General features: G+C 40.7%; 1 protein-coding gene, 2 long non-coding RNA genes and 2 pseudogenes across 10 annotated transcripts; 3 read left to right on the top strand and 2 right to left on the bottom strand.

The window, feature by feature from the left end:
- Positions 1 to 229: 229 nt before the first annotated feature.
- On the bottom strand, positions 230 to 173156 carry LYST (lysosomal trafficking regulator). Of its 5 annotated transcripts, none has more exons than XM_019746974.3 (54): positions 172584 to 173156; positions 138332 to 138421; positions 134585 to 134783; positions 122849 to 122939; positions 119028 to 121104; positions 116569 to 117598; positions 114732 to 114893; positions 113045 to 113201; positions 111739 to 111968; positions 110858 to 110924; positions 107929 to 108038; positions 105939 to 106365; positions 102963 to 103107; positions 101436 to 101609; positions 97870 to 98030; positions 96851 to 97041; positions 93593 to 93838; positions 91131 to 91304; positions 90046 to 90195; positions 86645 to 86782; positions 80956 to 81154; positions 78468 to 78599; positions 74543 to 75131; positions 73453 to 73630; positions 71278 to 71447; positions 69784 to 70014; positions 68013 to 68179; positions 67186 to 67338; positions 62486 to 62647; positions 61703 to 61891; positions 58748 to 58926; positions 55160 to 55366; positions 48925 to 49101; positions 48314 to 48390; positions 47986 to 48174; positions 45103 to 45248; positions 44919 to 45015; positions 43970 to 44031; positions 42534 to 42589; positions 40332 to 40484; positions 37230 to 37474; positions 32698 to 32764; positions 31224 to 31380; positions 28260 to 28400; positions 25556 to 25773; positions 22001 to 22231; positions 19880 to 20069; positions 16639 to 16775; positions 13751 to 13849; positions 8556 to 8695; positions 8187 to 8284; positions 3639 to 3795; positions 3154 to 3225; positions 230 to 2271 (listed from the first exon to the last, which is right to left on the bottom strand). In XM_019746974.3, the coding sequence occupies exons 3-54, from the start codon at positions 134774 to 134776 to the stop codon at positions 2133 to 2135; spliced, it is 11526 nt and encodes a 3841-aa protein (XP_019602533.3). In that variant the 5' UTR covers positions 134777 to 134783; positions 138332 to 138421; positions 172584 to 173156; the 3' UTR covers positions 230 to 2132. The 5 variants fall into 5 exon arrangements, with proteins under 5 accessions (XP_019602533.3, XP_074172826.2, XP_019602532.3 ...); XM_074316725.2 differs by having other exon boundaries at positions 172569 to 173156; XM_019746973.3 differs by lacking the exon at positions 172584 to 173156 and adding an exon at positions 159677 to 159814.
- Positions 57353 to 57907, top strand: LOC148758175 (small ribosomal subunit protein uS8 pseudogene; annotated as a pseudogene).
- Positions 138436 to 138751, top strand: LOC148758176 (translation machinery-associated protein 7 pseudogene; annotated as a pseudogene).
- Positions 173157 to 178963: 5807 nt separating the features above from the next.
- LOC141567868 (uncharacterized) lies at positions 178964 to 183919 on the top strand. The gene is made up of 3 exons (XR_012490804.2): positions 178964 to 179280; positions 179950 to 180062; positions 183812 to 183919. It is a non-coding gene; the product is annotated as an uncharacterized LOC141567868 (long non-coding RNA).
- On the bottom strand, positions 183213 to 219832 carry LOC109455420 (uncharacterized). 4 transcript variants are annotated; one of them, XR_012490800.2, is made up of 8 exons: positions 219490 to 219831; positions 213375 to 213868; positions 201250 to 201417; positions 198546 to 199887; positions 196198 to 196265; positions 195829 to 195951; positions 193903 to 194149; positions 183213 to 184750 (listed from the first exon to the last, which is right to left on the bottom strand). It is a non-coding gene; the product is annotated as an uncharacterized LOC109455420 (long non-coding RNA). The 4 variants fall into 4 exon arrangements; XR_012490799.2 differs by having other exon boundaries at positions 198546 to 198686; positions 199125 to 201417; XR_012490798.2 differs by having other exon boundaries at positions 198546 to 201417; positions 219490 to 219832.
- Between the last annotated feature and the right edge of the window lie 9219 nt (positions 219833 to 229051).

Raw genomic sequence — 229051 nt, forward strand, 5'->3', positions numbered from 1 at the left:
AGTGGTTTGACCTGGGGGGCGCTGACTAAACTCTATTTAAGGGTAGGAAAGTTGGAAATATAAAATTTCTCATAAAGACCACAATTAAGAAATGAAACTTATCCTTTTCTAGTGACGTAAATTTATAGGGGAGCTAAAGAGAGAACCTATGTGGGTTACAAAAAAAAAAAAGCCACCAATTTGCGATCTAGTCACAATATTTAAATGGCACAAAGAACAGGCCTTTAACTCTGTTTTTATGAAATTTATTCCCCATTTGAAGTGGCAGTGTTTACAACGAAAAACAGAGCGAGTGGTAATTTACAGAAATGTTTGCCTGAACATGCACATCATGGAGTGTTTCGAATATACACATTAAGTGTCATGCTGAATAAATAATCCCCCCCAAATTAATTTTTATTTTTACATAAAAATATAATATTGCACTCTTAACAAGACCAGTCATTTTGCATATTTCCTTGTTAGGTAAATGATGCAATTCAGCCTTAAAAAACAAGACTGAGTAGCAGCCCTATTCTAATAGGGGACAAATTTAAAGTTCTCAGTAGAAAAATGAAAGCTAGACCAAAGCTGCAATTTTTTTTTTTTTTAAACAAAGCACATCACTTCAACGTGAATAGGAATACTCTCCTCTCTGCACCTATCTGGACCTCGGAGCTGACGCCTGGTCCGTGCGAACATGACCTGAATGCAGCCTCTGCCGCATTCTGACGCGGGAAGTGGTTTCAGGTCACAAGCGCACGCAGCCACGCGCTGCCTCTTGTATTGATCTCGATGGCAGAGACTTGGGAACTGTATTTCACACAGTTTTTAAGCAGAATGTTTTAGAAAGTCTGGAAGTTACAAAAGGAGTTCTGTAAACACCATATGAGTCAAATTTCTGTAACAAACTCGCAAGTTATTCTCAGGCAGGAATACATATTTTTATCCCATGGTAACATATTACTGAGCTTATTTTACAGTGTTTTCAAAGCCAATAAAGCAGCACCCCAAGTGAAAATATATTAATAGCTGTAATACCATGGTAGAGATAGACTGTCCCAAGAGTTTTAGGAATTCTGTTTTCACGTGGGTAAGTCTGCTATGGTGTACACTTAGATTTTTCTATTGTTCCTCGAATTCTCAGGTTAGTAGAAATACAGTGGTAACTGTTTCCTAAAGGAATTATTCCACCTAGTCACCTAGTGTTTAAAACAAAGTAAGCTGTCATCTCTTCTTTTGTCATTCTGTATTGGGGAAGAAAACTTCCTGCACAGTAGATTAAATGACTTGCCTGGACTGGATTATTAATATCTGTGCAAACTCTTTGCATAGTGGAGGTTTTCTACTGGAAACTGTTAACTTTTCAATGCTCTGTGAATGGCAGATGTTAAAAGAATTATCATTGTGTTTAAATCTTAGTGACTCAACTAAGGATAGTCAATATCTAGTGTTATGGATTTTAAGTGGGATTTTTATGAAGGAATTGAATGTGTCTGAAATCAAAGATACTGTGTTCTTGTTGGTGGCTGTCAAACTCTGCTTCTACTTTGCGCTAAGAAGGCAACTGGCAGAAAGTGCCTTTCATCATTGAGACTCAGCAGTAGTTTGTGTTTAGTATTCAGATATCCCATAAAATGCTTGCTGCAGATGCACTGACTGAACAATTTACTTCTCAAAGAAAGCAATTACTAAGTCCAGAATTCTTTATCCTTTTCTTTCCTTTTTTTGTGTGTGTTATCTCAGTATAAAACTTTTTAAATATAATTTTTTTAGAGTATTTTATATAAACAATTATCTAACCAATTTAAATTCGACTGGCCCTTTTGGAATAATAGAAAAAGGAGAGACCCTAACTTTTACTTTAGAATGCCCTTGTAGAAAGGAAAACTTTAAGAATATGATCGGAACTTCCTGTGTAAGACTTCAGTCTTGTTGGCTAGTGCATGCAGACACAAACCTCACTCACTTAGAACAAAACCTTCCTCGTAGGGCTTGTGAGGCTGCAGAGTTTTGTGAAGATGAACAGATTTTATAATTATTTGGATGGTTTGTTTGGTCACCTATTTCTTCATGTTCAACCTCCTAAAACTGGTGAACTCAACAAGTCTAGTTTGGAGTTAAAGTGCTTGGAGAACGCACAGTTCTCGCCTTCATCCGGCCGCATAGCTGCTCAGGAAGGAGTAGAACATGGGCTGTTTCAAGCGCTGTTGGTCCTTCCGGCACCATGCAATCACAGTCCCTTCGCTGTTTGCTGTGTACAGATGGTGGCCATCAGAGGAAAACGTAAGGCTGTAAAAAAAAAAAAAAGTCCATTTGTTCATTATCTCTCTTAAAACTGCATTACCATATTGCTGGTCATATAGAAATTAAAGAAGTTACAATATTTTTACTGGAGCAGAGAGACAAACAAAATGACTGCCTATCTACAGCTCATTGGTTTTGACTGTAAATCTCACATAGTTTGGTGAAGCTCATGATACAGAATAAAATCAGGATCCTAGAGGTCAGTGCATGCCGTTCCTTCTTTGCATATTTTCTTGTTCCTTCTTGTTTATGCTTTATCACTTAAACGACAAATACTTGGGTACAGGAAACTTAAAAATGTAACAGTACTACATTTTCTCTTTATAGAAATAAATGTTGATGATTTATGGAGATATTTTATTTCCCTGAAAGATGAAGGGGTAAAAATGGAGCAATACACTATTAATTTAGGTTCATTGAACTTTAAATCTCATACACTGAAAATAAATTTATTTTGACAGAGTAGAATTTGAATCACTTACGTCCAATTGAGTTTTGAAAGTCAAACTTGTTAATGGAGCGGAAGGTAACTGGTTGTTTATCAGTCTTGCAAGCACATTCCTGCAGCTATCAATCAATGGTATTTTCAATAAGGAATGGAAAAAGCATCCCTTCTCTCATTCAAGAGGCCCTCTCTGGGGACTTTCCCAGTATGCCCCTCTGTTAGACTCAGCTCCTGACTCTGATTTTAAGCTCCAGAGAGACCAGGACTGTGCCTCCTTTTGCCACTGAGTCCTGCACAGCCTGGCGTTGGATAAGTGTCAGCTGCCGATAATTACTCATCACATATTTCTTTAGGTCTGCTTTCAGATCTCTAACAAAAATGCAGTCACCAAGTATATTACGAAGAATGGGAGAGCAGCTTACCTGACAATAGGCTTATCTGATTTAGGAAATGTGATTTCTCGCACTGGCTTTAGGTCCCATGTACTCCATAACCTAAAGGGAAATAAGTCATCTAATTATGCAAACTAAAACTTCCTTCATGAAGAAAACCTACGTATTTGTTTATTTGTTAAAATCATCTGGAAGGAAACACAATAAATGATTCACAGTAGTTATTTAGGGGAAGTTTACAGGGGGCTGGGTGTGAGAGTAAGAAAACCTAACTTTGTATATTTTCATATTGTTAAACTTTTATAGTTAACAAACAATATAAAATTGCAAAACTGCACTAAAGCTGTCTTTATTATTTAGAAATAAAACAAGAATAACTGAAGAACCTACATCTGAAGGTGATTTTAAATCTCTAAATATTAAATATCGACATACCTAGATAGTGAAAACTTAGTTTTGAAATTGCCGTGTCCGTATGAACAAACGCAATCCAAGAGAATCTGAACTCGTCTCACCTCACAATTCCATTTTCTAGTCCCCCAGCAATCACGTTGATGGACACTCCCTCTGGCTGGTTAGAGAAAGCAACAGAACAGATGATCTCTCTGCAGTGGACATGTCCCACGAGGTCTCCGTTCACTGTCCAGAGTCTGAGGTCACTGCCTCCGCCAGCTGAAATGCCAAAACCACTCGCAGGTCACAGACTGTGGGCATCTCAGAGCCCTGCACCCTGGGTCCCAGAGGGCATCACTGGGGCCAAGCTCATTTCAGTGGTGAAGTGTGTAGGCAACTCCTGACTGAAGACTGTACAAAGGAAATTACTACACTGTAAGTCACACGGAACTTTGAATATTATTCTAGAGACAATGACCAGTGAAGAAAATAAAAAATTAATCTGCAACAGAGAGCAACAAGGTAAATTAATCATGAATCTTAGTATTTCAGCATATGAACTACCAAATCTGAAAGTACCTAGAACGCTAAACAATCTCCAAAAAGAGAAGAAAATAGTCTCTGAAATCATCTACAAGTGACTCATGTGACTTCTGAAGAAAAAAAAAATTACCATAAAAGTTAGCTGAGTTAAAAATGAATTCTTTAAAAAAAAAAAAGGAAATCTGATTCTTCAGAATGGGATTGAATCTACAAATCAATGTTTTACGGAACTAATTATTTTCTTTTCAAAGACTCTAAGTAACCAAACATTTTGTGGTTTTCCAGGGGGTAGAGGAGGGAATCATTGCTTATCATCCTCTGGAAACGGGCTGGTGGATTGGGGGCACCTGATGCTGTGTCCTTCTTTGCAGAAATATTCTCATGCTGATAACGTTTGGGTGACATAGTGTTTCTACACTTTTTAAATTTTATTTCTCCATTAGCACTAATATAAAAGTGGAGAATGTATGTCTCTCCTTTATTAAGGCAATGAAAAGATTTCAGATTTTATAGCAAAGAAACAAATATTGGAAATACTCCTTTATTTAAAGATATGCTAAAGACCTTCAAGTATCACAAACCAAAATGCCTAGCGTGTTGCAGCATTATTCTCAACAACCAAAAGGTGGAAACAACCCAAATGTCCATCAACAGATAAATGGATAAACACATGTGGTCTATCTACACAATGGAATATTATTCAGCCATAAAAAGTAAGGAAGTTCTGACACAGGCGACAACTTGGATGACACTTGGGAACGTGATGCTGAGTGAAATAAGCGCCAGTCACACAAGGACGAACGCTGTGTGGCTCCACTTCTATAAACTATCTCGAACAGGCAAATTCATAGAGACAGAAAGTAGAACAGAGGTTATCAGAAGCTGTGGGGAGGTGGATGGGGGTACAGGGTTTCTGTTCCGGGTAAGGAAAAAGTTTTCAAAATAGATAGTGGTTGATTACACAACATTGTGAATGTAATAATGCCACTGAATTGTATACTTTAAACTGATTTAATGGCAACGTTTATGTTAACTATATTTTAACACACACACACACACACACACACACACTCACACACGAAGATTTAAAAATGCCCAGTGTTCTCCTCAGACTTCCCATTGTAGAATACTGATTAGGAGAGATTATCTAAATAAAGCATCAAGAGGTAGGGGATTCTATTCTAGGAGACAATTAAACTCATCTTTTCCATGAGTAGCCTACATTTCACTCTTTCTTTTGAATTTAATATCTGACAAAAGACTTAAAAAAATACAAAAGGTAACCAGATGTGTACTAGTAAGGTTAGAAGGTTTATTAAAGTCGTTGGATACATGTCCATAAAAGTTACTGACGTAGGGTTGGTCACATGATACATAGCTGCTGCATGGCTTAGTTCTTCAAAATAAAAAATCTAAACGTGGCCCTGGACTCACTGAGGTATAGTATGGAACTTAATAGGCAAAGAATTACCCTAGCAGATCACCCAGCAACTCTGGCCACACAACCAAGAAACCACACACCTCCCTAAGATTGTAAATATCAAATACACAATACCAGATAGCACATCAACTAAAAGTCAGAAGGCTGGGCTTTCCTGAAAAAACAAACAAACAAACAAAAAACGTCTATTCTTCCTATACATCTTCATTGAAATGGAAATAAATGGGAGAACCATCACCTACCCTGAATCTTAGAATATTAACTGTATAATGCCACTGGCAACACATGACCAGGCTATGAACCCCAGTTAGAAGGCATATATGTTAATCCAGTGACAGAATGATTTAAAAACTATCTAGTATAGTATTTACCTAGTTTAATAAGTTTCACATCTTATCATTATAAAAACCACATCCTATAATAACCACTGGGGAATTATCAGGAATGAGCTTGCCACTATAACTTCAGCCGCAATACAGAAATTTTTGAGACTGTGTGTACATATGTATAGGTACATGTATGTATACACATACACACACAATATACACTAACAATGTAATATTTTAAATTTTGATTTTAAAGTTATTTGGATGGTCCTCAACAAAGGGTCAAGATTTTTGATAGACTAAATCTGGTAACTTTCTTTCCTTTCCAGACTGTAAGAACAGGAGCATGAATTCTAGTCTTGGTCACTAAACATAAATTTGGCCTCCTTAAAAAATCATTATTTTTATTATGTTCTCTCTGTACCCAATGTTCTTCATGACTCCGAGCCATTATTATGTGGCACTGCCGGGGGACACCTGCATACCTACTGGTGAGCTGGTAATTGCAGCAAAAGTCATTTTGCTTCTTGCTCCCGTATGACTAGCTGATGTAACAGCCACAGATATAAATCACTACTGGAAGCAGGAAAGTAATTAACTTTATAAAATTCAGCTCCCTCAGGATAGTCCTAACTTCCAAACACATTGCCAGAACAAGAAAGAGAACTCTGTATAAATAATCATTATATTAGTCCCCCAGATTCCCTCTTGATGCTAAAAGCTGCTAGTGCACAAATCAAGGAAGAACACTGAGCAAAGTCATCAATCATCTGCCCACACTTGTATTACCAAAGTCAAGTGTTTAAGACCTTTCCCCTTAGCGATGCTGATGAGGAAATACAAATGTGTTCATGACATTTTATGATGGAGGCCGAGACTGGGAAATACTTCACACCTGAAATTTTCAAGCACGAGTAAAGACACTATTCTTGAAAACCAGAATGAATGAACATTTTGTAAAAACAACAATAAAACTCCAAGAAATGTCTGTGGTATAATAAAAAACTAAATATGGATCTTTGTCCCAGGTCTCAGAGCTCCTAAAACCCTTGTAATTTACCATCTTTTGTATGCAACTGAGATGACCCCTACAGGGAGCGGCCCTAGAAGCTTCAGGATGGGGGCTGGTCCCCAGAAAACCAACCACCTTGTTAGACATACAGCACGTCCCACCTCTCAGGAGGGCAGAGGGGCTGAGATTGAGCTCCATCACCAATGGCCAGTGATTTAATCAACCACGTCTATCCAATGAAACCTCAGAAACCCCACACACAACAGGGTTAGGGGTTTCTGACTTGGCAAACACAGGTGCAGGAGGGTGGCGCCCTCTGACTCATGGACAAACCGTCTGGATCTCCCTCTATGTGCCTCTTCATCTGGCTGTTCATTTCTATCCTTTACAATAAACTATAGTAGTAAGAAGAGTGTTCTACTGAGTGCTGTGAGTCCTTCTAGAGAATTACTGAACCTGGTCGGAGGGTCTTGTGAACTCCCAAATTTGCTAACTTCAAGTAGTTGGTCTCAGAACTGAATTGCATTGTTGGACACCCACTTGGTGTCTCAGAACTAAAGAACTGGTTGGCGTCTGCAAAGACACCACCAATTTGGTGTCAGAAAAAAAACGTTAAACAATATAAAAAATGCAAACAAAGGATAGAGGACCACCCACTACAGATGTGTCAAAGACAGTCTGTACTGAGCACACACAAGCAGCGTTTCAAAGGATCCCTTCAATTTTAAGATTCTGAAGAATAGAAATGCAAACAGAAAATTCATGAATTTTCCAACTGTTCTTTCCTGGTGAATGCATTAAGTTTTTTAATATGTATACACGAAAAAACAAAAACCAAAAACAAGACCTCTGATGAGGAGATACATCTTTGTCATGTAAGTTTTAAGGAAAATTATACCTCCATTTGTTATTCTATAGTACGTTCTCTCTCAGGAACTGGAAGACATATATATATTTTCAAAGTTGATCACCTGCTGCTGCTTTTCATTTCAGGAAGAAGGTAGAAAGTTAAAAAGCAAAAGAAAAAAGGATAGAAAAACAAAAACCAAGAAAATTCAGATAATTATATAACAATAATTTGCTTAACTTACATGTGCTCAAATGCAATTGTACATATATCAGAAAGAGTTAAATTATGACAACACTAACTTTTACATAAACTGATGCCTAAATCGACCAACCTTGGACCTTATTGTATTTTAACACGTACCATACATGCTAGTAACAAAGTATTACGATCTGGAAGGGAGCTGAGAGGTGGAACCAACAGTTTCACGATGATGTAACCAGCTGGCTAAAGACACTGTTAGCGCAATGGCCCTGTGCTTTAGTTCCGGGGCTAGCTCACCTGAGTCGCACACAGTGGCGATGTCACCTGTTGTCTCACTGGCAGAGACGGCCGTGACAGGGCTTTTGTGTCCTGCCAGACTTTGTACGTAGCACAGCCTAAAAGACCAAAGACATGAATTTGTGTATGATCATTAAATATAGTTATATTCTCTTATTTGTGTAATTCTTTTCCTCAGTATGTGTGCCTATTATTCATAAGGTATTCCTACGGGGTCTTTTGATTCCAATCAGATTACAAAGGTAAAGTTTGTATTTCATGCTTAAAATGATTGTAATGTAAATATATTATTTTAGTGTAGCTGTTTCATACAGTAAAAACTGAAACATTAAAAATAGCTGTGTTGGAGTTGGCGATCTTTCTCGGTACCTGTTTAAGTCCCATATGATGCAGGTTCCATCTCTGCTCACACTTATCATTATACTGTACGGTTTGCAGACAAACAAGCTGGTGATCTCCTCCGTGTGCCCATAGAGATGTAGCTGAGACTCCATTTCTATCTCTGAAGACTGAAATTAAACATTTCAGTAAAGTATAAGATAAAAACAATGACAAAAGGTAGGCTAGTATTTATCTCCAAAATAAAAACAACTGAAGTGACTCAAACATTTCATTTTTCAATCTAATGCAGTGCAACCTTTTCTAAAGAGTAAAACTAAACATTAAAAAAATTTTTAGTTGCCCATAATTTCATCAACTAATGTGCTTTTCATTTTTGTCTGTTCTTGTCCAGTCTTTGTTTAAATACACATGTATTTTTATAGTTGTAACGACTGCCATACAGATAATTTTCTGTTTTCTATATTCTCCCATAAGCATTTTCTATTTTTGACATTGTCTTCAAAATTTTTAATAGTTATAATATTCTATACAGTTAGTATACCATAGTTTACTTGAGCATCCTTTATTGCTAGACATTTAAAGTTGTTTCAAATTTTAAAAAAATTATAAATGCCATAATTAAATCCTTCATGTATAAATTTTTTATTTCTCCATTGATTTTTTTCTTTTAGAATACATTTCCAGAAATCTACTAGTGGATCAGTGAATATTGATAATTTTCTAGTTCTTGACGGTGTCGCACCAATTCATGATGTCACCAATGGTGACGCATACTGATACCACCATGACTGGTCCATAGTTACAGATTGGTTTTCTAAATCAAAGTTTGCAAACTCATGTTCCAAGGTCCACACTGGCTCACAGATGCCAGATGTCCACACAAGGTTTCACTCCTCTTTTCATTACGCTTGCTGTTTATTAACTATTTCAGTACTTCTACTTCGAAGAATATAGAAAAGTAGAAATAATAAGAATAATAAAAAAGCTATATACTCAGTTAAACTAACCTAACATTTTATATGATCAGTCTACTTTTAAAATAAAGAAAACATTAAACATTACATTAAACATTACACTGTTCTATTTCCACTCCCTTATCAGAAGTTACTACTATCTTGTATTTTGTATTTTTGTTTCCCATGTATGTAGAACATACGTTCTCCTACGTTACTATAACTATAAACGACCTACGTATTGTTTTCCATGTTGATAAACTTTATTTATGTGGTATTATTTTTAGGACCTTCTGCATTTTGCCTTTTTGTTCACCATTGTTTTTGAAACATATCTGTGTTGATACATTAGTTGCAGCTCATCTATTTTAAGCGCTATGTAGTCCCGTGCTTTATTCACATAAACATACACATTTTACACTTAAAGAATCAAATGAGGAGACAATAGCAGCTCCTGTTCTTCCTCAGAACAACTGCATGAGTGAGCGGTGGAGCAGCTGCTGTGCTTATCTAGGGCACGTGACCCCTGACTGAACACAAGCACAGCCTCCAGATGGGCTTTTACAGGGGTGAGAGTCCTGGGTCTGGGCCCCGGTTGGCTCTCCTCTGACTGCGACCCCCCCACAGGGCCGGGAGCCACAGGGCCACAGCGACGTGCTCAGAACCCTTTCCGACCAGGCGTCAGGGTACCTGGGACCCAGGAATTCCTGCTCCAGAGGCCTGAGCCCCTTCCTTCTCTGCTTGAGCTCTGCAGCATTTGAGTTTGTGACTCACCTCTCATTCTAAATCTTTGAAAATCTCCCAAGTTTTAAATGGTAATCAAGGTTGTTTTAATTTGTATTTTTCTTGCTATAACCAACTTTTTCACATGTTCATTTTATCTGTAAATGTGTATGCCTTGTTTTGTGTATTTGTTACTACATTTAAAAAATCACTTGAACGTAGTGCCCTACTTGGGGAATAGAATTCGAGTGTCTTCCTTGTTTCTCCGGGATGACCCAAACCACCCCCATCTGAGGACACCTTACCCAGAGTCCAGTTTCCAGGATCCTGGACCACCCAGGGAATTCCAGCCCAGGGCATTCCATCAGGAGCTGGCCCCCGCTGACTGAGACTCATCCTCGCTGTCTGGGTGTCGCCCTTCAGGGACCAGTTCTTGGAGAAGGGCCTCCTGGGGACGCCCCAGCACGCTTGGCCCCTGGGGTTGTTTCTAGTCCTCTCTCAGGAGCTTCCAAGGACAGTGTCATATTTCAGGACTGACAAATGCCCTCAAGGTGAAACCTCCTGCCCTGCTTATTTACCCCTCTCGCTTCAGAGTTCTTCACTAGCCCGTCAGCTCTTTAAGACTTAAAACATTACACATTTTTTTGTATTGATTTATATATATGTATAGAGACACACATATATGTGTGTGTATTTTTTTTAAATTATTCTCTGACCATGAATAATATTTATGGGGTAAACACCACTTAGGGCCCCTATAGTGGTTGCCGATATTTCACGGAGTTTGTACTTTAAAATGATGGCGAGAGTTGGGTGTTACTAGATGATTCCCTGGTGGATCAGAAAATAATTTCCATGCATAGAACAGGAATCTGGTGCTGGCTGCTTCTTTGTAAAATTGTTCCCGAATGACACGATACTACCTCAGATAAACTGTACCTACAGTCTCCTACCATCACGGGTTTAGAGATCAGAAAACACACGTGATGTGGCCACACTATTTAATTAGTGAAAAAGTGCCTCAAGAGCAACTGTTTTAAAATCAGTTATCACTTTCAGAAGACATTCTTCTCCAATATATAAATGGCTTATAGATAACAACTCCTAACAGGTCAACCTACTCATAATTATTAGAATGCATTTTAGAAGGCTGTCTTGGGAGATTCAACGGAAACTTATAATGCTCAAAGTTAGATATGCTTTATGAGCTAAGGAAAGTATTTAATAAGATCCCCTTGAAAATGTTTTCAAACGACAATTATTTTGGCCAAATCCCTTATGGGACCTCGGGGCCTGTTTTTGGTCTGTGTCAAAGCCAACACAAATGAAAACAAACCTTTGAGCGCCATGGCATTCAGTGCGTTGGGAGAGTAGGAATAGGGAAGAGTAGGAACACAGGGTCCCAGCTGCAGCGTTAGGGACGATAAAATGGTGAGATGGTCCCTGAGAAAAAGCGGCCTCTACCAAAACTCAAGTGAGGTCCCGTCAACTCCAATAATAAACCACACAGCTAAGATGCATTTTGGACATGGTTTAAATAGTAATTGTTAATCTCATAACTTGATTAGCTAATACTATTAATACTTAGGAACAAAAGAAAACCCTTACAGATAAGCTGAAAAAATATACCTTAAGGCAAATACGTAACTGAGGGGAAATAAGCAACTTAAGACTTCACAAGTCTACAATAACTTCAAAACTAAAGTATATGTTTTGCTGTATTCAAATTATAATAGTGACACCTTTGATCTGCTATCCTCAAAGCTACGCTGTGCCTAACTCCCCTACACTGACAATCTTTTTGAAAACCTATACTATGTACTGGTTAGTGTACAATTAAAATTTTACATTATAGGGATAATAGAAGTAAGAAAAACTAAGAACTAAGAACCGTTCTAAATGGAACAGTCTTGCAAAAAGCAAGAGGAAACGAAACACAAAAGAAGGAGCTAGTTTTTAACTCAGTGTCTGTGGCATGGTGCAAAATTATCTGAGGCACAAGCAGACAACTGCTCCAGCAGCGGGGTTTAGAATATATTTGAGGAAAAAGGAAACAGGAGGGTGAGCTCCGAAGATGAAAGATGATGGCAGCCATAAATATCACAGATGTTATAAAATTAACATCCATTTTAGGTCTTTGGGAGAAAAAAAACATTCCAACAGTAAGATAGCTCTCTACTCAGATCGCTCCACATGTTTTTATGGCATAAAGACCTTACTTCAACCTACTTTTCCTGCCCTGTCTTTCCCATTTCTCCCAGCATGTTATATCTAAACTGCACATAAAAGTGTTTGTCACCCCCAAATCACCAGGCCTTTGGTTCCATGTTGTTGGTTTCCTTTGCCTCGCCTCTTTTTTCCACTTAGTGAAACGACCCTTCCCGCTCCAGTCAGATGTAACTCCTCAGGCGCCCTGACACCTGGCTGGTCCCTCTTCTGTGCTTCAGACCTGTGAGTGAATGTTTCTTGGAGCACACCCTTCTCCTTCCTGCAATCACCGGTCCATGCCTGTCTCCTGCCGAGGGCTGCAGTGGCCTCTAACTGGTATCCTTGCCTCTAGTCTCAGACTCCTTCTAAGCATCTCTCCATGCAGGCTATTCCGTGGTCTTCCTAAAATGCTGATTGGAGCATAGTACTCCCACTTAGAAGATTTTAATGGCTCCTTATGCTACGAGACAGAAACAATATTATGGTCACATTTATACCCCAAGGATTGAGGCAAAGAACCTTAACAAGAGTTTAAAAGGGAATAAACTTGGACAGAAAAGTAAGAGGAACCTAGCGTCACCCTATGCTAGGAATACAGGTTTCACTCTGTAAAACATACTCAATAATATAATGGAGAAAATTGTAATGGAAAAAAGAGTACAGAGAAAGTTCTAAATTAGAATGAAAACTACTGAGTTAGCACCCTAACTTGCCACGTATCCTCAACAGCACCACAGATAGTTGACTCAAGAAAGAAATGACAGTAAGTTAAAAGTAGTATAAACGTGTCTTCTTCACTAGCCTGTTTTAGAATTTAACTCTTAAATCTTAGAGATTCAGTGAATGTCTAAAATAGTTTCTTCCAGTAAATGGTAGAAATTAAGATGGGCTACATGGGTGTTGCTGTCATTTAATTTACCCAGAGAATATAGTGATGCTGACCATTAGGGGGTCTAAGCTCCAAATGTGACAGAATCTTGGGGTACACTCCTGAGCACTCAGGTCGACATGGAGAATACAGGCAAGCAAGCAGCAGAATGTCACGAAAAAGCCTAAGCACAAAACAGATTATAACTCAAAATTCTGTCTGTGATACCCAAAAATAAGATCTTCAAAATTATTTTCAAAATTTTTCGTGATCCTAACAAGCCTAAAATAAGTTAGATATGTGACCTTTTACATTTTAAGAGTGTATGTGAAGAAAAGATTAAAGTATAAAAGATAAAGTACAAAATTTTAAGTTACCCTTATATAAAATGAATCATACTTCATAAAGGTTTTCTTCCCTTCACTGACATGAAAATCCCAAGCTACCCACAGAACGAGCCCGGGACCTACCGTGCTGCTTGTAAATCGGTTTGTGTAGGCTGTGATGACACCACATTTGCTCCCAGTAAACAGCTGGCAACTGTCAGGTACCCAAGCACAACTAGTCACCTTTGGAAAAGGAGAAATCAAAGATTATCATGGTTAAAAAGGATCACAAATGCTTCTACTTGTCTGACAACTATTTTAAAAATACATGGTCACAAAATTTAAGGTAAATAGTTTACTAGAAAGGATTGCAATGGTGCAAAGATATAATCATATCCTGAAACTTTAAGCCAGATGCCTAAAAGCTGTTTCTAAATTAAAATGTATCACAATGCATTGTCTATGGTTTTAGATTGTTCCGTACACACAGCATGCACATACACACACACACACACACACACACACACACACACACACGGCCATTTGCTCCTCAGAAATTTAAACAAAATGATCCAGGATGGACCAGATCCAAGGTTGAGTGTGTGTGTGATGTGTGCATGTGTTTCAAACGTTTACTTGATTTTTACTTTTATGTCTTTTTTTCTGTTTTTGGTGGGGAAACAGGGTACATATAAATAGAGGTATTACTTCTAACAGTCCTGAAGACTGCTACACAGGAGGCGGGGGAAAGGTAAACATGGAGACAAAAATCTGGGATTGTAAATCCTAACCATGAGGCACTGTTCAAGGTCACCAGTCCACCTGTGGGCACTAGCTGACCCCCAGGGCCACGTCCACAGCAGCTGTGTCCAGCTGCTCTGCCCCCCGCCCCCGCACCCCTCCTCCAGCAATACCCTCACACTTCACTAAGACGACAGAGGTCTGCATCCTCCTCCTTCCTTTGTGCCTCAAAATGTCGCCATGTCTCCTGATTTAGTGGAGGAAGCCCTGCCCCACCTCAAGGTTCCTCAGAATGCTCGTCGCCTCAGAGTTTCAAACTGTCCTTTGCTGGCTTCTTCCCCTGGGCCTACAAATGTATTCAGGTGTCAGCTACCTTAAACGATGACTGTTTTTGATCCTGGCTCTTAATTTCTGTATATGATCAGAGTCCACTCAATCCAATTTTATTTTTTGAGTTTCTTGAATAGTTCTAACTATTTGTAAGGACATTTCATAACTTTTTTTTCCTAGATGTCTTCTGGAGAACAAGGAGACATATATTTATTTTTATAGAGAATAAAATTCATTCTGTCTTGTAATTACCATGTAGGTCTACCGAAGCCTTTTATAAACCTAAGTTACATTACAGGATTTTAATAATCTTATTTTTCCTTTATCTTGAAATATTCTGCTATTTCATCATTCTAGGAATTATTTTATCACCACTCATCAATTATTCCCAACTCTGCTAAAACAAAACAAAACAAACAAAATAAGAAAATGAAAGAATGAAGGGTTTCCCAGAAGGATAATGTAATATGTGAAATAAATTGTCATCTTCTGGTTTTCTTATTGTATTGTCCAAAGAATGCTGTCATCTTTCAAAAAATTACAAAAGAAGTCACCATTTCTGAAGTCTGCTTTCAGCTTTCACTGAACACAGTTGGAACTTTTTCATTTTCTACCAATAATAGAAAAGAGAAGAAAACTGACAGAGGAATATGTTTCACAATTATGTAATCAAGCAGAAGACGAAGACAAAGAGACGGCAGGACTCTAATCTCTACTGATGAGGATGAAGTTGGTCAGAGTGAGTCTTCATATGCTAGTGTCCTAGACGAATTTTCTCAAACTGAAGAACTAATGCATGAACAATGTATTTCTAAGGATGAAAATGAAATACGGCTTTCTCATCCAGTTAGTCATTTGATGGGAAGCACTTTATCACACAGTACATTTTGCTAAAATAATCTGGATCATCCCATTTTGCTACAAGGACTTATGAGGGATTCTTCCATCTTTAATGATGGTTGTATGCCAGACTTTACATGACAGCCATCATTTTGCAATATTTAAATTCTTATTTAAATTTTCTAATAATGTTGCTTTTCACTGTCCTTTCTTCTTACTCTTGTTAATTTACTGGTATGCCAGATAACAAAATGTGATGACCTTTTTTTCAGGTATGTTGGGGGTTAAGCATAAGTCATTGCTTTCTTTCACTGTCAAAAATTCTCCCAAAAGTACCCTACTCCATTTCTAAAGTGCTCAGAGAATGGGGATAATTGTTGGGGCACACGAGTAGGCAGCAGGTGTTATGTAGGTACTGGAAGTCTGAAAATGGTAAGAGAACTTCTCATGGAGAGACAGTCAAAGAGAGAAGGTTCTATACAACTTAGTAAGTTCTGGCAGTGTATATATATAGTGTTTTTGTAGTCTACAAAGTAACTTTCACAAACATTGGAAACACTTTTACAACAGCTTTATCAGAGAGTAGTTAGAGTGCCATTATTATCCCAGCTTCACGGAGGAGGAAAGAAACTCAGGTTTGGGAAGGTGAAGTTACTTGGCAAAGGTGACACAGTAAATAACAAAGCGGGGACACCACCACAAATCACTGGGTTCAGTGAGGCCCACTGCTCTTTCTACCACACTGTGACGCCTAAATACCCGGTCCATTTTGGAAAACCCAGGTACAGAAGATAACACTCTGGTTACAGGAAATGACATGGTGACAAGGCAGGTGAACACTGAGAAGAAAGCAGTCAATGCTGATTTTGTTCAAACACTCTGCCATTAGCTGATGCCGTGTAGGAGGTTATTATACTGTCTCAATGAGACACAGGGTGGGAGACACGTCTGGGGACTCAGGCAGCACAGTGGTAGTCAGGACGTCTGTAAACACGTAAATAAGACACACGTCCACCACCTGCTTCTCGACGGGACTCACTGCTGGGTCTCAAAGACTGGCTACCATCAGTGTGACTCCTATTTAAAGCCTTACATTTCATTACTATGATGAAAACACTTACCTGATACTGTTGTGAACTCTGTATAAAGTTGACTGGAGGCTCGCTCTGTTTACTCTTCAAGCGTAGAATGTTATCGGCATATCCCCAGCTCAGGATGGCCGACCACTGGATGTCAGTGCTGTTCATGCTTCGCACACCTCAAGAGGAGAAATGAGAGGGTCAGAGCGCCACTGCTGCAGGGACCCGGCTGTCCCCAACCACGGCAGGTTAAAGGCCGAAGTTCACATGGCAGAGCACAGTGTCATTCCAGGGCAACACCGTGTGAGTGTGTATCCGCAACATGGACCGATTTACGGTCCTTTCATTCCTTTAAAGCTAATGAGATCCTAAGGGGGGAACTGTATTCATCCTCACTGTGTTAAGAAATTTTTATAAAAGGCATGAAGAACAGTCAAGCCTACTTTGTTCATGTTCTGGGACACCTTTACTTTAAAAAATAAATATGAACTGGATGCTGTTTAAATAACTTCCCTAGGTCATCCCTGCTGAACAATCCTATGGACAACTATTAATACCATAAAGGGAGCTCTGCTGGAACAGAAGCAACCCGGCCCTGAGAAGGGACAACAATCCTGTCAGCTGCCACGACTCTGCATGGAAGACCTTCATTCAGCGAGGTTCTGCTCTTTCTCTCTCTCTCTCTCTCTCTCTCTCTCTCTCTCGCTCACACACACACACACACACACACACACACACTCTCACACACACACGACTGAGGGTGATGTCCTCTCGGGGTACGCATGGGACACCCTGACACCCCTTGTCAGTACCAGTCATAAGCTACGCCGTGTCAGGGTGATGGCCGCAGCTACACAGCACAGGTGCTGTGACTGGCGCTGCCCTGCAACCTGGAACGCTTTCGTCCCTTAAGGAGAGAACATGTGCTTCATTTATTCCAGTACCTACCTAGGATAATGCCCAGCATATGGACAGATAAAACAAATAAATATTTGTTAAATGAATGAACAGCACACTAAAAATGTAATTCACAGATTTTGTTTTTGTTGAGTGTTAATACCAAATGTTGATATCAGTTTTGCAGTAAAGGAACTGGGAAACACTCATTAAATATAAGTTCTTCTAAACATAAGCTGCACAGAAAGAACCATATTTCATGAGTCTCAGGACCTCTCAAATCTACTAGAATGCCCACCATGTGGTAAGTGATTGATGAACGAAGTATATTTAATAATTGTTCCCAGTTTCTCATTCCAGTAATACAAGATGCAGTATCTTTTTAAAAAGAAAAAGAAAAAGAAAAAGAAACTTCTCCTTTACTTATTAGAACAGTGGATTTCACACCACAGCCCCAGAGATTGTGATGCAGTGTGTCTCAACTCACATGGAACCCAAACGAGCATATTTTGAAAAAAAGCACCACAGGCAATTCTGAGGCACAGTCAATCCAAGCAACGGGCCTATCATGAAAACCACCCAGTCTCTCGCTACATTGTACTATGCATGAGAACTAAGCAAAACGGTACAGTTACTTGAGATATAACAAGTGCTCAACACTTTGCAGCTGTTAACACAAGACCTGACGTCCATGTGCTTCGTCCAAGGCCTCTGTGGAACAAGCACGGGGACCCTTATGGGCTACGGGTGACAGTGAAGGCTCAGAGACCCAGGCCCAGGGCGTTTGCTGTCCCGCGGACATGAAGCACTTAGAAGGAGTTAGGCACTGTGCTAACAGTTCCCTATATTGTTCCACTTAATATTCATAACGAATTTCCCTGTGAGGTAAACCCTTTTGCTATTCCCATTTTGTAGATCAAAAGCCAGGCTTCGGGAGGCTTTGGGAGGCGTGAGTGATTGTCTCAAGGCCACGCAGCTCTGAACAGCACATTCAGGCACTGCACCTCCCAGGGCCACAGCCAAAAAGGTCGCACTATAGCACTCCCCTGGACACACCTGGATTCTGGCAAACCCCAGAAGTATTCTGCAAGGACATGAAGTGTGATTTGAATGAACAAATCTACTAAGGACTTGTGAGTAGTGGCACAAACAAGATAGGTTGACAATTATACGAGTATGTGACATATCTAAGTCCCATCTTGCTAAGTGGTAATACCCAGCCCTTTCTCTCCTGCTCAACAGATAAACTTCGATCCACTCTAATACTTTAAAATTTAAATTCACACATTTTGGTACTTTAAATATTATTAACAGTTAATTACTTGTGACAGTTCACAGCTAGTTGCAACATACTAGTGAGAATAAAGCACTGATATCACAATAATTACAATTAAACAGATTTACCTTATCCTATTAACTGATAGAACTTAGATGGCACACAGCCTCGCTTACTTCTAACAACTATAAAGGCAAGCATTCGTTTTGTGATAGAATTCAGAGTGAGCCTGAAAGAATGGCAGCCCAGCCGGCACACTTCCATTGAAGGGACCTACGTCTGGCATCCTCGTGTTACAGTCTGTCTGCGGTTGGGAGGTTATGTGGACGCCGAGGAGCACCGTGCATGGAAAGACAGCAACGGAAAACGCTCGTGTGTGACTGCTAAGCGGCATCTAATCTGGTCCAAACGCCGGCTTTCAGGCAAATCCACGCTCACCTGCTACGAACGGAGCAGGGCTCCCGTCACTCGTGTTACTGCCCAAAGCCCACAGCCAGTGAGTAGAGAGAGTTCTCTTGCATTTAGTGAAATGGCTAGTTTGGAAGGGCTGAGGGATGACTTCAGTGGAAAGTGTTCCTAGTTTTCCATTGTCCAGGTGACATTTGGAAATAGGAAGAGGTCCTTTATTGTACAGCACTTTACACGTGCTGCTTTTAGTGAGTCAGATTGCTTTCCAGGCATACGTGTTTTTAAAACCTATTTTCAAGGCTATCATGACTTCCTTGTCTTGTTTTGTTTGTTTGAATCTCTTGACTGTATCTTCTGAGGTACTAGATTTGCTGGTCAAATACATCTGTCTATTCTGAGATTCAAGAGCCCCAAACTATACATCTCTATAAAAGTGATAGTTTTCGTCTTGTGAGCTGAACCATTTATTCTTGTCTCCTTCAAACTCCTCCTCTCATTTCCAATGGTACTGCATTTAATTCCATCTTTCTTATGCAGTATGTTTTAATTCCTACTTTGCACTAAATAACCACAGATTTGAGCAGAGTTTTCACCAAGGACTCAGAAACCTTAGAGGTAAAACAAAAGAGCAGCACAGACGACTTAGAAACATTCAAATCTCATGAAAGATACCGGAATGATTTTCATTATATTTTATTTTACCTTGTTCTTTGCTGTACGTCATCAGAAGACAGAAATTTCGGGACAAACCACAGATGGCTCTGGTGGGCAGAGCCTGGAGGGAACCAAATCTTTCTCCGTGGGGCTGGCTGAAGCAGAGCACAGGCACTGGAGCACTTGGGGAACCTACGTACTCCCCCCACTTCAAGCCTTTTATCCATGACAAAGGACTCTAAAACCAAGAAAAGTAAAAAGTATCATGTTTTAAAAGGTAGTAAATATAGAATTACTTATAATGAAAATTCTAAACAAATTAAGAGAAAGCAACTTGATTATAAACCCATAATTATTTTATACTTTTTTACTTGCCCCATGCTTAGCATATAGAAATATGTGTTCGTTGTTGCCAGACATGAACAAAATAGATAAAGTCCTAGTCCCGTAGGGTTGCATTCTAATTGGGATGGGGGGGGTCAGACAAATAAATGAACAAATACACATATGTGAGGTGGTGAAAGTGCTATGAAGAAAAACCCAGAAGGGGGAGAGGACTGAGCATAATGGAGCTACTATTTTACACGTGGGGGTCAGGACAGACTCTCTGCAGAGATGGCCTCTGAGCAGAGACCCGAATGAAATGAGGGAACGAACTGGGGCTACATCTGGGGACAGGTCATTCCGGGCGGAGGGAGGAGTCAGTGTGAAGGTCCCGCGGTGGTAGTGAGGCAGGTCGTGCACCAACTTAGAAGAGTTAATCAGCAATGAGTATACCAGTCAATTAAGTGGCATTTGTTACTTTTCAGGGATGTACTATTAGATTATTTTGACAAGTTAAAATAATAGATTCTAGTTAAAAAGAATGACGTTGGTAATGACAAAGACTGAAACGATTTGTGAGGCTTCAAAACCTTCTGAGTTAAAACGATAAGTAAACACAAAGCGTGAAATACAGTTTTCAATTATGAAACACAACATTGGTGATCTGGTTTCACCGAAACACCATTGTCTATCATATAGGTATTTTAAATTTGTGTTTTTAAATTGGTGTTTTCAATTTGTGTTTTTGTTTGCATTTAACATACAAATTTGATATTTGTGAGCTATGAGCACAAAGCATTTACATTCAGTATTCTATTTGTGTTCTGCATTTAGTGTATTTAAGTAACATTAAGAAACAATTATTAATACAAGGTCTGTGAAAACCGTTTTCTCTTAAAACAAATCACAGATCTCAGTATGAGATACACTGCCTTGTTTCATCCTAAGGCCCTTCACAACCTCTTTTCTTGCCTTCCTGTCTTCTGCGATTCCCTCCGGCAAACCTTTAGAATACTTTACAATTCATGGTCTCCCATCTTATTATGCTGCTTTTATAAAGAAGAATTTAGTTGACAATTAGAATCCAACTTACTGTTAAGGTTTTCTTGCTTTGTTTTTCTATTTCAAAGTAAAAATTATACCTACTTCTATTTTAAGAGTCAATATTTTTTATCATTACAATCTGGGGAAGCCAAAGAATATGTAAGGTCCCCGTTCATGGTAACCGTCACACCTCTGGTCAGGCCTTTTGGTGGGAGGTGATCACCGGGATGCACGCATGTGTGCACCGGCATGCGTGCACCGGCATGAGTGCACCGGCATGCGTGCACCGGCATGCGTGCAGTGGCGTGTGTGCAGTGGCATGTGTGCACTGGCATGTGTGCAGTGACAAGCATGCAGTGGCATGCGTGCACTGACGTATGTGCAATGACATGTGTGCACTGCATGTGTGCAGTGGCATGCGTGCACTGACGTGTGCAGTGGCATGCGTGCACTGGCATACCCACGCTCCAACTGTCCTCTAGTCCTGGGCGGTGCCTCTCCTTTCGCCTGCCAATTACTGTTGTCTCTGCCTGGTAAGGCTTCCCCTGGTAATAACCCAGGGGTTACTATCTGACCTGCGCTCCCAGAGCACTCTTCACACTACTAATCCAGCATCACTAACACAGACATTGCTGGAAGCTGCAGGCATCTGTGTTCACTGGCTGGTACATGTCTTCATGCTGGGACTGTGCCTTTTATTTGGGGCCCTTAAGCGCCTGTGAGAGGGCCCGGCATCTCAGGAGGTGAACCTGACATCTCAGGAGGCTTCTGCTGAATTCTATTGAAATCCCAAGGACATACCGGATAGGCGACTTCTTTGGCCTGCTCTCGGGTTTCCCGGAAAGCAAACTGCACTAACAACCCCACGGCAGCAGGAAGCTCTCCTTCGATGTTGAGCTTGGAGCCAGGTCTGCTCACGTGGGCTGACTGGAACAGCTGACGGGGGGTCTGGCCGTAGGTTTTAATCATGGTTTCTAGAGCTCGTCTCTGAACAGGATCTTCAACTGCAGAGACATCCATTCCAAAATACGTCTGAAAGGTGAAAGAGTGAGAGAGAGCCAGAGGTTTGTATAAAGTGTAATGGGCAGTCACACCAAAGGGGAAACACCGTGCTCTGTTCTCAAGGTCATGGTCCACACTTCTCGGTTTGAAATGGACATGGTTTTGCAATGTCCATAACCATCAATGGTCTCACTGAGATTAGAATAGGAATGATCAATGTTTCTGGAGGGCTGACTGAAAATAATGCATCTTGACTGGTGCTGATTAGCTATGTTTATAAAATTGATTTTTAGCTTAGGACCAGAGAATATCATATACGACTTCATGTATGACACGAAATTACTGAAAAAGTCAGTCATTTGCCCAAGTAATATACAGGAAAAGGCAAAAATGAAGTTAAGATAACAAAGTCAGTAGGTAGTTCAAGAGTTATGAAGGTTCTAACGAAAATTGTATAAGTGAATCCAAAAGAGCAGCAGTGACAATTCCAAGCTCTTTAGGGTAAAGGGTGTCATCACACTTCCTTCTCAGTGCCAGCATCCCTGAGAGGCAGAGGGAGAGTGTCACGTGTGTACTTCTTTATTCCCAAGGCTGGCAGTCAGCAGCGGGGTACAGATCTGTCTTGTTTGTGTGAACCCACCATACAATTTACCTTTTAGCATTTAATCAGTCATAGCAAATTCATTTACAAATCTAGATATGACATTTCTGTAAGTGCTGAGATAACATTTCAAAGACTCTTCAGAAATTAAATAACCTTCAGCACCACTCCCTCCCAGTCTGTATCTTACACATTTTTCTAACAAGGCACTGCTAATCAAATACTTATAGAAATGCTTGTCTGAGCAGGGTCAGCCTCATGGCTGCATGACTTAACATATTTAAAAACTCAAATGAAGATTGGAATAATCTTCTATCCAGGACTCTTTTTTCTTTATTTTAAAATAGTGCTTCCTTATATTCTCTGGTATCACTTTCTAAGTGAACGCCATATATTAGTGAATGATGAATTAATGTTAAAAGACATTTCTACACTCCCTTCAAAAGCTAACCTTTATTTGTACTTGTGTATGTCAGACACTATTCTATATGAATGTCCTTCTGTATTTATGAGGTTGGTATTATTGTTCACATTTTAAATATTTGTACATTTAGGTACAGAAAGGTTGAACTATTTGCCCAAGGTCACATGGCAAGTGGCAGCGTTACAAACTGAGAATATGAAGTCAATTCTGAATTTAGAGACTGTGCACTTAATTACTATACTTCATTCCGTCCCACGAATTGAATTTTATAAAATTCCTAGAACAATGGCATAAACTCTAGCCTTTTTAAAGTTCTAAAGTTCCAAAGAATCAGTGAAAAAAATTCCAGTAAGATGAGAATTACATGGTATATTGCAGCATGCATATACTTTTAATGTGAAGTTTATATTAGACTAATTGAAAAGATGGGGCAGGATTGTAGGCACAGAGTATACTAAAGTCAATGTCAAAATTCCTAATTGCTTTTAAAGTTACATTTTAGATCAAATATGAATGAAATTCAAAAATTATACCTGAAGCCTTGTCTTTATTTTATACCACTCTTATGTATAAAATTATTATTCACCAAACTGTATTTCTTATTCCCCCTTTTCAGAACACTTTGCCATAGCATTTATCTTCTATTAGAATCATCAGGAAACCTGTCTTATTCTCTCTTCCAGACATTAAGTATCTTAAGGACTTTAATTTTCTATTCCCTTAGAGGTACTCAAAATAACTACTGAGCAAAATGAACTAACGAGATTTTTATTTTAAAACTACTATTCAGGAATGGATTTCTTGCATAAATAAGCCCAAACATAGAGTGTGTTACTGTAGGTTCTACGTGTGCATTTTAGCTGTATCTGTATAAACACGGATGAATCTACACAGAAAAAACACATTGGAGGGGAAGTCTGAGATCAATCTAATACACCACCTAATTTTAAAGTTAGGAAACCTACGAGGCTAACTGTCCATGCAGTGGCTTAACGATTCATCTGTTGTACTTGCTGCCTTTAGGCAGCCAGTAGGCAACACCAGGAAAGAGCTTTCTCCCCATAATTCTCCCTTTGACTTTTCACTCCTTGAAGAATTTGAGACGCCTCATTTGGACCCCACTCCCACTCCTAGGCCCCAGCTTTTCTTCTAGCCCTACTCTCCCCGCTTGAGTATTACTCATCTTTGCAACTCCGGAGCCAAGCAAAAGAAATGTTTCCTGAATAAATAAATTTTTGGTAGCCTATCTAATAACATCAAAAACTGTATGTGAAAGTGTAACAATTCTACTTCTATGAAGTTAGCTTAAGGAAATAAAGATGTACAGAAAGAAATAACCTCAGGAATCTTATTAATTTTAATAGCAAACAAATACTAACTAAATAGCCAACAATAGAAGACTGGTTAAATAAATGATCTTTTAGCCATACTTGGGAACAGTAAGTAATATTAATTTTATTGTATAAATTGAATGATAGAAAAAGGTCTAGAAGGTGGTTTTGATATTTATCTCTGTATGGAGACATCAAAGTTGATTTTTGAATTCCTGCCTTTTGCAGTCTGTATCTTACACATTTTTCTAACAAGGCACAAATACTGTTTCTGCAGCAAGAAAGAATGATGCCATGTAAAAATAGATTATGTATACAGGATAGTGTGTAGAAAGAAGTTTACATGGCAGGCCTGTACTGCTCGCCTTGGAAAGTCCTGCTTGCAAGGTTGGCCCTTGGCTGGCACCTGGGAACATGGATTTCAGGAGAGTTCCCACCATTCCCTAACTGGTAAGAGTGTCTCACTGTGTGGAAACTGTCTGCACAAACACTGTAGTTTATATTGAACACCTGCTTCCCTTCCGGGAGTCTGAAATCTCAGTATATGTGTGAGAGAGGGTACCTACTGTCAAAACCCTGGCCTTTGAGTCACTAATGAGTCTCCCTGGTAGACGACATCACACATGGTGTCACAATTTGTGCTGGAGGAAGAAGTGTGTTCTTTGATTCCTGGGAGAAGACTTTTGGAAGCTTGCCGCAGGCATCTCTTCCTTTTGCCAATCTTGCTTTGCTTCCATCACTATAATGACCTTAGCTGTAAGTCTGACTCTATGCTGAGTCCCTACGTCCTCATCCAACCTGGGCATGGTCTTGGGAAACCCCGACAGATAGTACCTCAGTTATTTTTAAAGACGTGAAATATAAAACCTGAAAAATCTTGGGCAACAGTTTAGTGTCATTGCCAATTCTCTCTGATAACTTACATATTTTAAAGAAACAGCCTACCAGCTAACCTTTAAATATTCAGAAATGCAGAGTATTTTAAAAGAGTCACTTACAGCGGGATGAAAAACATTGATGGCTTGAACGGACGCCTTCCCTTTTTGCTTATATCCGAACACCAAGTCAATCCACTGACAGATGTTCTGGGACACGTGCTCAGACTCTAGAGCCTGTCGATGGATGAGGATAAAAAGACGAGGGTCGTTCCGGGCCCAAGGCGGGAGGTTGACGTGATTAACCCGTTCACCGTTCTGCCGCACACCGAAATCAAAGCCTGGGAAAGAAGACTCATGTTAATGCATATCCCCCCTAAAGCATGCTTCATCTGGCCCACTGAGCAGGTCTTCAGAGGTCACAGAAATAGCGACTGTATGCTATGACCAGGAAAAGGGGCAGCAAAGAAGACAGCGACACCATTGCTCATCCACTTATTTAGCCAGTCACAGAGCCGCATGGATCAATGCTATTGCAAGTAACTTTGAGATCTTCCAACTTTATCCTGTTACCGCTTTATAACATACTGAAGAAAAAGCAGAAAATCATTGTCTGCTGATTCTAATATTCCATTAATCAAATCTTCAAATGCAGTAAGTGCTTAAATATCTATCTATTCAACTGCCAACTTGGTTAAAATCAAACTAAGTCTTTGTATAAGCATTTCTGAATTAGTGGTGTCAACACAATAAATTCAGGATTATTTCTACTTAGTAAATATCAGCATTTTGGGGTTAAAAAACTCAACTCATACAAAACATCCACATGCATAGAATGAATGTCTTAGTCTGTGAACTTTATGGAAAGTCTACAGGTCTGCTCTGATGTAATTCCTTCTAAGCATCCTGCGAATAACAAAATTACCTCAGCACACTGAGTAAGGGGGTTCTTCTGTGACATAACAGAGCTGTTACCTAATTGTCTCATCAGTCTGCTGGTGTAAACAAAAACCTCAGAAGTCATCATTTAAAAAAATTGTCCTAAAAGAAATGTTACCTTTGAATAGAAACAGTTTTTTGTGCTATTTTTTATGGGCTGAAAATCTGAATGCCACAACAGAATACAAATGAAAAGGGACCTCTTAAAAGCTGATTAAGTTCCTGTAAAATTAAGTTGCTGTCTGCCTACTTCTTGATCTTGTGAGAACAGGTAGAAGGATTGTCACTAATTTTGGAAGCATTCTGAAATAATGTAGGGGAGGGGCTGTTTGCCCCACAGTCATCTTGCAGTCAGAGCCGGGGTGATTTAGGATGCACTGGTTGAGCTAGACACTCTTCACCCGGAGCAGATGAGTGGACGCACAATGAGAGGCCTATAGGAATGCAGGTAGGAGTGATACGATGCACATTAGAGCAGATGATATTTTCCAAAAATGGCTGTAACAACACTTGCTGTCTTGCATGCTTCTCCAGCATCTTGCTACTTTCCCATCAAGCGGAAAATTCTATGATCCTTCCTTCTGACCATGGGCAGGCACTGTCACTGCCTCCTAAACAGAATGCAGTGGAAGTGACACAGTGTGGGCTCCAGGGCGAGGATGGACAAGGTAACGCAGCTTCTGCTCATCTCTCTTGGGACACTAGCCTTTGGGACCTGAGCTGCCAAGTAGGACATCCGAGGCCACCATGCTGGGGAAGCCTACACTATTCCTTGTGGAGAGACCACTGGAAAAGCACTGACACTAAGAGAAGAGAGATGCCCGCCAGCTGCTGTTTCCCAGGCTAGTCCAGCTCTAGCCAATCTCTCACTGCGTGAGAGAGCCTGGGCCAAACCAGAAAACCCACCTGCCGGAGCTTTCCCGAGTTTCTGAGCTGCAAAGACTGTGACAGATAACAAATGTAGTATTGTTGTTCTGAGCCAATAAGTGTTGGGGCTATTTGTTATACAGCCATAGAAACTGGAACTTACATATCAGAAAAGATGGGCAGAGAAAACAAGCAGTACATTTAAGTAGAAGCCCTAATCTGAAAGCCACTCAGGATCCCAAAATGCAGGTGCTGCTTTTACCGAGGCATTTCTCACGTGGGCAACACCAGGGAACACGCCCCAGGGAATCAGAGGTTGGATTTATTATATTAACCATTCTTCAAACAACTCCAGACAGGCCAGTTGGTACAGAATGAAATTCTACAGTAATTTCCCCAATATTAACTTCTCTGAAGATATAATTCTCAATTTCATATATTCCTAGAGGTCAAAGAAAAATATGAAATTGAGTAACGTAGGAAAACAACCCAACAATACCACTTAAAGGGTTAACTGATCACTAGGGTGGACCATGACTCTTGGTCACCGCAACACGGAAAATTTGATTTTATTGTCTAGTATCCCTTTTCGTTATTAGATATTTCTGGTTAGAGTATTTTATTTCTAACTCGGGTATTCTTCATTAAATCATTGGGATTTTAGTGAATTTACATTGTGCTTTCAATAAATTCATGACTCTCACTTTTTAAAAAAAGTGAGCATATTTATAACCTTGTAATCAGGAAAAAAATAAAGCAACTTCTGTAACAAAATAAAAATGCAGGTTTATAAATACTTTTAATAGTTAAAGTTATAGTTTTCCAAATTATTTGGTCCTATAAAATACTTAAAATCCTCAAGCTCACTTGGAAATAAAATTATATACTTAATAAATCAAGGTATTTCTCTTCCTTACAGACTCAAATTTTAGGACTTACAAAAGCTATTTTTATTTTTGAAAAATTAAAAAATAAGTACAAATCCTCAGAAATATAAATTAGAAATGATTTACTATTATACCTTCTCGATTAACTAAGAACTCTGGGAGATAGAAAAACTCCGGGATAAGTTCTTTCACGTCAGTCATGGATTCAAAAGATGAGAGACGCCAAGTTGTATTTGTAGAATGAAAAGTTCTGTCTGGAATGTCAAAACTTTGATCTGTAAAGAAATACAAATAATGCAATTAACACACCAAGACCTGATTCCATTTGAAGGCTGTCATAATTTATTTTTACTACTTCAAAGATTAAAATGATGTTCATTTTGTTTGTCCATAGTTTAAAAGAGGTTATTCATTTCTTCTTGGAAATAAATATTTCTGTACATAATTTAAGACCACATTATATTATTTTAAATCTGCACTGTTTTCATAATACATATAACTAGATGAATTTATATCATTTGTTTAATTTGATGATTGTCTACCCAAGTAGAATGAAAGTTCCATGAAAGCAGGGACCTGGGGTAGTACCTACACAGCTTAGGTACTCAATGATGGTTTATTTATTGAATAAATGAGTAAAAAGGAAGTCAAATTAGAATTCAAGTTGGTATAACAGTTTTTTCCCTATCAGGAAGCAAAATTATTCCTTCACCTCTCATTGTTAAGGTGACTTTTTTCTTCTTTCTTTTTCTTTGGAGGGGGGCATTGATTTTAGATGTTCTAACTCTAAGCGAAAGAATTAAATATAATTTCCTATGAATGAAAATGAAACTAAGCATAATCACTCCTTTGCTAGGTTTTTCTGGTGTAGACTATTAATAATCAAGAATTGAGTTTTGACCTGTCTCTTTTCTGTCAACAGCTATCAGAGTTTCTAGCCATGTGGGGGGCCTAGAACATGAAACGCGACCTGAAAGCCAGCCCTGGAAATGCCTCTGAACTTGCTGAAATTTGAACATGTCTTTTCATTTGGGAACTGTCACAGACTTAATCTCAGCATCAAGTAAGGCACAATTTTTAAAAGATGTGCTATTTTTTTCCCCCAAGCTTGAGCTGCTAGCTGCTCTACTGAGCAACATTTTCTATTACTTCTATAACTTTCTCATCTAGTCTGTCGAGTCAGTTAGCACTGGCTGGCCACAGAATAAAATCTGGGAAGAAATGAGGTTTATAAATATTTCCTTTTGCTCAGAAAGTAGGGACGGTCACTTAAATAATATTTACTAACTCACTCAGGAACAAGAGTTATCAACCTACGTGGATTCCAGAATAACTAAAGGCAAGTGTGTAAGGCTATGATGGAGTCACAGGATCTGGCCTGGAGCCTGCAGAGCTGTGGGACAAGACAGGCACACTGAGGGCTCTGTTCAGATCTTCAAACTCTCTATAGTTTCTTAATTAAAAAAAAAGAAAACCACAGATCCCTATAATCTAGAACATGCATGTACTAAACTACTGGCTCATAACCAGTGGCAATTTGGTCCCCCAGGGGACATTTGGCAATGTCTGGAGACATTTTTGGTTGTTAAAACTTGGGGGGTGGCATCTTGGGTGGGGGCCAGGGAGGCTGCTAAACTTCCTACAGTGCACAGGACAGCCCCACAACAAAGAATTATGTCGATCAAATGCCTACAGTGCCAAGGGAGAAACTTCTGGGCTAAACCAGAAGTCTAGAAATAAAATCAAAACCCAACATAAATCATTTTAAACCAATCAAATGAAACTGTATAGGGATTAAGGTACTCCCTGTTCTTTAAAAAAATCATTCCTAAATACACAATGAAGAAAACTTAGCATAATATCAACATGTACAAAAATAATTCAGAAAGATTTGTTGATTGGGGGTTTCATATTACATTAAAAGAAATGGAGGGCAGTAACCGTTCTGTTATACATCGCAGTGGTCCCAGACCACATCTGAAACATTCTTTCACTCTGACTGACACTTTTTCATAAGGACATTCATAAATCAGAACATGTCCAAAAAGATGATCAGAATGACAGGTTTGGAAAGCAGAGCCAACAAGGTGGCTTAGACAATGGTTTTGAAGATCCCTTCCTAAGTATAGAACTGTCCAGTTTCTTTTTGGCAGCCCTGGCAGCAGCTGTGGTAAGACCTTGCATTCAGGAGGCTCTCAACCTAATGTCAGATTAACTAAGGATAATTAGTCTGGGGACAAACAACATTGAGAGGGAGGAAGGGGTGAGGGTAATAATCTTCAAATATTTGAACAGCTGTCATTTGCTTTGGAACATTTGCTTTGTGTACTTATAGAGGAACAAATATAAGAAAGCCCCTTTCATAGACTTCAGAGAGCGAGGACAAAATTCATTCCTCCAAGAGGGTACATGTGAGTAAAATGTCTAAAGAAGTTCAAGGGCTGAGGAAATGAACGGACAATGATTCCACAAAGGACTGTGGGTGCCACAAGGAACAACTACAGAGCTAGGACCACACTTCTTATTAGAAACCAGTAGGTGAGTGTGTCCCTGATTGCACACAGATCGGTAAATTCACCTTTACCAAATCAATTTCAGGCCTGAAGGCTGCCGCTTAAAACACCGAGGTCGAGGATTATTAACTAGAAAGTTACTATGGTGAGGGTGGCAGTGCAATGCTCCTCGTGTTTATTTAGGAGGCATTTATAATAAATTACAAGAACATATTCCCCTGTAGGGTCCAAAGGTAACACATGTGACTGGAATAATTACAAGGTTGAACATCTTTAAAAGTGAATTGCATACACGCTTAAAGGGTAAAAAAAGTAAATTTTATGGTATGTGAATTACATCTTAATTTCCATAAAACAAATTGCATTTTTATAAACTTAGACCTGTTTAATTTAAAGCTAAAATTTGAGACATTAGCACGATGATTTGGCTTACTGCAGGGTTTTTGAAGAGAATACGGTCGAAGGAATAAACAGAATTCTTTTTCTTGTGGTTTGATTAGTGTCAAGACGTTCCCAGGAAGTCAGCCAGGTTTTCTTTTCTGAGGACCAATATGGCTTCTCAGGGAGTTATAAAACAACCCTTACCTTGATAGGCTAAAAACATCTTCGTGAAGGGTGGCATCCTGACCAGGAAGTGGAGCACGGTGCCGCTGTTGGAGTAGTGGGAGCCGTAGTGGTAGGGCTGCACGGGGGGCAAGGGGTCGTCCTCCCTCGCTCCCTTGCGGTACTCCTCCTCCAGGTACTGAAGGAAACGGGATGACAGAATGCATGATGGCGAGCTCCAAGCAAAGGGAAGCTGGAAACGCCACCCTCGTCTTCTTTTCCATCCTCGCTACCACCTGTGACACCATTCGCCATGGCTGCCCTCCCCTCGTGTTCGGACCTCAGCCACCTTGAGTATCCAGGGAGGGGTCTCCTCCTTGGTGCCCTGCTGAGGCCATCGCCCAGCCTGCACCTCTACCTGCTCTGCACCCTCCTCCCAGCTCCGCCCCGGCAAAGGGTTCCTCATGTCTGAGCTGATCAAGCACCCAGTAAAGGAGAGCTGCTCCCATCAGTAGTCTGTGTCATAATGGATGGGTTCAGGATGTAATGCTGTGTTCTTTACAGCAGTGCTGCTCTAACAGGGGAAACGCAACACAAGTGTAATAGCTGTATGAACTTATTGGAATTCTAGGTACAACATTTTATAGCTGTTTTGCAGGGTAGTTACACAGAGATGACAAAAAACAAAAAAAGAAAGGTGATTTTTCACTACTCCTATCTTCCCGTCATAAGTAGGAGGCCCAACCACATATTTATCTGTCACTATTTTCGTCTCCCGCTTCTGCCTGGCTCTGAAAACAAGATCAGGTGACAGTGCATTTCTGGAGTCACTTCTTGATCTCCACAGCACTGCCCCATTTTCAACTATGGAGAATCAAGCAGTGACAGTATAATATGCTTGGAGGGAACTTCCTGGACTCGGCCATGAAATGATGTGCTGAATGTGAGAAAACTGCTCCAGCTGCTCCTATCTTGATACTGTTGTGAAGAATGCAACATGTGACTAATGAATTTACTTGCATTTCAAACAGAATTTTATTAATTTCACAGATAGGTAATTCATTTCTATTTTTAAACTTTAAAATCTGGTAAATTTCTGTTAATAAAGCAATGCATAATTAGCTGACTATGAATAATAAGGGGTTACAGTGTATTATAAATATAGTGTTATCGTTACAGAAATAACACTAGGGGATACGAATAGCATGTCCCTGAAAATCTTTGTGATTTTATAAGGAATATAGTTATTTATATATTTCAATATGACAATGGATATTAACTTCCAATTTATGCCCCAAGAAGTGTACTTCTTTTCTGGGAAAAGTGTTTCCAGAGAATTGAGACAAAGAATAATATCCAAAATCATATGATTTCTAGTTATTTGTCAAAGTACAAGGAAGTGAAAAATATAAATCAAAGCTATAAATTTAAAATTTATAAACATAAGTAAAACACAAGTCTATAAAACAAAACTCCAGTTTTCATTTACCAAAATATAAGGAAAAATTAAACCTACCTTGTATGTATCTACATAACGGTCTTCTTTTTCTTTATACTGCACAGCTATAGGCTTGGAGAGATTTCTACAAAGGAAGAAATAATGGAGAAAATAGAAGTATTTTGATGCTGTCAGGGTTAAGCTGCCTAGAGGTTTGCATCCTGTAAAACAAGTGATCAACCAAACACTCGGCCCTTAGATTAGTGCTTACACGTGTTGCTTCTCAACTCACAGGCACCATTCAAAATTATGGTTTCATAAACTATTAGGGTAGAATTTTCTGAATAGATCCACACTGCTATTAGGAATTCCTGACTTATGAGTAACTTCTACAAGAAGAGCTGCTATCCCTCCTCTTCCTGCTTCGCCTACTTCCTCCAGAATCGTGACTGGTGTTGCCCATGGCATCTGAGTCTGACCAAGCCCTGGGAGCTCCTGTGCCCGTTTCCCAGTCAGGCAGTGAAGAGTGATGGGCAGTTTGGATAGGAAATATGATCGCGAGGAGATGTTATGCAATTATTAGGTTAGTTAGTGAAAACTGAAGAAACTATACAGGCTTAAAACGACCAAGCTGAGATCTGGAGCGGGAGCACTGAAATTAATACTTTGCGCAGACTGTGCGTGACACCCCGTGTACAGCATGGAGAACGTGAGCACGCACATGGATGTGTCTGTGCTGGGTTCTCACTGCGTCAGGGCGGCCACAGAACGGAATCAGGAGCCCTCACTTGCACAAGCTGCGGAAGAGCAAGAGAAGAACAGCCCTGAGGAGCAGGATGGGGCCACCTGTAGTTTCAACATCTGGCGAAACTAGATCAGCATCAAGATTTGCCCAAGTTTCAGTAAGTCAAACCAGGTCTGTTAGCCAGATGTTGATATATTTATATTTTTGGATAATTATTTCCTAGGGATATTGAAATTACTGATAGTAAACACACTAATTTTGTTTCTGAGACTTTTCTAATCCTAAAAACTTTGCTAAGAAGTAAAAACAGTTGTATAGAATAGCTATGAACTCACATCTCAAAAAAAGAGAAATCCTGTTTAAGATCCTGGCATGCAATTTTTTCTAAATAGCGAAAATAGGTGTGTTTTTTTTAATACAAGTAGTACTTGTTGTGGCTGAAAAATCAGAAATGACTGATGAGCAAATAGAATAAGCCAAAACTCAGCCACAGTACAACACTGCGTACTGTGGTATTATTACCCACAGGTACAACATTTTGGTATACACCTTCCCAGATGTTTTCCTGCTTATCTTTGTATATATATTCACTTTTTAAATAAAAAAAACGTCTTTGCCTGCCTATAGTGTACATTTCTACAATATAATTTTTAAAGGCTGCAACATATAACAATCTACTCAGACCTCGTGTTGGACATGTAGGTTGTTTCTAAATGTAGGTACTTTAGAAAAGGACATGAGGACTTTCCTTATGCCTAAGTCTCTGCTTGCAGTGCCAGCACCGTTATTGGCAATGAACCAGACAAACCAATTTCCTGCCTCATGAAACTTACTTCCAGTGGGAACCTTTCTGGTAGAGCACACATCCTTCACTGTAAGTATTTCCTAAGAAAAAGTCCTAGAAGTTAAGTTGCTAAAACAGAGCATGCACATTGAAGAGTTCTTTGGCTATGTATGAGCGTGTTATGAAATCGCCTTCCAGAAAGATTGCATCTATTTTTTATCAGTGGTGTATAAATTCAAATGTCCATCAGCAGTGTATAAATAATGTGCATTTGCTACTTTTTAATTGACCAATACATTAAACTGAATCTGATTCTTTGAAAACTGTCTGAATGAGGCCTACTTTTCAGCAATGATAATTAAAATACCCAAAAATATACCAAGTAGTAAATTTGCACTTATTTTTTTTTTAAATAAGAGAATATTTTTTAAAAATTGAGGTATAATTGACATACAACATTGTATTAGTTTTAGGTGTAAAACATAATAATCTGATATTTATATATATATTGTGAAATGATCACCACAATTTGTACAGTTAACATACATCACTATACATACTTACAGGATTTTTTTTTTTAATGATGAGAACTTTTTAAGATTTACTCTTTTAGCAACTTTCAAACATGCATTTCAATATTATTAACTATAGTTCCATGCTGTACATTACATTCCAGGACTTATTTATCTTATAACTGGAAGTTTGTACCTTTTGACCCCTTCACTCATTTCACCCACCCCACCCCCCATTCCCCACCTCTGGCAACCACCAATCCATTCTCTGTATCTATGAGCTAAGGTTTTTTTTTTAGATTCCACATGTAAGTGAGATCATATGATATTTGTCTTTGTCTGATTTATTTCACTTAGCATAATGCCTTCAAGGTCCATCCATGTTGTCGTAAATGGCAAGATTTCATTCTTTTCTATGGCTGAGTAATATTCCGTCACATATATGTATCACATGTTCTTTACCCATTTATCTCTCAATGGACACTTAGGTTGTTTCCATGTCTTGAAAACTGTCTGAACTAGGTCTAGATCATTATTGTAAATAATGCTGCAATGACCATAGGGGTGCATATATCTTTTCGAGTTAGTGTTTCCATTTTCTTTGGATAAACATGCAGAAGTGGAATTGGTAGATTATGTGGTAGTTCTATTTTTAATTTTTTGAGGAACCTCCATACTATTTTCCATACTGACTGCACCAATTTACATTTGCACCAATGGTTCCCTTTCCTCCACTTCCTCGCCAACATTTGTTATTTCTTGTGTCTTTTTGCTAACAGCCAGAAGATTTTTTTTTTTGCTAAGTAAACAGAATATTCCCTCATCAACTAGGGCTATTTGGTTACTCTAAAATGAAATTCATTCAGGAAAGGAAGGATAAAAGCTTGATTCTTTTCCTTTAATTGACAAATTTCAAAAGTAACGAATTGGTGCCCATTTACATCCAATGATGACCAGTATGTTTAGTTTTGCTTTGATTTTTGGGACCTTTAAAAAAAGTACTATGATTAACTTAAGTTTTTTTTTTTAATTTAAATGTGTTTCAGTCAGTTGTAGTCATTATTCTTTTTGATGCTCAGATTGTCCTATCTTTGGCAGTGAGAGCCACTTTAAGCTGGTTCCTGAATCCTTTTTTTTTTTTTTAATCATGGTAAAAAACACACAACACAAAATTCACCATCATAACCAACCTCAAGTATACAGTTGAGTTGTGGTTAACTATATTCATTGTTGTACAGCAGATCTCTAGAACTTTTTCATCTTGCAAAACTAAAACTCTACACCTACTGAACTACAACTTCCTACCTCCCTTTTCCCCTCCCTCCCCATCTCCCAGCATCCACCACTCCACTCTCTGCCTCTAATAGTTTGACTACCCTGGACAACTCATGTAAGTGAATCACACAGTATTTGTCTCTTTGTGGCTGGCTTATTCCACTTAGCACAATGTCCCCAAGGTTCATCCATGTTGTAGCATGTGACAGGACTTCCCTCCTTTTTAAGGCGAATAATATTCCACTGTATGTATGTACCACATTTCCCCCATCCATTCACCTGTAGAGAGACACCTAGGGTACCTCCACCTCTTGGCTACTGTGAATAATGCTGCAATGAACATGGGTGTGCCAAGTATGGCTTTTTGATAAGGCTATATTAGTTTCCTTGCTCTCTGACACAACAAAATATCCCACCCAGGCTTATCCTGTATGTTTTCCTCTAGTAAATGTAGAAGAAATGAGAGAATAGGAAATCATCATGTTATAACCCCTAGTGAAATAATTGACTCAAGCAATAATCATCCACGAAAGAAACAAGTTCAATGGGAGCCCGAACCCACACATCAAACTGAGCATCACCAGCATGGGATGTCCTGTGCCTTCTGACATGGGCCATACGAAGTTCACACCATCACCTACACTAAAGAGTAGCTGCACATGAACCTAAGCAAGTATTTATTAATAGAACTAATTTCCAATCTCTAGGAAATACAGAGGCTAGAAGAAAAAGCTAAATACTAACACGGAATGAGGGACATCCTATCAGATAAACGTCCTATTTTTTTCAACAACTCAAGGTTAGGAAGAAAGAGGAAACTATAATCACAAAGATGAAGGCTGTTCCAGATATATGTTTTTAGAGAGAAGTGACCAAAGGTGACAATGGGCCTGATTCAAGCATACAACCATAAAAAACACCTTTGCTATCATCAGGGCACGTTTCAAAATGTCCTGGGTATTGGATTATACCATGACATTATTGTTAATTTTCTTAGATATGATAATGGCACTATGGTCATGTAAGAAACTATCCTATTTTTTCCTGAGAGATGTGTATTGAAGACCATAGTAGTAACATAACAAGATGCCTGTCATTCATCTTAAATAACAAGGAAAAAAGACAATGCAAGTTTGGCAAACATCTTCATCATTGTTGGGTTGGGGTCATGGACATATGGGGGTTCATCATATATTCATTCTATTTTGTGCATGTTTGAAAATTCTCACGGTAAAAACTTTAATGAAATAAACAGCATATCGTCGAAGCTGAAAGGTGATGATGTTTTTGTTACCTGTAGACGGACGGATCGCCGAGGTCGAGGGTTTCACTGACATAGTCAGACAGGACGAACGGGAACACGGGGTACTGCATGAGGTCATTGAAGGATCGGCCGGCATGTTTGTTTAAGTGAGTCAAATATTCAAAGTTAGTAATTTGCCCAGTATACCATAAATTTGTCAGAGCAGTGATGTTGCCATATTCCAGAAGGTTGGGGAGGTTATTTGTTAGTATACTGTGGTACACATCATCACGAACCTACAAGGGCGGGAGAAAGGAAACAATCAGGTTTCATTTTTAGGCGGACGTCACTTCCTTCCAAAGAACCCATGATAGTACAGGCATGTTACTAATCTCAAGTCCTCCAAGAAAATACTTTCTGCCCAATGACATGGCCAGGCAGAGAACTGAGACTCAAATGCGGGTCTTGCTCCAAAGATTGGCCTCTTAGCCACTGTCTTGTGCTGCTGGAGAATCTGTTAATAAGAAACTGAAAAAAGTTTGTATAGAAAAGTCATGTATAAACAGATCCTAAAAAAAAATTGTTTTTGACAAAGGAAAAAGAAGAATCTTCATCTAAATAAATGCAACATGATGTAGAAAAAAAGCACATGGTGTTCTGAATTAGATAGACCTGGTCTGTTTTCCTGCTTAAACCCTTTGTGCTGCAGTTACAACATCTGTAATATGGGGGTAATAATATTTATTTCATGAGGATGAAATAAAATATCCTGAATGTAAAAGAAGGTATTTGATTTTCACTACTGATTGAAAACTAATACATAAACTCTTTTTTAGAGATTCACAAATGTACTGTCACAGAAAAAGGGTATTCTGACTTCTTCTAAAGCAATTCAATGATGATTGGTAATAAATGGAAAACTTAACACTAAGCTGTATGCTTAAAAAATGGTTACTACTGTAAAGCTTAGGTTCGGTATTTTTTACCCCAATAAAAAAAGAATAGGTTCAAAGCAACACCCCCCCCAACCCCACCCCAAACAAAAACAAAACTGAAACCTAAACCTATAGTCTAAATCTGCAGGTTGCCAATGGCTGAAGCTAAGGGAATTTATGATGGTCTGCATACCAAACCCTGCAAGAAAAAGGAAGCAATCATTTGTTCAACAAATATTTACTGAGCACCTACATGCCGGTGTGTTCACGGTGCTGAAGCTTCAGCACTAAACAAAAGAAAGTCCTTATTTCTAGTGGCGAGACCACGTTGGACCTATTAAGTCCTATAGAGAGAAACAGAGCCAAGTAAAGGAGCTAAGGGAGGCTTGCGGCAGGAGTGAGAGAGGGGTTCCTATTTTATTTAGAGTAGTCAGGGAAGGTCTCTCTGAGAAGACGGCATTTGATCAGGGAATGTGAAAGAAGTAAGGGAACGAGTCCTGTGGATTTCTAAGAGGAGAAGCAGTCCAGGCAGCACCCGGGGGAGCAGTAAGTGCAAAGGCCCCGAGGTGTCACTGTGCCTGCTGTGCTCAAGGAAAAGAAGTCCCCATGGATGGAGCAGAGAGAGAGAGGGACAGAATGGCAGAAGGAAGAGCAGAGATGTAACGAGGTGCCAGATCCTTCAACACTTTGTTAGGCTATAAAAGGTCTCTGGCTTTCACCAAGTGACCCGGGAAGTGACGGGCAGGCTTTGAGTAGAGGAATGGCATGATCCGACCAACAGCAGCTGCTGTGTTGAGAACTGTCTGAAGAAGAGGGAGTGTGGAAACACGGAGACCAGTCAGGTAGTGTAAAGGTTTAGGCAAGAGATGACGGGTGGCCAGATGGCTCAGCTGGTTAGAGCGTGAGTTCTTAACAACAAGGTGGCCGGTTCAATTCCCGCATGGGATGGGTGGCTGTGCCCCCTGCAACTAAAGATTGAAAACGGCGACTGGATTGGAGCTGAGCTGTGCCCTCCACAGCTAGGTGGAAGGACAACGACTTGACTTGGAGCTGATGGGCCCTAGAGAAACACACTGTTCCCCAACATTCCCCAATAAAAAAAAGAGATGATGGGGGCTCAGACCAGGGTGGTTCAGCGGAAGCGGTTGGATTCTGGACGTATTTTGATGGGAGAGCCAGCGGGACTTACTGATAGAGTAGGTGTGTAGGGGATGAGGACCAGGAAGAATCTGGAATATTCCCAAGGTATTTGGCAATCAGAAAGATTGGAGTTGCCATTTACTGAGATGAAGAACACTGCAAAGAGGTTTGGGGGAAGATTAGAAGTTCAGTTTTGTACATGTTACACCTGAGACGCCAATTAGACTTCCAAGTGGAGATGCCAGCTAAGCAGGGAGTTAACTGAGTGTTCAGGGCAGAGGTTTGGGTACAGGTATAAAGCTGTAAGTTGTTAGAATACAGCTAGTGTTCAAAGGCAAAAGACTGGATGAGAAGAGAAGAGGTCTGAAGAATGACCTGAGACACCGGAAGGAAGCATCTGCCAGCAAGACTGGGATGGAGTGGCTAGTGAGGTACAAGGAGAAATCGGAGAGTAATAACCCAGAAGCCACTGAGGAAGGTTTCTTTATTTTCTTTAAGAAAGAGAACTGTGCCAAATGCTGCTGAGAGGTCCAGTAAGAGGACTAGGAAATGGGACCATAGGGTTCAGCAACACGGACGTCACTGGTGACCCTGACCAGAGAAGTTCTAGGTGGAGTAGTGAGAAGATCTGCCTGAGCGTTTCCATAGAGAACCGCAGGAGGAACTGGAGACAGCAGGCGTACACAGCTTTTCTCAAGAGGTTTTCTATAAAGGAAGGAGACAAATAGGAGCTGAAGGAATTGGGCGTGGGGCGGTCAAGAGAGGATATGTCAAAAGTGGAATCTACGAAAAGTTTAAACTACTCCTTTCAGGTAGGTTCTGCATTCATTCATTTACTTTTCACAGATACAGTCACTTTGGGGAATCATAATTTAATGCAGTTTTGGAGGACAGAAATAATCTAATATAACCCAGGGTTTTCTTTAATTAGGACTTAGAAATAAGACAATTTTTGATTTCAGAACCTTTCAGTGAATGAGTTTAAATAAGTTAAACCTTCATTTAAGTAGTATGACTAGAGTTACACTGGTGCCATGATGACTTCAAGAAATGTATCTATTAATAAAGCCAAATTTACCTTGGTGTTATCAAATGCTAAGAGGAGTGTTCTGCCATTTGTTAAAAAGATTTCCACGGCGTTATCTCTCAACTGCCACCAGCGCTTGTGAACTTCTTTGATTTCTTCATATGTCCAGGAAAAGGATGCTGGTTCCAACTCTCCCTGAAGGCTCTAGCACAAAGGAAACGGCTGAAAGCATTTGCCTTACATGAAGTATAAATAATCGTTGTCGTTTTAAGATTTAAAAAAAAATATCAAATGCTATAGAAAGTCTACCTTTTGTTCCAAAATGGCAGGTCAAATTCCTCCAAAATCCTCCTTGTACTAAACACTTCAAAATGCTGAATAATACTTAAGGAATTTTTTAAAATAAATACTTTATTTTTATTTTTTAATGGACTTTACTTTTCAGATCTGTTTTAGGTTTAAGAAAATTAAGCAGATAGCACAGAGTTCCCATTTTTCCCCCTTTGCCCTCAGTTTCCCTGTTGTTAGCATTTTGCATTAGTGTTGTGCATTTGTTATAATTGATGAGCCAATATTGATACATTGCTGCTAACTAAAGTCCATAGTCTACATTAGGGTTCAGTCTTGGTGTTGTATAGTTCTACGGGGTTTTGACAAATGTTTAATGAAATCTACCATTACAGTTCACACACAATACTTCCACCGCCCTAAAATTCCCGTGCTCCCCCTATTCTCCCTCCACCCCCCTTAACCCCTGGCAACCTCATCTTTTTACTGTCTCCATAGGTTTCCCTTTTCCAGAACGCTATATAATTGGAATCATACAGTATGCAGCTTCTTCAGACTGATTTCTTCTACTAGGCAAATATTCTTATAAATGTATAGCTGACCTTACAAGAAAGCTAGGGAAATTAAATATCCAGGAGTCAAAAGAGAAAAGAGAAATTTGAAGACCAGCAGCGAGGAGGCAGTGACACTCTGGCCTGCTCTATGTATGTTTGACGATTGTTGTGGGTCCTGGTTACTAATTTTTAAAAGTAGCGCCAGGAAATACATTACAAATAAAATAACATGTTTTAATGAAAATGTCATACTCGTATTCTCATCCTTAAAACCAAATCCTTCTTGTTTAAGCTTCAAGATTCAACATACATTCAAGTTCACAGACATTCATTTAGCACCTACAGGCAAGGTGCTCTGCCTGAAAGAAATCAGATAAAAAGAGGGCGCAGATATTTGTACACACATCTAAAACGCAAGACAGCAAATGTCACATAAGAAGAACAAGTGCTACTAAAGTACAGAGGAAGGAAGGATCCTTTAATCTATTAAAAAGCAAGGGTATTTTTAGGAGAGTTTTAAAGGAGGAAAATGTCATCTTTGGACCCAGAAAAATGTTGGCTCATATATCAACTATTAAATTCCCTGACTACTAAAAAGATACATCTTGAAAAAATAACATAACTGTACTTTTACTGACTGCTATAAATGCTGATGTAATTGGTATTAAATCATGAAAGAGTGCCAACTTAATTTTGGAAGCTATATTATTTTTATGAATTTTTTACATTATTTGTTTTACAACTAAATTTTATATTTTCATTCAGTCTCTTTGAATCAAATATGTATTCACCATTAAACCATACCTGATCTTATTAAGTATAACCTTAGGAATTTCTGGCTTTAGAACTTTTCAGAAACAAAAAGCTTTATTTCTCCTATTACAAGGATTTTAATACAATATTTTAATAGCATACAGATGAATCCAAATGGATAAAAAGCTTTACTACACACACACAAAAATGTGACATAAGAGACTTTTTGTTATTTCCTGATTAATATCAGTATTTCCAGAAAAATAAAAATGATGATTACTAAGCTATGTGAGTATCAGGATAACTTAAGTTATTCAATTATGTAATATTTTCCTTTCTTTTTGAAGGCTTGATAGTAAACTGGGAGTGGCATGGAGCAATTACTGGTTGCTACTTGCTACAGAGGACAGTGATGAGAAAGAAAGGCCAAAATTGAAATAACAGGAGCACCTGAGAATTTGACTCATGGGCTGACTGCCGTGAGCCAGCAGAGGGTCTTCTTTTCAAAACTGTATTTCAAAAAACGTTCAGACAAAGCTACACAAAAAGACAATAAATGAGCTCTAATAGTTCTACCTGCTCTGTGGTGAGATACCAAATTTATACATTTGAGGAATCTGTGTGGATTTAATTAGTGCAAACTTAAGCTTCTACTTACCGAACTTTCAACTGCATCAGAAGCATTATCTTCCACAAAATACATTCCACATTTACCTGCAGAATATAACCATAAATGAGTTTAAAATGTATGGACACTATTACCTTACACAGTTAAAAGCATGCCCTTTGGAGCCAGTGGCCTGCCTTGAATCCCAGCACCGGAAACAGTTCTGACAGTACCTACTTTTGAACAGCATCCATGAGGTCTCAGGCAAGGTGCTCAAGCTCTTTGTGTCTTAGCTTCCTCATAAAAAGAAGGGGGTAGGGAGAAGACTCTATTTCACAAGGTTACTGTGGGAATTAATTTAGAATATATGTAAAATGCTCATTAATAGTGCCTGGCACTCAGTGCAAACAAATATTGGCTATTTATTATTACTAGTATATTCTTATATTATCTTCTTATACACTAGTATAGTACCTCACTTGATTTTGTCACATATTAACTGAAGTCAAGCTGTAAACCAAATTTTCTAGCAATAGAAGAATCTTTAATGATTTCGCTAACTTAAACACTCAACAGGGCGGAAAGTCTTTAAAAAATCGTCCCCCAGTTTTTCCTGCTTCACAAACTGTCATTAACACATGTTGTGATGTCATCGTCATGTATCCAGATGCTAAGAACTGCCCGGGGCTCTGTACCGCGTGCTGGTCACCCCTGAGCTCTGGCATAGCAGCTCAGAGATGGGTGCTGTCTCCAACCTGTGGTCATGGGGCTCAGTCCTGGCAGGCTCGGAGATCAGCACGTCGGCCCTGTTAGCCTACAGCGGTGACGCTCAAATCTGAAGGCTCGCCAAAATGCAGATTGCTGGGCCCCACCCCAGAGGTTCAGATTCATTTCCTCTGGACTGGGGCCGAGAATGTGCATTTCTCAGAAATCCCATATGAAAACAATTCTCACCAAATGTAGCTATACAGGTATCCAGAGATCGACAATTTTGCCTTTCTCTGAGAAGTACAACAGGAATATAAATTATGAATCTCAAGGTGGAGATATTTCTTATGCATAGGTGTATCTGTTAAAATAGTAGGCATATAAATATACAGTAATTCTTCACTTTAAAAATCAAAACTGCTGCATAATAAAAGGAATGATTAAATATAAAAATGCACACTCATGAAGAAAGTCAACTTTATAAAAATAAAAAGGCAATTCATGTGCTTTTCAGAAAATAAAACTGTCATTTCTTCACATGAGTCATATGCATTATATATAATGTTAAGGCAAAACAACCTATTTTAGGGAAAGTTTATTTCTCTAAAATAAACTTTATTAAGTTTATTAACTAAAGTTTATTTCTCAACTTATTTTAGAGAAAGTGATTTTAGAGAAAGTTTATCTCATTTAATGGCAATGCGTCAAAACAGTGCTTCAAACTAAGAATAAAATAAGGCATGGTGGATATGTGTAAAACTCTTCCAAATGTGACTTACCTAATAACAATTCACCAGCTGTCTCTCTAGATGGTGCAACACTGATACATCTTCGATTCACTCTGTCAAAACATATTTAAAATTACTATGGTTAAATGTTTTGACCAATTTTAGAAAGTATAAGCTTTATCTTATCTAGTAAAAGATTTCAGCAAAGCAGACTGGAGTTTCAAGCACAAGATGTCAAAACCCACATGAAAATATGATCTCATTTTTTAACATTCTAGAAAAGGAGAAAAATGACTGAAACTTTTAGAAAAGGCTAATAATACCTATGCCCCAAATACAGAATACAGAGATTCAGTTGTTTAAAAGGGACTTCAATATTTTATATTTTCCAATAAATAAGCAAACCTTGGTTCAAACACATAAAAGAAACCTAGTATTCTAGGAAAAACAGGAGATTTAGTCAGAAATGTGCCTCTATTCTTTAGTCAAATCACTTACATTCTGTGAGTCTCAGTTTTTCATGTGTAAAATGAGCATGGTAATAAGTGACCCATTTGCTACGCGACAATGTTATGTGATACCTTGGGTGTTACTGTAGTTTTCGTGTAACAGATAAGGAAGCTGACAGGAAGGGTAAGTAACTTGCCCAAGAACAGACAGCTTAGTACTAGGAGGCCCAGAATCTGACCCTTTCATCACTACACTGGACTGCATCTTGACGCCACCAGAGCGCTATCTACTTCAGAGCTGTTAGAACGTCAACTACGGAAACATGGATGCCAGCGAGGTCCAGAGCATGGTGCCTGAGGTCCAGTGAATTCTTCCTGTCAGAAATGCCTTTTCCTTTTGGATTTTGGCCATTTAACCTGTCCTCTCTGAACCATGTTTAGGACTTCTGCTAAAACCACAGCATTGTCTAAAATAACTACTACAAAAGCACTACAACAGACTACGAAAATCTGCTTCAACAGAAGAGAAAACGTCTTATGGATTCAGTTACCTTATAGACTCACTTGCAGCTTTGTCTTTTACAGTAGAAGAGAAAGAAGAATGAGTTTTGTCTTCAAAGAGATAAGAGAGTGGTGGTTTGACCAAGTCTGTTGAGGAAAAGAATACGTATTATCTTATCCAATGACCACAGTTGTCTGATCTATTTATATGTCGAGTCAAGAAACTGGCAGTACCTTCTGATTTCTGTCTATCCCTCAGGAGATACTTGTTTGGAATAGTTAAGTAACACCTCTGTAAACGCCTCCTCTCTCGATTTGGCCCTTCTGTTGGATCCAGCTGCCATGAAGTTGGATAGTAGATAGGGTCATTCCAGACTGCTCTGCAAGTCAAGAGAAAATATTTTTTGAGTGTCAGTTGGAAGTACGTGCAGCTTTAAAAAAAAAATCACTGTAGAAACTGAACAAATCAAAATTAATCTATTCAATTAAAAAAACCCAACTATTTATATAATGAGACTAGGGAATACACACATGTAGTACAAAAGAATAACATTAAAAAAAATAAGTCTCCCAGTTCCCTGCCTAGAGGAAAGCTCTGCTACCAGTTTCTTGTATCCATTAAAAAATTTAAAATATATAGATGACTATTATGAATGCATTAGCAATGCAGTGAGCTTAATGTAGTTAAAGAAAAAAATCGATTTTCCAAATTAATTTTTTACATTTCCCATTTTGCTTACTATCTAATTAACAAACAAAATTAGTTCATTTTTGTAGTATAAATCACATTTCTTAAAAGATTTCAAAAATTAATATTTTAAATGAAAGAAAATAGTAGAATCATATTAAATACATTTTTAGAAATAGATAAGAAAAAAATTACCCTTAATCCTCCCTTAAACATATCAAAATACTGGTAGTGGTGATTTTCTTTCATTTTTAAAAATTACAGTTATAATTATTATGTACACCCATTCCTATGTCCTATCTTCTTTCACCGAACATATTATATTCTTAATTATCATCATTTTAAGTGGCTGACTAATATTGCATTGATTGGATACATCATAATGTATTTAACTCTATTACTATTATTATAGTAATACATGTGTTTCCAATTCATTCTCTAGCATAAATAATGCAGAGATGAAAACCTTTATTGCCCTTCCATATTTTGAATATTTTCCTTAGGATAGAAACACTAAAATAGGATAACTGAAGCTCAAAATAAAATGTTTGTAGGATTCCTACAATACAATGCGAAAGTATAAAAATCACCAAACCTCTGACCAAGGACTAAGACACATTTCTTCCTGCTGTAGACATTAGCACCTAAAAATTATTTGTGTAACATAAAAGGTAAAATATGGTATCTAAAGGTTTTAAAAAAACAACTTAGCCTCTAGCAATACTGAGTAGTTTCCTATCTGTTTATTAAGTCTGTTTGTCTTATGTGAAGAGTGTATTCATGTCTTTTACTCATTCAAACTTTTGGGATGTTAATATTCTATTTCCAAATCTTTATGAATTTTTTAAATTATAAAAATATTAACTTTGATATATTTGCTGAAAATAAATTTTTATGTTTTGTTATGCTTGCTATAGTTGTTAAATACACTGGAAAAATTAAAGTTCAAATCCATTCATTTCTTTGCAGTTTCTTTTGTTGTGTTTGATCTTAGAAAGTTACCCATCCATCAATGAGATGATAAATACACTATTTTCTCCTACTTCATAAACTTTTTGGGTTTAATTCTTTCATTCACCTGAAATTTACTTTAGTGTATAATAATTAGGGTGTTTTAGCACCCCAAAAACATACTAATCACTTATCTTATGGCCAACAGACACATGAAGAATGCTCAACATCATTAATCAGCAGGGAAATGCAAATCAAAAGCACAGTGACATACTACCTCACACTGGTCAGAATGGCTAGTATCAGTAAGTCAACAAACAAGTGTTGGTTAGGATGTGGAGAAAAGGGAACCCTCATGCACTATTGGTAGGAATGCAAAGTGGTGCAGATACTATGGAAAACAGTATGGAGATTCCTCAAAAAATTAAAAATTTAACTACCGTAAGACCCAGCAATTCTATATCTGGGTATTTATCCAAAGATATAAAAAACACTAATGCGAAAACATATATGCATCCCTATGTTCATTGCAGCATTATTTACAATAGCCAAGATATGGTGGCAACCTAAGTGTCTATCGACAGACGAATGGATAAAGAAGATGTGACATGAATATACAATAGAGTATTAATCATAAAAAAGAATGAAATATTGCCATTTGTGACAAAATAGATGGACCTGGAGGATATTATGCTAAGTGAAATAAGTCAGACAAAGGCAAATACTGTATCATTTCACTTATATGTGGAATCTAAAAAACAAAAAACGAACAAAGCAGAAACAAACTCAGACACAGAAAACAAACTGATGATTGCCAGATGAGATGGGAGTGGGGGGCTAGGCCAAAAAAGGTGAAAGGGATTAAGAAGTATAAATTTCCAGTTTTAAAAATGGTCACGGGGATGTAAAGTATAGCTTAGAGAATACAGTCAATGACATTGTAATAACTATGTATGGTTCCAGATGGAGTACCTCACGTCGTAAGGTATATAAATGTCTAATTACTATGCTGCACATCTGAAACTAACGTAATATTGTATGTATTGACTGTAACTGAAAAATATATTAAAATAATCTAATCAGTTAATCTTAAACAAATTTAGAGAATACTTTTAATTTCCTTCTTTTCATTATTTGTGATGCATGTTTTAAATTATATTATTAAAATCTTGGCTAGAAAAATATCTCTTTCCCAACTATCCTGTTTTAGTGATTTCTCTATTTTCTTGTTATGATCATATTTTAAAATTCAAACCAATATACAGATTTTACTACCTGGAAGAACTTTCCCCCCTGAGAATTAAAAAAAAAAATTCTCATAGGATTATTTTTCAAGATGAACTAAATCACAAATGATTAAAAACTTTAAACAAATGAAATAATGTCATGAATTGTTATTGCAGAATAAAGACAGTATTTCACATCAGTATATAAAATATTCATGCAAATGACCTGAAATGTCCTCCCACTCTGCTTACCGGTCATGTGTCAGCTGTTGAATAAGTTCCTGCCAGTGTCGGCTGGCACTCAGATCTACTTTATACATTCCTCTGATATGCTGGATCACCTTTTTTCTCTCAATTCCTTGGGCAAGAGACACTTCCTGGGTGATATCTGCTGCTACTTTAGATATATCCTTTGATTTTGAATCGAGACGCTGAAAAAGACTAAACAAACCAGATTGTCCATAAGTGAAGCACATGTGGAACATGAAATGAGTATCAAAACATATTTTAAAACTAAAGGTATGTGTGAAACTTAATGGATTCCTAAAAGACATGATTTTTAGAACACATATAATCCTACCTTTGTTGGTTATTGTTAACCGTTTTCTGCCAGGTAGCTTTACTCACATCTTCTTCAGTTTCATATTTCTTTTGTTCCTAAAAGATTTAAATAAGAATGTACTACTTAACACTGGCACAGAGTCCAACAAGCTAATTTTAAAACCAAGTTAACACAGAAAAAAATATTGTCCCCAGGAGACTAGAATATTAAAATACGCTAACCACTTAAATAATGCGTAATTCCTCTGTTTCCACACAATTGGGGTCACAGGGACGAGGGGAGAATGTTAACCAGTCACTACACCTGAAGAGCTTGCATTAGTTGCTTGCTTCCTTATTTTGCTTTTTCATTAAGGAACGCATGACTCAAGGTTGATGTTTCAATTTGCTTGTTACTATAAAAGTCTTTCCCTCACTGAAAGCTCCCACTAATGGATAAGAATGACCACAGAGGAAAAACATTCCTTAAAATAAGTAGTTCTCTCATGGTAAAAAAAACAACATAAAAAAAATTACCATTTTATTTCATCATCAATGATACTCTATAAGAAAAAACAAGCTTTCAATCATTCTTGCATTACAATCAATGGGATCTCCTCAGAAAATTGTTTCTGTGGTGCACAGACTCACCTCTCCGATCATTTTAAGGAGCTCTGGCTTTGTTGACGCACTGGGAGGGATGCACTTATGGCCACATAACTTTAAGGCATTCATGAGCAGATGTGCTGCGTCCAGTTCTCCCTCAGTCAAGTCATCTTGGTGATTATGGATCAACTCTGACAAATACAAAACTAACTTGGCTCCATGCTTTAAAAAAAGGAACAAAATTTTTCAGTCATAAAGAATTTCTGTTTCTTACATTTAAAATTATTTAACAATAATTAAATTAAGTTGCTAGATTTATTTGCTTGGAGCTGGTTTGAATAAGTCAGCTGAAAAAAGACATTTGGGGGAAACCTGAAGAAACTTGATTCTGCATTGGATATACAATGGTATTAGGGAGTATGCTGATTTTGTTAGGTATAATAATGTTGTTAGGTTATATCAGAAAACGTCTTTTGAAAAATGTCATGATTTCTATAACTTATTTTCAAATACTTCAGAAAAAGAATTAATGATGACACTATGATAAAAATATTAATGACTGTTAAATCTGGGTGATGGTTATATGCTATTCATTATATTATTCTTTCTATTTTCCTTAGTATGTTTGAAAAATTTCAGTGTAAAAAGAAAAAAAGAAAAAGAGAAGAAAAGGAAGGGAGGAAGGAAGGAAGGAAGGAAAAGGAAAAGAAAAGACAGAAAACTTTTGGGGGAATAACTTTGGAAAGAAATTTGCTAAAGGAATACAGGAAATAAGCTTGGGATAAGGGAAAATAAATCTTAGTTCTTTCCATAGAAAAACTTAACTGGAAGGGAAACTTTTCTTAAAAACCTTAAGGTAAGTGAGTTATGCTTAGTTATTCTTTCTCCTCTGACTTCTGCTTGGTAGAATAGAAGTTGGTGAAAATTCCAGAACGAAAACCTGTCTTTGGCTGAGCTTATGAACCTTCACTACTCCCTAGGGAGAACTCTAAAACCAGTGAGATGCCAGCTCTCAGTTTTATGTGTGTCTTCAGAGAAGGGCTGGTTTAAGCCAATCTTTTATGAACAGACCCTAGAACCAAAATTAGAGTCTTGTTACTTAAGGTAATGACAATTGTCCTTCACAGCATAAATCTATGCCAAACTTTGATTCATGATTTTTTAAGTGGCCCTCCCATGCTCTCGATATTACACCCGATTGTTATGTGTACACTCTGTATTATTTAGACATTAATTCAGCCAACAAGTTAAACATGCATAATTTCACTTTTTAAAAATTTGCATCGATACAAATAGAACTGCATTTGGCTTTATGACATTTAAAACTGTGAACAGTACTAAATGTCAACAAACAGATTTGGAAACTATTACATTTTGGGTGATATTTAAATTAACATGCTGAATCACATCATGTCATTTCCCCGAAGCATAAGATGAACATATGCAATGATGAAAATAGCAAAGCTCATTTTAATGCAACATTTTAAATGAGTCAGGAGACAGCTGCTACCCGACCAAAAGAGAAAACTGAACAGATGCTCTGCGAGTAAAAGCCTTGAAGAGTTGGCAAATAAAGAGAAATGGTAAATGACTGGAATAATTTCATATGCGTGTCTTAAAGGCAGGGTTCTTAATATAACTCTAAGAATGTTTCCGTTTAGCATTCAGTGACATTCTAAAATCATCTTGAAAATCTATCAGAAATGTTTTTATTCATTCTGAATATCCAAAGTAACACATGATTTTCTTAGACACTGAAGTTGTTTCTAATATCTCATTTTAACATTTTTTGATCAATCACTTATGAACTGCAGTTCCTGGGACTAGAAAGTGTGATTGGGAATCAATGCCAAAAAAAAAAAGAAGTCTTGTTTTCAGCCCTCGAAAAACTAATTTAAGGAATTGAATTTATTAAACACAAATCCTTAGAAAATAATAAAATGCCAAAGTGTATAAAAAATACAATTTTCCACGAAATTTCTAAGAAGGAAGGGTTGAGTAGACTAAAGAAAGGGAGGAAGGTTTTGAAGGCGGTACACAGTGAGTTGGGTACATGGATAAACGGATGGAATGGGCGTGGAGACAGACAGAGGAGGAGAGAAGGCACTCAGTGCTGTGAGGACACATGAATGAAGCAGCGTGTCAGCAGTGACACACAGGATGTGAAAAGGCTACAGCAGAGATGAAGCTCCTGAAAAGAGGAGGCCTTCAGACTGGAGAGTTAGCCAGACTCAAGTTGTAGCAGAAGAGAAACCTGGGGCTTTAAGTATCAGGCAGATTACAAATGGATATAGCTTGTAGGTGGCTATAAAAAGGCAGGAGCAGATCTCTACATACTGCTGTGGATTGATCTCTAGGATCTATTGATAGTTGAAGAAAGTAAAGTACAGAAGAGTGTGTATAGTCCGCTATCTTTCTTAGTGTTGAGAAGTGGGGGAGATAATATACACTTGTGTGTGTGTGTGTGTGTGTGTGTGTGTTTGTGTGTATATGTGTTTGTACAGATTTGCTTTTATCTCCAAAAGAAATAAACAAATAAAGGTGGTTACCTACAGGGAAAGGGAAAGAATGAGGGGAGGGCCTAGAGATAAAAGCTAGAAGCTCTCTAAATGTGCTATTTTCTCAATTTAATTTTGGAAACATTTTACATAATTAAAAAGCAAACAAAACCCAATGGAATCTGTAAAAATAGAAAACAAATTGAAAAAAAATGAACCTAATTAGTTAGTTGAAGTTGGTGGCATAACCAAATAGAGAAAATTATTTTAAGTGCTTTTACAATACTATATTTTCATGGTACACCCATAGTGGTATCCTAAAAACAAAAACTATAAGAAATCTCAGACTACATTCAAGTGGGTTTGTCATGAGTAATAATGTTGGTCATCGTATTATGAAAATGTGACCTATATGTAGATACAGAAAGATAAAGCAAATCAGTAACTATGCTACTGTCAGCAGGAATCAAGATTATCAACATTAATACAAAGAAATGCAAGTATGAAATCCAAGAAAAAGTGAAGCGTCAGTAGGAGCTCATGATTTATTTCTTTTTCTTTTTTTTAAAATTTATTGGGGTGACAATTGTTAGTAAAATTACATAGATTTCAGGTGTACAATCCTGTATTACATCATCTATAAATCCCATTGTGTGTTCACCACCCAGAGTCAGTTCTCCTTCCATCATCATATATTTGATCCCCCTTACCCTTATTTTTCTAAAAAGATACATATTTCCTAACTTTGTCCACTAAAAAGGCTGACAAGAAATGATAACCCAATAGAAATGAATGTACCTAGTTCCTGGACGTACCGTCTCTAAGTACTATTATCTCATTAAAAGAAAACGGGAGCTCCCTGGAGAAAAAGTTTAGTTCCAGGTTGGGAAATAAATATACAGGATGAGCCTGGGACATTCTCCTATTCCAGAAAGCAAGGAAGTTAATCACATTAACATGTTAAAAATTAAAAAGGCCACGTTAAAAGAACACAACAATTTGCACCCACACAGGTGTTAATTTGAATATCAAACAGAACAATAACTACAAGTTTGAACTATTTATAAAATTTATAAAAAATATCTGAGCTCATAATGACACCTCAGAAACAAAAAACAAATACAAAACCTGGAGGTTGCTAGGGCACCAATTCAGTATTCTAAACACTAATAAGTAGGCATTTATCTTGCCTTTCCTACACAGACTATAATTTAGAGTACCAAAGAGTCGATAAGGGAATATTCTTCCCTATAAATGAATCACAGCTGATAGATGCTGGTGGAATGAGAAACTTAGAGAATTTCCTATTTGCAACTTCTAATGACAAAGTGGATTTTGGCAACTATCAAAGGCAGCCAAAACGATTAGGGTAAAGACTGACGATGAACTTTGTAATGGATGGATCAGGCTGATACCATCTTGAAAAGCAGGGCAAACAGACATTCTCTGCCTCCAGCTATGATGTAATGAGAAATGTGAAGCACTCCTAGTATTCTTTAAAAAAAAACCAACCCCAAAACACCAAAACAAATATGAAACCAAGAACTGGAATCCAGCCGAGCCTCTAGATACAGAGCCATAAGGATACAATCAATCAAATCCAGAATGTGGGAAAGTCTACAGAATAAATGACCTAGTTTCATCACCAAAAACATGATGTTTAAAAAATGGTCTAGGCGGGTAATTACCATGGATTAAAAATATTTAGCACATACCAAATAAATGCAATGTGTGGGCCTTGTTTGGATTCAGAGTCAAGCAAACCATTAAAAAAATATAAGACATATGGGAAATTTTAAACACTGACTGGGTATTAGATGACAATAAGGAATTATTGTTAATATTATTGAGTGTGATAAGTTTTTCTAAAAAAGAGCTTATTGGTCAGAGGTACATATTGAAGTATACAGGTAAAATGATTTGATACCTGACATTTATTTCAAAAGTATACAAAGAAAAATCAAATCTGGGTAATGGTCATGTGGGGTTCTTTTTTGATTTCTTGCAACTTGAAGGTATGTTTGAAAGTTTCCATACTAAACTTAAAAAATCAGGTACAGTAATTTGTTCTTGAGGTGGAGAGGAGGTTACTGTAGTGATCCAAGCATAAGGGGTAGCAGTCTGAACGAGGTGGGTAAATCATACAGATAGACTGGTTAAATAAATGCCTGGCCCTGGTGATAAAATGAATTCAAGAGAGAAGAAACAGTCAACCACAGTTGTAGTGTTTCAGGCAGTAATCGATAAAGACACCACTGAAAGAAACGGAGGAGCAGAGAAGGGAAGCTGGTGTGGGGAAAAGAGGATTGTTACACCAGGGTTGGATTTTGATGGATGGCACCTTTGCTGGCTGTGAAGGAATGAAAGACCACTTCAAATTCTCCATCAAAGGACCATGGGGCTGGTTGTGCTTCTGCCTCAGCAAAGGGAAGACAATGCCTCTCACGCACTTGAGACGCGTTGATATTGGAAAGTACCTAGAAGTGTCATTTCAAAACTGTAACCTTTTGCTTCAGCTTCAGCAAAAGGTTACAGTTTTGAAGTGACACTTACTTTTTAGATATCTATTACATGATTACATGTTATCTTCTAAAAAACACACACACACAAAAAAAACTGTAACCTTTTGGTTCCTACTATGAAATGAAACATCTGGGTTTTCCAAGTATTAAAAGGGATACTTGTTTTTTCTTATGTATCATTTATTACTTTATTTATAGGGATATAATTTACATGTAATAAAACATACAGATATTAAGGGTTTGTTTCTATGAGTTTTGACAACTGCATACACCCATGTAACCACCACCCAAAATAAGATACAGTACATTTTTATCACCACAGAAGTTCTCACTGCCTCGTCCTCAGAGACAACTACTGTCCTAAATTCTATCACCATATCTTAATTTTGCCTGTCCTTGGGCTTTATGAATGTGCACTCTTTTGTGTTTGGCTATCCCTTTCACCAACACACTGTTTTTGAGCCTCGTCCATCATGGTGGGTGTATCAGTAGTCTGTTCCCTTTTATTGCTGTATAATATTCTATTGTATAAATATATGACAATTTGTTTATACATTCTTCTGTTGACAGACATTTGGGCTATTTCCAGTTTGGGGCTATTAGAAAGGCTGCCATGGATATTTTTGCACAAATCTTTTCATGGACATATGTTTTAATGTCTCTTTGGTAAATACCTAAAAATGGACTTTTAGGGTCACAGGTTAAGTGTGTATTTAACTGTAAAAGAAATTGCTAAATAGCTCTCTAAAATGTTTGTACTATTTAAACTCTCCATCTATCACTCTTGAAGTGATAGGATTTATAGACTCCAAAATTCTTTTAAGTATTTTGGTTTTGATCATTCCAAATGATCAACAAATGTTTTCCTATTTTTATTTACTGTAAATATTTTTTAATACATCATATGTACTATTATTTGAACTATTCAGTACAGATGCTTCACGGATAATACAATGCTTTAAAAAAAAAGTCTCCAAATAGTTCTTAAAGAAAACACTTTAAGATTTAGTAACAAACTACAATGGATCTTGTAAGAACTTATGTATAGAACTTTTTTAAGCACTGGAAATGGAATGGAAAATAAACAGATGTCAAATTGAGTCTGGTATAGAGCATCTGAAGAAAGACCTTAGGTGATATTTGGTAAGAAAACTATATTTATGATGTTTAGCATGAAAATACAATTTAATTTCAGTTCTTGTTTTCTACAATTTTGTGTTTCACCAATAGTTTTTACTTAAGAAATACTGAGATACTTACTTGAAGATTTGGGGTAAGACAGTCTCGTAGTATTTCCTGATGATTTGGTTCACGAACTATTTCAAATACTTGCTTTCTCTCTTGTGAAGGGTGGGCTGGTGACAAAATATGCACCAGCAATCTCCCAAGTTGCATCCGGAAGGTTTCCTTACATGACGATAAGATCTTAGTCCACTGCTGCTTGGAACCACTCGTTTTACTTGAACCCTTAACCCAAAACAGGAAGGAATTAGGATCAGACTTCGTAAGCAATATACTAACCTCAACACAGCCCTGAAGAGGATCATACAAAATGTTTTATTCTAGATTTTTAATAACAGTCTCAATTAGAAAGACATATATAGCCATACAAAGGGTGTTTAAAAGAGATGGATATACACCAATGTTTACAGCAGCATTGTTCAAAACAGCCAAAAGGTGGAAACAATCCAGATGTGCACTGCTGGACAAATGGATAAACAAAATGTGGTCCATACATAGAAGGGGATATTATTCAGCCTTAAGAAGGAACTTGAAAACATTATGCTAAATGAAATAAGCCACACACAAAAGGACAAATACTGTATGAAATATTGTATTATAATAACACATGAAATATCTAGAAAGTCAAATTCATGGAGACAGAAAGTAGAAGAGTAGTTATCAGAGGATAGAGGAGGGGGTAACAGGGAGTTACTGGTTAAGGGGCAGAGTTTCAGTTTGGGAAGATGAAAAAGTTGTGGAGATGGATGGTGGTGATGGTTGTACAACAGTGTGAATGTACTTAACACCACTGAATTGTATCCTTAAAAATGTTTAAAATAGTATGTTTTATGTTATTTCACCATAATTAAGTCCTAAACCACTTAAAAATTACCTAGGGCCACATGCAAAAGAATGAAAATAGACTGCTATCTGTCACCATATACCAAAATTAACTCAAAATGGATCAAAGACCTAAACGTAAGACCTGAAACAATAAATTGAATAGAAAGCATATGTACTAAACTTATGGACCTTAGGTTCAGAGATCATTTTGTGAATTTGACCTCAAACATAAGGGAAGTAAAAGCAAAAATAAATGAATGGGACTATATCAAACTAAAAAGCTTCTGCACAGCAAAAGAAACCATCAACAAAACAAAGAGAATGGGAGAAGATATTTGCAGCAACCAACTGAATGGGAGAAGATATTTGCAAACAACATCTCCGATAAGGGACTAATATCCAAAATATATAAAGACCTCGTGCTACTCAACAAGAGAACAATCCAATTAAAAAATGGGCAGAGGACCTGAACAGACACTTCTCCCAAGAAGACATGCAAATAGCCAACAGATACATGAAAAAACGCTCAACTTCACTGGCTATTAGGGAAATGCAAACCAAAACCACAATGAGACCAATTCACATCTGTTGGAACGGCTATTATCAACAAGACAAGTAATAACAAGTGTTGGAGAGGTTGTGGAGAAAAAAAAATCCTCATACAATGCTGGTGGGAATGTAAATTGGTGCAGCCACTATGGAAAACAGTATGGAGATTCCTCAAAAAATTAAGAATAGAATTACCATATGACCCAAGTAATCTCTCTTCTGAGTACCTACCAAAAAAATCTGAAAACATTTATCCGTAAAGATATATGTACCGCTGTGTTCACTGAAACATTACTCACGGTGGCCAAGACATGGAAACAACCAAAATGTCCTTCAATAGATGGTTGGATTAAAAAAATATGTAGTATATATATTCAATGGAATAGTACTCGGCCATAAGAAAAGATGAAATACTTTCATTTGTGACAATATGGATGGATCTTGAGATTATCATGCTAAGCAAAATAAATCAGACAGAAAAAGTCAAGAACCATATGACCTTCACTCATATGTCGGATATAAAACTGAAAGTAACAAACGTGCAAAACAAACAAACAAAAACTAATAGATACAGACAACAATTTAGTGGTTACTAGACAGTAAGGGGGAGGGGAGTGGTAGGAGAGGGCAAAGGGGGTCAAATACATGGTGATGGAAGGAGAATTGACTCTGGGTGGTGAACACATGATATATGATGATACAGAATTGTACACTTGAAACCAATATAATTTTACTAACCAATGTCACCCCAATAAAATTAATAAAGATAAAAAAAATTACCTAGGGCTTGGAAATTTTAAACTCAAAAAAAAAAAAAAAAAGAACCATCAAAGAGCAATGGTAGATAAGCCCACACTGATTTTGCAATATAAAAAAGATTCAGCTCTTTCTGTCATCTTTCCATGCGCCATAGTGGTACACGTGGATGTCCTGGTTGATGCTCTCAAGAGCATAAATAATGCCGAAAAGAGAGGCAAACTCCAGGTTCTTATCAGGCTGTGCTCCAAGGTCATCGTGATGCTGAAGCACGGTTACATGGGCAAATTTGAAATCACTGATGATCACAGAGCTGGGAAAATTGTTGTGAACCTCATGGGCAGGTTAAAGAAGTGTACAGTGACAAGGCCCAGATTTGATGCACAACTCAGAGATGTAGAAAAATGGCAGAACATCCTGCTCTTGTCCCGCCAGTTTAGTTTCACTGCACTGACAATCTCAGTGGGCATCATGAACCATGAAGAAGCAAGCACACACAGGAGGGAAAACCTGGGATTCTTTTTCTAGGGATGTAATACATATGTGTAAATGAAATGCCTCAATAGAAAACAAAGTATTCATAATAAAGACTTGTATTAGTACTAAAATATTGAGTATAATAGTCACAAAGTAAGAACTGCATATAAACTGACCACCATTATTCCCTAACAAATAAACAAATAAACCCTTTCAACTGGGTCCCACTAAGGCTAACCAAATGCTGATCAAATCTCCTGTGTCTAGTTTAAAACTGGCTTCAGCACATTTCAGAGTTTATTCTGAGTTTTGGAAATGGCTCTCCAATTACTCCTAGTCCTAAGGGCCCCGTGTGAATGATTCAGTTCTAAGTGGAACCTGCAGACACCAACATCTAGTTTAGATTTAGAGATTGGCAGAGTCATGATTTATGAGTTCTGCGAGAACAGGTTGGCCTTTGGTATCTGTGGAGTGTGCTGACTGACTTGTCCCCTATGGTTAACACTGAGCAACCCACAGAAACCCAAGTGAGCTGATGATAAATGAAGGCTGACACTTGTCAGGATCCTCTATATAATTCTCTATATAATATTGAAGGTGTTGGATACGTTTAAACCCAGATCTAAACGTCATAATAATTCATAATAATAATTCAAGAGTAAGTAGCTACAAATAAAGTACTTTAAAAATAGGTTATAAATTTAAACTATCATAGAACTCACTAAAGCCTGACTCTTTTCTGATGCTGCTGTTACTTAAACTACAATATTAGAAAATGGCTTTCAGGTTATAGACTTAAAAACCAATGCTGCACGAAGTGAGTCCTTTTGAAGAGGGTAAATCAGCAATATATATTTCTCCATTATTAAAATTCAAGCTATCTGAGTTTCAGAAAACCTTGTGAGAGTAGAAATATGATTTTGAAAACATAATACAGACACATGAAACCTGTACTCCTTTTGTATGAATGAACATTCTCCATTTAATAAACTTACTTACAATAGATACTTTGAATCCTTCTACTAGATACGTGAATATTTCTTTCTGAAATGGATTGAAAACGGAAGGCTGTTCATGATGAATATTTTCTTCAGAAATTTCAGTCTGGGAAACCGAGGTCTTGCTTTGAGTGGCATTTTCTGGAGTACTCAAAATGTCAATAATGTCTGGATTAAAGACTGAATTACAAAAAAGGATAAAAAATTAGTCAAATCACCGATACCTAGTCATTGCAAATGTAACGATGCTGCTAAAAATATTCCATGCAATTACTATTTCAGTTGTCACAATACAAATGTATTAGATGTCGAATACACTAGAGAAAGTTGAATGCACCTACAACAATGAAGAAATTTAAACACACATAAGTCTTGCAATTCTAAATTAAGAATTTCTTTTACTAATGAAGAAGAATTAAAGTGCAAAATTGTTAAAGCCATGAGGTTCTGGTGCAAGTCAGACATGAAGACCACGTGATGCTTACACTGGCCAGATATGCGGAGCTGTTTCACTGCATACACTATTCCATTAAAGCTGTGTATGTGATAAAAATGGTTCCATTTCAGAGTTTAGCCTGGGGCCAGGTGCCCCAAATATGAATTAGAAAAGTTGTTTTTTGTTGGGTTTTTTTTTTTTTTTTTTTTAAATCTTGGATATATTATGTTTTCCTACTGATCAACAATTACTGTTTTCTTTTTCTTGCCTTCTTGGGGTTATTGGAACCTTTTTTAAAATTCCATTTTAACTTATCAATAGTGCTTTTGAGTGTGTTTGTTTGCATAGCTTTTTAGTGGTTGCTCTAAATAGAACATTTTATGTATAAATGTATAAATCATTAACCACTATAGAACTGCAAATTGAAACCACAATGTGGTATCACTATACGTCTATCAGAACGGCTAAAATTAAAAATAGTAACAACTCCAAATACTGGTAAAGATGTGAAAAAACCTGGATCTCTCATGCATTGCTGGTAGGAATGTAAAGTTACGCATTTACTCTGGAAAAGTTTGACAGTTTCTTAACAAGAACAAAACACACACTACCACACAACTCAACAATTACACTCCTGGGCATTTATCCCAGGAAAATTAAGACTTATGTTCACACAGAAACCTTCATGTAAGTGTTATAGCAGCTTTACTTGTAAGAGCCAAAAACTGGAAAAAACCCAGATGGTCTTTCAACAGGTGAGTCTGGTACATCCATACTATGGAACACTACTCAGCAAAAACAAAAAAATGCAACAACCAGGAAGGCTCTCCAGAAAATTATGCTGAGTGAAAAAAGCCAAGGCTACATTTTTTTTTTTTTTTTTTTTTTTTTTTTTTTTTAACAGGACTTTATTGGGGAACAATGGTCAAATTGTTGTCCTTTCAATCTTAGTTGTGGAGGGTTCTGTTCAGCTTCAAGTTGTTGTTCTTTCAGTCTTAGTTGTGGAGGGCACAGCTCAGCTCCAGGTCCAGTTGCCGTTGCTAGTTGCAGGGGGCACAGCCCACCATCCCTTGCGGAAGTTGAACCAGCAACCTTGTGGTTGAGAGCCCACGCTCCAACCAACAACTGAGCCATCCGGGAGGCAGCTCAGCTCAAGGTGCCGTGTTCAATCTTAGTTGCAGGGGGCAGAGCCCACCATCCCTTGCGGGACTCGAGGAATTGAACTGGCAACCTTGTGGTTGAGAGCCCACTGGCCCATGTGGGAATCGAACCGGCAGCCTTCGGAGTCAGGAGCACGGAGCTCTAACCACCTGAGCCACCGGGCCGGCCCCAAGGCTACATTTTTTATAATTCCATTTATGTAACATTCTTGAAATGATGAAAATGGAAATGGAGAACAGATTTTGGAGGTTAGCCAGAGACTAAGGAAGGGGTGGGGGATGGGAAGAAAGTGGTTATAACTATAAGAAGGCAACATAAGGGATCCCTGTGGATGGAAATGTTCTGTTTCTTGACTGTATCAATTTCAATATCCTGGTGTGATGTTGGTAGTTTTTCAGGATCCTGTACACTGGGTACAGGGTCTGTTGGGGTACACTGGGTACAGGGTCTATTGGGGTACATGGGTACAGGGTCCGTTGGGGTACACTGGGTACAGGGTCTGTTGGGGTACACTGGGTACAGGGTCCGTTGGGGTACACTGGGTACAGGGTCCGTTGGGGTACACTGGGTACAAGGTACATGAGATCTCTCTGTAGTATTTCTCAATAACTACATGTGAATCTATGATTATAGTAGTTCCCCCTTATCCGTGGTTTCACTTTCCATGGTTCCAGTTAACCACAACCACTGAGGTCCAAAAATATTAAATGAAAAATTCCAGAAATAAACAATTCATAAGTTTTAAATTGCACACCATTCCAAGTAGCATGATGGTATCTCCCGCTGTCCCCCCGGGACGTGAATGTCCAGCGTCCCCACACTGTATAAACTCCCCACCCATTAGTCACTTAGTGACCATCCTGGTTGTCAGTTCAAGTGTCTTTGTATCACAGTGCTCATTGTCAAGTCACCCTTATTTTATTAATAGTGGCCCCAAAGCTCAAGACTAGTGATGTTTGCAATTCAGATATGCCAAACAGAAGCTGTGAAGTGCTCCCTTTAAGTGAAAAGGTAGATACGTACAGGAAAAAACATAGTGTATATAGGGTTTGTACTATCTGCGGTTTCAGGCATCCATGGGGGTCTTGGAATGTATCCCCTGTGGATAAGGGTGGGGAAGACAAAACCTCAAATAAAAGGTAAAAGAATAAATAGATTGACTGTATTCTTAATTTAGGCCAGCATGTAACACATTGAAGAACGGACTTTTATTCAAGACTATTAGCTCCAAATAAGAAAAAAATTTTTTTAAGAATGAAAAAGTAATGCTGTTTAAAAATATGAAACCTATTCAGTTCCCTCTTCAATTATTTTCCTTTTAATTCAATATCTGAGTAAGGACATATTCTCTCGTCCTACCTTGATAAACAACCCTGTTAACCGCTAAGATGGTGAGCTTTTGCAGCCTCTGGGCAAGCTCCGTTTCGGTCGCCTGGACAGGGTTCTGGCTCACCCTCCGTTGCATCATCATATGAAGTTCATCACTCGCCACAGAACGCATTTTCATCAGAAGAGAGTCAGTTTCAGAAAGGGGAAATTTTCGAGGACCTTCAAATATATAAATCAAAACATCAAATGCCAGAGTTACAAGGATAAGAAAACTATTTTTTGCTGTAACCTTTTGATTATCAGACCAAGAAAAGAACCTTATTTAATACAAAATTAATTTATACAAAGGAAAGAGAGTGATTAAGAGAAAGTGATGTTTCTCCCTCTTTGAAGAAGTGCAACAGTACTTCTGATTTCAAAATCCTAAATAAGAAGCTGGAGCTAGTGACAGCCTAGTAGGGTGGCTGTCATTTGGCAAAATTTGCGTCTCCCGAAAAATTCAATGAATTAGAAGCTTATATGTAAGTACTTCAGAATGCTTTGACAAAATATTTTCAAATACTGTTTCACTTCCTTGTATTCCAAAATAATTAATAGATTTTTAAAGCACATTGTGTTTTAGTAAGAACATGATTATTTCTGGATAATTACCATTGTTGAATTTTATAAAGTAGTTTTGAAAAGTGAAGATAGTGACATAGTAGAAATTGAATGATTTGCATCACTTAGGATTCAATCCTACAATAAAATTTCCTGAGAAATGTTTCCTCAGATTGAACAGGTAGGATCAGGGTTCCTGCACCATTACTGCACCTGCTCCGAGAGGTACCACACAGGTAGCGGATCCAGGAGAACACGGGGGGAATGAGTCTTGATTTAGTGGACTGAAGGAGAAGGGCATCGGAAGTTGACCATAGGAACGAAAATGGCGTCTTGGCAGGTAAGGAACAGTGGGACCCTTCATTGGAATTGAACCTTTGTTTTAAATTATGAAAACATGTATCAATTTCCATAAACAGCCTCTATACACATTACTTACATATACTAAAATATGATAGGCTTTAATGACTCATCCTGCAAGATATTTAAATATTTTAATAGCATTTTAGACTGCCCAATATTTTAAGTATCAGTATTTTTAATCAGTGAATACATTTTGGTGGGTAGGGTCACCTTTGAGACAAAACGAAGCAAATAAAAAGAAAAAATTTCATATCCGGGACATATTCAAGAATAATACTGTCAGACTACATCCTTAGTTTAAGCAGATTCTTCCTAGCATCTACCTCTCTGACAGCTTTCCTCTGTATCAGCAGCTGACAGTCACAATTCAGAGGCACAGCCGTGTACTGACAAAGGAAATGGTGGTTTGCAGTGCTGCATACTGGGAAAACTGGGGGTATTTCAGCTCTCACGCTGTGATGTCACACTGCGCTGGTGCGGCCTCGAGTATACTCCTTCCTAAGCCGCAGTTTCCTCATATGTAAGATGAGGATTAGAAAGTAAAATAGAGCCTACCCCACAGGTCGGTATTTGTCGCCATCTGACACTATATTAAATACATGTGTTTACAGGCTTATTGACCATTTTATCCAGGACAATATAAGTTCCATGAGAGCAGATAAAATGATAACTGGTACATGGCTGATGCTCAGTCAATATGGTTGATGATTGGGAGAATGGATAAAGAGGTTGTTCTGTGGATTAAATAAAATAATGGACATAAAACACAATGCCTCTCTCATATAAAGAATCAAAAGTTGTTAGTAGTTGGGCCGGCCCGGTGGCTCAGGTGGTTAGAGCTCCATGCTCCTAACTCCAAAGACTGCTGGTTCGATTCCCACATGGGCCAGTGGGCTCTCGACCATAAGGTTGCCGGTTCAATTCCTCGAGTCCTGCAAGGGATGGTGGGCAGCGCCCCCTGCAACTAAGATTGAACGCAGAACCTTGAGCTGCAAGCTGCCGCTGAGCTCCCGGATGGCTCAGTTGGTTGGAGCGCATCCTCTCAACCACAAGGTTGCCGGTTCAACTCCCACAAGGGATGGTGGGCTGCGCCCCCTGCAACTAGAAAACGGCAACTGGACCTGGAGCTGCGCTGTGCCCTCCACAACTAAGACTGAAAGGACAACCACTTGACTTGGGAAAAAGTCCTGGAAGTACACACTGTTCTCCAATAAAGTCCTGTACCCCTTTCCCAATTAAAAAAAAAACCTTAAAAAAAAAAGTTGTTAGAAGTTGATATTGTTATTAATGGTTGAAATATAAAGGAAATTCATGTGTATGTGAATTATTATAATAATAAAATGTTTATTATTTATTTATTACAGTTTAAATGTATATGTAGCATTTTATATAATACCCAAATGCTACTTCCACCTTCATGCAACAAGATGATGTGTAAAGCTTTTCATATTCATAAGTAGTCAAAAAAATACATATAAAAGAATGTGCATTGCTACCCTGTTTATAATAGCAAAAACAAAAAAGTAAAAAAAATACCTTTGTTTATTGATAAACATAACAAAAGATGATCACGGCAAATCAATATAATAGATTATTATGCATTCATTAAACATAAAGGATATTTACAGTATATGGAATGATGTCTATAATATTGATTGAAAACAGAAACCAGTTTACAAACGGAAGCTACAGTATCATACCATTTAGGTAAAATTCTTTCTCTTATAAATCTCTACCAAAAAGGAGACAGAGGCTAAGAAATCGGTGCTTTGTTCACTGGGTAGTAGAGACCCAACGGGGCTGTTGAGCAGAAGAGTGGTACACGAGCCAGGCAGTAAGAAGATTAATCTGGCAATAAATAGTATCTAACTCCGCTACCAGGACTGGATGCCCAGATATGACGAAAGCGCTGCTGAAGAAACTTGGGTCCCAGCCACGGGTGTACTGGGACTCCCAGTCTGAGGAAATCTGTCTGCTCCAAGAACATGGTTGGCCCCAATAGAAGATGCAGGTGCAGGCTGTCCCCACGCCTCCGGCTGGAGGTGTTTCCAGCAGGGGGCGGCAGTGGGGCTGAAGGTGGCACCTGTCTCAGCAGTTTTCAAAAAATGCTAACTAAGTCTATTTAGGAAAAAGCCACCCCACACTAATGGGAAGAGCTTGTTTTAAATCTCTGAAGGGACAGTTCATCATCTAAATGATGGAACCAGGAACAGAAATCCCTTAGTCACTTCCATATTAAGAACAAATAGACCCAGAAGCAGAGCGGCTTCTTGCTTTGGATCTTTTGTACCCATAGCGGACAAAGCCAATATACTTTTCACTAACAGTGAAGAAAGAAACAAGACATGTCATTCCCAAATACATAAATAAAACAAGATGGAAGGAATTACAAAGCAATATAAAGAGGCATTTTGTAAACTGCGCGCACAAAGACAGAACTTAAATAAAGCAGTATTTAGAACAGGATGAATTCTTGGGAGAAACCGAGAGAGATGGGCCCTACAGATAGGACAGACCTGGTGTGAGTAGATGTGGATGGTGCCAGACACAAAGGGAAGAGTGTAGGTGTCCTTGGTCAAGCAGCCTCTAATTCTAGGCCTCAGAGGATCTGTAAAATGAGGAGGCTGGACTGCAGGACTTTTAAGGTCTTTTATCAAGTGCAAAATTTGTGGGATTCTACAAGCCCCACACGGTTTACAGCAATGGCATTGACTTAAGAATGAAAAGGAAACCACAAGAGTCAGAAAAACAGGAGAATGGTGTAGAGAAAGGACTAAATGTCCATTATCCACTTTAAGATGACTCAACAAATAAACCTGCAGCCAAGCAGGGTTCTGAGGCTCTTAGGTGATAAAAATGCTAGTTAGTATCTGAAGCCGGTTAGACACCACAGAGCACAGAAAACAGCAGAGGGGCTCCTGTGTGGCCCAGGCACAGACTGACGTAGAGACGACCAGGGACCTGGGGATAGAGGCAGAGAAGAAATGGACGTGAGAGTGAGTGATATCAACAAGAAAGAAAGTGGGAAAGACGTACATTCTCATACAGCCGAGGGTGACTGCCATCTAAACGGTCACGAACCATGTCAGGAATCCTGCAGAGGAAAGGTGCCCAGACTGGCATGTGGGAAGCAGAGCAGTGCTGTCACGCTTGGTACAAGATGGAGTTCTACCTGAACAAAAGGGGGTGACGGGGAAAGCAGCTCAAGGGGAGAGACTGTGTTCAGATGCCAAATGAAGGAAGGCTGGAGAGGGGCAATGTGGGTGTTTTAGAAGTTTTATTTACATAACTTTTATTTAGCACAATCTAAATACGACTGCCAAACAATGTATATTTAATAGCTTTTCTCTGCAGAATTGTTTTTCACATGGTTTTAAAATTCGGCATAGCACTAAATACAATGAAGTAGTTTAACATAAGTAGAAGACAGATTTGGATTTAAAAGCCCTTAAGGCTGTGACAGTGATTAAACGTCAAACAATTTAGCAAACACTCTGTTTGGAGATACGTGTGTCTACATATATACCCACTATACATACATACATGTATATGTATATGTGTATGTGTACCTTATAGATACATATAGGAGGGTGTGTTATGGTATCTTTCAGCATCATGCGTATAAAGTATAAAGGGCATAGCGGATTTTGTAGAAAAAATAAGGAAGTCTAACAGTATTAATACTTACTATTTGATGCTATGTACTAATTCACAGCAAGCCCTGATATCGTGTGTCTTCTAACCACATCTGAGCCACCACTGTCCCCTACCTTGACTATAGCAATAGCCTCCTGGCTGGATATCCCCTTTCCCCCCATCTTTTGTGCTCGCTTCTAATCCACTCTCCACACAGGAACCACAGCGGTCTATAGAAAATGAACATCTGACTATGTCATGCCACCTACGTAAGCACCTTTGATAAGGTCCCATCAGGATGAAGTCTAAACTCCTAACATAGCCTCTATGGCTATGGTCACGTGCAAACAGGCCCATGCCACAGGTGCAGCCTCACACGTCGCTCTCACCCAGGGCTACACTCCAGCCAACAGCTTCTTCCAGTTCCCTGAGCAAGCCTTGCTTTCTCTAGCCAGAACCCTCATCGAAGCCGCTCCTTCTGCCTGTAACACCGTCCTCTGACCTTGTTCACTCCTTTCCATCCTTTGGGGCCATATTGAAATCTCACCTCCTCCGAGACTTCCCTACCTCTTGATGTAAATTGGGTTGCCCTGTCAGAGTCTTGATTCCCAACTCCTACATTCCTCTACTATTTTATAATCTCTGCAAGGGCAGCTTCTGCCTCTGTTTCTTTAAATCACTGTATCGTCAACATTTAACACACTGCTTAGCACATGGCAGGTGCTCAAGAGATAATTAAATAAGAACAGCACTGAAAAGAAAGCAGTAGAGCAGTTTCTTCTGGGAGGAAAAATTTCTCAAATTTTATAGCTTAACTTTTAAAATCATACTTTAAAAACGTGAATAGCATCAGAAAATATGAAAGCCAAGCTACCTTCAATTTGCAGTTATTAAAATATTATTTCAATACTCACCAGCAATGCTCTTCCGCTTTTGAAATACTGTATGATGGGGAGCAGAAGGTAACTGGAATGAATTTGTAAGGTTTTCGGAGTCATGATTTGCGGTGGTCCTTATAAATTCCATAGCAGCCTGGAGAACTCTGAACTGTAGTGCAACAGCCATATCTAAAAACAGCAGATACTAGAGTGTTTTCAAGCTATGTGGCTGTCAATGTTTTTATTGAATTATATTTATATTCATGCAATATCTAAATTGTCATAAATTAAAACTTGCTAATCAGCATGGTTCTTGATGGTAACAAACTTTTTTTTAGTATATGTGCTGCCGAAGCGAGCACAACAAACATTTTTTAAACTGTTTTTACAAGCAATTTTAAAGCAAATTTCCAAATGGTCGCTATAAAAAATTTAATGGAAAAATGCCAGTCCACAAATGTATTTCATTTTATATAATTGTTTTAAAGAACAAGTTTTTAATATATAAGGCAAAAGTTTAACCAGAAATTCCTCACATTTTCCTGTTTCATAGTCACATTAATATTTGCCATTAAAGAAAACTAAAGGGCATTATTATTCAACATAAGCCTTTTAATTCTATTTGGTATGAGAAATCAGCAGCTTCTTTGAATGATATGTTGCCAGCTACTAATTACATAAAGGCATCACTTTTTTTTTCTTTTTGCCACTTAAGGAGGCTTCTTTTTAAAGCTGATAGATATCATCACAAATTTAAGTATAAACTTTCAGTAAAATAGTCTCCAAGAAGAAAGAGATTAAGTTCAAATAACATTTTTGACTACTCCACAACTCCCCCAAACTCCATAAAAATTCAATCTTACTTTGTGTCCTCTGGTTTTTGCTATTTTGAAGATATCCAAGCAGTACAATGAGGTCTTCAATGACTCTAAAATATTGTATGCCTGAGGAGCTGCAGGCATGAATTGTAACTGCTACGAAAAGTCGCTGTATATCACAAGCAAGCAATTTGTATTCATTCAAAGGAATGCTAAAGAAAAAGAACAAGTGATTTAAGGCAAAGAGAACGGGTTTAATCCCTGTTCTACCAGCAGTCATTCATGCATGCATGCATTCAGTCAACATTTATTCATGCTTACTCTATGGCAAGTAACATGAAATGCACGCTAGAAATAGAAATAGGAAGGCATGCTTTGACTCCTGTCGAACAGTTTGTCTTGCAGAGGAGCAGACAAGTAAAGAGATAACTATAAACAGTAAATGGTAGAAAGTGTAACATCAGGGGTTAATACAAGATACTGCGGGAAATCACAGGCAGGCTGCTAACCACACTAACAGTGGAGATTTTGTAGGTGTGAGCAGAACATTCTGAGAAGGCTTTGCAGAGAAGATGAATTTAAATCAATTAATTAACCTCTCTGAATCTCACTTATACAAATTATAGTTATTTTAAGGACTCAAAGAGATAATAGATTTGAACATATATTAAACACTTATAAATACCTAATACATATGAATTAGTTACTTCTGTCCCTCAATTTTTAACCTTAATAATCTACCTCAGTGTGTGATATTAAGCATAAATACTAATCTCCATTTACTTTTTCCAAATCAAACAAGAGTTATAAATGGCAATTGTTTGGGTCAATTAATAGAGTCTCATATTAGGGACATTAACTAGGTACAATTTATTTATAAAAACAACAAACTACTTCTAGAAGACGCCTGCAGGCACTCTTCCCAAGTTCTACCAACTTAATGTATTGTAATGTAATCAAGACTAAGTGTCTTAGGAAATACAGTACTTTGTATTTCCTTGTATTTCTTGTATGTCTGGCATATAGAATTGAACTGAGCTGAGTGCAAGGAGTCTCTCTTGTACTCACAGAACCTTTTTGGCCTAAGTATCACCAAGGATATGCTCCATCTTCTCTGCAAGATAGTATTTAGTGCTTGACCATGCCATAAGATGGTGCTTCTGGAGATTTATACTTTAACATTATGCTGATAAAAATGTTACACTGTACATCATAAACGCAAACACCAAAGACACAAAATTCAAATAAAAATGTAATCTCTTATTTTTTAAAGCTGTTATTCAATTTTGTGGGCATCCATTTGCCGATATACCTCAGCAATTAGAAATTAAGTTTTGGCAGTGGACAGTGCTGCAGTATGCTAAAAGTAGGACAGCACAGTGAGTTCAAAGCATAGGCTTTTGAAGTAAGTGTTCAATCTCAGGTTCTCTGCTATTTACTAGCTGTGTGATCTTCACCAACTTACTATCTCTCTAATCCTCAATTTCCTATTCCTATAGAGATAATAATTTTTATAAGACTTTAGTGGAAGCTTGGTAAGCATATTTCAGGACCGCTAAACTTATTCAACTTGTCTTCAAGTTCCAAGTACCTATAAGTAGGTCATATAAATACCATCTCTGTTAACTAAACTTTGTTGAAAATGATGGAAAATATGCCCCTCCAAATTTAATTGGATTAATTTAATCAGTTTTGTAAGAAAGAAATTCTTTGAATGTATTATGAAAAATCAGATGCTTTACCATAACCTATTACTAAAGTTTCCCCTTCCAAAGTATTTGTCAGATGCAGTTTTAAATAACAATTTAAAACTTACTTCTTTTCTAATCCATTCAGGGCTGCTACTGTATTACACAACACGTAGAGGAGACCATTATCCAACAACATATCTGCTACCTTCGAACAAGAATTCAATATTTGGAGAAGAAGTAAAAGAGCATTATGCAAGAGCATGTTGTCATATAGAGAGTTCTCTATTAGTCCCAGAATAGGAATGACAGACCACTTCTGAAAAAGTCCCATGTTTTTCACATCTTCCAGATCAAGTCTATAATAAATAATACACAATTAAGAGCATGTTAGAATTACTTAACCAAGAAAATAAGGAAAACATTGCAATACAGGCCGTTTTGTTTACCTGATTCTGAAGCTATAAAAAATAAACATGGGGAGCAAAGATTCTTAACTTTTTTTAGATCACAGATCCCTGCAACAATAAGATAAAAGGTGTTGCTAGAAATCTGCCCCAAGGTAAATACACCAATATTCAAATGAAACATGTAAACAATTTCATGGCTTCAATTGACTCACTTTAATTTGTCTGTGGGCCCATTAGGTGTCTACAGAACCCCTGCTTTAACGGTCTATATAACAAGTGCACAGGAAAAAAAATTGAGAGTCAGTGAGCTAGTAAAGAGACGGCTAACAAAAGGAATGAGTCTTGAGCTCTTATCCCAATACTATTTGTCTCCGTGATGAAGGGAGACTGTTTAAGCATTCAGTACCTCATTTTCTCATCTGTCAGATATGGGTGGTAATATTTGCCCTACTTTTTCTCAAGGCTGTTGTGAGAATCAAATGAGATGATGCAGAATTGCTGTGAAAGAGCCAAAAGCTGTATGCAAATGACAAGTACTACCGTCATCACTGCAATTAATAAGTACATTCCTCAAGGTGTGAATTGGTCTACTTCATAAGTAGGAGACACTAATAATAATAATAATAATAATAATAATAATAATAATAATGAGACACACATTTCTGTCTATCATAGGCAGAAATACCACTTTAACTTTCCTGTCAAACTTCTGGTTTGGGAGAAATTGTTCTTTTGTTTTGTGCTTGTTCGCTAACCCTTCATTCAGCATTATACCAGGGTCAGAACTCAGTAATTAGCACACCACGAATTCCAGGTGAGGGACTGGCTCTTCTCCCAGGTAGCCTAAAGGCTCTACGGGAAGTGAGGGGCTTCTCCATGGGTCACTCATGGAATCTGATGCTGAGAGCACACGAGCCACCTTGCTGTTCAGTAACCTCCTTGTGTTAAAACTATCCGCCTAATCTTGATCACCTCCGTCTTTCATGAATGCAATATTTATTTGTTTCTAGTGTATAACTAGTGAATGAAATACAAAGGAAGGTGTTATATTAGAAAGAATATCATATGGGGAATAATAAATTGATTCACCAGGAAAATGACTTTTAGCAGATTTTTCCTAAAAGTGACCAAATAATTTTAAGAGTCAGTTTAATAAACTTTACATTTAAGACAAAAGATCCCCAGTTATGGTGGAGGGAAGAACCCACTTACTCTTCATCAAGGCCAATATGTCGACCAAAGAACATCTCTATGAAGCATTCTAACAGCTCCTGAGTTCCCCGATGAAGATACAACTGGTTGGCTAGCAAGGAAAAGCCACGATTCTTCAGGAATTTATCTTTTTGTTCTTTAGATGCTCTATTAAAATATGCATGTAACAGCTAAGGAAAAAAATTCAGACAATTTGGATAATGTATTAAAATTGTATATAATGTACACAAATTAGACAGTGTGTTATACTTGTATTTGTAAGGTATTGTTTAATATCATGTATATAGAACATAAGAAGCTAAAAAACATGCAACCTCCATAGCAAAACAAAACAAACGCTTCTCTGACCACTGTGGAATGCTAAGGATGACCCTGTCTTGGAGACCTTCATACTGCTGTGACGGGGAAACTAGCTCTTTAGCTGAACACGGCCACCCAGTGGCCTGGCAGCCTTAGTCCAGTGTGAGTATAATAGATGATTGTGCCCAATTCTGAAGGGGACAAGTCGGTCCATACTGCAATACGCTTTCCCAGCAAATGTGTGCAAACTCATGTGCTGCTTAACAACAGGCACACGTTCTGAGAAGTGAGTCGCTAGGCGATGGAGTCCTTTGTGAACATCGTAGGGTCTTACACAAACTAGATGGCACAGCCTACTGCACACCTAGTCTGTAGAGTATAACACCGTCATATATGTGGTGGTACATATGGTTGCATACTCGGTCAGTGACCAAAAATATCATTATGTGGCGTGTGTGTGTGTGTGTGTGTGTGTGTGTGTGTGAGAGAGAGAGAGAGCGAGAGAGAGAGAGCGCGAGAGAGAGTGAGAGTGAGAGAGAGAGACAGAGACAGAGAGAGATCTCCTACACCTCTACCTCTATTTCTAGACTTCTTAACAGATTGTTTATCCTGAGCACAGGCCTAAACTTCCACCCTTCGCTAGCATCTTAAATGCAACATGTATAAAACCAATTAATTATTTTTCCTTCCAGACTCACTTCTACCACGGTTCCGACCTCAGGGCAGTAGCATCCTTCCCCTAGACTTCCAGGCTAACCTTTTCTCACCCTGACTCCCCACGTGTAAATATGGAGGTACCTCTCCTCCACTCCAGCGAATGTCTCTCCAATCTGTCCGTCCTCTAACTTCCACTTCCCCAGATCAGGAACTCATCATTTCTCCCCTGGACTACTGTGCTAGCCTGCTAAGAAAATTATTTCACCTCTCTCTCCCCAGCAGTCACTCCCTCACAGTGGTGACAGACTGTTCTTCCCAAAACATACATCTGTTTACTCTCTTACTTAAAAAGCTTTCTAAGTTTACAGCATAATACAAAATACACCTTCGTGTGAATCCTTCCCTGGTTCCCTCATCAGAATTAATGGCTTCTCTTACGCTCCCACTCTTCTTTATTAGCACTGCCATTGAAGCACTCATCACAGAAGCCTCACATTTTCCTTAGTCGGGTATACGACTCTCTCCCTCTAGTGAGGGAGACCATAAATTCCTTTGAATGTAGAGGCTTATAGTATTCGCCCTTATATCCCACATAGCAACTAGCCCACTGTTTTGCACATAAAATGGAAGCTCAGTAAATACTGTGCTGAACTGTAAGTGATTAAACAATATCCTACATCATTCAATTTATCAGTACCTGTTATATACTAGACACGGATGCCTACCCTCTTGGAGCTTGTACTTCAGTGTGGGAGATATTTTTTAAAGTACAAAATAAATTAAAAAGATAATGACAAGATATAAGTAGGATGTGATGACAGAATAAATGAGGAACAGGCCCAGAGGAAGGTTATTTTGAAAGGTGATCAGGGAAGGTCTCTTGGAAAAAATGGCATCTGAGCTAAAACCTGAAGTATAATAAACGTCTGAGATTTGATGCTACACTGCAGGAAAGATCCCCAGTGAACTACGTGTTCCTCATAATTGGTAGACTTAAAAAAACATATTGCTATGAATCAACATATGGAGGAAGGCTTAAGATTAGATGAAAATACATATGAAAATATAAATAAGAAGTAACAAATTGTACCAGTTCATTATTCTCAAGCATAAAATAAAACTTAAGGTCTACTTCAACATACCTATATATTTAAATTATGAATTACACATCTGTTTATTTTTCTGAATTAAAACAACACATCTAGGATTTGCGCTTACTTTAATAACTCCTTGTTGTATAGCAGGTGATGGGTGGTTAACGAGGACTAACAGCACATCGGCTTGAATCAGCTTGTCCATCACGTCTTCAAGCATCACGTCAGGCAGGATGAGAAGAACTCCACTTAAGAGCTCATATAATCCACAGCATATGGGTACCAGACAGTCTTCAGTTACACTAAAACAGACCCCAAAAGTCTTACTAACACAATATCAGGGAGAAAAGGACAGGATGATTACCTTAAGAACTGTGGTGACTATAGTCACGAGCCGCTTAAGGACGGGTCATGTTCTGAGAAATGCGTCATTAGGCGATTTCATCATTGTGTGAACATCATAGAGTGACCTACACAAACCTGGACGGTACAGCCTACTACACACCTAGGCAGTACAGTACACCACCATCGTATATGTGGTCTATCATTGACCAAAACATTGTTATGTGGTACACGACCGTAGTAATAATTTCAACATGTGAAACAGAAGTTACAACGTTTAAACAATATTTCCTGATTTACCTGTGATTAACAAATTTGCCATCTGTTTTTATCACCAGTATTTTCTAGGCGTATGTCTACTAAACACTGTTCTATTCTCCATGAAGTCCGATACCGTAGTCGCTAGCCACTTATGCTATTTAAACGATTTAAAATTAAATAAAAAATTCAGTTCCTCCGTTGCATGAGCCACATTGCAAGTGCTCAATAGACACAAGTGGCCAATGTCTACTATATTGGACAGCACAGGTAAAGCATTTCCATCATCACTGACAGCGCTACTTGAGATGCTTCTGGAAACAATAAATCTTTATAATTTCCCTGAACTGAAGAGTTTTTCTCTAATAACCATAAAGAATTAAATATACCACAAGATTTTTTTTCTTTGAGATCTATTTATGGTTTAGCCTTTGGTTAAATATGGAATTCAATATTATCTAGCATTAAAATAAAGAGAAAGGTATCTTTCTGTTTGTCCTTAATACGAATATAATATTGTATGAAGTGACATAACGAAGACATTTCTAGAAGTGTAGAGATTCTTCAAAGAATAGTAAAAATGTGGAAAGGGACATGCAAAAACAAGCGAGTACCTGTGAGCACCTGTAGTTCGGCTGTAGTTTGGCTCATAACCAAGAGGGAAGGCAAAACTTTCCCAAACCTCAGTGTTCCCATCAACAAGAGTTGGCCAACGGCCGAGGGCTGCAGACCCATTCTGTGAAGGAAAAGCCAGCCCTAGGCTTGCAACAGTGCTGTGGCTTCGCTGGAATGAGGCCAGTCCCTGCAGGTAATCAGGTCGGCGTGGGCAGGACTCATCCCCAGTGCTGTCATCGTCTGATCTGAGTTCTGCTCCCAACTCTTTATGATCTGCTTTGACCACCGGAAATTCCAATGTCCCTTTGGGGACACCATTGACAGAGGCTTGTCCTGAAAGGCCAGCTTCCATCTCACAGATGGTTTTTGCAGACTCACAGCTACTGATGAATGAGTCCTCTGGGCCTTTTTTCAGTGTCTCGGAACTCCCCTGAGGATTCCATTTCGCTGGCTGGGGAGCAACACAACCCGAACTTCCGGTCAGTCTTTGTGGCTGCATTAGAGGAGAAGTAGAAAGTACTGGCAGGCTTTGAGAGCGCCGCAGGCTGGCAACCGTCCATGGAGGGATAACAGTGGAGGAACCGTTTCCTGGAAAAGTAGATAGAAAAATATCACCTAAAAGTCTGTTAGGTGGGACCCCTCCTTTTCTGCACTGTCACAGCCATGGCAGTAACCCGTTCACCCAGCGACATTAAAGAGCCCATACAGGTCAAGATTCCTAGTAACTAATGCTTAAAATTCTTAAGTGCCAATAAAAAAAAGATTCAAAAATAAATTCTTACGTGCCCAAACAATTTTTCTTTTAACTAATTTTTATTCAAATTTTCCAAAACTGTATCTTTTCCTGTCTCCCTAACAAAATACAGTATTGACTGAATAGCTCAAAATCATTAGGGTTGATGGTTCTACTGTAGTGAAATGAAGTGAATTAAGAAAAACCTAATTTACCTGCAGTCACTAGGATGCAGTTTGATATAATGAAAGAGTGTGGACTTTGCAGCCAGCTAGACCTGGGTTCATGTAATAGGTCCGTTAGGTGGCCTTGGGCACACCAGTTAATTATATGAGTGTTAGTTTCTGCAAATGTCCAATGAGGGTTTGGAACACTGACTTTGAAGGTTGCTTTAAAGGTTAAGTGAGATCACATTTGTGATGAACCCAGCACAGTGCCTGGCAAAGAACAGGTGCTCGATAAAAGGCAGTAATAGTTGTGCTTGTTGTTATAACTAGACTAAATGGCCCTAGGCCATTCTCTAGCTCCTCCATTTCTGCAGTCACTTCTTGCTGCTATTAATATTAGTGAGAAATGACAGTTTTTTTCTGTTGTTGCTACAGCTCTCATATGTGCAGCTTCTAATATTCTATGCAGGAGACCAGGAAAGTCACTCATTCTAAGTGCCTTAGACGGAAGTGAATGCTACTCAAGGTGTGCTCTGTGGACCACCGGGGTGGGCATCAGCGCCACCTGTGTGACTATTAGAAATGCACATTCTCAGGCTCCACCCTGGATCTACTGAATCAGAATGGATGAGGGGGAGCCCAGGGGCCCAGGGGGCTGCATTTTAACAAGCTCTCCAGCTGAATTTTTTGCATGTTAAAACTTGAGAAGCCCTGATATAGAATAAATAGGCACTGAATGAACTGCTGTAGGGCATCAAATTTATGGCAAAAAAATAGCTCAGAAGTTTTTCCTCATTGTTTCTGGATTTTGGCAGGAAGGCTAAGGCTGCCAAGAGCTTCTGTTCAAAAGATTTAGAAAAAATGGGGGGAATGACTATATTTGAAAATGTTTCAGAGTGATGCACAATGATTTTAAAAATTGACATTTGCTATAAAATTCCAAATAAAATAATTAATTTTAATAATAATAATTAAAACATAGCCATAAAATATTGTCATAAGAGGCCATAAACTGTGCTAGAGAATAACTGAAACACTTTGGGGGAGAAACAAACTGGAGATCAATGCCTGTACATCTTGTCCTGTCTGTACATATGGCTACCTTACCTGCACTGTTTAATAATTTGTATTGGAGACAGTGACAAGATAAGGGACAGATAATAAAAGCAAAGCTTCAGTGTGGAAGAGGACAGCAGTCAGGAAAGGAAGATGCACAGCCAGTTCACAACCAGGAGACACATACCTATTTTTTCTCTTTTTAACAGTCGGGATGAGATAGTCTGTTAGGAGTAAATTAGGAAGACAGAAAAGCACCGTAAGCTTAAAGACTTGAACATACTTGCTGTGGAAATAGAAGAGGGAATTGCTTCTGAACATACAGAAAAATTACAAGGCAGCCAACATAAAAAGGCCAGCATCCGTGGGAGACCCTGTAACGGCAGGAATCCTCAACAATTACTTTCTCTAGCAGCTTTCAGCAGTGTGAGGATAGTTATATTGAGGCAAGATTAGGGTTTTTCAGGTCAAGAATGCCAAAAGGCCAAGAGAACAAGGAAACGGAAGATAGTATCATGAAAACTACTGGCTAAAGGGATCCAGGCTGAAAGGGAACTTGGGAGATGACCAAGAAACCAGGAAGATAGGAGATTGTGACTGGAGGGTGGACACTGGAGTTTCAGAGGTGGGACGTGTTCCTGCTGATGATGAAGTCCAGGACAGATGCAGGCATATTAGCAGATAAAGTCACAGGAAAGGTCCCAGAGCCAATGGCTGTGAGGCTGGAGCACTGACCGGCCAATCGCATGGCGTGTGAAGTTGTCTAGAACGATGAGTTTAGGTACGAACGAGAGAGTAAGCCAAACAAATGTGGATGGAAAATGGGCCACAGGTTAAACCTGACAAGCTCAGGAGACTGAAAATAACCACATAGGAAGGCGTGAACATAAAAATTCCTAACTAAGGTGGGCCATGGCAGGAAGTCGCATCTTCAGCCTGAAGCTTCCTTCATAAGGTCAATCTCTACCTTAAGTGAGCATGTCTATTGTCTTTTTGCACCTAAGATAACATCCTTAGAATGTTAGTAGTCCTGGTTTCGGACCAGAGCAGGAAACTACAGAATGCCTCATTATTATTCTTGTTTCCTGATTACCATCTCTATGTGCTGTGAAAAGTGAACTATTGACAACCCTGTACTCCCCTATGTGAAAGAAGGACCTGTCTCTCCAATCTACTTTTATCCAATCCCAGAGATTTCCCTGCTTTGCTTTCTCCCACCCCCTAAATCCCCTTAATTTCACGTAATCCTCCTCCTTTGATTCTACTTATAAAATAAGTGCAAACCACCATTTTGAGAAGCATTTTCTCAGTCCGTTGAGATTTTTTTTTTTTCACTTTTATTTATTTATTTATTTTTTCTTTTCTTTTCTTTTTTATTTTTTTTAAATTAAATTTATTGCGGTGACAATTGTCAGTAAAATTACATAGATTTCAGGTGTACAATTCTGCATCACATCATCTATAAATCCCATTGTGTGTTCTTCACCCAGATTCAGTTCTCCTTCCATCACCATATATTCGATCCCCCCCATCCTCATATCCCACCCCCCACCCCCCGTTGAGATTTTGCTTCTGGGCAATTGTGGTCAGTTTGGCTCAAATATAATCTTATAAGCTTTTTCTTAAGCTGGTTGTTTCTTTTGTCGACACAAACTTTTGAAGACAGTGGGAAAATAAATTAGCAATTCAATGAAATACAAATGACTATGATAAGACTGAACAGAGAGCTAGAGAGCAAGATGGCACAAGCCCTACCCATTTCCCAGAGCATCTCTTGTTATATTGAGAGTCATGATACCAGAAGGCAGTGATTCCTTAAATATATTCTATAATTTTTAAGTTTAACCTTCCACTTATTTAGTCTGAATATCAGGTGATACTATACTGCCAAAACACGGACACTTACGTACCTATTAATATTCAGAACTAAATTGGGAAGGGTTATACTTTCGTTCTTGTTATTTTTACCTTCAGGTGGTGAAGCGGTAAAAGCAGACGGGCTTATTAGCATCAGTTCAGGGCTGGGGGCAGCCTTCCCACTGCCGCTGGAATGCCTCAGGTGCATGATCGACTCTACTTTCTCCTGGAAGATCTTGCCATCTAGAATTGAAAAAAAATTTGACACAGTAGAATATTTAAAAAGGATTAAAAAAAATTAACTTTAAAAGCAAATCATTAAATACAAAGTTTTACAAACAGATGTTCAAAGTGAAAAAAGTACTGCATACTTTATACATATTTGATCTGTGAGTACATCTGACAATTTCTTACTATAGATTTTTTGTTGATAACTAGCCATAGTAACTCCTATTTTCCTTGAATTCTGGCTGTACTTATAGTTATTTCTATAGTTGAACAGCTTACTGTTCATTTTTTATGTTAATCTGATCTCTCTAAAGAGACTGTTCATCTCTTCATTCATTGAGGAAAGGACTGTGTCTTATGTTTTTATACATCCCCTTCAATGTTCAAAATGACTCCAAAATTGATACCTACAGCTTAATCTTCCTTTCTGAGCTTCATACTTATAAATTCAATTGACTTCTTAAGCGCACCACAAATGCAACAATCTAAACCTGAATCATCTTTCTGCCCTAAATTCATTCCTCCTGTTTTGTTTGCTGGTTTGTTTGGTAGAAGCCCCCATTTCCCAAGTAAAAACCTGGAGCCACTTTTGACCACTACCTTTCCTTTACCTACATGAAGTCAGTCTCCAGGTTCTACTGACTTTATTTCCTGTTTCTTGAACTCTTCCATCCCTAGCACAGTGCTATAGTGCAGGCTCCTAACACCTCTTACCTGGATTATTGTCACAGACTCCTAAACGGTATCCGTGACGGACATCTGGTCACCCTCAAATTCATGTTACTACCAGAATTCTACCAAATGTCATCCCCTGCTTAACACCTTCCAGGGCCTGTGTTGCCTCCTTACCACTCTGGATCAAGTCCAAGCATCTTATCTCCACCATCTGTCCCCAGACCCTTTTCCAGCCTTTTTTTTTTACATTACACTTTAGCAATACCTGTTTCTCATAGCTCCCTATCAAGCTGTTTGCTTTGCCTGGGAGGCCCTTCCCTTCAACTCCTCCCCATCATTTAACACATTGCGTACGGCGGGGTTTAAATCCCTCGTGAAGATTCTCGTGATCCGTATGCAACGTGTTAAGACTCAGAGCACGTATCACCTCCTCCAGGAAGCATCCCCTTACCGTGCTCTATGCTACCAGAAAACAAAATACTTATATCACTGTGCTTTCCACGTGGTGTAATTATGTGTTTATGCCTCACTCCCCTCTCCTAGGCTGTGAGCTCCTTAAGGGATGGCACCATATTTTACCCATCTTTGCAATTACCCTGCTCTTAGAATCTTGACAGTACTTTATTCACTGCGTGTTGAATCTAACACAAAGTCATGCTGTCTAATTTCATTTGGATTTTACTGCTGCTGAATCGTTTTATTCATTTATCACATTCCTTAAAACGGCTGTTTACAACCAGTTTTCCCCTCTAAATTTACTGTTTAGCTTCCTCATAGTATAGTCTTGCTTGCTTTCTTACCACGTTACATTTTCCTGGTTCTTTTAGAACTCTAATTATTCCATCTTTTCCTTATACTGATGACTCTTTCTCATCCCACCCTCCAAATAGTACTAATACCAATAGTTCTATCCTGAGCTTCCATTCTCCTTCCCTTGCTCCACTTGTCTTCAGTGGTCGCATCTATTTTTAGAGCTTCGACTCCTTCTATGTGGGTTGTTTCTCTTTCCTGAATTTTACTGCAATAATTTACTTACACCACATCCCTCGGCTCAAAACAAACAGACACAAAACAAAACCCTTCAATGACCTCTAACTAGAATGTTACAAGTTTAAATTCTCTGGCCTTACATTCAAGAATCCAATTAATACGACCTTAGAGGGAAAAAAGAAAGGATGGTCGCAAACGATATTTATGGTATTGCTCACTACTCCTCTATAGAGCCCCTATATTTAGGTAAAAGTCATTAGTCTTTATTTTCTCTATTTTTCCTTCCTTTACATCATTCTCTTCACCTGGAATGCTAGTTCTTCAATCTACCTATCAAACTCTATCTAAATTCTTCAAAGTCCATGTCATACATGTAAATTAAATCTTCTCTCACCACAGCTGTCTGATGAAACCTTCACTCCTCTGAAATCTAATTAGTTCTTCTTTTGCGTCTATTGGGTACTTACCAAATATTGTTTCTTACTATAGTTTAGTATATGTTTCCCCGTGGCATTTAAGCCCTCTGAAGGCAGAGACCGTGTCTGGTTCATGTCATAGCCCTCTGCCCTGTCCCAACCCCAGTATGTAATTAGGGCAGTTTCTAGCACACAGAGGCCATTCAGTGAATATCATACAAATGTGGATGAAATGGGAAGAAAAACAAAAATGGAGATAGCCAAGATCTAACAAAAAAGATTATACCTACCTATGTGCAAAGAAAAGTAGAAGTTTGTGGGGTTGTGACAAACGTAAGTATTAGTAGGAGGGTGAACTGCTAAAAGGAAATTGAAGATAATTGTCAATAATTCCAAGTCTGGAGGAGATCCAAGGACTTCTGCTATAATTTTCACAAATGATCTACAAACCTCTCGGGGCATGGATGTAAGCTGCCCCTCTTTGTGTTCCTGAAAAAATAAAAACCAAACTCCTTTTAGATTTAAAGAGAATTGTCAACTTAACCAACAGTTTTCATTTAAGCAAGATATTCCTTCTAAGATAGGATTGCGTTGGTTTACTTCTCTGGTCTGACCATATTTACCATTACATTGCATTTCTATTTCTCAATTCAAGGAATCCTGCTATTAAACACTCACTGAAACCAATGGCAATTCAATTCTAGCCCATTTATCTTAACCGACTGAGGCAAAGTCGTATTCTAGCACTCACAACCAGGGACTCAGCTGCCCACGTCTGCGTTCTGGCTCCTCCACTCACTAGCTGTATGATTTGGGCACGTTCAATATCCCCATGCCTCAGGTGCTTTATATACTCTGGAGTCACCCCAGTGTTACTTCATGCGGTTGTTATAAGAATCAGTGACGTAAACTCTTAGACCAGTGCCTCACATGTGGTAAGCCCCACGTAAATGTCACTACCACTGGTGGCGTTATCACTACTGCCACTACTACAACTGCTGCTGCCACTATGGGATCAGAGGGGAAATTTCTGATAGACCAAGCCCATGACGTTAACACAGTGTTGCCCCAGTCTGCAAAGCGCTTTCTCACAGCAGCTGAGAGGTTTGATCCCTCATTTCTAGACTCTAAAGGCTCAAGGTGGTTACGTCTCTGAGCATGGAAACCACACAGAAAACGTGCAGGTAGTGCGGCCATGACTCACACTCGGACCTCGGCCTCTTTCTACTGCATCGCTGCCGGGAATAATGCCAACTCATTACTACAAGTAAAGATGGGTATAAGTAGATTATAGTCTCTAATCCCACCTCCCCAGTGGGTAGCAGCTGGCCTCCAGATGAAGGCAATGGGAGTTAAACTTCCTCATCTCCCCTCCCCCATATCCAAATATATGCTATATCTCAACAGCCACTCCTCTTCAGAAGTAAAATCTAGATGTTAACTTGGAAACAGTTCAGTCTGATTCAGATGTACTAAGAGAATACAGTGTACAGAAGAAGCACAAAACCCCTTTGCCAAGATCTCACAGCTGCCATGACCAGCCCAGGGTGACAACGCGGTCTCCTGGCTTCCAGTTCAGTGCGGTTTCTGCTACGACCCTCTGCACTTTTCTAAATTGTGTCCTTGTACCATCCCACTCTCCTGGTGGCCACCTCACTCATTCCTAACGCCATCCCAGCCCAGGTTTCCTCAATCTTGCCCTCTCTACTGACTCCTGACAAATAGTTGCTGGTATCCTATTTCTTAAAAAAAAGCACACACACAAAATCTATGAACTTGACCTGTAGGGATCTTTTTGTTAGCATTCTGCTAACATTCTGCTCTTTCCTTCTGGTGCTGGACTTTTAATCATTTATTCTCACCGCCTCCAGTCATTCCACTGCACACGCCGTCACCTAAAGTCCCCGACATCTGGCTCTTCTTCATCTAATGAAATTCTGCCAGCCATTCAGCACATCTAACTTAACGGTCCTTTATGCTACGTGTTCGTTAAATTTTCTATATTATTTGGCATAGAGACCACCTCTTTCGTGGCAGGTTCTTCTCCTCTGCCCACCTTGGCTTTCACTTTACTGAGTTTCCTGGTTCTTCTCTCACCTCTTCGATGACTCTTTCCATATCCCTTTCTTTCACCTGGAAAATGGACGTTTCCTGAAGTGCATGATCCTCTCACTACATTTATTTCTCTTTAGTGCTTACCTATCCCCATGGCTTCGCTCTTACACCAGTAGAGACCATTCCCAATGTCATTGTCTAAGTCTTCTCCCCAGTTCCAATCTTGCACATCTCAGTACCTAGCCGTCACTGCCACTGAATGTCCCCCTGTAATCTCAAATGCAGAGGGTTTAAAGGACAAAACTGGCACGTGCCATTCTTCTCTCTTGAATGATGCTATCATTCTTATAGTCCTCCAGTATGAAAGTTTACATTATATATTTGATTCTCCTGCAGCTTCTACTTAGACAGAATCAAGACCCATTAATTCTGCCTTTACAATCTCCTTCATATTTGCTCCCTACTTTTATCCTCCCATTCTTATCACCAAAGTTCAGGTTCTTTAGACTGTACTCAAGACCTAATAAGACCACCTCACATCCAATATACTACCAATTTATTGAACTTCCTTAAATACTCTGAGATACCTTAAAGGTAACAATTAAGTTTATTTCTTTATGCACTTCCCACAATACCTATCAGAAAGCTATTCTTAATAAATAATTGTTAATTTGATAAATAGACTCTTTAAATGAAAAAGGATGAGGAATATATTTTTCAGGAAAGGGAATTGGTATCTGGATTTTTCTAGCATTTTTAGAAATAATATGGATGTAAGAATATAAATTGAAATCTCCAAATTTATACATGTTACTTTTCTGACATGAACAGACTGAATAAGAACTTCACACTGTCATATGAACTCACTGAAACTGGCCAAGTTTCAAAATGGATATGCAAAACTGATGCACAAACGATACATGAAATATTCAGTAAGCAAGAGATCTGAGAGCATTTTACTGTATTCTAGAAGACAACAGTCCAATTTACCACAGGGGCCAAGAAAGGCAATAAACATTTTTGATTTTGCTTTTTTAGGATTCATTCATTCAACAACACTTACTGGGTGGGTGCCTGTATGTGCCAGGAACTGGGATTACAGTGTGATCAACAAAAATATTATTCCTGTCCTCAGATGGTGTGGGGAAGATGTTAGGAAAATTCACCTTCATTGGCTGATATAGCTTCCAGAGCTGATACAGCTTCATTGTTTCATTTTGTCTGTTTCTCCCTCATGAGGTGATGGTAGTTCTCTCATGAGGTGATGGTTTGGTTTGTCTTCATAAGGTGATGGTAGTTCCCTTATATAAGGTGATGGTTAGGGTTAGCTTTTTGTTCCCTCACATGAGGTGCTGTTGTTTTTCTCCTCATGTGAGGTGATGGTTAGCTTAGGGTTAAGAAAATTCTCCCTCATCTCATCCCTGGCAGGAGAGATATGGGATAATACTGTTTTCTGTATCACCTACATCACCAGATGAGGTGAAGAAGTAACTAAGTTACATCAGAGTGACGTAACAGGCATGTTGACAGGCTTTGGAAGGCTTTGGGCCAATGTTCCCAGGTGAGAACAGTAGGTATTGTTTGTCCAAATGATCCGGCTTATCCTTCAGCCAGATAAGCCACATTTTTATCACAGTAACTGCCGACCCTCCCGGAACTGACCATTCCCTGCTGAGGTGGGGGAGGCTGGAACAAGAAACTTGGCTCAAAAATACGTCTGAAGAGCTATATAAGACAGACCTCAGATGGCAGTGCATTGGTCATTCGTCATCATTCTGGCATTGGCACTGGGAACTTGTATGCAGCTTGCAGTATCAAGAAATGCCCTGACCTGCAGCCTGGTGAGGTCTGGCTGGTTCCTGACCTCTCCACTGTTGTTTCCCCACAGTTTGCTGAGCTTCTTTGGCATAACATTGTTATCAATCTGTATAGTTTAGTCTGAACTGCCTTTCTCGGGAACTTGTATGCAGCCTGCAGCAGCAGGGGACTCCCTGATCTCCAGCCGCAGGCCAGGTGAGATCTGGTTAGTTCCTGACCTCTCCAGTGGTACTTTCCCACAGTTTTGATGAGCTTTTGGCATCTACTGTAATAGCTGCTATCCTATAAAATGTATTACTGCTTTTAGATGCTCCCTATTAACTTTCTTTGTATATTTGACCAAGTGATTTTTGATCAATAGCATATATATATATATATATGAAAACCTTTTAAACTTGTGTGTGTGTGTACTCCTTTGTTTTCCCCGCTTGTCATTACAGAAGGTTTACAGAGGGAAATAAATTATAATGCTATAAATGACAAAACTAACAAATTGTATATGTGCAGAGTGAGAACAAGCATAGAAAGGGGAAAGGTTGACTGAAATGAAAAGGGCAGGGAGGGCTTCTCTCAGGAAGTAAATTTAAAGTTGAGGCAGAAAGGACAGGCAGGAGCTGGCCAGATGGAAGGAATGGATCGATAACTTTCAACTCTCAGAAGGAATATCACGTGCCCTGAGGTGGGTAAAGGGTCACTGTTGAAGGAAGAGAAAGAAAGCGTGTGTGCGTGTGTGTGTGTGTGTGTGTGTGTGTGTGTGTGTGTGTGTGTATGGGAGCTGCAGTGGCATAAAATGAGGCTGGAGTGGCAGCAGATCACACAAGCCTTATAGATATTGTCACAGCTTTTGGATTTTATGCCAAGTACAATGAAAAGTCACTAGTGCCACCAAAACAGGCATTAAAAACATAAAGAAAATATTACTGACGCCATGGAACATCCATATTCATCTGACTTGACCGAGTTCTAATAGATGCTCAGACACTGAACAAACAGATGGACAAACTTGAAAGAGCCCAATACACCAAACAAGCTGACAAAAGGATATCTGTGAAGGCAGAGAAAAAAATGTAACTGCCGTGTTTCCCCGAAAATAAGACCTAGCTGGACAATGGGCTCTAATGCATCTTTTGGAGCAAAAATATAAGACCCGGTCTTATTTTGCTATAAGACCGAGTCTTTGATATGATATGATATAATAAATATAATATAATACGGGGCCTTATATTAATTTTTTGCTCCAAAAGACGCATTAGAGTTGATTGTCCAGCTAGGCCAGGGGTGTCCAAACTTTTTTCAACATTTTTCACCAAGGGCCGTATGTGGTAAAATACACAAATAGCCGGGCCACTCACTCGAGGTGAAGTACGTATTGCCTCACCTGGTTTATTTAATTAAACTAAATATATTTTTGGAATTTGCTGTGGGCCAATTAACAATAGATCATGGGCTGCAGTTGGCCCGTGGGCCGCAGTTTGGACACCCCTGGGCTAGGCCTTATTTTCGGGGAAACAGGTAGAAGCCAGACCACAGCACAGACACTAAAATGCAACTGGTGAAGTCAGTGCCACTTTTCAACATAATATTTTGGATCTATTTTCAACATACTAATTCTAGCACACATAATAGCTCTTCAGCCAATACATACTTATAACAATACATACTTGTACTTGTTATTTAAGGACTGTGAAAACAAGTTTTAGTTAGCAATAATCGTGCCTCAGATAAACCTTCTTGCCTACAATACCGCCACCATGCAAGCTTGGAACAAGCTAAAATTTCACTATAGTTGATGTTCAAAAGACGACAAAATTATTATTATATCCCAATAGAAAGGAGAATCTCAGAATTCATAATTGTTGTTCTTTTGTAATTGAGTTAGGAACAATGACAGTGTGAAGATCAAGCTCTAAGAGGCAGGGGTTGAAAAACTCCTATATTATTTGTTAAACAAGGGATCTGGGAGAACAGGGAAGATAGAAAAGAGAAAAATTCTATTGGAAGTCCCACAGAAATTTGATTCCATTGGAAGTCCCACAAAAATTTGATTCCATTAAACAGGAGTAACTGCAGAAAATATCTCCAAAAGTAAAGCTACATGAAAAGTACCTGCAAAACCTGACAAGTCAGCAGAAAGTGATGAACGACTCGTGCTTTCAGTAACTGCTTGACATTCAGCATCTGCTGCTGGTGATCAGCTCGGATGAGCATCTCCAGAGCCGCTAGCAGGGTTTCCCAAACACCTTGCTGAGAAGAGAAACACGCACACCAATCAGCACATAGTTACTGAAAAACATGCTACGTGCTTTTTAAAAGACACACAGCATATCAGTTTAAGATTATGTATATATTCAGGGTCAAAGATTAAATTTGTCCGAAAAGGAAATCTTAAAATTTATTCCCAATTTTTTGGTCAATATTTCATTTTCTAAATACTTATATTAAATGCAGTATTACATTAGGTGCTTTAGTACATTAACTTTTCTGTGGCATTAAATGTATGTAATATTTTCGAAGGTGAATTATCTTGAGATTTATTCAATACAGACCATGACACCTTACCAATATAATTGTTGAAAAATAATTTATTTTCAAAGAGCATTATTAAAAATGTATAAACTTCAATGCTAATTTGTGCAGGCAGCATTTAATCAAATAATTTTAGAACAAATTATACTAAATTGAAAGTCACTGACAATATGAAAATTCTGCATTTTTGGATTAATTTACTTTTAAGGCCAAATGATAGAATTTTCTGCACAATTACAAACTGTGCATCTTCAAACAGTACTTAGCATCCTTTTAATGTACCTTAAAATGCTTCTTCCATACTGAATCAATCTTAACTTATCCATAATAATAGAGAAAAAGGAATCTTATACAGATAACAAATACTGAAAAGATAATCTTCATTTTATTACCCCAAATGATCTTTCAACAAAGCTGTTAACAAACAGCAAAATTAACTGGCTTGGGCTACAGGTTTTGCCCTTCCTGCTGCCATTATCTGATGGTAATGGACAATAAGAAGCCCAAGGAATTGACAGTTTTATCACACTATTCTAACCATGGCCTCTCTCTTCATAAGATTGGGCCAAGATGCCTGAAAAAAATTGCATATGAAAACTGGAAGACAAGGCAGCCCAAGTATGAAAACTTGATTCAGGTCTGAAAAACAGTATGAAATAAAATAGTACCAAAGTAAACAAACACCCACAACGAAAAAACAAACTCAGTTAAAAAACAATTAGGAAAAAAAACCATGGAAGTATTTGTATCACTTTTGAATTCAATAAAATTTTTTGGTTTTTTTAATCAAACAACCACAAATTAGCAACCTCCTTTGAAATACTAAAACAATTGCCTAACATTTATTAGTTTCAATCTTCCAATCTACCGATTCTTTATTGTATGTCTAGATTTATACTGCCTTTGATCCAGTTTGTTACACCACATACTATCACTATGTTCATTTGCTTTCTCTCCTGGCAACATTGCACATATCTTTATGCATACATATATATGGAGTTTTTTAAATTCTGAAAATATTTATTCAGAATGAGAAAAGAAATCACAACAAATTACAAAATTTTAAAAACTGACAAATGCCATAAAATCCAGAAAAAGCAATAGTGAGGTTAGCTGCTTGACACAGCTCCATAATACTTTCCCCATGTGTTGTGGCAGCATAGTATTTGATTGCTTCCTCATACAACAGTAATTTTGTAAAATAATTTTCTAAAGAAAGAATAGAAAATTAATTCCATCTTTCCTTTAGCATGTTTGGTCAAAATTTATTTTTATTAATGATAAAATTAGAAAAGTTTCTTTCGGATTCACAAGTCATTACTGGTAATGAATAAATTTTGGGGGACTATTGTCAAATTTGGGAATAACCAATTTTTTAAAAATTCTAAAGGTATGAATTCACTTTGAATTGGTCTTTGTGTTTGATGAGAATGTTTTTATAATCTAAATTACTCTATAATCTACACTCTACAATAGAACTAAGCAGTCTGGATGAGCGTGTATTATGAAGACTGTTTAAAACCAGGGCAGACAGGAAACAGCCCTATATTCATTCCCTGACTGGGTCCTTGTGCAGACCAGCCCATCCATCCAGTGTTGAGATGTTGTGCCCAGACCTAAGAGAAAAGCATGCTCCTCGGTTTATGCCTACGAGGAAGAAGACTGCACAGCCTTGCCAGCATACAGCTCCCTGCCTCCTGGGCAACCTAGCTCCCCTACTCAGAAGTGTGTCCATTTCCCTCTCCTTGACCTGACTTCCCAGACTCTTAGCAGGGTCCCCTTCAGAGTTTATGAAAAACGCATGTCTCCAATTGACTCAAATGAGCCCCATGTTCTCTTGCTATTCCCAGACAGCCCAAGTTCTGATTCTGACCCTCCAGTTCAGCATTACTCATGGCTGCTCAAAACACTGCAGAGAAAATAATTTGTTCTGTTCTCCAGATGAATGATTAGATGAATATTTAAAAGTACAGGCCTTTCTGTGCAGGAAAGGAAACAATCGACAGAGTAAAAAGGCAACCTAGGAATGGGAGAAAATATCAGCAAACTATATATCAGAGAACAGATTAATATCCATAATATATAAAGAGCTCCTACAACTCAATAACCAAAAAATCCAATAATGCAATAAAAAAAATGGGCAAAGGACTTGAATGGGCATCTCTACAAAGAAGATATACAAATTGCCAACAGGTGCATGAAAAGATGCTCATCGTCACTCATCATCAGGGAAATGCAAGTCAAAACCACAATTAGACATCACATCACAACTAACAGAATGGCCACTACCAAAAAACCAGAGAATAACAATTGTTGGCCAGGATGCGGAGAAACTGAAACCCTGCACACTGTTGGTGGGATTGTAAAATGGTGCAGCTCTTACGGAAAATAGTATGGAGATCACTCAAAAAAATACAACCACTACATGATTCAGAAATCCTACTTCTGGGTATTTGTATTCAAAAGAATTGAAAACAGGATCTTGAAGAGACATTTGCACTCCCATGCTCATTGCAGCATTATTCACAGTATCCAAGAAGTGGAAGCAAACTAAATGTCCATCGACAAATAAATGGATAAAGAAAATGTGTTCTATACATACAAGTCTTTACTCAGTCTTTAAAAAGAAAGAAATAAATCTTGTCATATGCTACAATATAGATGAACCCTGAGGACATAATGCTAAGTGAGACAAGCCAATCACAAAAAGACAAATACTGAATGATTCCATTTATATGAGGTATCTGAAGTAATCAAACTCACAGAAACAGAAAGTAGAATGGTGGTTGCCAGGGTCTGGGGGAGGGGAGACGGGGAGTTGCTGTTCAATGGGGACAGTTTCAGTCAAGCAACATGAAGCAGTTTAGAGGTCTGCTGTACAACAAAGTGTATATAGTCACGGCTGTCCTGCACGCTTCAAAATCGTTAAGAGGGTAAATTTGCGTCATGTGTTTTTTTTACCATTAAAAAAAAGTACATGCCTCTGCTTTATTCCATATCTTCCAGTCAAGCAAAAGCTCCTCGAGCAGCTTAACATCTTGGATTATGGCATTAGACTCCACATCCAACTGAAACTCTCCATTCTCATTGATAAGAAGAATATCGTCACCACAGCAACCTTCAAGAAGGGTCTATGGAAAATTAGCATTAACACAAGATGCATTAATAATCAATTAATCCCAAAGTTCAACAGAAAACAGTAAACTTTCCATCTTAGCAATCATAACATTAAATTCAAAGGAAAACTGATGAATAAGTCAAAATTTCACAGAGTATCTTTAACTTGTTTTTGCAAAACAATTCAAATAATTAGAAAAACACAAACTTTCAAATGTTTGTATACGATTACCCAGTTTCAAACATGGGGTAAATTAAACCACACTCTATTTTCATTTTTTAAATTCAACAGATCTCTTAGGCTATACAACTTTTCCCCCAAAAGTGTAAGGACTCGTGCCACAAATTTATAGACGTCGACAGTGTAAAGAGTGAGGCGGTGGAGGCACACAAGTAGGTAGAGGTGTCATTTTTGCCTCAGGAGTAGTACCCTCAGAGAGAAATACTTTCACAATGTTACCAATCGCCTTTAGCCAGAAAGGTATTTAAATATATACTGACAGCTGGATCGTAATAAACACTAGTATGTCTTTAAAAAACTAAATCTATAGCAGCATGACCGCATGGAAATGGCAGAGCACTGGGTTTTCTCCCTGAACTGGGAGTTGAAACAAACAACAGTGCCTCTGAGGAGCTCAATTCCAACATGTACAGGGTGAGGGGCCAGCCTAGGAGACATCTCTGGGCTCATTCTGACCCCAATTCTACGAGTTTATTTTTTTTCCCTCTTACTCTTCTAAAATGCTTTAAAGAAAATCAAAATGTAATTATTTAAATGATGGGGGGGGGGGGAACCAGGAGAGTACCTTAGTTTCATTAAATCTACACTACTGAGATTCCTTCATTTTCTTCAGGAAGAACTGAAACACAAATCTATTACTGGAAGACATTAATGAAGAGAGAAGTATCGCTGTATGAAACTATGAGAATAAATGTTATGAGGACGTACCTTCAAAATGTGAAAGCCAACGGTGCATTTTTGTTTGATCAACACCTGATGAATCATGGAAAGCCCATTACAATTTTCTAATTCATGCATTCTCTGTTGATTGTATTTAATTAATGAGAGTATAACTCTCAGTGCTAATGCTTGAGTTTCTTCACAGCTACTGAGTTCCACAACCTAAAAAAAAGTGGATATAATTTTCTAATTTCTTGAGAGTACAAATTTAACGTGTGATTATCTACCACTATGTAATATCAATCCATCCATTTCATTTGAAAGCTTCTTTTTATTGCTCACACTTTCTTTGTAATTTAAGAATTATAAATAAACAAAATGAGGAGACATAAATTCCATGTTCTGTAGTCTCTTAAAAATATCATAAATGAACTAAAATAACATCAATAACTGTAGAAGTCAGTAGCATTTTATTAGTGATCTGAAATGTCAGCAAAATGCCTCAAATATTTGATAATGAGTCAATCAACAAAGAGCCTCTGCGTTTGCGCTGAGAGAGAAAAAGGAGTAAGAGGCACGACATTTGCATGCAGCGGGCCTCCTGTCTAGTCAGAAGAGAAGATGTATGTACACAACCATGGACTAGGCCTCGTATTGCAAAGCAACCAACACTTTTGCACAACTACTATATGTGAGGAACACCCTTTATTGTCATGATAAAAGGCAAAGAAGAATGAGACACCAAATGCCCTCACTGGGGGCACAGCAACTACATCTGACCCCACTCGCCAGGTTGGAAGCCTGCACAGAGGGAAGATGGCCTGGGAAGAGCAAAATCCTAGAAGTAGGGATAGGCGGGCAGCTGGGGCAGGAGACAGTCAGGAGAAGCGTAAAGGTCTGCAACTGAAAGGTCACGGTTCTCCCAGGACGCTGCAGGTTGCCTCTATGGCTGGATGGTAATTAGGCACAGTAGCTGGGTTATGCATGCAAGGATTTTAAGGGGACTGACTATTTTTATAGGGGAGGAGGAAGGATACTGAACAGGTTTCTAAGTTTTAAATGTGAAAGCATACTTTCAAAGTCTTACATGTATGTAAGATAAAAAAATTAACCATTTTCTCTAGGATCTAGTCACTGTGTAACAGCAATCATAACAAATTTATATTCAATAACTTGAAAGAAGAAAAACTAAGGGTGTATGTTTTGAAATTATACAAAGCTGTAAAAGTACATCACAAAATGTTGATCAGGAGTTAAACAAAGAGCCTTTCATTTTAAACCACTAAAATCTATTCAACTAGATACTCAATGCAAAAAAAAAAAAAAAGGTTCAAGGGCAGATGGCTCAGTTGGTTAGAGCTCCGAGCTCTCAACAACAAGGTTGCCGGTTCAATTCCCGCATGGGATAGTGGGCTGCACCCCCTGCAACTAAGATTGAAAATGGCGACTGGACTTGGAGCTGACCTGCGCCCTCCACAACTGGATTGAAGGACAAAAACTTGACTTGGAGCTGATGGACCCTGGAAAAACACACTGTTCCCCAATAAAAAGTTAAAAAAAAAAAGTGAAACAGTTTAAAAAAAAAGTTTTGAAAAAGGAAGAGGAGGAAAAGGCAGTGTGGTGAGTCAAATTCTAACAAAATATTTATAGGAACAGTAACAATACAATAACAATAAACACTGATTTGTTGTCCCTTATTGCAAAATTAGTCAAAAATGATTACATTAAAGAAAGAATGCCGCAGGCAAGGAGACTGTGAAGATTTGATAATGCTGCAAAAGTTATACTTAGGGATACGATTCTGAAGATGAACCAGGGCTGCTTTAGTGGTAAAAGGACACGGACCCCCAGGAAGTAGAGATGGTTTGTACTGAAGTGAGAGCACTTGTACGCCCTCTTTCGGATCTCAGCCATCCCTGAAACAGTCAGTATACACTTACTGACTGCCTAACTATGCCAGGAAAGATACTGTCCCTGCCCTCAGATGACTAAACAGAAGAGAAAATTAAACAATTTATTCTAATATAGTACTCACATCATGAGTCAAACTTTTTATATTTCTTTGCTTTAAAAAAAACTTCAAACTCCAATAAATTAAATTATTTTTTTGTACTTATTTGTTGACCCTTGTGTTTTTCCATACATCTCGAAGCTTCAAGGGAAAAACAAGTTTCACAAACCTTCTTTTAAAGAACACATTTCTTGTATATTATCACTACAGCATGTATTTCTTTTCCTCTGGCAATTTTAATCTTATAATTTAACATTGAATTGTTCTAATTACATTTCTGGATAACAGAAAACTTCTAAAATATTCAGAAATGAAAAGAAACTTTAACCATCTGTGGCAGAAAGCTTGATGGCACCCTGAATAGGTGATTTTTTTTTCATCTTAGAAGTTTAATATAGTTGATGTATATGGCTTTGTTTTATAATAAAAAAGAAACCCTAAAATTTATCAATAATGAAAACATTTCTCTTCAGATAAAACTATAACCAACGATTCTTACCCTGGCAAAGAGAAAAACAAATATCCCAGTCCCCCCAATCTCGTGCAGAATGCCTTGAATAGTTTTACATTCAGTAGGCCGGAGGTTCTTTAGATGATGAGGTTCTAATAAGGTGCTCTGAACTTCTTTGGAGCTGAAGGGTCTTTGAGAGAGCTGGGTTTTCACTTGACCTTTAAGTCGAATAACTGGTTCATAGATGGTGTACTGAGCAGGACAGTACGTTGTATAAACAATCGAAAGGCTTTCCTGAAACACAAATATTTTCCTTCAGTAACTAAACACAGTGCAAAATAAATATTCCAAAGTAAAAATACACCCAACAAATCTTTTTCTTTGTATTAAAAAAGACAGAGACTACATTAAACAAGATGAACATGAGAAACAAGGTGGCTCCCCAAAAGGAAAAGACCAGTTTCATTCAGCAGTGATTTACAGTATAAACCACATCAAGGCTGAGAGACTCCAGTTTTGATCATTTGAGAATAAACATGAAATTACACGTACTCTTACTACTAACAACAGCTAAATCTCATACCACACCCGTGACATACCAGGCACTGTTCTGTGTACATAAATATCAAACAATCTTTACAACCCTATGAAACGGGAAGCCTTGATCAATGTATTCAAAATTTTGGCTTTGAATTTGCTCCTGGGCTGGCTACTCATTTAAAGCGACTCTAAACCACATCTTTCCTTCTATTAGAATAAAATCCCAAGACTCAGCACACCTAACTAAAATTGAAAGAACTTTGAACATTTCTCCCTTGCAGAGGGTAGTTTCAGTCAGCTTCTGCCTCCCTGTCAAGCTTCTAATAACTCCAGTCATCCCTTCATATCCGTGGGGTATACGTTCCAAGACCCCCAGTGGATGCCTGAAACCAAGGACTGTTCTGAACCCTATACATACTGTTTTGCCCTATACATGCATACCTATGATAAAATTTAATTTATAAATTAGGCACAGTAAGTGATTAACAAGTAATAAAAGATAACAATTATAACAATGTAATAGAAGTTATGCGAATGGCTTTGGGGCCATTATTAAGTAAAATCAGGGTGACTGGACGCAAGCACTGCGGTATTGCGATAGTAGATCTGATCACCTAGGCAGCTAATGGGTGACTAATGGGTGGGGAGCATTGGCTGCGTCGAGATGCTGGACAAAGGGGTGATTCGTGTCCCGGGTGGGATAGAGTGGGACTACGTGGGATTTTATCATGCTACTCGGAATGTCACACAATTCAAAACTCATGAATTGTTTATCTGTGGAATTTTCTATTTAATATTTTTGGACTACAGTTGACCGTGGGTAACTGAACTCTGGAAAGTGAAACCACGGGTAAGGGGGATGACTGTACTTGAAAATCACGGTAAATGTAAAATGCAGAATGCACTTTCAGGTGCTCTCAGTGGCCGCCACTGCAGGAGCCCAGGCTTCTGGAAATCAGGTACTGAACATTCAGTGTCTTCTCACAGAAGCTTGCAGGACCTTGGTCTTCGGTCATTTTCAAGCCACCATGATTGGAGGGCAGTTTCGTCAGACGCCATCAGGCATATCTGCATACCAACTAAACTGACTGCGATGTCTATGGAAATGATTATGTTGGTAAAACAAACTTTGAAACCTGTATGGTTTTCCTCAGAAACCTGACAAAATGCCCGTCTACCTGGAACACCAGCAAGGGCACAGTCTCAGCCTGACTGCTCACTCATGACCTCATAACCCCCAAATTACTAAATCAGGTTTAAAAAAATCTTGCTTTCTAAACAGAATTTTCACATAAAACCCATAGAATTTTAATTTGGGATAATTTATGTTGAATTTTACAACTTATATAACGTATATTCTTTTCAGTCCAAACAAAAGACTTAGGGACATTCTTTGATGCGTGAAAACAAATGGATTAACCGAAAACCAGAGTTAAAATTATTATTTAAACAACACTTGTGTGAGCTCCTTGGTCTCCCCACAACACAGATTCTCTGTGTGTGGGGTCCCTGCACAGCAGCATCGCCATCACCTGGGAAACTGTTAAAAAGGCAAATTCATGGGCACACTTCAGACCTACTGAACCTGAAACCCTGGCCCAGAGATCCACGTCTGAAGTTCTCTGGGTGAAGCATGCACATTCAGGTTTGAGAACCGTTTCCCCAAAGCGTGTTTTCTCAACGGTGGGACCATTCTTTGCTGTGTGACACTGCCTGTGCAGAACAGTCAGCACCCCTGGCCCCCACTCAGTAGTACTGGACAGCCAAAATCCTAAACCTCCATTTTTAAATACTCCTCAGGGAGGAAAAAGAAAATATGCCTATTATCAGATCTTTCAATTCCATCGGTCTCCACTCTCTGTGTATTTTACAACATATATACCCCTATACTTAACACCAATTAGGACTTATCTATATTTTATCTATATCAGATAAGTATCTATACTAGAATTTCTTCTTTACTTTGGTCAAATGTTACAGCTTTAAAATAGAATTTATTTTGATTGTGAAATGTACACCTCATTACCAACAACAAAACACATTCCCAAACAGTAGTCTCCTTCAGTAAGAAATCTCTCTGACCTATCATTGTATCTCTCACAAGAAGAGAAGGAGGAACAGTTTCATGGCCAGATCTACCAGTTTTCAGTAGATCTTCTAAGACTATGAAGGCTCAGTTTTCTAGCTGCTGTAATAAAAAATGTCCTTCACAAGTCCCTAAACTGTACATTAGAACAAAATATTAGAATAATATATAAAAAACAATCAGAGCCTCACATAAGCAGAGTTAGCAATATTTTGAAAGCAAAATTCCTGTTGTTACTGACATTAAAGAATAAATATTCTAAAATCTGAATATATGTAAGTAAAACTAATATTATAAATAAAAATTCGCATTTATTAAGTATAGAAAAGAAATATAATGAGCAATATTTTTTAGGCTAATGTGTTATATTTTCACTATATAATAAACATTTGTCTTAAATGATTAATAGGTATAAACTATAATAAATAAAAATGATACTTAATAAAGAAATATGGTTTCAAGGAAATGGAGGTAAAAATTTGAAACTTGAAAACACATGCTGAGGAGGTCAAAGTATTTCAATTTTTTTCCCCAGAAAAAAATCTATATTCTAAGGAAAGAAAATGTTGAGAAACAAAAAACAGAAACATTAGAAACCTAATTTGTAGCTAATTACACATTCAATAAGCATATATATGTACAATTACTATAAAGTTAAAACTTATAAAATGAAAACTTACAATTAAGAGACCAGTGTCCACATCTTTCTTGGTCATAAAAAGTTCTCTGATTTGCTCACATTGCAAGATTTCTTTAGAAATATATCTGGAGTAGTCATTCACAGGCTTGCCATATTTACATGGCATTATAGATGTAAAGTTGGGTCCACAAGCGTATAGATAAAAGGCCTCCTGTGAACCAATCTTAGCTCCTGGATAGCAGAAAAATAAAGGTACTTATTTAAAATATCCCAACCAGAATTTTCCACAAAAAGCAAGAAACCAAGAATTTCTTTATGCCAGATTCTTTCCTTGTTCACTATGTCTTATAAAACTGATAAAGCCTCAGTTTCCAAATTGGTGTAATGAGCAAATAACCTATGCCAACAGTGAATGGAAGATGAATTAATATACATAAAGGTTTAACTATGAAGCTCTTGATAAAATAAAATCATGAAATTTCTATTTGCTCCTTCAGCTGGAAAAGCTTTTCGTTTTGCTTTTCTTTTAATAAATGGAAAATATACCTCAGTAAATTCCTTTTTAAAATGAAATGTGAATTGATGTCTTTATTCCTTCCATCCATCCATCTATTCAATAATCACTGTCTGAATGCTGTTATGTGCCAGGTTTAGTGATGTATTTTAAAATCATATTATTTCTTTTTTCTCTAAATTTTGGTATTTTTATAGGACATACTAAAATTATAAATAAAAGAGACAACCGTTCTAAGTTTACCTGTCATAATACTGCATTTTACAGGATTATAAAATAAAGTTGATTGAATAAGCATCTCTTTTGGGGGGAGGGATGGGGGTAAGATGTACACCTCTACATTAAATATATATATCAATTATAAGAAACATCTAGATTATAAAGATGTTAAAATATTTTAAAAGTCATCTTGATGCAGGAAATACAGTACTTATTAAGCACAATAAAGAAACAGGGATTAATATTTTATCCAGGATAATTTACTTAGTTTAATACTTGTTAACTGAAAGAAAAATTTGGAAATGCTTTGAAAGGGAAAAATTTACCATTGAAGAGGAGTAAATTTCCCAGATCCCATTTTCCAGCCAATTGCAAAAACTCTTCTTGGGATGATAAACAATGGCCAATCATGCAAAATGTTTTATTGCTATCAGATGACAAACTTGTTTTTCTTGGAAGCATAAAATCCACAGTAACATCAGCCTTCCTAAATTAAAAACAAAGTTAAATCAATTACTTCAGTAAGGACTAAGTAGTAAGTATGAGTGTTTAATAATGGAAATTCTTGGACAATTGTCTTGGTTCAGTCTCAAACAGCTGATGATGGGGAGAAATAGAACTGATTCTGTTGTCTCAGTCCAAGGTGCAGGTGTTCCACAAGACCCAGAAATTGGGAAGCAAAACATGGATGCCCAATGACCCTACACCAGGCCATGGGAAGTGTGACCCCACCTTTGCAGCAAGTTTTCTTTGCCATTTGGCGTATACGTCTTCCTGGTTTACAGCTACAACCCAACCACCTCCCCCTACTTTTACCAAGACATCTGCCATCTTGGTAGACAATTCCTAAAATCTCTCATCTTCCCTAAGGCCTTTGGAGACTAATGAGAAAAAAATAATCACTTCTCCAGATTTTGTTCTGACTAGCGACGGAAATGCCAATGCTTTTTCTGCATTTTGTTTTTTCAATGCTAATTCATTGCAGAGCTTTTGGTTAATCTCTTGTTTTTACTGGAATCTTTACAGGAAAAGGTAAACTAATGCTTTCTCACAGGAAGACACACATGACAGGAGGACTTCATCATCTAGTTGAAACTGCAGAGTGCCAACTTCTACCCCTATTTTAGGAATGTTTTAGACTCTGTATTAAGACAATGAAGGTAACTTATACAGGCAAAGTTTGTGAATAAGATAAAGACTTAGAATAAGCTAACGTTGTTAGCGCCTTATGAGAAATTCTACTTTGGAATATATTTAAAAACTTTCCCCTAAGGCTTTCTGATTCATATTTAACATAAATTTAACTATTTTAATAGGAATATTTTTTAATAAAAAATACGTGAGATAATTTATTTTTAATTGAGGTATAACTGACATACAACTTTTGAGTGAGACAACTTCCATTACATGGATCTTTCTTGAACCAAATAAATGGCTGTGACTGAAACACTACTGCCACTTAGTGGTAATATGACAATATAGTTTTTAAGGATAAAAAAATCGTACCACAAGATCAATGAAAGATGAATCCCAACATATAGTATCTGCCATGTACCATATATTCCTACCAGATTTGTGTGCTGTTCATAAAGTGACTATTAATATAAAATGTTAATAAATTGTTTCTCAGTGCCATTATATATTAAAATGGCCTCTTAAAATGTGTTATTTGTAGAAATTATTCTATTAGTTCAGAAAAGGATAAAGATAGCACCAAATTTAAATAAACAAAATAATATATTTGTCCTTGGTTTCTTGTTCATTGCTCTATTAACAGATGAAATCATTAACTTGTACCAAGTGGCAAAAAATTCCTTCCAAGTAATACAGAAATAAGTGGGTGGGTAACAAATAGAGTGACATGTGAATCCAGAGACTATAGTTACCATGCTCACTAGCTTCAGAATTGTCCATAATGAACATTTAAACTGTCCCTCTGAACATGTCTAATAATTAGCTCATGATTCCTGTACCTATCAGCTGGCCTGACTCAAACAGGCTGTAAGCCTATGGGTTTAGCATATAGGCACTACCTAGGGGCAGAGTCTAGGCTCAGGTTTCAGCTGTACCCCTTACTTGTGGCATGACTTTCGGTAAGTTACTTAGCCCACTCTGCGTCTCAGGTGCCGCACATGTAGAAGAGATCACAATATACCTACATGGAGGTGTTGTTGGAGGCCCAAATGAGGTCACCTGGCACGTGCTGAGAGCTCAGGGAATGAGGAGGAGAGTCCAGGAGAAAGAGGCTCTGTACTCACAGCCCCATCCCAGCTCTAACCGACTTCACTCAAGGTTCTGGAAACGAATTTACTGGTTGGCTACAGCTGCCATTCAGGCTTAGGCAGTTGTGAAGACTGAGAACGTCTCAGGAAAGATTTTATTTGGGATGTGGAAAGTAAGCTTCAATGATGTGTTTTCATGTATTGTCTTAATGGATAAACAAAAACAGAACCCCTGATTTTATTTCCAAAGCCTGCTTTTGCCTGCTGCAGACACTGTGGACTGACTACACTAAAGCCATCCCAAACCCCTCCCCGCCGCCTCCCTCTAGTGCTAAGCCTTCCTGCCTCTCCAGTGTTTCCACAGACCCTTTCCTCTGCCTGGATGCTCTTCCTGCCCCCTCCTCATGGTGGCCCCATCTCCTCCCTCAGGTGTCAGCTTCAATAATTTGTTCCTAGAGAGGTCTTCCCTGAACCACCTCTCTGAAGTAGAAGAACTGATGTTTTCTGTCCAGGACCTGTTTACTTTCACAACATTCGTCATAATTTGCATATGTTCATTTAATTGTGCTTGCTTGTTTTCTGTTTCCTCATTAGACTATGAGTTCAAGAAGGCAATGAATATGGCTGTCATGTTTATCACTACCCTCAGGCCTAACATAGCATGCGCTTGACACACACACAGTAATTCCTCAGTAAATATGTGATGGATAAACAAACAAATGAATGAAAAGAGGTTAATCTGTGCTAAGGCTATATATGTTACATCTGTGGTCTAATCTACTTCAAGGGATTCTGAAGAGAATTGGGAGATAACGTACATTAAGCACCTAGCAAAAGGTCTGCAACACTATAGGCATGCGATGTTTTATGGTCCATTCAATGAAATTTACACTCCGCCTCTTGGCCTTCAAAGCCTCTGTCAGAGAGCTTGGCCACGCCCATTCACTTTTCCTTCTCATAATTCAACTCAGACTCTTCCTTCCAGCCAGTTTGATCCTTCCCCAGGCTACACTAATATCTAATTATGTATCCCTTTTCATAATATTTCATTCAATAAAATACTTCCCAACTCTTACAAATCCAAGATACCTTGTAGTTCTCTCAGGGTTAAATTTTACATTACGATATTCCAGAAAATGTTTCTTATTAACTTGACCCATAATTCTCCTGGTCAGTAAAAATCGTATAGTACTATACCTTAATCTATCACCTGGTATGTTTCTAGGACCCTGTCAGTCTATCACCTGATACACTGGCTTATATCTTTATCTAGCCATTCTAATATCTTTTGAAATCCTTATTTAAGTTAGGTATTAGTCTTATTAGCTAATAATTCCTTGTGGATTAATTTTATAACATATGGGCTTGTAGGACCAAATTATAACTTCTGTTTCTTTATCTACTATATATTCCATATAAATGTCTAAATGTCCAGATTTCTACATGCTCCCCAAACCCAAATACTAATTTTCAACAATTACTTCTATGGGAAATCAATTTTGTACAGAAGTGATAAATAGGAAAACATCCAACTCTGACATAGGTTCCCATGTTAATATATAGTAAGTTTATCTATAGTGTTCTGTAATCTGTTTTAGAAGCTATAACAGACTAATTAAACTTAAAACTATAACTGAGGTTAATAAGTATTTACTAAAAATGTTCAGTACCTCTGTCCAGAGACCCATATGGAGATTCTCCCATGGATATTCTTTTTCCCCTGGGGCTGCTGTAAGTAGGTGAGGACTAAATGTTGCCATTTGCTGGGGAGGAAAACGTTCTCCTGTGATTCAGCCTGTGCTAGTAAAACAGCTTTCGTATCATCATTTGAATCCATGCATACACTACACAAAGAGAGCAAAGGTATAGGCTGAAAACATGCCATTTCTGTTCTCAGTATTTAACACATGTATAACAACTCTAACTATAGATATTTAAGTGAGATTAAAAATCAGCTCTATTTTTAAACTATCTTGAAAAGTTAGAATGTCTTTCTTTAACACCATAATCTGCTTAGCTATTTTATTATATTATTACCTCAGTGCATGAACTAAAATAGATTAGGCTCATATGCTAGTGTTAAAAATTTAGGCAATAATTTTCAGAGCTCAAGTTGTAAAAAAACATTTTATCATTACTATTTATATAGTCATTGCTCTTTTAGAAATTACAATATTTGGTTTATATAAAAATTAATACATGATTTCACATATATGTAGAATCTAGAAACCAAAATAAATGAACAAATAAAATAGAAATAGACTCATACTGACAGAGAACATTTTGATGGTTACCAGATGGGAAGGGGGTTGGGGGGCCCCATGAAAAAGGTGAAAAGATTAAGAAGTACTAATTGCCAGTTATAAAAACAGACATGGGGATGTAAGCTCAGCAAAGGGAATACAGTCAATAATGTTGTAATAACTATGCATGGTATCAGATGGGTACTAGACTAATTGGGGTGATCACTTTGTAAGTTATATAAAGTTCTGATCACTAGGTTGTACACCTGAAACTAATATTGTATGTCAACCGTAATTGAAAAATTTTTTTAAATTAATACATATTGCACATAAATGTCTAAATGCCAGGATATGTTAGAAATCTAACATAATTTAAGGGATTACTGACAGAATAGGATATAATGTACACAAAGTACCCAGTAACCTTTATAACATTTACAAAGCATATATCCCCAAATACCATATCGTTTGTTTAGTTTTAAATTTTATGAAAAGTCTCATATTATTCATATTCACTTAATACAAATAAGAGACTTCTATCTATACCTGTTATCAAAGGAGGTAGGAAAAAAGGACAAGATAGCAAGGAGAACTTGAGCTCATTAGATAATGGCTATTAAATATATAATCTGCATGGAAAACAGATATCTGATAATAACAACGTCTTAAGATCATTGCAACCTGATAGAATACTTCCATAGATAAGACTTCAGTAAGTATTTGGTCTAAAATCTAATTGAGAATTAATATTATCTACTTTAGAATTTAGTTACAGATTTTTTAATAGAATAATATGTTGTTACAAAGATGGTTAATAACTGTTAGAATGTATCTCCTTTTTTAATAAGATTTTTGTTTTGCTGTAATGATCTTTATTAGCAGATTTCACATAAATGTCTCCAAATAAACTATTTAAACACATATCTATTCATGGGGGTTGAGGATAATCAATACCGAAAGACGAAAGTGCCAGTGTGGGGATCAGCCCACACTTGAATCATCAACGCTTTGGATCCCAGTGAAATCATGTGAATACAGCCTTCCTCCAGAAGTCTCTCACCAGGATTGACGTACTCTGCACCTTCCGGCCTGTTGTTCTCTTTGATAAAAAGATGTTAGAATGATCAGTAAAGCAGTTGATAAAAATTGAGTGAAAAAGTATATTTAAAAGAATACAAAGCATGGTTGTTCATTTGAAGTAAATTATTTACTCAGAATGTCTGAACTTGGCCTGTTCCAAACAAGAATATTTCCAAAGTTTACATGCACCAGGAGTGCAAAAATCACGAAAAAGCACCAGGAGTGAAAAAAATAACTGAGTGCATTGAAAGTTATTCAATGTTTTAAAATACATGATAACTGAGGGCTAATGGCAGGAGTGAACAGACCCCTGTGATGTCACTATGGTGACCTATTACCATCTGCGCCATGATTCTTTTATCGATGGGATGGGGAGACTGTGACATCATGGACCCCAGCCCAAGGAGCATCCACCATCATCACAGGCTTTGCACTACCAAAATCATCCTAGCATTATTACAATAGCATGAATTTATTTATAAAGAAATTGATCAAATTAAAATTCCTTTTAGAAATATCGTGGTGTTTAAATATATGCCCTGTTTAGACTCCCTGATGAATGTTCTTTGAATTTAAGTGCTAAGTGTTTCTGAAACTCTGAAATGTTTCTCTGAGGCAAGCTCAGGTAAATGCTCCACGCTTTGGGCTTTCTGGTCATTCATCCTGACTTCTCCTTCTCACCACTTAAAACCTAGAGCTGCCTGAATATGTCTGATGAGCTGAATCCTTCAGCCGTCCATGTTACCTAGTACCACGATGCATGGCTTTGATGTCAAGTATGCAAATTAGACGGACCAAAATCTGAAATGCACATCCAAAGGCTCAGACTTTCAAAGAAGATGAACATACCAGTTATTAGGTTACATATATATTTGCTGCCATTTTTCAAGAGGTATAACCACTACCAATTTTCAAGAATACTCCCTCCAGCAATGACAGTAGTCTTAAAAAAGAAGAGTTAAATTTACTGAGCATTTTGAAGACTATTGCCCAAGATACAAGACATATACAGAACTCACATCTGATGTGATGTTTTAAAAAGTTTCCATATCAAATCTGAACTTTCACAAATAAAAGACGAGAACAAAAACCAGTGTGTATCCAGGAACTGTACAGTAGGAATACTACAAATATTTCTTAATTTAATGCTCACAACAATCTCATGAGTTAAATATTATCTCCATTTTGAGGGTGACAGAATTGAGGTGCTGATAGGTTAAATGACTTGTTCAAGGGCACACAGGTGGTTCAGTGGCAAAGGATGTATTATCACTATAATTAATATTTCCTTCATCTCTCTTCAACATTGTTACATGTATACCGTTTAAAAATACTCTTTAAAATGCTTATGCAAAATCATCTTTCTAAAATGTTTTCTAATACATTTTTACAATAACTTTTTTTTTTAAATTCTCCCAGTACCTCAGGTCACTGTGTATATTTACTCATTTTGTAAGAGACGGTTTACACTGTGATTGCCACCCCCCCTAAAATATGGTAAAGCAATCTGTACCATTTATAGGTCGCAGTGACAGCTGGGTGGAAATCCCTTTCCATCACTTACCAGCTCGATACATCGATCAGGCTGCTGAATTTTAACTGCAAATACAGACCATATGAGTACTCGCCTAACTGAACTGTTGTGAAGATAAAGGTGGACAGAAAGAGCTGAGCAAAGTGACATGTGCAGCGAAGCACCCAACGTACATCACAGTGCCATCATCGATAACATCACATACATATTTGTGGGAAAGCTGTCAGTTCTTAGGTGGCAACATTGAATTCACCAAAAAATGCTATAATTACCTGAAACATTACAAAGTATCAGCTAAGATTTTAAAATTTAAATTGGCTTTCTAGGCTAGCCCATAAAAGTACGTGAGTAAGCTATGCTAATAACCTGGAAATGTGCCTGTGGAAAGTGGATTTAGAGCTTCAACTGTGAACACCACGCGACACTGCCCACCCTTCAGTGTTAACAGTGTCATTAGGCTTTCCTGTCATCCACAGGTCAGTGGGAGGGACCTTCCCTGGAAACCAGTGGTGAAGGCCTGGTGTCCTGGTGGCCCCAGTGGGGTGGGGGAGCTCTGTGCAGCGAACAGCTGTTGGGACCAGCACCTCCACACACACACACCCCTAAACATCTGTATCATCCAGTCATCTCATTCCTTCTATAGAACCTAACAATTAGCCTGCCTGCTTTATGTCCAGCACCGTGAACTGGCTTTTAACAGACAGTGCTTGCTGCCCTGGTCACATGGGACAAGGTGCCATTTCAATGCAGCACAATAACAATCTGATCCGTTATAGAAAGGACTGGAATCAAACTTATGCTACCTGTGGAAAATGGCTGATGCATTCAAACATTCTGTGACAGGAACTAAGAGAGGTAGGTACACTGAGGTAAGATACAGCTTGGGAAGGAGGTAAGATAGAGCTTGAGAACTTGAGAAAGAGAGCTTAAAAGAAAGATGAAATGAGAGCTGAGAAACAGCAGGACGGAAAAGTGGCTACAGTGTTTTTACCCCTTCCTTTCCCGACATCAGGAGGTAGCCACCCTCATCCAGTAATGTGACCAGGAAATAGGCAGGAAATGGGCTGGTGGACCCCAAAGCAGCTTTATATGTGGTGTTCCCCCCAACCCCAAATCCAGCGAAAGTACAGAAGAAAATCGAGTTTTCAAGGCTATCTGACAACTCAGGCTTTGGGAAGTCAGGACCTGCCATTATTACTAAGGTATTTAAGGTAAATAACATGTTAAGAGTAAGTTATAAGATCGCTATATTCCTATTGGCCAACTAAATTGCCATCCGAAAAAGCTGAGTGTAACGGATAACGCTGTTATCATACCTGTTCCATCAAAACTACTACCCCGTAAAATTAATGCTTTGTTTCTTCTCTTGATCTTCTTTCGTTTTTCTGTGATACTCTCAGCTTCATGGACACACTCCACATTAAACCACAGGGAAACACTGAAACCTTCTGACAGGTGTGGCCAGCAGTTCTGTCCCAGCAATGGCAAATGGACTGGGGCTACGTGCCAAGAGGAAAGCAGCTGCTGGGGAAAACTGTCACTGTCATACTCTTTCTTGCTCCGTGAAACGCGTGCTCTTCTCAATAATCCCATGGCTTTACTGTTGAGAATTGCAGGACACTTTTGAGATGAAACACCGTTGCTTAAATTTGGAGCATGCAGTAAAGGGAAGGTTAGATACTGTGAAGGGCTCATAGTAATATCACTTTCAACAATTTTCAGAATACCCAGAAGAAGAATTTCCTAGAGAAAAAGAAAAACAAAACTTCAGTCATGTTGCAAGGTACATAATAATCTTGAAATTCAGGTCATAAATGAAAATACAAACATACTCATAGACTTATCAGCATTCCTATTTAAATACTTTCCTATCTACCATACCATTAAAATTTTCATTTTTTGTATATAGTTAAGATAAAATATGAGAGACTTTATTCTTAAAATACGTAATCTCTTACGGTTAATTTGTTTTAAATTTAGATGCTTTTATGGTACAAAACTAAAAGCTATAAGTTGGCCTTAAGTATCAGAAATCATTTCTACCAAAGAAAGATGTTTATTTCCAAGTAGACCATAATTGCTTCTCTCAATTATTTTTAAATGAGGGGTAGAACTAGAGACCTTACAAAATCTCTAGATTTCTGAATGAATTTCTAAAATTGAGTGCTCACTTTCCAATTAATTTATTTATTTATTAAATTTATTGGGATGATGATGGTTAGGGAAATTATATAGGTTTCAACTGTACATTTCTATAATACATTGCCTGTATATCATATTTGTGTTCATCACCCAGAGCAGATCTCCTTCTAGCACCATATATTTGACCCCCTTTTTCTTCTTCTACTACTCCTCCTCCCCCCTTACCCTCTAGTAACCACTCAACTGTTGTCTGTGTCTATGAGTTTTTGTTAAATAAATGTTCTTTCATCTGTGTTTAGTAAACTACAATAAGGTGATTAGGTTTTATTTATAATTACAAGTTTTGGATTACACTGAAATGTAGAATGTATAGGAAAAATAAGAGAGAAAACAAACATTTAATTTTAAGCAATGACTAAGGAGACAAGTAAAAAAAATAGAAAAGATTAACCTTAAGTACAATTAAGTAATGCAATACTCATGCATAAAATAACATCCAGTGTTGATTATGAAAAATGAACTCAGAAAAATTAAAAAATCATTCCATAAATTTAGTCAGTTCTCAATTGTCTGCACTCATGGTTTTTAACCTCGTGTTCCACAGAGCTCCCATAGGGCCCACAAGGCTAGAGTGAGGTGGTGAAACGGGCAGGGCTCAGGAACATTCAATCCTGCTTCAAAGAGAGTAGCTCCAGGTTTCTTGTTTTATTGGCTTATACTCTTAGTCCATATTTCATTATCAAAATGGGTTCCTCAGCAAAGAACAGTCTAAAAGTTGCTAAGCTAAACCAATGGAAAGGAGAAGTGACAGAAGATAACTGAAGAGTGGATAATAATTTTCTAAAAAAAAAAATCCTCAAAATGGTTATAATTATTTATAATTAAGTTCTCTTTACTAATCAAAACTCTAGAATCAATTAAGCACAAAACTGGGGTGGGTTGGCGTAAAGGAACTATGATCCCAATGGTATGTCTGGTTAGCCAAAGCAGAAGTGAAATGGTTAAAATATGCACAAATAGTAAAATAATTGGGGACTTCACAAATAATAGCATGGAGTTGACTGTATAATTATCACATCAAAAGAGAGAGCTTAGTGATTTCCAAATATTTTTTTAAATATCCTATTAGATATCAGTGAAAAAAATTAATTATAGCATATTTACTGTACAAGGAGATTTCTCCAGAAATATTCTCAAAAGAAGGGTTAGCTCTTCCGAACATGTTCTTGAACTCATCAAAGACACCAAAAGGTCCACCAATACTCTCTGGCATGCTAAATTAAAGGAAGATAGAGGGGAAATTAAAGCCATTACACAATGAAAGAAACTGAAAAAGCAATTTCAATGAAAGAGATCAAATACTACTGTCATATTTTAAATGGATTATAAACAATCTAATAATCGAAAACTTTGCTGAAGAAATAGCAGTATGATTAAATGCAAACCAACTAATCAACCGACAAAAAAACAACAAAACCACTTTCCTTAGTGATTGGTTAGCTCTAAGTAAAAGTATTATTTAAAGAAGCATAAATAATACAGCATTTGTTAAATAAGTTGACACTGTTAAGTACCATAAAATAGTTTGCTACCTTCTCATCTTGAAAATGCTTAAATTATAACTATCACTTTCTAAATAGAAAATTAGATGACATAAATAAAAGTATTAGATTGGTGCAAAAATAATTGTGGTTTTAAAGGTTAAAAACAATTGCAAAAACCACAATTACTTTTGCACCAACCTAACAGAAATATTTAAGATTATGAAACACTTAAATATCACAAACAACTAGTTTGAACATTTCTTTATTCCATCATGGGGATTAGCATAAACTATAAACAGTGACAGACAAATTCATAGAACTTTTGAGAGTCAAATAATAGGTAATATTTGCAGCACACATCCCAGTGTTCAAAGTATATTTACATGCATTATCTCAGTTGATCCTCACCCCCCCACACAAAAAAAGTCCTGCAAATTTCATATTACCTCCACTTTAGACATGACAAAATAACCCCGATGTGAAGCCTGAGAACAGAAGGCATGTTGAAGCAACATATTTTGCAGAAGCAGTGAACTGATGCACTAGTGTAATAAATAGTAGGTGTATCTGGAAAGAAACTTGCAACAAGACTATAAAATAGCATGGACTTTACCCTGTAAGTAACATGAATCCATTAAAGGGTTTAGAGTAAGGAAGTAATATGATCAAAGTAAAGTATATGCGCTTAGGTGATTTTTTTTTTTTTTTTTCAGTTCAAAACTGATAGGTTCCAGTTCATAATAGGGGAAATGAAACACACACACACACACACACACACACACACACACACACACACACACCCACAGTATTCGCCTTTGTCTACCACTGGAAACTTACTGAACTAAAAGCACAGGATTACAAAAGGGAAGAAACCCATAACAGGAAAAAAAAAGTGGTGGAGGAAGTAAGCACTGGGGGCACATCAGGTGAGAGATTTAAAAATATTTCTTGAAAATGGAAGAGTAGATAGATGGAAGAGAAAGCTGCAGCCTAGAATCTCTGAATCACAAAGGGGCTCAGAGGAGTGGAGAGCCAATCTGCCTGTCTAAAATCTGGACAGGAAGTCAGATTCATATAAGACCTGTCTGTGAACATACACTCTTCTCCTTGATTCTGAGTATACAGCACAGATAGCTCAGCTTTTACATTTAATGCCCCAAACCTGAAAACTCTTTTCGATAGAAAGTGAATGAATTGCCAGGCAAAAGCTGAAATGTACAGTGGGATGTTAGCCTCAGGGCTACCAGCTGTAACTGTACAGTCTGGTCAAGTTGCCTGTGAAATATCCAGAATAGGCAAATCTATGACAGGAAAGAGAGGAGCAGTTGCCAAGGGCAGGGGGGCATCTGTGAGGGAGCAGGGAGTGACTTTATGGAAAGGGTACAGGGTTTCCTTTGGAGATGATGAATGTTCTGTTGACTGTGGTAATGGTGGCACAACTCTGAATTCATGAAAAAACATCAAATTGTATATGTTAAGTAGGTGAATTGGATAGTATATGATTATATCTCAATAAAACCGTTATTAAAAGGTAACGCAACAGAATTTCTCAGAGCTAAGCTGGAAATAAGTCTTCATATTGAAAGGGTCCACAAAGTACCTAGCACAATAAATAAAAATGTGCCCATAAACTACATAGTAAATAAGGGAGAAGGGAAGCTTTTCCTTATAGTACAATCCCAATTAATAAACACGGAAGGAATGATGGGAACAGAAAATCACTATTTGGCAAACACCACAGTATTCACTGTTTCAGTCAAGACTCATCAATGGATGCTAAAATGAGTGGGTTAAATTATGATAAAAAAGGGATATGTATAAGTTATATCTCAAGTTATATAGTCTCAAGTTATCTCCCGACAAGATACTTACTAATTATAAAGAGAAAACAGTAACTTTACAATAGAGAAACCTGGCAAGACACCACCTTACCCAAGTGATCAAAGTCAACATCAGCAATAATGAGACATAGATGTCATGAACTCCTAGATATATGATGCACTGAGGAAGGCACAACGTCACTTCTGAGGTGCATCTGCCCAAAATACATAAATTGAATCTAATCATGAGAAAACATCCAACAAAGCCAAATTAACGTTTTCTGTGTGTTAGCCTCCAACTAAAATTTAGGTTTCTCCAACTAAAATCTAGGTTTCCATCCATTGTACGTAATAGAATCATATTATATGTTCATTATGAATTTCTCAACTGTCTGTGCAAGTACACAGAGTAGGCATTTGATCTGATAACGCAGCAATTCTGTTCAGTGTTTACACTGGGTCACAGCCTTATAATGCCACCTCCACACATACGACACTGAACAACTCACTCAATCCCTTAGAATCTAGATTTTCCTCTGTAAAATCAAGATCCTTACACTATATCTATTGCACTGGGTGGGTCTGAGGAACAAAAGAGGTGATGCATATAAAGCTACTACAGAAGCCACAGAGCACTATGCCAATGGAAGACATATTATCAACCCTTCATTTCACATAACAACAAAATAATTTCAGAGCTACTGTTTAAAACTAATAGTTTCAACGCACCTTGAAAATCAGAATCAGCCTGTGTTAAAATACTCAAGAACCCTCCTAAAAGATTTTTCACAGTTCCCTGAAGATCAAAAACAAAACATAAAAAATTAAATTTTTTTATTATTATTATTTTGTTTAATTTTATTTTTTATATTAGTTTCAGGTGTACAAAACAACATAATGATTAGACATGTACAACCCTCACAAAGTAATAAACCCCCAGGTCTGCTACCCATCTGACATCATATACAGCTGTTACAATACCACTGACTATATTCTCTTTACATCCCATGAATATATATAAATATACATATTAATATATAAAATGATCTATCTATATATAATTTTATATAGAGATATATAAAATTATAGTTGACATTCAATATTCTACATCAGCTTCAGGTGTATAGCACTTACCTCATGAAAGCATGAAGCAACTATAATGTAATAAGTTATTTGATAGTCTACTGTATGTACATATGTAAGTATTTAAAAATAACTAAAAAGAATGCTATGTGTAGGATTACACATAATTTTCAAACTGTTTTCTGATTTTTCAAACCAATGACATATATTAAAATTAAATGTAATTTTAAAAATCTTACCCATTCTCAGAAATATACTAGGAATCACTATTAGTTATCCAATGACAACATTAATTTTTTATGTTATCTTAGAGAACTAGAATGGAATTAGATTTTCAGAACAAAAATCTTATGCAATTAGAAGATTTTTAGAATACCACTTGTAGGTCAAAACATGTTTCAGTTATTATAAAAGATAAGTAATCATCTAAAATAATCTTCAGAAAGTTGGGTTGTAAATAAGGAGGTGAGTCATTGGGGCATGAGTGTGATAAATACTCATCAAATTTAACTTAATGCATCTTTTACCTGTTGCATGAGTAGAAAAATATTCTTTTCTTTTTGCCTGATGATTTTCAAAAAACTCTCAAATACATGGGCAATCACATCAAGTTTGGCTTTACAAGTAGAAAGCAAATTTAATTCCAGCATGCAAATCTCAGGATATATTATTTCCCCTTGAGTGAGGTTTTCAAGTACGGGGTCACTCGGACTGCTTGATACAATGAAACCTTCTGCTTCAGGCTTTACATCTACACCTGAAAGGGGAAAAGAAAACATTTTTACATCCTAAACACTGAATAAATATTTCAAATCTCATTAGTCATTTAGGAGTTCTAGTGGCAAAAGTGCTATTTATAAGTAGATGTTCACAAAACCTTATCCTAACACACGATTTTTGATTATGGTTAAGTATCCTGAATAATCAAGTCTCCTGGATAGTTAGAAGATAAATGAGTAGCCTTAAAAGTAATTCTGATCTTCAGTACAACTGCAAATATTATCAACAGTAATTTTTATAGATATGATATACATTTAACACATTCCTCCTACCTACTGGAAAAAAATACTCTCCCCAACTTTCTGACCCCAAAATACCTAAATCACAGGGTAGTTCATTTGTCTGCCCATGAAAATAGTAGGCTTGGCTATTGGTTGGATGAATTCTAAACCTTGTCTTTTTCATAAGTGAGAAACACATAGACACTGTCTCACTGAATATTACATTTTGGAAAATTTAACTGATATGCTCTTAAAAGAGGCTGCTGTTCTATTAAGTGTTTATATAGTTAAGAAATTTATACATTTCTATCTAGACCAGAATTCTTTAAATTAACATCTAGTTATCAAAGTTATAAAAAGGAAGAAAACTGTTATTACAAAATCATGTCTGTACTGTGATAAAACTAACACCATTAAACCAATATTTTTTCAAAAGCACCTGCTTGAGGAGTTGGGGGGAAATTGGAGGAAAGTAGTCAAATGGTACAAACTTCCAGTTACAAGATAAACAAACAATAGGGATGTAATTTACAACATGATAACTAAAATTAACACTCCTGTATAGTGTAAAGGAAAGTTGTTAAGAGAGTAGATATTGAGTTCTCATCACAAGGAGAATTTTTTCTCTTCTAATTGTATCTATACAAGATGATAGATGTCAACTAAACCTACTGTGGTAATCATTTCACAATATACATAAATCAAGCCATCATACTGTATATCTTAAACTTACAGTGACGTATGTCAATTATTTCTCAATAAAACTGGAAAAAAAGAGTTTGTATGATAAGTAAGTAAATTATATGAACATATATGTGTACATATATATTACCATCATCCCAGGTTTCACTATCCTCAGGATTGCTTTCACTATCTGCTTCATAACCTTCTTCTTCAACCAAAAGTTTAAAACTACAACACTGAGAATCCTCAGCTTCTTCTGAAAAGTCTCCAGGTTGGGATGACAATTCTTCTTCAGATTGATGACTCTGTAATATTGGTGTAATAAAAGGCAAAAGTTGTGACATTTGCTCACTTTTAGTAATGATATATATAATGTGCAAACGTCATTTTAAGAACTTTCTGTAAGAAATTTTAAGTATTTTCTGTAAGAAAAAATCTTATGAATTGTTATTAATTAATCAATATAAATTATGAAATTCACGTAGCAAAATTTTCCAGAATTTCTCAGATAACTTGATTAACACCTCAAAAATGGGTGTAGGGGGGGTCTCTAACAGATTAAGCTATAGGTTATTTCAGTTTTACTGAAAAATAAGTCTAAGAAATTTCATTCTAGTCATATAACAAGAAATGACTAAAAACCCACAATGAAGTGGAATTATACTTCTTACAATCGAATGCTAGTAAACATATAGTATTATTTTTACACATTTGTTCATGGAAAAAGATTTTTCCACAGGATTTTTATATATAAAATGTTTTGTAAATTAGATAACCAGAGAGGACATGAAAATTTTTCAAGGGGATTAATTTTAAGATGTCAGAATGCAATTGTCTATATACAACCATCTCAGCAGTCAAGAGTTCCAGCGTTAACTACTGTGCAAAACCTTGCAGCATGAAATTTTCCTTTTCTATAAAAGTCTACAAATATCTTCACCTTTGAAAACATTTTCACTTAAAGAAGCTCAGAGTTCTTTATCATTACAATATTAATATAAGGTAGAATGAAGTAGGTATTTTAACATTTTCCAGTTAACCAATTGATTCAGTAATATGATGAAGGCATTAGTAGCTATTTCAGTAAGCTTTTAAGTTATGACAAACAGTAACATAAAATATTATGGCAGAAGATTATAAAATGTCATATATATGGCTAGACCAAGGAATTAAAGGACCTAAGGTAAAATACACATGAAAGGAGAGGGAAATGCATCACAGTTTCAAGGAAAAAAATTCAGATAGTTCTTTTAGAAAAATATGTTAACATTAACAACTAAAAATCTATGATTGCTATTTTCTATGCAAGTATTAGTCTTTTTTTTTTTTTAGGGAGGGTGCAGTTCACAGTGGCCCATGCGGGAATCGAACCGGCAACCCTGGTGTTATCGGCACCACACTCTAACCAACTGAGCTAACAAGCCACCTTATGTGGAGCGATTTGCAATTAAAGTGAGGGGTTTGGAAATATCCGCTGCACCCATATAGGATCAGATAAGATACCTGAGTCCCCACCATCCCTGAATTATCATTTAATAAACTACTCGTCGTTATATGTAAGATATCAAATAAAATAATACATTTCTGTCTTACCAGAAGTAATTCTCAGTAAATTTCCAGATTAGATGAAAAAAAGTGTGTCATTTTACGCTCCTATTTTTTATGAGATAGGGCACTGAGTAAATACTATCCATCTCAGATGATGGAGAAGTGGCCCATGGAACTCACCAAACCCTGGCCCATATGTTCTAATCACATCCATCCATGTCCTAGTCCCATCTCACACTCTTCTGCTTCTGCGGATCATACCCAGACAACTATTATGTTACTCGTACCTTCTCAATCATAGCATCACCGTGTTCAAAATCTGCTGAGTGGTTCCCCAGTGCAACTCGAAGCAGGGAGTCAAACAAAGGCTTTGCCAATTCTGTTTCAATCACCTTTGATTGGGAAAGATGGTCCCTCATTTCCAACAATATATTTTCCACAGACAAGTTCTAAAGTAAAACAGAAGAGACGAAGAATTAGTCTCAAGAATAACATCCTTTTGGAAAAAAAATGAAAGTGACAAAATAAACAATAAATTAACATTCAACAAGTAGAAAGCTAGTCCATTTATTTGCAGGTGATATGAAAGTAAAATGACTATAAATATGTAGTTCTTCCATAAACATCCTATTGTTATAATTAATAACATTTTTATTTATCACATGCTGTACTCATCTTCCATGGTTTTGAATTTCTATGTATCATAAATTGATTGTATTGCAAAAAAAGATTAGTTGAAACTTCAGAGTTTTGATTAAGCATCTCTAGATTTTGCAAATTCCTTAAGACCCTAAGAAGCAATTCTAATCCTTTCTCGCCTTCTTTTCTGCCCTAGAAGGGATATTTGGCTGCTTGCCCACGTCCCTGCATTAGGTGATGAGACCATAAAGAGGGATAAGAAGCGGACGCCTCCCTTAAGGAACTCTCAGTCCCATGTGAGACACAGATACGTACAGACAAGATATGATGATGATCATTCTAGAGTTATAAACAAAGTTCTCTGAGACAGAAACAGAGGTGGTGCCTGAGACCTGTCCTAAGTGTCCCAAAGGAGGGGTTGTATGAGACGGACAATGGAGAGAGAACACATAGGAGACAGCAGGCATAGAAACTGAGGGAGATGATACACCAGGCAGAAGAAAAGGTACAGAAGTACAGAAGCGATGACAAAGAATGGCGTCTTGAGGGCGTTCAGCTCCTGGTGACTGGTTACAGCTTGGTGAAGGATGGCAGGAAGTGAGGCTAAACAAGGAAGTGGAAGCACGACTGTGAGGGGCCTTGTACATGCTTGTGAGTGTGGAGTTTAATTGTGAGCAATGTGGAAGCACCAAGATATTTTAGACAGGAGGCAACACGGAGGCAGCAGGAGAGCCTGTTGGCTGACAGAACAGTCACGGGAGGAGCTAATAAGGAAAGAAGGGATCTGCCACATTTGAAGGTGCCTTAGAAACGGGGACTGAAACTGGGGATTCCTTTTGTGTTGAGAAATGCTCTCTCAGGAGAAACTTGTAAGGGCGTGAGGGAAGCAGAGTATGTCGGGGAAGATGCAGTTTCAGAAAAAATATCCAGCTCCCGCCTAAAGCCAGGGGAAGCTCCAGAGCCTAAACTGCACCAGAGATTGTCCCCGCCTCAAAGCCATAAACGTCAGTCACTGGTGAGCTCCCTTCCCAGGCATCTTAGATGGGGCATCTTCCATTGGCCAAGGGCAATCCTTGGGAGGTGGTCCAGATGTCAGCCCTCAGCAGCCGATGACAGATGGCTACATCAGCTCGATAAAGGGGATCTGGGCCGGGCACCGAAGGCATCACACCCAGCTTGTAAAGCTTGAACTCTGAAACACAACGTCCATTATTACTCAGCTGACATTTACTGCATATCTAATGCCTGTCAGGGCTGGTAACTTTGTCACATGTGGATTTTGCATTCCACACTAAACTGAAAGCTTCTTGCAGGCAAGAACTGGGTCATGTGTCCCTGTGTCCTCCATGGTACCCAGTGCAGTACTAAGCGCACGGGAGCTTTGCAAAAGTTAGAATCTTTGGAAAAACAAAGTGACAATGGTATTACATTAGAACTTTTAAAAACACATATTACACAATAGCTGGACAAAGGGCAAGTTATTACCTGATCAGGTAACTCTAATTCCATCTTTTGCTGACTGGCTCTGCTGCCATGCAGACAAATGGCCAGAAGGGCTTCCAAAAGCCGTATGCTCTGAAGTGAGGTCTCACTTTCTCGACTTGGAAGGCCCTTTGCTGCCTCAGGAGCAGCTTCAGTGGCTGAAACGGGTTCCACATTTATGGAAGAAATATGCTGTGACTCCAGTTTGCCTAAACTGTCAGCACTCTCTTTTAGATTACCCAGGTCTGATGGGGTGAGGGGACGTTTCACAGTCAAAGATAATACATCTTCCTTCATACTGAGCTCAGATTGAGGCGTTCTGATTAAATCTTGGCTTTCACTCACATTTATATGTCCTTCTTTTTTTCCTTGCTCCTGTTCATGACTTCTGAGTAATTGCTGTATGATCATAAATATTAATTTATAGCACACTCGGAAACCACCAAGCCTATAAAACTGTTTCTGGAAAACTGGACTCAACATGTAGATCCAATGACACATGGACCAAATGTCGGCGGCTTGGTGCATCTGTTCCGGAGAAGGCAAGACGAGGCTCTCGAGAGACAGACACGGCAGGACGTGGTGCAGCGGCTCACTCGCCGTGCTGTCGTAGCCAGAGGTGTCTTCTGAATCATTGGTGGGCTCTCCATCAGATTCGGCTTCTTTACTAACACACAAGAACGCCACACACAGGAAGATGTTTATCGTGTTGATGTGAGCATCCTGGTCAACCAGCTTCCGTTTCTTCGGATAAGCTTCTTTGAGGCTGGCATAAAATTTGCTAAGACTCGGAGGAGAATCTGAATAAGCTTGCTGGTTATGAAGAGAAGTGCCTGCCCTTAAAGGTGACGACTCCTTCTGGTCAAGGTCTAGCCCATTAGGACCTGGAATTGAAGAATCTTTCTGTTGTTCCCCGAGGCTGATTATCAGAGTTTCAAATGCTTTTAGGGAATGACTCCGAATACCATCTAAGTAATTTAATTCAATTAATTGACTTACTCCATTACAACTTAAAAACAAATCTCTTATTATCCTGTGAGAGGAAAAAAGAAACACACAAGAGGTTTTACACATAGAAATATCATTTATAAATAGGTATGTATACTATTTAAATATGTCACTGCTACATGTGGTATATACCAAACACTGCCTACTTTATCAGTTATTTGGCTGAAGTTCTTAGATTGTGACCAGGATCTCAAGTTACTTTCTAATTACTTTCATGCGCTTCTTCAAACACTGCACATACGACTCCAGCATTTAAAAAGAAGGAATTACATGCGTCCCAAGCAATTCAGGAAAGGATATTTTTCTCCAAATAGCAAACTGTATATAAATTCTAAATCCCACACCCACCACACTTAAGACGGACACTCTGAAAGCAGGCAGGCATTTGTGCGTCTTTTCCTTTGTCTGCCTGCGGTTCACTCAGGACTTCTGGTTCGTTTTGCATCTGCACCTCAGACAGGGGAAGAGCCCAACTACAGATCTGAAGGTGTTCAGTTCTGCCTGAGGTGAGAGACGCAGGGATCTGGATCACTGGAATCCTGGCAATAACTTCAATATAAACCAACTCAGCAAAGACTCAGGTTGTCCTCAAACTTGCCAATGACTCACAAACTTTCAAATCAAAGTCAGTTCTAGTAAAACAATGTCAGAACGTCAGGAATTTGTAAAAATGATTGTAGAGCTAATGATGCTACATAGGTTATATTGTATCCTCAGTTTTTAAGATGGTGTGTGCATGAATTTGAAAGGCCAGGCTGCCTGTCAGAAGCAAGCTTTATTTACAAACTTATTTTTCAAGTACCAGACTTGACAATCACAAATTCTGGAAACCTCATTGATGGAATTCTAAGTAACTTAAATTTTCTTCTTTTTGATTTTCTGTGTTTTCTAACTTTCCTACCTATATTGCTTAGGTAATAAATGAAAATATGGTATTGAAAAAATAATAATTCCCTTAATTCCAGATCATTATCATTTCATGTATGTACATATTTTGCATAGCGGTAAATAAGTGGCTAATATTTCTATTTTTATGTATCTTATTGATAAAATATTTTAAGTATTTTCTCATGTTCCAACAGGATCTTTGTAACCATTATTTTTAATGGCTAATAATATCCCATCCGGTAAATATAAAATAATTAATTTAACCTTGCCCCTGCCATTGGATATGTGTTGTGTCCACTTTCTCTCAGAAATATATTTTTAAAACTTTACTTTTTTTCCACTGAAAAATGAAAATCAATGGCTCTATTCTTTCCTCTATAACCCCCAGGAAGAATAAATAAATAAATAATAGATAAATAAACAAATGTAAAAAAAATATCTGACATGGGATGGGAACTTTTTGTTGTTGTTAAACTAAAATTAAATCCTACAAAAGAATAAAGGATAAAGATATTCAAAAGCCTACATTAAAAAATATATATCCACACACGTGTACACATACAGACCTTGATTTAAGGAGGGTAGACAGCATTTTTAAATAAATCTGAAGCACTTCCTGAGGCAGACACTGGCTGTGATGGCCACACATGTGACTCTGAGCCGTTGTAACGCTGAGGTGCTGACAGTGGTGGGCCAGCTCAACTCCTCTTTGGAGCACAGGGTTAAATATGTAATTGTACAATTTCCACTGAACAACTACGTTGCCTTTCTGGATTAAACTACAGATGTGATTTGCAATCTGTACACTATGTAATCTGTCTCCTTCAAAAACAAAATTCTGATAAGCCTGTAAGGCATCCCATCTCCACAGCAAGTCTTCAGACCCGCTGCTGGGCAGGATCCCTTGAAATCTGCAGGAAGGACTGGGTGACCCTGAGGAAGGCTCCGCCTCGCATGAAGCCCCCTGCAGTGTTTCTTCTAATTTGGCTAGCTGATCAGAGTCAACAGTACAAATATTGCAAGCTGCCTTTTTAATTTTGTGTGATATCTCGGCTCCTCCTAACTGATCCAAAATAAGTTTGTTAAGGATATTCAATATATGCTGCTGAAAATTTTTCAGCGCTGGCAACTGAAAAGCATGGAGCAAAGGGATGATGACGGATTTGGGGTCCATACAACAGCATATTCCGACGTTATGGACTCCTGACAGAATCTGCACACACGTGCTGCTCAGGGAGGCCTGCTGCAGGAGGCGCAGGCACTGGTGAGCACAAACGGCAAGACAACAGCACCGCTCAGGGTAGTAAACCTCGCCATCCGCAGTCTCTTCGAAGGGGTTTTTAGAAACCTGGTTTTTAAAAGCCGAAACCAGGAGACCTGAGAGATCTCTGTGGTGATGCATAAAGTGGGAGTATTCACACCGTCGGTGCCTCTTTCTTGTACACATTGAATAATGAAGTTGCTCTGATTTCACTTTTTTGACAGCGCTCATTATTTTCATCACACTATTTATTAGGGCTTTCAAATGTTCTGAGGCCTCGGCAGGAACGCCATCTCTTACAATCAGCCATTCCATTTGGAGAACTGCCGTTTCAAATAAATTAAATCCATTATGCTGAATGAATTCTTGAACCAAATCCATGGCTTGACTGAAGAAGAAGGGATTTGAAGCTGCACTCTGAAGACAACAGATGAGGATCTGTAGCACCCCTTCCAGAAGCTCGGGTAAAAGAAGGGCTCTATGACGATACTTTGAAAACACAAAACCTTCCTGAACCTCCTGTAGTGTTTTCTTTTGTCTTGGTGCAAAAGGGTCAGGCTGCTTTTCTAGGCAAGTTCTAATTTTTAAAGCTGCTCTAAGCAATTCAGTTAAATTTTTTCTAAGACTTTCTGGTATCATCTCTGCAGTACTAATATCTACTGACATAAGATGCAACACTGTTCGAAAAAGCATTCGCTGAATCAAGGCCACCGGTTCTTCAGTCCAACCTGCAGAAACTAGTGGACTCTCCAAACCGTCGCTGAGGTGAGAGCAGTCCCCAAAGCCTGCGAGGAACTCAGTCAGTGTGGGCACTACACTGGCGGCTAGAGCAGAACTATGATTCAAGGTAATGTCGAACTTACAAACTTTCTCTAATAAAGATAACAAAACATGACACAAGTCAAATGGAGAATTGTGCATGTGACTGATAACAGACAAGGCGGCAGGCTCACTTAAAATGTCGGTGTTTGCCTCCTGTCTTGGCATAATCTCTTGGAAAGTTTCCAAAGCCATGGTGTCAGGAGGAGTCTGTTCTTTGGTTGACAAGTGGTCAGGTTTAAGTGTGAGGTCTTCTTTAGGAGACTGTGTCACCAAATGCTGCAGCTGATGGGGCCGCCTATGCTTACTCACTGCTATACTTTTGTCATCTGAATTGGCTTCTGAATCTGAGGTGGAGAGCTGCGTCTTTCTTGCATCTCTTATGGAATAGCGATGGGTGCTTTTACGTTGTCGTCTGCTTTTTCGAAAAACGTTTACTTTTGCAGAAACCTGACCAGATGGGGCACTTCCTTCTAAATACAATTTTTCCTGAGTAGATCTTTGTGAACTTGAGTTCTTTTCTTTGGTCAGGATTATATCAGCTGAGAATGGTAGATTAAAATCTAAGGAAATGTAAAAGGAAAATTGAGAACGCCTCAGTATGTTTTTAAACTCAATTTAGCATCCACTTTAGGAGTTTAGCCTCAGTTTATTTTTACTGGGGCTGATTTTCTTTAACTATGTTGTGTCTCCAGGTCACTTACCCCCACACTTAACCAGATGGTATTAGTTCAAAGGATACAAATTGATTTGGAAAAAACAAAAGAGAACAGAATTAGGAAAATAAACCCAATTTAAAACCATACATTGCATTCTATCGTCAACATAAAAGACTCTTTAGACTATCTGGTGTTCAGCACTACTGTTCATGCCACTATACAAATCTCCTCCAATAGTGCCATCAATAAGATATGGGGTATATTATATTCTCAAAAATAGTGTTTAGGTGATAGCCCTGATATAACTTAAGAACTTTAAGATTTTCCAGTTATTTCAAAATCATACAATAGATACCAAATATCTCTAACACTGAAGTTAAAAGATCTTCCCTCAAAATATTTACTGAGTCTGCCATGCACTGAACGAGGCACAATTACAGGCACCGCTGTTTCATCCTCACGGCCTAGAACCGAGGTGTGGCACGAGGTCAGTACTCAATACCGATTTCTGGGGGAGATGCATGATTCTTACACGATTTCTGGGGGAGATGCCTTACTAAAGGAGATAATGAAATTGGTCTTTCGCTTTGCAAAAATTGGTGATCAAATCTACATGAAAATACAATTGCAATTTAGAATGAATACAAATCTGTAAATAAAAGATCGGTGCCTTAATGAAGAGAGGGAGGGGGAAGTTAAAAGGGGCTGACAAACTGCACCTTTGCAAAAGATGCAGGCAAAGAAGACAACATCCCCCAAAGAACAATAATTGGATGTCTGAAGTGGTTAACAACTTGTGAATTCTACAAATTCAGAAGAAAATAAGGGCAGAGAGCTAATGAATCAACTAATAAGCAGGATAACAACATTACAAGGCATTAGACAACTCCCTAACAAGAGAGCTCCAGATCAGAAACGTATTAAAAACGCACATATGGCATTAAAATACAGTGCAGAAGGATTTTTTTTTTTAACCTGAGAGATCCTTAGATATCTCACAATCCACACATCTCAGAAATGGTCAAGGGGGAAAACTCTCAATCCTTCCACTGAAACATTTAAGTTAAATTTCACATACTTAATGTGATTTATATACATACATATATATGTGTATATATGATTTATAGATAAGCTTTTTCAAAATCGTAGATTAAAAATATGTATTAACCTTGCGTGGAGTAATTCTACCCAGCCTTAAAACACAATATTCCAATTTATCCTTTGAAAGCAACATTAGAAAAACTAAAGTGCAAAAGTCATCGATAGAGTATGGTAATATTATAGAAAGCAGTCTTTAAAATAGCAAAGGAACTTTAATGTCTTTCTTATTTTTTCACTATCCATTTCTCAGATGCTATGTTGCGTGCCTACATGTACTCCTTTTGCTAAGTGTTCTGCTTCTTTGTCTACTTTCTAATTATCATTACATTCGCATAATCCCGTAGGAAGCACCATGGTTTTGTATTATTAGAAGAAATACAAATGTGTTTTGCCTAAAGAATTTTTCATATTGAGTATCATACTAATATATACTGTTCTGAATTTGAACCGTTATCAACCAACAAGGCAGAAGTAACTTTTCAATAGAACATTGTTCCCCAGGGGCATTTAGATGACACAAGGGATATGATAAAGAAAAGAAACATACCTGTTGCCCTTTCTTCTTGAACAGGTATCCTCCATACCAGTGGCAGGAGTGACAGAAGAAGAGTAAGGAGTTCTTCTCTACATGTCAATGCCTGTATGAGAAATAAAAGAATCCTTCATGTTCTGAAGTCATGAGACAGTAATTCCTAACACCGTGTCTTAAATTTAACCCAAAATATCATTTTTCTTGAAAGGTTGCATTTGAGAAGCTAAGGATCAAAGAACCTATCTTAAATCTAAAGCTGTGATGCTTTCCGATTTATAAACCCTTCCAATGACAGAAGAATGTGAGACTATCTGACAGAATTTAGCACATTCTTGCTGATTTTTCCAAAGATAGCTGTTACACCACCATGCACATTGCAAGAATTCCTCACCAATGAAAAGACAAATTTGCTGGGTGAAAGTGAAAAGTTAAGCCCTATTAGTTAGCAAACCAATAACATAAAGTTACTAGAAAAAGATGAAGTCTTCATGCAGTTAAATGTAAAACGCAGAGAACACGATTTTAAAAAAAGAAATTGACATTATTAATACATAATATATAGAAAGAGAGAAAGACTTATTAGTGAAGGTAATCCAATATTCACTGACAGCACACGATGTCCACAGCACTTGTCTTACCCTTCCTGGAGGAGATGGTCCAAGCCCTGGAGAAAGTCCCCTGATTTGGCCCATAAGATACACACACACAGACAGTTAAAGAACAGAAGGTATGCAGTATGAGTAGGTACCCAAGTGTGGCACAGGTGCTCTGCTTAGGAATGCACAGAAAGGAGCAATCATACCAGTTAGAAGTGCGGAAGTGGGAATGGAGCTAGAGAGCTGGAGTTGGGACACTTGGGACATGGGTAGTCAGAAAATTAAAGGCAAGTCAAGTTTAAATTTCCCATATCAATCAGTGGGGAGGGGGTTAGGGTGATACAATCAGATCTGCTCGTTAGAAGACCACTCTCGCCACTATACAGATGACAGAATGGGGTAGGGAGACTGGTGATCAGTGTTTGAGGCAAGTAAACAATAATGCAGATGAGAGATGAGGATCTGAAGTACTCTGACAGTAAAATTGAAAAGGAGGAAACGTATTTGAGAAACTATAAGGGAGAAATGAAATGACTTGCAGTTGATTATCTACAAGAGAGGAAAAAAATCTAAAAGAACTCAAGGGTTTCTGATTTAGGCCACTAAGTGACTGAAAGTGTACTCACCAAGACAGGAAATTTAGGAGTTGTATTAGGTTGGGGGAAAGTGATGGATTCACTCTTTAGACATATTGAGTTTGAGATGTCTGTAGGATCCAAATGGAGAGAGCTTTTTAATAAACAGTTGGATGTACAGATCTGGAGCTTAAGAAAAAGACACAACGTAAATAGAAAGAGTTGGGAGTCACTGGGGCAGAAGTCAAGGACATATGTGAGACTTTCCAGGAGAGGACACAGAATGACGAGAGAAGAGTGACGAGAATGGAGCTCTGGAGAACGACATTAGGGAGTTACAGGTGCCAGTGCTGAAGAGAAACCTGCAAAGGCGGCTGGGAAGTGGAACAGAGAAATCAAGGGAGAGAGCAATTCAGGAAAGAAAAGCGTCCACCAGGTCAAGGGCTGTTGTTCTTTAGCTGTGCAAGATGATGGAGAAAGCCTTTAACAACAGAGGCCACTGGTGACCTTCACAAGCACAGGTTTGATGGCGTATAACTGAGTACAAGTCCGGTTACAATTGGCTGAAGCACCAAAGGGAATGAGAAAGCAGAGAGGCATAGTACTCAGACTCTTCCTTCTAGTGTCCTGGTTAGGAAAAGGCACAACTTTCTTTAAACGTAACATCTACACTGCTGTTCAGGCTGCAAAGACCCCTCGAGAAATGATTCCTATTGACCCGTCCAGTCTCAGCTTCCCCCCTCTGACATGTCCAGCTGTTCAGCATCTTCTGAACACCACGTGCCTCTGCTCCCCACGACGTCTTCCTCACGCACGCTGCTCTTGCCATTCTCCCATCACCACCCTCCCATCTGCCAAACACAAACTCATTCCTCGGTCTCAGTTCCTTCTAACCCAACCTCGGGCAAGTTTGGTTCCACGTTCCTGATATACTTCCAGCACAGCAACCGACTTGCTGAACTATTGATGTTCCAGTGCCAATCTCCCTCTTTTATTCTTTCAACACATATTTATTGAGCCCCTATTATGTGCCAGACACTTTGGATGAACAAGGTGAACAAGGAAAACAATATTCACATCCTCACAAAGCTGACACTCTAGCAGGGGAGACAGAAAATAATGGGTACAAGTTAGAAATTTCAGATAGAATGCTGTGCTATGAAGAAAATTAAAGATGGGATGGATGACAGAGTGACAAAGAGGGGAACATGTAGACAAACCATTCAGAATGGGCCAGTAGAGCAGATACTCAATTGATGAGAAGAAGGAATCCATATTTATGTGGAGGAAAGGGGCTCCTAGGGAGTGTAGAAAGAGCTGGGAATGGGGCTGGCTTTTTCAGTGTGGCTGGAACCCCGCAAGGGGAGAGCTGGCAGATGAGGCTGGAGGGCGCAGCTTGGCCTCCAAATATGATGGGAAACTTTTCAAAACACTTCCTCGTCCTCCCTCAGGACGTGAACTCCAGAGTGCAGTCCCTGGTCCTTAGCCATCACCCCTCTCTGCCACCCAATGCCTCGTACCTAGCTGGATGTTAATCAACGTTATCTGCATGAATGACTTTAAATTCTGGATGCAAAGTAAAGATTATATCAGAGGGCCCCGTTTCTATGTGCTTTACTTCAAAATCAGCAAGACTGAAGATGTCCGGATGACGTTTCCATGCAGAGCTCAGGCTCGCATGTACCTCTACTTTTTTTAAGATGCCAGCAAAATGCAGATGGTCTTTAAAAACAAAATGTAAACCAATTATGGGCACGCCCGTCCTGGAGAGTCCTCGTAATGAGTCTTCATCTGGAGCAGATGAACTCCTAGCAAACATTCTCATGGAGCTGGCAGAAACCTCAAGGGCATGTGAAGAGCACTCCAGACAGTCTGTCCTGGGACTTCAGCCCTTGGTCCCCAACAGTACACTGGCAAGTCATCCCTTCTACGTGCAAAGGCACGCCTGCCTCCTGGCCGCTGCGTGACACGTGGTCTGGACTTCCCTTGCTCCTTCCCACTTAGCCAAGGCCTCGCTCGTTGCCTTCAGGCCGAGCCCCAGCTACTCCTGCTCTGGGAAGCTTTTCTTCCCGCAGCAGCCCAGGCGGACTCTTTACTGCTCAGGACTTCGTGCCTGCTGCCTCCCTTTCACCAAGTGGACTAGCTCCTGGAAACCATGGGCCTTTCCACAGAATGACACTGAAGCAAGTGCAGGTTTTTGTTTTTTCCCACCTCTGCTGGAACTGCCATGCTGAGAAGGACACCCCTCACCTCCTTGCTGCCCGATACAACAGTGGGGTACAATTCTTACATCACAGCCAATCACAATAATTTCTAACACGATTCATCAATGGGGGCAGCTCTCTCTCTAATCCTCCGAAACTATTACTTTTTAAGCTATTGTACATTCCCAAATTTATTTATCCTTTCCAGTCCTAAAAACACCACATACGTAATTGCATCCTTTGCAAGGCATAATTTTTCCCCCCTCTTATTCGTGGGCACCCTGGCAAACGAGGAATGGGTGTTACCTTATGCCATCCAGGTGGAAAGTTCTCAACATGCAATTTTAGGCAATAGATGCCATCAACAGATGCATTCCCTATTCCTAAACTGTCCAATCTATAGAAAGCACATTACTCCTGATTTAATACTTACATTTCGTGTCTCCCCTTCTGCAGGGAAAATGACCGTCATACACTTTTTAATTTGCGACAGCAATAATGAAGAGTAAAAGCAGTCTCATGACCAGTCTCGTGCAGCTGGTTATTTTCAGTTCAATTCAAGAAACATATTTTACATACCGACCAGGCGCTAGGCACTGTCCCTTCACAAGTCTATTGTGCGGGCTGGATTTTATATGAATTGCCTGTTAGCCATCCAGACGTGAGAGAAGGGGCAAGTGAGTCGGGCAGGGGGAAGGCTGAGACCCCAGACCAGACTGAGATCTACAGCTGCAAAGGCAGGTGGGTACCCGAGCAGTGGGGCTCCGGAACCTCAGGATGACATGCTAAGAAACTTGGGCTGTATCTAGAATGTGATGAAAGACTGCTGAAGTTATTTTAGTTGGTATTAATAGTATTACTTTAAATCAGCATTTTGACATGCTAATTAAATGTAATGTTCCAGATATAAGCAGAAATATATGTGTATGCGTTAAGTCCTTTATTTTTATCAGAATTTTGTAATTATTTCTAATATATGCGTTTACACACACATGAACTTTTCTTCATTAGTATTGTAAATAGAACCTTTTTTTCTTTTATTTTCTAGCTATCTAGTAATAGCTAAAAGAAACAGTATAAGCTTGTCTTATGTTCTATAACTTTGCTGAAGAGTTTTCTGGGCTTTCCTGTACTCATCACTTTAAAAACGGTATTTTTAGTTCTCCACCATTCTCACATTTAGCTGTCACTATTCATATTCCACTTTATTACTGCATGTTTTTAAAACATGATATCAAACAAAAATAGTAATAGTTATTCTTATATTGGTTCTATCGTAGAGGTTCTTATTAGAAATAGTATTGTTTTTTGTACTCTTTGTATATGAAACCCTCTATTCTTAATTTATCTTTAGAGTTTTCGTGAGGAATAGATGAATTTTGTCAAATGCTTCTGAGGTCTCAGGATAGTTATATGTTCTGGTTTTCCCAAGGATGTCGAACATTACGCTAATAGTTTTTCTTGTATTAGACGACAGGTTGCAAACTTTTATTGTAAAGGGCCAAATAGTAAACACTTTAGGTTTTGTGAGTCATATGTTCTCTGTCCCATATTCTTCTGTGTCTTGTATCAACCCTTTAAAAATACAAAAACTGTTCTTAGCTTGTGGGCTGTCCAAACCCAGAGCACTGGCAGCAGGAGTTAGCCTGCAGGCCATAGTTTGCCTCCTCCCCTCCCAACAACAACAAACGGTTATTAACTGGCCTTAAGACTCTTTATGAAGACTCCATAAAGACTTAGGAAGTACCTAGTAGGCCCTGTCAGCTAGACAAAAGGACTGCGGAGAATCCCGAGGGCACCGTGCCACACAAGCCTTACGTTCCCAAAGTCTCAAAAACGATTATCAGTGTGGTTTGGGGCATGGAGTGAACTCCATTAAGATTAAAGGAAACCCGTAACATTTTTAAAGAAAGTTGTATTATTAAAAAATACGAACAGCTCGGACTAAAAGGGACAGACACAGTTCAAAATGAAAAGATACCTCTGGGTCCCCCACTTTTCTACAGGCGGGGAGCAGAGCTGCGCATTATGGGCTATCACGGAAAAGAAAAGACAGTTCAGAGAGTGGAGCCAAGAGTCCTGGAGAACCGTGGATGAGGGAACTACTGTCACAGAAGAAAACAGTCTCCACCCTCAGCACAGACGGTGTAACAACACGTGGCTGCTGGGATGTCAGTGGCTCAGCGACTGCTATGTGTCTCCTTGTTGAACCCTCCTTCAATAAAACTTCACATTTATTCAGCAAAATAAGTAACAACTTTATGGAGCATTCACAGAGTGTGAACACATATGGCAATTACATACACTGAAATTTTTTAAAGTAGTATTTATAATACATGGTGTGTACATTAGTGCAATTTTGGTATATTCTGTTAGTAATAAATCATTGCAATTTTCTACTCATGATATCAGAATTAGGCTATGTATATTCATAATCAGGGTACAGAAGAAATCAGAAATCAACATAATCAAATATTACATGGTAACAAATAATTTTCACGTTGCAAGAAAGCTTTTAAGTCATCCAACTAGATGTACTTCTATTACTGATGAGGCTACTGAGATCTGGACCAATTAAGTCATTGACTAAAGTCATCCACCTAGTTGATTCCGGTGCTAAGATTAAAACTGAAGATAATTATTACCTTTTAGGCTGGGCAAAGTGTCTTTCAAAAAACTTGTAAAGGTCTGAGAATAAACTTCAACTCTGCCATCTTTAACCATTAAGAAGAATGTGTTTTTTTTGCAATTTAAGCAGAGTATTTTTTCCTGAGACTAGATTAACATGTCTGTGTGTAATAAATCATGACCAAATGAGGTTTATCATAGAAATGCAAAGTTGGTTCAAAATTTAGAAAGTCAACGTAATTCACCCATATTATCAGAATAAAAATGAAAAATAATATGAAAGTCTCAATAGATGCACAAAAGGCATTTGACAAAATCCAACATTCATGCAGAATAAATGCTCTCAATAAACTGGGAATAGAAGAGAACTTCCTCATTCTGATAAGAGGCATCCAAGGAAAACCTAGGGCTGACATCACATTTAATGGTGAAATATTGAATGCTTTCCCCCTGAAGACAGACACAGGCTGATGTCCACTCTAAAATTTACATGGAAATGCAGAGGACCCAGAATAGTCAAACATTCCTGAAAATGAAGAACAAGTGGAAGAACTTAGGCCACCTAATTGCTAGACTTACTATAAAAGCCACAGCAATCAAGACAGTGTGGGATTAGCCAAAGAACACATGACAGATAAGTGGAGCAGAATGGAGTCTAGAAATAAACCCTAAATATACAGCCAATGATTTTCAACAAAGGTGCCAAGGTTCTTCGGTGGGGCAAAGAGCAGACTTTTAAGGAGAAAAGTTGAAACAACCAGGTAAACTGTACAGGAAGAAAGGACAGACAGGAACCATGAACTCCTACTTCACATCACACACAAATATTCATCCTAAATGCATCAGAGACCTAAAAGCAACAACAGTAACTAAAAAGCTCCTAAGAAAAAATAGGAGAATATCTTTGCAACTTTGGGGTTGTAAGACAAAGATTTCTTAGGATACAAAAAGCACTATTCCCCAAAGAAAAAATCTGCTATTCTAAAGACATTGTTAAGAAATGAAAAAGCAAGCCATAAAGAACATATTCACAATCCAACAAAGACTTTTATCCAGAATGTATAAAGAACTACCACAAATGGATAATAAACAAACAACCTGATTTTAAATATGGGCACAAAACTTGAACAGACATTTACAAAAAAAGATGCAAATGACCAGAAGCACATGAAAACATCATCAGTTGTCAGAGAACGAGGACCACCGAGAGATGCTTCATATTCACTTAGTACGGCTAGTACTTCCTATTCACTTAGTATGGCTAGTACTTCCTATCACTTAGTACGGCTAATACTTCCTATTCACTTAGTATGGCTAGTACTTCCTACTCACTTAGTATGGCTAGTACTTCCTACTCACTTAGTATGGCTAGTACTTCATATTCGCTTAGTACGGCTAGTGGCTAGTACTTCATATTCACTTAGCATGGCTAGTACTTCATATTCACTTAGTACGGCTAGTACTTCATATTCACTTAGCATGGCTAGTATTTCATATTCACTTAGCATGGCTAGTATTTCATATTCGCTTAGTACGGCTAGTGGCTAGTACTTCATATTCACTTAGCATGGCTAGTACTTCATATTCACTTAGTACGGCTAGTACTTCATATTCACTTAGCATGGCTAGTATTTCATATTCACTTAGCATGGCTAGTATTTCATATTCGCTTAGTACGGCTAGTGGCTAGTACTTCATATTCACTTAGCATGGCTAGTACTTCATATTCACTTAGTACGGCTAGTACTTCATATTCACTTAGCATGGCTAGTATTTCATATTCACTTAGCATGGCTAGTATTTCATATTCGCTTAGTACGGCTAGTGGCTAGTACTTCATATTCACTTAGCATGGCTAGTACTTCATATTCACTTAGTACGGCTAGTGGCTAGTACTTCATATTCACTTAGCATGGCTAGTATTTCATATTCACTTAGTACGGCTAGTGGCTAGTACTTCATATTCACTTAGCATGGCTAGTATTTCATATTCGCTTAGTACGGCTAGTGGCTAGTACTTCATATTCACTTAGCATGGCTAGTACTTCATATTCACTTAGTACGGCTAGTGGCTAGTACTTCATATTCACTTAGCATGGCTAGTATTTCATATTCGCTTAGTACGGCTAGTGGCTAGTACTTCATATTCACTTAGCATGGCTAGTACTTCATATTCACTTAGTACGGCTAGTGGCTAGTACTTCATATTCACTTAGCATGGCTAGTACTCATATTCACTTAGTACGGCTAGTACTTCATATTCACTTAGCATGGCTAGTACTTCATATTCACTTAGTACGGCTAGTACTTCATATTCACTTAGTACGGCTAGTACTTCATATTCACTTAGTATGGCTAGTACTTCATATTCACTTAGCATGGCTAGTACTTCATATTCACTTAGTACGGCTAGTACTTCATATTCACTTAGTATGGCTAGTACTTCATATTCACTTAGCATGGCTAGTACTTCATATTCACTTAGTACGGCTAGTACTTCATATTCACTTAGTATGGCTAGTACTTCATATTCACTTAGCATGGCTAGTACTTCATATTCACTTAGTATGGCTAGTACTTCATATTCACTTAGCATGGCTAGTACTTCATATTCACTTAGTATGGCTAGTACTTCATATTCACTTAGCATGGCTAGTACTTCATATTCACTTAGCATGGCTAGTACTTCATATTCACTTCGTATGGCTAGTACTGGAAAGCCTGGCAATACCAAATGTTAGAGAGGATGTCACGATTAGAGGATTAGCGAGGCTCCAATATTAAAGAGGATGTCGACAGGCTATCAGAGCGCACGGGACTCCCACACAGTGCTGGTGAGAATGAAGTGGTACAACCGTTTTGAAACAGTTGGGCAGTTTCTCATAAACACCTACCCTTTGACGCAGCAATTGCATGCCTAGTTATTTACCCAGGAGACGTGAAAATACATTTACACAAAGACTTTTATAAGAATGTTCACAGCAGTTTTGTTCGTCCTAGCCGAATGGAAACAACCCAAACAGCAGGTGGATGTAACAAAATGTGGTGTATTCACACAACAAAATGCCAATCAGAACAAAAAGCAGTGAGCTGCCGATTCATGCCACATGGGTGACTCTGAGGCACAAAAGCACATATGAATGATTCCGTTTATGTGAAGTTCTAGCACAAGCAGAACTCCACTCGGAAGGTAGAAACCAGAACAGTGGTTATCTTGTAGGGAGCCCCAGGAGGGGCTGACTGAAAAGAGGCATGACAGACTTCCTAGGGGGTAGAAACGTCCTAGACAGTGATGTGGGTGGGGGCTGCATAGGTGTATATTGGGGGTGCCAAAAAATGTATACACGTGACTTATATTCATCTTTCGTTAAATTTTAATGCAGTTTTTTCCTTTCTTAAAATGTATATACAGTTTTTGGCACCCTCTATATATTTGTTAAAACTCATCCAAATAGACACTTATCATCTGTGCACTTACCACATGTAAATGAGATGTCAATAAAGCCTGTTTAATTCCTTATATTAAATATTGATTACTAAACCAATGGACTACAGAAGAAGGGCGAGGGCTTCAACTGCTTCTTTCCCAGAGTGCCCAACAAACGCTCCTCCTCATGAGAAGCACAGATACAAGAGCTAAAGTTCCTCTTGAAATGTAGGCTCTGAATCTAGTGTTTTGATTCCGCCTTAAATAATTAAATTTTGTGCAATTAAATTCCCCCTTTAAGATCCAAATGATCAATCTCCATTCCCTGGTTTAAACAGTTAAATATTGATAAGTGCTATTTTTAAAAAGGCTATTAATTTCACTCTCCTCTACTTCTACAGTTACTACTATCATTGTTATAGATATCCCGAAACAGTAAGTGACTAGGGGAAGACAGGGGATTAAAAAATATTACCATAGGAAGACATATTATTCAATTATGACTTGAACGATTTCCATCATTTAATAATATATTAAAAGATGTTTCATGACTTAAAAGAGAAAGCATAGACTCTACGGAGACAAAAAGTAGATTCGTGTTTGCTCAGGGCTGAGGGGGGATGGGAGAAATAGGGGCATGACAGGTATAAAGCATAACGGTTCTATTTGAGGTGATGAAAATATTCTAAAATTGACTGTGGTGATGGTTGCACATATCTGTGACTACACCAAAAACCACTGAATTGTACATGAAATGGGTGAACTCTATATGTGAATTATATCTCAGTAAAGCTATCACTAAGAAAAAGTCACTGAGATTTTGATTGGGATTACTTTGGAAACTACAGATCAATTTGGAGAAAACAAATATCTTTACAATAGTGATTTTTCCAATACATGAAAATTATGTAGTTCTGCATTTATTTGGGTCTTCTTTAGTTACTCTCAATAATGTTTTATAGAATTCTATACATGTTTCTGTACATATTTTACTAGATTTATTCCTGGGTATTTGATATTTCCGATGCTGTTTATATAGTATCTTTAAAAGAGAGAAAACACTGAGTTGTTCTAAGGTGGGGTAAAAAGATGAACAGAGCATGATATGCATATTAAATCATCACAATTTCAAAAGAAAAATCACTACACATAGTCTAACAAATAAATTTTTCTGATTTTTCATTTATTTATAGAAAAGACATACACATATATCAAACTTAAATTACATTTAGTCACACATTTAATAGGGCATATCCATGAAAAAGAGTAAAGATACATAAACCTGCAAGTATTCTGAAATAGTCCATGACAGGTGGACACCACAGTGAATAAATGCTTCCTTATATTTGTTAGGTTCCTCAGCTTACACTAAAAACAGTTTAATATTTTAGTCTCTGTATTTACCCAACATATGTGTTTATTAGAAACATGCTTTCATAGTAGAGAAATATAACAATGGTTAAGTGTCCATGTAAAGCCAGTAACATTTAGAATGTTTAAATATGGGTGTCACATTGGTGCTAGAGCGACCTTATTATCTTTCAATTCAAGTTAACTGAAATATTATCTAACCACGTTGATTAGCCCCCTGAAAGCAGATGGTGAAGTTTTTCTTTCATAAAATAAATATTTGTGTTCCACTAAAATGAAATAAAGGTATAAATTACATTTGGGTTTCAGGTTAACCTTGTCTGAGTTACTTAATGTTTTTGCATCTCAGGTTTTCATCTACAAAAGGGTGTTGGATGAAAACATTTCTATAGTCCCAACTTGCTTTAAAATTCTATTAATTCTATAATAAGAAATCAGCACAATACCATATGGTTGTACTGTACTTTAAGCAAACACAACAATGTACAAAAGCTAGACAGAAGCTAAAGGACTCACTAATTATTAGTTCACACAAAGGATTCTCTATTTTCACTTCACATTTATTAGCAAGCTCCCTAAATATAATTTACACTAAACTTTTCAAAAACATATCTGATGTTTATTGAAAGTGCAAATTCTCCTAACGTGTCACTGAATTGTAATCTTGTATCTCTACTAATAATCATAGTTATCTCAAACTGATATTAGGATAAAAAACATAGTATATATGAAACCATTTTACAAGGCTATTAATAATTCTAAGATATTTAGACATTTTGAAAAGTATCCAAATAAATAATACGGTCATAAAGGGGCTACCTTGTTTGAGTGATGTGAGAGATAGGACTTTATCTCAGAGAGACTCTCAGAAACTACGTAACCCCAAATTCATGTACCTATAATTAACTATAATATGCTGATGAAAAAATTATTTGATATGAAAATGTTACCTGATCAATGATAGAATTTAGCTTTGTAAGTAACAGAAATCCTCGACCGTGGACGAGGTATTGCCCGAGGGCTGCCATGTGTGTCTCCTCCTCCTCCTCCTCCCTGGTCTCCGCCCTCTGTACCACCGCATTGCAAAGCCGGTTGACATCCGTCAGAAATTCACGTGCCAGAGAGTTACTGTCGATGCTCATGACCGAGCTATAAAATAAATAGTACCAAAAAAAAAAAAGGTTAGAAAAACAAAAATCTACATTTAAAACTATGATGTTTTATTGTTTGTTTTTAACTAAACACTGATTTTAAATTCCTGGGCACTGGTACTTCACCCTATAATATTTTTAGACATAGTTCTGACCTATTCGGGTGCTCCTTAAATATTTGTGCAGGCAGAAATTAGTGCTGGGTGTGAAACACCCAAGCGTAACCAAGAATGAGAATACCAGTGAGTGGTGGCAGATCAGGTAGATTCTGACTTTCCGTCTTAAACAGCCTCACTGCAGAACAAAAATAAAATATTCTTGCTTTATATGTTTTAAAAGACACATGGATCTTTTAAAAATATGAACATTTTTCGCTTGACAGAACTGATAATCACTGATATTTCCAAACACCAGAGTTTAATTAATGGAGGTGGGGGAGGGATTTACCTCCAGGGGAATAAAAACTGAAGACTTCTAGCAGCTGAAGTTATGCCATTTTGTTTCTTATTACACATTTGAAACAAAGGGCAATGGTGACATTTTAAGAGTAAGGAAAATAGTAAAGTAAAGCAGACAAAAGAGATGGGAAAACACAAATATAAAGAAAAAATGTATAAATATTTAGAAAGGAAAAATCATGCACAACAAATTACCCAAAGAATTTCAAAATAGTTTCATCTTAGGACTACAAGTAATTTTCAGACATCCAGTAACCTTTAAAAACGTTTTAACCTGGAGAGGTTAAATGTAATAAGATGTGTATTGTGTAGTCTTCCTTCACCCACTCTGGGGGGAAGCCCTCCCCATGGTCTGCTGAGAGGGCAGCAGGCCACACACTACGCTTACGCTTACGTCCGAGAGGCCCAGCCAGTCTCTGGGTCCTAACCACCTGAAGCACACCTGATCCAGGAGCAGCCAACAAACAAGCTGGCTGCTAGATGTGACTTGTGTGGTGCAGCTTGCAAAGGGGCATTGGGCCGGTCAGATTTTCCTTCTCTCTCATAGGAATCTGACTGGAGGGACAGACTTGATGTGCTAACAAGTCCCATACAGATGGGCCTCCAGTGGTCATGATGAGGTAGCTGAGACTGAGAAGAAGCCAACTGGGTGAAAATGAACCAAAAAGATGCAAAGAGAAGCAGGTAAACATGAAAGGGGGGGAGACCAAAGAAATTCCCAATACTACTTTGGTTCCTGTTCATTCTAGGGTCCGATGGTTTAATTCCTGGATTCCTATCAGGATTCTGGGTATTATTACAATAATAATCCCCTTTTCAGTACAACAAATACCATTCTTTTTAATATTACTGGACATTAAGAAAAAGACAAAAAAGTATTAAAAAAATAAAATGTACTCACTCATTATCCCAAAATGCAGCAATAACCTCTATTACATAAAATATTGGTTCTTTTAAGCTTTCTTAAAGTAAAATTGTTTAATAAATCAAATAACCTAATTTATTCAGTCCCTATTTATCCAATTTTATTAACATTTCTCCTAACGTGTCACTGATTTTAAATACATAATTATTTAGTGTACCACTAAAAACAGAAAAAAACACTGCCAATTAAACTATCGCACAATGCTTTCTAATCACTTAGAATTTTCCATACAGTATCACCATTAGGCCATCAAGACCATCCATAATGTAACACTTAAGAATGCTACTCTGTTGTTCTTGGGATTTTCTTCCAAAGATGCTGATATCATTCTGGAAGTGGTGGTGCTGGTGTTTTCTTGATCTTAACCAGATAGGATCAGCAGCAAGTTTCAGAAAACAACCAGGAAACATTAAAACTCATCAGATATAGTACCAACAATGCAACTCTATTGAAGTGCTGATGTGTACAGCTATGAGCAAGTTCGCTCATGAGCAGCAAGAACAAGTCTTTCACAAGCGCAGCTTGCTGACGGTGCTTATAAGACATCATCCATTGCAAGGCCCACTGCAGCTTTAGAAACACTAAAATGTGAAAACTGAAAAATGGTGGTGATAATTAGGGCCAATCTCCTCACAGTTAAGATAATGGAAATTAACATGAATTTTTAGATGTGACAATTAATGAGGAAATAATTTCAATCCTATTTCCTAAAAGCACAAGATGCCATGTCAATGAAAAGCATTATAATATATGCAGAATGGACGTCATCCCTGATTTTATAACGTGCATAAAAATGCATACAGTTACATAAATAGGGTATTATATCTAAGTGATTTATTACCTGCTTTGATTCATATAGATATTTTAGAAAGCTTTTCACACGAGCTCTCTTACTCTCCTAACGCATGGCATTCCACGGCATGTATATATTACATATATTTGATTATATAGATGTATTATAACTATGTACCCAATTTGTCATGGTTGAATATTTAGGTTATTTCTAGTTTTTTCTTATTATAAACAAAGCTGTACTGAACATCCTTACACTACTTGTATGTTTATCCTATTATTTCCTTGAAGTAGAAATTGCGTTACTTCATATAATAGGGTTTATACATTTCTTGTTAGGTTTCTTCCAAAGTGTTTTACAGTTTTCACCATTATTCTGAATGGGATTTTGCTTTCCATTATATAGTCTAACTAGGATAGATAAGTGGCATTTATGAGGCCTATGGGAAGTAGATTTATTTTGATACAGTAATTATATGTCCAAACTTCTTACTGTACTCTTATTGATTTCTTGGAATGTCCAGACATAAAACTCTGTGGTCTACAAGTAAAACCTGTGAATTCTCCGATCCAGTATTCGCACACCTCCCCGGCATCTAACTGCACTGGTCGGTACTAACAGAACACGGGTAGGTGCTGGCGAGCTTGGGCTGCGCACGTCAAGAAATACTCATTTCTTCCTATTCATCTCGCAGGAATGTTGCATTTAACTGAATGCCTTTCAGACTTTCTGAATGCCAACTGAAAAGATGAGTGCAGGGTATTTTTAAAAGATTTTTAAAAACTATTTCAAATACCCAGAAAAGTACAAAGCTTATATAACATGAGGTTATAGCCAATACTCAGATCTAGCAAGTAATAACACTGTGCTGTGGCTCAGGTCAGTTTGTGGGTACACGTGTGTGTGTGTGTGTGTGTGTGTGTGTGTGTGTGTGTGTTTGTGTGTGTGTGTGTGTATGTGTGTAAAGAAATCTAACTTCATTGTATAGGAAAGTCCACCCCATCCTCAGCTCTTCCCCTCCCTAGTTGTTATCTTTTCCACACATATTTTATATTTTTTTTACGTTTATAGCCATAAAAATATTCAGCATTGTTTTATCTATTTTAAAAGTTTATATAAACAGTATGCTATATATATCCTCTTATAACTTTACTTTTCTCTCTCAACATTATTTTCATTCCTTTAAGCCATTCCATTATGCCACATGCCATTGTGTGAATAAACCGCAATTTACGCATCCATCTCCCGTGATGGAAAGTTCCCCTGTTTTTACTTTGGGGTTTAATTAATATCACATAACTACTTAGTTTCAGAGCTTTAAACAAAAGCAAGTATTTTGACTGCTAATATTTATTACAGTAAATACTTACCAATCTTTCAACACTTCTGTAACATTTAGAGTCTTTATAATTTGAGCTCATGAACTAGATGAAACAAGTATTCTTAGAATTAAGCTTCGCCTATAAAAAAAAAAAGACATATCAATGGCAATAGTAGTAAAACATAAATAACTTTAACAAAGTTCTGACATAGAAAGCCGTGGCCTAAGGCTCAGAGGTGGGACAGGGAGCTCCACCTCCAATGGCAGTGTCTGGGTGAGGGGCAGCAGGCGCCATGTCCGGCTGCAAAGGTGGCAAGAAGAAGCCCCTGAAGCAGCCCAGGAAGCAGGCCACGGAGATGGATGAGGAGAATGAGGCATTCAAGAAGAAGCAAAAAGAGAAGCAGAAAAAACTCAAGGAGCTAAAAGCAAATGCCATGGGGAAGTACCCTCTGGCCACAGGTGGAATTAAGAAATCTGGTTGAGGGCGGACGGATGGCTCAGTTGGTTAGAGCGCGAGCTCTGGGCAACAGGGCTGCTGGTTCGATTCCCACATGCGCCAGCAAGCTGCACCCTCCACAACTAAGATTGAAAGGACAACAACTTGACTTGGAAAAGTACCAGAAGTACACACTGTTCCCCAATAAAGTCCTGTTCCCCTTCCCCAATAAAAGTCTTTAAATAGAAATCTGGCAAAAAGTGCCTTGTGCCTGGGGCAATGGTGACCCTTAATTCCATTCCCGTTCTAACATCTGGATTCCCTGCCGTAACACCTGTTGTCACCTATAGCTAGAATGAAGTGTTGTCTGTTATGTATTTAAGAATAAACTTTTGTAAAATAATAATACTATAATAACAATAATAATTTAATTTAAATAATAATTTAATTTAAATAATAATTTAATTTAAATAATAATTTAAAAAACCAGTGGCCCGTATTCATGTCAGCCAGTGAATTTTGGGATCTCAAGAGCACACCAAAAATGCCTGGAGCTTCAAGAAAGGGGTCGTGACCGGGAGTCTTGGAACGTATTTGATCTGAATAAGGCAACTTGATTGTAGCTCCCAGGGCCTAACTAACAACCTCCAGGAAAATCACCAGTTAAATATAAAGGAAGGAGATCAGACCAATATCAGTCTTCTGAACACTGGAATCTAGGAGGCAGTGAAATAGCATCTATATATTATGGACAGCTGAGTTACTACTTTCTGTAAGAGTGAAAGGTATTCAAGAACATGTGAGAACTCAGAATATACTAAAACCAAACAATGAATAAAACCACCACTAAATTTCATATCCTTATTGAATTTTTTAAATGAACCAATCTTTTGTGTACGATACAATGCAGGCTATTTCTAGAACACTAAAGAAGAAATTCCTACTACCATGATAGCAACAAGATGTTTCTCTTTCGTTACCTGTCTCCCTCTTCTCCATAGATTTTACCAAGCCAAGGCATGAAAAAGATGTCTTTATTCTAGTTATAAGGCAAACATGAAAGTTTATTTTTACTCACAAGTTTTTTTTTATCAGAATGATCTTTAATTGTTTCAAAAGGCTCAAATCTAGAGAACTGTCTTGAATTCCTTTCATCTTGCAAACAGTTCTTGTGCCACACACTGATCTTGGCACTTGAGGACAAAGTGGGCAGGAAAGGGGACAGAGCTGCCACTGGACTACACAGGACTTCATGTGAATTAGGAAAATCAGCTCTTCCCACTGGTGCAGCCCCACCCCAGGCACACAGCTTTCAGAGCACAGGCTAGATTTCAGTCCCACTCGCCCACTGTGCTCACCAAGCAGCACGGCCAGTACATCGACTGCCCAACCTAAGGGAACAGCCCTGGGACGGAGTCCCCAGTACACCTTCCGTAGCTGCTCCTGCTGCCTTCTGAGCGAATCCAAACCATCCACACATATTTTAACGCTAACATTACGGAAGGGGAAATTCTCAATCGGATCATGAGGACAGAGATGAACTGCGACGACTAGCACCCGTAGCCTGGATGCTACAGGAGGCGCCAGCTGTCCGCGATGCTGCGTGGACTCCAGCTAACTCGGCGTGGCCGTTAGAAGTGAAAGCTGACAGACAACCGGATCTGTCTGTTTCTCTCTCTTATCAAGAGACATTTCTAGGCCAAGGGGAGGGATTTCTCTAATGCTCTTACACTAGCATGGCTTCTTTATCTCTGTATTTTGCAAAGCCCAGCTTGGGTATCCATGGAGTTTTACTGCGTCCAAGCTCGGAATTCTGTCGCCAGCACAGTCGGCTGTGCCCTCCTTTACTCTGCCAGCACTCTTCACACACAGCTGGATTCTGGGTTTTATCACCCTATAACAACGGAGTGTCCATAAAGTCTGGAAATACAGTGTTTTTTAATAGATTGAAGATGCCCTTACGGGCATTAAATATATAACATTTGCCTCTGTTTCCAAACTACATGGACACCCTGCAGTTACTTATCTACATGACAGTCTTATCCCCTAGGTCACGAGTTCCCTAAGTCCACAGACCCTGACTTACTACTTTTGGCATTTTATAATGCCAAGTTTTTTATCATCATTACTATAATTTTCAACTTTTAATGCAACTATTGCTATAATGCCATGATAAATAAAACTTAATCCCAACATTACTAGAATTTTTTATATTTTTAAAATTTACCACAAATGAAAAGTATAACAAAATGCCTATAATCATATAAATGACCTTCTCATAAAATGGTAGGTTTTACTTTCTCTAATACAGTGATTGGTAAAATATAAAATATGAGTGGTCAAAACAAAAAGCGAAAAACTGACAATGTATCAGCTATACCTCCTCCCAGTCTGATGTCACCAGATGTTTCATCAATATGCCATTCAATTCAACAAATGTTTATTGAACATTTACTATACGCCAGCTACTATTTTTGGCACTTGGTATAGAGCAAAAACAAAATTCCTACCCACATGGATTCTAGGGGGGTAGAAACACAGAAAGAACAGATACTGTAACATCAGGGAGTACTAAGTCTATGGGGGAAAAGTAAAACAGAAAAAGGGACAGAGAGACAGAAATGCTGCTTTAGACGGGTGGGCAAAGAATGTCTGAAGAGGTGATATCTGAGCAAAAACCTGAGTGAAGTAAGGAAATTCTCATGTGGAAATCTGGGAAAAGAGCACTCTAGGCACTGAGATTAGTGTATGTTTGATGCATTGGATACTGAGTGCGAGAAAAAAGGAGAAGTTAAAAATGACTAGAGTGAGAAAAGCCACTCACTCCTGCTTCTCAGGGACTGAGGTAAGGTGTGGAAAGAAGAAACAGAAGTGTCCCTGGAACAGTCTCTCCCTACGAATGGAAGTCTCCTTTCTGCTTGTCCTCCCCTGCTCTACTCCCCCCTGCTCCCTCACCCCATAGAGACTAACGTTTTTTAAGCCTGTGTGAAGAGTAGTGCAGCTCACTGACAGGTAAGCCTGACTGAAGAGCAGGACGGGAGGGAAAAGAAGGTTCCGTTTTAGCTGTATGCTAACTTTGACAGGGCTCTGAGAAACCCGGTCAAGGATATCAAGTAGGTCGTTGGCTATACCCCCTGGAGCTCAGGTGGGGAGGCTGGAAGCGCTGAGTCACCTGGGGCCATCAGCAGGCACACAGGTGTACTGTAATGTGACTAGATGGGTGACATACCCCCAGGGCAGTGCTGTCCAGGGCTTTCTGCAGTGACAGGACTACAACAGTGGGGGCCTAGAGATGAGTCTAGAGGGGCAGAGAAGAGGGACTAGGGCTGAGCCCTGGGTTAGCATCCCTGAGTCAGGAGAGGAGCCTGAAAAGAGCAGCAGATGAGGAAGGAGAACCACCAGGAGAGCAGTGCCTCTCAGAAACGCGGTGAGGAAAAGCGTGAAACCGGAAAGTGACCGACTGGGTCAAACGTCGCTGAGAGGCTGAGAAAGATGCAGACAGGGAAGGGACCGTGAGATTTAGCACTGTGGGAATCACTGACACCTTGTCACAGAGTCCTCTCAGTGGAGTGGCCAAGGGTGGCGAAGAAATGGAGGCAAGGCGTTTAGACCGCTCTTTGAAGACCGTTCTGCCCTCAGGGTGGCGAGGAAATGGGGGGCAGCTTGAAGGGGACACAGGATAGGGGAGGGTTTTATTTTTAAAAGAGAACACAGTAGGTTTGTGAGCTGAAATACTATCGCATATTGGTCTGATATTGGACTGATATTGGTCTGACCTCCTTCCTTTATATTTAACTGGTGATTTTCCTGGAGGTTGTTAGTTAGGCCCTGGGAGCCACAATCAAGTTGCCTTGTTCAGATCAAATACGTTCCGAGACTCCCGGTCACGACCCCTTTCTTGAAGCTCCAGGCATTTTTGGTGTGCTCTTGAGATCCCAAAATTCACTGGCTGACATGAATACGGGCCACTGGTTTTTTAAATTATTATTTAAATTAAATTATTATTTAAATTAAATTATTATTTAAATTAAATTATTTAAATTAAATTATTATTTAAATTAAATTATTATTGTTATTATAGTATTATTATTTTACAAAAGTTTATTCTTAAATACATAACAGACAACACTTCATTCTAGCTATAGGTGACAACAGGTGTTACGGCAGGGAATCCAGATGTTAGAACGGGAATGGAATTAAGGGTCACCATTGCCCCAGGCACAAGGCACTTTTTGCCAGATTTCTATTTAAAGACTTTTATTGGGGAAGGGGAACAGGACTTTATTGGGGAACAGTGTGTACTTCTGGTACTTTTCCAAGTCAAGTTGTTGCCCTTTCAATCTTAGTTGTGGAGGGTGCAGCTTGCTGGCCCATGTGGGAATCGAACCAGCAGCTCTGTTTGTATAGCATGTTTGTCCAACAGAGAAAGGAAAACTAGAATGAGAGGAGGTAATTCCAGGAACGATGAGGAGGCAAAATGAAAGGATCTGAGGAACGAGTAAGTGGCAGGAAGAGTGACAGGTCATCCAATGCAGTCAGAAGGACGACAGTGCATGAGTGCAGCTGCCGGAAGATTCCAGTACCTGGCAGTGGGAGGCCACGAAGTGGGCGCTTCTATTTCCTCAGAGAAATCAGCTGAGAGCAGTGCGGGGAGCTGCTGCTAAACTGATACATGGAACGTGGTCAGAACCGCAGCCCGTGGACTTCCCACAAGGCCGCCAAAGAGAACCTCTGACTGAGTGCCACTGCTCACTAACTGAACCGGTACTGCAGGCCACGTCTGTGTCATGTCCCCAGGGACAGGATGACAGGGTGGGTGGTGTCTGAGGCCTCTGGGAATCCACCTGTGTCACAGCAGCAGCATTCCCCTGTCAGAGGGGACACGGGGTGACCTGGAAGGACCCCCATAACCTTCACTGCTCCTATTTCCTTCAGTAAATATTTGTAAACCTTTTAAAATGATCTCTAGAATCTTCTATGGAGGTAACGTCAAGCTCATTAAAATCTATGGAATCTACATTCTTTCTTGTAATTTTGGAACTTTATTCCTCGACAATCTTCTAAAAGTTTTCAGATTCACCATAATTACTCAAAGATTACCAGTTCGGCAATGGCATTAACAAATTTTCTCAGAATCTGAACCCGAGATGTGGATTCATTTAGAGCAGCCAGAGGTTCTGGTACAATCTCCTCCCCGGTCTTGGACTTAACTTTTCTGCTGTTATTATTACTTCCATCCTTACATGGATCGTCCTCCACGTTAGAGAAGACAGAAACAAAAAGAAGCTGAGAAGTGTCACTTACTCTCTGTATTTGATTACAGGCTCAGTTTGTCAATAAGAAGAATCTGTTAATTTGCTTATTGTTTTCACTGTCTACATAGATAATGAGAAAGCCTTAAAAGCTCTGCTCATTCTTTTCCAAAGACTGTGTTCCTTTTTTACGTTATACATACTCATATGTATTCTATAATATGTATACAGGTTATATACATACACATTCGTTTCATATCCTTCTTTCCCTCTTCTGCACGTTATCTTAAAACCTGAGTTCATCGGGCCATTTTACCTCTGCCTTCCCACTAACATCTTACTTCCAATTGTTCAATAAAGGCTGCCTACAGCCACGTCACAACCACTTTCCTTCTAGAGACTGTATCCATGGCATCTTGCCTATCTTTTCTTTGAAATTCAGGAACTCTGTATTTCCAATGCTCTAACTTCCAGCTTTGTTCTGTATTCCTCTTACTGTTTATTATTTTTCCACTTAGCTATAATTTACTAAACTCTCACCTTGTACCAGGCACTAAGAGTACAAAATGTGGAGGTAATTTCAGTCTCTGTCCCCAAGAAGGTCATATTATGGTGACAAAGGCAAACCAACACCCAGGGTATTATGTACTGATCAGGGCACTGAACCCACTTTGAGTGGTCAGGGAAGCTTCACGAAGGAGGTAATCTTTGAGTAAATGTGGAACAGGTAAAGGGAGGAAAGGAGGGAAGAAGGCATTACAAAGTGAAAGAGCAGCTCAAGTCAAGTCCCTGATGGAATTACAGTAAATTTGGTATCAAACACGAAATGAGAAGCAGGAAAACAAGGATGGAAAGAGCAGTGACCAAGCAGACAGAAAAGGATTACTGGTGGGCTGAGAGCTGAGCAGAGACTGAAAACCATGCATTCTGGTGGCAGCAACTTTTGCAGCTCTGTGCAATTCGGCAGTAGGTTCTGCTACTAGAGAATGCAGACTGCAGCCCTGACCTAGAAATGGGAGTCAGCAGAAGCAGTCGGGACTCAAGGGCACAGGTGAGAGAACGAGACATGGTCAAAAACAGGATGCAGACAGGGTGGGGAAGAGGAAGAGGCCAGGCAAATGCTGATACACAGGAGAAATATAGGCAATCGATCACTATGATATTGAAGAACAGAAAATGTGAGAAAGAAGGCTACTGGGATTTTTAGATTTCTGAAACAAGCGGTTCCAGATGATGAGAACACCTAGCGTGTCACCCTGCAGCAGGAGTCTGAAGTGAAGTGCCAGTTAGGGTCACTGCAATTAAGCAAGCTTCCTGGACAACAGATCTTCATCAGTTCTTCCCATGAAAGCTCTTCGACAATGATTTTGTCTGTTGCATTTACTGCTAAATCTACAGCATCTAGATCAGTATGTGGCTCAGAGAAGGCATTCGATCATTTGTTGAATTTGCTGAATGAGTGACATGGCTTTTCTCTCAGGATTCCCGTAATGTTGCCTTGTCTAATTAAGTCCTCACAGTGAGTCAAGTTAGGCTCAAAGTATCAGGTCCCCTGATTATTCCCTTTGCTTTCTGAAATGAAATGGTCAATAAAATCGGTCAATAGTGGCTGTTTTCCCTGAGTGAGACTTCCCACAGACAGCTGACTTTGATAGCTTAGCTCTGTTCTGGTTCTGTGATTAATTGCCACAACCTATTATCCAACAGATCACAGAATTAAGCTATCACCTCGTCTTGTGGATTTTCGCACACTTACCTTCTTCACATACAGAAGCACTACTCCTGCGCCCTACCCCAAGTCATTACTACATATGTTCTGCACTTTTAGGCACGTTTTAATACCTTGTCACTTCTGTATTTCAGTTAGTGCTACCAATGACTTTACATTTACCACTGAAAATAAAATCTCAAACTCAACAAGAGGGCAAGAAGTGCTCCCTAAGTCACCAAGTTTCCTCCTCAAGAACTATCAAATGGCCTAGTGGCCATGGTGATAAGGGAAGAGTCCATCGTGCTAAAATTTCCCTTTCCACTAATTCATTAATTCATTCATTAAGTCAACCAATACTTATTACTTATTCAATAAATATTTGTTAATCTGTGTACTCATTCCATTTTCGCTAGTTTCTGAATCTGTTTTGAATAGTCAAAACAGTCAGCATTGTGACAGTGGTGAAGCAAAGGCAGAGCATTGGGACCTAGCAGTTACTAGCCAGCCACACAGAGCTGTGTGAAGTCTGGCTTCCTTTTCCACACGGTGTCTGTCCCATAGAGACACCATACGGATCTTCAGAGAGTATGTCATCAGTACACATCCTTGGTAAATGCTACAGCTCTATTTTAAAGGCTCAGCAACAGCTAAACAGCACAGCAGAGAGCGCCATCTGCAGGAAGAGAAAGTCACTGCAACCTTTCTACCGAACATTCTGCGTGGAAACGCTCCTGTTCTGCTTTGCAATGATGCAGTTTCCAAGAAAGTGCTGGAAATAAAAGCAGGAGTACCTGGGTATTTGCCTTTTCTCTGCCTTGTGACCTCTACAGAAAAGGAGTAAAAGTAAAATGCCAAGAAAAAAGTTTATAATACTGAACATTCTTCTTATAGCCTGATTAGAAAGCATACTTTTTTCTCATCAAACAGTAACATCTGAAGGACTCAATGCCTATTCTTTCACCAAATCCAAAATCCTGGTAAATTCCCTTTTAAAATAATACTGTATACTTGCTAAATTTCTTAATTACAATAGTATTAGAGAAATTATCACTGGAAAGAATATTTTTCAGAAACGTATTATGTACCAAAAAGGAGAAGACTGCTACAAATCGCAGGATTATTGTGAGGATTAAAGAAAATAATGCACAGAAAAATAAGTACTTAATGAATTCTACTAAGTCAGAACCTGCCACGATTTGAAGCAGCCTTCTTGAAAATAAGGACTGGTTGGTACAGATTCTTAACTATGCTAAATCCCATCTCTCCAGAGTTCTCTACATACTGATTACAGACTGATAAGTGACTGTCCCAAAGATCTCATCTATTCTGTGCAACACATCACTAAAAATCAAAAAACCTTAGGAGAAAAAAAATGATTATGTTATTATTATTTCACAAATAACATGAATAAAGGAATGAACATAAATTAGAATCACACAGTTTCACAATGGCAGAAACTTCAGACATCATATTCTCCAACCCCACATTTTACAGGTGACAAAAACGGAAGTTCACAGGTCCAAGGTCCCATGGTTAGTTCCCATGACAGTTATCTTGGAGTTCTATGATCTTTTTGGAGTTAATTAACTGGAACTAAAACAACCACGTTTAGAAGACACAGCCTTTCTTCTTCTGTCAGGTCAATGAAACACTAGACAATGTGCAAAGAAGTTTGCTTAGCATTAAATACTACTTCTAAATGTTATCCAGAACCTTTACTCAAGTCCACTAGATTGCAATCTGTATACCTGTAAACAAGATTTTAAAATCTCTCTCTCCAAACTTTTGTAACTACAACACAGAACTACATGTTTGAAATGCATAAAACTTCAGTGGAGAAGGGGTAAAGACTACAAACTGACCTTGTTCAAATTAACAGAATTCTCTTTAAGGAATGACCTAGTTAAGGCACATCTGCTTACTAAATTATTCAATATTGAAGCAAGCAAATATCTGTTAATCTAAGCTTCACCCTGTAAACTTCTACTAGATGTGTTAAGCAATAACCACCAGAATGATTCCCAACTACAGGCTCAACGAAAGTGCATTAGGATATTATTTACATACCATAGATTTTTTTTATTAATATCAAGCATCTTTACCACCTATGTTGTAGTGGATAATAAACATTCTCTTTAGAAAACTGAAATAAAATTTGACCGTCACTGAATATGAAAAATTAAAATATATTTTAATGGGCTTTGCTTTTATAAAATTCTTGAAATTTAAACATGGGTAAGGGAAGGACATGACACCTTAACAAAGTTCTAAATTAAATAACTGAATCAGACAATCCGTAAATCCATTTTAGCAATAAGGTTAATGGTTCCACAAACTGAAAAGTTCCACAAGATAAATCACAATCCCACAATTACTCATAATTCACCATGTTTGGGTGGATGTTCAACTTTCATTGAACCAATTAACTTCAAAAGAAATTAAAATAGTGGTTTAGATTATAGCAGTTGAGAGCTCAGGCCCTTCTTGACCAATACTGAACTTGATTGTCTGAGTTCTGCATTAAAAAACCCTCTGGTATCCAACGGACACGTATCCCATTAGGGAGACCACCTCAGGGATGATGTAGATGCCTGATCACTGCACTGTACACCTGAAGCTGAACAATAATGAATGCCAACTATATATATATATATATGTATATACTTACAAGAAGCGGAGTACAACATTAGGAATAGAGACAGTGGAAATGTAATGGCTGTGTGCGATGTCAGAGGGATGGTGGATGGGGGGAGGGAGGTTCACACAGTGTGAGGGATATAAATGATAAACGTCTAAGTATTACTTTGTCTTGTGCGCCTGAAAATAATAAAAAAATTGGAAAAAAAAAAAACCCTCTGACTGTAAGTAAGGATGTCACACATCCTTATGAAGTTTGGATTGTGGTCTCCAGCTCCTCAGATACTGATGTGGTAACAGGAAGGAAATGTCAAGGCTTTGAACTTCAGAGGGTGTCTGAGTAACAACCCATGCTCCCATGGGAAAATGAATTCAATTTCCTACTGGAACTGCTGGCAACACATTTTGCCCCACCCTCCTCAGTACCTTGCCTGTCGGGCAAGGGGAACAGGGATTCCCACACCTCCGAGCCATTTGGGTGGCTACAGTGATCTGGAAAAGGGCTCCAAAAGTAGGGGAGTGGCACGAGAGGCCAACAGTAGGCTCTTAAGCTTGATGAGGCGGTCTCAGCACTTCCCAAACCTTCATCCCAGGGTCTCTCACAAGGCGACAGTCAGGCACATTAGGGTTTAAACAACTGGAGAAGAGCTCTGTGCATGCAAACAGCTCATGCAACATTGTCAGTAAGGGCAAATCGCTGATGTGCGGAACAACAATCTTAGAAATGAACCTTCTGGAACACAGCCATTTATAAGAAGTAACTGCCATACTCAAAGTGTTTCAACTAACATTGGAGTAAGTAACACGCTGACCGCCAGTACAGGAAAACTTCCTAAGGTTAAGGGATTTCCCAAAAGGCATAGGACTTCACAGGTAGGTCTTCGGGTTCCTATCTAATGTTCTTAATATTGCATGAAATTTTTTAGCGACCTCTCACAACCAAACTGTGTCTTTCAGAAAGCCATTTGTCGGAGCCATCAGTGCTGAGGTCTGGCACAAAGAGCGCTGTAACCAGGTGGTGGGCCTGCCTGGCTGTCTCAGGCTGTTTCACCCGGGTTTGATCCTGAGCACCTTGAGAGAATGGAAGTTCTGAGACCGTGAGGTTGTAAGCGAGGCTGCACTAAAAGGACCGATGAAGTCCCAGCCAGGTAAATCGTGTCCCCTGGCTTTACATCCCTGCTAGAAGGAATGCGCTGTTGGTTTTACACTGAGTAGCTCATCCTCCTTCGAAACAGATCTCTGGATTTGTATAGAATACGGATGATGCTGCTGCTGATGATACAACACCAAAGATGCCTACACGTCACGCGCTACGACTGCAAACACTCTAGGAAATTGCTGGTTTGAGCCTCATAACAATCTCGTAAGTACAACTATGTTTCTACTTGTCACATGTTAAAAACTGAAGCACGGTGAGGTTAGGCAACTGATCAAGGTCACAGAGCTACTGTCAGAGGCAGGATTCCGACCCAGGCAATTTCTCTGTAAACAAATTTCTCTTCTCAAAGCAAACACAGACTCCTCCCTCCAACAAACCAGCTCTTCCTTCCACATTCCCATTTCACTTACTGGCCTCTACCAGTCATTCAGGAGACAACCCAGAATAGTACTTCATATGGGGCCGAGTCAGTTCTTCCTCTTGACATCTTGCTGGTCCACCTGTGCAACTCTATGACCTTGGGTACTTGACTTGCTCTCTCTAAGCCTCAATTTATTATCCATAAAACCGAGTTTCTAAGAACCCCTAAAGTTGTTGTGAATATTAAAATTCAATAGATAACTCATGTAAAATGCATAGCACAGTGCCTGGCTGATTGTGGAAATACCAATAATTATTAGCCACTACGATCATCACCTTGAATTTGATCTTTCCCCTCTACCCTCAGGCCTAAGCATTCATCTCCTAAGCCCTTCTCTCTTCTCTCACTTGCAATACCAACAACCTCTGAATCGGTCACTCTGCCTGGCCTATTCTCCATTCAATCCAAAGTCTCCAACTGCTAAAAATGTCACTCACATTCCTTAAAATCAGAAATGACACCCCAATTCCTAGGGAATAAGATCCAAACTCCTTATTATCATGCTATGCAATTCCCTCCACCAAAGCTTTCTAATCTCTCAACACATCTCATAACACACAGTACTGCCCCGTGACGCCCCTAAGGGTACACACTTTCTCACCACTATTTCACTAATTTACTTTTTTAATCGTGTTGCTGCTGCTACATAAATTCCCATTAATTCCCAATTAATTACTTTCTACATGCCTCTATCTTAGGACTTACCACATGGTATTACAGGATTGTACTGTTTCTTTCTAAGTTAGATTATACTTTCCTTAAGAAGGGAAAACAGGTCTTATTTGTTCAAACAAAAAACACAAAAATCATTTGTGCCTCACACAGTGACATGAATGGTAAGAGCTCAATAAACAAACACCAATTCATTTAATACTAACTTTGATAGAAAATATTTTAATATTCAAAGTCCTTTTGGAAATATTCCCACAGCAAAAGCTCTGAGAAATAAAGAGGCACAGTTACAAAAGTCTTTTTCCCTTCCACAGCAAGCATTGGAGGTACTAAGGAAAGTGCTATAGAAACACCTAAAAACCTTACCAAAATATTTTTAGATTAAAAACAAAAAAACTACAGCAATAAAATCTTGGATGCTTATTCTTCCTATATTAAAGATTATACTTCAGAGTATATAATTTCAAAGTCCTTTATTTTCCATACCACCTGAAAACACACAAAAAAACACAGCTTGGATCCTTATTCTAAATGGGAAATGAAAATAATAAAAATAATTTATGTAGTAACACCATAATGATCGAGTTTTTAATATATATCTTGATAAAGTAAAAGATTCTACAAAATAAGTTTCAGAAATACTGAACACAGATATTTACGTGATTTAAAGACACTGCAAGTGTAGACAACACTGGCTTCCTCTTACTCCTTCATAATTCTTATGGACACAATGAAAGTTAGCTTCTTCCCTTCTAAAGAAAAAAATTTAGTTGAGGCAATCCATTATAGACAATATGTTCACTGTTACAAAACATTGCATACCAAAGAAGATAACAACAGAGAGATCACACGGAGATCCAGTTGCTTAATCTATTGCTCTGTGATCATCCATGAAGATGGATAGATAGTAGGGTTGAAGGGCATAGGGATTGGGAGAAATAGAGAACAGAAATAAGAAAAGAATATATATTAAACACTTTCTGAACAAACACATTTTAAATTCGACCTACACTTAATATTTTTTTCTACTACATTGGGTATCATCATAATTTAGTTTCTATCACTGTGGCCTAAATGTAAACAGATGTAAAGAAAAAGGTTCAAGTCATAAATGAATTGCATACTAGAAACCAAACACTACTGTTTTCTATGGAGATGAGGCATTTTTTGGCTATGAGATCGCTTTCTTAAAATGCACTAAAATATTCAAGAGGTTGTTGGTATAATAGATAGAATACTTAGGCTAAAAGTCAAGAGACTCTGCTTTTCTATTTTGCCTCAAACACTCGTTAGCATCTCAGGCAAAGCGCTTAGCCTTTCTGCTTTTCATTCTTCTTACACATATTAAAAAACAAACAAAAAAAACTGGATGATCTCGAAATATCTTTTATGCTCTGAACTTTTATGATAGTACAACATTCAGAAAATACTAATACAGTAATAGTAAGCCTCAAGATTAATTTAAGATGAAAATGACACATTCTAAATGTTTCCTTAAATTGTGCATAATTGGGTTTTTTCAAAACTATCTTACTAAGATTCTATTTTTAAAAAATAACTTGTAGATAAAATAAAAATATTTCAGTAGTATGGAATGTATGACTTTAGAAATACTCTCCAAAATACTTAGAAAAGGCTGACAGAGAAAAAAACTTCAAGAATAGTTATTAGCATTAGTGTCTTTGGAAGCATCATTAAGAGGAAATCCTGAAAATGGCGAAGGATTTTAATCTTTGATTAAACTCTAAGTCACAATGTGTTAAAGGCCCAATAAAGAAAGTCTAGACAAACAACTATTAAAAAGCAGAAGAGCCACCTGATGGATAAAGCAGCTGTCCTGCAAGCTACACCAGTATAATCCCTTCTACCATTGGCCAGGCTACACTGAATTTTGCACTTCAATGAATGAGTATCCAGAAGCAATAACAATGAATGCACTTCGTGAACTAATAAACATGTTTAATTGCCCTTACAAATAAGCCACATTATTATGATGAAAGAGGAAAGCATTCTTACCATTGTTTTAATTTCACACTCATCCAAACTCAGTATAATAATTATGCTGTTGAACAAACATGTACGCAATTATGACTATTATTCTCCCATCAAAGGAACTAAAATAAGTGAACTACTAAACTAACAAAAATTCCATTGTAGCAAATCACATTTTGAACTGAGCAATTTTAAACAGGAAAGAGAGGGAAAAATTAATATACTATTATCACTCTTTAAAAGCTCATAATACTAAAACAAGCACATAGATTTGATTTCACTTATGATACACAGAAATTACTAAAAACAGTGTCAGCCAAGAACCTAAAGCTACAACAGAAAATTTTAATATACATAACCACAAAATATTTCCAGTATACAAAGACACACTTAACATTCAAAAAGAAAGAGGTACAAAAACAAATCCCTGAACAGAGCAAGCCCATCTTAACACCAGGCTTAAAAGCAGAGAAAAAAAACAGAGTCCTAAAATCAGTCCACAACCTAGATGTCACTTTCTAACATTTCGCCCAAATTAAGAATCCCATCTCTTCAGTAAACACTTCCTTCCAATCCACTCGAGCTTCTGACAAACTGTAGTTATTATGAAGTTTGTCTTACTTAAGATGTGTCTTCCTCTCCCTTTCTAACTAGACAGAGGGCACTGGATGGACTGCCAGCTCCTCCCAGTTTTCAACCCTAGTCAACACTGGCTTCTTCACTGCCTAACTTTATAAAGAAAATATGTATATCCTGTTGACACCTCTTCTTTCAAGATGACTCAGGTAGTTGACGCTGAAGTAGTCTTCTCCTCACCACCTTGCCCTGCAGCCTGCCTCTAGCTGCAGCACTCAGGTACTCAGCCAAGATCAACTATTCAGCCAAGATCAACAGTAACCTTCTAGACGCCAAATCCAATCCATGGGACACATTCCAGTCCTTATCTTATTTGACCTCTCGGAGGAACACGAAGCATATGCGACTACTAATCATTCCTATCTCTTCTCTCCTCTCTAGACTTGTGAGATGCCAAATCTCTTGGTATCCCTCCCACCCTTCCGACCACTCCTCCTCTCCTTGGCTGGATTCTTCTTCTCCAACTCCTCAAGTTGGTGAGCCTTTGGATTCTCTCTGTCTCCTCACGTTCCTTTCTGTGTGCTCTCCTTTAATCATCCCATCCCCTCTGAAGGTTTCAAGTCCCACCTATATGTTAACGACTTCCAAATCTTGATCTAGAGATCAACCCAGAACTTCCGTCAAATCTCCAGACCCTTACAGAATAAAACGAACTCAGAACATTTCAGGGCAGTTTCTTGGGGCTAGAGAGAATAATCATAGCCTAACAGGCTCCATTCATGCCCCTAATTTAGGACTCAACTCATTCATTCTCAACATCACAACCAAAGTGACAGCTCCTCTGGTTACCTATCACTGAGATGATATCTCGATTTGCCCAGGACAGTTCTGGTTTATGCCTGCTGTCCCACAGTAACTATTAATGACATTCTTTCCATTTTCAAAATAACACCAGTTCGGTCAATTAACTATATAATAACCCTACCTGCCCACCCATCCTCCCTGATTTTCCCTGCATAACTAGGTGAGCCCTCACTGGATTCCATACTCCCCACCTTTAGGAACCTTCCTATACCCTCACTTTCCTATACCTAAGCTAAGAAACTTCCTTATACCCTCACTTTCACAAGGGAGGATCACTTCATCTCCTCCTCTTAATAGATCACTATACACCCAGATTGGTGAGGAAAACAAATACATATTATCCTGGTTTCCCAAGGTGACTTGTGCATCATTATTATCCCATTTCATTCACTTTTAAATGATAGCATAGCTACATTTGCAGTTGTCACCTACTGACCTTTGAGTCATTCATCTCCATTTACTGAGAACTTTGTCATACAACTACTCCCTTCGTCTCCATATGTGATCTGTCATTCTGGGGGCTTCATTATCCGTATTAACAATTAATCCCAACACACTAGCATCAGAGCTCTTGGACTTCCTCTTCTTCAGTGACCCCCACTTTCAGAAGGCCAGCATGGTTTAGTAGTTGGGCATAATGGCTTCTGGGCTAGAAAGACTCAGGTGCTTCCTAGCTGTGTGCATTGGGGAACAGTGCTTAACCTTCCTGAGCCCCCGTTTCCTCATTTGTTAAGATGGAGATCCTAATATGTTCCTCACAGCATGGTTGTGAAAAATAAGTATGATAACCTATGGAAAGCATTTAGTATAGTGACTAGTATACAGTTTTTATTACTATTACTGTTAGAATCAGCACTTGGCTAATTACAATTAATCTAGGTGATCTACCACCATCATTGATCGTCCTTTGGCCCTTATGTCATCTGCTATTGCTCCAACTCTGGAATCTTAAATGTAGGACTGTCACATCACATGTGCCTATTGTTCCAGCTCTAGTACTCCTTTCCTGGCTTCAGTCCTACAGCTCACGCATCGGGATTCTTCACCCTCTTCCTTCCCCACATTTCACAGCCCGCCTCGGTTAGGCTGTCTTCCTTCACCAAGCAGGATGCCTAACCATCCCTTCAGTTAGCAACCTCAGCATTACCACGCTCAACTCCTTGACTTCACACCACCCCCTCCTCAAGTTCTCCTGTGTACCTTCCCTTCCAATCCCCACCCAGGGTCAGTGGAACTATTTGTTGTCTGCATTGTCACACGGAGCTGCTGGAGAACCTGCTTACCCATTCTGACTGACCTCTTTCTACATGTGTGATTGCAAGGGTGTTTATCACTATTCAGCAATTAGGTCCCTTCCCCCTCACAATCACAATGGTAACTTTTCTTTTCCCCTTAAACATACCCCAACCATGCTCTTCCTTCTCAATCTCAGCAGATAACCTTGCTTCACAGGGGACAAGTGATGCCATCCTGGGTACTTATCTATATCTGTATCTACTGCCTATTTCCTTTTCTTTTTTAAATAGGAAGATGCATCACTGCTCTTCTTCAGGTACCTTCCTTTTCCTCTGAGATTATCTCTGATTATCTTCTTCCCCTTTAATTTTCCTACCTCTTCAATGGCCCCTTCCCTCAGTCCACAAAAGTGTCCTTGACTTTTCCATCTTTAAAGAAAGACAAACTTCCCTGATTGCATCTCCCTATTCGAACTTCCATTCACTGTCTCCCTTTCTTACGAAATGTATTTGAAAGAATATATTTATTGAATGAATGAAGACTTTTTTTATTTGGTTCGGATTTCTCTCCTGTGCTCCAGTCCTATATATTTTTAAAAATTTTGTTATATCTGACTCGGTTCCAACAAAGAAAACAAAACAGCTATTTTCACCGAACTGATGTGAACTGATGACCTTCACATCTCCAAATCTCCTCCTCCACCTGTATTTTTTAAATTAAGATCAATTACCAACATCACCATTCAACCAGTCAGACAATCGAGAATCCTAAAACACAGTTTGATTCCTCTCTCTCCTGTACCCCATACCTAAGCAAGTCCTTTCTAAAATCTCCCACAGCTGTCACCTATGTGTCTTCCCAGGGCTCCTACGTCACAGGGAAGTGTTGAAGGTTAAAGGACATAATAAATGGGAATGCATTCTGTAAGATATGAGGTGCTTACAAAGATTAATATTATTGTACCTTTGGCAAAGTGAGTATAAGGTTAATTTAGCATGACTGGTTCTTAAAAATCCAATTCTGGGTTTCAGTGACCAGTACATTCTTTTCTAATCACAAATCACAAAGCATCTGTTTGGCAATCTGGTCTATAATTTTTCTAGGAATCAGTCAGTGTCAAGTTGTTCAATGTATAGTTTCTGGGCTTCACCTTCCCTCACCCCATTTTTAAATTTAAAATATGCAATTCTTCAGGTTTATGGCAAAAATCTTCTACTCTCTTTACTTTTTAAAGACGAGGGGCAGCAATTGTATAAACCTTTCAAAGTATGTGTAGTACAGTACTCTGCCTTGTCATTCATCTATTTCTTCCACGCATTGAAAGTGGCTAGAAACTCTCTTATGTCCTCATCCATTTTCGATTTCAATGAATCACATCTGAATGAAACGATGACTAGCCTTTTGGAAAATTGTTCGATTCCTTTCTTGTTTAATTAAGATGATCACACTTTAAGCATTTCTGTTTCATATTATTAGATATTATTTTCTTCCCAGCAGTTAGACCTGGAAAGCACTGAAAATTTCCAAATGTATCAAGCCTCACTCAACAACTGTAAAACAAGACCAGGAGAATTAAGAGGCGCAAGGACAAACACTGGTGAGAAGTAATAGCAAAAGGAACTAGTATCAAAGAGAATATAGTATTCCCATCGACTCCAAAATCAACTTATAATTAGTTATTAATCTGACAGATTTTTATATACTTTCAGAATATATTCAGGTTAAAAATTCATTTAAAAATATTAGCTTATTATCTGGATTCTTAATGTAAAGGTCAGACCTTGAATTCCAGGAGTTTGATATATTTTTAATACAAGTTTTACAGGTCAAATTCTATTGCTCCAAATATTGCATAATTTGATGAAAAAGAGCTCCATTTAACATGTGGTGGCCCATTTATTTAAAGCCGTTTTTAATGAAACAGAAGAATTATGATAACCCCTGTATATTGCTGACTTACTAGTAAAGTATTAAAAATACAGGTCATTTCCATTGCAATTTCACAAATGGCCAAGTGAAGCCACATCTGATAACAAGATTTCTGAGGCTTAAAAAAAAATTCTTGAACTTAAGCCAGGCATTTAAGCATAATTCAGAAAAAGATAAATCGGATGAAGGTGTTCAAGTTAAATAGAGCAACAAACTAAATAGGTACTCTGAAATTCTGGATTATATGGCTTTCTCTACAACTAAAACTGACTACCAGATATACTGAGTGGAAGAAAAAAAAAGAAAAAAAAAAAAAAAACTACATTAGGTAAAAAGAATGACTAGGTTGTTCCAAAAAAACTAAAAAGAAATGAACATGAAAAAAAGTTGGCAGTTCCTGGGTGAAAATAGTAAGCCCCTGTTATAGTCAAGATAATGTAAAAAAATGTCTTCAATACAAAGTCACAAGGGTTTACTACTGATGTCTCCACTTGGATGTCTAATTTTATTGTCTTCTAACCTTCTCCCCACCGAACTGTTTCTCCCTAAAACCTCACCTCAGTACATATCTGCTCCATTTTTCTTACCCTCACTTTATCCAGAAATCAACCACTCCACCAACTGCACTCTGGTCCAAGTTACATTATCTCTGGCCTGGATTGTGTCAAGAGTCCCTGATTTGATGTGCCTGCTTCTGCTCCTGCCAAACACGCTCCACCCCCAATAAAGTCTTGTCTCCATTCAGCCACCTTTTTACATCCCTTCTCTATTCAAAGGATGAGTCTCACTCAGAGTGGAAGCCCCAGTCCTTACAGAGTCCTACAGGCCTTACACAATCTGATTTCCTGTTCCCATTTACTCTCACCCCATTTCTACTATTACTTTGCTCATTCCACCACAGCCAAACCAGCCTTTTTGCTTTCCTCAAACATATTCACACACTCCCGCCTCCAAGCTTCTGCAAGTGCGTTTCCCTCTGCTCGAACGCTCTTCTCCCAGAAGGTGCACAAATTACCCTCTCACTTCTTTCCAGTCTTGGTCTTAAACGCCATCTTTTCCAGGAAGTCTTCCCTGGCTACCTCTAGTTCAAACGGCAACTGTCTTCTGTTCCCTATCCTCCTTCTTCCCTTTTTCTCTGCAGTCCTTAACACCATTTCACACAGCACACCTTTTATTTTTTTATTATCTGAGATCCCCCAGTAGAATGTAAACTCCATGAAGGAGGGGATATTTATCTGGTTAGAAAACTGTCTGGCACAATAGGTAGGTGCTCAATAAATATTTACCAAATTTATATATAATTTTAGAGTTTATAAATTGCTTTCATGTAAATTAAATTATATAGTGACTCATTTTCTCCTTATTCCCCCTTTTATCCAATTTCCCCAATCTTTTCAGTAACAATATGCATGACAGCAAAGAACTATCAAAAAAAAAAAAAAGTAGCTGGCTACTTGCAAAGCTCTTTAAAACATATACCCATATTAATTAACTACATCTATAAAATGAACGCTCAGAGTCAACATCTTTATTAGCATAAGGCTTCTGGGTGTGGACGTTTAGAGTAGCAGAGCAGACCAGGCAAGAATCAACAGGAAGAAAAGTATAATTCACTTTGTCCTATCAATCTGTTAAACAAACCCTAGGGAAAATGCGAGCTGCGTTCAACATTCAAGAAAACATTGGTCCGAATTCAACACCAACGTATTCAAAACCCTTGAAATTGTCTATCTGCTTAAAACAAACCTCACCCACTACCAAGCGCTGTCACTGGGTGTGTACGGTGTGCTGAGCATATAGGCAATGTTTTGTTTTGTGTAACCGGTAAGAATCAGCCCTGGGAAGCATTTCTAAAAGCCTCTGAGCTTAGCCCCTCCACCACTAAACAACCCGTTGGCCTCCACACTGTGGTGCTAGGGGCTTCCTGGGTTATTTTCCATACAGTTTAATTCCACCGGAGGCGAAGGAGCATCCCAGCCATGGCTGCAGTGATGCCCGGGACAGACGGCAGACGCCTCAGGGGATTCTGTGGAGTCTATCGCCCGGGTAAAGGGTGTCACAGACTGGAGCGAGCGAACCAGGGCGCACGGGGAAGATGACAGGTGGGCGAGGAGCCGCGGAGCCACGCGCCAGGAGCGACCCGCAGGGTGATGGCGCGGGAACTGTCAATTCCCGCCGTCCACCAGCCGGTCCCGGACCGGCCGTGGCAGGGGGTGCCGCAGCACTGGATAATCAATACCGTCCAGACCTCCCACCCCGTGCAGGGAAATAAAGTTAGTGTTGGTGGCCGTGCAGCCGCCGCCAAGGTCCCGCCACGGCTCTGGGCTGCCAAAGGCCGCAAGGAGGAGTCCCGGAGCCCCCAACGGGAGAGGAAGCCCCGGGCCGGGCGTCGGGCCGCGACCCCAGCCCGGGTTGATGGTCACCACCCCGACCGCCGTCCCTCCAGGCCCGGGACAGGATCCGGGACCAACCCCTCCACCAGCACTGTCCGCGCCCCGCGCCGCTTCACCTGCTGTGTGGACGCCGCCGCCGTCGCGCGCTCACCCTCACGGAGCAAATCCCGAGCCCTCGCCGCCGCCGCCGCCGCCGCCGCCGCCGCCGCCACGAGCTCCCACCCCCGCCCCCTCAGGTAACCCAGGAAACCGGGAACATCACCCCCTCCCCCTCGTCCGACCCAGACTAGCCCGCCTGCGCTTGCGCGTTGGCCACGCCCGCGCCCCGCGCCCCGCCCCTCGCTTGTCAGGCCGCTCTGGCGTCGCAGGCGTTACGCGTGGAGCCGCCGAGCCAAAGGGGAAGTGAGGGCGGTCCTAGCCAATGGGGAAAGGAGGAGGGCGGGCCGAGCCGTGGGGCGGGGGCTGGGACGGGGACCCGGCCTGGAGTGTCTGGTGTCTCGCTCTCCGTGTCACAGGGCTCTGGGACGTGGGCTGCGTCAGAACCGGGGGAAAGCGACACAGGCTGTCCTGCTGTCCTACTATGTGGGTCCAGAGGATGGGGGTCGAAGAAATATGGGACGGGGTCGGGACGAGGAAGGGTCACTTGCAAAAGGTTACTGTAGGCTTCTTTCAAGGAACGCAGGTTTACAAAGCCACTGCGGTATTAATTCACCGCAAAGGTGTATTTTTCTACTTAGCCTTCTTCGGATATATTTGTATACAACTCGTACTGTCAACATTATGTGCCTTAAAATAGCGGTGCCTCCAGAGAGTGGGAGGCGTGGGTTCAATCCAGGGATGTTTGGCTGTATCCCTGGGCCCAGCTCGCGGCTGACAAGCTGCTGCCACCGGCAGTCTGGCGTTTTAAAGGCCACCCCTCCTCACCACCCAGTCACTGTGACAGGCCATGGAGGATTGCCGAGGTAACGGGAAACTGTGAACTTTGAGGTTTGAGGGTCAGGGGTTCAAGTCCTCCCTAACAATACAAACTATAAACACGTGGTTTACAAAATGACAGGGATTGCTTTAGAATTAACAACTCCAGTAATTTCTGCGCAGGAATCGAGAAATAGAAATAATTTGGGATATTGTATCCTAAGACTGTATAATAAGTGCAATTTTTTTTTTACAAGTGCAACTTTTAATACTTCAAACTCCCATCTGACTCAATGGGAAGCCAAGTAAATAATTACCCAGTGATGTGGTTTGAAGGGGCTCTAGGTGAAAATTCTGCACTTTGAGTTATCTCCCCAATGACCTCTGAAATTCAACCATTAGCAATTCATAACTTGGACAGAGGTTGCCCACTTCCTCTGGCAATCTTTTAAAATGCAAATACTCCAGGGATGGGCAACATACTGAAGGGGAGCAGAATATGCCGTCCCAAAATGTGCCACTTTGGCATGTGGATTACTTTGAACTGAAGGCAATTAAGACCCAGCAGATTTAGGAAAAATTTGACCTCTCCTTCAACTGCCTAAAAGAATTTAGATGGGGGCCTGCACCAGGAAGAGACCCGTTACCAGAGATAAGTTTTTTTTATCTGAAATACTCACCTGCCTGGCATGGAAAACATCTGATTACCAAACATCTGCTCTTTTATCTTCCTATCAATTGCTCCCCTCCCCCTTTGAAACCTCAGACCCCTATTCCATTCCTTAGCTCAGGATGGCATTTGAGCCTCAATTGCCTGACTGCCTTTGGGTCTCGTATTTTCATAAGGCTCCCATACATATGAAATCAATTTTTTTCTCCTGTTAATTAGTCTTATGACAATTTAATTATTAGACCAGCCAAACAACCCAGGAGGGGTAAAAGGAAAATTTTTCTACCACTACAATATGAAATCCCTAACAAGAAAGAGATGTCTCAGGCAACGAGTCCCTTGTTTAACAAATATAGTTGATCCTTGAAAAAGTGGGGTTAGAGGCCTTGGCACCTCCTCCACACAGTCGAAAATCCACATACAACTTTTGACTCCCCCAAAACTTAAGTATAGTTATCTCTCAATATCCGCAGGGGATTGGTTCCAGGAACCGCCCCCTCCACAGATACCAAAACTCACGGATGCTCAAGTCCCTTGTATAAAATGGCATAGAACGATGCATACAGTTGGTTCTCTGCATCCATGAATTCCCAACTGTGGATGGAAAATACTGTTTTCCATCGGTACTTGGTTGAATCTGTGGATGCAAAACCTGGGGCTACAGAGGATCAAATGTATATTTATTGAAAAAAAGCCCATATACAAGTGGACCCGTGCAATTCAAACCATGTTGTTCAAGGGTCAACTGTATATAATGAGCACCTACTATGTGCTAGGTACTGTGCTAGATGCTGGAGATATGTGGTGAATTTCCCTGAACTCAAAGAGGAAGGGAAGCCAAACTTGACCTATTTCTCAGTTTTACCTAGAACTAAAACTACTCTTATTTACACATCAACTTTCACCCACTAATCTCAAAGTACCTCATTTTCTTTAATAGACAAAAGAAGTCACAGAAATCTTAAGTAAGAAGCCAGTTTCTGTCTCTTTTGAATGGAAGATAATAGAGGATTATGATTTCATTAAAGCCAAAGAGAATGAAACAGACTTTATATGACAATGGTACACAATTTGCCCTCAAATATTATTTGTAAAAGGCATAAAGTAATGTCATGTGTGACTATTCTTTTCTTTGTATATCTCAGTTATAAAGTATTTTAACCAAGCTAAAATACTGACTTTGTTCAGTGTATCTTAGAAATAGATATTAAGTGTACATATTAGGTAAAACTTAGTTTAAAAGATTTCAAATGAACATAAAAAATATGTAATCATATACATGTAGTAGAAGAAAGAATTAAGAAAAAGTAATAGATACATAGAAGGAAGCCCTACTTATGTATACATTACACACTGGAAAACTTTGTAAGTGGGAAATTCTCCCGATAATTTAACTTTAAAATTAGATTCTAAAAGTGAGATTCTAAATCAAGATTTTAAAAGACGCAGTTAATGTATGTGTGTATAATTTCACAATTTCACATTAGTTATTCACCAAAATATGTTAAAATAATAATTTCATGACTACATGCATATGTAAATCAGATCATGTCACATCTCTGCTCAAAAACCTACAATAGCCCCCATTTCACTCAAGTCAAAACCAAAATCCTTGCAATGGCCTAAGATCTTTACACTGTCTGGCTCCCCATAACCTCATCCCTTCCTACTCTCCCATCCCTGCAGGTATACTGGCCTCTTTACTGTTTATCGAACATTCCAGACACATTCCTGCCATATGGCCTTTGCACTGGCTGTTCCCTCTGTCTGAAATGCTTTTTCTCCAGATAGCCACGTGGATAACTCACATCTCTGCTTAGATTTCACCTTCTCTAGGTCTACCTTAGCACTGCCCTTAAACCTACAAAAGAGAGGACTCTCCCCTGGACCCCACACTTGAGTGTCCTTCATATCACAAGTGCCATCTGTTACGGATGAAATCCTCTTCCCCCTCTCATTCATGTTGGAGCCCTAACCCCCAGTGTGACTCCATTTGGAGATAGAACCTTAAAGAAGATCATTACAGTTAAATGAGGTCACAAGGGTCGGGCCCTAATCCAGTAAGACTGGTGTCCTAATAAGCTGGGGACGAGACACCAGAGCTTTCCACATGAGGCACAAAGGAAAGGCCATGTGAGGACACAGTGAGAAGGTGGCTGTCTGCAAGTCAGGAAGAGAGGCCTCACCAGAAACTAACCCTGCCAGCACCTTGAACTTGGACCTCCAAATCTATGAGAAGGAGGTCTCATAGGTTGTTTAAGCCAACCAGATTATAGTATTTTGTTATGGCAGCCCTAGCAGACTAATATACCCCCAAAATAATTTTATTAAAGAACACACAAGTTCTCTGTCACTTAGGATCTGGTGCTGAGAGTTGGCATGTTGTGATCCTAAATGTGATCTTTTTCATCACACCTATAGCTTCTAACATACTACTTAATTTATCCATTTATTATGTTTACTACCTGCCACATTTAGACCACAAGATACACGAAGGCAGCAACCTTTGTTCTGTTTATGATGTGCCCCAAGTGCCAGAACAGTACCCGGCACATAGTAAGTGCACAGTCAATTTTATTGAATCAATGGTTTAATTAAGAACATTTTGTTTAAATTCTAATAAATATCTCAGTAGTAAGTTAATCATAACTTTAGGTGAAGTTGGACAACTTTAATGCAGACTGCATTGCAGTGGAGCAGAAATGGATTGGTAAAGAAGTGGTAGAGGAAATGCAGGGCTGTCATTTCACTGTCATGGACATGGTCAAAATTAACCAGAGGTCCACATTTTACTACAGACCAAGTAATAGCTATACTGAAAATTATAGATGCATGAATTTAGTTTTAGAGTGCTTTACTTTATTAGGATGCACATGACTCTTTAAAACTTGCCTTTTTAATAGGTACCTTGCAAGTGTATTGAAAAGGTCAATTCATAATCAATGTCTCCATTAAGTTGTTAAGCAATATCCACTCCTTATGGCAAAATTTATCAGATTAGGTGTTAATAAGATTCTTTTCTTACAACCACATGTGAATCTACAGTTATTGCAAAATAAAATGTTTACTTAAGAAAAGATTCTTTTATGTAATTTTCTCTGCTAAGTCACTGATAGCATTTTAAATTTCCAAAAGTATGCTTTAAAAACGCTTATGTCATTGCATTAAAAGATCTGTAAATTCAAACAATATTTTATAAGATGATCTTTTTAACAGCTAAAAGTGTTAAACCCAAATTTCCCTTCTTTGTTGTGGAAACTTCATGCAGAGTGTGTCTTCGTGTCCTACTTTCATATGTGGGAACAACTGTATTTGTGGGCAACAGTACCATTAATTTCCGTAACCGGTTTTTGTTTTTGTTTTAATTCTGAATTATTTTTTGCTTAAAACAGAGAATATATGCTATAGTAATAAATTCAAATGTTAAAACAAATACACAATATAGAAAATAAAAGTCTTCTGTGATGTCATCCCATAATTAATCACTAAGTGATGTATATATAGCCACAGATATTTTATTGCTTATGTATATGTTGTTATTGCTATTATCACCATAACCATCATTAAAAACAGAGGGGTCTAAGTCCATTATTGAGCATAATTCTAAGCCAAGTAATTTACTTGCATTTCCAATTTTAATAGTTGATATTTGTCAGTCTTAATTCCCAATATATTCCTGTGGTCAACAAGTTTATGAATAACTGAACTGTAACCTGCATGAGCTGCTTATTTTGAAAGAGCAAACTAAGTCTGTCCTACACAACAGACAGGCTAAGAAGTGGAAGGAAATTAAGCAATGCTATCATAAGAAATGCATGTTTGCTATCCACTCCTGTTTATAAAGCCAAGAGCCCAGGGGATCTGAGAAGATTTAAAATATCACAAGAATAAGGCTTCTGGTGAAGAAGGCGGAGTAGGCAAACACAGCTCTGGCCTCCTTTCACAACCACATCAAAATTACAACAAAACTACAGAACAATCATCATTGAGAATCGCCTGAAGTCTGGCTGAACAGAAGTCCTATAACTAAGGACATACAGAAGAAGCCACGTCAAGACTGGTAGGAGGGGCAGAAACACAGAATGGGCTGGTCCCACACCCACATGTGTTAGTTAAAAATTGAAAGGGATATCTTGGCTGCAGAGGTCCCCCCTGAGGAGTGAGGGGTCCCAGCCCCACACTAGGATGCCCAGCCCAGGGTTCCAGTGCCAAGGAGAGAAGTCCCCATAACCTCTGGCTGTGAACACCAGCAGAGATTGTGGCTGAGTGAGCTGGAGAGTGGCTGAAGTCCCAGGCACTTCTCTTAAAAGGCCTGCACAAGGACTTGCTTGCTGATGGCCTCACTTGCTCTGAGCTCTAGCCTTGGGGCAGAGGCTTGAAAGGTGCCAGGTACACATGGGGAGGAGCTGAGTTGTCTGGCTCCAGGGTAAGCACTGGAGGGGCAGCTTTCTCCCAGACAGAAGTGCTGGCAGAAGCCATTGTCCCTTTGTTGAGTCCTCCTCCTACCCAGTCTGCACACGCAATCAGCACCATATCTGAGTCTCCATCAACCTACCTGACACTGTTTGTTGTGCCCTGGTAATTCCCTGAGACCCTGCCCCAACCAACTTGCAGACCCACTCAAGCCGCTTCCAGTGGCTTTTCCATATAAACAGCCTGTCTTGGCTCATGCTGCAGACATTCTTAAAATCTCTCAAAGGTTCACAAACCCCAGACAGGCAGCATCTGCCCTCAGCATGCCTCATACCTCTTGCTAAGCAGCCCCAAGCCCAGCATTAGTGGCAGCCAACCTCAGTGCACAGTTTAGACTGTCCCAGGCACCTCCAAGCCAGCACAAGTGGCAACCATCTGCAGATCACTTTCTAGCTCATACCAGGACGCAGGCACTGGCTGACTCAGGTCTGCCCCAGAGCCCCTCCCAGAGCCCCTCCTCAGAACAAAAGCACCTAGTGGCCAACTTCAAACCACACCAGAGCACCACCCAACCACCTCCACAAATGACAGGCCCAAAGAGCAGACAGGGCAGGTACCAGAGCCCTGCTAAAGCGAACCCTGCTCTGTAGGATCAGCCCCTGCATAACAGCTCCTCTACTGTATTCATAGTAAATCCTTACAACCAATGAGCCTGAGAACCAATCCCTCCCATTGACATGCAAATAGCAACAAGACTCAACTACAACAGGAGGACACACACAACCCACACAAGAGACTCATCTGGAGCTTAGGTGACCAGGGAGATTGTGTCACTGGGCTCCACAGGACACCTACTACATAAGGTCACTCTACTAAGACCAGGAGACATAGCAGCTCTACCTTATACATAGACACAAACACAGGGAGGCAGCCAAAATGAGGAGACAAAGAAACATATTCCGAATAAAACAACAGAACAAAGTTCCAGAAAAACAACTAAACAAAATGGAGACAAGCACTCTACCAGACTCAGAGGTCATGTGTCAATTACACTTTGGGAGATTTTATTTAAAATCCGATTTCTGTGCTTGGAATAGCAGAATGTTTTATATCCATCTGCGTTCTGATGTGGAATCCTGTTTGTTAGCAAAGCACTGTTTTATGCAAAGAGAAATCCAACTTGTCAAAGTTACAAAATCATTTCCCCAATTCACTATGTAAACTAATTGGAGAGGCATAGAACTGTCATATATTTGGAATTAGAACTGAACATTGATGCAGTTTGGCCCCACCTTAAGTCTACGCTATGTTTACCTCTGGAATTCAGATGGTGGGAGTTGTAGGGATCCCAATGGATTCATATGAGTGAGTGAGGAGTGTTCTGGGGGAAGCTCTCATTCCAAGGGTCTCCGGTGCCCAAGCTCATCTAATAACAGAATTTGGGTTGCAGAAGGAAGGGGTGGTTGTGTGTATAGAAAGGTGTCTGGCATTCAAATTTGCTCCCCACCAGCATCCTAGATATTTCAAAGTCCTGAGATTTCAAAGGCATTTCAAAGGCATCTCAGATTAAAAATTGAACAGCCTATTACACTAAAATGTCTGTAGGATCCCTGGTCCCAGGCAGCACGGCCTTAGCACCCATGCAACTAACTGGTGGCACCAGAGAAAAGAGAGTGGCCCCCTCTGCCATGTGGAGGAGCCTGCAGAGTGCCAGCCATGGCGGAGGAAGGTCACGCCCTCCATCAGATGTTTACCTGAGACTCAGAGTGAAGCAAAAACCCTTCCCCCGCCCAGCTCCAGCTGACTTAGAGCAATGCTGGAAACAAAGGGAATGTAGGATTTATTCTGTAGACAGGTGACATATCGTCAAATTTTGTCCTTTTAGTGCAGCTATTCCACAAGTCAAATTCTGAGACAGTTGCCCACAAGTAAAGTTCTGAGACAGCTAGCATATAAATGTAGCCCAGGGGTGCCATCTGCCTGAAAATAAAATACATGCTGTAATCTGTTTGGAAGTATAACAACATCCAACATGGTAAAGAGGTCTGAACACACACAGTAATATTGGAAAAAATGCAGACTTTATGTTGGAAAAACAATAACTAAAGTATACAATAGAGAAGATGGGGAGGGGGATTTCCAGATTCTAGGACTAACTGAGGAAAACAGTTTATCAGATAAGACATAATAAAGCACTTTTGTGGCCTGTAAAGCAAGACATTAAATAAGAAAGGCCTATTTGATAACATAATCTTCTGGATTTTATCCACATTTTAAAGAAATCATGATGTCATTTCACAAATGTCAGCGTGGTAGGGTAATTTAGTCAGCAGAGGCCCAAGGCCACAGCTTGACCTCCAGGAGGGCTTGACCTTTGCCTGGAGGTAGCCTCTCAGAACTATTGCCTCCCAGGGCCAGGGGAAGTGGCTTTGTGGCAAGTGACTCTGTCTCTATGGATGGATTCTGGCCAATGTGCAAAGCCACCACTTGACTCAGCTTCTTCTGAATTCTATGTGATTTCTAGAAGATCCTCCCTCTTCTATTGCACTCTCCCTCCTCCCTGCCCCCACCAGACTCTCTCCCTAAGAATCAGGTTGCTGAACCTGAGATAAAAATAATGCTTATAGCTCTGCGTCTGCTATCACTGCTCAAACTGTACAACTTTCTTCTCCACACATTAAAAGCATCAGCCAAGAGCTCAAGGTTAGCAAATCAAAGTAATAGATGATCCAGGAAACGTACTGTAAAGCACTGTCATAGGGCCACTCACCCAGCAGGATAACCTCTCCTGACTTGTTTCCTGTTCAGCCTACTGCACCATTTCTGGACCTCAGCTGCCGACTGATAATTGGGTCTATTGGAGAGCGAGGGTTTCCTGATGGGATGCAGACAACTCTGTTCACTGGCAACTGTGCCTCTGCTAACTGTTGGAAACCTGGTTTTACCCCTGTGATTGTGTCCACTACCCCGGGCTCAGGCAGCCCAGTGAGGTGAGTTCTTCCCACGCGGAAGACAGCTGTCCGGGCCACCGAGGTGAGCCTCCTGCCCACCATGGCGGTTCTTAATAAAGAGAAACGGTTTTAGAACATTTGTCACTGGGAAGAGCACACTTGCTGGATGTGGGGGTTCCTGAAATCCAATAAATTCAAGTCAGATATATAATAGATGTCTTCAAAACCAAGACAAATCCTCGGGCACTGAGGACTGGTTTATCCAAGAAGGAACATATGGTGAGAAGTGGTTGAGCGCCAACAATATTCACCTTAAGCGCTGCCCCCTGTCTAGTGGGTCCCTAACCAGATGCCTGAGAATAAGTGTGAAAGACACCGTTTAAATGGAAAGAGAGAAAACATTTTCCTCCAAATGGATAATCTCTTGTTTTAACATCAGGTTTTATACTCATCTTTTCCCCTTTAATTAGAAATGCCACCGTTATTATCTACTACATTCCTTTCTATTTTCCAGGCTGTTTCAGAACTCTCTAAAATAAAGAAATATAGATTCATAAACTGATAGCCCTGAAAATGGATGTTAATTTTCAGAAGTTCTTCAGAAGAAGAACTGCTGTCTCATTTTTCCTATGATTTAACTGTGATTACATGTATAGCCCTGTGCCTCCTGCCTCGTACCTGCAAGTGCTTGATTTTATCACCTGAATGTTGTAGTTGTACCACACATGTTCTGTTTCTGGCCAGGTCTTCAATTTCAGGGAGTGAAGAGGGAGGAGTGAAGGAGGGAGGATACATCCCGTTCAATATTAATTTATCGGTCTCTGTGAAAAAAGGATCAATCGTCTTGCCGTATTCTGCCTTCTGGAAAATCAATAGCACAGACATTCTGAAAACATGGAAGAGAAGAATGTGGATTGTAAGAACTAAAAGTAACCAGTAAAGTAACTTTACTGGTTCCTTTCAGTTCTTCTAAAGGCAAGGAAGCTATGTAGACTTATCCCTCGGTAAGTGTCATAATTTGGTACCAACATCTTAACAGTGACTATAAACACATTTTAGCCACACCTAATAGGTACTATCGGTCAGAAACAGCCACGTGAAGTAGGTTAGAGTGTATATTCTACCCACAGGTTTTCACAAAACCTCACGCTGATACTGCCTGGATGGAATGCCCACACACTATACAGGCCTCGGCCATCTATTTTTACCCAGAGTGCTTTGTAAAATCTTGGCTCCGGGCTTTCTTTCTCTGTGCCTATTCCTTATCTAATGGAACACTGGCTCCTCAACTGCCACATTTTAAAACCCTACCAGCAGCTTTCCTATCCTTCTTCAAAGGTCCCTGGAATTCTACTTCTTACTCAAAGATTTTTCTTATCCAGATGGGAATGGTCAAGTATTACTGGACCCCCTCCATTAAAGAATTCCATTTCACTGCCTTTGAGAGAGGACCGTGCATCCCCCTCGCTACCACTCAGGTCTGCTACAGACGCCGCAGTGTTGCTTGGGTACCATATTATCACTATGATAATGCAAATGACCCTTTTCTTTTCTTTTCTTTTTTTTTTTTTTTTTTTAGGTTACCAGAATGCCTTCATTTGGATTGTTCTTTGCTCATGAATGTACAGGGACATTTGTGGTTTTACTGATGGTAAAATTAGAACCTAAAGAATTAAATAACTTACTGTTAGTAACGGGCCAGGCAGAGTAGAACTCCGGTTTCTTGGCTCCATGTTCCCAAGCAGATAACAAAGTGAGAACTACAAACTACTAACTGAATTTCTTGAAAGGATTTTCTTAGAAACACGTTGCCACAATCTAATTTTAGAGTTCAAGTGTTAACTGACTGTCATGTTTCAACTGGTTTGCAACATCTCTCTGTACAAAACACACTTTTGCTGCAATGAAGAGTCAAAGAGTCTTTGCAGGATCTCTGCCGGTGCTTTGGCTGCCTCTATGTATTAATGTACATGTGGCTACATTACCATACTGAAGATGCACACTTAACAGTCACAATTACCTTTGATGAAAAAGCACAGGAGTTAGAATTACCATGCAATCCGGCAATACCACTTTGCGGTATAGACCCAAAAGAATTGAAAGCAGGGACTCAGATATTATAACACTGACTGATGTTCACAGCAGTGTTATTCATAATCGTCAAAAGGTGGAAGCAACTCAAGTGTCCACAAACAACTGATGGCTAAACGAGTGTGGTGGATGCACACCATAGAATATCTGTCAGCCTTAAACAGGAAGTTCTGACGCCTGCTCCAACATGGAGGAACCTTGAAGAAATCATGCTAAACGAAATGGACAGTCACAAAGGAATATATATTATATGATTCTACTTACATGAGGCAGAGGCACCTAAACTAGGCAAATGCAGAAACAGAAAGTAGAAGAGTGGGTGCCAGGGGCAGGGGGAGGAAATAATGGGGAGTTAGTGTTTTATGGGGACAGAGTTTGAGTTGGGGATGGTGATGATGCTTACACAACAATGTGAATTTATTTAATGTCGCAGAACTCTACACTTAAAATGGTTCAAGTCGTACATTTTGTTATGTATATTTTATCACTCACTCACACACACACACAATAGGAGAGAGAGAACTATTAACCCCGATCTGGAGGGAGGGGCATGGGGAAGGCTTTTCAGGGAAGGTGGCTTTGTCTTGGAAGATGAGGAGAGGTTTGGTAGGCAGGACAGAAGAAAAAGGTATTCTGGGTTGAGGAAATAATGTCTGAAGTAAGAAGTCAATTACAAGGTCTATTCAAGGAACAGCAAATAATTCAGGTGACTGGATACTTGAGGTGACTGGGTACTTGCAGGTTAAGTCACAGGAAATAAAACGGCAACAGCAGGGGAGACAGGTCCTGAAGGCTCCTGCGTATCCTGTGTGTTGGCTTTATTCTTCAGGCAATAGAAAGCCATTAGTGTCCTTTAAGCCTGGGGACGACACCAAGCTTGTGTTTTAGAAAGACAATATTTGGCGGTTGTGTGGGGAACGGATTGGAGGGGAAAGAGTCTGGAGGCAGGGACGGTGGTGAGGAGGCTCTTGCTATAGCCCAAGACAGAGGTGAGGAGGGCCCACGCTTGAAGGACGTGGGAATGGACAGGATTGTTTGGGAGGATGTGGGAACCAACGAGAGGTGGGGTGTGGAGGGCCCACGGTGTGGAGGATAGCTCCCCGCCTACTGGCTTGGCTTCCGAGTAGATGCAGCTGTCTTTCTGTCTTTTCATCCACTCCTGATTCCCCTCAGCCAGGCCGACCCACCCACATGCTCTCCAGGTCTTCTGGCTCAGAGCAACCGCGTGAGACCCCACTTGGGTTTGTTCTTTACTCCTATGCTCCAAACTCTTGACTTCCACACTATCCTCAGCCCCCTCCCAATTTGGCAGGCATTCTGGCTCCTCCTCACTTTCCCTTGAATCCCCTCCTTTGCCCTACAAGTCCAGCCGTGGAACTGTTGATTGATTGCTTCACAATTCCCCACCCCACTCCCTGGTTCCGTGCTGACTCCCTCCTCCTGCTAGCTCAGTCTCTAGTCTGGAAGATGGGGCAGGCCTCGAGATATCCCTAGCATATCAGGAATAGAACAGAGGCTGACGAGTCAGAGAGCCAGCAGTGAGAGGGGAGAGAGGGGATGACTGAGTGCCTTCTGGATGGGCTGGGCTTGGGGTACCTCGTCTAATGACATGCCACAGGAGCCCAGCTGTACCCACTTACTGAGCGGCCCTTGTCACTACGCCATGCCCCACACAATCTCAGTTCACTGGCATCCAAGAATCAGAGCCGAAACCTCTCCAATGAGGGAGTTTGGCTCACTCTACTCCAGAGAAGTGTTCTCATTCTCCTTCCTTTCTACACAGTATTTGGCCATTCTGAGCAAGCAGTCTGTGGGAACCAGCTCCTGAGCACACCAGGGCTGCCAGGAACCCATCTGCTAATCACCTTCCTCGGTAGTTCTAAAGCTTTCAGCCTGCACGCAACCTGCCCAGCAAAACTGCCATGCTCTTGGCTGGCACTGGGAAGTCTCAGAAACACTTGAACTTACATGCATATTGATTACCTTCTTCAGCTGAGCAAGGAACTCTTCCCTTTGGTAGTCATTCTGTAGGCATCTTCACTGCATGGTAATTAGCAGCCATCTACTCTGTTAGCTGCAGGCAAACTGGTCTCTGCTGTGAAGCAAGTTGGGTCGCCTGGTGGCAGTTAACTCCTGGCTTCTGTTCAGCTGACTTAGGGTAGGATGGTTCTCCTGGCACACCTGAGTCAAACAGCCCTGTGAGATGGCCAAGGCAAATCCTGCCGCACTCTGATGTCACCGGAGGAAGATGCAGAAGCAGATGGTGAAGGCAGTATCTTCATGGACCACAAGAACCTCAGACACAACTTCCCCATGGAAGAATGGACGAGCTGCTGAAAGAGGCAATGCACCGAACACTCTGGCAATACAGCCACTCTTATCAAAGCCCAATCGTCACTGGAAATGGCTTCTTGGAAGCCCTATGCTGTCTTTTCACTTGGTGATGGAGCTAGAAAACCTCCATGTTGCCAGGAAAGCGAGTGGCCTACTCTCCCTCTGGCTCTTTGGCAGGTGGCCATGCCTGGATCACATGGGCAATTTGGCAAATCAAGTCCGATTCCTTTGCAGTGTAGCTGCAGCAAGGATTTCCAGTTAGTGATTTCGTGGTGGCTCCTATGAGTCATAGCACCCTGACTCTCCTGCGGAGAGCGGGGGGTGGGGGGGCAAGTTGGTCCCTGTGAGATCATCAATACTCTTGGTTTGAGAATTCTGCAGTCCTTGGAGGGCATAGGACTGAACTAAATGCCAGACTGTGAGTCCGGAGCCTCGCTGCTGCCACTAACCAAACTTTCACCAAACTCAACACTATAGTTTTTTTGCCCTTCCTTTGTCCTGATCTCTGCCTCTTTCCTTTTTTTAATGCTATTATTTCTTTTTAAATTTTTTTATTAAACACTATCATCATTTTGAATTCCATGCCGATTATAGATTTCTCAATTAATATTTTTATTAACAAATTCATATCTATGTATAAATATAATAAATTGCTATTTTAAAAAAACATTTTATTGAGATGAAATTGACATAACATAAAATTAACCATTGTAAAGTGAACAATTCAGTAGCATTTAGTACATTCCAAATGGTGCACAACTACCACCTCCACCTAATTCCCAAACATTTTCAATTGAGCATTTAAGTCAGGTCCTGGGCTAGCCCTTTACAAACATGGTATTTTTATTCCCCTTTTACAGATAAGAAATCTGAGATTTGCCCAATGTCACCCTACTTTTAAAGGGTGGCACCAGCACTTGAATCCAGGCCTGTTTCCCTTCCAATTCCGTGCTCCTAACTACGAACTAGATTGCTGTCTGTGTGTGCGATACATACATGTATATATAGATGACGCTGTAGATATAAATAAACATTTGTTGAACGGCTACTATGTACCGTATGTATTTGCTCAGAACTTTCAGGATTATCGCTGTACCTAGAAATTGATGCTAATCGTGTTACATTCTGGACGTAGGTTATAAGTAGAGAGATGCATATTATTATGACATCATGGTGGGGCCTAGAACAATGGCAATTACAAGTGATATCACCACAGTACTACAGTTCTCAGTTTCCATGCCTGGCTGAGCCCAAAAGCACAAGGCACAGTCTTTATAATTGGTACTGAAACTAACAGTTGCAAATATATTCAAATAGATCATGTGCCATGTATGTATCCGGCCCTCAGTAAATAATTTTTCCATGAATAGTGACTGCAGTCGCTGCTTGCACTGCTTATCCCTGTCTGGGCCACATCTGTGACTCCGCAGCCACCCTCAGGGAAACAATGTAGGTGTGACTACATATCAGCTCTGGGCTAACTTAGTGACACACCCGACAGAGATGTCAGCGTCACAAGGACGGAGAGAAAGTTCTTTATCTTTCCAACCTGAAAACACTATCTGACTGCTATAAAGAAAAAAGGCACTGTCAATGTACACAGCTACAGAGAAAACATCCTCTTTACTTTGAAGGGTTTGTTAGCTCTATTTCACGTTAACACACAAAACAGCCCTGAAGCTTTTAGAATACCTGTGCAGACTTACTTCCCTGTGTGATCTGCATTTCTCGTGATACTTCCTGCCTCATTTAATTCGACCGCTGTCTGACCACCTACACAACGGGATGTACTGAATTAACGCGTTCCTCCTGAGAGCAATGTATCTTGACCCAATTGTGAACTTAAAGACCCTTGTTAACCACTGGGATGCAAAGGAATCATGTGGAAGACAGAGCATCTTTACAGGTTGCTATTATCATGCAGTTCAGCCTTCTTCTGATCACAGAGTGAGATCAAGTGGCTTGAAAAGTGAATGCAGATTCCCCAATGCTTGATTGTCATCCTCAGTGTGGTGACCCTCTCTCAGGGGGCCGGATTTCGCCAGATGAACAGGTCAGTTAGGGCAACACAAACAGTAAACTTGATTTTTCTCTAAGATGCTTCCAGCTCGTGAAGTCTGTGCAGTTCTGTGATAACTGTTGTATGTAAGTATTGCTGTATTGTACTACGTGGGACTCAGGTTATATGAAAGGATTAACTTCTTAAAGGTGTAGGATTACTTTTATTCACTTAGGATTTATATCTTGCCTAGTTCTACAAGGACACAAGGTAGTTTTCATACTTACACATAATTTTAAAAATAGGGCAATTTAAGTCTGAATATTCAATAGGGATTCTGTAAATGGGTGAATACAACAAGTTACCCAAGATGAGCTGATTATTGTAGTTAAGTTTTGACTTTGGGCTAGATTCCTGGTAGCTAAAGCAAAAAGAGAAATAGACTGGATACAATAGGTCAGACAAAAAAAAAGTTTTTATCTTTTATCTGAAAAATTGGCATTAAATTAGTTGCCATTGGATTCAAGGAGGACTAAACCATTTGTCCTCTAAAGAGTTATCATACTCTTTAAAAAAATATCAATAGGAAAACGTAAGACTCATTAACTATTTACCCTGTTTATGAGTTGCCCATTATTATTATTAGAGATGACAGAATGGCATACTAAAAATATGTCAGAAGTAATGGGGAGGGGTGAAGTGTAGAGAAAACTTCAAGATACTATCCTTCACAAGCCTTCAGTATATGTTCATACTGTTTGGAAAGGTTACAAGATCAGTTAGCCAGGAAACACAAAGCGCCACTGCCCTGCTGGGATGGCATGCAATGTACTGCATTACAGAGAGGACGGAAAACTCAGTTAACTTTCTAAGGAATCCTGTTTCTTCATTCTTGGAACTATCTTCCCTCCTCTCCACCCTCCCACCCCCTAGAATCCTTTCTTGTTCTATAAAAAAGGGGTCTCCTTTGGCAGTTGCTCAGAAAGTTAAACACAGAATTACCATATGACTCAGCAATTCTACTTCTGGGTACATACCCGAAATCATTGAAAGCAGGGACTCAAACCGATGTTTATACACCCATTATCATAAAACATTATTCACAACAGCCAAAAGGTGGAAGCAACCCAAGTCCATCGATGGACGAATAAAGTGTGGTCTATCCACACAATGGAATATTATTTAGCCTTAAAAAGTGAGCAAATTCTGACGAACCTAGAAGACATTATGTCAAGTGAAATAAGCCAGATACAGAAAGACAATTACTGTATGATTCTACTCATACAAGGTACTAGAATAGGCAAATTCATAGAGATAGAAAGAAGAATGGTGGTTTCCCGCCAGCTGGGAAGCAGGGGGAACAAGGAGGAATGGGGAGTCGATGTTTAATGGGGACAGACTTTCTGTTTGGGAGGATGGAAAGTTCTGGAGATGATGGTGGGGACGGTTGCCCAACACTGTGAATGTGCTTAATGTCATTGCACTGGACACTTAAAATGGTTAAATTAAAAAAGAAAGGGGTGTGGGGCTTGTTACTCAGTGTTCAAGGATGAGAGCTCACTGCAGACACTGTGCCAGCTGTGCTCCAGTTCATTAGTGCCCTGGAATTTTCAGCCCAGACTAGAGATGGAAAGTTCTTCCCGGCCTCTACACTGCACTGCTCTCCACAGAACTGTACAGAACTTTTTTGCATCTTGGTGCACACATCCAGGCCCCTCTGCTCCTACCTGGCTGCTCTGTGCTGTCATTCATCTCCCTGTCACTGCTGCAGCCAGCACATGCCCCTCCCCCACTCTAGCCCATGCCCCCATTAGAGCTGGTAGGGGCGCTGCCTAGCCCCTCAGCTTGCTTTCCTCCCCTCTCTATTTTTTCCTTCCTTCAGACCGAAAATGCTTAATTGTGTACGTCCTTGATGTGTTAGATGGAAGGCATTGTTGGAGAGACAACAGAAACAAAGAATTACAATTCAGTGCAGTGTGTTTTATAACATGGCTAATGAATGTACAAAGAAGATTGTGACTTCCTGTGAAAATGGGATCCAGAGAAGCTCAAAGGAGCTATTTTTAAAACATTTTTGTGAACTATTATGCAGATGCTCCTCGACTTACAATGGGGTTATGATCTGATAAACCCATTATAAACTGAAAATACTTTACGTTGAAAATACATTTCATACACCTAACTGACCAAACATCACAGCTTAGCCTAGCCCACCTTAAATGTGCTCAGAACACAATATCCAAAAATCGTTGGCAACACAGCACACCGCAGCGTATCAGTTGTTATCCTTTTCCTTGCCTGGCTGACTGGGAGCGGAGGCTCTCCCCCCACCCCCACCCCAGCTGCCCAGCATCACGAGAGAGTATCATATGCACATCACCAGCCCAGAAACAGATCAGAATTCAAAATTCAAAGTACGGTTTCCCCTGAATGCGTATTCCTTTTTCACCATCATAAAACTGAAAAATTGTAAGTCGCTGCATTCCAAGTCGGGGACTGTCGGCGCTATTCCAGTTGCTTTACATGAATTAAAACATTGAAGCCTCAGAGTAATTCTAAGAGGTGGGTACTGCAATTATCCCTATTTTTGAAATGAGGTCATTTAGGCACAGGGAGATTAAGTAACCACTGGATCACACAGCTGGAGAGTGCTGGAGGCAGAATTTGGGCATAATCACTACATTTTGCTTTCTCTCCATTATTAGCCAGAAGGTAACAGAATGAACTTTCTGTTCTTTCCAGAAAGTTCAATCAAATCATACATTTGCCATAATTTCTTCAGACTTTGAGCAGATATAAAACAGTACAGCTGTGCGTGCAATGTGAGATCCTGGAACAGAAAAAGGACATTACTGGAAAAACGGATGCAATCTGAACAAAGTCGAATGTCTAATTGTATCAAGGTTAATGTGTTAGTTGTGGTAACTGTACCGCAGCTCTGTAAGATGTTAACATTAGGGGAAACTGAATGAAGGGTTTGGGGACTCTCTGTGCTATCTCTGCGATTTTTCTGTGACTCCAAAATGATTAAAAATGACAACAGTGATATTATGGCTATGAACCTCGCTGATACTTTTCTCCGTGGCCCCTCATCCCACATGTGGTGCTTGTCATTCAAAGAACCTAACACAACTATGAGTACACTGAAGTGTGGGCAAAGAGCAACACCCTTTTAAAAAGAGGATTTCTTAAGGCCTTCGGACTTCAGGGAGAGGTTGGAAGTGAGGGTTTTCCTATAGACCCTGTCCCTCCTTCGGGCAGCAGCAGTGCTGGGAGCCCCTCCCCGGGATCAACCCACTTTCACCCTCACCAGCCACATGGCTGTGGCCAGCAGACTTGTTCCCACCACTGGCCTCATCAAAGGTCATTATCACTATAGGCCGTGGCCACTCCCTTCCCACGCCCTCTCACTCCATCTTTCCTCTATCCTGTGCACCAGTTTCTCTGAGCTTGAGGACAAACGAAGACCTCTGAGAGTGCCAGTCTTTGCTACAGACACCAATCCAAGACTCGGCCGCTTCTGTAGGAGAGACAATGTTAGTGTCGTGTAGCATATTCTAAGTGGTGGAATTTCCACTGAAAGTCCAGGAGGCTATATTTCCTCAGCACTCAAGCCGTGCACCGACACCACCCCCTTAAGGACCTTGCACTGGGAATGCAAAGTTCTCGAGCTCTCAGGGCTCCTTACATTGCTGCACAGGTTTCCCCTTGTATCTAAACATCATTAGAAGGGCAACAGCTCCAAGAGCTCATTGATCTGTTTATTTAAAAATGCCCCCTCCCCCCAGGGTCTATTTATATAAAAAGGTAACTGTGAAGATAGAGAGTCACAGAGGCTCTCAAAGAGGGGGCTTGGAAAGCCAGCCAGGGAGGGTGGAAGGAAGGCCTGGGCCTGGTCAATTCCGTGCAAGGCTGGCCAAAAAGAGTTAAGAATTCGCCATGCCTGGTCAAAGTCTCTGTGAAAACAAACAGGGTTATCAATTGTCCTTTGACCTGCAGATACTGTTGTGTTGTCAGGAAAAACAGACCCTCCAGTTTGGGGATTTCTGAAAGTCAAACAGGAGAGCCTACTTCCGGGGCAATGGTCTCCTAAATTCTCCAGTGCAGTGCATCCAATGCTAGATTCAGAGATAGAGACTGCAGATAAGAATTGCTTGTTTGTGTTCTTTTTTTTTCTTCTAAAATTAACACACAAAGAAAGAGGATATCCACAAGAGGGAAGAGAATGGGGAAGGAGAAGAGTTCTGCGCAAGCCCTTCTGTTACCTCACTTCAGCTTTTACTTACAGGCTGACAACTCCACCCTGTAAGACAAGGATGCTTGTTAGTGCTTACGTCAATACGTGAGGTAGTATGTTCTTGTTTTCTCTACTAATTCACCTAATTTCTTTGGCAATTTCTATGAAGTGTACTGGATTGTGACATTTGTTTCATAATACTGACACATATTTAAATCACAATTGTGATTTAAATCACAAATGCTTTAAAGAAGGATTTTTATGGATCTTTAATGAAATATGATTTTATAATGATAAGCTAAGTCATGCAGTCTTACTTTCTTAAAAACAACAACAACAACACTCTCACACTTTAATGAACAATAGAACCATCATGGTTTATGTTTCCAAAGTAGAAAAAAGTTTCTCACTTTATGTGTTGACATGTGCTACAGAGTTGTGGGCTGCAAGCCAGAAAGCCCAGGCTCCACCCCCATCTTGCTGTAAATAGCTGACTGGGGCCTCAACGTTCCCATCTGTGAATGGGAAGTGAAACTCCTGCCTATGATGCTAAGAGGCTGTCATCAACGTTATTTACAAAGCTGGAGAGGAAAGTGGCCGTATGCAAATATAAAATCCACATGACAAGTGTGTGTGTGTGTGTGTGTGTGTGTGTGTGTGTGAGTGAGTGTGTGTGTCTGTGTATACACACACACATTTTACATATACAACAATATGAGTAACAGTATTAAATGAGAAATGTTGCTATCGATAAATATTGATTAGTTGAATATTTACAGGACATTCGCTTTCCGAATTCGAAAGGTCTGTGTATTGTATTTGGAATGATTTTCGGAAAAGGAGTTCAAACACCTTCCCCAGCTACTCGTCTCAGTGTCTACAGAGCATAGCGGTGAGCAAGCTGTTCCTTTCACTTAGTCCACTGCTACCTCTGCTGTCAATTCCACGAGCTGAGGCCGAAAGAGCCTGGGTGTAGATATGAACCTGGCCTGGCCTTACCACCTGCTCATTTTGTGTGAAGGGGAGTCAAGTAAGTTACCCTCTGGGCCCCAGGCCCTCTGTCCATTAAACGAGGATAATAATAATACTTAGAGCTATAATAGAATCCATGAAATGTGCTTTATAAGGTAAAGAAAATGCTGATGATTACCACGAAGTCTAAGGTGTCATACTTATAAAAGACAAGATATTAACATTCTAAGATTTGAAGCAATTGATTTACTACAATCAATGCAACCACATAGAAGAATCACACAAAACATAATGCTGAGTGAAAGACACCTGACAACACAGTCCGTTCTGTCTGATTCTACAGAGGGCTTCACGGAGGCTGGATATTCATTTCTTGACCTACGTGTGGTTTACATGGATGTATTCAGTTGTGATCACTCATCAAGCTGTGAGCATAGAATCTATGCCTTATTCTGTATGGACGCTATACTTCCATAAAACGTAAAATTTTTTTATTTAGAAAAATTAGATAACATAGATAAAACAACAACAAAAAAATCTCCAGATGTCCCATCTTCCAGAGATAGCCACTCTTAATCTCTGGATGTAGACCCCTCTAGAATTTTTTCTCTATAGAGGAACACATATTTGACAAAAATGGAAACTATATTTTTTGGTAACCCAATTTTCTCACCAGGCAGTTACGTGTCACTGAGCTCAAGGTCACAGGAGGGGCCGCACAGGTTTAAGTTCTGACTCAGAGCAGACATGGGATGCCTTCCCACTCAGAATCTGTTTCCTCAGCTATAAAATGGAGTAAATGATAATATTTCCCGAAGAGAAAAGTTAAATACCTTAATGCTAGTCCCAATCACTTCTGACCAGTCTCCCTTCTCCCTCCCAAATCCCTTTCCATTCTTGTCTCCACCCAGCAGCATGGACGGGCCCCTGTGAATGTAAATCACACCCACCACTCCATCCGTCCCTTTCTTGAACTCTTCCTCGGCCATGGTACAAGAACAAAATCTATCTCCTAACTTAACCCGTCGGACCTGAGTCCACCTGCTCTGCGTTTGCCTGCCTCCCCAGCAAATGCTGTCAGGCCTCGCTTTCCCTCTCCACCTTCTCAAGCTGCGTGGGCCAGGTCCCCAGCCTGGCTTCCTGGACTGCTCCGCCTCCGCTCCTTCCTGTCGTTGCTGACTTTAGCTTAAAAACCACATCCTTCGAGAGACCTTCCCTGCCCTACCTGCTATTTTCTCTCACAGCATCCTGTTTAGTCCCTTCACAGGTCTTATTACTACATGTAATGACACACTTCTTTGCTGACGTGGGTATTTTCTGTCTCCCCACCACCTGGTAGGCTCAGTGAGAACAGAGAGAAGGAGCCTTTTTGGTTCATTGCTGCATCCCCATCGCCTCCTCCTTAGTAGATGCTCAATAAACACTGGTGGAAGGAGGGAAGACCGGTTCACGTTTCCTCTGGTTTGGTAGCTTGTAAACATGTAGCACCGTGAAATGGCAAGGTAGCTGTCCCATCTTTGTGACCTGCCCATCTGGGCAGCTCTCTCTCTCTGAACTGAGCCTCCCCAGGCCATTTCTGACCCCTCCCATCCCCTATCCCTGAGTTCCCATTTTCTGTTTCACCTTCTGCAGCTCTGAAAGGAAATACTGTTATTTTGCATTGTTTGTTCAGTGTTTGAAGTGTCTCCCTTCACTTTAGGGAACCATGTAGTACATAATCTAGTTTCTTCAAATGGCACTCTGCCTCAAGGGGTGGGAGGGCTTCAGTAAGTATTCTCGATTCAGTATATATTCATTAAATGCCTACCAAGGGCCAGGCACTATGCTAAGCATGCAGGAGACAAAGGTAAACAAACACACAGCATTTCTTAACTTCAAGGAGCTCACAGCCTCGGGAGGGAAGCACATCAGGTCATATTATAGAGCCGGTGCAATGACTTGCTACAAAAAAGACAAAGACAGTCTCAGAGCAGAAGGCTATCTACCCCAGGGTGAGAGAGGAAGATCCGGGCAGGCTTCCTGGAGGACCTGTCATAGGATCTCAGCCAGATAAAAGGGAGGAAGGCATGACAAGCCCGGGGAACCGCAGGAACCAAGATATGGAGCCGAGCAGCGACAGGTTGTGGGTAGGGAAACGGCAGTTTAGTGTTGCTAGAAAACAAACTGCAAGTCAGAAAGTGCTGAAAAATAAGTCAGAGAGATGGTGTGGGCCTGAGCAGGCAGGGGGCTGGAAGTCATGGTTAGAAGCTTGGCCGTTTAGTAGAAGAGATCACTAAAGTTTTAATGGGGGCGTGGGCGGTGGGGCAGGGGTGTGTGGATGTGAGAAGGACACATTTGGAGGCAGGGAGACCGGGGGAAATGTGATGAGGACCTAACCTGGAGCAGAGGTAACAGAGACAGACAGAGTCAGGGACAGTTTCGAGGACCTTTAAGCGGTAAAACTGGTAGGACTTGGTTACTAATTAAGTGTGGGCAGGTTGCCTGAGGTGCTGAGAGAGGAGAGTCAAGAGCTTGGGTGATGCAGTTGTGATGGAATGCCATCAACAAAGAGAATCCCTGGCAAGGCGGTTTGAAGAGCTGGAGAGAGTGGGGTGTGAGTCCTGGGATGTAATGCTCGGCATGGCGACTCCAGTTAATACGGCAGCGCATGTTTGAAAGTTGCTACGCGAGTAGATCTGAAGAGTTCTCATCACAAGAAAAAAAATTTCTGTAACTAGGTGTGGTGACGGATGTTAATTAGACACTGTGGTGATCTTGTCACAATATGTGTAAATATGGATCATTATGTTTACACCTGAAACTGATATAATGTTATATGTCAATTACATCTCAATGAGAAAAATAACCACAGAATTGCTAACTCCTCTTTGGGCAGAAATGGAGTGTGATAGAAATTTAGATACTATTTCCAAGTAAGTCTCCAAGTAAGGCAAAAAAAGAGAACTCATTCATTTCACCCATTAGTAGAAAGCTAAAATAGCAAAATCCATCTTTAAATGTCGTGGGAGAAACACATGGTTTTTAGAACCAGCACATTCAGAGGTATAAAACATACACACACACAGGTTGCCAAAAAAATGTATATGCATTTTAAGAAAGGAAAAAACTGTATTAAAATTGTAATACTCAATATATACCAATAACAAAAGATGAATACAAGTCATGTGTATACATTTTTTTTGCCACCCCTGATATATACACAAAATTTATCTTGATAACTGAGTTTGGGGGGGGTGGGGTCCGTTTAAATGTTACACTGGAAGGTAGTGTCTCATACACCTCACCTGGATCCCAGCCCTAAAAATTAAAACCATCTTAAAGAACTACTATATGAGGTGTGATAAAAAACTATAGTGAATGCTGCTGCTGAGTGCCATCCAACGGAAAGGCAGGGATCTTCAACATGGGAAGCAGTGCATTGAACCTTAGTAACAGTGTGTGACAAGTTTCAACTTGCTCAGTGCAGTCAGTCGGGTCTGAGCTACGATTGAAAGAAGGTGTTTTAAAGTGTGCCATAAATCATGGATCACGAACAACACATTAACATGAAAGGGGCAAAGGGTTGCATCCTCCATCATGACAATGCTCCATGTCACACATCACTTCTGGTATGGCAATTTCTGTCAAATAAAAACATTACAGTGTGTCCTCATCCACCTTATTCACCAGATCTGGAACTGTGCGATGTCTGGCTCTTCCCCAAAGTCAAATGACCATGAAAGGAAAACGTTTTGAATCGATTCAGGACATCGAGGCAGACACAACAACGAAACTAAAGACACTCACAAAAGAGGACTACTTCAGAAAGTGGCAAGAAAGATGGGATAAGTGTGTTCGAAGCAAGAGGGAGTATTTTGAGGGGGATTAATGGCAATGTGTCTTTTACTGTAGTAATTTAAAAAAAAAAATTTAAACATTCACTGTACTTTTTGATCACACCTCAACAATTGTAGGATTTGAGGCACTAAGGCAAAGCATCCCACACAAAAATCTCCTGGACCAATATGCAAATTTTCACCAGCTCTAATTTATGACATATGATCATTGTTGCTCCCTCTCTCTCTCTCTCTACATGCACGTATAAACTCATACATACACAGTCCCCCTTTACAGTCCTTTATTAAAATGTCAACATTTCCAGTATGTATTATAGTAATAGCTAACTATGCTGAACACCTTTCTGCATTATGTCGTGTAATCCATGAAACACCTCTGCATCAGAGGTATTTTTAGTCCCACTTTATGATAAGCAAACTGAGACTCAGAGAGGTTAAGAGGTAACTGCAGCTTCGAGGGCTACCGCTGTCATACTAATGTGACTTAACTGCCTGGAGCAAGTATACCTCTGTTATACTTCATGTCACTTAACCGCCAGGAGAGGTAAAATGTGAATGCTAATCGCCTATATTGCCTAGTTCTATTTAAGGATTAAACAAGACAATAGACTAGAATTACTCAGCTCAGCGCCTGGCACACAGCAAGTGTTTCATATATTTATGATGATGATGATGATGATGCAATTCGCCAAAGGTCAATAGATGCTAGGAGACGATGTAACGCTGCTACTGAACCCCCAGAATTCCTTCCTCTAGAGGCAGGGTCTCAACCCTAGAGAGATGGGAAGATAAAAGGTAAAGGGTATCTTAAATAAAGTATGACTGATTTTTGAACTACCACAGATACTATTTTCAAAATGTCCCATTGCCCTGACCTTTCTCACCCACCGAGCTATGTGGCAGCAGGGAGGGCCCCCTGTGCCATCTAGAAGCAGAGCCCAGGGAGTCAGCCCCCCGCCTGCTACCAGAATTCCAGTCCTACCGTCCAGCCTGCTTTGGCAAACAGTGCCATTTCCACCTCACCCCTTAAATGGCTGTTTCACAATTGCAAACTGTACAATTCATATATTTCCCCTGCTACTCTCCTACTGCCCTCTCACCCACCGACACACTTTTGTTTTTCCAGTCCGGACTCCACATTTAATCATTTAGTCATAAGCTTTTCTTTCTTTTTTTTTTTTTAAACATCTCCTTTGCTTAAATTCTTTTCAGTTCCTAAGAGCACAAGAAACTAAACTAAATGTAAATCAGCCTCTCGGCCCCTCACTCGTCACCCTGAGTGACAGCCCGTCTGCTCCAACGGGCCTCTAGTTGTCTCAAGTTCCCTCTCAATTATCTCTTCTCTCCAGCGCCATCAGTTTCTCCCTCTGTCTATCAGTCTTACGGGTGTACAACTCATTGCCAAGGTCCTATCTTTACAAAAACGCTTTGATCCTAAATTCTCCTCCGGTTGCACTCCATCGCTTCACTGACCCTCCCAGGAAAACTGTCCACATGTTTATCTCTCTTTCTCTTTTTAACCTACTCCAGTTGGCCAGAGCCCCTTCCTTTCCTCAAAACTGCTCGTTCAAGGTGGGCAGAGACAATACGCTGCCGTATAAAACAGCCATCTCTCTGCCCTGGCTTGACCGGCCTTCTCAGCAGCACTGGGCCAGGGTGACCACTCCGACTTGAGCACCATCTTTTCATGGCTTCTGGGGTTTTCCGTTGGCCACTTACTGTCTGGCTCCTCCTCGCCCACTGAACCTCTGAATTTTGGTGGATCCCAGTTGCATGAGTTTGCTAGGGCTGCTGTGACAAAGTACCACGGACAAGGCAGCTTAAACAACAGTGTATTGCCTCACAGTTTTGAATGATAAAAATGGGAGAGTAAGGGAATGATCGATATTCCCTAACTCATAAGTTCTGTGTCAATGCAAATTTCTTTTCACTGGCACGATGTCCCTTTGCTATGTCTTTTAAATCTGTTTGCCTGTCGCCTCCCATGGATGGCAAAGACTATGTCTTCTAGTTCCCTTTATCCCTGCAACTGACAATGGAAGTAGTAGTTGACTGAATAATTAATTGACAACATTTATAGAGCACAAACCTTTTTTTAGGATAATTTAAAGACAGGGATTTAAAAATAAATAAAACATGGTGGTTTTCAAGGAGCTCAAGGTGACACAATTTTTTTTCTTCTTAAAAAGAGTGTCTTGTTGAATGTAAAACTAAATTTGGTTTAATATTCGTTATACTTTTCATAGAAATAAATGAACAAATCATTAAAAATTTCTTCTGCAGACCATGAAGGGGACATAATTTTGTCAGTAAATCGGCTGATCTGCCAATCAGACTCTGGCTGTTGGTGCAATCAGTCCACCTTGCTCCTTGGCTGACAGGCAAGGCTGTTGGTTCCAGTCCTGCTGTGTGTACTTATGGGGGACCAGTGTCCCCACAGTGGGACATTTGAATCTGAATGCAAGTTATAGGGTGGGCAGGCTCACTTTAAAAAGCATGCGCCTTTAAAGTTCTGGCATTGGATCTCCTGTTCCATGCTCTGCAATGAAATCAAAGCTTGCTTTGGCCTTGACTTTAGCTTTGGTCTAATAATAGTCTGATAGGTATGCCTACAGCAGTTTTTTTTTTTTATTTAACTTGTCCCCTTTAATGACAGGAACACAAAGTCTTTGAATTTCTTGGCATCTGTGAGGTGAGTCATGCACATTATAGACGCAGGAATGGAAAGAGGAATGACTTGCATAAAGCCAGACAGCAAGTCCAAGCATATAGCAGATCCAGCACCACAAGGCCGCCTGGGTCTCTGCCGTCTTCTCGTCCCTCCACCATGCCTGGTATAGATATCAGCCGAGAAAAGAAGCGATGGCCCACCGAGAGAAGAAGAGACAGAAGTCTAGAGTTCCCTGCATTTGAAAGGGTAAAGGCAGACCCAGGCAGCATTTAGGTTCTGTCCAGTTGGGATGAAGAAATACAAGCAGTAGGTTTCCTCCTTCTCACCTGTTCCCGTCCCCCTTGGCCTCTGAAAGTCAGCCAGCCCTCCTTCTCCAGTAAATGTGTGCTGGATTCTGGGCAAAACAATGTTACCATAAAAACAGAAAAGGTGAACCATGGCATTGCTTCTAATCGCCCAAACGGTGTTGGACTCTAAGCTAGAAAATATGTAACTTTGCCTTTTCCCGTTAGAGATGGAGAAATTTTACTTGTCAGCCATAGAAGTTCTCCCACTTTCTTAGGTATAATGGGAGTTAGCAAAAGCATCCATCATCTACTGTACACCTGTGTGAGCCAGCTACCACTGGCCATTTTGTATGGTCTCATTCAATCCTCACGACCACAAATATTTAGCGAGCAACTACCATGCCAGACACCGCGATGGGGGCAGGAGATGCAAAAAATAAATCGGGCACAGGTCCTGCTCTCCAGAGTTGTATAGTCTAGTACGGAAGGTATAATAACGAGCAAGTAATTATGCTACAATATTATAAGGGCAAAGAGATAAGTCCAGATGGCTATGGGCGCATGTAGAAGGAGACCCCACCCCAGTTTTTGGTGGCCACGGAAGTCTTATTATAGGAAGTAAAGTCCAAGCACTATGCCATGCAAATTATTGTCTCCAGAATTATCTCTGAGCCTCATAGAGTTTGTGGAAGACAGAACACTGGCTCCAAAGATGCCCACTTCCTTATCCCAGAACCTGTGACTATTACCTTCTTTGTCAAAGGGGACTTTGTTGGTGTGGTTAAGTTAAACATCTTGAGATAGGCAATTATCTTGGGCTGTCTGGGTGGGCCCAATGCAATCACATGTAATCCCTTGTATGAGGGAAGCAAGAAGGTAAAAATCAGTAATAGGAGATGTGATGATAGAAGCAAGAGGTTGGGGTGATGAGAAGAAGGGGTCACAAGCCAAGGAACCCAGGTAGCCTCTAGAAGCTGGAAAAGGAAAGGAAATGGGTTCTCCTTTAGAGCCTCCTGAAGGAACCCACCCTGCCCACACTTGGTTTTAATCTGTAAGACTCATTTTGACTTATTAAAACTGTAATAGAATAAATTTGTGTTGTTTTAAGCCACTAGGTTTGTGGTAATTTGTTATAGCAGCAATAGGAAACGAATACAGATTTTAAATAATAACTCGCCCAATGTCACAAGTCAGATAAGATGAAGCAAGGATTAAAACCAAGAGTGATATCAATTATATTTCAGTAAAACAGGAACATAAACCCAAGACAATATTCCAAAGCCCAGGTGGCCTTTTTCCAAAGCTTACGTTACTGTGTACAAAACTCCTTGCTATTTGCTTGGTATGTTCTAAAGAGCTTGTCTGCCAGTCTCCTTCCCTCCTCTCTTGCCTAAGGCACAGTGTGTACTTATGGAGACGGAAAGTAGTGATAGATGCTAAAATGCTGGGATGCTAGACAGAGGTCAAAAGCCATGGATCGATGCACAGTTATTGGAATAGTGCAGGGGAAGGAGAACTGGATTTAGTTAAGAAACTCTGGCTCTAGTCCTAGTCCCGGAACTCACTAGCTCTTTTGAGCAAACCCTTTCACTTTTCTGGGCCTCATGTTGCTCCTCTGCAGAACAGGCCTTAAGCTTGATGGCTTTGATGGTCTTGCAGTGTTAACATCTCACAATTTCTCAAGACTGCCAGTGTGTTCTGTGCCTCCCCCACGCAGCACACAGTCCGAAGCCATTAAACGCCTAATGGGAGCTCAGTCTTAGCAACTGGGAGGCCAACTCATTTATTATTTAACCACGGAAAAGGAAAGAACCCTCTCTTCTTCCAGAGGGGCCAGCATTAGCAGAGATCATGTTAAGGTCCCTGAGTTTCAGACAGTCTGCAGATCAAGCTGGAAGATTAATCAGCAACAGGCAAAATTGAAAAGAATGATCTTAGTTTGTAAATTCTGTCATTGCGCATAAAGTGTAATTTGAATGGTTCAAGATGAAACATAATTCTAGTTAATTTCGGAAATGGCCATACTCCATGTTCTCTGGTGCCAGCGCCTGAAAGGGGAGCGGGAAATGCAATCTGGATCTTTGGCAAATGATCTTAGGGGCCTCAGCATGCCAGGTCAAGGCTGTCTCAGATTATGTGTTCAAATTAAATGTCAATTTGGTAACCTGGAGTGATTCTGAGACTCTAGCTATGCTGGAGTGATACCCTTTGGGTTCCAGGCAACCTTAATGAGAACACCTGGCCTGTCACAGCTTTGCATCTTCAAAGCATGGAAGCCACAGCACCAATTCCCCTCCACCTTTCTGTGCTGGCCCCAGGTGCTATTCTGTGAACGCTGCTGTTGTTACCCAAAATGCGTCCTCGACATTTCTCTGCTTTCTGCACTGCAGATGCCGTGGACACTCAGGAAACATTGATTATTAACCCGACCGATGGGCAAATAGCAAACAGTCGCATGGTCTTAAAGTACTTCCCTTTCTTGGCCTCTCTGTATGGCACTCGACATTATGAGCATTCTCTTCTCAAAGGTGTTTCCACTTTATTCTGTGATGCGCTACTCCGTCCCCTCCCCTTCCTGGCTGCTCCTGCTGAGTCTCGCCTCTGGCTTCTCTTCTGCCCTTGCCTGCTTACCCTTAGCCTTCCATGTTCATACTGAGTTCCCAACTCTCTCCTCTTCACAACGCCTTCCTCGGTCACCTCGTCCAACAGTGTTGGAGCAAAACCCTGACGTGGACCGCTCTGGACTCTACAGAGAGTGCTGAGCCCTCTCGCCAGCCTCAGTTTCCACAGACTGAAGGTGCTGGGGTCACAGAGCCCAGGCCCAATCCCATCTCTGCCCCTCGGAACAGCTGTGTGAATGTGGACAACTGACTTAAGCCTCAGTTTCTTTATCTATAAAATGGGGAGAATCATAGAACCTACCTCATAGCAAGTATTAAAGAAGTGACTTTTGTAAAGTGATTGGCACATAACAATCACATAAGGCATGTTATCTGTTTTCTTATTTGAGTAACTGAGCTTTTAAACTTATATACTCTGTTAGCAGATTCAATGTCTACCCCTCCTCCCTAAAAACCAAAACAAAACACAAAACATCACATGACCCCTTTCATGATTCCTACTTCCATTAGAGGTAATCCCTGCCTTCCCACTTTCTAGACCCAAGAGTTGGGAGTCAACTTTGAGCCTTTCTCTCCTTTGTCCCGTTAGCGAAAGAACTGCCACATCCTGCCTCTCCATTAAAATCTGGCTCTTCCTCCCCAGTAGCCTAATTTACTTTGATTATTGTCAAGTTTCCCTAATCAATCTCCCTTACTCAAGTTTTTCTTGCTGCCAATTCATCCTGTATCTTGTAGACATGCTTATCCTGGCACAGAGCAGTAATTGCACGTTTCCCTGGTCCTAACAAACTTCCACTGACTCACCCCTTCTCTTGAATAAAAGCCATGTCCTCAGTGTAACGTTCAAGTTCCTACAGAGCAAGGTTGGGGCTGGGTACAGCCAGTGTGAAGGGGGAGAGGACTGCACGAGGAGGTGTCGTCAGCCTGGGGTGGGGAAATGTGAGTCACTCAGTTGTTCTCAGCCAGTGGCAGAGAGTATAAAAAAAGAATGGAAACTATTCTAAATAGCAAAAATATCAAAAATCATATGGGCACGAATAACATTCAATCAGAAATATTTATCAAGCATCTAAGTGTCAGACACTATGGCTGGGTGTTGGGAACATAGCATGAGGGTGACACAATCTTTGCTCTCAAGAATTTGTTATGGTCAGAGAGGGAGAAGGGTAAATCTATGGGCTTTTATCACAGCATGAAAACCGCTGTGCTGTGCTGTGCTGTGCTGTGGGAGCATGCAGAATGGCACCCACACACGCAGGGGTGGGGGTGGCAGACAGGGGGAAAGCTGCTAGGAGGAAATGACGTCTCAGTGAGACAGAAGCATGAGGAATCACTTGGCCAAGTGAGGGTGGAAAGGTAAGGGTGAGGAGGGGGTGTTTCAGGATGAGCGTGTGCCATGGGCCCACCAGGAGACAGAGAGACCTTGGGGCACTGGTGCAGTAGGTCTCAGGCCTCGCTGGGGGCGGAAGGGAGGGCCAGTGAGAGACGAGGCTGAAGAAGCAAGCAGGGGATGGATTATGAACTTTCTTGACCTTGATAAAAGGGTTGGATTTTATCCTGGGGGTCAGGGGTAGCCACTGACACGATTTAAGCAGGGGAATGGTCTTATCAGATTTTCTTTATTCTCAGAAGCTGAGAAAAAGGCGAGGATTTTAGTTGGAAAGAGGCGAAGTATATCACTAACTAGAACTCAAAAAAGTTCAGTAACTCTGTTTCAACAACTGAAACAATTTCAATTTCAAGACACTTAATTGAACTTGGTTCTGTACCTCTGACCCTCACAGTTTATAAGTAACAAAGGAAGTCATCACCTGATTTACCTGCCGTTGTCTAGATAATATTAACTAGGATCCTAATTATAGGATGTCACAGTCAGAAAGGACCTCAGCTGGGGTCTGCTTGAAAATAAAGGCATCTGTGCACTGAATGGTGGGTCCTTGCTTTTTCTTTTGGTTTGCTGTTGAAATTTAGTGTCGTCTGTTTCTATGACCCTGAGTGAATAAAACCACCCAAGGTGGAGGCATGACGCCTGGGAGGGCCCGAAGACACATGAGGCCTGGCCTTGCCCAGCACCCCCTCCTCAGGGGGACAAGGTCACGGGGTGCTCTCCACTACAAGGCTGAAGCAGAGTCACTAGGGAAGAGAAGACAGTGAGCGGGAGGGTCAGGCATCCTGGGGGGGAGGGCACTCACTATAGTGTTAATAGATGCTGCCCCCTTTAGCCCAGTTTTGAAAGAAGAGATATAATCTCCCCCCCAGGCCCAGACTCCAAGGCTGGTTGAATAGAAGTTGGTCCTATGCAGCATATGTCCTTAGAAAACAATCTATCTTGATGGCTTAGTCATTCCAGGGACAGAAAAGAGTGTTAGTCACAGAGTGGAGATGACTTAGTTTGACTATTTCCACAATGAAGATGAAAGACACGGCTCCCAAAACCTCAAACACTTTTTAAGGTCACTGGAAATGTCAGCGTCACCATTATCTTGCAATGACAGCTGTCACCAATCTGGGGACATCTCTCAACGTGAGTTAACACTATAGAGTGCACTTACATCTCAGAAAGCAGCTGCATTTTTATTCCGTCTGTATACCGGTGAGGTTTCATATACAAGCAATACCGTACAGCGCAGGCTCTGTGAGAGACCTGCCTGGGTTCATAGTCTGGAAGCACCACGTATCTGCTGGGTAACTTTGAGCAAGTTACTTAACCTCTCTGTTAAGGAGACCCTGGCTCCTCACATCTAAAATGAAGCTAAAGAGAGCTATTAGGTTGGTGCTAAAGTAATTGCGGCTTTTGCAATTACTTTTACCCTTTTAAACTGCAATTACTTTTGCACCAACCTCATACCTTACAGATGTGTTGTGAGGATTAAAAGAGGCAATTCATGTAAAGTGCTTAGCATGGTAAATGTTTCAGAAAGAAACTGTTTTTTTACTCACGGATTTCTGGTGTTCTACTGGGACGCAGTCACACAGGGAAATGAAGTCACAGGGAGGGACAAACACCCCTGTAAGTGTGAGCTCTGACTGTTATCACCCTTCCAGCCACAATTTTAAACCATTGTGTTCACCTGTCGCCCCGCTGATGGTGTCAGTTACGACAGTCTGGCTGAGTGATGCCAACCTAATATTTTACTTCTTCTAGGATTTACCTGCTCTTGTGGTTTCTCCACTTTTCAGTTAGGGACAAGTCACCCTTTTTTTTTTTTTATTAACTTCAGTTGAAATCGGCCTGCACACATTCACAGGATAGCAACGGCAAAGCTCTTAGCCCGAGCGGAATGAGGCAGCCGCGGCCCTCGTCCACCCTGGGCCGATTTTGCAGGTCCCTGTACAGTTTGCTCAGCACCGTCTCACAGACTCTCCCTCTTCAGCATCCGTTCTTTGCCAAGAACACTCACACTTATTTTTCCTCCTCTAATCCTTCTGCCACTTCCTATTTTCCCTAAATTCTTGGGCTCCCCTCCTCAACGTAGGAGACACTGACCATGGGATTTGTACACAAACCACTATGGATCCCAGAGGGAAGACTGAAATCAAAGGCAAAATGACACCCCCACGACTCTAGCATCTTCCTCCCCATAGTCACAAATTACATTTACGAATTTAGCCAATCATCTGTTACAGCAGACAGAACAGGGCACAGGGCCACGGGAGGGAGGGAAGGAGGAAGTGCGGAAAACAAAGGAAGGAGGAGATGAGCTCATTCTTAAGACAAGGTGCAGATACAGCTCATTGTAATAGATTATAACACCATTAGCATCGCAGGCGGGGAAAAGTCTCCACCCCCTGTGTTGCCATGACAGTTCTGACAAGAGCCAAGTTAAAACAAGGGAATCCTACCTCCCCATGGGAAGGAGTAGTCAGCAGGGAATGCCTGCCAACACCACCCCTAAATCTTGACTATTTTGCGCCCTCATTTGAATAAAATCCTAAGCCTCTGTGCTTCTGAGCAGTTGCCCTTCTCCTGGCCTGCCCACTCCCAACATTTTGGGAGTGTACTATTTCCTTTTAATAAATCCACTGCTTGCTCGCCCTTGTTCGCGTGGCTTATTCGTACATCCTGGAATGCCTTCCTGCAATGATACAAGAACCCTCGTCTTCGGTAACACATTTACCATCTACTCAGCACTCAGAGTGGGTCAGGCAAGGTGCTGGGACAGGTCCAAAGGGGAAAGACATGGGCTGAGGCTCGAAGAGCTCCGACTAATAGGGGCCCTGGCGGCAGACACACAAGGACTTGCTGAAGGCTGCCCTGAACCTGACAAGCAGAGCGCAAGGGGCTGTGGGAACAGGATGGAAAACGCATCGTCCAGAGTGCGTTTGCATTTTAGTGTTTGTTTACTTCCTTTTCCTTAATGAAGCAGCTGGAAGACGTCCTTGTCATCTTCTTTCCTGGTGTCACAGGGCGCCCAGTCTTTGTCTACACTGCCCAGCAGGAGCCCCTCCCTGAGCGCTCCATGTCCCGCAGCTAGGTAGGGACTAGGGAACCAGGACGCAGTTGTACCAGCAGAACCCAAGTGCCTCCTGACTTCTTTGCCCAGGTGTGGTGAGTTCAAACTCAGGTTTCATCCCAATAGAGCAACGGACATCTGCCAATGAAAAAGCACATGCTTTTTGGAATGCACATACTGTGCTAAGCACTTCGTACAATTTCTCTCTTTTAATTCTCAGAAGAAATCTATGAGGTAGATATTATCTCCAAGTTAGACATGAGGAGCCAGCGGCACAGAGAGGTTAAGTAACTTGCTCAAAGTCACACAGCTAATAAGTGCTGGTTCCAGACTATGAACCCAGGCAGGTCTCTCACAGAGCCTGCACTATACAATATTGCTTGCCCATGAAATCTCACCATTATACAGATGAAATTTAAACAGAGAGAGATAGTTTATTCACTTATTAGATTGGCAAAGAGTAGGAAGCTGAGGTTGAGGAGGGCTTGGAGAAGGTTGTTCTCAGTTGCGCCATGTAGAAAAGGTGAAGATATCCTTCCTCCTCTCATAACAGAAGTCAGAATTTGTTCAGGTCACCACCTCTCTCCAGCTCCTGAATGGAATTCAAGTATTTTAAGCCAGTGCTTTTCAGACTGTAACATTCAGTCTGTTAGGTAGGTCACAACCAGTGTCTTTCTAAAAAATGAAATCCAATAAAAATAGTGTATTGTACCTTTCACCTGGAGTTATGATAAATGTCTTTATTATTTAAGCCCATTTGTCCTGGGGTTATTGTTCTTTTGCAGCTGAAAGCATCCTGGATGGTTTACCATCCTGGATGGTAGTTCTGGAGGGCAATCTGACTACATGTGTCCAAATTTAACTAAACATACTCAGCAATATCACTTCTAGGAATATGACTCAAAGAAGGAGCTCTAAGAAGGAAACTCAAAGAAGGAAATGGCTGAACAGATCGTGTAAAAGCTTGTTCAGCGAATCAATATTTTTAATTACAAAAAAATAGAAATGAACTAAATAATCATCAATAAAAATTACATAAGCTATTTTGCATTTCCGATTCTATAGAATGGAATGTGATACAGCCAGGAATATGATGAGATGTAGACAGCAGTGCATTGTTCATTCTGTCTTAGCATAAAAGACACTAACAGAAAATTAGTCAAGCCATTGAGTTCAATGAGAAGTTAAGACGCCTGTGGTTTTCGCAACCACTGATGTATAATTAATAGACGTAAAGAGCATCACTAGATGCTAAAGCCATTGGGTCAAAGGTTGTAGAAGCAGGATGTTTGCAGGGTCTCAGGGGAGCACCCCTGAGGTTCCTGATTGATTTCACTGGGGAAGGAGCACTGACAGTGGAGGCATCTGGCAGATGCCACAGTAGCCAAGTCATCAGACTTTGACATCCCAACAATGAGACAGACCTGACACCACAAGTGACATGATGCCCTGTGAAGTACCACCACCACTAAGGTTGTGCCTTTGTCTGAAAGATTGAACTGGAATCGAGTCAAAAGAAAACAGACAAAGTCAGGTTGTAGGGCAGTCTACAGACAATTGGCTCGAATTCTTTAAAAAGGTCCATGTCACAAAAGGAAACAAAAAAAGACAGGAGAGAATATTCTAGAACAGCTCTGTCCAATGGAAATATAATGCAAGCCCCATATGTAATTAAAAATTTTTAAACGGCCACGTTAAAAAGTAGAGAGACAGGTAAAATTAACTTTAATAATACATTGCTGGATTAGCTCAATATATTCTGTATATTATCATTTCAACATGCAATTGATATACAGAGTTACAAATGAGATAATTACCTTCTTTGTGTGTGTGCCAAGTCTTTAGTACAATCAGTCTGGACCGACCGCAGTTCAAGTGCTTAATAGCCTCATATGGCAAAGACTTCCATATTGGGTGGCACAGTTCTAGATTAAAGAGAACTAAAGAGACATAACAACCAAATGAAATGTGCGATCCTGTATGGGAACAAATAAAATGGCTACTAGAGAGACTATGGGGATAACTGGGGGAGTTTAAGTAGGGACTGTATGTTAGACAATATTATTGTACATATGTTACAGTCCTTGGTAATTACAGTACTTAGTTATATAGAAGAATGGCATTATTCTTAGGAGACACGAATATGCTAAGGTCCTTAGGCATAGAGTATGATGTTTGCAACTTACTTTCAAATGGTTCAACAAATTCTAGGTAGACCATAAGTAGATAAATAGAGATCGAGGTAGAGATAGACCTAGAGAGAGAGAGAGCAATGTTAGTAATTGGTGAACCTAGAAGATGGATTTTCAGATGTTTATTGTACTTTCTTTCCAACTTTTTCAAAGTTTGAAAGGTCTGAGAGAAAAAAATAGGTTCCCATAATGATCATGACATCTTATATCTCTTTATAATTTACAGTGTCTTTTCAAAATAATTTACAGTGATCATTTCAAAAGTCCACAGAGGAAATATATGGTGTGTTTTATCTTAATTTTATAGTGAACAAAAACATTTCTTGGTACATACACTCTCTAGTTCCCACAAGCACTCAGAGGCAGATAGAGCCGCTCCCATTCACGGAGGCTGACAGCTGAGCCTGGGAAATCAGGGGACTGTCAGCGTCCCCAGTGAGCAAGCCCCAGAGGTGGGGTTTGAACGCATCTCTGTCCCACTCTGGGGACTGAGCTTGTTTCTCTCTTTGAATCCTGTTTGTAAGTCCTGTTTTATAGATGTAGAAATGGAAGCCCAGAGACATTAACTAAATTGTACAAAGTCACAAAGCTACAAACGGGCAAAGCCAGAATTCGAGCCCAGATTTCAGTCTCGATTCCAGGGCTCTTTTGTCACAGCACCCAAGCTACCTGTGGAACGGCCCTCCCTCCAATGAACATTCAGCAAGAGGTTCAGGCTCTAATGGGGTGGCTCACGTGAGAAGTCTTGGCCCAAAGGCCCACAGCACAGGAAATTAGTCAGGTTGTTGGAATGGAGCCAAGGAAAGGCCCAGACGCTCAGAGGAGGCCTTGCTGGAAAGACGCTTTGTAAAAATAAAAGCAGGCCTGTGCTGACTAAATCATTTGATGCTCTGATTAAGAAGCATGAGTGGCCACACCATGTGACAGCAGGCCATGAGCTCAGCCCTGGAGACATGGTCTGGCACAGATCCCTTCATCAGAGCCGTGGATGGTATTCAGGCAGGATTACCATCTCCAGGGGGAAAAGGGGTCAGGATTCCTGTCTCAAAACTATGCTGCATCTTTTAAAAAGTAACTACTATTCAGCTTTCATTTAATTTTAAGTAAAATTAAAATGTTTAAATAAAAATGAAATTTTTAATTTAAATTATTTGAATAAAAGACTGCTTTACTGAACATCTTAGGATGGAGAACAATGAAGTCATTAGTCAAAATGACTTCATGTAAGAAGAAAATAACAGGATGGTAAAGGAACTGTGAGCTTTGCATGTGAACAGGGTCCGGCAGTGAGGACCCTACAGATACGTCCCTTCAAGGACCACCCCTGCTCTCCCATTGAGGAGGCGACTCCAGCAGGACCCACAGGCGGCTGTAAGGCTAAGGAGTCATCTTCTGAGTGTCCATCTTAAACCCCAAAGCACTTGAACTTGGAGGGAGCTGCCTGGCCGTCACGGCCGAGTCCTGGGTCTGCCCGGGTGCGGCCAAGTGCCCAGGCCCAAGTGAAGCTTCTGCTCCCCGGGGCTCTGGGGGCCTCTGCACTTCGGGCAGCCTGGCAGACCCTCCTCTGACTGTGGCAAGGCCTGTGTTAGGAGTCACACAGCCTCTTTCCATAGAACTTCTCAGCTGAGATTCTGCAGCCACTGCCAATCTGGACCCTGAGTCTCGGAATAGTCAGCGTTAGTGCTGAGTGCTCAGAGTGGGACATAGATTTAGTCAGAGATCTGGGGAGCAGTCAGGTTAGGGGTGATGTTGGCAGGGTGGCCCCGGGGTGGAAGTCCAGGCAAGCAGCCAAGATCAGTCATTCCGAGAGCCACATGGGTCTGACTCGAGTTAATAAGCTCTGCAGACCTCCATTCTCATCCTGAATGGGCTTTGTTACATGGTCGGTCCTGCCTGAGACCTTCATCCAGACCCGTCTGAAAGGGACCTGACACAAGGGCTGCAAAGCCCAGCAGCAAAAGATTTGTGCTGAAACTTTCCAAATGCTTCTCTAGACTGACAGCCAACTCGTCTTCTCTCTTGTCTAGCCTAAATCCCCACCAGGTTTGTTGTTTTAAAATCCAAGTCTTTACCCTGCCAAGCACTCAGAAAAACATCATCTACACAGTTAAGAGCTGACAAGAAGGTGCCCCCAACCTATGAGCTAGTAACCCTGCAGCCCACAAGGGCTCCCATTCACTTGGGAGCCCCACCTGCCACTGAGCCCCGAGGTGGTTGACCAGACCCCAGGGCTGAAAGAACTTTGAGTGGTTCAGTCTCAGAGCAGAGTCCGCTTGACTGAGACAACCCTGGCTGGAGAGGCCTCAGCCCGTCAACCCAAGACTCAGCATTGGCTACCACACCTTGTGCCTTGTGGCATGGAAGACGGCTCCTGGTCAAAGGAAGCGATGGAGTTCCGCCTCCTCAGAGGAGATCTGTGGTCACTGTAATCAGAGTGATTCTCTATTCTGCTTCAGTGACACATAGTCACGTTGTCCTTCAAGCTAAGAAAATTCACGTCAGCCATCATAACATCGCCTCCCATCTCTCTTTTCCATTCTTCCTCCCACCCCTCTGCTACACCTTCCCTTACCCTTTTCTCTATTTTTATTGATGTGAAATTCATATAGCACACAATTAACCATTTGAAGTGCATGACGCAGTGGCATTTAGTGCATTCACAATGCTGTACAACAACTGCCTTTCTCTAGTTTCAAAACTTTTCATCACCAAAGAAGAACAACCTGTAGGCATCAGGTGTCACTCCCATTCTCCCTTCTGCCAAGACCATGGCCACAACCACTAATCTGCCTTCTGTCTTTAAAGATTTGCCTATTCTGGACATTTCATATAAAAGTATCATATATGACCTCTTGTGTCTGGTAACTTGCACTTAACATTATAGTTTTGAGGTTCATCCAAGTTATAGCATGTAACAGTACCTCATTCCTTTTTATGACTGGATAATATTCCACTGCATGGACACATCCCAACTTCTGTATCCATTTATCCATTGATGGGGCATCTGGGTTGTTTCCACCTTTGGGTTATCATGACTAATGCTGCTGTAAACACTTGCGCACAAGTTTCTGGGTAGACATACTTTCATTTCTCTAAGGTACATGCTTAAGAGTAGAATTTCTGGGTCATATGGTAACACTATGTTTAGCATTGTGAGAAACCGCACAACTGTTTTCAAAGCAACCGCACCATTTTGCATTCCCACCAGGAGGGTCTCTCTCTCTCTCTCTTTCATCCAATAAAATAAAACAAAATCAATAAAACAATTTGCTCCTGGTAAAACACTGAGCCTACCAAGGGCATTTAACTAACCAGCCATTTTCCCTAACACTGATTCACAAAGTGGCCATGTTGAAAGGTGAGCCAAACGCAGTCACTGGTCCCCCCACAACCTTCCCTAGTGGGCAGTCTGAGGTGGTCTCTCCCTGCTTTGGGGGAGAGACTGCACTGAGCTCTTCTGCCCTGTGCTGGCTTCCTGGTCAGCAGTTCTCCACATTTTTACCTGTTTCATCAGCAAATCAGCTTGGCTGGACACCTACTGGGCACGGAACGCATAAAACACTCACCTCTCCAGCTGGTGGGAAGACATGGACGAGGAGACCAGAGGTACTTCACAGAGCATATTGTAATAGAGACGAGTCTGAACCCACGAGCAAAGGGATGGCATTTGAGAGCTGGAGAGGCCTTTGGGATCACACCTCAAAGTCAGGTACAAGGTTAAAGTTCAGGAAACTGAGGCCCCCCCAGGTTCAGTGACTTAAACCTGGCCAGGCAGCAGCAGGGGAAGCCAAAGTGAAAAATCAGATCTGCATGATGAGAGTGGCAATGCCCACCACACGGCACTGCCCACCATGCGGCAATGCCTGCCTCACGGCACTGCTCACCATGCCCGTGTTCCCAGGCTTGTTCAACAAGGCGCACCTGAGTTGCTGGTAAAATGCAGACCCCTCAACACACAATGGGATTTATAGATGATGTAATACAGAATTGTACACCTGAAATCTATGTAACTTTACTAACAATTGTCACCCCAATAAACTTTAATTAAAAAAAAAAAGCAGATCCCCTCAGTCCTGCCTGGACCAACCCGTCCCATCTCTCTGTGGAGGAGGATCCGTGCTTTTAATGGGTCTGGTCAGGAAGTTAGGGGAACATGCAGCTAACTGTGAACAAAATGATAAAGTCAATGGAGTGGCACCAAAGATGCCTAGTTCTTGATTTCAGTGATGATAAAATAAACCCTTGCATTTGAGTGAAAATTTGCAGTCATCATGTTTGTGTGATATGTGGTTTCTGTTAAAGTCTGTATTAGTCACTGATGGTCTGATGATTAGACAATCCCAGTGTATAGTACATGCACGCGCACACACACACACACACACACACACACACTCTCTCACACACACACACACACACACACACACACAGTCACACACACACACAGCTGATGGAGTGTCCCCACCTCTTTTAACACAGATTATAGCAACTAACCACACTGTTCTGTACCTTGCTTCGAAAAAATGAAGTGCCTTATCTAATCTGATAATAATTATTAAGAAAAAAGCCTGTGTAGTAGTTTTTTTTTTTTTAATCCCAATTTCACAGAAGAAGAAACTGAGATTCTGTGAGTATTAGTTACCTGCTCCATGTCATGAAACTAGTCCTTGGCTATTATGGGTTGAATTGTGCCCCTCCCCCCAAAGATTACGTGTATGTCCTAACTCCCAGCGTCTCAGAAAGTGCCCTTATGTACAGAGGCAATCAAGTTAAGTGAAGTCACAGGTTGGTCCCTAATCCAGTATGAGGAGTTTTTATAAAAAGGGGAAATATGGACGCGGACCTGCATCCAGGGAGAACACCACGTGAAGACAGAGGCAAAGAGCAGGACAATGTTTCTACAAGCCAAGGAACAACAAAGACTGCCAGCAAACCACCGACGCGAGGCGAGAGACAGGGAACTGATTCTTTCTCACAGCCCGAGGAAGGAGCCAACCCACACAGTGTCCCAGGGCCTTGCTATTCCGGCTCTAAAATCAGAATACTCACACCTGATGCAGGGTTATATGAGGTTTACGGCTGGGAGAGCGTAGCTTGCTGTTAGGGCAGTGGTTCCCAAATTTGGTTCAGCCTGGGGAGCTTTTGAAATATCCAGGTTCCAGGGTCCTCTCCCAGAGCCTCTGGTTCAGTGGTCTGAGGTGCTACCACAGAATACACCTGAGAAAAAAGGAGGGAAAAAAAAAATAAATAAAAAACTCTCCAAGTGATTCTGACGACAGCCACTAGGTTAATGAACACTGCTGTGTAAAACAGGGCTGACCAAGGGTTTGGGTTTAGATACGACACCACAGAGTTTGGAGATGCTGTTACTTAACCCAGAGCACAGAGCTGAAGTTGACATTAGAGTGCAAATGTCAGGTATGCGGCAATGTCTGAGGCTACTTCTTCACAATGGAATGAATACTCTTGGTATGAGTGAAATGATGCTGTGTTCACACACACACACACACACACACACACACACACACACACACTCCCCAATATGTAGTTGAACATCAAGTCCAAGGGAACCAGATGGGAAAGGCCAGGGTTGGAGCCCATTAGAGCCTGCAGCAGAGCAAGAGGCAACAGCCAGGCCAGGACCCGACAGAGAGGGTCCTAGATAACTGCTGACATTTGCACAACATGTTGTATGTGGCTGTGGGTAAGAGGAGCTGAAGCATGCTGGCAGGTCCCGCTGCATCCTGGTCAAAATGCAAATGCAGGCCTCCCTGCTCAAACATTGAGAATTTCAAGACAGCCACAGCAGAGCATTGAATCAAGTGCAGGACCCTTCCAAGAGCAGGTCCTGGGCAACCGTATGTGTCGCTCAGGTCACTGGCCCATGAGGCGGCCCTGCGGGCTAGCCTGGCGGGGAAGGCAGGCGGTGCTGGACATGTGAGAGCAGAAGCTGCTGGGTGCTGCAGAACGGCCCAAGGATGCCCACGGAAGCCATTCCAATGCTTCCAGTCTTTCATTTTACCAGCTGAAAACACCCTGGGATTTGGTAGATGGTGTAACATGGTCCAGACACGTCAGCCAAAAAGACAAAGCAAAGGTCCCTCAAGGCCCATGTCTAACAACCCAATTACAAGGACTTTGCCATATCAAGTTCTGCAGCCCGTTCCAGCCAAAGACTCCCATTCTGCTGTCATTTCAACCAGAGAGCAAGTACAGTGGCAACTGTCCAGGGCAGGCGGGCCTGGTTCACTGCAGTCATTACTTTTCTAAAGTTTCCAGTACATTCTCTGTCCCACAGATCCCAAGCCTGTCACCTATTTTAAGGGTCTGTTTCCTTTCTCTCATGTACAGGAACGCTGACAGGTGAGCAGAGAGACATTTTGGTAACTGGATTCAGCCTCTGATGTTGTAACACTCCTGCTGAGAATGGGGAAAATGCATTCTTCAATTAAACTCAAGAATCTAAGTGAGCAATTTGTTATCCCTTCTCCTTCTGGAGGAAAAAAAAGATGTCTGAAGTGTTAAGGTTAGTAGACACAGCTCAGAGGGCACACATCGGTCCATCATGCTGCATAAGGGTAGGTAGGTATTTTATCTATCTATCTATCTATCTATCTATCTATCTATCTATCTATCTACATACACACATATATGTATTTGTATGTGTGTATATGCATGTATGCATTATGTATACTTGTATGTGTATATATATGCAAACATATGTATAATGTATATATAAACATACACTCATACATAAAACACTGACAGGAGCTATGGGGAAAACTGATGCCCCCATGTCTGCTGTGACCAGGGATTTAAATCTCCCCTGTGCTCACTCTGCCCCACCCCACTTGCCAAGTCACCTGGTTCATAAAGTGAATTTCTTCCTCATGCAAAGAAACAGGAACTGGGAGGTTAGATAGAAGACTGCCAACTGGATGTGCCAGGAGCATAACCTACTAGCACCTTCTCCCTGACAAGTTTAAATTGGCAGTTGAAAGCCTCTATTGGTGAAGAAGCACCTAAGAGGATTTTTGATGTCAACCTGTCCTGAAGCCCTGCACTGACAGAGCTATACCTCAGTGTTATATGTATTCCTCTGGGGTTTTGCACTGACAGAGCTATACCTCAGTGTTATATGTATTCCTCTGGGGTTTTGACTCCAAAATACAGCTCTGGGGTCTACAGAGTCCATTTTCTAAATTAGTCTGATGATGTCTGCTTTAAAGAAATCAGACATTGAGACAAACAGCTGAAATCAATCATACTTTTAAACAGTGTAAAAGGGATCTGTTAGGCCTTTCCTAGTATAAAATAGAGGGTTACTTTACATACAGCAGTAGAAATAACTCATATACTGAGTCTGACAATTAAGTTCCCGAACAGTTGCAACGATGCTGCTAACCTTTTTTGATATCAGAGGGATTATTCACTATGAATTTGTACCAACTGGACAAACAATTAACCAAGTTTACTATTTGGAAGTGCTGAAAAGGCTGCGTGAGAAAGTTAGACGACCTGAACTTTTCACCAGCAATTCATGGCTCTTGAATCACGACAATGCACCAGCTCACACGGCACCGTGTGAGAGAGTTTTTAGCCAGTAAACAAATAACTGTATTGGGACACCCTCCCTACTCACCTGATCTGGCCCCCAATGACTTCTTTCTTTACCCGAAGATAAAGGAAATATTGAAAGGAAGACATTTGGATGACATTCAAAACATCAAGGGTAATACGACGACATCTCTGATGGCCATTCCAGAAAGAGTTCCAAAATTGCTTTGAAGGGTGGACTAGGCACTGGCATCAGTGCACAGTTTCCCAAGGGGAGTACTTGGAAGGTGACCGTAGTGAGATTCAGCAATGAGGTATGTAGCACTTTTTCTAGGATGAGCTTGTGAACTTAATTGACAGACTGCATAGATACAGTGTTAGTAATATTTCACGCCATTTATTATTTTTTACTTTAACAATGTCAAAAATGTCCATGTGTCTAGAATAAGATTGGGGAAATTGTCCGCACATTTATTTTACTTCTTTGTGCCGACTGGACATCATTTTGTTTGGTCCTTGTTGCCACAGACTAGGGTGTTACTCTTCTCTGAGAAAGAAGGACTAAAGCGACAGATATTTGAGGAGAAAATAATTCATTTTTTGGATAAGCCTTGGATAAAAAAACCCTACAAAATGATGGTGTTGATAACTGCATGTTCAAAATGACACCAGGATATGAGAAAAATCAAGAAAGAGAATATTAAGATAAATTAAACGTAACTATTGTTTTTCTTTTTCCTGAAAATCAGTCTAGCTGTTTTAATCTATCTCTTTGACTCTGAATTTAATGAAGGCAGGGTTGTTTCCACGTTTATGCAGTGTTGGCTGTTATTTGCAAGGTAGGGCCCTGGCCTCTATGAGCTTGCATTGTAACATAGATAACGTCCAAAGGGACAGATAAATAAATTATTAATGATGGGGTTATGAAAAAGCGCTGAAGCTGCCGAGTGGTGATGATGGCACAGTATTGAGTGTTCACTGAATGTCACTAAATTGTACATGTTAAAATGGTTATAACAGTAATTTTTATCTTACGTGTATTGTATTATAATAAAAATTAATAAATGCCATCAGACACAGATTCAGAAATGGAAATGAAAAGAGAACAAACAGCTCAAAGCTGCCCAAGTCCATTATCATATGAGTCTACACCATAGTTCATAGACACACAGAGGAAATGATCAAAGTCATGTCTACGCCAGGAGAGAAAGTAACTGGCAGAAAACCCCACATACGTCGTGCTGAGCCTGTAGGGCTAGTGTTAAGTCTGACGTCTAATTAGAATAAACAAATGAAAAACAACTAGACTGTATCAAAAGGAAATCCACTAGACTGGAAAAGGCATCCGCAGGGGTTGGCAAACTGGCCATGTGCCAAATCCAGCCCACACCTGGTTTTGTGTGGCCTTCAAGCTGAGAATGGTTTTCATGTTTTCAAATAGTTAAGGGGAAAAAAATCAAGAGAATACTAGTATTTGGTGACATGTGAAAATGAAATGAAATTGAAATTTCGGTGCTCCCGGATAATATTTTGCCGGAACACAGCCACGTCTGGTCCTTTAGATATTGTCACTGGTGCTTTAGGGTTATAATGGCAGAGCTAGAGACCATATGGCCTGTAAAGTCAAAAGTCTTTTCTATGTGGCCCTTTAAAATGAGGGTAAAGGGGATCAAATATATGGTGATGGAAGGAGAACTGACTCTGGGTGGTGAACACACAATGGGATTTATAGATGATGTAATACAGAATTGTACACCTGAAATCGATGTAACTTTACTAACCATTGTCACCCCAATAAACGTTAACTACAAAAAAAAAAAGAACTCTGCTGGCCTTTGCCCTGGAGGATGGACAGTTCTTCCAGATGAAGGGTGGCCACCCCACAGCCTAAGGGTCCTGGCTGGGGGCCACCTTCTTGATAAAGCCACCCTGCAGAGGTTCATCAAGGAGACAGAGTCCAGTCTAGCACCCCAGACTGGCCGGTTCCGCTGGAAGGACGAGGGGCTCAGACGTCCTGGGACCACGGCTGCTATGGAAACAACCCCCCGGCATGTCCCATGTGCTCTCACATGCCCTCACCTACTGTATCTGCTTCCTGCTTCCCCCCCCCCCCTTTCAAAGTGCTTTTCTACTTGTTCATGGTTAAGTTCATCATGTTCCAAGTACACCGATGCTGGGGTTTCAGGGGAGGGATGGAAGATTGCTGAGGACCTAGTGTGTGCTGGATATTTAAATGCTTGGTCTTCAAATCTTCCCCACAACTCTCCCATAAGGTAGGCATTATTAGCCCCATTTTGTAAATAACAGTAGCTCCTTTTTCTTTTTTCTTTTTCTGAGTGATTGCCATGGTCCCCGGCATTATTCTAGGGAGTTTACATAAATTAAGGCATTTAATCCTGAGAACTCCATCAGTCGCAACAATTATTATTCTCATTTTATAATTGAGGTAATTGAGGCCAAGATGTAGTAAGTAATGTGCCCAAAGTTGCTGTAAAAGAAACCCCATAGAGACAGGATTTGAACGCAGGGGCCTCTGCGTGGAGCTGGGGCCTTAACTGCTCAGCCAGACCGGCTCCCACTGCAAACAGTGCAGAGGGTTCTGGATTTTGCTCAGAAAACACAGGTGGTAACAGCAGAGCAGCGTTTCAAACCAAACACACTCTGCTTCAGCTCCCTGTTTTCTCCACTGCTCCCTAACTGTTCATCCTTCAAACACTACACCATGCAAACAGGAATGGAGTGCTAACCTGGCAAGAACGTCCCCATAAATGACATCCATGGAGATCCTGCAATTTGCATTTCTAATGGGAAAAGGATATCAGAAGCCAATAAGGTGGCAGCAAGACGCCCTTATGCGCGTAAGATCTGGTATTCGTTTTAGCTGACTGCACAGCAAAAAGACGTCATAGGGACTTTTTGTGCTAAGGTTTAATCAAATTTATTCAATCTTTGATTCTATTTTGCAAACACATGCTGCACAGCTACGCTGATCCAGGCCCTGTGCCAGCTTCTGGGGGAACCAGATGAATTAGGCCCTGTCCTACCACATGGAGGTCACGATCTGGCATCTTCTGCAGACCTGAGGGGCCAGCGCCATGTGTTACGCTCATTCACTTGTGCTTTTGAGGGTGGAGACGCGGCAGGCTGGGCCTCACAGCTGCTACCTCTCCTCCCAGGGGGCCCTTCTCTCCTACATCCCCACCACAAAGAGTGCAGTCAGTTTTGCCCTCTGTAATCTCAGCCACAAAGAGCTGCTCCACCCTCTTTCCTGGCAGAACTCTGGATTGTCCTGTAATTACTGCCATGCTGCAACCTGGTGCCATCTGATTAGTGCAGATTTCAAAACAGTGCTCATAATTCCTGCCAAAGCTATCCTGCCAACATCACACGAAAACTGGCCAACCTACTCTGCCGGGGCTGAGAGTTCCGTGCAGGCGCCATAAAATGAAAACCGGAATGGAAACTCAGCCACCACTAGAACAAGATGACACACACTCACACTCACACTCACACATACGCACACACACTTACACACAGGCGTGTACACACAACCCCTCTTCCTGGTGCTTTCACCCAATTGCTTATGCGATTCCACCCCAAAGGTTTAGAAAAAGGAAGCAGTCCTGAGCACAGTGCTTGAAAAATAAACACGAGCAATTCAATAGCTTCTCAGAGAGGGGCTCAATAGGGCAGTGCTGGCTTTCCTCCGGTTCTTGCACGGGAACACGCAAGGTGCAGTTGGTACTAGAGTCATCTCCAGCCCCCGGTCCTGGGAGCTGACCTTGAAGGTTCAGGTTTGCTGTGTTTAGAAGGTGAAAGCCGCAGGTGTCATTTAGCAGAAGTCACCAGTCCCCTGCCCATAGTACGTCAGCCGTGTTCCAAACATACAGAGAGACATGGGACTAAGCTAGGTTGGCAGTCTTGTTAGGGCAGCAAAAGAGAAGAATGCCAAGGACTAAGAACTTCCCAGAACGCACTGCGGTCCGGACACAATGATGAGGGCTTTACATGCAGTGGCTCACAGACGCCTCACACCACCCTCTGAAGTGATGACTGTTACCATTCCCATTTCACAGATGGGGAAACTGAGCTTTAGTGAGATTAGCAGTTTGCCCAAAGGTCATGGATGTAGTAGGTGATGGAGCTGGGATGTGGACAGAGCTGAGTGATCAAGTGAAGGTGGCCACAGGCTGCGAGGGGCTCTCTGCCACAGGCTTGCCCACCTCCCTCCTCCTGCTCCTGTGTGGGGGTGGCTTTCAGGCTGTGAGGCCCTGAGATCACCTCATGAGGGAGAGGGAGAAGCATAGAGACCCCTTCCTTCCTTTCCTTCCTTCCTTCCGTTTTTACCTATACATATTCCATTCAAAGTTCTCTCAGCCTGAGTGCCCCACAGGCAGATGAACAGAAGGATATTTCTGTTCTGTATACAAAGTAAAACAAGCTACAAGCTTCAAATGGATGACAGGAGGCCAGGAACTGAGGTGTCTCAGCTGAAGACACCCGAGGTCCAAAGAGAATGGGGAAGGGAGATTTTGTTGCCAAGTACAAAGAGATGAATGCACTTTCTCTCCTCTGTGCTTTCCGGGACGGGGGCTGTCCAGGGGTCTCACCGTTGTTAGCTATAAATTACATCTTTCTGAAAGGTACTACTATAGAGGTGCTTACTTCTGAGCAGGTACCCAGGACCTCAGATCATATATTTTTACTTATTTCTACTTAACAAGCACTTGTGGGGTCCCTGCTCAGTGCAAACCTCTGTGACAGGAGGAGAAGGGGGAGGGGCATGAGGAGCAGACCCTGTCCTCACACTGGGGGAGGGGCCCATGAGGGAGGGTGCGCGCAGCCCGCTGCAGACTGGACACCTGTGGCATCAGTGTGTGGCCTCCTTCTGGGCCCTAGAAACCGCTGGGGGCAAATTTGAGAGGAACCAGATATTTACAGTCTCATAGTATCTCCTCACAGATTAAAACGAACACCATGTCCTTTTGGCATGACTCACTAAGAAGATACCACTTGTGTAACATTTCTGCCCAAAGTACACAATCTGAACCTAATCCCGAGGAACAAATCAGACAGGCCCAAACGAGGGGCACGCTGCAGACTCTGCATGATCCAACACGAAAGGCAAGGCTGAGGACTACCGCAGGTGAAAGGAGATACCATGACATGGCAGCTGAAAGCACCGCGTGATTCTGGGTGGGTCCCCGAACACGGAGAAGCAATTTCTTGAAAGGACATATTGGGCCAGTTGGTGAAATTTGAATATGGACTGTATGTTAGGTCATATATTATATCAATGTTAAGTTTCCTGAATATAACAACTGTATTGTGATTACATGAGAATGCCCTTGTTATTAGAGGCTAAGGGCAAAATACTGCGACTTAATTCTTAAATGGTTTAGCAAAATAATGACAGCATGTATAGAGAGAGGGGGAAATAGGAGAGCAAATGTGATAAAATATTAACAATTAGTACATCTGAAGGATGTACAGAGCTCACTGAACTTCCCTTGCCAATTTCCTGTAAGGTTGAAGTTTTTTCAAAATAAAAAGTTTAAAAATCTGTCTTTGTGTTAAAGTCGGGTTTACACACGGAGGCAGGGGCTGCGTAAGAAACATGACAGCACATACGGGGCCTGTGATGGAATGGCGCTCTGATGGCCAGACATCATTCAGTCATCTCAGCCTCTGCATCAGCTTTGCATTATTATCATCCCCACTGTACAGACGAGGAAACTAGGGCCCAAGGAGGGGAAGAGTCTTCACTCACCCAAGATCTCAGCTAGTATGTTGTGGGGCTGGGCTGAGCTGGGGAGAGTGGGCTCCAAGAACCACGCTTTTTGCTCTGCTGTGTGGGGATTAAAACCAGGAGGCTGTAGCCAAACCACCTGGTTCAAATTCCACATTCACCACTGGCTGGTGACCCAGGACAAGCGACTAGCCCCAGCTGCCCAAAGTGCCTTTTTAAGAATGAAGGTTATAACAGCGCTTATCTTACTGGGTTATTCTGGGGTTAAATGAGGGAGAGCATGTTAAGAGCTCACAAAAGTGCATAATAAACACATTTTCATGCAGAACATTCTGGAATCTGCGGCCCATAAGGTGGTCGCTCTTAAATTCCACTAACTGTGTGGGTGGCTGAGAGCACTTAAAGAAAAATGAGTGACTACAGAAGTGAAGGCATGTTTGAGACAGGGGAGTGGTCGTGTGCAAAACGCACAGAGAGCAGGATGGCCAGTCCTTCCCTGGGAAGACTGGAAACCACCACAGAACATTACAGAGTTCTTCTGACCTTCAATTTCCAGGTCCTCCCCGGATTGGGTAGTAAATATGCATCGCCACAAACGCCACCTACATGGAATCCCAAAGGGAGAAACTTATCCATCAAGTACAGCGGACAGCTCATTCCCTTTTGGGTCCTGCCTAGACTGACGAATTCCCCTGGTGCGAGGGCTTGGCTGGCTCTTTCTCGTCGTCATCCATCAGGGGTTCTTCCAGTCTGAATCCCCCAAAGGCGTGTACACAGCGGCACAGCACGCTGCCTGGACACGCTAACCACCTGCTGCTCTGAAAAGCTCTTCTGCTGGGGAAGAAGCAGTTGCCATGAGTCCCTGTGACAACTATCCAGAGAAGAACCGGAACTCTGCTGTTTAAAGGTGGATACGGTCAATAGGCTATCTCTGACCAGTTGTTCCTTTAGGGAAAGACAAAGCTGAATTGGAAGATATTTATGGATGGAGATATATATATATATATATATATATATATATATATGAAATGTCTGAGGGAGAGAGAATGAACAAGCTAGAAGTGAATTAGCAACCTGGAAGTGAAAGATGAACGTTCAGTAAAAGTGATGACCAACAGGAGATTGGAGATTTCGGTCAAGGTGTCCACAGAAAGGAAAGAGGTGGAAAAACTGAAAACAGCTCTTGCAGGGCATCGACCAAACCTCATCCAAACATGACTAGGATCAGGTCAGAGGAAAGTAAACTCAGGAGTTTGGGTCTTTTTGAGGTAACCGACGTCAATAACTGGAACAGTTTCCTGTTTCTCCTCAGAGCCTGGCTTGGCTGAAGTGGGGGAGCTCCTGGCCCGGGTGGGGGCAAGCTGGGTGGGGTTGGCAGGGAGGTGCTCAGATAACCTGCAGAGGAGACCAAATGTTGACAGAGAGGCTCTGGGAAATGAAAGCTTTGCGTGCCTTTAGTGTGGGTTTAAATTATCTTTCTGTGGCTGCCAGTGAGATGGTAAATGTCCTCTGGGACTTCAGGTAACACTCTTTTGTTTAAATCTAACATTATGTCCTTAGCTGTCCCTTGCCTCCACACTGCCCATGGACCTCAGCCTAGTCCAGATTCTTCAGATTACCAGGGTGGACCACCAAATTCTGGTGAATATCCCCACCAGAGTAACCAGGGGCCTCGCTTCCTCCTGAAGGTCATTTATGTATTTATGTCAAATGGACCATGCAGCCCTGGTGTGTTCGTGGACTGCCTGTGTTGAAAGAGAATCTTTAGTTGAGGAGGCTGAGTGCCCTGGAAGGAAGTTGCTCAACCTGAGTGGAAACCAAACCCTCGCTTTGGTTTCCTCGGGAAATTCTGCAGTAACTGCTTCTCTATAATTAGTGAACAGGGGCCTGACCCAGGCCTCAGCCTGGACCCAGCCACAGCCTGTGCAGACCTGAGCAGTGCCCAGACCCAGAGCCGTCAAACTGCCATGTCTGCCATCCTAGAACTGTGGCAGGGTTTGCCTTTGAAGAAACCACCCAGCCGGGGTGGGGGGGTCAACACTTTTTCTAAGTCTACTGTGGACAGAAGGGGAGGAGGAGCAGGTGAGAGGAGGAGGGAAGACGAGGGTTTGGTTCACGGCCTCTACTGCACATAAACAGGCCCACACTTGAAAGGGGGCCGCACTGTCGATAAAAGGTGAAAGGAGTGAATGGTGGGTTAGTCCTTGCCATTTCACCGATGAGAAAACAAAAATCCAGCGAGGTGAAGTGACTGGATTTTCACTGTGAGTTCACGTCCAGGGCCTACCACCCAGTAACACTGAAGACAGCAGACAGACAGATGCCCGATAAGCCTCCTGACACATTGACAATGAACCAATCATTCAGTCATCTATTGACTCTGGCTTCCGTGCTACAGAAAGGGTGTAATTCATGCCATCATTCCACAATGAGCTTACTCTGTACTTTAAGAGACATGACACATGTTCAAAACATGTAAGTAACAGAGCAAAACCAGGGTGGTGGAGTGTCGGACTCAGGGCCGGGAGTCAGAGGAGGGAGCACGTCCTTTAAGGAACCTCGGGGGGAAGTTTCCTGGGGGAGGTGAGCGCCACGCTGAGCCTTGGAGGAGGCATTCCAGCCACACAGGCGGGAGGGACCCCATAAGGACAGTGTCAGCAGCAGAAATGGAGGGGTGTTGAGGACACAGGGGGTATGCTGGCGTAGGGATGTGTTCACCCTGGGGAGATGGATGGACCCACTGGCTTTCCCACCCTTATGCTCCCACCTGACTGACCTGCAAGTCATAGTAATGTAGGATCCCGGTGACACCCACTGCTGGGTCCTTAGATCAGACTTTTGTCACTGGCCTCACCGGCCTTCTTGCTGCTCCTCTGGCTCTGGCTCTGGCCCTATCCTTGTAATGGCCACGAGAACTCTCTTGTGAAAAAGCCAGCATCACCATGTCCTCACTCTAAGACCCAGGCAACCCACTGTCTGTCAGATGAGTCCACACTCCTTTGCAGGGCAGATCAGGCCCTTCAAAGTGTGACCACACCTGCTTTAAAATGTCCTCTCCTCCTGCACCCTTGGCTCTGTCTGACATCCTATAAACAACAGGCATTGCCCTCCATGACTCGGAATCCTCCATGCCTTCCCTGCATCACTCCTTCTTTGCAGAAAGTCTTTGGCTATTTATCTTGCAACTTTCCTTTGAGACGTACCTTAAATGCATCCCCTCCTCCAGGAAGCCTCCCGTCCTTGATGCTCAGGTTCTTGGCCTTGAGCTCCAATAACACATTGTTGTTCCTGTTCTGCCCCCATTTGTTTAACTATCTACCCCCTTTGTAAGCCAGAGCCGGACACTCAGGGCCCAATGCTCACTCTGTGATGCCCAGGGCCCAACGTGCCTCATTGTTCATAGAAAGTTGCTTAAGAAATACCTGATGAACGAATGACTAAGTGGAAGAGTATGTGGAGAAGCGTAAAAAGGAAGCCCGACTTTCAGGTGATTGGGACAAAATGAGTGGAGGACTCCGTGGGGAGATGTGGCCCCACAGACAGGCCAACTCTACCCCAAGAATGGCCCATGTTTGCCCTCGCTGGGGTCATCGCCCCACTGTTACTGACTCCCCACCCTATAAGACTGAAATTAGGGTCCCAGGAAGGACAGGCAACCCTGGTCTGAGCTTACAGCAGTGATCACAACAGCAGAGGTTTAACGAACTTTAAAAATCTATTTTGATGTTAAAAGCCAAAATGACAGAGAAAGTCAGGAAGGAAAAAAGTGAATTTAGCGATAATCCTGTGATGTCAATACAATCAATTACAATTAGTTTCAATTTTCCTTCCAGTCTTTCTCCTTTAGTCTTGTGATGGTTCGTTTTACCTGTCAACTTGACGGGACTGAGAGATGAACAGATAGCTGGTGAAACATTCTTCTGGGTGTGTCTGTGAGGGTGTTCCCAAAAGAGGTGAGCATTTAAATCAGTCTGTTGAGTAAAGACTGCATGATCCCATCCGCTGAGAGCCTGAACAAGAAGGCCGAGGAAGGGCTCTTTCTCTCTCTCCTCTCTCGCCTCTCGCCTCTCGCCTCTCGCCTCTCGCCTCTCGCCTCTCGCCTCTCGCCTCTCGCCTCTCGCCTCTCGCCTCTCGCCTCTCGCCTCTCGCCTCTCGCCTCTCGCCTCTCGCTTCTCTCCTCTCTCTCTCTCATGAGCTGGGAGGTCCATCTTCTCCCCCTGGGATATCAGTGCTCCTGGAGATACACCAGCTTTCCTGGGCCTCCAGCCTGAAGACAGCAGATGGTGGGACTTCTCCATAAAATTGCATAAGCCAATTCCTCATAACAAATCTTTGTCAAATCACTTTAGACTCATTGCGTACCTTAAATTTACACAATGTTATATGTAAATGACCTCTTTCTCTGGAGAACCCTAATACAAGTCTATAGGTGCAATTATGGCTTGTTTATATAACATAAGCTGGAAATCAAAATTCTTAAGAAGATGTCTTTTATTTCCTTCCCAGTGTTCTACATACAATGGGTGCATAATACATAAGTTTAGGCCGACTGACAGGTATTCTGACTGAAAGCTTTTCTCGAAGACAGTGTGGCCACGGCAGTGACCCCTCAAGAAATAAGCTGGCAGCAATGTCTCTGCGTCACTTCTGGCTCCCTGTTTTCTACATGGAACACATTTCTTTCCCTTGAAATCATGTCTTTCATTCCCTCAATCAGTCATTCAGTCAACGAACACTTAATGAGTGCCAATTATGGAGTGGGCCTGGGCTCGGGCCTAGGTGGGCTCTGTGCTTCCTGCTGTGCCCTGCTGCTGGCCTGCGGCCTGTCTCCACCCTCCTGACAATCCTATGGCTCAAACTCCCCTGGAACCCAGTTATCCAGTTTATTTAAAAGTCCAGGGGGACCCAGGCCCCTTCTTTTGTGCATGCTGCACCCAGAAGCACAATTGTCTGCTATCTTGAGAACAAGCAGCCGTTGCGATTGTGTCAGCGAACCTTTGTTCAGTTCCTATAAAGAACGGCCTATTAGGTAATGATCCATCCCGAATGGAAAACCCACCTTTCGTAAGGCCCGAAATGAACTATTGCCACATCCCATCAAGCCCACAAACAGTTCTTCACTGCAAAAGAATAAGCTTAACTAACTAGAAAGAGCCTCAAAAATGTATTTTGTAGCTTAAAAAGCAAGAAAGGGGGTACTCTGGCCTCAGGGACACACAAAGGATGGTAATGCGTGAGGTGAGTTCCAGTGAATGGAGTGGCTGGTGGGGGCAAGACTGGCATTGTGCTCAGAGGGCAGCCACCTCCTCAAACTGCCTGTCTTCTGCTGTGGGGTGAGGGGCGTTGGGGGGCAGGGAATGAAGGTGATATCGTCACATGACGGCGTTCGGAGGAAGGCATTGCTGGGATGGAGGCTCAACACCCCAGGACCTTAGAAGGAGCTTATGTCGAACCCTGAGATCTAAAGAACCGTGTTAATCTGTGACAGGCCAGACTTCCTCAGCCTCCCCATAGACTCACAAACCCAGGCTGAGGCAGGAAAGAAAGTCAGATTTCTTACACACTAGAGCTCTTGTGCGCATGTACAAGCACACACACACACACACACACACACACACACACACACACACAGAGTCATGGGCTCTGCTGTGTGCCCCCTAATATGTGTTAGGGGTCTTAACCCCCAACACCCCAGAATGTGACTGTATTTGGAGATAGAGCCTTAAAGAGGCTATTAAGGTAAAATAGGTCATTAGGGTGGGACCCCATCCACTATGACTGGGGTCCTGACAGGAGGAGGAGACCGGGACACAGACATGCACAGAGAGAAGAGCGTGAGGACACGGGGAGAAGACGACCGTCTGTGAGCCAAGGCGGGAGGCCTCAGAAGGAGCCACCCTGCCCACATCTTGGTCTTGGACATCCAGCCTCCAGGACGTGAGACGATTAAGTCCTGTGGTTTAAGCTACTCAGTCTGTGGACACACACACCCACTCACATACACTCACTCACTGTCACACTCACACATAAAAACACTCACCTACTCACACTCACATTTTGTCACACTCACACATACAACAGTCACTTTCACACTCTCACACACACTTCCTGAGCCCAGAGGCCTGGGCTGATGTGGATGAGACCCACAGAGGCCAATTCCCTGCCTCTCATGGCAGGGCTTTGCTCTCTGTCAAGCTCATTTCTCCGCTAGAACCTTGGGTCCTCCCAGACTGGGCTGCAGTCTGACGTCTTGCATCCTGACTCTGCCTGGGGCCTGGCACTTTGTTGTCCCGTCGCCCGGCCTTGGCCTGGCCTGGGAGTTCGGAGGCCTGGACTCTCCTGACGGGCAGGGAGAAAACACTCTGACCCCAGGAGTCTCCTCTCTAATCCGTGGTGAAGCCAGCGCAGCAGTTCTCAGACCAGCAGCATCGAAGTCACATGAAACTTGTGAGAATCACATATGCTCAGGCCTCACCCGGACCCACTGAGTCAGAGCCTCTGCGGGGTGCAGCCCAGAAACGTGCATTTGAACTTGCCCTTTGGGTAGTTCTGATGCAGACAGACTGACGTTTGAGAACCAGTGAAGTGGAAGACGCCTACAAGTCCTGCAGGGGGATAACCCCCCAGGCTTCTGTGAGCATTCAGCGTGATAACTACATGGGTATGATTTATGCACCTTTCGTGTGCCCGGCCCTTTCCCAGCTTTTAAGGATAGCTCCTTTAGAGCGTTGTTGTAGAGACACTGCTGGGAAATGAGGCCCAGAGAGGTGAAGCAACTCATCCCAGGACACGCCCCTGGAGATGAGCAGGAGGAGGGTTTGAACCAGTCGCCGTCACTGCGCTATGTCTACCCCCCCATGGGCCACCATAGTGACAGGTGTTTGGCCCGCAGTCAATGTGCGATTTCCAGGGTCATGAACAGGGAGGCATCACACCCATTCCACAGATGGACACAACTGTTAAAGTCGGCTTGGCTACTAAAGGAGAGGCCAGTCCTAAGTTCAAGGCCTGTGACAGCCTGGACAAATGCACGCTTCCTCCTGAAAGAGAAACCTGCCGGCGACCTTGAGACTTTTGAGGCTCTGACACTCATAAAATGCAAATGCCTGAGGGAGAAACATGCTTCCACAGTGTTTCCAGAGGTGAAACCTGAGGCACATGGCCCTGGGAAGGAGAGCCCCAGCTGATGGTGCAAGTGGGGGCACTGGGTTCCCCGAGGCGTGACTGGCCCCTTTCTGGTTTGGGAGAGGTGGCCCTGCCGAGTCCCCTACACCCTCAGCCCGGTCTCCTTAATAGTGCATCGCTGGGCGGCGCCCCCCAGGAGGATGGGGGTTTGCGTGTCCCTAGTCCATGCACTTAGGAAGTGCCTACTCAATTTTTGTTTATCGAATGAATGAATGCATTCTCCCACCTCCCAGATCCTGCCGTAGGGACAGCTTCACATGCACACACATATGTGCACACACGCCTACTCGCGTGGGGTCACGCTCCGGGGCTGGCGGAGAGGCCACAGGGAGAGAAGGAGGTCAGCAGGGCAGCTTGGCAGGGGGCGGGGGGAACAGGTCCAGAGCAAAGCACAGAGGCATGGAGGGGGTGAGAGTGAACCCTCTCACCGCCGAGGCATGTAAGAAAGAAACTGAACTCAGGCTAAAGGAAAAGTATAATAAATAGGAAATCAGGCCTGAGACCCGACAATGGATATTTTGCAAACTCTGGATGAGGTCTGCTTACAAAAACGATCATTTGTGTTGAGTACAGAAAGGTCACCGACGTGGCCAAAGGTGGTCACCAGCCGGCGAGTCTGGACTCAGGCCCAGCTGCAGGCTTTGCCTTGTGGAAGGGCTAACCTGACAGCATCCAGAGGCACAGCAAGGGTGGGGGTTCGTGGGCTGGACTTTCACCCTAAGCGAGGCCAGGTTTAGTTCTGTTTCTGTCTGTAGAGAAGTCCTCCACAGCCCTGGGGGGAAGTGTTCGCACACAGTGTGCTTTGCACAAGATTTCATTGCAACATGACCAGGCTGAGGGCTCCACGCCTTTTATGACCAGGTTAAGACCGAGTCCTCCTACCCAAGCTGCTCCTCTTCACCGGGACTGGGCCCTTCGTTTCAATGCATCATCTGGTGATTCCTGGTAATGCCGTGACCGGGCCCGGCAAGCAGCTGAACGGGCTTGGCTCACCACCGATTTCTGTGCTGCCACTGAGTTCTCACACTGCCAGCAGATTTGACTTGATGTCACTACTGCCCTCTAAAACTAGGGGATGGTTACTGAGAGCAGTTCCCAAAGAGAGAAGCACTGTGGACAAAGGCCGGTGAAGGCCGGCAACAGAAAACAGCCACCCGTGAGCTCCTTTGCAGTGACAACCTTGTACATGAGGACAAGTGGACATCCACTGAGGGCCCTGCACTCTGCTAGCTGCCTTCCTGTGTTAAGGTTCCTCAGGGCGACAGTTCCCTATTTACAGAGGAGGAGGCTGAGACTCAGAAAGGTGGAGTGACAGTGTGTAAGGAGGGAAAGTTGGGGCTGGAACCTGTCTTCTGACTCCAGAGCTGTGCTCTGTTTACCCTTCCATGAAGCCCAATTATAAATGACAACAGTGCTTCCTGGACAAACTGCCTCAGTGGAATGCAATCACGGAGACGTGGACTTGTCCCAGGGGCAGATTTACTTGGCACTGGCAGAAGTCCAGTATGATCCAGCTTCCTGAGCAGCCTTCCCATTCATGCTTCCTCCCTGGCTTTTGGGTGGGTTTGATGCCACCTGGGGCTCACCATTAAGTGCACTGTGTAAACCCACAGAGAGTAAAATACGGGACTTAGGTGCCTCCAGCTCAGCACAGCCAAGCATATGGTGCCTTCTCATCTTCTTGTAAAGAAAACAATACATTTTATTGGGAATTAATAGCTGTGAAGGGGGAGGAGGTGAAAAGATAAAAACTTCCAGTTATAAAATAAATAAGTCCTGGGGATGTCATGTACAGCATGGCGACTAAAATAAATAATACTACAGTGTACATTTGAAAGTTGCTCAGAGAGCAGATCTTAAAAGTTCTCATCACAAGAAAACAAAATTGTAACTCTGTGTGGTGACAGATATTAACTAGACGTATTGTGGTGATCATTTTGCAATATATACAAATATTGGATCATTATGTTGTACACCGGAAACTGATATGTTATATGTCAATTATATGTCAATGGAACAAGTTTTAAATATCCATGAAGTTTTGACAGTAGTATATAAGCACTGGGTGGACTTTTGAGTAGTAAATGAATAAAGTAATATGGCAAAGCGAGTCTAACCACTAACTAAACTCATGTTCAAATTCCCAAGTCTATTAGATGGTAGTCTTTTATGTTGTTCAAAGAACTTGTTAATAATACACTATCCCAGGGGAGGAGGTCAGTTTCATCTTTGGGTAAATTCCAGAAGTGAAAGCAAATTCTATAAAACTGAAATGTGTGACCAACAACTGCTGGCTTTTCAAAACAGAGGAATTATACGTCAGTTGTGTCACTGGCAAACATCAGTGGTAGGAGAGCTCATAGCTGGGCTGATCATAAAATCCAGGTGAAAACTTTGCTAAAATGTGGACTATAAACAGGGTGGCCAGCCTCTGGCCTTTGAAGGGGGGAGTTCAATGATCTGAACGTCCCGCCAGAGCCCGGGGTGGGGGCTGGGGAGACCCCCAGTTCCTCAGGCACCCCAAGTTCTCTCTGAGACCACTAGCTTTGCTTAAGGCTATTTTGTTTCATTTTTCACTTTTCCCGTCAGGGCCAGAGTCAAGAGAACCTAATATGAAAATGGCTACAAAGCTTTTCAATAAAGCATTCCAGAACACACTTCTCCTTACCATACAAAATAGCAATTTCCCTTAAGATACAAGCTGCTGTCTCCATTTCTTTTTGGAAAGATGTGAGGTATAAAATATTTAAGTTCATTCAATACAATTATGTGTCCTAAAATAATGTAAGTCGACTTACCTCTGGGCAGAAACTCTCATATTTAGGACCATGGTGTCTGCAGGTTGTGCCCTCATTAGGCCCATCACCAGCACAAAGTTCTCAACTCCCAAAGTCACCAGGCTTTCCTCCAGGTCTTCTGTTGCATTTAGTCTATTGGACTTGGTTGGGTGACAAGGATGATGTGATTTGGGAGCCTGCCAGCCCCACGATGGCCTCCGCTGCACTGGGCAGGTGCAGCCTAGACCTGTGGTCCTTCTGTCTCTCATTTAGCGACGCCCTGTAAGTAGTAGCCAATGGCGCTCATGGCAGTGGTCCTGCCACCAGCCTTGGATCCCCTATCAGCTGTTGGCAGGACTGGGAGGGTGGTTCCCGCTGCCTCAGGTGAAGGCCTGGAGCAGCCAGCACCCCTGCACCGCCCATGGGGTCTTCTCAGAGATCTGCACCCAGCTTGCAAAGGGCAACGTGGTCTCTTACGATGGCCCTTGGGTGGCAGGTGGCCCGGCCCCAGCATAGTCCTACTGCCCAGCATGGCCATATTTTGTTAGAACTCACCCTCCTCCGGCTACACTCCCCACCCCAGCCATTGCTGGTCAGAGCAGGGGTGAGGTACGGCTGACTCAAGAGCAAGACGGAGTCCTGGGGGCAGAAAGCAGGTGGGAGCCGCAGCAGGGCTGCGAGAGGGGAGAAGGGAGAGCCGAGTGGCCAGCGAGGGAGACAGCGAGCGGTCTGCCCTGGGCTCTGTTCACTGAGCTTTTCCCCCAGCTCCTGCACCTGCAGACTTTTCCGAGATGACGGAAGAGCCCATGTACTTCACATTTTCTTCACCGGAAGAACCTGAAACCAGACCCTAATAGTTTTGTTTCCCTAGGATTTTTCAGTGTCTTTCAGGAGATAACAGCAGCCCTCCTTCACAATATGCCCCAGAGACCACCACCACAAGCTGGGTCACACCGGTCCCAGGGGCTCACCCAGGCACAGAGCGCCAACAAATGAACTCCCGGTGGCCCCTAGAGGTGGTCGGAACCAAAACCCGCCCCTAGGCAGAACCTTTGTGTGCAGACTGTGTCCCAGGAACCTAGATCTCACCCAGCCAGATCCTGCCACCTTGGAATTCCTTTACGCTGTCTCACCTTTTGCATTCCTACCTTAGATGGCGTAGTTCCAAGATTGTCCAGTCGAGACTCCCGAATTAGAACACACAAATACGTCGTTTCTCCTTAACTTTATCCTCTAAATTTACTCCAAGTCTTTATGGAGGGAAATTAATCTAAGCCTTGTCTCCAGTCTTGTAACTTGGCTGCCTCATGAATAACCTGTGGAAACCTATAGCCTCACACATTGTCTTCTCTGTGCTCATCAGGCAACTGACCCACGGACTTGGTTTTGCGACAAACCTCTGCCAGTGGCTGTTGGGTGTTCCGGTGTTATGAGCTGAATTGTGTCCCCCTAAATGTCTCTGTTGAAGTCCTGACCCCCAGTACTAAGAATGTAATGTTATTTGGAGATGGCGTCTTTATAGAGGTGATCGGGTAAAAATGGGGTCATTAGTGCAGAAATGTGGACAGACACAGAGAACATCGTGTGAATATGAAAGTCTACAAGCCCAGGAGGGAGGCTTGGAACGGTTTCTCTCTCAGCCCTCGGAAGGAACCAGCCCTGCCAACTCCTTGATCTCAGAATCCTAGACTCCAGAACTGGGAGAAAAACAATTTCTGTTACAACCCCCCGGTGTTGTGGTGCTTTGTTATGGCAGCCCCAGGACACTAACAGACCTGGTGGGCCTCTGCCTGGCCCAGGGGCCCACTCAACGAGCACAACCCCACATCTTCAGTGACAATTCTAGCACTTTACACTTAAGTCCCCAAATGAAACCTTTGATTTTGTTTTCTTTTAAACATTTTGGGACAGTCATATGCGCACAGCTTTAAAAGTCAGTTTCCCTCCTTTTTAACATCTCGTGTTAATGTGGGACATTTATTACAAGGGGTGAGCCAATGCTATACATTTTTCTTAACTCAAGTCCATAATTCACATTAGGGCTCATTCTTGGTGTTGTACATTCCATGGTTTTGGTCCAGTGTTTGAGAATGCCATTGCAATATCATACACATTAGTTTCACTGCTCTTAAAACCCTCTGTGCCCCCCCCAGTCATCCTTCTCTCCCCCTAATCCCAAAAGCACAGTTTGTTTAGTTTTTTCACTATCACCATAGTTTTTCGTTTCCAGAATGTCATAGAGTTGGAATCATACAGTATGTAGCCTTCAGATTGACTTCCTTTACTTAGTAAAGGCATTTAAGTTTTCTCCATGTCTTTTCATGGCTTGACAGCTCATTTCTTTTTAGTGCTGAATAATGTTCTATTGTCGGGATGGACCGTAGTTTATTTATCCATCACCTACTGATGGATATCTTAATTGCTTCCAAGTTTGGGCAATTATGGATAAGGCTGCTATAAACATCCACATGTGAGATTTTGTGTGGACATATTTTTAGCTTCTTTAGGTAAATATCAAGGAGCGTGATTGCTGGATCGTATGGTAAGAGGATATTTAGTTTTGTAAGCAACTGCCAAACTGTCTTCCAAAGTGTCTGTCCCATGTTGCATTCCCAGCAGCAGTGACTGAGGACTCCTGTTGTTCCACGTCCTCGCCACCACTTGGTGTTGTCAGTGTTCTGGATTTTGGCCATTCTAATGGGTGTGCAGTGGTATTTCATTGTTATTTTAATTTATAATTCCCTAATTATGTATGATGTTGACTATCTTTTCATATGCTGTTTGCCATCTGTATATCTTCTTTGGTGAGGTGTCTGTTAAGACTTTTTGCCCATTTTTTAACTTGGGTCATTTATGTTCTTACTGTTGAGTTTTAAGAATTCATTGTGTATTTTGGATACCAGTCCTTTATCAGATGTGTGTTTTGCAAATAATCTCTTCCTGTCTGTGGTTTGTCTCTCATTCTTGTAAGTCTGTTCTATTTTCAAACCCTCGGGCGGGGGGGGGGGGGCAATGAGGACAAACACCCAGTGTCTCCAGAGTGTGCGCAGCAAAACACACCTCTTTCGGCCCATACTCACTGGGCAGCAGGCTGACGTGTGAGGCTGCATCTAGGCAGTGGAAGACAGTTTGGGCTAGAGGAACATTTATTTTGGGTGGAACTATGTCAGCTTCCATTGCATTACCTCCATCCACCCATTTGTCCCTCCATATGGCATTTAAGGTATACCTGTTATGTATCCTGCAGGATTCTAGGACTTGGGAAAGCAAAGATGAGTGAGACAGAGTTCTTACCTTCAAAAAACTCACAGGCCAGTCTGGGGAGTGGGCAAAGAAATAGGTCATTTCAGTTCAGTGTGAGAAGTACCCAGAGCGAAGGGTGGGTGCAGTGAAGTGGGGGTGGCTGTTGGGTGGGATGTGATGACAGAAGGAGGAGAGTCAGAGTGAAGTTCTCACCGACTCCATGGTCTGCAGGGAACCCCGAGGCAGCACCAGGGAGCAGCCCCTGTCCTGCTGTCTTTTCAGGTGAACCCAGGAGCAAAGGGCAGAGAGCAGGTGGCCCTCCCCATACCCCACTCTCTCTGTCATAGCCACAGCTTCCTCTCTCACTTTCATATGGTGGCTTTGTTCCCAAACAGGAACTGCTTCAGGGCCCACAATAGCCATGAATGATGGAGTAAATGGCCTGCACGCCCAGGGGATAACCCTACAGCGCAATCTTGAGGGCAGCAGCTGCGCTCCACTTACAGTCAGCCTACCAGAGGACCTGGGGTACGGCAGGTACAAGCTTGCTCCCTCAGTGTGTGTATCTTCCCCCCTGCCCTCACCTCTGCAAAGTGCAGCATGTACAGTGACTCTCAAAGGACAGAATGACTCCACAGTCACCGTAGTTGTGAAGGGGAGCCAAGGAACTTCCCACTTGCAAGGTTCTGCAATCGGCAACATGGAGGAAACCTTTCCCCATCTCTCTTTCAACCTGAAATTCTTTTAACTGTAAAGGTGATGCATCCTATTGACAGTGGAGGAGAGTCGAGGATGAAAACTTAAAATCCTCTTCACTGACCCCCCCCATGCCACCCTCCCCAGAGAGAACCACGGTGAAGAATTTAGATATCTCCTTCCAGACCTTCCCTAAGCACAAATACACTGTGACTTTCATTGTACAAGGATAGGTTGCAGGACGTACAGCTTCCGTGGCTTCCTTATTCACTCATCTCACATTTTGGACATTTTCCAGGGTACTATAGATCTGTTTTGTTTTTATCGATTCCTTTTTGAAGGCACTGATTACACCAATGAAATACCCTAAACTAGAACTGGCTGGGGGCTGTTGGCCGCCTTCATAGCAAGAAGGGGCTACAGAGTGAAGTGGAAGCCACATGAGACAGATAGGCGGGCATTCTGGCGTGCTCGTGCCACCTGTGTCCCCAACCTCTCTGGGCACAGATGCCACATCCATAAGATGAAGATTACATATGGTGCAGGCTATGGGCTGTGTGTAACAGTCGCTCAAGATGTGTAGCTCTTCTTAAAGAAATGGAGGGACAGTCCTTGTGGATGGATTGGAAGCTTCAATGTTATTAAGACTGCAATTCTCCCTGAATTGATCCATGAATGCGACCCAATCCCTATCAAAATCTCATCAAGTTTTTTTTATTTTTCCAGGATTTTTTTTTTCAGTAGTTCTCACCTGGCTGTGCATTGGGATCACGGGTGGGTCATTCTGATCCCAGCCTCAGAGGCTCTGGCTCAAACCAGGGCTGACACCTGGGAAGGTTCTGAGTTCTGACTGAGCCGAAGACCTGGAGGTTCTTACTTGCCCCCCCTCCCCGCGCGCGTGTGCGCGCGCGCGCGCGCGTACACACACACGCGCACACACACACACACACACACACACACACACACACACAGCTCATGTTGGTTTCCTTCTGAGGTCTACGTGCCCTTTTATTCCCAGGAATTCTCATATGGGTAAGAACTGAGGTGCAGCCTGTCACATGTGTATTAGTGAACCTATCACCTGTGTATCGGTTTCCTGGAGCTGCTGTAACGAAGTGCCACAGACTGAGTGGCTTAAACAACAGAAATGTATGGTCTCAGAAGTCCAAGATCCAAGTGTCTGCAGGCTTGGTTCCTCCCGAGGGCTGCGAGGAGGACGCTGTTTCTGGCTTCATGGTCCCTGAAGAAACGATCACACTTGGTATACTCAGAAGTATACTTAGGAATGTTGTGCCCAAGAGTGCCACCGATGAAGAAAATGTTTATTGAGTAAGAGACGATTTGGGGAGGAAAGTGCTGGGCTGTTTGGAGGAAATCTGCATTAAAATGAAGAGGCTTAAAGACATTTAGGAAACTGTAACATTTGGACTTCCTTTGGTAGCAGGTTAGGCAACTGACCATTAGTATTAAGAAAGTTCTTGAGCAGAATGACGGGAAAGCCTGAGCACTGCTGCTTTGGAGGAAGTTATGTGGGCCTCCAGGCCTGGGAACCTCAGCCTCCACCCTCACTTCTCCCCCACCACCCTACCCACCTGCCCCACCCGCCCGCACCCGCCCCACCCCCAGGGACACATTCAGGGGCTTCTGTTGCCCTCTAGCGGTGTCTTCTGGAACTGCCTCTGAGAAGAACAACCTGGAGTAAAACGTGAGTCCCACCTGCTGGAGAGCGCAGGTAGTCACCTGGGCTCATCTATCTCCACTTAGCACTTCAAGCAAAAGGAAGCCAATCAAGCAAAAGGAAGCCAATCCTAGAGCTCGTCTTTCAAGCCTGTCTGGCCCTTCATCTCTTAATTGTGTGTTGTTTTAACAAGGGACCCTCGTAGGGTCCTTTTTCATAGTAAGGGAGTCTCATCCCTGGGGCTGCAGCTTTAGGCCGTGTCCCACATCCTGGCTCAAGTGGAAAGGGGGCAGTCAGGGCTCAATTTCAAAGCCACGGCTGGGCAGTGACAATCCCACCAGTGAGGGCTCCTGGCCCTGTCTTCTCCTTCCATGTCTTCAAATATGTTTGCTTGAGTACCCACTAAAAGAAGTTTTCAAGACCATGTTTCCCCTTACATTTTTATTGTCCTCGAAACATTTTTCTTGATAGGTTTGCTCAGCTACAAAGAGATATCACTTCAAGGGTACTGTCTACACTGGCATTTAAAAAAATGAAGCTGTTCTATCACTTACAGATGTATGTGCTGAACCCAAATACAACAGTGGTTTCACATCCTTCAGCTGTTTAAGAGATAGGAATGAGCCCTTTCTCTCTCTGTCCGTGTATTCCCATTCCCCACCAAATTGACCACCCTGGACTAAATAACCCAGACTGGGGGGAAAGGAAAGGGTCCTGGACTGAGGTGCTCCTGGGAAGGGGAGGGGAGCCTGTCCGGTGGTGTAGAGAGCAGGGCAGGCCACAGGCAGAGTGGCAGGGCAGGGAGGCTTGTGGTGGGAGGAGCAAGAATGGGGCATGTGCAGGGCTATTTCCTGTTGTTCCCAATTCCCTTGCCTGCTTCAGGGGCGTCTGTCACCCTCCTGCAGTACCTGGGTGGCGCTGTGAGAGGGAGTGAGGGGATCAGGAAGTGAACCCTGTCTCCGGAAGCCCTTGAGGAAGAAGAGGGCAGCTGTGGGTCTGGAGGCTGCAGCATACATGTGGGCACCAGTGCCAAGGACCCTGGAGGTCCCGGAGAGCTGCAAGGGGCATGGACCCAAGGACTGGGAGCTGGAGGACAACTGAGACCCCACAGGCTGCCTCGCACGACAATGGCACAGCGAGCAGGGTCTCCCGCACGACAGGTGGGGTCTGTAGTCCCGCTCCCCGCATAAGAACACAGGATATGGTGAGGCCAAAAAGGAACAGCCACGGAGCCATAGATAGGGGAGTCATACCACTATAGTCTCACTGGCGGCTGGGTTGGAGACACAGGAAGCAGGAGCCACAGGATCCACAACCTGCCATCAGCTTGCTAGCTCAGCCAACCAACCTCTTGCTAACTGCACTCTGCCATGCTAACTGCAATCCACGCTTGCCAGCCACCATTTTCTTGCTAGCCCCCATTTCCTGCTTGCGCAGGGAGTTATATTAGTGGCCAATGACTCACTGGTTACAGCTGACGGCCAACTAGCCACAGCTGATGGCCATCCAATCACAGCTGATGGCCATTTACTACCTGAGCCAGCACCTTTCCACGTGAGGCCAAGAGCCTGGAAACTGCACTCCTGGTTCTGTCCCCACAAAGGGGGAAGGTGGAGCCCTGCTGGCTCAGCTCTTTCTGGTGGAGTGGAGCCTGCAAGAGGGGTGGAGGCCCTCACATAGTCTCATGGACCTCTGCAGGGCAGCGATATCCAAGGGCAGCAAGGGAGGAGGACAGCCCTTCAATGCCTGTCTCCCTCAGGGCAAAGACACTGTCTCTTGCCCATCTGCAGAAGGGATGAAGAGGGGCTGAAGGGGCTTGTGGTCCACGTGGGCCAGACAGCCAGGATGAGGAGGCTGCAGAGTGACCTTAAGGATCGGGAGACCCCAGTGGAGACAGCCTGGAGCAGGCGCCACCCTGGGAGGGCCCTTTGGAGGGAAGGCCTGCCTGAGATGGGTTGTGCTGGGCTGTGGGCATCCTCAGTAGCAGGTCTGCAGCTCCGGGGGGCTTAGACTTGCATCTGGGGGAGAACGCCAAGGAAGGATGGGGTGACGACATTCCCCAATACAGCTGAGTCTGAACCAAGATTGAACTAGAATTCTCCTACTGAGCAGGTTAAGCTGTCTGCCATTCAGGGCTCTGAGTCACAAGGGGCTATTGAAACAAACAGGGCTTTTTCTGTACATTTTTTATACATCAGTATAATTCATACCTGCTAGTTATACCATAACTAACATCCTATTTGGACACGAGTGTGTGAGGTGTGATTATAAGATAGCTTTTTAATTTTTTTTAAACTACAGATATCTTCAAAGATACTCAAACATAGATATCACAAGAGCTATGGACTCGTGTATCAGCTAGGGTTTCAACAAAAGACAGATGTAATCACATTAGGATAATTTGAAGGAGGTTTAAAGTTATGGCTGGGGTGTGGGAACCTCCTAGGAACAGAGCAGTCTGCGGGGATAGTGCCAGGGGTTGCCGCTGCCCTGAGGCCCAGAGCCACGAGGGGAGGAAGTAGCTCCTGGGACCCTGGCAGAGAGTATGGGGAAGGGACACCAGGAGGGCGGATAAGTATGTGTCGGAGCCCCTGCTTTCGAGTCCTTTGGGTATATAGCTGGGAGTGAAATTGCTGGGTCATGTGGTACCACCTTCCCCATTGGCTGCACCATTTTATACTCCTACTGGCAAGGCAGTTCCAATTGTACACAGGATCCCAATTCTCCCCACCCTCCTCAGCATGTATTTTCTGGGTTTGGGGTTTTTGTTTTGTTCTGTTTGATACCATCCTAACGGATGTCAAGTGACATGTAATTGTGGTTGTGATTTGCATTTCCCTCAAAACTAATGATGCTGTGGTCTTTTCATGTGCTTGTTGGCCATTCGTGTATCTTCTTTGACAAAATGTTTATGCAAATCCTTTGTTCATTTTTGAATTGGGTTGGTTTTGTTATTGTTGAGTTGTAGTTCTTTATATATTCTGAATTTTGACCCTTATCCAATATAGGATCTGGAAATACTTTCTCCCCTTCCATGTCTTGCCTGTCTTTTCACTTTCTTGATAGCGTCTTTGATGCACAACTTTTATATTTTGATGAAGACCAATTTGTCTGTTTTTTTCTTTTGTTGCTTGTGCTTTTGGTGTCATGTAAGAGAAATCATCGCCAAATCCAATGTCATGAAGATCTCTCCTATGTGATGGCTCCCCTCCCCCAATGATTAAAAACAACAATCAGAACCCCCAACCCTGAGCTTGGGAGAACAAGGTCCTTATTGCCCACCCTGGCTCCAACAAGCCACACCAGGAACATGGGCTGCTGTCCCCACAGCTGACTGCCGTGGCGGCTGAGGGCTGGGGGCTGACAGCCCTACTAAGGGAAAGCTGAAACTGATGAAAATTTACCAACCTCTCCTTCAAGCTCTCTCCTGTGTGCTACAAATGTTCTGCTAGACCTGGAGATCCAAAGTCGTTTATTCAGATGTTCAGTCCAGTTGTTGCTTTGATAGAGGGATGGATTCCTGGAGCCTCCTATTCCATTTTTCCCTGACATCACCTTTAAGTAACTAGATTTTTTTGACCAGAATAAAACACTGGACGTTTGAGCCCTAATGGAAGTTGCTCCCTTGAAAAAATTAGCAGCAGCAGGCGGTAACTGATTCCATTGATGGTGCCACTTCACCAGTGGGCCCTGATGCACCAATTCCCTTCTCCAGAGCTGCAGCTCTGAGCCCTGTCACTCTGTCCAAGTCAAAGGTCCATTCCCATTCCATGAACAGGCCAGTACACGTGGCACTGCCATTGGTGGCAGCTTAGAACAGACCCCTGGTTCTATGGCCAGTGCCAGGAAAGTGTTTGTTTCTTCTGGAGGTGAGGAGGGGAGAGAAACACACCTCACCTTCAGAACTAAATTAGGAAACTGTGGCCTGCAGCTAAAATTTTTCTACAAAAAGGAAAACAATTTCCA

This window comes from Rhinolophus sinicus, chromosome 6 (assembly GCF_057876585.1).
Source record: "Rhinolophus sinicus isolate RSI-liver-muscle chromosome 6, RSI-T2T, whole genome shotgun sequence".
Taxonomy (NCBI): Eukaryota; Metazoa; Chordata; class Mammalia; order Chiroptera; family Rhinolophidae; genus Rhinolophus; species Rhinolophus sinicus.

Bases quoted from the DNA above. Each gene is read 5' to 3' on its own strand.
- LYST (XM_019746974.3), bottom strand. From the start codon at position 134,776: ATGAGCATCGACAGTAACTCTCTGGCACGTGAATTTCTGACGGATGTC. The intron at 37,475-40,331 runs GTAAATTTGGCT...CCGCCCTTGTAG, and splicing joins TAGCATTTGATAACACCAAG to GTTCGTGATGATGTGTACCA. The intron at 25,774-28,259 runs GTATAATAGTAA...CTTCTTTCCCAG, and splicing joins GTTCTTAGTTAATCGAGAAG to GCTTTGATTTCGGTGTGCGG.